A 288358-nucleotide genomic window follows, 5' to 3' on the forward strand; every position below is an offset into this window, starting at 1 on the left:
TTTCAATTTGGTAGGTAGTTGGTATATGGGTTTAACGTTTCCAAAAGTAAAACATGTAAATGAACTAAAAGACAAGGGTAAAGCTTCTCATGGGAGATATGTTTGCAGTGCCTCACAATTGGTGGGTGATATTTTTGGTGCTACGACTTCTAAAGTAGGTGTGATTTTGAATGATGTGAAAATTAGAAAGTTATTCACTGTTGTTGAGAGGCTGACTGCTTTTATCACTGGTGCATGAAGTGCCATTAATTCAGAAATAGTAGCAAGGATAACCATGGTTCTTCAAAACAAGGCTGCTTTAGATATTTTGCTTGCAAAGGAAGGCAGAGTTTGTGGTGTACTACCTGTGCAACAATGCTGCACGTATGTGCCAGATAACCGGTCCTGAAGGGGTAATCCCTGTCCCCATAAATCAGTTCGCAAGCAGGGAGGATGGGTGGGTTGGTAAGTAATCTGCAACTAGAACATGTCTCTACCAGATATTTCGTTACCAAAGGTAAGTAACTGGTACATCTGATATAGACTTCTAGTTGCAGATTCCTTACCTTGGAATAGATACCCAAGCAATGCCATCCTCGGAGGTGGGCTGCGAACCGAGATCATACTAGATAGTCCTGCAGGACCGAACAACCAAAGTAGCCATCCCGACGGACCTGACTGTCCAGGCAGTAATGATTAGCAAACGTGTGCAGGGATGCCCACGTAGCTGCCAGGCAGATATCCAGGACAGGAACTCCTCGTGCTAACGCAATGGAAGCAGCAGTTGCTCTGGTGGAATGAGCACGCAAGCCCTCAGGGAGTTGCTTCTTGGCCAAAGCATAGCACATCTTGATGCAAAGAAGTATTCATCTGGAGATGGTACATTTTTTGCACTGCCCTCCCTTTCTTCGCACCCACATATCCAACAAAGAGTTGATTGTCCACCCGGAAATCTTTACTACGATTTAGATAGAACGCCAATGTTGTTTTTGGGTCCAGATGGTGGAGTCTCTCCTCCTCATGAGAAGGATGTGGGGGTGCCTTAAAAGTAGGCATGGTGATGGACTGGCCTAAATGAAAAGGCGTAACAGCCTTGGGAAGGAAGGAAGCCTTATTGCGCAACACCACTTTGTCAGGGTGCACAGATAAGAATGGAGGCTTTGAAGAAAGAACTTGAAGCTCACTTACTCTGCGAGCAGACGTGATGGCAACAAGAAAGATAGTTTTGGAAGTGAGGAGCCATAAAGGGCAACTGTGCATCAGCTCAAAGGGAGTACACATTAAGTAAGGACAATATTGAGGTCCCACTGAGGCATGATAAATGGAGTGGGAGGAAATAAATGGATGAGACCTTTAACCCCTTTCCCCAGAAGGAGGCCAAGAAATTAGCCAAAATACAGTGAAAATTTCATTTTTTTCCAAAAAAATTGGAAAAAGGTGCTGCAGAAGGCGGCTTGTGGTTTTTTCCCTGAAAAGGGAATAAACAAAGGGTTTGCGGTGCTAAAATCACCAGCTTCCCAGCTTTCAGGAACAGGCAGACTTGAATCAGAAAACCCAATTTTTCAACACAATTTTGGCATTTTATTGGGACATACTCCATTTTTACGATTTTTTGTGCTTTCAGCCTCCTTCCAGTCAGTGACAGAAATGGGCATGAAACCAACGCTGGATCCCAGAAACCGCAACATTTCTGAAAAGTAGACACAATTCTGAATTCAGCAAGGGGTAATTTGTGTAGATCCTACAAGGGTTTCCTACAGAAAATAACAACTGAAAAAGAAAAATATTGAAATTGAGGTGAAAAAAACATAACTTTTTCTCTACGTTTTACTCTGTAACTTTTTCCTGCAATGTCAGATGTTCGAAAGCAATATACCATTACGTCTGCTGGACTCTTCTGGTTGCGGGGATATATAGGGCTTGTAGGTTCATCAAGAACTCTAGGTACTCAGAGCCAATAAATGACCTGCACCCTGCAGTGGATTTTCATTCTATACCGGGTATACAGCAATTCATTTGCTGAAATATAAAGAGTAAAAAATAGCTATCAAGAAAAGCTTTGTATTTCCAAAATGGGCACAAGATAAGGTGTTGAGAAGCAGTGGTTATTTGCACATCTCTGAATTCCGGGGTGCCCATACTAGCATGTGAATTACAGGGCATTTCTCAAATAGACTTCTTTTTTACACACTGTCTTACATTTGGAAGGGAAAAATGTAGAGAAAGACAAGGGGCAATAACACTTGTTTTGCTATTCTATGTTCCCCCAAGTCTCCCGATAAAAATGATACCTCACTTGTGTGGGTAGGCCTAGCGCCCGCGACAGGATATGCCCCAAAACACAACGTGGACACATCACAGAAAACAGAGCTGTTTTTAGCAAAGTGCCTACCTGTAGATTTTGGCCTCTTGCTCAGCCGGCACCTAGGGAAACCTACCAAACCTGTGCATTTTTTAAAACTAGAGACCTAGGGGAATCCAAGATAGGGTGACTTGTGGGGCTCTGACCAGGTTCTGTTACCCAGAATCCTTTGCAAACCTCAAATGTTGGCTAAAAAAACACATTTTCCTCACATTTCGGTGACAGAAAGTTCTGGAATCTGAGAGGAGCCACAAATTTCCTTCCACCCAGCGCTCCCCCAAATCTCCCGATAAAAATGGTACTTCACTTGTGTGGGTAGGCCTAGCGCCCGCGACAGGATATGCCCCAAAACACAACGTGGACACATCACAGAAAACAGAGCTGTTTTTAGCAAAGTGCCTACCTGTAGATTTTGGCCTCTAGCTCAGCCGGCACCTAGGGAAACCTACCAAACCTGTGCATTTTTGAAAACTAGAGACCTAGGGGAATCCAAGATGGGGTGACTTGTGGGGCTCTGACCAGGTTCTGTTACCCAGAATCCTTTGCAAACCTCAAATTGTGGCTAAAAAAACACATTTTCCTCACATTTCGGTGACAGAAAGTTCTGGAACCTGAGAGGAGCCACAAATTTCCTCCCACCCAGCGTTCCCCCAAGTCTCCCGATAAAAATGATACCTCACTTGTGTGGGTAGGCCTAGCGGCCGCGACAGGGGACACCCCAAAACACAACGTGGACACATCCCATTTTTTGAAAGAAAACAGAGCTGTTTTTTGCAAAGTGCCTACCTGTAGGTTTTGGCCTCTAGCTCAGCCGGCACATAGGGAAACCTACCAAACCTGTGCATTTTTGAAAACTAGAGACCTACAATAGGGGAATCCAAGATGGGGTGACTTGTGGGGCTCTGACCAGGTTCTGTTACCCAGAATCCTTTGCAAACCTAAATTATTGGCAAAAAAAACGCATTTTCCTCATATTTCGGTGACAGAAAGTTCTGGAATCTGAGAGGAGCCACAAATTTCCTTCCACCCAGCGTTCCCCCAAGTCTCCCGATAAAAATTATACCTCACTTGTGTGGGTAGGCCTAGCGCCCGCGACAGGAAACGCCCCAAAACGCAACGTGGACACATCACATTTTTTAATTGAAAACAGTGCCTACCTGTAGATTTTGGCCTCTAGCTCAGCTGGCACCTAGGGAAACCTACCAAACCTGGGCATTTTTGAAAACTAGAGACCTAGGGGAATCCAAGATGGGGTGACTTGTGGGGCTCTGACCAGGTTCTGTTACCCAGAATCCTTTGCAAACCTCAAATTGTGGCTAAATAAACGCATTTTCCTCACATTTCGGTGACAGAAAGTTCTGGAATCTGAGAGGAGCCACAAATTTCCTTCCACCCAGCGTTCCCCCAAGTCTCCCGATAAAAATGATACCTCACTTGTGTGGGTGGGCCAGGTGGTTGCAACAGAATAAGGCCCAAAACATGTAGAGATAGAGGGGATAGCACAGCGAGTTTATAAGGACATGTTCTTTTATACATCTTTAGACTGACTGCTTTGGGGACCCACATAAGTGAGGTGTCATTTTACTTGGGAGACTGAGGGGTACACTGGGGAGTAGGAATTTTGTGCTGGAGCGGTGATCCTACGAAGAAAAGTCAGGAAAATATGCTTTTTTAAGCCAATTTTGAGGTTTACAAAGGAGTCTGGGTAAGAAAATGTTGGGGGATCCACGCAAGCCACACCTCCCTGGACTCCTTGGGGTGTCTAGTTTTAAAAAATGTCTGGGTTTGGTAGGTTTCCCTAGATGAAGGCCGCACCCAGGACCAAAAACATAGGTGCCCTCTCCCCCCCAAACACAGGTAGTTTTGTAATATATCGTTTTGATGTGTCCACATACGTCCGTGATGTGCCAAACACTAAAATTTTGAAAAGAAACGCACTTAGGTTATGTGAAAAAGACCCCTCACGCACCAACCAAGTTGGTGGCATGCTTCATCATCGGGGTCCCACCTGAGGCTCCTAGCGTGTCACAGGTGTGCTGTGACGCCTGATTACAGCGGAGCAGGTTTTGTCATTTTTACCACACATACTGGTTGGATTTGGCACGAGGTTGAGTGATGGTTCAGTGGATCAAATTTTACTAACAAGAGCTTTCACAAAAATGAAATGCACTGTTAATAACTGAAAGGCAAAAAACTGAACCAATGACTCACAGCTCTTGAGCTGTAAAGCAGCGACAAGGCACCAACCGCTTTACAGTCCATTCACACAACTTTCATACATGACACACACAAGACCATTCACACCGCCAGCCACGGGCCCAGCACATTACAACACTCACATCGACAGACAGCACCACTCAAGGGCCCATCACTTGCATACGCCCACATGCCTGATACAACAATCACACCAGCTGATGGGAGTGTGTGGACTGGTGTTTGGCTGGCAGTGTGTTGCAGTAGCCAACAGCAAGTCAATATGTACACTCTCAGCCAAGCCCCACTCCACACACAATGGCATCATTTTTTTTTTTTTAAACAGAGGAACCCCTAACAAAGTAGAAAGAATTACAAAACTACAAACACAAAAGCTCTAACTAAGTACATGACAGAAATGCTAACCATGAAACTGAACACATGAAAATACAAAACAGACATGAGTTTACACTCATGGTTGTTCCCAGAAATTCTTCTGGGTGTGGTAATTCTTAAAACAACCACCCACACACAGCCCAGGCTTTGAAGGACAATCTGAGCAGTACATTCAAGTCTCCCTCCGGATACCTCTTCGAAAACACACTCTACATTTCTTAGCTGGAAAGTCTTTTTTGGGTGTGGGAGGAATGTGCTCAGCAAAGTGGAGATCTTTCAATCTAGCCACATCCTCCACCACTGCTTCTCTAGGAACTCTGGCCTGTTCCACCACAATAAGGCTCTCTATCACTGACTCCTGAAATTTCACAAATGTCATCTTTGACTCTGGAGACCTATCCCTAAACACAATAAAAGCATTGAAGGTTGCTAAGTGGAAGAGGTGAATTGCTAACTTCTTATACCAAACGTAAGACTTACGAATAGCAGTATAAGGTTCCAACCTCTGGTCAACTCTATCTACACCTCCCATGTGCTTATTATAATCTAAAATGCACACAGGTTTGCCCACTTCAGCAACCTGGCCCCAAACAGTCACGGGGGAAGTACTCTCATCATGGATGGTACTTAGCATGTAGACATCCCTCTTGTATGAAAATTTCAAAGCTAGCAGCTCCTCATTCCGCAAGACACAGCACTGTCCCCTCTCAAGTTTTTTACAGACAAGCTCCCTTGGATAGCCTTTCCGGTTAGAACGGATTGTGCCACAAGTAACTGTGTCCACTCTAAACAATTCCTTGAACAACTGCACTCCAGTGTAGAAGTTATCTACATACAAATGGTGACCTTTGTTGAACAGTCGTCTACCAAGATCCCACACAATTTTCTCAGTAACTCCAAAAGTGGGAGGACAACCAGGGGGGTCAATATTGGAATCCCTACCAGTGTAGACACGGAAACTATACACATATCCTGTCCTACTTTCAGACAGCATATACAATTTAATTCCATATCGTGCCCTTTTGCTAAGAATGTACTGCCTAAAAACCAAACGACCCTTGAAGAGGACCAAAGACTCGTCCACACTTATCTCTTTGCCTGGAACATAGACCTCCGAAAACCGATCTACAAAATGATCAAGGACAGGCCTAATCTTAAAGAGACGGTCAGAATCTGGGCTGGGTGATCTTGTGGCAAGGCTAATGAATTGTCAACAAAGTGCAGCATCCTAAGAAGAAGCAAATACCGATTACGACTCATGGTCGCAGGAAATATAGCTGTTGCCATCAAGGGACTAGTAGACCAAGAAGAAGCCAGTGACGGCTTCCTTATCAACCCCATCAAAAAAGTCAAACCCAAAAACTTTTTTATCTCCTCCAAATTTGTGGGAATCCACTGGGCAGCTCTAGAGTGTGGCCTAAGTCTAGCAGCGTTGTCCCTCAAATGCTGCTCCGCATACAAATTCGTCTGCTCAACAATCTCTTCCAAAAACACATCATCCACGAATAACTCAAAGAAATTGATAGGCAAAAAGTTCTCTGTATTGGCGTTACACCCCGGGAGACCAGTAAAGGCAGGCAACTCTGGCTGCTCCATGTTTGGGGCAACCCAGACATCAGGTCTTATAACGGGAAACCTTTCAGCCCCAGGTTGCTGCACTATTGGCACATCAGTGTCCTCCTCTAAAACAGGCCCATCATCTGCACTGATTGTGGCTTCATCATCAAAAGATTCCCCTCCAACAGAAACATCACTGCAAGAATCTCTCACTTCCTCCTCTGCCTCAGATGCAGAGTCCGTCTCATAATCATGATCAGACTGTGACTCAAAAAGTATACCAACCACCTGCTGAGCGGTCATCCTGCGGCTAGCCATGATCTCTCTTACTAAAATTAACTGGACTAATTCACCACCAACAACCAGCACTGTGTAAGACAAGTAACAAAGTGTAGCTTTGTTAGTAAGAGTTATAAACTCAAAAACTATACCGCTCACTTGCCTGAAAAAGCTTGATTCACCAGCAACTACTCTGCACAGACACAGCAATCACCAATGATATCCCACTAAAAAGAAAGAAAGAAAGGCAAATTAGAAATAAGACAAAACAAATATCATTGTGCACAAATCTAAGGACACTTTCACACACAATCCTGCATTTAGTACACCCCCTACAAACATGTCATGTTATCCTTTGGGGTAAATTGTTTTTACTTACCTAAAACATGCAACTGTGCAAACTGCAGGTAAACCACCGCCAAAACCGCAAGGAGCCACAGCAAATAAAGCAAAAGCTTTGAACTAGAACAAAAAGGAGGAAAACATTTTTTATCACAAATGCAAATACTTCATCAGTTGACAAACACCCCACCATCAAACATTTAGAAATTGGTGCCTAAGTGGATTCTGCCATAGGGGCAGATGGGCCTACTAAAAAAATAGGCCTGTCTGCCCCAAGGAGGCCAGAAAATATCTGTCTCCAAGGGGTACAGAAATGGCCTTGGTACATGTGCCCCCAAAGTGGGGAGCGACCCTTGCCCATGCCCCCCCCATCCACTAACACACACACACACACACCTAAGTGTCTAAGTGGCTTCTGCCCCCAGGGGGGGCAGAAATGGCCAACAGGTCAATGCCCCCCTTGAGGGGGTGCCCCGTGACCAAGGGGACGCCCCCCCACAAAAATAAACAAATTTAAAAAATCCCTGCCGTTCTAGTGGTTTCTGTCCCCCTTGGGGGCAGATCAGCCTAAAAATAATAGGCTGATCTGTCTCCAAGGGGTGCAGAAATGGCCTTGGTACATGTGCCCCCAAAGTGGGGGGAGACCCTTGCCCATGGCCCCCCAATCCACTAACACACACACTATCCATGGTGTCTAAGTGGCTTCTGCCCCCCTTGGGGGCAGGTGGGCCTAAAAAAATAGGCCCATCTGCCCCCAGGGGGGGCAGAAATGATGAACAGGTCAATGCCCCCCTTGGGGGGGCACCCCGTGACCAAGGAGACGCCCCCCCACAAAAATAAACACATAAAAAAAAATCCCTGGCGTTCTAGTAGTTTCTGCCCCCCTTGGGGCAGATCATCCTAAAAATAATAGGCTGATCTGCCCCCAAGGGGGGCAGAAATGGCCCTAAAAGACATGCCCCCCAAAGGGGAACGACCCTTGCCCAAGGGGCCGCCCCCCCATCCACTACACACACAATCCCTGGTGCCTAAGTGGCTTCTGCTCCCCTTGGGGGCAGATGGACCTAAAAAAAATAGGCCGATCTGCCCCCAAGGGTGCAGAAAAGGCCAACAGTTCTATGCCCCCTTGGGGGGGGTGCCCCTTGCCCAAGGGGGCACCCCCCACATAAATACACAAATAAATAAACATCCCTGGTGATCCAGTGGTTTCTGCCCCCCTTGGGGGCAGATCTGCCTAAAAAGTAGGCCAATCTGCCCCCAAGGTGGGCAGAAATGGCCGTAACTAATTGCCCCCACAAGGGGAGCGACCCTTGCCCAAGGGGCCGCTCCCCGCAAACAAGAAACACTAAAAAACAGCAAATAAAACAAATCTCTGGTGTCTAGTGGCCATTCCTGCTGTCCGATCGCAATGCGATCGGGCAGCAGGAATGCTCAAAGAGACACCGGGGGAAAGGAAAATCCTTTCCTTTCACCCATTGCCTCTTTGGCCCAAACCCCCCCACCCACCGGGAAGAGGAACTCACCTCTTCTTCTCTCGCCGCACAGGAAGCAAATGGCTTCCTGTGCGGCGAGAACCCCATAATGAAGTCAGCACGCGATTGCGCACTGACGTTATTATGGGGGGTGGGGGGGTCGGAGGTGGAAGGGGAAGGGCTTCCCCTTCCATCCCTGACTTTGGGGGGGTGGGGGGAAGCACACAGAGGGAGCGAGAGCGCTCCCTCTGGGCTGTGTGCCGAGGACGTAATGGTTACGTCCTCGGCACAGCAGCACTGTGCCGCAGGACGTAACCATTACGTCCGCGGCACAGAACAGGTTAAGGAATCGATTGATAAAAGGAGACTTAAAGAATGAGGGCTGATCAGGTAACCTAAGAAAGGGCAAAATAGCCCTTTAAGGATGCCCAAAGCAGAGCCCTTCTGGGCTAAAGAAAGAATGTACAAAATAACCTCAGAAAGAGGAGCAGAGAGGGGGGATCAACAGATTTGTTGGTACACCATGCCACAAATTTATGCCAAGGACAGTTGTATACCATTTTGGTGGAGGGACGCCTGCCTGCCAAGATAACATCGCAGACTTCGGGTGGAAGGTCGAAAGTTGTAAACTGCCACTGCTCAATCTCCATGCATGAAGGCAGAGATTGGACCGGTTCGGGAGAAGAAACGTCCCTTGTTGCTTTGACAGAAGATCCACCTGAAGAGGCAGTCTGAGTGGAGGATCGGTGCCCATGCTCAATAGCTCTGCATACCCTACTCTCCGTGCCCAGTCTGGAGCCACGAAGATAACTTGGGCCCAGTCGTTCCTGATCTTCTTGAGAACTCTGGGCAGAAGTGATATAGGCGGAAAGGCAGAAAGGAGGCCAGAGTACCACTCGAGATGAAAAGCATCTACGAGCAAGTGCCGCCTTGGAAACTCCAACTCGCAAAACAGCTGACATTGTGCGTTCTCTGTGGATGCAAATAGCTCACCCCACTGCTGAAAGAGACCTTGCACCACTTCCGGATGGAGACGCCATTTGTGGTCAGCTGTGCATCAACGGCAGAGTTCTTCTGCTCTGGCGTTCAGAGAGCTTGTCAGATGTTGAACCACCAGGGTAATGTTCTGATGTTCCAGCCATGTCCAGAGGCATAGTGCCTCCTGACAAAGGGTCCAGGAACCTACTCAGCCCTGTTTTTTGCAGTACAACATGACAGTAGTGTTGTACGTTAAACACTTGCACTAATTTCCCTTTTAGAGAGGGAAGGTTGATATTGAGCCTAGACTCCACTGGAGACCAGAGACCTCTGATCTCCGCCTCTCCCATGTGGCCACCCCAACCCAGAAATTATGCATCTGTCACTATTGATAGATCTGGCTGGGGAAGAGAGAGGGTTCTGCCATGGACCCAATGCGGATTCGAAAGTCACCACTGCAGGTCTTTCGTAGTCCCCTCCAAGATCTGTACCATGTCAGAGAGATTTCCCTGATGCTGCGCCCACTGGAACTTGAAGTCCCACTGCAGAGCCCGCATATTCCATCTGGCATGTGTCACTAGAAGGATGCAAGAGACCATGAGGCCCAGCAGCCTCAGAATTAGTCTCACCGAAACCCAAGACAGAGGCTGAAAGATCGGAATCATAGCCTGAATATCTTGGATTCACTTTTCGGGAAGATAAGCCTGAAACTGCACTGTGACCAGGTAGTAAATATGTGTTTTTGATCACTGACTTTGTGTTGCACTACTTTGCACCTGGATTAACTATCTAGTGTTCACCAGCTGCAGCTTACATTTTTTATTCAGTTAAGCTGCCTATTGATCTTATGGTAGTGTTAGACACTGCCATGTTAAAGGCTGACCGTATTATTATTTTTTGCACATTGTAAACTGCGCTTGGTTTCGTATTCTTTCTCACCGAAGAGCTAGGAGATGTTATCACCGAACAGTTAGTCAGTCAGCACGATAAGAATGTACCAAGTGCTAGTAAGGAACGGTTTGGCCTTGAGAGAGACAATTTGGGAGATTGGCCAGTTCCAACCTGTTTCTTTCAACTCTGACCTACATTAGCCAGCATGTTTGAATATTTATTTTTCATGGGAGGAGTTTTTCCAGAAAGCCCATCTTGGGTTCTTTAAGATATAAAAATGTGGCCCTGCTCAGTAGCTGTGGAATTTCCAAGACCTCTGTCAGGATTAGACGTCGAATGCCTTACATATCTGTCCCGTGAGGGTGGAGATCTCTTTCTCGCAGTCTAACGGGGTCATCTTTTTGCTGGCATGAGAAAGATGAAGAGCTTGGCAGGCCCTACGGTGATGAATTTTTACTTTATTCTTTGCTTTGCATAATCATAACTACATATATCTGCTATGTACATTGCAGTTGAGAATCATTTTAGTATATTTTCCTTCCATTGCTGTGACTATTTTTAAACGTATGCTTTCAACCTACTAATCTCCTTTTTTAGGAACCTCCTGGTGAAATAATAATAAATGTTTTCTTTGAACTGAGAAGTGCATTTCAGAGATTTTTGTCAGCTCAGTCATTATTGAAAGCAAAACAGTCCAGAACTGCTCCGATGAAAAGGAGCGTCTGAGAAGGAGTCAGGTGTGACTTCAGCATGTTTATAGTGAACCCCAACATGTGCAGGAGGTTCGCCATAGTCTGAAGGCGGGAGATGACTTTCTGCGGCGAGTCCACCTTCAATAGTCAGTAGTCAAGGCAGGGGAAGACTGAAACCCCTAACCGGCGCAGATGAGCTGCAACTACCACTATTACTTTTGTGAACACCCGATGGGTACTGGTAAGGCTGAAGGGGAGCACAGTTAACTGAAAGTGCTCGTGACCTACCACAAATCGCAGGTAATGTCTGTGGGCAGGCAGGATGGGAATGTGGAAATAAGTGTCCTGCAAGTCAAACGCTACCATTCAATCTCCTGGGTCTAAGGCAGACAGGACCTGAGCCAGGGTGAGCATTTTGAAAGTAATTGAGGTCCCGAAGGTCTAGAATAGGACGCAAGCCCATGTCCTTTTTTGGCACCAGAAAGTAGCAGGAATAACAACCATGACCTTCTTCTGGCACAGGAACCTTTTCTATGGCTCCCTTGGCCAAGACAGCTGCGACTTCCTGGCAGAGACGTGCCAAATGATCCTCTGGAAGATGGCTGACTGATGGAGGCATGGCTGGTGTGGCAGATTCGAAGGGGAGGAATAGCCCTTTCGAACTATCTGCAAAACTCACCTGTCCATAATGATGGATTCTCAGTGGGGCAGGTGATGGTGAATCCTGCCGCCAAATGGATCGGAGTGAGGGGATGGACTAGGAGGGTTTGGAGGTTGCAGCAGGGGCAGGAGTGTACCGGGTAGACCTCTGGTTCCCTGTCCCACACCCATGTGGGATTCCACGTGCCCGGCCATGCAGTGGCTGAACAGCATGGGTGGTAAGGCGGCTGGGTTGGGAATGTGACAGGGAGCCCCTTCCGTGGCCACGAAAGGGGTGAAAGGTGGACTGTTGGGGGCGAGGGGCAGTGGAAAGGCCAAGGGACCGAGCCATAGCCCAGGAGTCCTTGAACCTCCTCAAGGCTGTGTCCGCCTTGTCTCCAAAGAGACGGGAGCCATCAAAGGGCATGTCCATCAGAGACTGTTGGACATCCCCCGAAAAAACAGAAGTACACAACCGGGTGTGGCGCCTCAAGGCCACTGTCGTCGCAACCGATCTGCCTAGAGAGTCGGTCATGCCCAGCCCACGTCGGATTGTGAACTTCGCCGCATCTCTCCCATTGGTGACTGCTTGGGAGACTATAGCACGGGCCTCCTCCGGTATCTGCGGCATAACTTGCGCAACCGTATCCCACCGAGAGTGGGTATAGTGGCCCAAAAGGCATGCAGTGTTCACAGACTGCAGCACGAGACTGGAGGAAGAAAACACCTTCTTCCCAAATTGTTCAAGCCATTTTAAATCCCTATCCGGGGGTGCGGAAGGGAATGCGTTCGAGGAAGAGGAAGCCTGGATGACAAGACTCTCAGGCATGGGGTGTTGGGAAAGGAATTTAGGGTCATTCGGGGTGGGTCGATGGCAGCGTGCGATAGTCCTGTTCAAAGGAGCCCTTGTTGGGTTTGGACAAAGTACCCAAGAGAACATCGGTGAGGGCTTCATTGAATGGCAGAAGGGGCTCAGATGTGGAAGCCCCTGACTGAAGCACCTCTGTCAGGAGATTTGACCTGACCTGTACAGTAGGCAGTCCAAGGCCAAGGACCTCAGCCGCCCTACTGACCACCATAGAATAAGTTGCTCCCTTCGCCATAGTCACGGTAGGAGAAGACAGCATGCCAGCATCTGGAGAAGTGTCCAGGTCACTGGCCTCGCCCAACTCCTGTGCCTAGTCCAAATTAGGGTAATCCAGGTATTCATAAGGGTCCAGGGACCCTTCCAATCCTTCCCCTAATTCGTACCCATAAGAAAAAGGGTCCAAATCCGACCTACGGTGTGTAGGTCCCATTGGAGGCAGACGGTGTCATTGAAGATAAGGATTGGGTTGACGTTGGTGGTGGGCACCAGTGACGTTGGAAGCATCAGCAATCGAGCCAGTGCCGGGGAAGGTCTCAGTGGTATGACCGGCGTCTGTGCGGATCCCCAAGCGGATCCGGAGGGGACCTCGGTGGCCAGAGCCGAAGCCACCGGCGCGGAACCCGAAGGCCCCCGACCGAACCCCTTGGGCCCAAAGGCGCATGGCCTCAGAAAACTCCTTTAATTGGGCAGGGGTCGCTTCGGCTCCCGGAAATTCGGGAAGCGTGGAGCGGACCCAGAAGCAGGCTCTGAAAATGCAGGCCTCGAGTGTCAACGCTCCTCCCACGTTGCATCAGCCGAGCTATGGGATGAAGTTGAAGGGCGACGGGACCGCTTCGACTTTTTATTCTTCTTATCTGTGCCCAAAGACTTGGAGGATGAGAATGGTGGTGGCTCCGCGAGCGGTCTCAAGCCCTTCCCCTCGAGCGAGGCTGGTACCTACACGTAGTCGAGCACCGGCCCGCCATGAGCTTCACGGACTGCTCCCTTAAGGCCTTCGGGTACATGGCCCGGCACTCGGAGCACGACTTTGGTTCATAGTCGCACTCCAAGCACCACAAACAGACCCAATGCGGATCCGTCACAGACATCATGCAGTGACAGTCCTCGCATGGCTTGAAACCGGTCTTGGGAACATCTCAACGCACCAAAAATTCACCAAAAAAATCAACAAAATGGTCGAAATCAGTCAAAAAGAGGCCAGGGTAGCTCTCTCCAGGTCAGCGTGTGGCAGGGAAAGAAAAGAACTGACGTCACTGTGCTGAGGCGGCGTCTATGTACCACTCCCGATGTCATCACAGTGACTACGACGCCAACAATGCCCACGGAATCGATTGAAGCCACCTACGCACACCCAAGGGTATTGCTCAAAGAAAAAATCTCCAGATCCAGTCAGACACCTGGGGAAAAATTCTAAGGTGAGGTATCTGCAATGAGAAGTCTCTATGAGATAAGTGTGATTTCTAATGGGACAGACTGGGATGCATGATGATGAGCCAGTGTCATCTGAACCTGCTGAACCTAAAATAAGTCTACCTATATGTGGCTCCATGACAAGTTTAAACCATACAGAGCAAACTGATAAACAATATGTGGTGGAATCCCAAGTGACCGTATAACATCACACAACTCCAGACCCTCTATGTTTTTCACTCAACATCACTGTCATTTCAACATTGGGTGTATGTTGTCAGTCATACTACTGGTCCACTGTCTACTGGCCACTTATAATCAGTGACCTGCAGCTTGTGTAATAAAATAGGATTTGTGTGTTACACGGACACATATTACAGCTTCTACTGTCACATGACTTACCACAGACATTTCAGATGTTAGTCACAAAATCTATCCCAGCTACATCATTATGTCAACTCCAAGCACAACACCAACCACATTACCAAAAAGGAACCAAATAGCCTGTGAATCATAAAGGAAGAGATTATATAGTCAGACATTCCCCAATCAGACATGTACCTTTTCCTGTTGGGTCCCACAGAGTTGGCTGTACAGGGTCAGAACCTCCCTGGAAAGGAACTCCACCTCCTCGAGGAGAAGGCAGTGGCACTGTCACCTGCTTTGCCCACCATCCTGGCTTCCAGAAGTCAGCAACAGCATAAAAAAGAGGAGGTCTTGATGGCTGCAGTGTTAGGAGGCAATTAAGTGTTTTTTCACCATGTGGCGTACAAGTACACGGCGGACGCGATCCGAGACAGACAAAGCCATTGACTTTTGTGCATAGCCGTCACACACGTTAGCCTATGGCAAGTCCCATTGTGGAGGATACCATCTACTACACAGTCAACTTCTGATGACGGTCATTGGGTAGCCAATATCCCAATGGCAAGGTCAGGCAGCTTCCATTGAAACTGTGCATTTTACAATTGTTTTTGCATCACCAACACTCGAAATGGAGGATAGTGCATTTCTAGAAGACAGATATGAAGAACACTTTTCTTGGCAAGATATGATATGATAAAATGTGAACTGTGACTGACAATGATAGTCCCACTGCGAAACAAAATAGGTGCAAATAATACAGTTCAAATGTATTATTTGCACATGATGACCAAAAATCCTGAATATGTTTTTAAAGATCCTAGTGGACCAAATATTTCATGTCAATGTGTGTAAATGTATTACTCAATGACACTTCTACTGTTACCTAGACATCAGATGTGAATTGACATTAAGAGTATGGAGTGACCATTTCACCTGATCTATTCTATTCCGTACATATAGATGTTTGAACCCAGTCATGGGTAGGATGTGACAGCTCCATGTGTTCTGACACTTTCCAAAGCTCACCACCATGGAGGAAAGGGACATTATCAAGCAATATCACCTAAATAAGCAAACTATCCTGTAATTGTGTCCGCAGTTGAAGCCTGGTCTCCTGCCTCACAATAGGAATCCAACAGACATAACACCAATAGTAAAACTCATGGGAGTGCTGCATTTTGTAGCCACTGGCACCGTTCAATACACTGTGGCAGTATCTGGTAGGGGGGGAGTCCCAGCCAACATTTAGTGGAGTGCTACAGGAGGCCCTTGCTTCCCTGATAAAAACATCAACAGCTACATCCATATCCGATGTCCACAGGATTTGGCCACCGTTGCAGGGAGAATATGTTGCTTTGGATGCAATACCGCATGCTGTTGGAGTAATAGATGGAACACACAATGCCTTTGTGCCATCACACAACAGAGAACAGGTCTACCACAATTGAAAAAACTTCCATTTCATCAATGTGCAGGTTGTCTGCTTACCAGACTTTGGGGGTGATTCTAACCCTGGCGGTCGGTGATAAAGCGGCGGCCAACCCGCCAACAGGCTGGCGGTCCAAAAAATGGAATTCTGACCCTGGCGGGAACCGCCAACACAGCCCGCCACTTCAGCACTCCGACCGCCACAGCGGGACAAACAAACAGCGCAGCGGTCACCGCCAACAGGCAGGCGGCAGACAATGCACCGCCCACACTATCACGACCCACCAATCCGCCACCTTTTCCGGGGCGGGAGCACCGCCGATAAAAACACGGCGGAAACAGACTACGAATGGGAAAACGCTCACCTCTACGCACTCCACGAGCACGGAGGACAGCATGGAACCCGAATTGAACATCATAACTGCTCTCGTCTACCTGCTCATCTACCACGAGTACGAACTCCGGCGCAGACGTCAACGGTGAGTACTGCACCTACGACACACGGGAGGGGGGAGGACGAAAGGTTACGGGCACACACATATGCGACACCCCCCCCCCCAATATGTACACACCAATGCAGAGCAACAAGTCACAGTGACACCACCCAAACCCCCCTGAAAAATGCAATGACATTTTCAAATTGGGAACAAATATTTATGTCCAAAATAGCCTCCGATCAGTATTGTTCAACTAGCAAAAATATTTACATTCAAAAAGTCTATATACACAGCAGTGGACAACTGAAGAAATTAGTCCTGCACATTTTACGAATTATCGATTTGTCCGTGGGCCAAAGTGTAGCAACACAAGGGCAAAGCCCACACAGGAGACCTGAGTCCTTTGGAGAGAACACTGCAGGGGCATCTGATGACAAAACTACAGGCACCTCAGGGGGAAGGGTAGGGGGGGCACCACAGCCACATGAGTCCACGACGCCAGATCCACGAAGGGCCCACCATGCCCACTGCAATATCCTGGGGAGTGCAAAGCCACAGTCTCTCAATGTCTCTACAGTGGGTGGCTTGCCCACTGCAATATCCTGGGGAGTGCAAAGCCACAGTCTCTCAATGTCTCTACAGTGGGTGGCTTGCCCACTGCAATATCTTGGGGAGTGCAAAGCCACAGTCTCTCAATGTCTCTACAGTGGGTGGCTTGCCCACTACAATATCCTGGGGAGTGCAAAGCCACAGTCTCTCAATGTCTCTACAGTGGGTGGCTTGCCCACTGCAATATCCTGGGGAGTGCAAAGCCACAGTCCATCAGGTGGAGAAATAGCTCCACTGGTCAAGGAGGATGCATGATGGCCACAGTGAACCGTGAATTGTGTTTGCAGGAAGGGCCCAGCGGAGCGGTGCTTGAGTTGAAGGGCCCAGCGGAGCGGTGCTTGAGTTGGCGGGGCCCAGCGGAGCGGTGCTTGAGTTGGCGGGGCCCAGCGGAGCGGTGCTTGAGTTGAGGGGCCCAGCGGAGCGGTGCTTGAGTTGGCGGGGCCCAGCGGAGCGGTGCTTGAGTTGAGGGTCCCAGCGGAGCGATGCTTGAGACGGCGGGGCCCAGCGGAGCGGTGCTTGAGACGGCGGGGCCCAGCGGAGCGGTGCTTGACAGGAAGGGCCAAGCGGAGCGGTGCTTGAGACGGCGGGGCCCAGCGGAGCAGTGCTTGAGTTGAGGGGCCCAGCGGAGCGGTGCTTGAGATGGCGGGGTCCAGCGGAGCGGTGCTTGACAGGAAGGGCCAAGCGGAGCGGTGCTTGAGACGGCGGGGCCCAGCGGAGCGGTGCTTGAGTTGAGGGGCCCAGCGGAGCGGTGCTTGAGACGGCGGGGCCCAGCGGAGCGGTGCTGGACAGGAAGGGCCAAGCGGAGCGGTGCTTGAGACGGCGGGGCCCAGCGGAGCGGTGCTTGAGTTGAGGGGCCCAGCGGAGCGGTGCTTGAGTTGGCGGGGCCCAGCGGAGCGGTGCTTGAGTTGAGGGGCCCAGCGGAGCGGTGCTTGAGACGGCGGGGCCCAGCGGATCGGTGCTTGAGTTGGCGTGGCCCAGCGGAGCGGTGCTTGAGTTGAGGGGCCCAGCGGAGCGGTGCTTGAGTTGGCGGGGCCCAGCGGAGCGGTGCTTGAGTTGAGGGTCCCAGCGGAGCGATGCTTGAGACGGCGGGGCCCAGCGGAGCGGTGCTTGAGACGGCGGGGCCCAGCGGAGCGGTGCTTGACAGGAAGGGCCAAGCGGAGCGGTGCTTGAGACGGCGGGGCCCAGCGGAGCAGTGCTTGAGTTGAGGGGCCCAGCGGAGCGGTGCTTGAGATGGCGGGGTCCAGCGGAGCGGTGCTTGACAGGAAGGGCCAAGCGGAGCGGTGCTTGAGACGGCGGGGCCCAGCGGAGCGGTGCTTGAGTTGAGGGGCCCAGCGGAGCGGTGCTTGAGACGGCGGGGCCCAGCGGAGCGGTGCTGGACAGGAAGGGCCAAGCGGAGCGGTGCTTGAGACGGCGGGGCCCAGCGGAGCGGTGCTTGAGTTGAGGGGCCCAGCGGAGCGGTGCTTGAGTTGGCGGGGCCCAGCGGAGCGGTGCTTGAGTTGAGGGGCCCAGCGGAGCGGTGCTTGAGACGGCGGGGCCCAGCGGAGCGGTGCTTGAGACGGCGGGGCCCAGCGGAGCGGTGCTTGACAGGAAGGGCCAAGCGGAGCGGTGCTTGAGACGGCGGGGCCCAGCGGAGCGGTGCTTGAGTTGAGGGGCCCAGCGGAGCGGTGCTTGAGACGGCGGGCCCTGTTCAGCGGTGCCTGTCTTCACGGCGGGGCCCTGTTCAGCGGTGCTCTTCTGCACGGCGGGGCCCTGTTCAGTGGTGCTCTTCTGCACGGCGGGGCCCTGTTCAGCGGTGCTCTTCTGCACGGCGGGGCCCTGTTCAGCGGTGCCTGTCTTCACGGCGGGGCCCTGTTCAGCGGTGCTCTTCTGCACGGCGGGGCCCTGTTCAGCTGTGCTCTTCTGCACGGCGGCGCCCTGTTCAGCGGTGCCTGTCTTCACGGCGGGGCCCTGTTCAGCGGTGCTCTTCTGCACGGCGGGGCCCTGTTCAGCGGTGCTCTTCCAGTAAGTCTAGGGAGCCAGACCTGGGCTGGACACCCTGCTCACTCGCCCTCCGACCGTGCAGTGGCAGGCCCCTTCGGGGACGGAGTCCTGGGCCCTTTGCTGTCGTCCCTTGCAGGCGGGATGGGGCTTGTGGGGCCCTCCTGCTCCGCGCTCCTGCTGGCTGACCTCTCCGCCCTGCTGCCCTTTCGCTCCTTAGATGGGGCTCTCGGGCCCTTGCCTCCCCTGGCTGTTGTGGCAGGTGAAGTGGCCGTTGGTAGCTCCTTGGGGGCAGCCGTCTCAGTCCTCTCACAGCGGCCCTTCAGTTTACGTGTCCTCTTGCCTGGGGGTGGGCTGGATGTCCCCTTGCTGCTCAGTGAAGTGTCACTGCCGCCAAAGGGTGGACTCCAGAAGCCATGCACCACTTGGACACTCGAAGCTGGGCTGGTGGTGGCTGGGGTGCTCTTGGGACTCTTAGCAGATGGAGGGGGTGGGTCAGGGGAGGGAAAGAGGTTAAGATGAGAGAGGTAATATTTCTTAGGACCAAGGTAAAGGGTAGGAGTAGTGGTGATGGAAGTGGAGGAAGAGGATGTGGTTGTAGGAGAGTCAGGTATGCTGTCTTTGGGTGCAGGTGACTGAGACGTAGGCTGTCGTGAGGTGGTTGGCTGTTGGGTGGGTGGCTGCCTGCGTTTATGTGTCTTGGAAGAGGGGGTGACAGACACAGTGGGAGAGGACACAGGGGACGTGTAGATGGCAGTGGGGGTGGTGACTGCACGTGTGCGGACTGTAGTGGAGGGTGTGCTGGTGATGGAAGCACTGGCTGATGGTGGTGTGCATGCAGGTGTGAGTGTAGACGTCACAGGGAGGGAGGAGGGAGACGAGGAGGAGGGGGACACAGAGGTGGTAGTGACTGTTGGTATGTCTGCATCTGGGTGTTGCTTGAGTGAGTGTTTGTGGGTTCTGTGGTGCTTGGGTCTGGATGAGCTGGCCTTGGGTGTTGAGGTGTGTGCAGGCTGGTCTGATGGTGTGGATGGGATAGGCTGAGGAACAGGAGACAGAGAAAGGGTGGAGGCAGTTAGAAGAGGGAGACTGGAGACAGGGACAATGGCTGCCGTCAGTGCTGAGGCCAGAGCAGTGAACGATCGTTGATGGGCAGCCTGACCCGAATGAATGCCCTCCAGGTAGGCATTGCTCCGATGCACCTCCCTTTCCACCCCCTGGATGGCATTCAAAAGGGTAGTCTGCCCAACAATGATGGTCTGAAGGAGGTCAATGACCTCCTCACTGAGGGCAGCAGGGGTAATTGGGGCAGGGGCTGAGGTGCCTGGGGCGAAGGAGACGCCCGCCTTCCTGGGCGAGCGGGCACGGAGCGAAGGCTGAGGGGCTGCAGGGAGGGCGGTGCTGGTGCGCTGGGTGGCGGCTGTACCTGTAGAGGCGGGGGCCCGGATGTTGCCGCCACCGCTAGGGAGCTCCCAACCGAGGACGTGTCCGTGTCGCTGGTGTCTTCACCAGTCCCCGTTGTGGTGCTCCCCTCGCCCTCCGGATCACTGGTGCCCTCGGTGTCTGTTCCAGTGCCCACCGGGGCCTTGTGACTTGCAGCTCCCTCGTGCTCCGACGCCAAATCTCCTCCGCCTGATGATGCTAATGCACAAGAAGACAAAGAATAGGGGTGGGGGGAGAAATAAAAACAAGTTGAGTGCATGCCTTGTCAACACCGTTGGCGGAGAGGACAGACACAGGTGCCTCATGCACTAAGCCGCGCAATTGGGGTACACTACTCAGTACTCCTGACTAGGCCAACAGGTCTAGGGACAACAGACGCGCACATGGGTGATGCAGGACCATGGATAGCTGTACTTGGCACCCTACAGAGGTGGGGGGCGGGGGCACAGGGCCATATCTAAGGGAGGGGACTACACTACAGAAAGCGCCCTGGCCTACTGTCACCCACAGCCCTCCTCCCCCACCCAGACGCCTCAACTGCGCGTAAAGATAGCAGAATGTGCAGATACTCACCCCCTTGTGTCTGCTGTGATGTCCTCAAGCGCCCATCCAAATCAGGGTAGGCCACCGCCAGGATCCGGGACATCAGGGGGGTCAGGGTACGACTGGCACCCCTCCTAGGTCGGGAGGCCATCCCCAGCAGTGACTCGGCGGTCTTTCTGGTTCCACGGCGGATGTCCTCCCACCTCTTGCAGCAGTGGGTGCCCCGTCTGGTGTAGACCCCCAGGGCCCGGACTTCCTTGGCGATGGCACGCCAAATGTCGATTTTCTGATGGGCGCTTACCTGTTTGAAATGTACAGGGTGGGAAGGAGAAAACGTGATTTTTCTGCATGTTTGAAGTAAATGCCCCCCCCTCCCCAACCTTGCCATGTGGCCCATTCTCTCATCTGTCGTGCGTTGCACTCCTCATTTTCTCCCCACCCCACCAACTTACATCCACCCCACTCCACACAGGCATCGCCCATTCCATGTGCACCCGGTGTACTTACCTGTTGGTCTGGAGGACCGTAGAGTAACACATACTGGGGGAGGACCCCATCCACGAGCTTCTCCAACTCTTCAGACGTGAAGGCAGGGGCCCTTTCCCCAGTCGCAGCAGCCATTGTCACTTCCAGACCGAGGTCACAGCAGCACTTGCAGTATAGGTCCTCTCCTGTGGATGATCAGGTCTCAAGTGATTAAGCAGATAGAAAATGGCGGTCACGCCCGCGGCGGTGCGTACCGCGACCGCCGGCGCACCTCGTCATTGGCTCCTGGAACCCATAGGCTTCAATGTTAACCAATGCGGCTTCGTATAGCGGTCTTCGACCGCCTACAGCCACGGTGTGCCCCGCCAGCGCATTGACCTCACATCCCATTGTCCCACTTCACAGGTCAGGCAGCCGCCATTTCAAGGGCCCACATGGCATAATTTGTACTGTGTCACACAGGCCTAGGCCTTGCATTGCCACATATACACGCCTTTCAATACATAGATAACCGTGTGCTATGCAAGCTGTGGGGAACGTACCAGTGATTTGCTTGACTCTGTGCTCCATGTGGTCCTTCCTAGGCACCGTCCGCTGGGACTTGCGAGGAGAAGGATGAATCCTCGCGTGTACCGACCGCTGGTGGACCTGTCGACAATGGAAGAACGCCACATCATACTACGATACCGACTTGACCGTGCCACATGAACTGTGTGCCAAGCTGGAGCCAGCCCTGATGTCCCCCATCCGCCAACCCACAGGAATTCCCCCTCTGGTGCAGGTTCTGTCAGTCCTCCATTTTCTTGCAAGTGGCTCATTCCAGACGACAGTGGCCATGTCATCTGGAATGTCTCAGCCCATGTTTTCAAAAGTTTTGTCTAGAGTGTTGTCTGCCCTGACGAAACACATGCGGAGTTACATTCTATTCCCTGAGGAGGTTGATTTGGCCACTGTGAAGGGTGATTTTTATGCCTTTGGACATATCCCCAACATAATTGGTGCCATTGATGGGACCCATGTGGCCTCAGTACCCCCAAAAGACGATGAGCAGGTGTACAGAAACAGGAAAAATTATCATTCTATGAACGTCCAGGTGGTCTGTTTGGCTGACCAGTACATCTCCCATGTAAATGCCATGTTCCCTGGTTCAGTGCATGACGTGTATGTGATGCGTAATAGCAGCATCCCTTATGTGATGGAACAGCTACAGGGACAACGTGTGTGGCTAATAGGTGACTCTGGTTACCCCAACCTGCCTTGGCTATTGACCCCAGTGAGGAATCCCCGGACCAGGGCTGAGGAACGGTACAATGAGGCCCATGGGCGGACTAGGAGGATCATAGAAAGGACCTTTGGCCTCCTGAAGGCCAGGTTTAGGTGCCTACATATGACAGGGGGATCCCTGATGTACTCACCAAAGAAGGTGTGCCAGATCATCGTGGCCTGCTGTATGCTTCACAATCTGGCATTGCGACGTCAAGTGCCTTTCCTGCAGGAGGATGGTCCAGATGGTGGTGTTGAAGCAGCTGTGGAGCCTGCGGAGAGTGAAGAGGAGGAAGACTCAGAGGACGACACAGACAACAGGGACAGAGTTATCCAACAGTATTTTCAGTAGCACACAGGTAAGAATCACCCACGCCATTTTACATTTACTTGAAGACTCCTGCATCTCAACTTTGTCTATTTCCCCCCAGTTCTTTTTAGACTGATGTTTGATTTTCCCTTCCCTTTTCAGTGCTGTATAACCCACTGCGTGACTTCTGGTTGGTTAGCCCATGGACTAATGCTTATTGACCTCGGTATGTTTTCAACACAAAGTTAACCGAACATAATTGATCTGTAATGTGTTATACATTTATAAATAATACAGGCTGACTCCTGAGAGATTTCAGTGCAATGAGTGATTTATTTGTAGTGCTAGATAATGGTACATGATATTAACACGGTGATGGGTGGGGGTGGAGTAATGTCCATGGCAGAGTCCAGTTCTCAGTCTCACAGGTGCATTGTCCATATGCCTGTGGAAGGATGGAGCAGGGGCAGTTCAAGGTTGGACAGGGTGGCAATGTGGGACAGTGGGATGACTTCAGGGGGTATCTCATGCTGGCGGGGGTCTTGACATCCTACTCTGTCTATTTTTTTGATCTCAGGCTCCTCTTGCGGGGTGGTTGTTCTTCAGCAGGAGGTGGGGTTCTGGTGGCCTGTCGTTGTGGTGGGGCCTCCTGTCCATTAGCGCCGGCGGAGGTGGTAGGCTGTTCCTGGTCCGGGCTAGTGACAGGAGCCCTGTGTGGTGCCACATGGTCCCGCAACGTGTCTTCTATACGGTTCAGGGCCTGGACTATGCTCCCCATAGCGGTAGAGATGTTGGTGAGTTGATTGCTGAACCCCATGTAGCGTTCCTCCTGCTGTGCCTCGATCTCTGGGAACCTGGCCAGTACCGTCGCCATCGTCTCTTGGGAGTGGTGGTAGGCTGCCATGATGGTGGTGAGGGCCTCTTGGAGAGTGGGTTCCCTGGGCCTCTCCTCCCCCCCCTGTCGCACAGCAGCCCTCCGAGTTGCCCGGTTTCCCCCGGCCTCTGTCCCCTGGACGGTGTGCCCACTACCACTGCCCCCAGGTCCCAGTTGTTGTTGGGGTGGTGGGTTAGCCTGGGTGCCCTGTAGTGGCAGACACACCGCTGATTGACCTGTCCTAGAGACAGAGGCATGGGCCCGCTGGGTGGGAGCTGTGCTGTTGGTCCCAGAGGGGGTTGGGTCTGGTGTGGCCTGTGTCTGTGTGTGGGGAACCCACTGTCCAGAGGTCCCCCATGGTCCGGGCTGGTCATCAGGTTCCAGGTCGACAGAGCTGCTGTCATCACTGGGGGCCTCTTCCGGGGGTGGGATGGACATTTCTGGACCCTCCTGACCAGTGTGTTGGCGTTCGGGTCCTGCATGGGGTAAGAGAGTATGGTTATTGTTTCTGTGTGTGCTATTGCGTGCGATTTATGGGTGCCCTTGTCCCCCAGTGCTGCCATTCCCTTGGGGGAGGTGTTGTGAGGGTGTTTTGGGGGGGGGGTATGTGCAGTGGTCATGCTTAGGTGATGGGTGTCCATAGTTTGTGGTGACATGCAGGGGTTGGTGTTGGGTGGGTTGTGCTGGAGAGACATTCTCAGGGAGGATGTGTGATGGGGGGTTGGGGGTGAGGGTGGTGGTGGGGGTTAGCATGCTGGGGGGGGTGAAGTAGTTGAGATTGTACTTACCAGAGTCCATTCCTCCATGTACTCCAGCGAGGCCATCAGGATGCAGGATGTTTAGTACCTCTTGCTCCCATGCTGTGAATTCGGGTGGAGTGGGTGGGGGTCCCCCGCCAGTCTTCTGCACTGCGATGTTGTGTCGCGAGACCATCGAGCGCACCTTTCCCCGTAGGTCGTTCCAGCGTTTGCGGATGTCGTCGCGATTTCTGGGATGCTGTCCCACCGCGTTGACCCTGTCCACGATCCGCTGCCATAGCTCCGCCTTCCTGGCAATAGTGGTGTGCTGCACCTGTGAGCCAAAGAGCTGGGGTTCAACTCCTATAATTTCCTCCACCATGACCCGGAGTTCTTGGTCCGAAAAGCGTGGGTGCCTTTGGGGTGCCATGGGGTGGTGTGGATGAGGTGTGGGGTGGTGTATGTGGTGATGAGTGTGTTGGTGTGTGGTGCTTTGTGCTTCTATGTGGTGTGTGTGATGGTGTAGTGTGCCTCTGTGTGATGTAGCTCTCTATTCTGTGATGTGTCTCTCTCTCCTTCGTCTCTGATCTTTGGTCGTAGGGGTTTGTGGGTGATGTGGGTGTGTGTTTTATATTGTGTTGGGTGTGTGGGAGTGGTGTGTGCATGTGTATCAGGTGTGTGTATTTCAAATTGTCCAATGTGGCTGTGTTTTGGAGCTGTGTGTGTATTTTGAGCGCAGCGGTGTGTACCGCCAATGGAATACCGCAGTTGAAAGACCGCCGCGTGGATATGTGGGTCAGAATGACATGGGCGTGTTTCTGTTGGCGTGGCGGTGGAGGTTTGGTCATCTCCAGTTTACCACTGACCGCTGATGTGGCGGCCTGCTGTGGATGTCGGATTTTTGGAGGTTTGTCAGTTGTGGGTCAGAATGACCGTGGCGGTTTACCGCGGCCACGGCGGTAGAATGGCGGACTTCTGACCGGCGGTAAGGGCCTTTTACCGCCGAGGTCAGAATGACCCCCTTTGACTTCTACATCTCAAGGGTGTGTGCCATCTTCCCTGGGTCAATACATGATTCATTCATACTACGGAACAGCAATATACCCGGGCAGATGTTACAACTTGGACCAGAGAGATGGCTTGTTGGTAAGTACACATGACTCCTGAATCCTAATTTAGGAAGGGACAATGGTTTGATATGTGAGTAATCTGTTGATGTGTTGCTTCCATGTGGGAGATGCAACATATCCTAACCGACCTTGGTTATTGGCACCGCTGAGAAATCCAACACCAGAGGAAGTCACCGTCAATGAGGTCCATGGATGAACATGGAGGCCAGTGGAGTGGGCTTTCGGGCTCCTGAAGGCCATATTTAGGAGCCTAGACAAGACCGGTGGAGACTTACTCTACTCACCAGATAAGGTGTGCCAAACCATTGTTGCCTGCTGCATTCTCTATAACATTGCCCTGAGAAGAGACATCAATATAATTGCAGAGGAGGGAGTCTGTGATGAGCCCCCATCTGAGGATGTTGCAACGTCCTATGAAGATGACAGTGGTGAAGAAGAAGGATTTTACCTACATCAAGATATGATTGCCCACTTCTTCACCTGAGTGTATGTTTACCCTTAAAAAATGTAAGCTCCAATGTCAGTACAGTTCAGAAGGGAGCAGCGGCTTAAAGTCTTGGAGCTGATGCACCACGGAAAAGGGGGCCACTTGAAAACACACTTCACAGACGGGCTTAAAGGTAAGTCAGATGGGTCCCCTTAGAGTTTAAAAGTCCCAAGGGATTAGGGACCCCTAGAGCACAGCTGGTCTGCTGATGCAGGGGCTAGGAATGCCGGGTGCAGCGTAGATTGGTCAGCCAGGAGTTGTGTGTCCTAGGGTCCTTGGAGCCAGGAACAGGTCACTTGGAGGCTAGATTACAGGTCAGCAGGGCCACTTTAGGGGGGTGTTTTTTGGGTGTTCTGAAATCCCTTGACTGGTGCTTGCTTCTGAGAGTCCGGAGTGGACTTTCCTTCTGGGCGTCCGACATTGGAAGTCCAGGACCCCAGTACTGGGACTTCTCAGGTCCTGAAGGTCACAGTGCCACCAAATCTGGCACACTGGGAGGCTTTGTCCTTCGGGTCTGTCGGGTGGATTTTGGTTGAGCTGCTATGTCTGGTTCGTTGGTCAGCTGCCAGTCAGTGAACTGGACTTCACTGGTTTCTTGCCTGCAGTGTGCAGAGAATGATGCCTTCTTTCAGAGTGAGGTTCTTGGTGATTTTCAGAAGGCTGGAAGTCCTCCAGGGTTTCTTTGTGTCCTTCAATTGTCTAGTCGACCCCTCAGCTGCGATTGTCGAGTCCTGGGTGCAGCAGGCAAGGTTTGGTACCTTTGTCTTCTTGCAGCAGGGCTTCTGTTCTCGAGCCTTGGGTCTTCTTTGTCACTAATCTTTTTGTGTCCATCAAATGTGTCTGTAGGTTTAGGGAAGCCCAGTAAATATTGCATTTAGTGGGTGTTAGAAGGAGTATCTGGTAGTGGGAAATGGGCTACCAACCTTAGGGTGGCTACACCCATTAAGTGACCAGTTCCTGTGGGAAAGGGTCACATCCCTAACCCTCATTGGCTATTTTTCTTCCATCCAAGATGGAGGAAAATTAAATGGAGTGGTCACCTTGCATGCCATACCTTGGAGGTGGTGCAGGCTAGGGGTGGCCACTCCTCCTACTCTGGCTAAGTTTTTCCACTGGTTTTCCCACTCAAAGTGGGGGGAAAACCATTAGGTGGCCATCTGCTGCCAGCAGCAGAGAAGGGGGACAGATTTCAAAGGTGGTAAAGCCACCTTGGAGGTGGTGGTGTTGGTCTTGCAACCATTAGTACCATTAGGTGGCCATCTGCTGCCAGCAGCAGAGAAGGGGGACAGATTTCAAAGGTGGTAAAGCCACCTTGGAGGTGGTGGTGTTGGTCTTGCCATCCTCTGCTGCTGGTCCAGATGACTGTCCCCTCTGTGGAGGAATGGAGGGGCACAGGTGCAGGGGCTGGGGTGGTAGGCGCAGGCTCATCCTGTAGCAGGGCCTCCCTGTCTGCGGCTGGCAGCGTTGTACTTAGGCCAGATGTAGATGCACCATAGACAGGGGCAAATGGACTGGGGAAAGTCCTGCACAACTTGTGGTAAATGTCATACATCACCCCAGTCGAGGAGTACAAATTGGAATTCATGTTCTGCGTCTCGGCATTGTTCTCCCTCTGCACCTGCTTAATATCCCAGAGCTCATTTAGGACCTGGCCCATCATGCCTTGTGACTGTTGAACTGATCCCAAGACTTGGTCAAGGGCTATCTGGCTAACAAAAAAACCCAGTGACCTCCCTTGGCTGTCCTACAGATTCCTTTCCACAACTCCTACCCCCACTAGCCTGTGCCCTTGAAGTGTGCCCCAAACCACTACTTCCTGACAGACCTTTTGACTGAGTTGGTGGCTCAACATTAGCCAGGACTGGGGGGCACAGGATGGGTGTGCTGGTTCTCGTGCACAGGAAGTTGAGGGCTCCTCACGCTGAGTTCTTGATGCAGCTGTGGTGGGAGGTATAGCTGTGGACTGGGTTTGAGGCACTGGAGTTGTGTGGCAAGACAGACCAGATGGATGAGCTTGCTCCTCATCATCCGGACTTGCTGCATTGGAGTCCTCACTAAAGGCTTGTGCCTGGGCTGGAGTGGAGGTGTCTTTGCTGGCAGACGATGGTATACTGGGCTGGGAGGTTGGACCTGTCAAGGATACAGAAGTATATGTGATTAAAATATAGTTTGTACATTTCATGGGTCTTTGTCTAAAAAAGGGCCAACCTAAAACCTAGAAAGAGAAAGATGACTGACTAAGCCTTTGTGTTATTTTCATTGTTTTACCCATGCAGCGCGATTTACACAGATGACAACTCCAGTGCTGACCTGAAATGCCAAAATGTTAGTTCAGATTTATAGGTTACATGTGACAGACACTGAACTCAACTTAGTGGTGAGTAGGTTTGAGCACTGGACCACTCCAAGGCATAGCAGGCTGCAAAACATTAGATACAAAGTGGTTCATAATGCACATGATACTGTAATTGGTCATCATATGGACAGTGAAATTTCACTTGTGTGTAGGTACTAATACCGTTCAGCATGCCACAACACATTTTGGTATATTTTGGATTCAACATACAATGAATAATGGAAGTATTTTCAGAAATTCAATGTAGTTATGAGCAGATATCAACATGGTTGAGATACACAAGAAGTGATCTTTTAATTCGTATTATGACATCATGACTGACAAATGCACTAGTTTTTTTTAATGTGCGTGCATATGGAAGTAAAGGATGGTGTAACAACATAACATTCCACTATTGTTTTTCAGAAACAATGCGGAGCATCATGATATTTGTACTCATCTGTTTACACCATGGACAATGGAAGTTTGAAAAATAAGTTACACATACCACTTACAAAGACTATCTTTGCAACTGGTACACACATATGGATAACATGTTACTAGGAGAAAATACAACTTAGTAACAGCATACTCTCCTGTGAAAATGAATGAAAGTTTGGGCCTGTTTTTTGGAAGCACAACAACACACACTGATAGACAGTAATTGGCAGCGCCCATGCCAGGGATGATCCATGGGGATCTACACACAATCTGACTACCATATTGCACTATGTTAGAAGGAGAGCTACACCCATGCTGCTGGTAATTTGTATGACACAACAGATTTTGCTTAATCAGAATTAGCTATATCTGTGTTGGTAAGGATGTTGCAGCATTCTAAAAGTCTACCTTAAGGGCAGGACTTAATTGGCGATTAGGGAGACATAAATAGATCTGACTTACTAGTCTACACTCCACCAGGGATTCTAGTCAAGCCTTCAAGATGGAGGATTTGCAAGACCTTCTCCTCCCAGGGAAAGAGTTGTAACGGGGGAGAGCAGAACCACCACCAGTCCTCTGAGACTCCAGGTGACGCTTGGAGGCCAGTGAACAAACCTTCCCCCGCAGGTCATTCCATCTCTTCCTAATCTCATCCTGTGTGTGCAGCTTGTTAGTTACTGCATTCACCCTGCCAACTATTCTGGTCTATTTTTGTCTTTCCTGGGAAATGGTAGTATTATGGATGTGTGCTCTAAACAATTGTGGCACTACTCTAATGATTTCATCCACAATGACAGACAATTCTCCCTCGGTGAAATAGGGATTTCTTCTCCCTGCCATTGTGAAATATATTTAAACAAAACTAGTCCTCAAAAAAATGAAGGGCACTGTAAACAAATTAGATTTAATGAAAAAACACAGAGGGAGCGTTAAACAGAATAAGAAAATCTGTCTGCTATGTTGTGGATTTGGCTGGTTGTTTGGTCTTCTGCAGTGGAATGGCAAACGATTATGGTCTGAAATGAAGTGTGTTTTATGGTGTGTTTTGCAGGTGTTCACAATTGTCCAATTTGCAACAGGTGTGGGCTACTAGCATCCAACCAATGGCCACTGCCATGGTACTATACTGAACTGGATGGGGGGTTGGGAGCACACTGAACTGGTCCCGCGGCAGACTCCTGCTGTCATGGGCCCACCACTGACACACCACCAGCATAACTATGTGATCTGAATAGCCTTGGCAGGCTGTCACCGTCAAGATGGTGACGGAGTGGAAATCATCGGCATCGGAGTCTGCCCTGTTGGCTGTGGGATTGCAGCTGGCGCAACAAAGTATGCTCCATCATGGCGGTCTTTGACTTAGCTGCTATGCATCTAAATACAGCGGGCGGGAGACTGTCGACGTGACGATTTTTTCAGGTCCACCGCTGACTCGGCTTGGCAGTAAGATCACCAAGTTCTAAATCAGGCACAAAGTTTGTTGACTTCCTTTTTTCTTTTTCTTTTTTTGTCTGCCTTAAATTATAATGATTTCTATGAACGATCAATATTTTTTGTTACTACTAGTCATGTCTGTGTAGATGACAGATTGTGTTATTATAGTGGTTTTGTGCACATATTTATTTGTTAATGCATTTCACTGCATGTACATGATTTTTCGGCTGCCTCCTGCCTGAGTAAGCTCTTATTTGTTTTTAAGTGTAGATATGTCAGCCGGTTGTGTTCTGAATGTATGTAGTTAGATGACTATGATGTGGTTTGTGTTTAGATATACTTGTGTAAGTGCTCATTTGTATCCCTTTTCATTTTGTAAGTGCATTATAGATACCTCTTGGGTTGCATTCTATCATCATCATCAACAAATTCCTAAAGCACACAGCTACTCTAAAGAGTGTCCTGGCGCTGCGAGATCAGTCCCTACAATTCCCCAAACAAGATGCAAGAGAAAAAACCTTACTCAGTAAGCTACCCAAAAAGTCCAAGTTTTGATAGACTTTCTGAACTGATGCACGTGTTCAGTCTTACGAAGCTACAGGGGAAGGCCATTCCAGACATGGGATACCAAGAAAGCTAAGGAGGAACCCCCCACTCAACCTCTTCTTGCTCTTGATATTTTGAATGTGAAGTAGCCTGCGTCAGTCGATCGAAGGGCCCTACCAGGACAGTAGTTAATACGTCTGTTCAAGAAATATAAATGGGCAGTGCCATGAAAAGCACTGTGTGCAAAGACCAAAGATTTGAAAAGGATCCTTTCTTTGATCGGTGACCAGTCGACCACCTCCAAATAAGGAGAAATCAAATTCTGCCACAGGATCCTTAGTAGTAACTAAGATATTACAATTCTGTACCACCTGCAGCTGCTTAATCAGGTGATTGGTCAGGCCCAGATTGAAGGCCTTCGCATAGTCAAGACAAGGTATAATTAGCATGTGAATCACTGTTTTTTTCAACTGAAAGGGCAGCAGAAACAAAAAGGTGAGTGAGAACAAAGCAGCAGAATTTCCCTGAACAACTAATTTTAAGGTAAGGTTTTCTTTTTGGTTTTTATGGTTTATTAGTTGTTTAGAATATATATATATATATATATATATATATATACATATATATATATATATATATATATTAGTTGTTCAGGCAATTGTTATTCAGGCACAATTGTTGTTTAGACAGTAGTTGTTCAGTACTTAGTTGTAGAGACTTTTTTGTTGTTTAGCAGTAGCGGTTTAGGCTGTAGTTGTTTAGGACCTAGTTGTTCTGTCACATATTCAAGGGCGGCGATAAATCAAAGTTCCTGCACAGACAAATGTGAGGAAATAGTAATTCTGAACACCATGGCTTCAGCTCCTCTGAGGTCAGAAATAAAAAGGTGGAGCACCTAAAACTATTCTTTAAAGCAATGGCCAGTCCCCCTTCTCTCCTTCCTGTTCTGTCAACATGCACACCTGAATAACCTTCACGTATAGCAAGCAGATATCTGGAGCAGATGACTCATTCAGCCATGTTTCTGTTAGAAATATCATGTCGGGCTGCTCCTCACTGAGCAAGATATGTAGATGAAGTGCATTCTTATGCAGTGACAATACATAAATCAATGTAGTTTGGGTCTGGATATGACTGACCATGAAATAAGTCTGATAGCCTGACACAGTCCTATTCTCTTCCACCTCTTCCCAAATAGGAAGAGCTGCAGCACATTCATCATATGACTGGACATCCAGGTAACATCCCCGCCAGACCTTGTGCCTGCAAGTTATCACAGAACTGACACTGTATAACTCCTGAAGGGGGTATTTGAATGTATGGTTAGGAGCTACATGTAAATGAGCTTCAAGGCTGGTGCTGGAACAGACTGGACCTGCACAGATGGGATTGCCTTTGGGGCACCTTCGGTGTTTCTTAGGGGAGTTACCAATACCGTGCCTGGAACAATTAGAGCTCTACTGCTCTGAGGTGCATCAAGCACCTGCTATCTGACGTTGTAGGTTTGTTGTATGTCCGCCTGTTCAAGGAGAAGGAGCAGCAGCATGGAGCAGCATGAATCAACCTGCCAGTGCGTTAAGGGATCCACCTTGGACACAGAGGTCAGGGGTCCGAAGCTGAAGACGAAGGAGCCTAAGGAGATGGTCCCACCAGTGCACTGGTAGCAGTTGGCTGTGGGTGTGGTAGACTCCTTGCAGAAGTGACTGGAGTCTTTGTGATGCCATTGTGCATGGCAGACCCCCTCCATCCCTTCTTTCTCTCCTTCTGACCAGTTGCCCTCCACCTGCAGTTCGCAGGAGGGCAGGTAGCACACAAATCTTGGGATGCAGGCCCGTGGACTCGAGCTGGGGAGTAGTGTGTTTGGGGTGAGGAGAGAGTGAGCCCAGGGGTTTCAAGACCATGGAGAGTTGTACTCAGTCAGCTAGCAGATCCAGTGCAGCTTGCAGACGTCCCACATAACTGCCTAATTGCTCCCAACTGCTCCCAAAATCAGACATTTAAGTATGTCATTCTCAGTCACCTTGTAATTTCGTCAAACAGACATCCAGACCAGTCAATTGAATTCCTCTTGCTACTTTCTTCAGGAAATTTGGGTCAATATAAGTGTGAGAAAACTGGGCTTTTTACAGAAGCCCCCTTACATTTTGCTCCCATTTCTGACTGATACCTATGTTTTCTGACTCTGGTTGTGCCCTGGGCCCTGCCATCCAGGCCTAGGGCCTGTGCTCTGATGAAAAAGGTATGTGCAAATTAGGCACAATTACAATTGCCCCTGACAACCTACATGTAAGTCCCTTGTATATGGTAGGGCATGTAGGTTTACGGACCCCAGTGAAGTTGGGGACCCCCTGGGTGTACTGCTGTGGTGCCTGGTGTCATTTTAAAGGCAGGCCTGCCTTGCTGGCTGATTTTAAAATAAAATTAACTCTGAATTCAACTTTGGAATAAAAAGTACTATCAACGTCTTAAACTACCTTATTCTTATATATAAGTCCCCCTAAAGGTTTGCCCTAGGTGCCCAAGGGTTGGATGCAGTGCAGTGTATATATAAGCAGAGGCATTATAAAAGCTGATTTATAAGCCCTGGTGAGGTAAAAAACTACCAAAATTGTTTCCACCATTGCATTACATTAACTCCATAGGCTAACATTGGAAGGCTTTATTTTAAAATGATAAAGTCTTATTTCTGGAAAGAATGAGCTACATATATCATGTAAGATGTCAAATTAATAGAATAAATCCAACAACTTGACAATGTTAGATGTATTATAACTATTACAGGTGGAGAGTTTTAGAACTCTTTCAACAAGTTACTTAACTCAGCCCTGTAGTGGCCTTTCCTGATTGGTCAGCCTGCAGTAGGCTGAGGCAAGCTTCCTTAATGAAGTATGAAGAGGCCTGGGCTGAAACAAAAGAAGCATCTAGTGAGTGGAGAACTGCTATAGTAGATAGTACAGCAGGAAGGGGCTAGGTTGGCAAAACTGGCCTTCAAAGGAGGGAAAGACACTTGGGACAGAAACCAGACCTCTCCCATTTCCTGCAACCCCAGCTAGATGGGAACCCCAGTAATTAGATTAGGTGAGGAGCTGGAAGGGGTGTGCTAGGGAAACTTAGCCACACCAGTGGGTGGGTCCAGTCAGTTTTAAGTTCCCAGGAACAATTTCCTCCATCTTGGATTTTTAAAGAACAATGCTTTCTGGGATGGATTTTTGCCACACTTCACAGGAAGTTGTCACCCCACTGGTCAGGGGTGCCCCTCTGCTCACCTACCCAGAAGCATGGATAAATATGGAAGAGCTGCCCAGGAACTCAGATACCTGCTGGAAGAATGTCAGAAGAAGAAGGACTGCCCTACTGAACCCCTGGTCTGCACCTGAATGAATGCACCCCCCAAGGGATGTACCAGCTGCACACTCTGGGTTTCACCACGAATATGAATTTGCCTTGCTTCTAAAGATCCAGGATTGGACTCCCTGTGAGCAACAGGTACAAAGGAGCTATCAAGAGTCCCCTGAATCAAGTCCTGCAAGAAGAGACCAGATGATGACCATCCAGTGTCCTTTTGAGGTTCCTGACCAAGTGCATTATTAGAATTAATCCAGAAGTTTGGACAGGTTTGGAGCAGTTTTGTGAAAAAGTTCTATAAGGTGACTGACCCATCGATGAGAGTCAAATAGGCAACGTTGAATTGCGACCCGGTCTTAATTTCAGGTTCGTCCCACTGAAGCTCCAGAGCTTTTCCTCATCGATGAGACTTCCAGGAGTTTACTGGGACCCTGTGCTGAGCCAAGCCGCCATCATCGCAACTTAAGCTGGGCTGAAGAGGAGTCTCACTTGACAACGAGAGAAAACGCTCCAGAAAAAAGACTAAGGGGGTCATTCTGACCCTGGCGGCCGGTGACCGCCAGGGTCACTGACCACGGGAGCACCGCCAACAGGCTGGCGGTGCTCCCGAGGGCATTCTGACTGCGGCGGTTCAGCCGCGGCCAGAAAGGGTAAACCGGCGGTCTCCCGCCGGTTTACCACTGCCCTTGTGAATCCTCCATGGCTGCGGAGCGCGCTCCACAGCCATGGGGATTCTGACACCCCCTACCGCCATCCTGTTCCTGGCGGGTCTCCCGCCAGGAACAGGATGGCGGTAGGGGGTGCCGCGGGACCCCTGGGGGCCCCTGCAGTGCCCATGCCCATGGCATGGGCACTGCAGGGGCCCCCGTAAGAGGCCCCCGCAAAGTATTTCAGTGTCTGCTAAGCAGACACTGAAATACGCGACGGGTGCAACTGCACCCGTCGCACCCCTGCAACTACGCCGGCTCAATTCTGAGCCGGCGTCCTCGTTGCAGGGGCATTTCCTCTGGGCCGGCGGGCGCTCTTTTGGAGAGCGCCCGCCGGCCCAGAGGAAATGTCTGAATGGCCGCCGCGGTCTTTTGACCGCGGTGCGGTCATTCAGCGGCGGTACCTTGGCGGACGGCCTCCGCCGTCCGCCAAGGTCAAAATGACCCCCTAAGGTCCTTATTATGACATTGGCGTTCAGCTGACTGCCACGTCGGCGATGGCAGTAGTACTGTCGCCATGCTGGTGGTGAAGACCGCCAAATTATGATCATCCCTCCCATAGACAGCCAAAGTACCACTTGAACCGCCAGTACGGTCCAGCCACGGACCACGGCGGTTGCCATCTTCAGGCTCCTCCCACCATATTATGACAAAGCAGACCACCAGGATTTCTGGGGGGGACCACCACCACGTAAAGCCTGGTGGAAATGGATCATTTAAAAGGAGACACTCAACTCCAGGGACACAGAGGAGTCCGCGGTCACCATGGAACCCGAACTTGAAGCCCTGTTGATGCTGTACCATGCAATGGCAGTCCAGGAGCAGCAACACCAACTGTGACGGTGAGTACAGCCGCATAGCACACAAGGGAGGGTGGGGAGAGAGACACAGGCACAACACACACCATACACACATACCACACACAGAGAACAATCCGCTGAGAAATCCAACAACAACATAAGCTAGAAGTAAAGCATGCCAGGTCACATACCTTTGGTCCAACCACTGTATTCCGGTGGGAATTTTGACCACATTAAAAAAAACTATATACACAAAGGGCCAATGGCCAGACCAATGTTCTGTGCAACTCACAGGGCAAAGTACTAGGCCCGACTTGACTCTTGACAACCCAAATCACTCCACTGGGCAGGGATATCATGATGGAAGGCAGGCACCTCAGGGGGAGGGGGATGGAGACTTCCAGGAGTTTGGGGTGGGGGTCCTTGGACTTGGGTTTGGGAGGGGTGGATCCTTGCTCTTCTGTTTAGGGGCAGAGGAGTGGGCTTGAGCGGGGGTCGGAGTGGCAGTCTTGTGCCCCTTACTGCTAGGTTGTGCTGCAGGGGGAGGGACATGAGGGGACTGGAAGCTGGAGGTACTGGGCTGGGGAGCGGGACCTTCCTTTTCCAGGCAGGACAGGGGTGGGGAGGGAAGAGGTCAAGGCGGGCAAGGAAAAGTTTCTTTGGTCCAATGTGGCTGGTTGTGGGAGCAGGTCTGCAAATAGAGGTAAAGGGAGTGGTTGTAGGAGGAGTAGGTGTGCTGGACTGGGTTGTAGGTGCATGCACAGTGTACGTGTGTAAGGTGGATTGCTGTTGAGTGTCTGAGTGGGAGCGTTTCTGTGTTTTTGGAGGGGGCAGACAGGGTGGGAGAGGGCAAACAGGTTGTGTGCATTTATGTTGTGGTGGTGTCTGCAAGAGATGGTTGGTGTGCTGCATATGGTTGTGATGGTGATGGTGGTGACTGCGCATGTGGTGAATAGGGTTCTAGTCTGTGTGTCTGCTGTTGTGGTGACTGTGGCTGTACAGGTGGCAGGATCTGGTACTGAAGGTTTAGCTTTCTCAGATACATACGCACTGCAAACTGTGTCCTCATCCCATACAGTACTTGGCATGTGTTACTAGGAATGTCATGTGACTCACAATGTGCTTACACAACTGCTCTGTGACTTAAAATGTCCCTGACAGTGTGGTCCAGACTGAGTGGTCCAGAAGAGGGAACTAATACTGTGGCATCTTGTGTGAGGGCCTTAAATTGGTTGTTTCTCCTCACTTATGGTGTTTAGAGTCAAGTTCTTTGAGAATTACTGAGTAGAAGTGAACAGCTGAATGTAGGCTGTTACGTTACAGGGACTTATGTTGCTCTGCTACCTTTACTTCTCAATTGACTGTTAATAATGGTTTCCCTTTTTGCAGATGTTGGTGTGGTCACAACTGTGAACTAAGGTGATGACTACAGATTGCTTTCACACACTTGATGGATGGATTCACATTTTACAGGACATTTGCACAGGATTATGCAAGTCAAGACATTGCATATTGTTGTAACTAAAGCACAAAAACTTCAGTTGTGTTCAAGGGTGTTTATTGAAGTGACAAAAAGGAAGGGATAGTGCAATAGTGTGGGGTGATAGTGGACAAAATCTTCAGTGTAGTGGCCCAGTTGGTTTGTAGCACAGGTCCAGTGTCCATAGGGCCATAGGAAAAGGAGCAATGGCAGTCCAAAGTGAACAAGGTGTCTCTGTTGCACACAAGGGAATCATTCAGGAGGGGCTCATTTCCTGGCAGTGGTTTGGGTCTTGGCTACAGTCTTTGGTGTCTGTCTGATTTGCATGGAACATTTGCAGGATGGTTCTTCTGCTGCAGGGGGAGGGGTGTTGGTGGCCTGTGGGTCTTGTGGCAGGTCCTCCTGTCCACTAGCTGCAGCAGATGTTGAAGTGAAGGGGCACACTGGTGTGTTGTGTACTCATGCATCATGTTGGCCATGTCACCCAGCACCCCTGCAGTGGAGGCCATGTTGGCATTGAAGGCCTGCAACTGCTGCATGGCCTCCTGGTGGTGTTGCCCCCGCAGCCGCTGGTTCTGCTGCAAGATGGTAATCACCTGGCCCATCCTGTCCTGGGATTTCTGGAACGCTCACGGGAAATGTGTGAGTACGTCCCGGGAAGTGGGTTCCCTGGGTTGGGCTTCCCCTTGGCACACACCTAACCTCCCACTGGCTCTGGCTCACTGTGCCCCCTAAACTGTGTTGCCACTCCCACTAACACCAGGATCTTCATCGCCTTGCCTGTGTGGTGTTGAATAGGGTCAATCGACAGGTGGGCACACTGTTGATCAACATATCCTGGGGACAGAGCTTTGGGGACTTTGGATGGCTGATGTTGTTTTGGAGTCAGATGGGGGGCACAGTGGTGGAATGGGTGTTGGCTGTGGTACCCGACTGACCAGTGGTCCCAGATGGGCCAGGGAGATCATCCAGATCGAGACTACCAGAGTTGGTGTCATCACTGAGGGCTTCTTCTGTTAGAGGACTGGGTTGCCGTGAAACATGGTCAGCGCTGACATTGGCTGGGGTACCTGTGGACATGAAAATAATTTGTGACAGTCATTGCCAGTTACATATTTTACATTTCTGGCTTTCCCTATATGATGGGTGTTGTCATTCCAACTTTGGTTAGTGTACGTTGATGGATTGTGGGATTGGTGGTGCTACATGCCTCCCATGCTTTACTGTTGTGTATGCATGCAGATCTCGGAGGGGTGTGCTTGCAGTGGGGAGGGCATGCAGGGTTACACAGTTGAGGGTGGTAATGGGAGTGGTTCTCTGTATGGGATGGAGTGGGGTGAAGGGAGTCAGGGTGAGGGGGTGGCATGCCATGCAGCTATCGGTGGTGGTGGAGTAGTAATGGTGACTTACCAGTGTCCAGCTCTTCATTGATTCCAGTGAGGCCCTCTGGATGCAGAATAGCCAAGACTTTCTCCCCCATGCTATCAACTGCGGGGGAGGAAGTGGGGTCCACTGCCAGTCTTCATGATGGCAATGTGGTACCTGAAGGCCACTTCACGCACCTTCTTCCGTAGGATGTTCCTCCTCCCACGGAGTTCACCTTGTCCACGATCCTCTGCCATAGCTTAGCAACCTCTTCCTGCCAATGGATATCTGCTGGACCTGTGCACCGAACAGCGGTGGCTCTACCCTGACAATTTCTTCCACCATTAACCGCAACTCACCATCAGTGAAACAGGGGTTCTTGTGTAGGGACATGCCTATTGTGTAGTGGGTATAGTGTGTGTGTGTTGTGCAGAGGGTGTTAAGTGTTGAGGTGTGGTGTGTGGTGTGTGAGGCATGACGGTTGTATAGATGGCAGTGGTTTGTGAGTGCAGTTCTAGAGATGTTTGAGCTGGCAAGGTGTAGCTGGATTTTCGAGTTTGCAAAGACTTGTGGTTTGTGTGGGGGTGTGTCTTGTAGTGCTGTTGGCGGGTGTATACATTGTGAGTATATGTGTCAGGTGTGTGATTTTGTATCTGGACAATGTTGGTGTGGAGTGGCCAATTCTACTGCGGCGGCTGGTAGCCAATGGCTGACCGCTGTTTAGTGTCCGCTGTGGTGATTCGTGTTTCATAAGTTGGAGGGCGGTGTGTTTCAGGTGTAGCGGGGAGGGGGGTGGGTCAAACATTTCTTCGCCTCCATTGAGTCTGGCGGAATTGTTGTTGTGGCTGGTTTCTGCCGGTTTTGAGTTTGTGTGTCATAATCTGGTGGGAGGATTGCCGCCTCCGCAGCGGTCGGTTTGTGGACGTCACCACGGCAGTCTTCTGAGAAGACCGCCAATGTCATATAGAGGGCCTAAGTCTGAAGGTAAAATTTTGACTGGGGCTCAATTGCAGTCAGCCTCAAGGTTTGACTTTGCCCTGGTCCAGCGAGACCAGATATCCGCAGTTGGTGCTTTTTGCTTTTAGGCACTATAAACACCTTTTTAAATTTAATCTTTAAAACTTCACATCGTGGGTTCCCTACATCGGATTTTTGCCTTTTTGGTGTCATTAAAAAAAAAAAAAAAATCCTATTTTTATAATTTAGGGGTTGATTTTTATTGTGTGTTGTGTTTTCCTTATTTACTGTTTTGTTGAAATTAATTGCTTTACACATTTGTCCCCTAAGTTAAACCTAACTGTTCATGAGCCAGGCTACCAAGGGTTGAACAAGAATTAATTTACTGAGACCTTGACTTGATCTTATGTGAGATTGTGGCCTATTACTAAGTGTAGATACTCACCTGTCCTTACTAATGATCCACTTTCCAACAAGTAAGAAAACAGGAACTGCAACTAAGTGGGCACCCCATTCTAATTTCGAGTGTCAAGTGCTCTAAAATCTTATCCCTGAGGTACATGGAGTCATGCCATGGTGTATTACACAGTGTGTTTCAGTTTCGAGCATACAGTGAACTAAGGAAGAATGGGCTGTAAAAGGCCAGTAGAAAAGAAGAATAAAATTAAACATATCACCCCTACATCACGCTCTTTCATATACACTAGAGCATGGATTGCAATTAATAAAAGAGGCCTAATGGCTGATATGAATTGATTACCGGGAATGATGAATGATAGGGCGGAGGCACTGTAACCCATATGGAGCCCTAATCCATGGAATGATGAGAACAGTGAAAAGGTGATGATATTACCCATCCCTTCACCACAAACTATAGGACCAATCTACAGCACCCACGAGGCGCAGCCAGGCTTAGTCAGAGAACTCCAGTCTAATTCAGGCTCCAAGCTGTTGGAAAAGAACGACAGTGAAGTAGAATGTTGGCACCATCATTTAATAGTAAGCAGTGATGCGGAATGCTCACCTCAGTGATGCATGATTGGCACCTTCCCTGGCCAAGAAGTCTGGAAGCGCCTCTGTGATACACTGGATGAAACATCTAGGGCATTAGAGTTTAAGTCAAACAAGTTTGACATCCAGATATCATTGTTGGAAACAATAGCCAGTATATTGCATCCATTGACTCCAGCTTCGAAACTTCATACTACAGTCAGCACCGATTTTAGTCCCAAGCGAGCCTCAGTCCCCAATTCAAAGATGTTCCTGCATACAGCAGAAAGCCATTGTGAATCAGACCATGCTTGCAACAATAATATCATGCAAAGGAAACTTTCTAATGAGACTAGCAACAGCAAAATTCAATTAGCAGACTCATTAGAGGCTGTGCAGTCTTCTTCTGACCTAATAAAGGCCAGCAAAGCAGTCCAACCTGCCCTGTCAAAACGGAAGACCAAAGGACTATGGGCCAGATGTAGGAAGGCTTTTGCGCCTCGCAAATGGCGAAAAACGCCATTTGCGAGGCGTAAAAGCCCTCACGCGATGCAGAATCACATTTTGCGAGTCGGTACCGACTCGAAAAATGTGATTCGGACTCGCAAATAGGTCGCAAATCAACTCGCAGTTACCATCCACTTGAAGTGGATGGTAATTCATTCGCAAACGGGAAGGGGTCCCCATGGGACCCCTTCCCCTTTGTGAATGCAAAAAATTTTTTTTTTTCGGAGCAGGCAGTGGTCCTATGGACCACTGCCTACTCTGAAAAAAACCGAAACAAAAAGGTTTCGGTATTTTTTCTATTTGCAGCTCGTTTTCCTTTAAGGAAAATGGGATGCAAAGAGAAAAAAAAAAACTGCTTTCATGAGCAGTCAAGGACATGGTGGTCTGCTGTCTCCAGCAGGCCACCATCCCCGTGAGTGCCTAGACTCGCTATGGGGTCACAAATTGCGACCCACCTCCTAAATATTTATCAGGTGGGTCTTTGCGACCCCATAGCAAGTCGCAGAAGGTGTCTGAGACACCTTTCTGCATTTCATTTTGCGAGTTGCAAATTGCAAGTCACTGGGACTCGCAATTTGCAACTCGCAAAAGTAATCCTACCTACATCTGACCCCATGAAAGCAAAACAGAAGTCGTAAAAAGGAAGCAAAAGCACAAGGAATAAAGGAATCAACCACAATTTTCTTACCAACTTTTAAAACACCAGCTGCGTACTTAAGCACGCTGAACAATCAACAGAGTGCAATTAAAACACTAACTGTTAACTCTAAGGCAAAGCTGAAACAAGTTAATTCCCAACCACAAAATATGATGGAACTAGGAAAATCAGCACCACTGACTACAGCCGCAAACTCTGCGCCCATACTTAACTCAGCCTACACTCCAGATAGTACACACTTAAGGACAGGCAGCCCATTACTGTAACTGCATCATGGAACTCAAGCTATGGAAATGGCAGAAAGGCTTCCCCCTTCTACTTGACGCCTGATGATTTAACTTTGAAAGTCAAATCTGTGCTGTCCCCAAGTATAATTCTAAGGAACCAAGACATAAGCCATATATGCAGGAGGCTCAACCATCAACCCTCAGTTCTGTCATGAATAGTGGTGCAAAGCATCGACACTGGGCATAAATATTGATACAAACCCCAACTTCTTCAACCTAGGTCAGAGTAGCAAAGGACCTCTGGCCAAAACACTGACCAATCAACAAGTGCTCATACCAAACTGGTATTGGAAGAGGGATTCTTTCAAGGGGGTTGCTTTGTTTTAGCCATTGAGGAGGCAGGCCCTGCCTCCGACTCATCAGGGGAGAACTGTACAAAGATTCCACTGAGGAGCAGTCCCTGGGCTTTCACTAAGACATCTGCAACATTCAGGTGAGTATTCAGAGCATCCTGCTCCGATAACAAGAGGATTCAGGTGTCCTGTCTATATCATTGGCTTAGTAGTGTCCATAGTTTGGTCTACAAGTCCCTCAGAGACCTTCAGACAGTCAGGGAGTCATTTCGGGACTGTACTGAAGACCTTCTGAGATTTTATCCAAGTCCAAGCTCTTAGATGAAGAAGCAGTGCTGCATGTTTCGCAATTAGGCCCTGGTGATGTCTGGAGGGCATTGGCTGCATCTATCATTGCGGCTTTCTCCTGCTCTGCCTGGTCCCTAGTCAGTCGTACATGTTGAGGGTCTGTTCATCGCCTCTGCTGGTGTCACCCCAGTGCTGAATCCTCCCTACCCCTACCGTGGTCTGCCCCCTCCTTGTGATGGTCAGGCCACTCCCAACCATATACCAGATCAGTGAATGTCATGGTTCGGTCATTCACAATGATTCTGAGACATTCAGGCAACAGCAGCATACAGAGGATACCAGCATCTGTCAGTACCTTCTTGACTACTAGAAAGGAGGCTTGTTGTCTTTAGACCTCTAATGTGTAGTCCAGGAAAATACCAACAGATGAGATGCATTGTCTATGCTGAAGTGTCTCACCTCTTGGGCTCGCTGAAGGATGCGTTTCTGTCCTCATAATGCAGCAGACATGCCACTACTGGTAGCAGGGGCTCCTCAGGTGGCCGCCATCTCTGTGGCACTCTACACACTTTCTCCAGGGCAAAGAAGGGTGAGAGGTCCGGGGGGGGGGCACTTCTCAGGTCAACCAACCTTCCAAAAAGGCAACCATGTTCACCCCCTTTTTGTTCACTGGGAGTCCCACTATTCCCATAATATTGCTGTGAATGCGCACCTCAGCGCCTTCCACCACACATTCCAGGTGCTCCATTGTCCGTGCCAAGCCAGAGATTTTGACTTGTAGTCCATTTACACTGTGACCCAGCTCCCTGATTGACCTCTCACTGTTCTTCACTTTGTCCACCAGTTTGCAGTGTTCATCTTGTAGCGCCTGTAATTCCACCAAAACATGTTTTATTTTACTCTTTAGGATCTCACAGGACGTTTTGACAGTCATGAGAATCATGTCCAGTTTGTCTGGTGGGGCCTAGGGCTGGGCTAGTGCAGCTGGGGTTGTCTCTGGCATATCACCAGTTGCTACCGTCTGCAAGGCACCATGCCCCCCCTCTGCCCAGCTCCAATTTCCGTGTGAATGTCACTGTCTTCATATGACCAACATGACCACCAGTTCCAAACAGTAAGTGGGTATGGGTTGTGAGCTGTACTCATGACACCCAGTCTGATTCAGGTAAGTGCCACCAAGTGTCTCAGGAGAGGCTAGTAGCCCAGGTGCCAGGTACCTTTCAGAGCATACCAGTAGTGCACTATCAGGCCAGGAGGATACCCAGTCCAGCCCGCGTCGTAGCTCTACCAGCTAAGTGGGCTACCCTTCATGGGCTTCTAGCAGTTTTGCATTAAGGGCTGCCCATCTGCCCGTAGCGCCCGCACTGCCCACAGAAGAGTCCAACATACCTCTCCACTGGGTCAGCTCACTGAAACAGAATGCCCGGGCTGTAGTCAGTGTCCCGGTGTGCAGCTGGGTGTATCCCTGCTCTACCCCTCAGCCAAGTGCCCTTCTGGTTGCCACCTCTGAAGAAACGAGGTCTCCTTAGAGAGCTGGTATGGAAGATCGCAGAGGGGCAGTGAGCCCTCCGTCCCAGGGCCGCCATGTCTCTTGGTGCACCTCTGTATGTCACGGCTTTTCACACTCGTCGGCTGCACATGGTCTCTCGGGTCCATTGCCACCCCTCCTTCTCACCTGGCACGTGCAGCTGCCAAAGTCCATCCTCTACAGCCTGTTCAGATCAGAGTGATATGCTCTATGAATACCCTGCTCTGAGCCTGCTCACAGCACGTTACGGCCACCCAGTCCCATCACACTACTCACCGCCTTCAAGCAGCAGCTGCTATTTTGGGAGAGACCTACTACAGAGCCCGTGGATCACTGGCCACCACAGTCCCCCGCAAGCGGTTGGCAGCCAGCTGCACGGGGCACTACAGACTCTTCAAGTGCAGGGCCTAATGTTTTGGTTTTGGACCACCGGCGCAAAGCACCACTGCCGGGCAGGAGTCAGAGGCAGGTTCAGCAGTGGCTTTAAAATTCAGCCATCTTGGCATGTTGCTAGCTATGCCTCCCCCCTATATAATTCCATTTGATCATTCACAACTGTGACATAAAGCCAACTGAAATCCTTCCTTTAGTGTCTGTTCAACCACTCTACTAATCTGCTTCCCTGGGGATAGTACACAGTTGATCAAATATGCTCAGCACTATTTACCTTCAAATAATCCATCATAGTTTGCAACACAAACTGTACCATATTATTCTTCACTATAATCTTGGGTATTCCCTCTCTTTCCAACAACTCCTCAAGAAACTTGATCACATTTGTGGTTGTTACTTGATTATAAAAGTAATCTCCTGCCATCTCCAATGATAATCAACAACCACCACGGCATATATGGGACAAGTAGACAACATTGTATTGCCATGAAATATCCAAGCCAATTTCTTTCCTCAGAGCAATCATTTTATCGGATGTAACAGCAGATAATCAACAGTTTCCTGTTACTCATCACTGCACACATATGGTATGCAGGCTCTTATCTTTCTTTCCACATCTCAGTCAAGATGAGGCAATATTCATCTCTAATCCTGTTAATGAAGCCCTGGTGTCCCAATTTCAAAACTTCATGCACTGCCAAAAGCTCACCTCCCAACATCACATCTTCAACTACAGAGAACTTCGCACTCCAGTTATGATAAGATTTCAGCAAATTCAGAAGCCACTCCTTTCCTCTGCCATCCCTCAGAAATATATTTTCTGATTGACCTTGTCTTTAGTGCTTGCACCCATTCTTCATGAAATATGCGTTCTATAGTGACCTTGTTCACATAAGCCACAATCAAGTCTTCTTCACTCTCATTAAAATCACTGCAAAGCTTCCCCAGTAACATGTCAGACAATCTGCCAAAAAGTTTCCTTTCCTGGAATGTATTCATTTTATAACAATATTCCAACATCCTCATTGCCCAACGTGAAAATTTGGCATAAGTTCTAGTAGCACCTTTCGTGGTAAAACAAAGTCCACCAGGGGGTGATGGTCTGTTCAAATGAGGAATTCACTGCCCAAAAAAAACCTCTGAAAATGATTCATGATCCACCAGTACACCAATCCCTCCCTCTCGATGATTATGATCTGGATACATATGCTAGGGTGACTTCCTTACCCTTGCTACACTGCGGTAACACTGCACTCAATCCCACATTACTGGCATCAGTGCTAATTATGTTCCCCTCCTGCATGTCAACAGGCTTGAATGCTGAAGCAATGGCTATACACTTCTTCAACTGAGTAAATTAATTATCTCACTTTGTGCACTTTTCTAATTTATCATTCTTGAAACAATAACTTCTGCATGCACTTTGATTTGTCTGTGAATATGGAAATAAAGCATGAGTGATACTCTGCTAACCCCAGAAACTATTGCAGTTGATCCTTATCCTGAAGGGATGGAGCTTCCTCAATGGCCTCTAACTACTTTATCTTAGGAAGGACCACACTTTCATCCAGTTCTTTTCACTCCAATCTTGCATTTGTCTAGCCAGATAGTCAACCCACTCCTTTGCAAAATGCTCAATGCAGTTTTCAAAACCCTGTTGTGGGCCTCTTTAGTCTCATTGAATACACCATTTGCATTTTAGAAATATGTCACATTTGCTACACCTCAGAAAAGTGGATGCATTGACCTTGAAAAACGGCCAAAACTGATGCTAGCCTAAAAGTCATACACATGAACCTGCATGCACCTTCATCCATAATGAGGGGTGTAAGCAGCCTAGAATCATGATGCAGTTACATTTGATAATATGCCAATGAGAAATCCAGGGAAGAGAAAACCTTAGCCCCTTTGATTGTTATAAGCAGATCACCTATGTTGGCAAGATGATGTCTGTCCACCCATATAACTCTATTAAGGTCACGGATGTCCAACTGCAACTCACCACTAGTCTTCTTGGCTAACACCACAGGGATCAGCCATTCAGCTGCCTTAATCTTGTCACTGATGTTCTTATCGCAGACTCTGCAATTTCTTCTAGAGAGGTACGTCCATCACCAAAGGTATAAAACATGCCTTTTGCGTTTTAGGAGTTGCTCCTTCCTTCAACACTATTTTATGAATGAAAAACTTGCGCAACCCAATTTTCTCTTGAAAACCTCTGAAAATTCTTCTTCCCAGTCATCATATTTCAAAATATTTAACTTGGCCTATCTCAAAAGTTGATCCAGATGATTTCAGTCTAAACGTTAAATAAGTTTCATTACTATGGTGATCCCAGCAAGCAAGAACCATCTTTCGCAATGTATACATTTGATCTTATTTTGATAAGTTGAAACTCTATTGATCCTTCAAAATAGCCAAACAAATCAATTGGTTTATTACTGTGGGCCACTAACTTTATGTTAGGAAGACTCAACACTCATTGCATTTAAAGTTTACACAGCCCTGGAGTATGCCATTGCTTATTCCTTTACGCCATCAAATATAATTGTACAAAATGGATTGTCTTTATCTCTGGGCGCTCTGACCTCACTAACTTGTAAGACTATTTTTTCTGTTATTTCATCTGTCTTTGCCTTGCTAATAATACAGATAGAATTTCTAGACTTCACAAAAAACTTTCAACTTTTTGCCTTGCACACTCATGCAAAATGCCCATTCATTTTACATTCCGTACAAGTCTGACCTCTCTCATGGCAGTTGGTATCAGTGACAAGATAATCCTTCAACTCACACCTGTAACAAGATACATTTTTATTGACAGTACCACTTTTATAACCAGATACTGTTTCTTTCTTCTCAGCATTAGCTCTGCAGACAGTCCTTGTATGGTTGCCACCCTTTCCTTATCACCAAATACCATCTTCTTTAGTCATTCATAAGTGTTCTTGTCCCTTTTGAACTCTGTCAATGCGTTATGCAGTGTCAAAGTTTCTGTATTCAGTAATCTCTTCTGTGTTTTTTGTTGAACACTTTTTAAACCAACTAGTCTCTAAGCATTTCATCCACAAAACTTTTATTGCAGGTACATGAAATTGTCCACATATTCACCTGGATGTTCACTTATTTTAAGAAGCTTAAATCTTCCCACAACTTTTTTCTTCTTTCTATAATACTCAATTTCTTCATTGCCACCTCAGTCATCATAATCCACTTCTTGATCATTAAATTTAAGACTAGGTGTGAGATATTTTGTGTGTTGGCCGCCCCTCAAACAATGTTTGAACATTGATAGTTTGTGTGAAGTGATAACTGTGTCTCCTGCTGCTTCTACATATTCTTCAATACCTTCGTTCCAATCCTCCCATTTTACTACTGGCTTTCCTGAAGTGTTTATAAAAGATAACAGTGCAATCATGCCTTCCATTGCTGGTATGATGATGATGATGATGATGAAGAGACTTGTGGCGAGCACCACTACTCATGAGAGTGTCCTGGCTCACACCAACAGGTTTGAAAATCAACTTGGGGAAAACTAGTTCTGTACAAATAGCCAAGTCTTAAGCTTTTAAAAGTGTTGCTTAGAGCTCGAAGCTCCAATGGGAGTTTTTTCCATGCCACTGCACCTAGGTATGCAAGAGGTCTTCCTCCTGCCCTGGAGTGTTGAATGTGGGGAATGGTTGCTAACAATTTGCTCCCTGACCTCAGATTTTTCTAAAGGTTATAGAAACCAAACAGAGCTCCGAGATAAACTGCTTCCGACTGGTACAAGGCCCCATGTAGTAGTACCAGAGTTTTAAACACAATTCTTTTTTGATGAGGAGCCACTGAAGATCTTGCAGCTTCTGGGACATCCGGGTTCTGATTAGCAGGTTCATCAGTAGATGGGCTGCAGCGTTTTGAACTACTTGGAACCTACGTAGTTATTGTTCTGGTAGTCCAAGATAGAAGGCGTTTCCATGATCTGGTCTAGAGGTTATTAGGGCCTGAATCACCAACTTTTCAGCTGGAAAGTAGCTATTTTCTTAGGGAGCTAAACACCCCAATGCACATACCAGCTACTGATCCCTGATTTGACAATTGAAAGACAAACTATCATCAAATTTTAACCCTAGGTTCTTTACTGATCCTTCTTGCCGGCCTGGGGAAGGTGCATCATCAGGCCAAAAGGTTTTCCAGAATTCCGGCCTTGTATTCCCAAAAACAAAATTTCAGTTTTATTGGCATTACACTGATAGCTCTTACCACATGAGAAAAACAGCTGAGTGTCGTCAGCGTAAGATATCATTTTTGCCCCAAGGGTTTCCGCAATATGGGCCAAAGGAGTAATATACAGATTAGATAAAGTGGGACTTAAGGCCGAGCCTTGGGGAACTCTAACTGTCTGTTCACATACTTTCGATGAGTGAGGCAGGATCCAAACTTGTTGACTTTGACCAGCCAAAAAGGAGGCAAGCCAGTCCAAGGCTGGTCCTGTTACACCAATAGCTTGGAGACACTCTAGGAGTCTTCAGTGGGGGACTGTGTCAAATGCTATGCTGTTGTAGTTACTTATGTTTAACATGTGTCACAATACAGCAAAACTGTTTGTTGTCTCACTTTCTTCATCCTCTTTGTTTCTATGCCCTTATTGCTAGATTGCTTGCAGCATGCACTTTTCCTTTTCTTTTTTTTCTACTTTACAGACTCTGCTGCGTTCAGCACGTGTAGATGAGGGGCAGGGTTTGTTGCTAGGCAGTGCTAAAGAAAGTGTGCTGGTAGCGTTGCATATCTAAGCAGTGTAAAGATGATCATATGGTGGTGTCATTTTCATGAGCCACCTGAGCGCAACTATAATGCGCATATCAGTGGCTGAAATACCCTAGATCTTTATGTTATTCCAAAAGATACTTGTTTTAATTGCGGCTGAGCTCCAGTTCCATGGTGCTTGCCGGAAATGGTCGCCTTCTCGGTGGATCCGCCGACTTGTGCTGACTCATCAAAATTCTGTGGAATCTGTGCTGGTGCTGGTCCCAGGAACACAGGTGTTGTGCTCCTTGAAAGGGCCCGCTTACCCCCAGTGAAAAACTCATCTTCGATAAATCACGACCGAATGGGAGTAGGTAAGTTTATTCAGGGTGATACAACAAGGCGGGAGCCTGACAGCCAACTAACATACAAGTGTATCTTACAGAAACGTTCTAAAGAATGCGAATGCTGGCACATCATCGATTAAATTGAACAAGATGCAACAATCCACCGTTATGAAAGGTCAACACTAGCTATCCAGGACTTGATGCAAGTGTTCGTAGTATCAAACTAAACTAGAACTCGTCGACACGGTCCCCTGGCTTGCATTCACTCTTCCAGGCTGTAAATCCTCCAGTAAATCGCCAACTTTTCTAGACAGGTACTCTATCTCTGCCCAACCTTTATCTCTGTCAAGCCTCCCAGACTAGCTCCTCTCCTCCTGATTGTCAGTCTCCAAGCCTGAAACCCACTCCACAAGACTAGCAGAGTCCGCACATTGTAAAACACGAGCCCGTTAATCAATCTCACCTAACGCCAACTTCCAAAGACGAGCACTCCCAAAGATGCCCAGAGAGGCATTCTTACCCAGACAGGCGGGGTGACTCCCCAGGTCACTGATAGCTTTGGATGATCTTCACTCTCTCTAAATGGGGCACCCATGTTTAGCTTGTTTTACCTGGTAGCTGCTGCACCTGACGGCACTCATCCATTCAAGTTACCTGTGCCTTGAGGTGATTGGCTTCGAAAATGCTAACTATATAAATCTTTGTATAAATTAATGATTGAGTTTTTTTCGTTCATTTATTCAGATATTTTGTTTGTTAATACATTTACTTGGTCATTCAGGAGTTCTTGGTCATTTATTCACATGAGGACTGAAGCGTTCAATAATTAATGCATGCAGTCATAATCCATCCATGCATTCCTCCATTGGAATCCGAAAGCAAGCCTTCTTCACTCGGCCATGAATCAAACCATTCTTTTTAAACAGATGAATTCCATGCTTCTCTTAGGCGTGTCACTTGGCAGTTATAGGCCCAATATTCCTGGAATGCCCATATCCATCTCTGCAACCTCAGACAAGGGAGTTTCAGGTCAACATGGGTGCATTAATAGACAACTGCGCCTGCAACACTTTTGCACTCAGCCCAAGGATCTGCCACGTGGAAAGATCTTTCAAAGAATTCCTTCTATCTTTGTAACGGTAACCCAGGGGAATAACGTGCCTGTGCCCATTATTGCTCTCCTTCAGGTTATCGCAGACTGGAATTCTTTCCACCTACTAGCATTTCCATCCTTTCCACCTGCAATTAATTCCCATCCAAGGTACACTTTGGCTGGCACTGACCGTTCTCTTTAGAGACAAATTGCTAGTCATGCAGAATTCTTCCTGATTACAGATGTTTTCCCTGCACCCATTACTCGAGATTCTTTAGCGACCATTCAATTTTTTCAGTACAGATCATTACACTAGTCATGAGAAGCAACTCTTGGATGAAACACACTGTGTTGACAGGACCCCTATCAATAAAGAATCAACTATCATTCCTATGTTATATCTTCTGAATTGCTTAATTTTGCAGTCTCCATTATTTACCTTCAGAGTGCTTCCATTGTTGTATAAGCTAATTCTACATTCATCTAGGTATTCTATATCGCCTACCTGCACTACTGAGTGTGATTCGAGATTTTCCATGGTTGAAAGTTAAAAAACCGATGCACTGTGATGTTAATGTGGCTTGCGCAGGTTCACACAAGTAGAGTGTGTCAGATAAAGGATCAAAGTCAGGGAGAACAATATGTTAACAACTGAATCTCACTGAATATTACTAGGAGGAAGGATAGCAGAAGCCTGTGAAGTGGGCGAAGGCGAGATGGATGAGCTGGGACACATGGATATGTGATAACAAACCTGGCAGATGTATGTGGGTGATCTAAGGAGGACACTGCATTTGCGTGACGGTGCAGACTATCATGTATCAGCTGTATGGTCGTAAACATGAGACAGTTCAGCCATTCAAAGGAGCGGTGGCTAGAGGGTACAAAGGCAAAGCTGTGTGCAAGTTACCATAGGATGGAACTAGCCAACACAGGAGAGCCACATGCTCAGCTAAAGGGGGTGCTGCTGTCAACTAGGAAACATCTATGCACACAAGACACTGTGGGAGCATGGCTAGAAAGATAACCAAAGGAGAGCTGCATACGCAAGTAAAAAGGATAGTGCAGAAAGCTGTGTCTAAAGGAGACAAATGGAAAGCAGCTGCTGCAGGTAAACAGAATGACACAACCAAGGGAGAGATGTGTTTATAAAGAACCAAAGAAGAATTGTCTCTGCAGATAGGTGGAATGATGTTAACGGCAAACCTTCATTTTCGTGAAAATCTAAAATGAAGGAACTTACCCTGAAGAAAAAAGGCTGCGAAAACGTCATTTTAGAAAAAGGTCAAAAAGACTAAACGCCAATGTAGTATTTTGTGGAAAAGATAAATGTAACTTTAAAAAAACTGGAAGAAAGTGGATTTAGTGGAGGATTAGTTCAAAGGGGGAATATTACAGACTACCTGCAATTAATAACATTTCCACAAGATGGCAACGGCACCTCATTTGAACAAACAGAAGTTACCGAGTGGAGCGTTGTTACAAGGAAAAGGCCGAAGGCATAAGAGTGGACGTGGGGTGACGAAAGGACCATGCTCATTCATGCCAAAATACCTCATCCAGGAGAGGCACGATTTTTTTAAAGCCAAAAATGCCTTTATTTTGATAGTGTCCCGCTTGAATTTGTCTCTGTCGCAATGGAAGCCAATGGGAGGAATACATTCTCCCACTATTTATTAATCATCCCCCTTACTCTTCTAAAACACTGGCATGTATGCATGCTGGCAAAAAACACAGATTATGTCAGGAAGACGAAGATGAATAGTGTGCGGAGGTTGAGGGCGAAAAAGAAAGGGCTTACCCCATACAAAAAAAAGAAACAAAATGCTAGTGTGATAAAGCAGTGGTCCCACTTCCCTTTAAAAATGGATGAAAAAAACAAAATTTGAAGACAGAGAACCAAAATAGTGCTGAGTGTAGGTAAAGCCTACTTTATATAAAATGTCTACAACTGGAATAGCCAGCACTGAGTAAGTACTACGCTCTTTCTCTCTCTCATTTTTTTGATCGAGCTTTAGCTGTAAGAATGTCTCCAAGACATTCTGTTTTCAGTCTATAGGCTTTAACCACGTCCACTATTGCCATTCGTTCGTTGTTGTGCTTGTCTTAAATGCTTTCTTTTTATTGGTGCATTTTTCTAAATGTCCCTCCTTAGTGTGCTTATTTCCCTCCCAGGCGATTTCACTAAGAGAACATTTTTGTTGGTCATCACACTACGTTCACGCTTCCTCCTGTTACAGCGTTTGTTGGCCCCTCCTTCCTCCTCCCATCTGTTTTGGGTTTGCCTTTAATCCCAGCCGCGATCCTTTCTCCACTGAGTGCTCTCATGAGCGCTTCCTCACTTCAACTCCCACTTTCACTGTAGCATCTGTTGAGTTGAATATCTGACTTCTTTCATCCAGCCCCAGTCTCTGCAAGCCCATCCTTTTGCGTCCAAAACTGTGTAAAGCTTCAAAATCCCACAAGCAGCAGCGCCATCACAGAGGGACTGTCTGAGTAAGGACCGGTTCATGTAGGGCTAGCGATCAGCGCCCTCTTGTGAGAGTCCTGAGAACAGTGCGCTCCATTGTGTGTAGTCAAAGGTAGCAGTGCCTTCTGGAATGACACGTTTTTGTTTTTCCGCAATGCCATGTTCCGCCTTTCCCGTAGCGCCGGTGCTAAGTGTTTAACACCATGTGGATCTTTTTTTTTTGGGGTGGTTTTCAAAGGCCGACCCGAAGGAACTGGAGCAGTTACGGGACACATTAATTTTAGGTAGGCGCAGGGATATGAAGTGATTTTCTCAGAATCATAGAATGTTGAGCCTTCGCCGATACTCGTACCTGGTTCCCCAGCTCCAAAGTCTGCAGCTCTGGCTGTTAAGCCAAATCCTCTCAGTTTTTTTCATTATATGCTAGGTCTTATGGTTCAGTTTTTGTGACACTTTTTTTCTACGTGGTATTTGATAAAATGAGTCAAACATGTGTTATGCTATGTGTTAATCATTTTGTAATTTTGTCAATATGTGCTATATGTTTGCTTTTTTGTGCTGCATATGATGTAAGTTGTGTGCAGAACATTGGTATTCAATGCTGAGAAGTAACACAATCAGTGCTTTGAACTATTCTAAATAAACACCTTTGTGAAACTAGTGATTTGGAGGTGAGGTGTGTGTTTAGGGGGCGTTCAGTGAGCTGAGTTAGACATTTGACAGATGATCAATACACATGTGCTTGTTTGGACGTTTCATAATATTTCCCTGTAATTAAGCAGTGATCAGCCTACGAGTTCCAGGCACGACACATCCCACAAAAGGGTACTCTTTTGAAAGAATGCCATGAATAGTTTTCAGTGGAACAATCACAATTTGCCAATTTTGTTTTCATATGGAATTCTTTATTTACAAAGTGTACACTTTACTTTCCAACAAGACATTGAAATCTTTGTATTGTCATGGAATTTGTATTTATCGTTTTGCATTAAAGCCGCTCCGTGCTGAGTGAGCTATAGCTGAGTCTCCCTATATAACTTATTTTGTGTGATAGGAAACAGCATCCTGCATTTTTGGCGTTCTTTATAGTGTTCCACATAGGAGCCCATTCTCTGTTAGCTTAGTCGTGTAGGTATGTGCAGATTTCAAGATAAGGTCTAGGCTACAAAGTCTGTGGTAGGTGTGTAATTGTGTGGACTTTTCGGCGGACGTTTAGCAGCCATAATTATCTAACACCATTATCAAATCATAAAAACATGAGAAAGGGCAAAACATTAAATTTCTTTAAAAAAAAAACATGCCAGTTAACTTCAGCAGCCCCTAGCTCCTGCTCCTGAAAACTAGGTGACTTGGTATGTTGTGACTATATCCCTTCCGCTTGTAGCAAGACTGACTCTTCCGAGAAGGCATGTTAGCTGTAGAGCTGTTTGTCACAAAACATCTAAGATGTATAGTTTAGAACCGTACCAGGCAGCTCAAACTCTTGCTTATTTATTAATGATATTCTGGCCCATTTGAAAGCACTCTGGTTTAGGTGCTACATAAGAAGCCATTCTGCAACTGAATGAGCACCTTGTGTGTTAATAAACTTTCATTCCTGATACGCTTTTGGAGCCCATCCAGCTTAGTGCCATGTTTCATGTTTCATATTATTGTACTGTTTTAATTAACCGCTCCTCAGATTGAAACTTAACTTTTAGAGTTTTATTTAAACTAGTGATGCTGAGACTTGAACCCAGCTTCCCAGTTCCAAAGTTGGCAGCACTAAATGTTACACCACATCCTTTCACCAACACAACTGGCATTTTTTAAGGTTGTGTGAAGCAATTGTATAGTTCTTCAATCCCTGGCAGCACGGTACTCAGGATATTGTGCTGCATTTATTGCTGTTTTCCCAGTTCACAACAACACACTCAAGTCTACAAACACTATCTACACAACAACACACAGATGGGAGCTACACCCTCTTCCCCACATTCCTAACTAGCCTCCATGGTAGTGTTTTGCTTCACTAATGACCGAGCTGGAACACTCAAGCACTAACAAAAATCTCTTGAATGCACTTCTTAGTCTAAAGAAGACATTTATTAATTCACTCTGCAAGGTTTGTAAATGAGATAAGAATGCTGAAAGTACACATTTAAAAATGGTCACAGCAATGAAATGAAAACATGTACGAATGATTCTCAACTGTAATATACACAGCAAATATATGTATCTATATTAGAATGCAAAGCAAATAATGAATTAAAAAATGCATCACCATGAGGCAGGGGCAAACCTGCTACATCTCCCTCCTAATCAGCATCACATCACCAGATCCCAGAATCGATTATAGAGAGAGAGATCAATTATCCTCACAGGAAGTATGACACACCTCAGTGTCCTGAGCATGTCTGAGATTTGAGTCACTCCCCGGTCCATCTGATTTCAGCCTCTCATACTTTGAACAAACAAGAGAGGAGAATTCTAGAAAGTCCCTCCCACTGCATAAGGTTATTATTCAAAAAATGCTTACTTTAGGTCGGTTTTGAAAAGAACACATAGGGAATTGGCCAAAATCCCAAGGTGCCCTCTATAAAAACAAAACCGTTCCATGCCGTCCTGGTACATTCTTACCAGCTTAAGCCCTTGGTGAGAAAGAACACCCAAACATGCAGAATAAAAACATGAGCACATTGTATAACATGGAAAAATACTTGCAACTTTTAATGTGGCAGTGGCTAATGCTAAAATAAAGTCAATAGGAAAAATATAGTTGGTGGTCATTAATGTGATGGTGTGCTGCTAGGCTAAGTGCAACATGGAGTCAGTGGTCAAAACACAAATATCATTACACTCCACCCTTTTGACCAATGACTCATACACCCTATAAACCTAAAATCAACTTCTCTTTTTTTTTTTTTAAACATTACAAGCCAATGACGTATGTATTGTACACAACAACATAATGAATTTATAAGAGCAATCACTATAAAGCAATAGAAGTGTAAATAATATTTTTGATCTATTAGACATGCTAACTTATTGATAATTCAGATATTATGATCATCTTAACCAGGCACACCTACAACAGAAAGACTTAAGCTTGTATAGTCTGATTGGGATAGTAATTGAATTACAGTCGAAACTTAATTGAATAGTGTCTCTAGCATGACAAGTCTGTACAGAGTTAGACGGAAACATCATGAGTCCTAATCATGTAAAGGTACACGGTCCACCTGTAATGTTTGCTAGAATGTAGGTAAAAGTGAGGTTCCCATATGAAAATAGTCAGCCAACTGACAACTTAAAAAAATAGCTCAATATGACTGGCAGCAGTCACCAGGTGATAACAAGCCATGTGATTGGTTCCAGTAAAATTGCAATCAAACAGGTTGATAGGACATCCATGGTACTCTGCATTATTCCCATGCAGAACTGTGATGATCTGTGAAGCACAACTTGAGCCAAATGGATCCATAGGTATTGCCCTTCAAAAGCAGCAGTGGTGTAGCTCAACGTGATCGATCAATCAGGTTCAGGTTGGGGGTGCTGTCCCTCCCAACCCCACACGCCAAAAGGAGACCACACAGCACACTCATGGTCAGAGGTAAGTCGTAGTATGACCTGTAAAAGAAACAAGTATGATCTTTCTTGCAAATAATATTTGCCAGCTGAAATGTGCTCCTATTTTCCTTTTCTAGTTTTACGATCAGCAGGACATTATTAGGACCCTTGGCTATAATTCCTGCAGGTTCTGGAGGGCCATTTGTGGTTTTCACCCACAACTTAGCACCAGGGTTTTTGTCAGTTGAACCAAAACCTCCCTTTCCTTGTCCTGTCAGAAGGGCTAGGGCAGTCCCCTTCCTCACCAATCTTCCATACACTGGACTAATGACAAGTTGGGCAATTTTGTAAGCATGTAGGTCAAGACCTGCAGATTCTGGTGTGGCTCTGTAAGGAGCTGAAGATCTAGGTTTTTTTCCCAGTACACAATGGTGTTGGTGACCACATGGGTTGTACCAGGAGTTTCAACATTTTGTAATGGTCTGTTATTCAGAACGTGGAGGGTTTCATTTAAATGCTCTCTCCAGTTTTTCAGAGTCCCATCAGATAAGTTTTTAGTCCAGAACCCTAGGGACACTCCTGTTCTTCTCTGCTTTTGCCACCTGCTCCAATCTACATATTGTCCCTGGATTGTTACATGCAACACGGTGTCTCCTTCCTGCACTGTCCACAAGTCTAAAGCCCGTTTAATTATTTATTTTGCCAAATCAAAAGCACACTGCTGCTCTTCACCCCATTCAAACTCATGTTTTTTTTTGTCACTTTGCACCAAAGGGTTAAGATTTTACTCAGATGAGGGTTATGCTGTCTCCAAAAATCAAACAATCCCATGAATCACTGTGTCTCTTGCTTAGTGCGAGGAGTAACAAACTCCAAAATTATTTGTTTTACCAGTAGCAACATCTCTCTGTGTCCTGGCCACATTTTAATCTGTAAAAGCTCCATGAATGTATCATTAACATCCTTAACTTATTGCTGGGTGTAATCTTTTAAAGAACTCTGTATTTTTTTGTCTACATTTTGGCTGAGCACGAACTATGTTCTACTCATGTAGCTCACCCTGGCCCCCACCTTTTTAACCTCCTCATTACTGGAATGTGAAAAATCAGCTTTCCCTGCGACGGCTTGGTAGATATCAGACTTATCTTGTAATAACTTATTCTGACAAGACAGCATAGTTACAGTATGTATTGTCTCATCAAGTTGTTTCTGTAATTTCTTATTTTCATATTCTAACTGCTTACATCTTTCATGCCTTTTTCTGTAAGCAGACAAAAGCATCCTAACCCTCCTGTCAAGAACAAAAGGGACATCATTCCATTCAAAAAGCACCCTTTTAAAACATATAAGAACAGTAAATAACTCTGCTTTATACAAGCACCTATCCCAACATTTAGAAAGTCCTGATAAACAAGAAAACACATTTGGCAAGACATCATAAGGCATTTGATTTTCAGATACATTTTCAGAAAACATTTGCGGTGCTACCTTTGACACTCTGCCACACATATTTTCAATTTTAAATCGCACACTTTCAACCTTCAACCTCTCTTTAGACTGTCCGAAAACGGCAAAATGTTTTGCTTCACTAATGACTAAGCTGAAACACTCATGCACTGAAAACATCTCTGGAATGCACTTCTTAGTCTAAAGAAGAGATTTATTAATTCACGCTGCAAGGTTTGTAAAGGAGATTAGCATACTGAAAGTACACATTTAAAAATGGTCAGAGCAATGAAATGAAAACATTTACAAATAATTCTCCACTGCAATATACACAGCAAATATATGTACGTATATTAAACTGCAAAGCAAATAATGAATAAAAAAATGCATCACCATGAGGCAAGGGCAAATCTGCTTCATCTCCCTCCTAATCAGCATCAGATCGCCAGATCCCAGAATCGATTGTGGAGAGAGAGAGATCAATTATCCTCACGGGAAGGATGACACACCTCAGCGTCCTGGGCATGTCCAAGATCTGGGTCACTCCCCGGTCCATCTGGTCTAGGCCTTTTATACTTTGAGCAAACAAGAGAGGAGAATTATAGAAACTCCGTCCCACTGCATAAGTGTATTATTAAACAAATGCTGGTTACTTTAGGTCAGTTTTTAAAAGAACATGTCGAGAATTGGCCAAAATCCCACGGTGCCCTCTATCAAAACAAAACCGTTCTCTGCCGCCCTAGTTCATTCTTATCAGCCTAAGCCCTTGGTGATAAAGAACACACAAACACGCAGAAAAAAACATGAGCACATCATATAACGTGGAAAAATACTTGCATCTTTTAACGTGGCAGTGGCTAATGCTAAAATAAAGTCAATAGGAAAAATGAAGTTGGTGGTCACTAATGTGACGCTGTGCTGCTAGGCTAAGTGCACCATGGTCAGTGGTCAAAACACAAATATCATTACAGGTAGCAAAACATATGAAGTTGAAAGTAAATGCACACAGTGAATAATTTAAACTTCTCAGCCTGTCTTGCAATACTAAGCATTCACACACGACCTGTAACAAACTGCAATTCCCAAGAGAAGTCCACTTACATGAAAACTCATTAACTCAATATATGCATTGCCAGTACGTTGTATATGGCACGTCAATACACAAGAATCCCCAACCAAACTGTTCCTCATTCGAATGAACCTCAGTTTCTGAGAAACAAGGCACATTTCTTAACAGAATTATGTAGAATTACGTAGAATATAATGAACTCCATGAATGCCTGATGTTGCTGTATTCTAAGGGCATAACATGAAATAAATACCACACCTCCTGCCTGAATGATTCAAGACTTGTGTATGAATATTTTGCTCTCTAACTACAAAATAGTCAATGGGGGCAGTGTGAGGCACACAAGGCAAACTGGCTAACTGAAAGTACTTGAGGAAAAATGTACTGTAAAGATACTTGAGGAAAATAAGACTGCAATAACATATATGTAATTAGGCTTTGGACCACCTTCAACCGACAAGGGAAGGGTGTTGTGTAGCTACTTTAGCCATAGCTCCATGCACGTTATTTTAACATACTAAGCCTGCCACTGTGCACTTTAACCTAGATATATTTTATTCAGCTTTACTTTATTATTGTTACAATAGCCACTTTTACGGTCTTGTTTTATTTTCTGTTTATCTAACTGTTTTTGCCTACGCCAGCACTCTGTTCTCAAACAAGACATTCTTGCTCACTCTGTGCTGCTGCCACAACTATAGCAAGTTAGGTTGCTGATGAACGTGGTATAAGTTTAGTCTCCAACATTCGTAGAAAATATGCATACTTACACAGGGACATTTTCTCAGAACATCAGCTTTTTTTATTTTAAAAACACTTCCTTGTCCCTGACACGTTAGAGGGAGATTCCAGCCAGAGAACCACAACTGTATGCTGATTGCTGAATGTTTTGCTACAGATGCTAATGCATACTTCAGGCCTTTGCTCAGGTATGAACCTGAAGGGCAGAATTACAGCTTAACATGCTGTGCTCCATTATAGTCTAGGTAGGAATCAGTGTATTAACTGTAGTGACAATATGGTAGCGTTATTTTTATGCTTTACTCTCCTTGTCACAATTTTAATACTGCCATGCTGTGTCATCCTGGTTATTGCAGCTCCCCCTTTGCTATCTAAGATGCAGTCACTTCATTAAAATCATTATTGAAACATATACTGCCTCTGTTTGTCATTGTATATATGAGAACATTATCACTGAGAGAAACGGATGAGACCTGAGTGGCCAAGGCTTCCCTGAGAAACCAATTATGTCATGCGCTCGGCTGCCCAGTCATCCCTGCCCTTGGGTAGAGGTGAGGCACTGCTAGTTAGACGGAGCAAAACCCAGATTGGGGAGACAGGTATCACCCGCAGTGGGTCAGACTTAGTCTCCCACACCGTGGGCGATTCCGCCGCACAAAATACAGTAGTCTCATTAGAATAATGAGAGCCTACGCGACATACTCATGCAGAGAAAGAAACAGAGCATTTAAGAGCATACTTCGAAAAATATCTGGCCAATAGCTTTATTCGGTATTCCAAATCTCCAGCATCCTCACCCTTATTCTTTGTCCTAAAGAAGAGTGGAGAACTGACAACATAGTCACCAAAAAATGCTATCACCTTCCCTTAATCCTAGTACACATCAATCAGGTAAAACCTGCAGTCCTCCTCTGCAAGCTGGATTTGTGAGGCACTTATAATCTGGTATGGGTAATGGAGAGGGATGAGTGGAAACCCCATTTCACACCAAATTCTGACTGTTTGAATACCAAGTGATGCCCATTCCGGCATTTCATAAATTGTGCTCTGAGACAGTACAGCAACATTTTCATTGTTGTCTATATAGACAACATTTTAACCTATTGAGACTCAGAAGAAGGGCACAGCAAACATGTAAAAAAAAGGTTTTGCAGGTGCTCAGAGATAACCAACTATACACAAAACTCAAGAAATATGAATTTCATCTTCCCATGGTCCGATTCTTGGGGTTTGTGATCTCACCCACAGGTTTGTCTATGGATGAGGCAAAGGTTCAAGTCATCCTACGGGGCCAACCACTCATACAGTCAAGCAAGTTAAAAAATTGCTAGGTTTCACCAGCGGTTTATCTTCAACTTCTCTTCTGCAGTGGCACCCATCATCTCCTAGTTGAAGAAAGGGGTACATTTTGTGAGGACTTCTATGGCAGAGGAGGTCTTTATAAAGTTAAAGAAAGTATGTACTTCTAGCCCCATGCTGTTAAGATGCTGTCACCCAACCCTTCTTCATACCAGCCAATGCTTCTAACACAGCCACTGGGGCAATCTGATCGCAAAATCACAATCACACTGATCAAGTACATCCAGTGGCCTTCTATTCCCATCAATTATCTGAGGCAAAAAATAATTATGTGATTGTAGGCAAGGAGCTGTTAGTTATCAAGGCAGTCTTATTAGAAGGAGACATTACTTGATGGAGGAAGAAACCTGGGAATCATCTTTACAGACAACCAGAACCTTCAGTTTTTGAAAATGGATCAGGCTATGACTCCAAGACAGGTTAGATAGTCCTTATTCCTTGCAGATTACAAATTCATAATCATCTTTTGGCCAGGATGAAAAAATGGAAAAGTGGACACCGTCCAGGAGGGTGGTGGGGGGGAGCCAAGATGGTGACCAGTGCAGTCGCATAAACCGGAGCTACGCGCAGGCCCCTGCTTATCATCTTAAAATCAGATGGTAGCCGGTGATGACAAGGCCCTAGCCAGACCGAGCGAGGATGGGGCGCTTGGGGTGCCAAGTGATGGGGCAGTGACCTCCGGGAGGAGCACAAGTGAACCCCCCCGTGAGGAACGCAGCCTGCAGGCCTGGTGGGCTGGGAGGCCGCGCAATCATAAGGCAGAGCAGGTGGAGCCCTTGGATGCTGCAAAGCGGCACACAGATCACAGCTGGTCCTCCACCGGCACAGCACGTATAAGAGGGTGCAGTGCAGGAGAGACGCCGACCACAGGGAAGATTCACCAAACGCAGATACGGCGGGCGGAGTGGCTGCAGCAAGGTGAGCGTACCCAACGCCCCAGTGACTCACAGCGACGCCCAGGACCACAGTGGGCAGCAGTGGGTGTGGGGTCTGACCACTGCTGGGCCAAGTGCGGCTGGCACAGACCCCCAGACCGACTGATGATGGGAGCAGGGGCTGCAGAGTACTAACACCCCTGGCTTCCGTGCCTGCCGCCGCCCAACTGTGCCTTCCCCCGATGATTGAGGGTGGTTGTGGACAGAAGGCTCCGATCTCCGAACGCTGGAAGGCCCTTCCCTGCTCTCACCGAGTTGTAGGAGCCGATGGCTCCCCTGATGGAGATTAACTCCTAAACCCACTATATTTTATTTGCCCTGAACAATGGCCCTTGGGCTGCAGAGTGGCTAGGTGGCACTTCATGGGTACTGGAACGTTGGAGCGTGTCCCTCAGAGGCAAGGAGACATGGGGATCATACCTTTGATCATGCTCCAACTTGAGAGGACTGGCAGATACCTGCTGTTGCGCTATGGCCCTCCAGGGGACAGCTCTTCTGCCCACTGAGAATTAAACTGCAACTAGAAGACCACGATCACCCATCAAGGGGAGGGTGCTGGGTTCACTGTACCGTCATGATGGAGAAACCCAGGGGCAGGAAACCCCCCCATGCAGGGTCCTGGAACAATGAGCCCCCAAGAATCTACGACGACAGCCTTCACACAACTGGATACTACCCTAAAGATGCTCTCTGCTCAATTCGACAAAGTACTCCAAGTTATCCTGGATACAAAGACCTCCCTGGAATCCAGGATTGATGCTATTTCCATTATTGTGAATCTGCTCAGGATGGATCATCGCAACCTGGGGGAGTGGGTTGCAGAGAAAGAATCCATGCTTACCTCTCTGCAGCCTACAGTCACGGAACTCCAAACCCAAATGAAACAACTTCAGGCAGAGGGCATCACCCTACATAAGTGAGCGGAGGACGCTGAGGGGAGGTCTCAGCGCAACAACATCAGATTGCTGGGCTTTCCTTAATGTACTGAGGACCCCAACGTGGAGTTATTTGTGGAACAATGGCTGATTGACAATGTGCTAGGAGGCACTCCCTCCAGGTTCTTCTCAGTGGAGAGGGCTCACAGGATACCTGGGAGGCCTCCCAAGTCCGGATCCCCATCACAGCTCACCCCCTTAACTTCAGAGGTTGTGACTTAATTCTCAAACTGTCCCGAACAAAAGGTCCATGGCGACATGAGAAGCAGAGATCACGGGCTACCCTGATTTCACCGCAGAGGAATAAAGACAACGTAGCTCATATGGCAAGTTGAAGGAACACCTAAGGGAGCTAAATTTCAAATATGCACTCTTATTTCCAGCCAAACTGAGGGTAGTAGATGGTAGGGCTACTCAGATGTTTTTCACCCCTGAAGATGTGTGGACAAGGTTACACACCAAGGGTTTGATATGCACCCCAGGGGAAGAAAAGGATGTGATGACATGGCTGACTACCCGAGATAAATGACGACCTCGCAAACAGCATAGAATCAAACCGACTCGAGCCCAGGTGGCTAAAAAGAGAGCAGATGTGGTACTGGAGGGTTCGCAACTGACACTTAACCCTTTCAATGTCCTAGATGACCGACCGGCGAGGGACCCGAGCTCTGAGATGGACACTCCGGCTTCCTCATAGACCTCCGAGGAGGTTGGGTCGGCGCCATTTCCTCGTACAGCTGATGACCTATAGAGACAGAAACACTGATCCATGTTGCGCCCCATGGATTTCCTACCAGAAAATTGCCTATATTATTGCGGGCTTGCCTTTTGGCTGCCTGTATTTCGCCCCCCCCGCCCCCGGTGGCGACTGGCTGCCTCAGTGATCTTCGTCCGGGGGTAGGTCCCTGCAGATCTTCCTTAGAAGAATATCCTCTGTTGTACCCAAAGGTTGTGGAATAGTTTGTGGCCCACTGCCCCTGCATGGACTAACAGTGTTTGACAATCACTGTTTTGCATTGGATACACAGTTTGAGAAGCTTTGGTTCATGCCTGGGATTGGAGAGTTGTTAAAAATGTTTGTATAGTTCAGATGTGTCCAGTTGACCGGGGATGCCTTCGACACCTGTGGAGCATGATGGGAACGGGAGGTGGGGGCGGGGATTGTATTGAGCACTGGGTACCGGTCTTATGGTTCCTGATTATGCTGCATTAACATGGAATGTTCGGGGTTGGGAACCCCGGCTAAGAGACATACCGTCCATGCCTGTGTCAGACGCAGGCTGGTACATTTAGCGTGCCTACTGGAGACACATTTGGCACACAGCGAATTGCTTAAACTAAGCCGAAGGTGGAGAGGGCAGATATATGGTACAGGATACTCTGCTTATGCTAGAGGAGCTCTTATTTGGATAGCCCCAAAGGTGCCCTTTGATAAACAGACGATTCATGCAGATACGGAACGCTATTAGGTCCTTCTAGAATGCACAATCAATATGCGATCTATCATGATTACATCAATATATGCCCCCAATACAGCACAAGGCGCCTTATTAAATATGTTCTCACAAGCCCTCCTGCAGAATCCTGGATCACTGGGACTATGGGTAGGGGACTTCAATTGCATACATGATAGATTAGATCGGTCAATACCTCCTCTCCCGAACACCCCAGGTATACAGATCACCAAGCGTTTCCGGCAGTGGTCTTCCTCTTTAAATTTATCCGATATCTGGCACCTCCACCATCCCAGCGACAGGGAATACTCCTATCACACACCGGGAAACCAGATTCATACCCGACTAGACTATTTTTTCTGTAATTCAGAAGATTGGCCTATAATGCGAGATTGAGTATTTGGGCAGGAAATTAGCAGATTATAACCCCCTTAAAATAACATTTCAGTGGGGTAGAGTCAGGCCGCCCATCCCCCACGTGGAGAATGAGAGTGGAGGCCCAGTATGATACTGCATTCAGGGAAACAACAAGAAATTGTATCACAAGTTACTTTGCTATTATTTCAGGTTCACTGGATGACTCAAGGGTGGAATGGGATGCAATGAAGGTGGTATTACGAGGCCATTGTATAGTTACCTCATGGGGAGTGAGGTCTTCCCTCCTACATATGGTGACAGACTTAGAAGATGGCATTTGTACGCTCGAAAGGAGGTGATCTACTTCCCAATGGCATGCCCTCTCCTGACAGCTAAACAGTGCCAGTACCGTGAGGCGCTCCAACGCCTTTGCAATGATGATTATAAGTCATATTTAGTTTGACAACACATGGAAGGCGAGAAGCCTGGACGCATATTGGCATGGCTGTTGCGGCCTGAGACCCCCCCGCACTATTCTGAGAGCAATCCGCAACTGTAGAGGCCAGGTGGTAAACATGCAAGAGGCGATTAATTAAACATTGTCTCTATATTATGAGCAACTCTACTCTTCACAAGCTTGCTCGCCTCCCTATCAAACCCAATTGTTTTTGCAGGATCTCACCTTGCCTCATTCAACACAGCCCCAGGTGAGTGAGTAAGGAAAAACCCCTAGAGATAGATGAGATCCATTTAGCAATCCAACAAATGGCTAGGGGGAAGACACCAGGCACGGATGGGTTCCCAGTAGAATATTACACCACCTTTAGGGATATCCTTGCACCGCGACTATTGGACATGTATGAAGGTGCCCACCAATAAGGGGAACTACCAGGCTCACTTTGTGAGGCACTTATAGTGGTGCTACCTAAACCGGGCACGGATCCCCTTGACGTGAGCGCATGTCGCCCACTGTCAATGTTAAACATTGACTAAAAAATTCTGAGTAAAACCCTTGTAAATAGCTTGATAGTTAATTCACCACCTGATACACCCTGGCCAATGTGGATTTATACCACGCAGGGCCACGCATCATAATATTAGACGATTGTGCCATATTATGGACGCAGAGTAAAAAGAGACAGGCCACCCAATGGCCGTCCGTCTTGACTTTGGAAAGGCGTTTGATACCTTGGGTTGGCCATAATTAACACAGGTCCTCCACTCCTTTCCTATACAAAGGGGAATGTGCCAGGGCTGTTCCCTCACAACGGTGCTATTTGCACTAGCAATGGAGCTCCTGGCAATATGTCTCCGGAACAGGAGACTTGATTGAGGAATCCAGGTGGGACGACAGTGGCACATAACCTCACTGTACGGAGACGATGTTCCGATATATTTGACAGAGACAGCGGGCATATTGCTGACTCTATGACCTGTTGGATGGGTTTGCTGAGGCATCATGCTCAAAGGTGAAGTGGGGGAAATCCTGTGTTTTCCCACTGTGTGCTACGGACAACCCACAATCTACACACTCAAGTGGCGGGCGACTTCCTTGGACACAGGGGACCTTCCGGTACCTGGGGGATGTATATATATCATACAGAGGCCGATCTACTTGAGGGCAATCATGGCAGGGCTCTGGTGTCGATATGCCACTCCCAATCCTTCTAGACATGACTCCACTTGTCTCCCATGGGTAGAGCATCTATAGCTAAGAAGCTGGTGCTACCCCCAATTTTATATTTTTTAGCAGCACTACCGGTAATCCCTATGAAATCCTTTTTGTTAAACTTTAAGAAGCCTACTAACTGCACCTATATGGGGAAGAGACGAAAAAGGGTTTCCCTCAACCCTCTCCAGGAATCAATGGGGAAGGGAGGAATTGTGGTCCATGACATGGAATGCTACTTTGCAGCAGCACAGCTGCAATGGCCCATGCGCTGGATAGCCGGTGACCAGACGACGGAAGGGGACATAGTATGGGCCACGCTCGGCGAGGGAGGGGTGCTTGAATGGCTACTAGACACTGGGTCACAACGCCCTACTCCTGGCTTTATACAGACAGCACGGTTAGTGTGAAAGCAATATATCCAAACATCGAAGGCGTTGATGCCATACTCCCCGCAACTCGCACTGTGGGAAATACCTCAATTGAGATCACTTAAGCAACTGTACAATTTTGCCCCCTGGGAAGACAGCGAGATTCAATGTTTAAGGGATTTGTACAGTGATGGCTTGCTGTTACCTTTCCGGGACCTTATGGAAACACATAGCCTGGGTCCGGGGGAATTCCTTGCCCACAATGCAGTGAGTGCAGTGATAGACAAAATATGGCAGATGGGACAAGCTGAACCTCCAACCCACAGCGGACTACACTGTATGTTGTCTAAGGGACAAAACCTCAAAGCAACCTCTGCACTATATTTAGCACTGCGAGAACCTCATATTGTTTGTCACCCGCGAAGTAAAGCCAGATGGGAGGATTGCTTAGGCATGAACTTTACTAGCTAGCAGTGGGAAATAGCATTATAACAGGTGAAGTATGTGTCACGTAACTGTATATTGAAGTATACACAATTTATCTATTTTCACCAAACATACCTAACACCACATCGCCTACATAAAATATTTCCCAGCACCTCATCCCATTGCCCAGGATCTGGGCACGATGGAAGTGTCCTACATTACGCCATGTGTGGTCCTGAGTCCTACTATATGTGTCAGAGATCATAGATACACTGCTTTGCCATCTAGGGATCACAAAAAGAACTAAGAAGACTAAACAATATTTAAAATTTGTGGACTTAGAGTTATTACTGTTTGAGAGGCTTATCGCCATGTCATGGAAGGCAGCACAACTCCCCAATATTGATAATTGGTTACATACAAACTCGAAGTGGGCCACGGTGGAAACCAATGCACTGGCACGTGATCACAGACCCCGGGGCAGGAGTGGAGTAACCACATTATGGGACACCTACCTGCTCAAATTAGCAGAAATACAAGCTTCACAATCGACTGCTGAGATAGGAACCCATAACATATCTCCAGAAGTTGCAGCGCTGCTCTCGCTCTGAACACCTTCATCACCCTATCAAGGGCCTCGAAGAGACTCTTCCTTGTGAACCTCAACCTAAGACGTGATTCTCCCCATAACCCCAAAACCATTATACCACAGGCCCGGCACATAGCTGAGGCCGTCGCCGTCCTCCTGCCCCCTTTGTGTTGCTCCCACCGTGCAGATCCCCTTATGAATGGGTGGTACTCCCACCATCTCTTATCACTCCAGACTAGACACTAGGAAAGTCGTTTTACCCCTCCAGTTGACACCCCCTCTCTCCCACCATGGTTGGTGGGGCTATCAACATGTATATATTCTAAAGATGCTGCAATGACACAAATTATTAACGAAAGGTGATGATTGTTGTTTACTGTTCAGAATTCCAACTGCAACTGAGCATAGGTAGGGATTATACTAGCCTATATATGTTGACGTGTCATATCTTATGATCATCGCCTAATGCAATGTTATCGTCATATGATATCTACTTGTCGTTTGTCAAGATAGTGTTGATGATTGTTTGTACCCTTCTATTGAAAAATTTATAAAATATATTATATATATATATATATTTTAAAAAAAGGACACCGTCCAGACCTGCTAAAGAGGAAAAATTACTCCCGACAGAGCACCCTCCAATATTGTCCGAAAAAACTGAGCCATTAAAAAAATGCACCTTGTGGAAACCTGAGAGACTCAAATTCGCCAGGCCAACATCAGTGCCAAGGCTTGGTTAGCTGGACATCGCAACAGGACTCTAGAACAAGTGCTATTGCTACAGAGGAAAAGACTTGACATTCCTAACCTACAATTACAAGGCCTGCCCTGGTGTCATGATTCCCCTCCAGCTGGTCACCAAGGATTACCAATACCTACAACCTCATAACACAAACCTTTTGGTAGGATTCTCTCTGGAATAATGGTAAAGAATTTGTACTAACATGTGGCATTTGTGTACAAGCTAAAAGTAAGTCATTTAAGCCTGCTGAGTTGCTTCAACCCTTGTCAATCCCACCAAAGCCTTGGAACACCCTCGCCATGGACTTAATCGTGGTTCTTCACCAGATCGAAAATACTATACAATTCAGTAGTTGTAGACACACATACCAAAATGAGACACCCTATAGCCATTCAAGAACTACCTCCAGTCCCAGTATTAGCATCCCTTTGTATGCAAAATATTTCAGGACTAAACAGCATCCCTATTCAAATTATTTCTGATAGAGTCTCACAATTTGCATCTCATTTTTGGAGGACTGTTTTTGCTAGGTTAGAGACTAAAGTTTGCCTCTCCAGGTCCTTTCACCCCGAATTCGATGGCCAAATCGAACAGTTTAATCAGAAAAGTGAGAAATATCTGTGCTGCTTCACTAAAGAACAAGAAACCTGGGTGAACAACCTTTGGTTGGCTGACTTCAGTCATGTTAATGCCATTAAAGCTTCTACCAACGTTTTTCTATTCTATGCACTGTACAATTATTACCTGCTGTACAATCCTTAAACTTTGCCTGAGTCTTGTAACTACCCATCACCAGCAAACAGACTCCATACAATGGGCCAGACTTTAAAACTCCTGAATTAACATCTGTCAAAAAGCCAAAACAATGTTTAAGCAGTATGCAGACAGAAAACAAAGACAACTCCTAACGTATCACATAGGAGACAACATTTGTCTTTCCACCAAACATTTGCGGTTAGCCGGCTGGAGGAAACTCCATCTCTAATTTATTGGAACCTTCAAAACACAACAAATTTTAGGGCAGAATACCATTAAACTTCAATTACCCTCAATCAAGAAGATAACCCCCACTTTTCATGTCTCCTTGCTAAAACCCATGACACACACACCGAAACTCGTATTGGCAAGTCCCCACTTCCAGTATTACTTGAGGAGAAACAAGAATATGAGGTACAAAGTGTCAGAGAACTAGAACTCACATGAGACTCAGAGTCTCAGCGGCCATTTTGGGTCCCACAATTACAAACGCCTCTCCTCTTGGTCCCTCATGGCTTTGCATTGAGATTCTGACAGAAGATGGACAACGGTGGAGTTCCTTAGTTCCTACTGTGACTCCCCTGGGGAAAGGAGCACCACACGCAGAAGAGATAAGTGTGCAGCCATTTACGTACTTTGATATAATTTTTTGTAATATACCATTGTTTCTAATTTAGAAAGTAAAATAAAACTAACATTTTGCTATTGAAAAAAGGAAACATTTCTTGCATTACAGATATGCTTTGACTTTTAAAGACAGAATAAAGACTTATGATGAGTAGAACCAGGACAATCTAAAAATGTTAGAGGCAAAACTAAGGAGAAAGATCAGTAGTCAAAACTACCTATGTGGTGACCTAACTCCCTGCTCCCTTGTAATGTGAGCCAATGGGGAGGGATCATGAGGCAAAATAGAAAACTGAAAGTACTTAAAGAAAAAAAGGACTGCAAACATATTCAAGGAAAAAAGACTGTTACAGCACTCCTTTAGGAGGACCTTATCGCTAGGGACCAGTAAAGAAAACATTATTTCGGTCTTCAAGCAAAAAACAGGGATAAAGGCAGTCCCAGTTCAAGACCTCTACAAAGATAAAGAGTGACTGTAAGAGCACAAGGGTCCATGCTTCCTCCACAATTCCAGATCAGAAGTCAAGAGTGTCCAAGAAAGAAGACAGCATGATACCCCTGTACTTGCCTGCAGTGAAACGTGACTCAAAGTGGAATGCCTTCAACAGATTATATTGGGTTATAAGAATAAAACAAGTCACTAAATACAAAAATGCACTAGGACAAGGGCCATAAGATGGTCAAGATTTAATGAAGTAGTTGGAGATTGACTTTGTGTTACCTTCCAGGTTTTTACATGTTTTGTAACTCAGGAAGGATGGACAGAAACAGAAAACCTTTCACAAACTGTATAACAATATGGAATATATTTGCAGACTTGGCTACAATGTGTACAAAAATGTGGACCTGTTTTCTTTGGATTCTGAAGAACTAAGAAGAATACATTTCTTAGGAGATTCAAAGAAATGACACAAAAAGTAGATATGGTTTGTTGTTCAATCATTTGAAACGTACTCCATATTCCATATCATGCAAACATATTGCATGAGTGTGTGGCAATTTCATTTTCCAACATACTATTACATTGACTCCAGCCAGATTCCATGCCTTGCACTGCACTGGTAAAACAAACTATCAATATTTTGCACTACTTCATAAATGTATTTTAACTTTTCCCACTGAAATTCTGACACAGGTGGCGGATTGCACTGTTAGCTATTTCAACTGAAAAAGTTAGTGCAAAACTGCTGAAAACGGTCAACAGATTTTTGAAGGACTGTATACATGGATGAATAGGTGAGTAAAGTCATAGTTAGATGCATGTGTGTTTCCATGGCCACACTTCTTTTTTTTGGTTGTCACTTTTCCTTTTATTTGGACGACACATTTATTCATCCACTTCTAAATAGGCCAGGCACAATTCTCTTTTCTATAAACATATGATTTCCACCTTTGCCTGCACTGGCATGAAATATGTTCTCTAAAGCTTATTCCAGACAATACTGAGGCGATCCTGTAAGGACGGAGAGTGGCCTCTGGGAAAAATGACACCTTTTGAACTGCTCTCCCCACGGCTGCTCCCAGTCCCCACCTCCTCTAATTACAGCTTCTTTGGGGCCCAGTCACCTACAAGAGAACTGCCTTGATGTAGGAAGCTGACTCTGTATATACTATATCAAAATTAGATATAGTGTGCACAGAGTTCAGGAGTTCCCCAGAGGATTAACAGAGGCTAAAGTAGACGATACTAATGCTCTATTTTGTGGTAGTGTGGTTGAGCAGTTAGGCTTATCAGAGGGTAGTGCAAAGCATTTGTTGTACACACAGTCAATAAATGAGGCACACACTCAATGACTAACTCCAGGCCAATGTATTTCTATTGGAAAAATATATTTTGTTACTTTATTTCTAGAACCAGTAGAACCAAAGGGATCTTGTTGCAGGCAAGTACATTGGCAAGTAAGTATCAAGCATAGGTATTAAAGACACTCTTTGGATTTCTGACATTAAACGGTTTACAGGCAAGTAACACTTTTCACTTTTAAAAGGGGACGCTGCAATTTTTAGAATAGTCAGGGGGGGTGTTAGTGCAGTATTGAGGTAAGGGCTCTTCTCAAAGTTCCAGTCTCCAGGGGTTAGGATGACCACAGGTAAGGGTTCAGGATGACCCCAAACCTAAACCACCAGCAACACAGGGCCGGCCAGGTGCAGAAGTCAAAGGTGAAGGGATATTGAATGGGATCCTATGGAGACTGGGGGCACTCAGAAACAGATCTGCAGCAGGTAAGTACCTGTGACTTCAGAGGGCAGACCTGAGGAGTTTAGATGAGCACTGGGGGTGCCATTGGTCAGCACCAAACACACACCCTCAGCGGTACACAGGTGGCTGGGTGCAGGGTGCAAACACAGCATCAGGCTCCCAATGCTTTTCTATAGGGGGACCCCCTGGGGTCACAAAGATGCTGCAGGCTGGGTTCAGGGGATCAGTTCTGGGAAACCACAGGCTGGACAAAGAGGAGGGCCGCCTGCTCAACATTGCTGCACAGGTGGTATGATTCTCCAAGGCCAGGAGGCTGTGGGTGCAGGGGTACATTTAAGCATATGGAATCCTCATCCAGTTCTTTCGCGGTCCGGTGGGGTCCTCCAGATTTAGGCTGAAGGCGTCATCGTATTGGCCAGGATGGGTCAACCCAGGGTGGACACAAGGTTGGAATTGCCTGGGGACCTGCTCTGGACCGGTGGGCGGCCTGGACATGGGCAGTGGGCGTTGGATGCAGAGTGGGCAGGACTGGTGCATCCGGGGCACTTCTGGAGTCCTTGCTGGAGTTTCTTGTGGAAAGGGCCGATGTCCTTGTGAGTTCTTGGTCCTCTGGTGAGCAAGCAGACCTCTGGGGGTTTGGAGAGATCGCTGGTCCTGCAGGATGCACCGCCTTGTGTTAGCAGGGCTTCTGAAGCTGCAGACAGGCCAGTAGGGCTGGGGCCAAGTCAGTTGGTGTCTGTAGTCTCCTCTGCTGGGGGTCGGCTTAGCAGTCCTTCTTTCTTCTTCTCTTCTTCTTGAGGTCACCAGGGATCTGACAAGCTAGGTTTTTCTGAGCCCTTAAATCCTGGATTTAGGGATGTTACAGGGATCAGAGGGTAGTAGCCAATTGCTACTGTCCCTGAGAGTGACTACACCCTTCCAGTGTCCTCTCTCTTTGGGGAGGAGGACACAGTCCTAAACCTATTGGTCCCTGTCCTCCAAACCAAAATGGAGGATTCTGTAGGGAGGGGGTCACTTCAGCTCTGGATTCCTTAGGAGTGGTCCTAGTTGGAGTGGTTACTCCTCCCTGTTTTACCTAATTTTCCAGCTGAACTTGCAGCCAAAAGTGGGACTTTGTCCAGGAGGGCGGGCATCTCCACTAGCTGGAGTGCCCTGAGGCACTGTAACAGGAGGACCAAGCCTATGAGGCTCACCGCCAAGTGTTACAGTTCCTGCAGGGGAGAGGGTAAAGCACCTCCACCCACAGCAGGCTTTGTTTCTGGCCTCAAAGAGCACAAAGGCTCTCACCCTATGAGGTCAGAAACCTGTCTGTTGGTGGCAGGCTTGCACAGACTGGTTGGTCCTGCACTAGAGGGTTGGTTAAAATACAGGGGGCATCTCTAAGATGCCGTCTGGGAGCATTTTACAATAACTCCAACACTGGCATAAGTGTGGGTTCATTGTGCTGAGAAGTTTTATGCTAAACTTTCCAGACTTCAATGAAGCCATCATGGAGCTGTGGAGTTCATAATGACAAACTCCCAACCCATGTACTCAATATGGCTAAACTGCATCTACAATGTCTAAGAATTAACTTAGACTCTGTAGGGGCATAATTCTCATGCAGCTATGCCCTCAACTGTGGTATAATGCACCCTGCTTTAGGGCTGTAAGGCCTGGTAGAGGGGTGGCTTACCTATGCCGCAGGCAGTGGTTTATGGGCATGGCACCCTGGGAGGGATGCCATGTTGACTTTACCTTTTTTCTCCCCACCAACACACACAAGCTGCAATGGCAGTGTGCATGTGTTTGGGGAGGGGTCCCTTAGGGTGGCACAATGCACGCTGCAGCCCTTAGGGACCCTCCCTGATCACGGGCCCCTGGGTACCACTGGTACCTTGTACAAGGGACTTAACTGTGTGCCAGGGGTGTGGCGCACAATTGTGGAAACAATGGTACAGTTTTAGGGAAAGATCACTGGTGCTGGGGCCTGGTTAGCAGGATCCCAGCAAACTCTCAGTCAAGTCAGCACCAATCTCAGGCAAAAAGTGTGTGTGTGTGTGGTGGTGGTGGTGGGGGGGGGGGTGGGGGGGGTTAAGAGGGGGATAACCATGCCAAAAGGGGCAGTTTCCTACACTTGATATCGAGGATGTGCGCCATTCCAAACTGCAGGACTCCTGTCCATTCCTGCGACCTCAGATCTGACTTCTCCGCTCTGGCCGTAAGCCGCAACTCTTTCAGGGCCAGACTGGAAACCAAAGCAGCCCTGGCAAACTTTGTCAGACCAGCCCCCATAGAGTGTACAGTGAGTGAGCCTCAATACTACAATGGGGTTCTTCCCCACCACCACCTCCAAGAATATTAGGGAACAAATGCCAAAACTGAGCATTCCACAACTCAGTTTTCACTATATATTAAATCATATTAGGTTTTAGAGTGTAGTAAATGATGACCTTACAGGATACATAAATCTTTAATATAGTTCAATGATTCACTCACCATCATCCTCTAACAATGAAACTCATCTCTCCATAGCCCCTCTCACATGTATTTAATTTTACATCACAAACACATACGAAGACAATGAATCATATGTGTAAATTAGTGTATAGAAAATGTTGATAAAAGGAACTACGAGGTGTAGGATTCACATGTCATTCATACAGGTAAACATTTTTTTCCAAGAGTGCTCAGTCTGGGGAAGCATACACTCAGGATTCAGAACATAACAGAGTGGTTAGGGCTGATTTGACTAATAACAATTTACTTCTACCAAACAAATCCTTTTTAGCAAAATTAGGATAATCCAAGACTGGGGGAAAAAAACTTTTTGTAACCTGTTTGCGTGCAGCTGTTTGATCACTGTTCAGAGCTCACTGTGCTAGATTATGATTGTAACTTATGAACTCCACAGTAACAAAAGGAGCTCAGTAAAAGCAGTAAACCTCTGAGCTATGCACATAAACATCTGTTCTTTGATTTCCATAGTACACATTCTTTGCAGCAAGCATACTAACCTCCTGCTCTATCTTACAGGAGTCAAAACTGCTGCTAGTCAAATCCCCAATCTCTCTTCAGCAGGTATATGAATTACCAGAGTTACCTTGGCACTTTTATAGCTGCCTGAAAACTGCTGGTTATAAAAGGACTTTTAAAGCTGCACAGCTATAAAACCAGCCCCAGTAACAAAAGCCGACATCCCACCCTTCCAGCCTCATGGGGAAAAGCTTCATGCCTGGTACGCATGCCCAGCCTTGAACCTTCTTTGAGATCACAGCAGGAGAATGTGATGCACCAAACTGGGGCGCGACTGCCTTGCAACTCAAGAATGGATCTTGGTCAGATGGAGAATGATCTGACCTATCTGAGGTGATGGTGCTGCCGCTTATGGATGATGCGGTAAGCTGTCTCATGAGACGGACACCTGCCTGATAGTGAGCTCTGCTCGGGTCCAGACTTGGAACCCAAAGCAGCCGAGGCAATTTTGTCAGACCAGACCCCGCACGGAGGGTGGAAACCAGAGTGAGTGGATTATGTGGATTGCTGCTTTTGTTACTGGGGGCCGATATTGCAGCACAGTTGTAAAATCGGCCCCAGTAACAAAACCGGCACCCACTCTTTCAGCCTCCCAGGCAAAAGCCCAACACCTGGTATGGACAATCCTCCCCTGGCTCTGCTGCACGGCACGAGGCCACAGTGAAGGGCATTTAGCTCTTATAATTGTGACTCCTAAAACAAAAGAACTTTTCAGGCTGGCTCTAACCACTAATGAAGTATTATGCTGCCATCTTGTGGAACCTATAGGTACCACACCCTCCACAGGCAAGTGCTGCTGAAGAATTTCTGTTCGTAAGTGTATTTTATCTGGGACCCCAAGACAGGAGGCCATTGTAAACGTTTAAAGTAACCCTCGCTGTCGATATCGAGCAGAAATAGGGGGTCGGGGGCGTGTCCGGCCGTGCAACCAGATGGACACAAGTGGAACCGCGGGCTCGCCCGGCCCGAGCCCAATACCAATACCTGCATCTCCTGCTGGATAAATAGGCTTAGGGACCAGCTGAAGCAACATTCTCAGGGAGAGAGAGAGATTGCAGCACTGCGGCAGTCATAATGAAAGAAGGTGTTTTTGTTGAAGGATGCGATAGAGCGTCTCTTCTTGGCACAGCCGCATGGCACTAGGAGGACGCCCGTAGTAAATAGACTGAGGAACTACCCTGGCCCTCGACGCTTAATCTTAGTGTGCGGCAGCAAGAGAGGGCTGGGGTAACCACCTGGCACGGAGGCAAATTCTGGACAGGACTGTGAACAATTCAGGACAAAGGGTCAAAATTCAAGACAAAAAGCCAGGACAAAAGTTCAGTTTTATGGACACATCCATGGAGCGGCCATATTCCACTACATTATCAGTGCATTTATTATTTTCTACATAGCACCATTTTTTCACTATTGTCTTTTTGTGGTTGCCTCTAGGTATGCTACATTCAGGGAGCACATTATATCCTTATTTAGTAGTAAATTAATGGCCTTAAGCACAGTGTCAAGGCCATCACCCCTCCCCAAATTTACCCAGTCTTTCATGGAGCGAAAGCAACAGCAACATTTTGATTTTGTTTCTAAAGCTGGGAAACATAAAGGTAAGTGACCTGATAGGTCAAACAAGTTGAACAAAAACATCTGGCTCACCTCAACCTCCAATGGACTTTAAACCTAAAAAAAAAAAACATTTTTACGAGGCAGAGCAGGTGGTGTAGGCAAGAGTCGTACACCTAATGTCAGGATGTGAGCTGCCCACAACTTGTCTGAAGTCTCACAGCAAAGCTCTAGAGTGTGCATCCAGCACTCTACATTTATCTCAGAACTGGGAGCCCGGACTACCATTCAAAGAGAATTAAAGAAGAGGATAAAATCAAGATCAGTTGAGAGATCCACAGCAACTAAACCAAAGGATTGTTTCTAAGAATAGGATAAATAAGGATGAGAAGGACAAGGTGAGACAATGCCTAAAATCAGACAAGATGGGTCTGCCATGAGTATTGGAAATTATTGCGTACTCGGGGAGTTGTCTCAGAGAGGTGAGAAACAGAAGAGGCACTGTCAGGTGGTTGAACAAGCAGCAAGCCAAACTCTTCTGGTGCAAGGGTACCCTTGACATGCCTGTGAAGGGCGAGCAGGTGCCAGACCCCTTGCAAGGTTCTGCTGAGCAATTGTCATTCTGTCCCTGTCTCAAAATGGTTTTGCAGCCAAGCCAAGACCAACCCAGTGATCTGGTCCATCCCTAAGGGCCAAAGACACATAGAACCTTCAAAATATTTGGGATGTGCACTACACAATCAAAATGTAAGAAGTGTTTCCGTAACATATGGTAGTGTTTACTCCTGTATATACAATTAGACCCCAGATTGAAATGAGAATCAGTTACCATTCAACACATAGAGATTAATTGCTACCACCCCACCCCCCCCCCACTGATTTGCAGGATGGGAATCTCAGCAGAGTCATGGTCCCTCCGAGCTCAGTTTGCTTTTCTGTCTTCTCATCTGCTGGCATGCTGCAAGCCACTCAAAACTGGGGGATTTGTTTTGTGATGGTGAGCTACTAGATTCCCAAACCTTTATGGCAGACTATAATCTTCACTCGGGTCAACTGCTTTCTTATGAACACCTTAAAGAATCATTAAATGCCCTATTTCATGTCTGCCACCAAGCACCAACCCCACATGAGGTATGCCAAACACTTAACATCATAGGGACTGGCGGCACACTGATAAGATGAGTGTACAGAGCTTTCTTGCAACATGGAGACCACTCAAGGGCTTCTCTCCATACTACCTAGGAGACTGACATGGCCAAACCTCTGCACAATACGGATTAGGCTAAAAAACAAAATTGGACTATGCCCACAAAGTATCTCACCGATGTCATTTTAAGTATATTCAAATTAATATTCAGAACTAAGTCTACCTTACACCTGCCCAAATGAACTAAATATACATGTGAGCCGTAGCTGCATGCAATTAAATGCATATTTGCTTCATAAGCTTTGGTCTTGCCCCACACTCCATTCATACTGGCAGAGAGATTCTGAGGTGCTGTCAACAACGATGGGCCATGTACTTACAAATTCCTCAGAAGGGGTCAAATTAGGTGTATTCCCCTGCCCTAAGTCAAAGAAACCCTCCACCAAGTCCACTGACCTGTCTTTTTCTAGCAAAACTCAATATCACACTGCACTGGAAGGATTTACTTCCTCTGAATATTTTAAGTCGGACCAGGGTCCCGCTCTCTTGGTTTTGATCTGAGAGTGCCCTGTTAAACAGAGTAATGAGCAGGTCTGAGAAAATATTTTACTGCATAGACGTGGGATATTTTGGTGGAGGGCTTTAAAGTCTACCCAAGGGTGATAACTCTCCCCTATAAACCACCTGGACACATACACTGTTGGTTTATATGTACTAGTTGTTCTTGCAAGATCGAGGCAAATACAGAAGGCAGTGGTCTAAGGGCATCTATCTCTGACACACTGTCATGATTTCCCCACTAGAAAACTTTCTTCTACGCACCGTGGGGATCATTGATCTGCTTCCCTACCATGATAGGTGAGGCTGAGGCAACTAGGCAGGGGGATGTAGAGGGACAGTTTATGATGGATCAGTTTGGAACACAGAAAACTGTAAAAACTGTGTGCTGACTCTTCATAAATGTCTGTAGCCCAGCATGTACTTCTGTAAATGTACAATATAATCTGTTGCTACCTGGCTACTATCCTGCTATTCAACCTCTTTTGCCATACAACAATAAAATCCTAAAAAAATATATGGTAGTGTTGCAATTTAGTACACTAGATCACAACATTGCATTTTCATTTATATGAAGTGAAAGTTTCTAAACGTGAACTTTAAAACATGAATTAACTCTCTTTCTTGACAACACCAGGAGTGAACAAAAAGAACAAATAATCTGGTGTCCGTTACATCATTGACAATATTATTGTTGTGGATGGTGGGACATTGCAGGCTTATAAAACATGCAAGTAATTTTTCTTTAAATCAAGTAATTCAGTCCATCTTAAACTGAATTACTTGAAAGTACAATCAAATGTCACCGTCAGATAAACAAGACACATGACGTAAATTGATTTGACTTAAATCACACAATTTAGCCATACAGGAAATCTGGGATTTGAACATAAGCTTTCTGATCACACAGTGTACTTAAACCACTAATTAGGTTAATTTATTTTTCTCAATCCCCTTTAAAACCAGAAGACAGTGTTTTTGTACAATTCTGTAGGATGAATAGTACACTGTGATAAAAAAAAAAAATACAGATCACAGGTGAATCCGACAACATCTAAAAAAAATAAAAAGGTACACAATGAAGGTAAGGGAAGACATGACACCATCTGCTAATATCACTGGCTTTCTCACATATTACATAGCTATTCAATGCAGCGGTCGAAGTGCATTAAAAAAAACGTATGGATACTGCTATGGGCCAGGGTCAGTGAGTGCAGAGGTAGAATCAAAGGTGAGGCTAAAAATAACAAAATATTCTGTGACCATTTTGTTGTTCTTTTACCATATAGTAACTACATATAAAAATAACACGCCTTAAAGAAAAAAAATAAATGGAAGTTAAACTAGTAAGTGGGAAATGCACTATTTTATGTTATAAAATCTCCACTGGTTAATGCAATCATTACAGATGTCTATGTGAGCAATCAGAGGCCCATAGAATTGAATCCTGTTTGAGACAGCAGGGGAAAGTGACTTGTGTATTTTTAGAGCTACAAGGTCCCTGAAAGCACTACGAATACGTACATCATTATCAGGGCCACTGGGATTATGTGATTTCTCGTCAGTGGCATTCTTCACATAACTATGAATCTGCTGCATTTGCCACTTAATCCATCATCTACTGCATTATCGTCAGATTTTGACATACAAAAAAACTTTTTTCTAGCTCAAACTGTTCAAGAGTTACTAAAATCGCAGCAACAATTGTTGGCGGGAAGTCAAAGGTCCTTTGCAAAGGTTGACTCCTCACCTTTCTATTGCTATGTTTGGGTGTTAAGCTGAACTGCAACTCATGCTCAGACAGAGCTAACAAGCGTTAAAATAGACAAAGTAATTAAGTAATACTAGCAGACAATGTGCTGCATTACGCTGCATAACGTAGTCAAGCCTACCACATAATTTTACCTTCTCCTTCCGCATAATTCCAGTGGCCCTGCTAATTATTTTAAATGTGCATTACACACAGTATGATGTAGGCTGCCACAAAATGCGTACATAAATGAAGGTTAAAAAAGTGCTTCTCAAGAACAGATTTCAAGATAAGCAGATTATACCTACTGCAAACGTTTTAGAAAAGTCCATTAAAAGCACTCACTCCACAGCTCAGCTTGGAACACCCTTGCAAAACCTCTCAAAAACAGAATATCTTTGCCACCAAGAAGCTTCAAGTGACAGCATCAATTAAGGCCTAGATCTGCTCCCAAGCAGCCTTTACATTTGCAGATTTATAAGTTGTGCACATTTGAATTTCTTTCATGAAGCATGCATCCTGGCAAGAAGGCCTGTTTCTAATGTCTGCCCTTCCCTCGGGGTCAGAGCACGAGGCTCCCTCCCTTACACTCCAGCAGGGGAAACTAAATGGTGAAATCAACTTTTGTCTATTTCCTGAAAGGCTACAATTAAGAACAAATGTCATCCGTTAAGCAATCATAACGGACAATGGACAGTAGGGCTAAATCAAGCACAGTCTGTGAAAAGTACGGCTGGGTGGTTACCCTAGAGAGGGCCCATCTGTTCCTCTTGCTTGGCAGTGAAGTGTGGTGGCCTGTGTAGCTGTGGGTTAGGGCCCTGAAGTCGAGACTTCAGAGCCTGAGGCCTGGGGATCTGGCCCGGTTCCAGGATTCCAGATCTGGGAGGGCTATTAAGTGTGGGTGGGCAATGAAGATACATGGAGTAGGAGGGTAAAAAGACGGATTTTGGGAGATCTGTTCAGACTGACCACAGATATGGAATATGTACATCTATGAAGTGACAAGAACATATCTTTTGTAATGCTGAATCTACTGAATACAACCTATGGCTGTGCCCAAAACACTTTCTTCTGTCTGACTTTAAACTACCTTCTGAAGGGAGCTTGCACTCTCGGTCATTAGTTGTAGGGGAGTGTCTTGGCATACACAGCTGTTTATTTGTTGATGGCTAATGAGATACAATCATATTTCCTCCTCACTGAACTCACATATATCTACACAAAAGGCTATTTGTACGGATAAGACACTGGTGACAGGTCTACTTGTGGGATCTTATTCTTAGTTCTCTCCCAAAATGTTTTTAAGCATCCAAAGCAAATGGTTCATTTCAATAGATATTGTTGTGTTACTTGTCAAAAGTTGAGAGTATTTAAATACATTTTTTACAGAGGTTTAGGAATTGTCGTTGGATAGTGTTAGAAGCATGAATGGCAGATGCAGGTTTTAAAACAGTGTGGCTGAGGAGCAATGTTAAAAATAAAATGTTTTTATAGTTATGCGAAGACAGATTCCTCTCATGATTTTTTGGACAAAACTTGTTAATGTTGCAATTTAATGCATACCAGGTCTGTCACATTGCTTAAAATACAATAGAATATAAAACCAATTTTACATGGGACTTGTAGATGCTCTCTAATAAATATATAAAGGAAAGGCACGGTGCATTTAAAGGTCTTGAAGTGGCAGTGACCACCCCATGTAGCAAAGGAACTAAAGAGAATGATTTAAAATGCGCTTAGAAAAGAGGGTGATTTTAAAACAGGATGGCATCAATGAAATTGAAGATGACCTCAGACTAATTCAGCCACATGTTAAGTGACTATAATCTATTTCCCTGACATGTGATTCACTTTGACCCTGCTTTGTATTTTTTGAGACACGAACTGTAATAAATCCTTACCGTTAATAAACAATTACTATTTTATCATTTCTATATTTTTTATACCTCTTATGGAGGTTTCAAAGCACTTTCCAAGTATCCTAATAGTGGACCCAATCTTATACAGCATGGATGTGGATGGGTTTGTGGTGCCATCTAACATGTATAGTTTTCATGTTTTGCGTGACTGCAGTGAGAATATGCTTCAAACTTTGTCACAGCAGCATGTAATTAATTGTCATCGAGTGTCAACTGTGTCGCTTTTAGGCAAGCCGTTTTTGTTCAAGATCTGCATACCTTTTGGCTTTGACATTAATTATTCTTTATGGGGGTGAGATCCAAAATTTGCCTGACAGGACAAGACAAGGGTCCCTCTGAAAGGGAAATGGTGGGAGTCTGTCTTGGCACAAAATTATGCAAATCCCTGACAGTGCTGTTAGACTACCAGTAAATCACTTTATGGAGGCCCTTTTATACCACTAGTAGACCCCTTAGCATAATGCACCAAGGAGTAGTAAAAACCCCAAGACCACAGAGGCACATTTCGGCCAGGGTAAAATAATGACTATATGTTAATGTGAAATCCAGCTATTTGCGTGCACCCCATGATTGCATCTAGGAAGTGCTGGAAATGGAAACTTACTCCAGGATCCCATAAATTAGGGACCAAGGGTTATAAGCGCAGCAGAAAGAGGATGACTTGCAAGTGGCACAATCATGCCAACAAGGACCAATGTTACTAAGTTAGTTCTGGCTTAGTTAATTGGTCACAAACAGGCTACATGTTATGGGGCATGACAACTGCTACAGTAATCTTTGTGTTCCCAACGGGTTTGAGGGGATAACAATGGTAAGATAATTCTGGTGCTTAATTAGCTTCATAGAGCTATTTGTGTTTTGTCCAATCCCAGTTGTAGCATAGAGGGTAAAAGTGTCTGCTGCACAGCGAAACACCACATACAGATCACAGATTTGTATTTTTATGGAGGTAGCATGCGTTGTTACTGCTTTTTGTAACAGATCATTTTGTCACATGTAGTTCATAAGGTGCAATCCTAATATAGCACAGTGAGCTATGAACCACCATCGAGGAGCTACAAACAAAACATACGGCATGGGCATAGAATCTTATTGGTTTTTTTTTCCAATCATTTGAAATTCTAAGGTTGCTGAAAAGGGATTTTTTGGATAGTAGTAAAGTTTTATTAGTTTACACAACCCCTGAACCACTGCATTACATTTTAAATCCTTACTTTTCTTCTTACCACATCAAACACTCTTAAGGTGTAATGCCTACCAGTATAAATATGTGACTTGAGCACCTTGTAATACTCATTGTTTTAAGTAACATTTTCTGTACACAGATTTATCCATTTGTATGATTCATTGTCTCCATATATATTCAATGTAAAGTGCCTGGACCCACTAAATTGGGATGATCACTCGAACAAAATAAGTGAAATATAAACATTAAATTAGTAAGAGCAATTTAAATCTTTATTAGTGTTATTACTCATACAGATACATCTGGTATTCTTACAGGCATGCAAATCTCACAAACCAGAGTGGAACAAAGTCAAAAACTTCCCTCTACATCATTGTTTCTCTTAAGCACTTGCGAAGTGATAACAAGCTGGGTTTCCTTTGTCTTCTTCCATTTTATTGCCCTCTTGGAGTTAGATAGCGCCTAGCTGGGATAAGATTAAAACAAAAGGAGGGTTGTTGACTCTGTAAGTGAGGCATTTGTATTGGGCCCAGATTGAAGTGAAAATAAGAACTCCTTCTTACCTGATGCTGCTCCACTGCAGAATGTGATATGTTACACCAGGATACGTTCAGCATATTTAAGTGGGGTCGACTCAGATACAGGTTAATATTCGCTCCCAGTTGTGAAACTCATCTGGATCACACTTAATTTCAACTCTCTGTACAGATATATCACACAACAATAACCACATGCCTAAAACGGCTAATCCAATTGGCTTTGCCAGTGCTTGTTAGCATTATCAAATAAACGTGTAACAGAGAATATGCTATGAGTAATAAGAAATGAAAACATCTCAATTCTGAAAAAGAGACTGGGTTTAACATTACTAAGGTCTGTGGATGGGGTAGTGGTTTTCAAAGTGTCTGAGTCACTCTTGTCCTCATAACACCACTTTCCTGTGCAATCGCTCACTGAGGTAAACTTATGCCGTTTTCTTCTCCACATTTTCTGAAATCCACTGTCTGCATGTGTCTCATATCCTCTTCATCACTGACTTTTCTAGTTTCACATCCCATTCACCGTGCCCTCCTCTCTTGCTCGTCACCTTTAAAACAGCTGTTTCTTTTCCAATGGTTTTATCAGTATTTCACAACTGTGTGTACCCCTACACACATATACTTGCACATGAAATGGCAATTATATTTACCACAAATGTGACCGTAAGTCTTTGTGCTCTGCAGACAGGCCAAAGATTGCGTGGGCATTAAATTTGAACATATTTTTTAATCTGAAACAGGCATTGTCAGAAATTTGCACTGACTTCTTCCTCCACTTCAGTGCTCTCAAACATGCCAAGTCACGAACAGCCATACTCACCCTGACCTCAGTCACCTAGAGATGACTCAGTTCACAGTATGCGCTCCACATGCCTCACATGTTACATGAAAAAAACCTACAGAAATACAGCCACCTGAAAATGTATTCTTTCCTTGCTTAAGCGTATTTATTTTAACACTTTGGGGGTTATTCTAACTTTGGAGGAGTGTTAATCCGTCCCAAAAGTGACGGTAAAGTGACGGATATACCACCAGCCGTATTACGAGTTCCATAGGATATAATGGACTCGTAATACGGCTGGTGGTAAATCCGTCACTTTTCCGTCACTTTTGGGACGGATTAACACCTCCTCCAAAGTTAGAATAACCCCCTTTATCTTTAGACAGACACTACTGACATGAAACAGGTTTCTACATTCACCGTTGTGAAATCGGTCATTGTTTTGCACTTAAAGTTAGGCAGCCATTGGTTAGTAAGGGCCATATTTGCACTAGTGTTGCGTGGTAGAAGGGCAACAAAACACTAAAGTCAGATTTCTCAAGCCACGTGCAGCCACGGCATGGTAATTCTAGAGTAATACAAGGCAATGTAAATCACCGGCTTGCGTTACTCTGCCCCAGGGAGGCATTCCATGGGTGGCACATGGGTGTTCACACCCATGGATTTTGGCGTATTCCTGGATTTACCTCTAGTGGTAAACCTGGGAATACCTCAAAATGCTACACCTCACCAAGGGAGGCATAATAAGGAGAAATATCTTTATTTTTCCTCTTTCTCTTTTTTTCTGTGTGCTGCACTGTGCAGCACACAAAGAGGAAAATGACTCTCAGGATTGTTTTTCCGTCCTTTCTGCACAAAAAACAATCCTTCTTATAACGCAGGCACCCTTGCACTAAGCCTTGCATTGGCGCTAGGCAGACAAATGTGTACCAGTGCAAGGAAAGGACAGGAATACGCCATATGATGGTGAACACGGTGCATTCCTGCCCTTTCCCGCAGCGCATCAAGGTAGCTTGCTGTGTGTAAAGCTGCATGAAGATATGGTAAATATGCCTCTAAGTTTTTAACTACTGTTGGGTCTGTGCACTTGCAGGTCTCAGAAAAGGTCTCACTGAAGTTTATACCTTGACTGTAGCCTAAAGGGTGCAGTAGCCCCTGTTCACTATTTCCAACTAAATTTTTGTTTTCTTTTGAATGGGATCCCTTGCTGGGGGAGCCTCTTGAAGCCACCGGCCTTGGAATAATAGGCTCACTGCACTCACACTCAGGATGCCCTGCAACACCAACATGAAATATCCAGGTTCATTGTCCTGAAGTGCCTGGAGGAGGCAAAAGCCAAGGGCTGAAGGCACACGTGGAACTAACACAAATGGACACCCTTGTTGCTGTTGGGTGGGTCGGAGGCACACCCACTAGAGTTGGGCCTGCTAGGGATTAAAGATCAGTCCTCTGTCGTGCAAAATGAAGTGGAGACGGCAGGGTGATGTGGTTCCCAGCGGGACCCACAGAGGCGGCATCCATGGTGAACAGGAGTGCAGCAAGGCATCGGCAGTAGCTTGGGGGTGGCAGCACTGAGACCAGAGACACTAATTTTGATTATCATTGACATCACGACCTGCCTAAGGGGTGAGAGTCCCGAATGGCACAACTCCTTTAAAGTATTTATAATGGCAGGGCTTTATTGCTGGAGACACGCAGTTGACTCATGGCAAAAAGGTAATGCACCACTACAATGGGTTATATTAGAGGAGCTTGGGAAACAACAGGAGTTCCAAACTGCAGAGCACGCAATTATGGAGAACTCACAAATTGTTCACCTCAACAACTGAACCGTCACAGACCTTATGATCCTCATCTAAACTAGATCAGATTCTACAAGCTCCTAACTGATCCAAAAAAGTTCTGGTATATTTATCTCTCAAACCTTTCTGGTGTGCAGGGGACCACACAAAGCTTTTCCCATGGTAACAATACAATGCTGCTGTTGTACGTGTAGATAAAAGCTCTGAGATGGTAAGAGATGTGTACCGTGAAATCCTGCAGGCTTTCTGGATCCCAAGTAGTTCTTGAGGTGGGATCAGAGAAAGGGAGCAATGTTAGGCCGCCTACTCTCACTCTTTGGCTGTTAGCTACAGGACTGCTGTTTGGCCCCTTGTCCTTCATATTTATTTTTTTACCTTTCACCCTTTTTAAACTGGTTTTCGGCAGATGACTGATGTCAGACAGCTCAGGGAAATTGAAGAGTTACGGGCACTTTTACATTATCAATCCCTATACTGATATCCCAGCGGAAAGTTGCTCTCATGTACGCTCAGTACCTGGTTGGGTGACCGACTTAAAATTTAAATGCCATCCAGTTATATATTCCTTACATGGAACAATGGGGGCAATGTTTCAAAATCTGATCCTAGATAAGATGCAGAGTAAATGAGGCATGCTATGTCAGGAGACACAACAGGGGAAGTTGCAACACAAACAGCAATGGCAAGGAACAGATCTTTGCCACCAGTTTCTCCTCTTATGCCAGGGGCACACTGGTTTGGCCAAGCCTGGCGTTCCACTGAAAAACATCTTAGTACATATCAATTCAGATAGGTGTTATACCCTACTACAGGGGAGGCTTGATGAGGCAACTCTTGTAAAAGGCAGCTCCGAACATGGGCCAAATGCAGTTACTGGAGTCCCTGGCTCCTCTGATCACCTCACCCTGGACACAGAAACACCACTTGTATTGGGTGGGAATTATAATTGTGTCACCAATATTAATCTTGACAGATCTACACCTCCACGTGCAGATTCCCAGTTGGTTAAACTTGCAACAGATTTCCGGGCATGGAAGAGGCACTAGGGCTGTGGGATGTCTGGAGGACGATATACAGGAGCCACATGGAATACTTTTTTTTTTTTTTTAACTCATCTGTGCACAATTTGAATATCCACATGGATAAGATTGTCCTCTGCGGCGGTTAATAAATTCATCACACATTTGGAGAATTTGGGCCATACTCCCTGTAGGAAGTGGGCTCTTTATTTAGTGGACCAAAATGAAGTACACTATGTAAAGAATTCAGGAAACCCCCAGAGGTATCACAGAGGCACAATTGCATCCTAAATGCTCATTTTTGTGGTAATGTGGGCCAGCAATAAGGCATATCAGAGGGTAGTGCTAAGCATTTAAGGCATGCTCTCATGCTGTAAGTGAGACACACACTCAAAGAAATCCAGCACCCAATTTATAAAAATAACACATTTGAAAATAAATTTAGATACCAAGATCAACGGAATTAGGTGAGTACTTTTTCAGATAGGAATTTCTTTTAGAGGTTTCAAAAGTCGACACAGTGCAGTTTTTGGGTGTGGTAATTTTATCCTATAGCAGAAAAACATGTACTGCATTCAGACACTTCCCAGCGACTTACGCAACTGTTCTCCAGGACTTAAGTTGAGTATGAGTCAGATTCCCCGGCCACACAAACAGGTCACCTTGGGAGGCTCTGCGGCATCCAGGTGCAGAGATGAACCACGGCATCAAGTGTCCCATGCACTTCAACAACAAATGGTCCGGTTGGGAAGTTGGTGCAAGCCAAGACTGGAAGATCAGTCTGGGGGGAACCCACCGAGGGGCAGAACCCCTCCTTGGGCACATGGGGACTCTTCTCCTCAGGCTGCGGGGTTCAGGCGCAGTGGTGTCTTTTGGCATTAAGTCCAGTGCTGGCGGTTGGAGGGGGGGCCCACAGAAATAGGCCGTAGGCGTGGACTGGGAGTCCAGTCCGACCAAGCCAACAAGTGGGCTCAGGTCTCACTAGGATGGAAGACTTTGGGGCACCCTTGGTCCTCGTCTTCTTGGTCCGGGCAAGATGGGTGCAGAGGTGTCATTAGACATTGTGTCTTGGTGTTCAAGTCACACACACAGTTGCAGGGAGAAACAGGCTGCCGAAGCCAGACTAAAGTCTACAATGGGAAAACTCAAGGTGGGCATTGTGACTGGAGGGCCTGGGAAGCCCGTTGACACCATTCACCACTTTAGCTGGGGCTAGGTGTTCAGGTGCAGCGGTGATATCCGGCATCAGGTTTTGGCGGTCCTGGTCCTCAGTTTGTTCTTAGGTTGCCTGTAGATGTAGGCAAACAGCTCCTCTGTTACAAGGGAGTTCTTCTTGGTGATTTGAGAAGCACTGGCATCTCCCCCAGTTTCTTGGAGACTGCAGGACAGGTCAGTTGCTCCATGAGGGTCGGATGCAGCAGGGTTGGCACCAAGTCAGTTGTGCTCCTTGGTTCTCGGGTACAGAAGGCTTCTTGTCCACTCCTCCTTTTGTGTCTAGCGAAGATCTGAAGTCCTGGCATAAGGGGGTCCCATAAGTACTCAATTTAGGGGGCATTCAGGAGAATGGAGGGTAGCAGCCGATGGGCATCGTACTCTTTTGTTCACTACACCCCTTGGATGACCACTTCCTTTGGGGAGTGGGCATCATCCCATCCCAGAATTCTTAATTCCACCACATACAAGATTGTGGAATGTCTAAGACTGTATTCATAGCAGGCTGGTCACCCTAGAGGTGTGTCCAGCCTGCAAACGCAACACACCTCCTACAAAGCTAATTTTCTAGTCCTGTCCAGGTGCCAAATGGGCCCCGATGCGGGGGGTGGGTCCGCATCTCCCAATGAGGAAGGCCAGATCTGCCTACCAAAGGCAGTAGGCTTCTGGAAAGCCCGCTGCCTTGGACTGCATATTTGCAGGTCATCCTGTTGGGAGGGATGTGTTAAAACCCCTGCCAGAGCAGGCTTTGTTTCCAACCTCCAGGGAACAATGGCTCTCACCCTTGGGGTCAGAATCTCATCTGTTGGTGGCAGGCTGGCTAGAAGTAGTCAGTGAGCTGAACAACAGTTGGTAGGTTTTCAGGGGGCATCTCTTATGTGCCCTCTGGGTACATATATTAATAAAACCATCACTGGAATCAGTGAGGGTTTATTAATACAAGATGTTTGATACCAAACATTCCTGTCTCGAGTGAAGCCATCATATAGCTGGGGACCTCGTATTGGCGAGTGGCCAGCAAATGCATTTAACATGGCTTCCCTGTGCACTTACTATGCCTAAGAACAGACATTGCAGACACATATCACCTGTTGCGAATATGCCCACACATAATATAATGCACCCAACCTTAGGGCTGCGAGGCCTACTGTAGTGGCGACTTACAAATATTACGTGCAGCGTTTTAGGGGACAAGCGCTGTGTGCATTGTCATGTTTTCACTTCTGTTAGCACCTTGTCACTCGGCCTGCAATGGCAGTCAGCAAGAGGTTGATGCTGGGTCCCTTAGAGTGGGACAAGCTGTGCTGAAGCTCTTGGGTGCCCTCTGTAGCAGCTAAGCACCCAGGTAACAGAGGTACCATTTACTAGGCACTTACAAAGGTGTTGAAGGGCATGGCCACTTGGGGATCAAGTGACCAGGTATCTTGTTTTGGGGAAGGAACACTGGAACAGGAGCCCTTGTCAGCAAGAAAGCTACGTCCGTCAGTCAAATCTGCATCAAAAACCAGGCAAAAAAGTGTGGAGGGGAGGTACTGCAACAAGAATCCAGCTTCCTACCCTCTTGCAGATCATAACCCACTTCTTAAGAAGCTCACATGGCAGCATCGACTGACCCTCATCCCGACATGAAAGTTCTCGAATTCAAATCTTCATGAGCCACAGTTTAGCCCACCACCCACCAATGAAGCTCCTCCTTTAATATTAGGGGACACTATTAAGTCTTAGATGAGATGTCAACAATTCAGCAGTCAGTAGATCTTCGCAAGGCGTTTGACAGTCTACGTGAGCAGTGTATTAGGGCTATCTAAGAAGTATAAATCTGGGAACAGGATTGGATACATGAGTAGCACTGCTGTATACAGATGGCAAGGTTCTGGACCGGTATATTTATATCTGAAGCGTTTCTGGTGTGCCAGGGGACAACACAAGGCTGTCCACTGCCCCAGTGCTCTATTCCTCTTATATAGAAGCGGTTTGCCAGTGTACTGAGCGGGAAGGGTGGGGACAGTGGTATTCCACTGAAGGATAGCACGCATGTGATTGCACTGCGAGCAGACAATGTGCTAATATACAAACAAAACACTGAAACGAGTATCCCATAGAGTTTGGTCCTGCTGGAAGACTTGGGGAGGGTATCTGCTTTGTGTATAAACTGGGATAAGACCTGCATACTCCCGCAAATGCCTGACAGGCAGTGCAGTTTGATATCACATGGGAGCCCCGAACCTTTAAGTATCTAGGTCTCAGGGTCACCTACTCAGAGGCAGATACTTCAGAAATCATAAGGGCGGTGCCCTATGGTCACTAAAGGGGAGCGTGGCCTTTTGACATACACTGCAACTACCACTGATGCAGGAATTGAGCTCTCCAAGACAGTTATTAACGCCAGAGTGCTGTACTTCTTCACAAACCTCCAGGTTTGGATACATCAAAGATGATTTTGGGCACTTAAATCTCGGAAATGGAAGTATATTTGGGACAATGGGAGTCAGTGGGTTTCACTGCACACTTTGTTATTCTATCAGGTGGTGAGGGGAATTGGGGGCCCAAGATTACAAGTTCTACAACTTGTCTGTACAATTACAATGGGTGGCGTGTTGGCTGACTGGGTTGTGTCTAGCTGGGATCGGGGAGGTAGGTGCTCCAAAGGTGAAGGGGGTCCTGATAGCAGTACTTTTGGGGAACCAACTTAACTTCACAACACAAGCTCTCTCATACAGCAATTCACCGTTGGAAGGCAGTGACCCCATAAAAAAAAAAATAAATAAAAAAAAAACTTTACAAGGACATTCACTTCATGCCCTGGCACTCCCATTAATAGGGCTACCAATCCTGGGGGGGGGGAGACTATCTGACAGCAGGACATTCAAGGGGCTAGCATAGAGACATAGGCAACTCTTATCCTGAGGGCACTCTTTGCGGCCAAACTTCTAGGACTAAGGACAGCTGTCTTTCCGGTGCTCAGTTCCTTATGTACAGCAAGGGGGTACAGACACTGCAGCACTTTTGGGATTGTGGCAGATCGGAACTGAACTCACAAGTTCCTGCAATTATTGCGGACATTCGGCAATTGACACAAAATGGTCTTTGAGATGGAGATGGATAGGCTACCGACCTTGCTGACTAAGTGGCATGAGGCAAATGGTATGCAGCTTCAAGGAAGGATTGAAAACAGGCACTAAAACATGTTCAAACAGTTTCAAGGTTACCCGCTTCAAATATACTGAATAGAATACTATACACGGACACCACAAGTTGTTCTTGCTGCAACCGAGTGGATGTAGGATTAATTCACATGGTATGGAACTGCCTGGTCCTGGCTTCATTTTGGGTCCAGGTCACAAGAGACCTTACAGCAGAAATAAGTCAGTAAACTGGCTTTTATCTCTTTTCTGCTTATAAGAATTCAAGGAGAGAGCATCTACCTGCTTCCTCTAGGTTTCACTTCGTCACCCCTGAAGTATGCAACTTCACTGTATCTTAGTCTCCCTAATTTTCTCTTACTCAGGCAGCAGAGCATCTAGATTAATTTTCATTTTCACTATACCACATCACACGTCCTATCTTATGCAACTTCTCTGGCACTATAAAGCCAGGAGAGATGCCTTCAAGACCAAGCACATCTCTCAAGCTATCAACAGCATGGTTGCAGAACAGCTTCTGTCCTTATCACCCTCATCAGAAACCATGCTATTCTCTTTCTGAAGAGTTCTTCTGGAGTCTCTAACCATGGATATGCTTGCATCTGTGGCAAGTAATTTTCTGTGGTCGTCACCAAACTGGAACCACTTTGCCAACTTCTCTATGACTCACACACTGATGCCTTCACAAGGAGGAAATGTAAAAACAGTGCTCTTTAATAACTATCTAGTTTCTCTGCTAGTCTGTGCTCCTGCTTCTCTCAAGCACAGGGACACGTGGTGGTCTTGAGCGTTACAAATTTCTCATTCATTCATATTTAAGCCATAGGTTTTTTTTTTCTAGTGTTTCATTTCTGCATTAAGGTTTTTTTTTTTATCTGTATACAGGAAACGCTGGAAGCAGCAATGTAAAACTCACATCCAGGCATGTAACTGCCTCAAAATCTCAAATGGAATCTAAAAAAGCCCCTTTGTGAAATAACCTCTAACAAAACCCAATCTGAATTCCGGTATGTGGTAAGAGAGGATATATGCTGTTCATACCATTTCTGAAATATCTGGAAACCTCTCCATCACTCTCCAAGTGGTCACAGTCCAGCCTCACATATTTCTCGACGGCACTTATCTACATTCTGATCCTTGTTTCGTGCGGCACTCAGATCTTTCACTCACCTAGGCTTGGTCAACAGGGAAGATGTTTTTTCATACCAATCCCTGATCACTGGTAAAATTGCAGCCTGACTCATCCTCGTCAGCCTTTTCAAGAAGAGAGATACATACTTCCAAATTCTAACCAGTCAGTCTCTTCAGGAAAGAAGGACTTCTAATTTAGTTCAGAGCACAAGCTGCAAATTGTAGTTGTTGAACAGAAGCACACGAATGACCAACACTTGACTTGCTCTATACCCACCCATTCATAATCACAAGTGGAAAAAAATCTCATTGAACCAATCTTTACAACATTAACAATGCCCGTGTTTCCACTATGGACATAGCACTTGGAAACTAATCAGTCACTCACAGCAGCTGAAGAGAACAAACTGCAAAAGCATAATCTGGTCATCAGTGTTTTTATGAGATAGACATACAATGTGATAAACAACTTGGCGGCCTATATCTTATTTAAGAGACCAGGAAGAAGCAGTTTATGATTTTGTTTGTAATATTGCCGTTGAGAACAATACTAGAGTACGGACAGCCCTCATATGAACACAGTTGTGCTGCACTGGTAGTTAAACTGTCATGGTTGCAACAATGAAGGGATCATTATGACCCACTTCATAATATGGTTTAAACCTGTATTAAGCAATTCCATTAAAATCAAACAAAGGAATAAATAATTGAAAGGTCCTGTCACTGTCAATGATAGACGCAATGTTTCTCCAAAAGTGTTCTAAGCAAAGGAAAAAAATGTAAATTACTTTTTGGAAATGGGCGCCAGGGAGCATCCATATTTTGCCAGGAAAGTTCCTGAAGTGTGTAGTGACAGTAATGTCAGACTTCGAAAACATCCTAGGGAACGACTATGGAGATTGGCCAACTTGATAACATTGTGGAAACACACCTTTTTGGTATATGTTGTGAGCTGGAAACGCAAGCATAAACCATGTGTTCTGGAGGAAGCAAGTTATATGAATCACATCATTAAATCATACCAGTCTGGACAAGTGCAATGGGTTTTACAAATGCATTATTTATTTTCTACTGAGCATTTAAAAGTTGTATTTCAAGTTCAAAAGATAAATGCCCGAAACGTTGCGGTGCAGAAGAGCATCAACACTCAAGTACTCCTTGGGGTGTGCCAAAGTAAAGTCCACAGAAATGCCGACATTTATGAACTTCCACTGTACATGAACTGTAGAACTGTTCAAACCAGGTGAAGAATTGTAATATCAAACTCTACATAATTAAGTTTAGCAAGGCAGTAAAAATGAGATGCGTAATGCCACCTGTCCAGTGGCAATGAAACAGTACTTAAAAAAATAAAATCCCAATAAGTGTTAGCAGTGCTTTTCCTAGGCACACAAGCAAAAGGTCTGGAAATGAAGCAAGCCAGATCCACAATGCCAATGCTAAAGTCATCTTACATCATCCAATAAGCCTGCTCACAAGGGGACCAACCAACACCCAATAAATGTACAACAAATCTTCGATATTTGTCTTCTCCCTTCTCTTTCTGCAATGTCCAAGGATGTTCATCCAGCTGGATAGTTATCAAGCGATTTTCACAAGCCACTTTTCCAGACTGACAAGGTTGGCGCCCCCCTCCTCCTCTTTACTGTCCCTACAACTGCACTCCAAGAATTCTACCTTCATAGGCAACTGTGAAAAATCGAACTCCTTGCCTTTCTTCCCAAGCTGAGCGACTCCATCTGTGGTTGAGCTGTCCAAGCTGCTAAGGGCAGCACTACGAGTAACACGCAATGTGTTGCTGTTGGAGAAAAAGAGGACAAACATTAATATCCAGCAATGTTCATCCCACTGCTAGAAGCAATTCCATCTTGTAGTTGTGTCTACTCGTAGCTGTGCAATGTTTGTGTGGTGTGCTGAGAAAGGAGGGAAGGAGAAATGGAAGATGAAATTTCATCCTTCAGAACCCAAGGAGGGCGAGAGGCAGGAGCTAGGACTGGGCTTGGTTCCACACAAGAGTAGCAGCCCGTTAGAACTAGACCCACCTGTTATGTTGCCATAACATTGCCTTACGATAAGGAAAACTATCGTAGATAGTTAACATCGAAAGGATGGAGAAGTGTGAAAGGTGAGGAGAAAAAGGTGGAACAGAGGGCAAATATTAAGAAAGGAAAAGAAAGAGAACGAATGGTCTGAGGAGGAAAGAAAGCATTGTAAGTATTGAAAGCTAAGAGGAATACAAATCCCGTCAAATGGCTTTTCGGATTTAGGAGCTGAAGAAATGTCTACTCTGACACAAACTCTGCACATAAGATTTGGAGACCAAGTCCTCCAACATTAGTGCTGAATGCAAGTTACGTTGAGAGGACAATTAAACACATGGATACAAATCAAAATACAATTGTATACAAGACCCTCGCACCATCATTCTCTTGGGCCTGGGAACCAGCACACAAAGCAAATAAAAGGAAGGGCTGTTTGACCTTTACACATGCCATGCAACGTTAGGGAAAAAGGTGGCAAACACATGGATGGTAAGCAGCGCTTACGAAGATAAAGGGTCATGAAACTATTCCCGTTTCAGAGTTTCACAAAATTTTAATCTAAGGGCAACACTTGACAATCAAGTGTTCACAGTGCATCAGTAAATTGAGTGTTAGACAGATTTTTCATGATTAGGAAGTGAACTAGGTTTTAGTTCATAACATCTTCTATATACCAATCGTGCACAATCAACATTATCTGCTCACTTCCTCTTAAAAGTACTTCGCAAGACTTAAATTGAGAAGCAGTGAAATTAACTATTTTTCATCATAGATCATCACAGCTGCTCATCTGCAGAATCTGGGAACACATTACACATTCTTTTTCACCACTGGGAAAAAAACATTTATTGAGATAATCATTATGAACAAAACCTAAATCAAACCCTTTGAAACTGGAGGGTTATAGCTAGTTGAGCAAATCCTAGTTCGAAATGTAATGCAAAGCTCAAGGTTTCAACAATAATGCCAAAGAAGGCATCACAAATGACAATCTAGGACACCACTAGTAAAAAAGAATCACTTCACCACTGACCGCATCAATGTAATTACTTTGGAAATATGATTCTTTGTTTGCATAAATTATTTACTGTTGGAGTGTTGTGTACTGCTATCTATCGATATAACTCTCACCTGTAGCTACATTCTGTACCCAGCCCAAATGTGAACATATTGCACTGTGCAGAGCAGTATGCTACAGGGTTGAGTGCAAGGTCTGTACAATGGCCTAGTCCTCTGCTCAGCCTGTGTGTAAATATCCAATTGTAAATTACATTAATTCATGTGTTATGGGAATTGATTTGATAGCATAGTGGGGATGGAGGGCAAGGGCTGAAATTTTGCTAGGAAAAAACAAAGAGCACGCTTCCCAAAAGCCGTGCGCATAGGGTGTGTTCTTTGGTCAGGTCTCACACCCAACCATGTCGGGAAATACTTATTGTACATGTCCTTCAATGATGCACAGCATGGATTGAGGTCAGGGTATTGCCTTCAGCCAGGCTTTGCACCCAGTTGCAATTTGGACCCAAGGCCTATTCCACAGACTAAAACAGACTAAAACATCTCTATAACTTTCCCTCAGTCAAGAAGAGAATGCAAACAGTGATGCATTCGATAATATCACTAGTGAGATGGTATATGATCTTATCAATGTCATTTTTAAGCCATCTGTGGCATCATATTTAAGGGGAGGAGCAGTACGGGTAGCATATGGTTTTCTCGGCTAACCTAAACTGTCCAATTTCAGTTGTTTTTTTTGTTAAACCATAATGTAACTTATCTGTGGTTTGTTCAGTTAATATCAAAGATTTATTCTAACATACATTAAGTCTAACCAGCTAAGAAAACAGAATTTACTCCTGCACTTTATTTCTGTTTCGTAACCAAAAACTTATTTCAGTGTGCTTTTTTCCAAGGGGTTTCTAAAAATACACTACTGTCTCGTAAGCATATGAAACCAAAACTTACCATTAACCAAGTTGTTTATTGAATTTTGCTGCAAAGGTGTTCAGAGATCCATCACACAGGATGAGCAACTCAAGACGGTTGCTAGAGTTGCAATTTTCCCGCAAGATTCCATACTTTTTATGCAAGACTGAGGTATTTAATTATGATTTTGGGAGAGGCTGTGTGGACCTTCTGCAGTACAACAACATTTTGTGGTCTTCCCCAAATCTAGTAGGCACCTGAACCTGGGCGTGGGATAATATTTTATTCTGTATCCAACTAGTTTGCAAGATCGCCCGAAAACCGATTAGAACGGACTATGCTCAATCCTTCCTTAGCCTCCTAAATTAGCTGTGCATTGCTACTGACCTAGAGCCTCTAAAGATTTCTGTTGTACTAGCACCGCCTCAAAAACATTGTTGCTTTGTATAGATCAAAGAACAAAGAAACAGGCTAGAGTATAAAAGTTCTGTGGACTAGACCCCCTCTGACATCCTATTTTTCCAAAACAGAAGGCAACACAATTGGATATCGCTGTCTCCTAACATCCGTATGTGCAGACAAGGCAGTGACCGAACTATATGTTCGCACTCATGTATGACTAACAAGTATGCTAACAGCTTTCACTGTGATGTAACACTGTGCAGCCAACAGCACACCCTAACCTCTGAAACTGTACAAGACTAACTGTCGGGAAACACTAAAGACAGCAAGAATATGATACGTTAAAGGGTGGTTGTTCTTCCAATGCCTTCTATAATAACTAGTTGTGTGTTCTCCGGTGTCTATGCTGAAACTTGCACTATTTGCACTGTTCAGCATTTGGGCAGTTTGGTTTGCTCGGACTCTCGTGGGTCTTAATAGTACTTTGGTGACATGCTGCAGGTCCAAGCAACTGGCAGAACGTCAAGTCAAAGCTGACCAGTCTAGGACTGTGCCACAAATCAATTCTAGTTCAAGTCACATTCTCATGCTTCACCCTTCTTTCCACTAGCATTTTGGCTCAAAGCTCTATACTCCGTATCAGAGGTTCGGGACCACAGTAGAGAGCATCATGGGGTGCATGAGTTCCTGCAAGGATCACAGTGTAGGGATAAGTCTGCGCATGTTTCAACCAGCAATATAGTTTCCTTTAATTTCTTTGGGTACCTAAATTATTGGTTAATCACTACAGGAATGTTTGCTTATGCTAATTTCTGACAAAGGCTCTATTTAGTGTGCTAAAACTAATATGGCTTCCTGTATTGCAGCAGTAAGAATGACTTCGGAGGGAATCTGTTATTAATATTACATGAACAGTTAGGGCTATAGCTGAAGTTGATTCTTCACGGTGGCTGCCAAGCAGATACATAGAGATTCTCAAAAAGGAGAAGAAATGAGGCATGTGTTATATTTATAAAGAGAACAGTGATGATAAATGTGGACTGGAATTTAATTGCGAAGAACATAAGACTTCTGCATTCATCTAAATTCCCTGCATTTCATAGCACAAACAGTATATCGTACTATAACAAACTCTAGCTCTAAATGTTCTACAGGTAAATGCTTGATTCCTACTGAAATTGACCCTTTTTTCCAGTCAATGTTTCAGTATGCCTTTTCTGGACTGTCACCAGACCAATCAGCTGGAGATATGTTACTTAAAGAAATGACCCACACAACGGAAGTGGCAACAATGTGTGTGTACTGTTACAATCTATCATTTTTGTTGGCCATCCATCTGTTCATTTAATTCAAATTCTAGGTAAGAACCGAGGCGAAAATTATGCATTCAACTGTATTTGATTCCTTCTCCAGCACTTCGAAGAAGGACAATAAAAACATGGCATCAACGAAAAACAAACTACATTTCCCATGAGCACCAGAAATATGTCAAAGATTACGAAATTGATCAATCACAGAACTCAGTTTATCATAACCCATTTCCATAATTTGTCCTCCTCTTTTCTTCCTGTCCTCTTTACAGATAATTGGCAGGCCTTTTTATACCGCTCTAGGTGTGGTGTGTTTGCTTTATTATCTGTGTAATTTTAAAATGTGTTTGCGTTAATGTCTCATCAATTTTGTAATTTGGGTTGCTGCCCTTCTAGTTTGCAGCGCCTAGCCTGCTCTGTGCTTCAGGAACCAACCCCCGAGTGGTTTGGACCAAGGAGTTGCATATGCTGCGGTATGCCAGGAGGCGGCACCAAGCTAAGTGCTTCAGATATCTTTCCCTGGCTGCAGCTTGTCAGAAAGGCACTGCACTAGTTGTCAAAGATTAATACGAAAAATAACAGCACACCAGTCTAACTTGGCCCACGGCTTCCCACTGTGACACTCTCTGGGCAGGATCTTGTAAAGCAGCTGCATATATTATTTCTGTACCCCCCCAGCAAAAGCCTATCCACTAAAAGAAAGGGTTTTAGGATGCTCTCTTCACATGTATCTCCTAAAATCTGTGATAATCAACTCAGATCTCCATGTCTGAGCAGTCATTCCACAAGCTGTTCCAGAGGGAGATCATTTAACCCATCGAAGAGGATCTCCCAGAGGTCACTGACTCATCTGTTTAAAGGAGAGTCACTGAGTCTTTTGAACCACTGGGAAGACAGCTGTTCCTCTGGGCTGCAAACCACCCTGAACCCCTCCGCCCAAAGAAAGTCACTCCACAGGTCATCGAAACCTCTGAACCCTGGTTGGTGCTAGGAGCTTCTAACCAAAGAGAAGGCAAGGCAAAGCACAAAAGGGAGGAGTCCCAGCCTCATCACTATGCCCTCTGAAAGCCTGAAAGATGCTAATACAAGATCTGTTCACATCCTAGGTCCCCTACTCCTGGGAAGGATAACAGACCATGTGATCTTCTCTTCGATAGCGACATGGCAGATGAGGCCACCACAGACGACTCTGATGGGTCTGTTGTAGAGCCTGGTCCCAGCTGTCCAGGGTATTCCTGCCAGGACAAGCTTCTGTACTTCAGAGGACCTCTCACCAAAATTTTAGAAATAGCAGAAGAGAAAAAGACGCAGGGCTCCGATTTCACCAGGCATTCTTACAGGATGAGCTCAAGGCTACTATTGTTTCAGAGGAAATGCTAATTTTGCTCTGGCTACTTAACCCCTTTGCTGCCAGGCCTTGTCCCCTCCTTTGCCGAGCCTTTTTTTGGCTTTTTGGGGCAGTTCGCGCTTAGGCCCTCATAACACTTTGTTCACATAAGCTACCCACGCCAAATTTGCATCCTTTTTTTTCCAACATCCTAGGGATTCTAGAGGTACCCAGACTTTGTGGGTTCCCCTGAAGGAGACCAAGAAATTAGCCAAAATACAATGATTTTTTTTTTGTTTAAATGGGGAAAAAAGGGCTGCAGAAGGCGGCTCGTGGTTTTCCCCCTGAAAATGGCATCAACAAAGGGTTTGCGGTGGCAAGATCACCATCTTCCCAGCTCTCAGGAACAGGCAGGCTTGAATTGGAAAACCCCATTTTTCAATACAATTTCGACATTTTAGTGGGACATACCCCATTTTTACTATTTTTTGTGCTTTCAGCCTCCTTCCAGTTAGTGACCGAAATGGGTGAGAAAACAATGCTGGACCCCAGAAAGCTAAACATTTCTGAAAAGTAGACAAATCTGAATTCAGCAAGTGGTCATTTGTGAAGATCCTACAAGTGTTTCCTACAGAAAATAACAGCTGAAATAAAAAAATATTGAAATTGAGGTAAAAAAAAACAGCCATTCTCTCCACGCTTTACTCTAATTTTTTCCTGCGATGTCAGATTTTTGAAAGCAATATACCGTTACGTCTACTGGACTCTTCTGGTTGCGGGGATATATAGGGCTTGTAGGTTCATCAAGAACCCTAGGTACCCAGAGTCAAATGAGCTGCACCTTGCAAGGGGTTTTTATTCTATACCGGGTATACAGCAAATCATTTGTTGAAATATAAAAAGTGAAAAATAGGTATCAAAAAACCTTCGTATTTCCAAAATGGCCACAAGATAAGGTGTTGATAGGCAGTGGTTATTTGCACATCTCTGAAATCCGGGGTGCCCATACTAGCATATGAATTACAGGGCATTTCTCAAATGGACAACTTTTTTACACACTGTCTTACATTTAGTAGGAAAAAATGTAGATAAAGGCAAGGGGCAATAACACTTCTTTTGCTATTCTGTGTTCCCCCACGTCTCCCGATAAAAATGGTACCTCACTTGCGTGGATAGGCCTAGCACCCGCAACAGGAAATGCCCCAAAACACAACGTGGACACATCACATTTTCAAAAAGAAAACAGAGCTGTTTTTTGCAAAGTGCCTAGCTGTGGATTTTGGCCTCTAGCTCAGCCGGAACCTAGGGAACCTAGCAAACCTGCGCAGTTTTGAAAACTAAACTAGACACCTTGGGGTATCCATGATGGGGTGACTTGTGGGGCTTTGACCAGGTTCTGTTACCCAGAATCCTTTGCAAAACTCGAAATCTGGCCAAAAAAACACTTTTCCCCTCTCATTTCGGTGACAAAGTCCTGGAATCTGAGAGGAGCCACAAATTCCCTTCCACACAGCGTTCCCCCAAGTCTCCTGATTAAAATGGTACCTCACTCGTGCGGGTAGGCCTAGCGCCCACGAAAGGAAATGGCCCAAAACACAACGTGGACACATCAAAATTATCAAATACAAAACTACCTGTTTTTGCAGGGGGGGACCTGCGTTTATGGTCCTGGGCTCAGCAGCTTTAGGGAAACCTACCGAACGCACACATTTCTGAAAACTAGACACCAGAGGGAGTCCAGTGAGGTGTGACTTGCGTGGATCCCCCAATGTTTTCTTACCCAGAATCGTCAGCAAACCTCAAATTTAGCTAAAAGAAAAAAAAAAGAAAAAAAAAACATTTTGACCACATTTCTGTGTGGGATCACCGCACTGGGACACATTTCATACCACCCAATGTTCCCCTCAGTCTCCCGGTAAAAATGATACCTCATTTGTGTAGGTTGGCCAAGTGCTTGTGAAAGGGAAGAGCAAAAAACATGTCGATATTGAGGGGGGAACAAAGGGGGTCCAAAAGGGCAGGTTGCAAAAAAAACATTTTTAGGCTGACAAGTGCAGCACAATTTTTATCGGTATAGATGAGACAATGCTGGGTGGTAGGAATTTTGTGGATTCCTGCAGATTCCGGAAGGTTCCATCACAAAAACGTGGGAAAAATGTGTGATTTCCAGCAAAGTGAAAGGTTTGCAGGGGATTGCGGGTACAAAAATGGTGTGGGGTGCATGTGAAACACACCACCTGGAATCACCCAGATGTTTAGTTTTCAGATGTGTCTAGGTCTTGTGGATTTTTCTACATGGCAGCATCCCAAAGTCCATAAAGTGCAGCCCTCACCATTCCAAGTGGGACGATTTTGAGAGCAAGCCAAGCTCTCATGGCCCAAATGTAAAACTAAAACCCAAAATAATCAAATGTCTTCTTGCTTGCTGTGGGATAAGATGTTTTAGAGTGCGGGGGAGAGCTGAAAGACTGTTACCCCCTTCAGTTGAGGTGGGGGCATAACCAGGCCCATACTGGTTGGTAGCCACCACCCCAATATATATATATATTTTTTTAATTCCCTGGCATCTAGTAGACTTTCTGCCCAATCACTAAGGTCTTTGGCCTGAAAATCTTTCGAGTGGCCCGTCATGGCAGGGAACACTCTTCCAGCTTTCCCAAATGCAGAGTTCCAGGAAAACCAGGGGGTTCAGGAACAACATATTTTGGGACCAAGGAAAGTTTTTAGAGGTTTGTTTCCACCAGATGAATATGGGGCAGCGGCAGCTAAGACTACAAAGGAACTGCCACAGGACCCAGAGAATTTACAAGTAAATATACTTTTTTCCACACAATGTTGGGGTGGTAGACTACCAAGACATTTAACAGCATGGCAGCAAGTATCAAAGTATGTGTGCGTCCTTCAAACTGTCCTGGGTTTCCAGATAGAGTTCTATGGATCCCCAAGATAGGAGTAAAGACTCCCCACAAAAGGTATTGCTCAACAGGAATTCACACTTGTAGACTCAGAGGCTCAGGAAGTGGCGATCAAAGAGGCCATAGCCACACCACACCACTCTTCCCCCACAGGGTTTCTTCAGCAACCTCTGTCTATAAAGACAAGAGACTTCACTTCATAATAAAATTTAGAGAATTTAACGAGCGGCTGGTTGCTGCTGTACATTTTGAAATGGCAGCAAATGTGTTGTGAGAAATACCTTGACTGGGGGACTAAATGATTTCTGTAGACTTGAAGGATGCATACCTCATGGTTAAGATTTTAAAGCCTCAACAATGGGACCTGAAGATCAGCTGACAAGACTAGGTCTTCAAATTCAACATACTCCCCTTTGGGCTTTCTCTGGCCCTGTGGTGCTTCACTAAACTTCTGCATACAGTGGTGAAGTTCTTCAGCATAAGAAGCCTAAGACTCGATCTACCTCAACAACACTCTTCTTATGGACTGGTGTCAGGAACATCTGGACTCCAACTGGAGACATGCCAAATTTAGGATTCATGATGAATGCTGAGAAAGACAAGCAGCCACTGATTCATTCAATCATCTTCCTATGGTTCACTGTGGACTTGGAAGCAGTCAATCTCTGCCAGTCTCAGCAACATAAATGGACAATATCAAAAGGGTATTGCAGAAGGATTTGCTCAAGGAAAGAAATTTGCTCCTCGTTTTAACCAAAATTGGTCAACTTCTTTTATCCTCTATCCAAGTCATCCCCAAGGGCACTAGCATTATTCAGCCTTTTAGAGGTTGAAAGCCTTACATCTCCGTATTACATACTTGGATCTAATTCGATATTCTGAAGACACCAGGATGGGATACTTGACCAAATGGGGACCTGGAACATGAACTACCTAGGCGGTAACAGATCCAGACCCTCAGCAACGCCACCAGACATTTCTGGAACAAGATTAATATTTAAGTGAGGGTGGAATACCTCCTATGAATCAGAAACCTAGAAGCAGATTGAAACCCTTATTCTGATGGACTCAAGCAAACTGATACTGGATCCAGTAGTGTTCAGACTTCTGATGGACTGGTGGAGATATTGCAAAGTGGATCTTTGCGTTTTGTCTGACCTGACAGCCGACAAACTTTTTAGATGGAGACTGGACCTAGAGGCAAGCCTTCAGGACTGGCGGAGGACTCAGTTATGTGTTTACCTCCTTCGCCATGAGTGAGACACTGGAAGTGCAAATCAGGCAGTGGGGTGTCCTGGAAACTCCTGTGTGGAGACCGCCTATGTAGTTTCCAGTTCTTCAGGAACTTTCCTGGGCTTTTTTAATCCTTCTCATCATCATCCAAATATTCAGATCAATACAAAGAGGCAATCATACACATTGATTCTATAAAGTCACTATGGCTGATGGCGTGGAGAATTAAGGTCAGCCCTGTTGTTAAGAGACGGGTTGTTGCCTTTATCAACACAGCCAAGGCGGATAGCACAAACAGCAGGTATAACTCTGCTTAGAAAAAACTTTTCCAGATGGTGTTTGGAAAAAGATGTAGATCCAAGGAGTTTGAACCTTATCCACATAGCTCATTTTCTGACAGAGCTCACCAGGGGGTTGTTTAGCCTACAGGACAATAAATGCCTTTAGTTCAACCATTTAAGTAGGACACCCCTTCTATTAAGGCTTCACAGCCTGGGAACACACCTCATTTGTTAACGTCTTGCAGGTATTAGATTATATAGACCTACTGAACTTAGGTACTCACATCTTTGGGGTGTTAATCACGTTCTGAACCCTTTCCCTTCTTGACATAAGAAAATAAGTTACTTACTTGGAACTGTATAGTTCTCCAACACTGGTATCTTTCATATATTCACATGTTTAAATCAGTGGTTCCCAATCTTTTGACTTCTGTGGAACCCCACATGATCTGTACTGGAACCTGTGGACCCCCCCCAAAAGAATCATTATTGGAATCCAGCGACCCCCCCCACCCCCCAATGAATCATTACTGAAAGCTGGGGACCTAATATGTCAATATTATTAAATTTTGTGAGCAGTCACGGACCACCTGAGGAGGCCTCACGGACCCCCAGGGGTCCCCAGACCACAGGTTGGAAACCACTGGCTTAAATCATTCCCTGCTGAAGTGGGAGGCCCATGGTACCATAGAAAGCAATAGTGAAAAAAAACACCATAGAGGTTAATGTTTGGTCCGTGACTGCTCACAAAATTTAATAATATTGACATATTAGGTCCCCAGCTTTCAGTAATGATTCATTGGGGGGTGGGGGGGGGGGTCGCTGGATTCCAATCCAAGGTCCAGCACCCTTTAGAACGCTCACCACAGAGGCTCCAGCCCCCCTCAGAATTTCCAGCTCAAGTGTGACGTACTAGACAATAGCAATAAGGGGAGCCTCTATGAGGAGGTGGGTGGGTCGCATGTGAATCTATGAAAGATACCAATACAGGAAAACTACATTTACAAGTAATTAACTTATTTTCTTCTCCAGTATTGGATCTTTCATAGATTCACATGCTTCAATCAGAATAGTTAGCAATTACGAATAGCAACATTAATGTTGTAGCAGATAGTGGGAAACAGAAATGGTTAATCTTATTGGAGTAGATGGTGCAACACTACTCGTCCCACAGCTGCATCACTCTTGTGTGAGGATTCCAGGCACTAATGCAGTTTAAAAGTGTGCACGCTGAACCATGTTGCCACCCAGTATATCTGCTGGATTGGAATATTTCAATGTCACTAATTCGTCTCACTGATGTTTTTGCCGTTAATACTGCTGTCTTCCATGTGAGGTACTTTAAGTCTGTTTTATGGATGGTCTCAAGAAGAGCCTTCATTAACTGACTTAGTACAATACTGAGATGCCAAGAAGGCGGAAGGGTCTCTTACAGAAGGAAACACCCTGAAAAGGCCTTTGAGAAATCATTTGATTACCCTAGCTGACCATTGAGAGGATGGTTTGCTTGACCTACGAAATTGAGATATTGCTGCTAAATGCACTTTGATAGATGAGTAAGCTAGACTTTACCTGTTGTAGATCTGGTCAAATCTGTTTTAGGGCTGGTAATCCCGCCACCAGAGGCAGAAATACTTTCACTTGAGCTTCTATGCGTGATTAGTGGTATCATTACTGGCTTTGAAAAGGATCTCTCTGCAGCCTTCAAAGATATTTAACTGCATGCATTCATTCAACTCGGAAGCCAGGCTGAGAAATGAAGTGATGTAAAATTGGGAAGAATTACCTGGCCCTTGTCTATTGTAAGTGAAAATTGCTGCTGCCTGTAAGGTCGATAGCTTCCTCAATACGAGTAGAAACAACTTCCTCTTGCTCCTTAAAAAGGCTGTCTGCACATCTGAAGAGTGACTAGGGGCTCGGTTGGGGCAGTATGGACTAGATGTTTTGAAGTGCATCGTTGACATGCTTCTGAAGAGGTCCTTGCCGTTATACAGCATATCAAGGACCTTGCTCTTGATTTCTGGTCTGAAAGATGTTGCCTTCAGCCATCCTGGTTTGTGAAGTACAGCTGCTCCAGCTAATTGCCTAAATCCTGTGGAAGAAACGTCAATGGCACAGTCAATCTCTGCTGAGGCCCTCTCTTCCCACCTGGGGAATTTTTTTGGCCTCAAGCTTTGCATCCTCTGGCAGCAAGTCTAGGTACTGATCCATATCAGACCACATTTGGCTGCTGTAATGCCCTTATGTCACCAGAGAATTGGCAACTCTGACACTGGTCGCTGCCATGGTGGTAAAACGCTTGCCGATGTTATCTAGTCAGCACCCCTCTCTATCAGGCATAGTGATAGGGGTAGATGGATTTCTTGAGCACCACTGAGCTGAGTTATAACGAAATCTGGCTTGGATAGCCGACTAAGCATGCTGTATAAAGCATCTGGTTCCATATATATTTTTTGTCCAGTCTAGTCTTCCCAAATGAAATCTACAAATGACAGATTTCTTTGATGGCTCATTTAGATTGTAAAGAAAACACTGGTGGCCAGAACAAGCTGGAATCTCTTCACTGCATGTTTCATGATGTTATGGAAATCACTGATGTCTGGTGATGAGGCATATGTGGGGATGGTGTTGGAATTAAATATACAAAAACAAAGAGGGAGAAGGCGGTTGTGGGGCTGGGTATGTCCGCCTTATAGCCTAGATAACATTACAAAAGAGGCCCACCTAAAAAAAAAAAAAAACATCACAGGATGGACAGGAAAAAGGATTTTCCTGTTAGAAATACACTCACCCTCCAGGGTTAACCCTTGGTAGCATGCTTCATCATTGGGTTTCTTCCCATTCCGCTACGGAGCGGGCATGCTACGACCTATGGGATACGTGGGAGCACTGATGTAGTTTCATCAATGTGAATCACAGGAGGGATAGGAGTGGTGGGGAATTGGGTGAGTTAAAAATACCTGTCTCCTAGTAATTCCAATGATTTAATAGATCACTTAGAGGTGGTATGATTAAAAAGGGGCTGCGGAAGTGGGGGATGTAATGTACATGACTTCCTAGTCTACATGTTTCAGAGCCTTACCACTAAGCTTCTCTTCAGGACCAAGGTGGACTCCCTGCCACCACTCCTTGTTTGACTACCTCTAATGAAAGCATAAATAATACATGCTCTGTGATATGGTGCAATTCACCTTACTAATGTGGTGTCATAAGATGATACGTATCATTTATGGTGTCAGTCATTGATACCTGTGGAAATACAAGAGAGGTATAGTTATCATAGCCCCCATTTGTAATGGGCCCCTATATATGGCGTTTGTGGGTGTGGTGCCACCTATTTGCAAACTGCAGCCCACTCGTGGGAAACAGCACTCGTGAATAGCAGGACTGAGAGACCAAAGTACTCTCACAATCAACAGTACAAGACAAGACATACTACATGAATTAAATAGTCATCCCACTCATTTGGCATGGAAGTGGAATCTCTTATTTCCTACTCTTCTCTGTTCTCAAGGAAGGTGGGCCATCCGCTCTGGAGGCTCTGCTTATGTACGTGCCAGTGTGGGTAGAGGAGTTATTGGCAATACAAAGTATGCAGTTGAGCAATCGGCGTACAAATTTGCAGAGAAGGGATGGGCGGTGGTGGCAAAGGCTACTGAATCTGAAACCTTTTGCAAGTAGTCCTGTGCTCTGGTTGCCAGCTCGCAGCTGCTGATGCCAAGACAGGATTCTGACCCCCCCCCCCCCCCGCACCGGGGCAGAAGACCCACACCCCTAAAACTAGCATTTAAGGGGAACCCCTGGCACCAGAATCTCAGATCTGCAACAACTTGCGATAAAGGAGAGAACAGCTGCACTGATGACTACAGAAACCTGTGCAAACAAAACCTTCAAACCTGAATCAACCTTTCTGGAGCTGATCGACTGCGACCCGTCCTGGACAACATTTGATTCCCCCAGCAAGAGGGAACCCTTTATAGTGGCTCTAATCCCCTGCATTCCAAAAGTAAAAAGCACTCACCAGAGCCAAAGAAGTGCTGGCCATTAGGCACTCAAAGGATCTCCCAAAAGTAGGTAGTCCAGTGCATTGTGGGAAGTGTAGTCCAAATCTCCACCAAGTTACAGCTGGCTTCTGCTTTTCCCAGAATCTCCAGAAGGGGAGATAGCTTCTCCTCCACCTTACCACTGCCAAGGCCTGATGGTGGCCAGTCCGATCATCACCTTTACTCAGCGCTGCAACCAGAAGGCACACTGCAACACCTGCATATGTCACCAATGGATCCCTTTTTGCATTTGTTTCCTCAGGTGTACTGTCACAATGGTAAACCCAGCAACTGCAGCTCCCGTTCGGCACCATGGATAACCAAGCACACCCATTTACCTGAGACCTATCAAGGTGGAGTTTTCAGCCTGGTGAATCTCTGTCCAGGTGCCCACACAGGCTTAACCCCCGGTGGGCTTTAACAAACTCGACCTGCAAGTGACAGTCTCACAAGTACCATTTTTCAGCACCCGCATTCAGTGACAAGGACAGTCAGGACACCTTTGCACCCAAGCTCCACGAGCCAGGTAAAACTGGTCTGACTGTTGCAGCTTGGTCATGGGTGTCAGGAATCCCCAAGGTGCCTCCTGCGCTATCTGTCAGCATCCCCAGGTATTAGGGTTAAATCATATCTCTGTTCTTGGTTAAACCGTCATGTTTCTAAGTAAACATTTTGTGCTGTGCTGCACAATTGGTTTTTATCAATGCTTGTTTTACCAATGCTTGTTTGCTAACGTGAGCAGGTGTAGACATGTGCTTCTAATTTTGTGTGGTGTAGACATGTGCTTCTAATTGGGTGTGGTGACTCATCCACATGTGGAAACTCAACTGCTTTCCTGATTGGTTATAAATAGCAGAGTGAAGCATGCCTCCCTGCTTGGCTTTGTTTTCCTTCCTGATCTCAGCATCTGACTTTGCAGTCCAGCCCCTGCTGTCATCCTCGTATTCAGGACTTTTGAGGCAATTATTTTCTTGGTTCCTGTACCAGCTGACACCAGGCATTCCTCCAGCACTCTGGAAAAGACTGCAACTAAGTGACTAGTATTCTCCAGGGAGTTTGTTCTTTAAGTGCCGCGCTTTCCTAGAACAGCTGGTGTGTTTCACACCTGGTATTTTGGCAGAGTGCTTATCTTGAAGAGACAAATGCATTTCTGAACATTCTACATTATTATTGTAGTTACTTGCCTAAATGTGCTTCAGGAAATCTGCTTGAGCTCAAGTACTACAAAAAGTGAAAGTGCAATTTAAAAAAAACATTTACATGACTTATTTCCCTAATAGTATAACTCTTGGGTTTCAATTGTGTCATTCATGGCTGTGTTTCAAGTTTGAGGAATTTGCTTTGCCACCCTAACTGTTTGAACCCAGAGTGGACATTTGTATTTCTTGGATTGTTTTTGTTCCTTTTAGTTTAACCCTATGCATGCAGGAAAGTGATATGTGATATAATTAATGCCCTTGTTTGTCTTTCTTGTGCATGATAAGTGCAAGCGCAGTTCTAATTGTACTGTGCAACGGTGAATCTCTGAAGCCAGCCCTAGTGTCACAGTACTTATTGTTATGGTACTCAGTTTAAGTTTTTGGTAATGCAGAGTTCGTAATTGTGCCAACAGGTATTATTATCCAAGAAAAGTGCTGGAGCATCCCGGTGTTCTTCTACTGCTCCTGTGCCCATATCAGAAAGAGAGAATCAGTTTCAAGGAAGTTGAGTGCACTAACTCTACTATCACTATCAACAACAACCTCTCCCCCCCCCCCCCCCCAAGAGATATAGGGTGCCTGGCTGGACCGGCAAGACATGGCAGTGTTTTTTGTCTCCATCTCTTCCACTCCCCTGTTCCTTTTGGGACACCTGCCAGGGTTTCTGTGTCCACCAGGAAGTGCTGAGGTGTTCTAGGAGGTCGGGGGGCACACCACTGCCCCTGCAGATACCCTGCTTTTCAGGTGAGTGTCCCCATCTCGACACCGGGATTCGCACAAACTTAACTACGAGTGGATTCCCCTGAGCTCATCCCACAAGTTGCAGTGTCACTAGTGAAGTTCCCCATTGACAACAATGGTAAAAGTTTGACAGCTTGAACTGTATTGAAATGTTTTTCACTTGAAATTCTATAACTCAGGTTATATACATATATATGGCAAATGTCACTTCCCCAGTGTACATCTGTTTGTGGCATGTAGTGCTGCATATTTACAAGCCATGCATATCTATTCGGACATCTAGTGTTGGGCTCGGAGTGTTCCAAGTTGTTTTTCTTCGAAGAAGTCTTTTCGGAGTCACGGGATCGAGTGACTCCTCTTGGTTCCATTGCGTATGGGCATTGACTCTATTGTTAAATTGTTTTCCCGTAGAGGGCGAAGAAAGGAGTGATGGAGTATAGAAATATAAAGAGCTATCCATGCAAATGTAAATGTATATACAAATGTAAAAACTTAAACGACTACAGGCTTCCAGGGAGGAGGAAGGGTGCATGTGAATCTGCAGCACTACATGTCACGAACAGATGTACACTGGGCAAGTGACATTTTCGGTTCGATGGCATGTGTAGCTGCAGATACACATGCTATGCATAGACTACAAAGCAGTTAGTCCTCCCAAAAAAGCGGTGGCTAGCCTGTAGGAGTTGAAGTTGTTTGGAATAACGTTTTTAAGACTGCCTGGCCTACAGAGGCTTGCTGCTGTGAGACCACATCAACACAGTAGTGTTTTGTAAATGTATGAGGGGATTACCGTTGCTGCTTTACATATGTCAACCATTGGAATGTTATGTTTTCTAAAAAATAAAAAAAAACATTGTTGCACCTTTTTCTCTTGTGGAATGTGCTTTAGGAGTGATCAAGAGTTGCCTTTTTGCTTTGATATAACATGTATGTATACATCTAACAATCCATATTGCTAACCCTTGTTTTCATATAGGATTACCTGTATGTAGTTCTTGGAAAGCAACAAAGAGTTGCTTTGTTTTCCTAAAATCTTTAGTTCTGTCTATGTAGTACATAAGAGCTCTTTTGAGATATAGGGTATGAAGAGCTCTTTCTGCCACAGAATCTGGCTGTGGAAAGAAGACTGGCAATTGCACAGTTTGATTGATGTGAAAAGGAGATACTACTTTTGGTAGAAATGTTTGATTTATTTGTAGTACAATCTTATGTTTGTGCACTTGGAAAAAAGGTTCTGCAAGAGTGAATGCTTGTATTTCACTAATGCTTCTTAAAGAGTTAATAGCAACAAGTAAGGCGACCTTCCATGTTAAAAATTGAATTTGGAAAGAGTGCATGGGTTCAAACGGTGGTCCCATGAGTCTGGTAAGTACAATATTTAAATTCCATTAAGGAACAGGTGGTGTTCTGGGTGGAATAATGCATTTTAATCCTTCCATGAAGGCTTTGATAACTGGAACTCTGAACAAAAAAGTATGCTGAATAGTGTGCGAGTATGCAGATATTGCAGTAAGGTGTATTTTAATGGATGAATAAGCCAAATTTGATTTTTCTAAATGAAGCAAATGCCATACAATATCTTGTATAGATGCTGTAAGTGGCTCTATGGTTTTAGATTGACAATAGTAGACAAATCTTTTCCACTTATTTGCGTAGCACTGTCCAGTAGTAGGTTTTCGTGCTTGTTTAATTACTTCCATACATTCTGATGGAAGATTTAAATAACCAAATTATATGATTTCAGGAGCCAAAATCGCTAGATTTATATCACTGGGGTTTGGATGCCTTCTTTGACCTTTGTTTTGTCTTAACAAATCTGGTCTGTTTGGGAGTTGGAAGTGAGGTACTACAGATAGGTCTAATAGTGTTGTGTACCAAGGTTGGTGTGCCCATGTTGGTGCTAGGAGTATCATGTTGCGAGACGTTTGATGCCATTTGTTGACTAGAAATGGAAGGAGGGGGGATGGGGGGGAAACATAAGCAAACATCCCTGACCAATTGATCCATAGAGCATTGCCCTTGGATAGGGGATGTGGGTGTCTGGATGCAAAGTTTTGCCATTTTGCGTTTTCGCTTGTTGCGAATAGATCTATGTCTGGTGTTCCCCACTTCTGAAAGTACTTTTGAAGTACTCGACAGTGAATCTCCCATTTGTGCGTTTGTTGGTGATTTATGCTGAGGAGAGCTGCCAAATGATTGTCTATTCCTGGAATGTATTCGGCTAGTAGATGAATTTGATTGTGAATTGCCCATTTCCAAATTGTTTGGGCTAGAAGAGACAGCTGAGATTAATGTCCCCCCCGTTTGTTGAGATAATACATGGTTGTCATGTTGTCTGTCTTTATGAGAACATTCTTCTGTTTGAGACGAGGTTGAAGTGCCTTTAGGGCACAATGAACACAGCTAACAATTCTAATAGGTTTATGTGTAGCTGTTTCTGTTTGACATCCCATTGACCTTGAATAGTTTGACTGTTTAGGTGAGCTCCCCAAAAGATCAATGATGCAACTGTTGTAATTATGGTCTGAGACACAGGGTCTTGAAACGACCGCCCCTTCATTAAATTGCTGTGATTCCACCATTGAAGGGACATATGTGTTTGGCGGTCCATCAACACTATCTTGCAGCTGACTGTGTGCTTGTGACCATTGTTGTGCAAGGCACTGTTGTAAGGGCCTCATGTTTAATATTGCATGTGGGACTATTGCTATGCAAGATGCCATTGTTCCTAGAATCTTCATGATAAACCTTACAGTGAATTGTTGATTCGGCTGTATGAGTGGTAATATGTTTTGGAAAACATGTATTCTTTGTATATTTGGATACGCTACAGCTAGTTGAGTATTTAGGATAGCACCTAGATACAGTTGTAGTTGAGCTGGTTTAAGGTGAGACTTTTGGTAGTTTATAGAAACTCTGCACACACTAGGTTTTTTTTTTATCACATAACGAGTATGGTTTTTGCATCGTGTAAGATTGCTTGATTTTATTATCCAATCGTCTACATATGGAAAGACATGGATGTGTTGTCTTCTTAAGTGTGCTGCTACTACTGCTAGACATTTTGTGAACACCCTTGTAGCTGTTATGTCAAATGGCAACACTTTGAACTGATAGTGCTTTCCTGCTATAACGTACCTGAGGTGTTTTGTGTGTGCTGGGTGGATGGGTATGTGAAAGTACCCATCTTTGAGGTCTAGAGTAGTCATAAAATCTCGTTTTTGCAGTAGTGGAATAACATGTTGCAGAGTTACCATGTGGAAATGCTCTGAAAAGATGAATAGGTTGAGGGGCCTGAGGTCTAATATGGGCCTGAGAATGCTATCTTTTTTGGGAATTAGGAAGTATAGTGAGTATACTCCTGTTCCTTGTTGGGACTGTGGAACAAATTTTATTGCTTGTTTGAGTAGTGGAGAGTGAACCTCTTGTTGTAACAGAACTGTATGTTCTGGGGACAACTTTTGATATCTTGGTGGAATGTTTGGAGGGGTGGTTATCAATTCAAGGCAAAGGCCATTGCGGAAAATTGATCATACCCAGCTGTCTGTGGTGATATTTTGCCAATGAGAGTGGAACTGCTGTAGTCTTCCCCCCCAACAGGAGATGTGTGGAGTGGAAGGGAGGGAAGGAAGTCACTGCTTAGGTTGTGATGTTTGTTTAGAGGTTTGGAATTTACCTCTATTCCTAAAGTATTGACCTCTATGTGTTCCGCTAAACCCACCTCATTGATACTGGGTTTGTTGTGGTTGCTTTGATTGTGAGGTGGAAGCCTCTGAGGATTGTGCTTTAAAACCTCCTCGAAACTGTGGTCTGCAAAATGAACCTCTATATGGGGTGGTGTACAAAGCGCCCATTGCTTTCACAGTATCAGAGTCCTTTCTCAGTTTTTCAACAGTGGTATCCACTTCTGGGCCAAAGAGGCGTTTTTTTTTTTTTTTTTTTTTTTTTTTTTTTTTTTTTTTAAATCAAAAGGCCTGTTAAGTACAGCCTGTTGAGTTTCTGGTTAAAAAAAAAAAAAAAAAAAAAGGAGGAGCACAGCCATGCATGTCTTTTGATTGTGATGGCAGTGTTTACGCTCCTTGCAGCTGTATCAGCAGCATCAAGGGCAGATCTTATTTGATTATTAATCATCACTTGCCCTTCCTCAACCACTTGCAGTGCCCTCTTTTGGGAGATGCTGAATAATATCCTGCATTTCATCCCAGAGGGCCCTATCATAGCGGGCTAGCAGTGCTTGAGAATTGGCAATTCTTCATTGATTTGCTGCCTGTGTAGCAACTCTTTTTCCTGCAGTATCAAATTTTCTGCTCTCCTTATCAGGAGGAGGTGCATCTCCTGAAGACTGGCTATTTGCCCTCTTTCGTGCTGCACTACTACTGAATCTGGAGGGACCTGATGACTAATGTAACAAGGGACAGAGGGTGCAGGCTTCTATTTTTTCTCTATTCTAGGTGTGATAATCCTAGATTGTACAGGCTCACTAAAAATCTGGTCTGCGTGGTTTACCATGCCTGGTAGCATTGGGAGACACTGGTACTTGGAATGTGTTGAAGATAGTGTATTAAATAAAACAGTCTTCCAATGGCTCTGAATGCATGGTTACCCCCATGATAAGCTGCAGCCCTATATATGGCCTGGTTGTATGCAGTGGTATCTTCTGGTGGAGATTGTTTTGATGGGTAAGGTGGGTCATTATCTTGGATGATATCTGGATCATAAAGATCCCATGTGTCTGCCATATCTCCTTGTGAATAAAATGTGTGTTAGAGAAGGCATTGGTTGTGGGCTTGTGTGAGGTGAGAGATAATTGTGGAGAATGGGGAGGAGAAGTAAGAAGAGGTACTGGTTTCTCCTTTTGTTTTCGCACCTTTGCTGGACGCTGTACAGTGTCCAATTCCTCTTGGAAAGCCAGGTTTCTTTTTGTTTTTAAAGGAGGTGCAGTAACAATCCTTCCTGTGTCTTTATGGATGTGTATTCTGGGTTGTCTCTCATCCACAATTTGTAAAATGGGCTCAATGTCAGACTCTTCCTCAGAGGTTATATGCGTTACTTTCAATTTCTTTGAAAGTCCTTGTTCCTCTGTATATGAGGGTTTTTTCGGTTCCGAAGTTTGTTGTTTTTTCGGTACCGAAAATGTTGTGGAAGGTCTAGGCTCCGAAGCAGACTGCCAAATTTTCAACTCCGAAGAATGTTTTTTTTTTTTACTGGAGTCTGAAATGGAGCCTTTTTTGATAGATTTACTCGACCCCAAAGGACGGTCGCCGACAGTCTTTTTTGGGGCCGAACCATGGCCTTTCGGCAGTGGTGTACCCAAGGCTTTAGAATGGTTTTTGTGCAGGGGTGTAGGGGCAGACGTACACGCACATATTGTCCAGTTGTGATGGGTCTGTCGTCCTCAGATTCTTGTTCGGAGTCTGTGTCTCGGATGGAGACTGCTGTTTGCGCCTGCTCTTCTTTAGCGACGTTGAGATGTTCACTGTTTTTCGACACCATTTCGAGTCTTCGGGCTCTGCGATCTCTGAGAGTCTTTTTTTAACAAAACGATCGACAGGCCTCAGTTTTCCTCCCGATGGTCTGGAGAAAGGCACAAGTTACAAACCAAGTGCTGGTGTGTATAGGGATACTTTGCGTGGCACTGAGGGCAGAATCGGAAGAGTCCGATCCATCAGTCGTTCAACGTGGTAGGCCCAAGTAGGGCGCATGCACCCCAAATGGCGAAAGAATGTTACCGACAGTACTACCATTTCAATGGGAGATGGAGAGCACGATCGAAACAATACCGACGAATAGGAAGTTTTTCTAAGGTTTTCTGAATCGAAACTTCGGATCGAGAGGAAACCCGTCCGAACCCGACGGCAGAAAGAAAACAATCTAACAATGGAGTCGATGCCCATGCGCAATGGAACAGAGAGGAGGAGGAGTTACTCAATCCCGTGACTCCGAAAAGACTTCTTCGAAGAAAAACAACTTGTAACACTCCGAGACCAACACTAGATGTCGGAATGGATATACATAGCATGTGTATCTGCAGCTACACATGCCATCGAACATATATAAATATATATATATGGAAAATGTCACTTACCCAGTGTATCTGTTCATGGCATGTAGTGTTGCAGATTCACATGCTATGTATAGCCATTCCAACATCATCTTGGAGTCACAAGACCGAGTGACTCCTCCTCTCGGTTCCATTGCGCATGAGCATCGACTCTATTGTTAGATTTTTTTCCCACAGAGGGTGAAGAAAAAAGTGATAGAGTATAGAAATATAAAGAGATATCCATGCAAATGTAAATGTATATACATCTGTACAAATGTAAAAAACTTTAATTACTACAGGCTTCCGGGGAGGATGCATGCAAATCTGCAGCACTACATGCCACAAACTGATGTACACTGGGTAAGTGACATTTTCCGTTCAATGGCATAGGTAGTTGCAGATACAAATGCTATGCACAGACTACAAAGCAGTAATCCTCCCCAAAGCGGTAGTCAGCCTGCAGGAGTTGAAGTTGTTTGAAATAATGTTCTTAGTACAGCCTGTCCTACTGTGGCTTGTTGTGTTGCTAACACATCTACACAGTAGTGTTTGGTAAAAGTATAAGGTGCGGACCAAGTGGCTGCCTTACAAATCTCTGTCACTGGTATGTTACCTAGAAAGGCCAATGTTGCTCCTTTCTTTCTAGTGGAGTGTGCCTTTGGTGTAATGAGTAGTTCTCTTTTAGGTAAAAAGTTTGTATACACTTCACTATCCATCTGGCTATGCCTTGTTTGGATATAGGGTTACCAGCATGGGGTTTCTGGCATGCGAACAACTGTTAATTTTATGAAATGTTTTTGTTCTGTCTATATAGTACATTAGAGCTCTTTTTATATCTAATGCATGCAGTGCTCTTTCTGCCACTGAGTCTGGCTGTGGGAAGAAGACTGGGAGTTCCACTGTTTGGTTTAAATGAAACGGTGAAACAACTTTATGTTTGTGTACTTGTATAAAGGGTTCCTCAATAGTGAAAGCCTGTATTTCACTAACTCTTCGTGATGAAGTGATTGCTACTAGAAAAGCCACTTTCCAAGTTAAGAATTGGATCTGACAAAAATGCATGGGTTCAAAAGGTGGACCAATGAGTCGTGTAAGTACAATATTAAGATTCCACGAGGGTACTGGTGGAGTTCTTGGAGGTATGATCCGTTTTAGACCTTCCATGAAGGCTTTAATGACTGGTATTCTAAATAGGGATTTTGTGTGTTTAATTTGCAAATAAGCCGAAATTGCAGTGAGGTGTATTTTGATGGATGAAAAAGCTAGATTTGCTTTTTGTAGGTGTGGTAAATAACCTACGATGTCTTGTATGGATGCATCAAACGGTGTGATGTGTTTTGCTTAGCAGTAGAAGACAAATCTTTTCCGTTTGTTAGCATAGCAATGCCTGGTGGTAGGTTTTCTTGCCTGTTTAATGACTTCCATACACTCGGTTGGAAGACTCAGATATCCAAACTCTAAGACTTCAGGAGCCAGATTGCTAGATTGAGCATTGCTGGATTGGGGTGTCTGATCGGTTTGTGTTGCGTTAACAGAGCTGGTGTGTTTGGAAGCTTGATGTGAGGTACTACTGATAGGTCCAACAGTGTGGTGTACCACGGTTGGCGTGCCCACGTTGGTGCTATAAGTAATTAGTTTGAGTTTGTTTTGACGCAGTTTGTTGACTATAAAAAGGAGTGAGTGAGAGAGGGGGGAAAAGCGTAAGCAAATATCCCTGACCAACTGATCCATAGAGCATTGCCCTTGGACTGAGGGTGTGGGTACCTGGATGCGAAGGTTTGACATTTTGCGTTTTGGTTTGTGGCAAACAGATCTATGTCTGGTGTCCCCCACTGGCGAAAGTGTTTTTGTAGTACCTGGGGATGTATTTCCCACTCGTGAGTTTGCTGGTGATCCTGACTGAGATTGTCCGCTAATTGATTGTGAATCTCTGGGATGTATTGAGCTATTAGGCAAATATTGTTGTGAATTGCCCAATGCCAAGGTTTTTGTGCTAGGAGGCAAAGGTGTGATGGGCGTGTTCCCCCCGGTTTGTTTAAGCAGTACATTGTTGTCATATTGTCTGTTTTGACAAGAATATGTTTGTGAGCCACAAGAGGTTGAAAAGCTTTTAGTGCTAGAAAGACTGCTAGCAGCTCTAAGTGATTTATGTGTAGCTGTTTTTGCTTATAGTCCCACCGTCCTTGTATACTGTGATTGTTGAGGTGTGCTCCCCACCCAATCATTGATGCATCTGTTGTGACAATGACGTGAGGCACAGGGTCTTGAAAAGGCAGCCCTTTGCTTAAATTTATGGGGTTCCACCACTGAAGTGAATAGTGTGTTTGGCAGTCTATCAACACTAGATCTTGGAGAGGACCCTGTGCCTGTGACCATTGTTTTGCAAAGCACTGCTGTAAGGGCCGCATGTGTAACCGTGCGTTTGGGACAATTGAGATGCAGGATACCATCATGCCTAGGAGTTTCATCACAAATCTGACTGTGTAATGCTGGTTTGGTTGTATTTTTGGTACCATGGTGTGGAATGATTGCACCCCTCATGGGCTTGGACTTGCAATCGCTTTTTGAGTGTTGAGTGTAGCTCCCAAGTATTGCTGAATTTGGGATAGTTGAAAGTATGATTTTTGGTAATTTATTGAAAACCCTAGTGTGTGTGTGTGTGTGTGTGTGTGTGTGTGTGTAGGGTATCTATTACGTAACGTGTGTGATCTTGACACTGCTTCGGAGTGTTGGTCTTTATTAGCCAATTGCGAGATATGGGAATACATGCATGTGTTGTCTCCTTATGTATGCTTCTACTACAGCAAGGCATTTTGTAAATACTCTGGGGACTGTTATCACGAAGGGTAACACCTTGACTAGGTCATGTTTTCCTTGTATGACAACCCTGAGGTATTCTCTGTGAGATGGATGGATCGGTATGTGAAAATACGCATCTTTTAAATCCAGTGTTGACATGTATTCCCCCTGTTTCAGTACTGGGGCTACATCTTGTAGTGTCACCATACAAGAGTGTTCTGATTTGATGTATAGGCTGAGAGTCCTGAGATCTAATATTGGCCTTAGTGTTTTGTCCTTTTTGGGAATAAGGAAGTACATGGAATAGACCCCTGTTCCTTCTTGTTGATGAGGTACTAGTTCTATGGCTAATTTTGTTAATAGTGCCTGCACCTCTGTTTGTAACATTGTTAGATGTTGCGACGATAGTTTGTGTGTTTTTAGGGGAATATCTGGAGGAAAATGTGTGAATTCTATGCAGTAACCATGTTGGATTATTGATAGTACCCATGAGTCTGTTATGTTTGACCATTGATTGTGGAACATTTCCAGTCTTCCTCCCACAGGGGATGCGTGTTGTGAGAGGGTCCGAAGACTTCGATGCGGATGTGGCCTTTTTCGGTGCCAAGGGTGTTGCTTAGTCACAGCTTAACCTCTTGCGGGTAGAGCCATGGCCTTCCGGCAGTGGCGTCCCAGAGGCCTTTTGTTTGGTCTTGGACTGGCTCTGGGTTGGGGCAGGCGTACTGACGTGTTGGCCTGCTGTCGGTGGTCGGTCTGCGTCAGAATTGTCCGAATCGGATCCTTGAATGGAGATGGCCATCTCCTCTTCTTCGACGTCGAGGTGCTCAGTACTCTTCAATGCCATTTGTAGTAGTCTCGCCCTTCGATCCCTTAAGGTCTTCTAAGAACGGAAGGACCTGCAGGCCTCACAAGTATCCTCTCGGTGGTCCAGTGACAAACACAAATTACAGACCCGATGTTGATCTGTGTAGGGATACTTGGTGTGGCACCGAGGGCAGAATCGGAACGGGGTCCGGTCCATGAGGCTTCGACGCTTCTTGCGGTCGGGCCGGCCAGGCCCAGGATGGGCACGGGTGCCCCGAAGGTGTCGATGCAAGATGATTCGCGATTGAAACAATACTGACGCTTTTCGGTGATTAATGATTTTTTTTCCGAATCAAATAACCGGAGCGCAGAGGAACACGTCCGAATCCGATGGCACAAGGAAAAAAAATCTAAGATGGATTCGATGCCCATGTGCATTGGAGCAAAAGGGAGGAGTCACTCAGTCCAGTAACTCGAAAAGACTTCTTCGAAGAAAAACAACTTGTAACACTACGAGCCCAACACTAGATGGCAGGAACAGTGCACAGCATGTGTATCTGCAGCTACACATGCCACCGAACATACAAATACATATATATAGAAAATGTCACTTACCCAGTGTACATCTGTTCATGGCATGAGACGCTGCAGATTCACATGATGTGCACATCCCGCCATCTAGTGTTGGGTTCGGAGTGTTACAAGTTGTTTTTCTTCGAAGAAGTCTTTTCGAGTCACGAGATCGAGGGACTCCTCCCCTTTCGACTCCATTGCGCATGGGCGTCGACTCCATCTTAGATTGTTTTCCCCGCATAGGGTGAGGTAGGAGTTGTGTATATAGTAATAATGCCCATGCAATGGAGTAAGTATTTATGTACATAATGTGACTAAAAGTGATATATTTACAAATGTACAAGTTAAATTTTTTGTCAACTTAAAACGGCTCCAGGCTCCCAGGGAGGTGGGAGGGCGCATGTGAATCTGCAGCGTCTCATGCCACGAACAGATGTACACTGGGTAAGTGACATTTTCTGTTCAATGGCATGTGTAGCTGCAGATACACATGCTGTGCATAGACTAGTAAGCAGTTATCTCCCCAAAATCGGTGGTTTAGCCTGTAGGAGTTGAAGTTGTTTGAAATAATGTCCGTAATACTGCTTGTCCTACTGTGGCTTGCTGTGTTGTTAACACATCCACGCAGTAATGCTTGGTAAATGTATGAGGAGTAGACCATGTGGCTGCCTTACAGATTTCAGTCATTGGTATGTTTCCTAGAAATGCCATGGTGGCACCTTTCTTTCTAGTGGAGTGAGCCTTTGGTGTAATAGGCAGTTCTCTTTTTGCTTTTATATAACAGGTTTGAATACATTTAACTATCCATCTGGCAATGCCTTGTTTGGATATTGGATTCCCTGTATGAGGTTTTTGGAAAGCAACAAACAATTGTTTTGTTTTGCGAATTTGTTTGGTTCTATCAATGTAGTACATTAGTGCCCTTTTGATGTCTAACGTATGTAATGCTCTCTCAGCTACAGAATCTGGTTCTGGAAAGAACACTGGGAGTTCCACTGTTTGATTTAAGTGGAACAGTGATATGACTTTAGGTAAGAATTTAGGATTTGTGCGTAGAACTACTTTATGTTTGTGTATTTGTATAAAGGGTTCTTGTATGGTAAAGGCTTGTATTTCACTTACTCTTCTGAGAGATGTAATAGCTATTAGAAAGGCTACTTTCCATGTTAGGTACTGTATCTCACATGAGTGCATGGGTTCAAATGGTGGACGCATGAGTCGTGTTAATACGATGTTGAGGTTCCACGAAGGAACTGGTGGTGTTCTTGGTGGCATAATCCTTTTCAGACCCTCCATAAATGCTTTTATGACTGGGATTCTGAATAATGAAGTTGAAAGCATAATTTGCAGATAAGCCGAAATTGCTGTTAGATGTATTTTAATGGATGAGAAAGCTAACTTGGACTTTTGTAAGTGTAGTAGGTAGATTACGATGTTTTTTGCAGATGCGTGTAATGGTTGGATTTGCTTATTATGGCAGTAATAAACAAACTGTTTCCATTTATTTGCGTAGCAATGTCTTGTAGTAGGTTTTCTAGCCTGTTTGATGACCTCCATACATTCTTGTGTAAGGTCCAGGTGTCCGAATTCGAAGACTTCAGGAGCCAAATCGCTAGATTGAGCGATGCTGGACTCGGGTGTCTGTTCTGCTGTTTGTGTTGAGTTAACAGATCTGGTCTGTTTGGTAGTTTGATATGAGGCACTACTGACAGGTCTAGAAATGTGTACCAAGGTTGTCGTGCCCAAGTTGGTGCTATTAGTATTAGTTTGAGTTTGTTTTGACTCAACTTGTTTACAAGATACGGAAGGAGTGGGAGAGGGGGAAAAGCGTAAGCAAATATCCCTGACCAACTCATCCATAATGCATTGCCTTTGGAGTGAGGCTGTGGGTACCTGGATGCGAAGTTTTGGCCTTTTGCATTTTCTTTTGTTGCGAATAGGTCTATTTGTGGTGTTCCCCACTTTTAAAGGTATGTTTGCAGTATCTGGGGATGAATTTCCCATTCGTGGATCTGTTGGTGATCCCGAGAGAGATTGTCGGCTAACTGGTTTTGATTTCCTGGTATGAATTGCGCTATTAGGCGAATGTGGTTGTGAATCGCACAATGCCATATTTTTTGAGCTAAGAGACACAATTGTGACGAGTGTGTCCCTCCCTGTTTGTTCAGATAATACATTGTTGTCACGTTGTCTGTTTTGACAAGAATGTGTTTGTGGGTTATTAGTGGTTGAAATGCTTTCAACGCTAGAAATACTGCTAGTGGTTCTAAGTGATTTATATGAAGTTGTTTCTGTTGAGTGTCCCATTGTCCCTGGATGCTGTGTTGGTTGAGGTGTGCTCCCCATCCTACCATGGAAGCATCTGTTGTGATCACGTATTGAGGCACTAGGTCTTGGAAAGGCCGCCCTTGGTTTAAATTTATAGTATTCCACCATTGAAGCGAGGTGTATGTTTGGCGGTCTATCAACACTAGATCTTGAAGTTGACCCTGTGCTTGTGACCATTGTGATGCTAGGCACTGTTGTAAGGTCCGCATGTGTAATCTTGCGTTTGAGACAATGGCTATGCATGAGGACATTATGCCTAGTAGTTTCATCACTAATTTTACCTGGAACTTTTGGTTTGGGTGCATGGCCTGTATTACATTTTGGAATGCCTGTACCCTTTGTGGACTTGGAGTGGCAATCCCTTTTTTTGTGTTGATTGTTGCTCCTAAGTACTGTTGTATTTGACACGGCTGTAGGTGTGATTTTTGGTAGTTGAGTGAGAACCCTAGCTTGTGAAGGGTTTCTATAACGTATTTTGTGTGTTGAGAACACCGTTCTTGCGTATTGGTTTTGATTAACCAATCGTCCAGATACGGGAACACATGTATTTGCTGTCTTCGGATACTGGGCTGCCACTACGGCAAGGCATTTTGTAAAGACTCTTGGCGCTGTTGTTATCCCGAATGGCAACACTTTGAACTGGTAATGTATCCCTTGGATTACAAACCTTAAGCATTTTCTGTGGGAAGGATGTATGGGTATATGGAAATACGCATCTTTGAGGTCTAATGTCATTGTTTGAGCAAGGGGATTACGTCTTGAAGTGTCACCATGTGAAAGTGATCTGATTTGATGTAAAGATTTAGTGTTCTGAGAACTAAGATGGGTCTTAGAGTTTTGTCTTTTTTGGGGTCTGAGAAAGTTCAGGTAGTAAACACCCGTTCCTTTCTGATGATTGGGTACTAGTTCTATTGCATCTTTTTGCAACAACGCCCGGACCTCCAGCTGCAATAGATCCATGTGTTGTTTGGACATGTTGTGTGTTTTTGGTGGCACATTTGGTGGAAATTGTAGGAATTCTATGCAATAACCATGTTGGATAACGGCTAGAACCCACGTGTCTGTTGTTATTTCTTCCCAGTTTTGGTAAAATGCTGTTAGTCTCCCCCACACTGGTGTCATGTGTTGGGGATTTGTGACACTGAAGTCACTGTTTATTTTGAGTGGTCTTGGGACTTTGGAACTTTCCCCTAGTTTTAGGGAACTGTCCACCTCTGTATTGTCCCCGAAAGCTTCCTCTCTGATACTGGCTCTGGTATGTGGGTCTGGTTTGTGAGGTTGAGGGTTGTGTGTTTTGCCCTGGAAACCCCCCTCTAAATGGTGTTTTCCGAAATGTGCCTCTGCCCTGTGGGGAGTAGAGCGCGCCCATGGCCTTGACCGTATCTGTGTCCTTTTTAAGTTTCTCGATAGCAGTGTCCACCTCCGGCCCAAACAACTGCTGTCCGTTAAAAGGCATATTAAGCACCGCCTGTTGAATTTCGGGCTTGAATCCGGAGGTGCGTAGCCATGCGTGTCTCCGTATGGTGACCGCTGTATTTACAGTCCTTGCAGCTGTGTCTGCTGCATCCATTGCCGACCGTATGTGGTTATTAGAGATACTTTGGCCCTCTTCCACCACCTGTTGTGCACGCTTTGGGTAGATGTTCTATGAAGTGTTGCATTTCGTCCCATCAATAGCAAGGCCTGTGAATTGGCAATGCGCCATTGGTTGGCTGCTTGTGCCACAACTCTTTTCCCTGCTGCGTCGAACTTGCGACTTTCCTTGTCGGGTGGTGGTGCATCTCCCAAAGTGTGTGAGTTGACCCTTTTGCGAGCTGCACCTACTACCACTGAGTCCGGTGTCAATTGCTGCGTGATATACACAGGGTCTCTTGGGGGAGGTTTGTACTTTTTCTCCACCCTAGGAGTGATGGCCCTGCCTTTCACAGGCTCTTGAAATACTTGCTTTGCGTGTTTCAACATTCCTGGTAACATAGGAAGACTCTGGTACTGACTATGTGTGGATGACAGAGTATTAAACAAAAAGTCATCTTCAATTGGTTCTGCGTGCAGGGTGACATTGTGAAATGCGGCTGCTCTGGACACCACCTGTGTGTAAGCCGTACTGTCTTCAGGTGGTGATGGTCTTGCTGGATAACTATCAGGACTGTTGTCTGAAACAGGCACATCATAAAGATGCTGTGCATCAGGATCATCTTGGCTCATCCCTGTGTGCGTTGGAGACTGCATCATCGGTGGGGTAGCCATTGGTGATGGTTGTGGTGAGCAATGTGGTGATGGTGGCGGGGTTACTTGTTTTGCCACCTTTGCCTGTGGTTGTTTGTCTTTTTCTTGGAAAGCAAGTTTCCTTTTAATTCGGATTGGAGGGAGAGTACTGATTTTTCCTGTCTCCTTTTGAATGTGGAGCCTTCTCTGTGTGTAATCTGGCTTCCCGGCTTCTAGCTCCTGTCCGAATTTGTGTCCTTGCATTTGTGAGGACAGGCCTTGTTCCTCAGTGTAGGAACTTGGTTTCGGCTCCGAAGCCGGATGTTTCGGATTCGAAATCTTTTCATTAGTCTTTTTCGGCTCCAAAGACACTTTTTTGGCTTTCGGTGTTCCGATATCTCGGTGCCGACTTATTTCGGTGCCGGCATCTCGATGTCGAGATTGCTCTGATCCGGTGTCGAGTCTGTTCTGTGCCGGTATCTCGACCTGAGTCGGATGACTTCGACACATGTGTGCCCTTTTTCGGTGCCGATGGACGGTCACCTAATTTTCGGGTTAAGTCATGGCCTGTCGGCGGTGGCGTCCCCTGGGCTTTAATGTATTTTCCGTGAGTTTTGGCCAGGGGTGTTTTACTAACGGTTTTCGGCGTCTGTTCAGTTTCGGTCTTGTGCGAGTCAGCAATGGAGAAGGTTTCTTCTTCCTCCAAGCCTTGGTGTCCTGACGGCGCCGACGCCATTTGAAGTCTTCTTGCTCTTCGGTCCCTTAGCGTTTTCCTCGACCGAAACGCTCGACAGGCCTCGCAGGTATCTTCTTTGTGTTTGGGAGACAAACACAAATTACAGACCAAATGCTGATCTGTGTAAGGATACTTGTTGGGGCATTCGGGGCAGAAGCGGAATGGGGTCCGTTCCATTAGCCTTGAAGACTCACATGGTCGGGCCGACCAGGCCCCGCTGGGGAATCGAAACCCCGAAGGGCCACCGGAGCTCTCCCAAATTTGGTGCGATCTGCGTTAACTAACCCGATACCGAACGCAAACAATACCGTCAAATTTTTCCCAGATTTAACTAACTTTCCGAACCGAAACACGGAGCGAAGAGGAACACATCCGAACCCTATGGCGGAAAGAAAGCAATCTAAGATGGAGTCGACGCCCATGCGCAATGGAGTCGAAAGGGGAGGAGTCCCTCGATCTCGTGACTCGAAAAGAATTCTTCGAAGAAAAACAACTTGTAACACTCCGAGCCCAACACTAGATGGCGGGATGAGCACAGCATGTGTATCTGCAGCTACACATGCCATTGAACCTACATACACACATGATATATATATATATATATATATATATATCTCATCTAGATCATAAAATAAAATAAAATGATCCCGGTGTCTGCCCAGCTACTTCCACCTCTCCGGGTCAGTGCAGGTCACGGTCACCGGCAGCCGTTATTTTATAACAAAGAAAATGCCACTCCTCACAGGCATCGAAAAGACCGCAGTCCCAAGTTTCAGATGCAAAGCAAATTTTAATGGCGAAGCGTTTCGATCAAAAGATCTTCCTCATAGCCTATGCTACCCATAGTGCTCCAACCCATTAAAAGAGACAAAAAACAACCACACATAAACATAGCAAAAATACTATGTGTGACTAAATCTGGTCATATATTCTCCTTTGAAAATTGAGGAAAACAATCATCCCAGAAAAATCTATAAACATCATAATTTCAACATATAATTTTTTTTTATTAATTCTACCTCAACTCATCGTAACATTAAAACATTATGTGATAGAAAACACTATTTTTTTTTACCAAACACAAAATTATTAAAAATGGAAAATCATTTGTGTCATATTTAACATAAATAGGAATAAGATAGTACTTCCCACATATATTAAACCACATGGGCAAGTGAGGATATAAAAACACAAAAATCACTATTACATGTAATGAATTTATCAATTCTCTTACTCTGTCCATTTGGTAATACAAAAGTTTTGACATTATTGCTACCTCTGCATGCTTTACACTTGCCACATTTATGGAAACCTCTCTGTTCTGATAGCCAACCTTCCTGTTTCATTTTCATACTTAAATTACACTGCACTAGCATATCTCTCAAAAACTTGGATTTGCGATAAGTTATCAGCAGACATTGCGAGATCTTCTTCCCAACAACAGGATCAGACTTAACCAAATACCAATATTTTGTAAGCATTCTCTTAATCTTATCTGATTCAGAGTTGTAAGTAGTAATTAACATTACTGCCTGTTCTACATCTTTAATGTTAATTCTCTGGATGAAAAGGTCTTGTCTACTTCACGTTATCACTCGCTCTTTTGCAGCCTTTAATACATGCCCAGGATAACCACTAGCTCTAAAATTGCCTAGCATAGTTTTATCATCTTTCACAAAAGCCTTCACAGTACTGCAGTTGCATTTGGCTCTAAGGAGTTCTCCATAGGGGATACTCCATTTAAGATTAAGGGAATGGTGGGTATTTGCATGTAATAAACTATTACCTGCCGTTTTCTTCCAGAAAAGAGAAGTGCATACTTTATCACCTTTTATCTCCACATGTACATCCAAAAAAAAAAATTCTGTACTGTGTATCTAATTGTGAATGCCATTTTTAACTCATTATGTGAAATATATTCCAGAAATCCTAGCAACTGACTCTTTGGACCATCCCTTATCACAAAAAGATCATCACTATACCTGGTCCAAAGTATTATATGTTTAATCCATCTAATGTTCTCCTCTGACCACACATTGCTCCTCCCACCACCCCATTCAGATACCTGGAAAACTTGGAGCAAAGCAACTGCCCATCGCAGTACCAGTGACTTGTCTATACCACTGATCATTGAATAGAAAAACATTATTCTGCAAACAGAACTTTAACATATCCAAAAGCATCATTGTATGATCATATAAGAAAATAGCTTGGTCACGAAAGAAAAACTGACAGGCCCCAATCCCTAATGGATGGTCAATACATTTATACAATGAAGCCACATCAATGGTCACTATCAGATATGTAGGCTGCCAGGGTATATTCTCAGTTTTAGCAATAAAATCAGCACTGTCTCTGCAGTAAGAGGATAAGTTTAGAACGTACGGTAACAGATAAGTCCAAATACATAGAAGTAGATTCTAAAAGACTTCCATTAGCTGAAATAATAGGTCTGCCTGGAGGATTAACCCTGTTCTTATGAATCTTGGGAAGCATATAAAAGCAAGGCCCCAAAGGTTTCTGGATATACAAGAATTGAAATTCTTCAGTACTTAAGAGGCCTCTAACTCTCCATTCACTCAAAAGATTATGACATTGTACAATAGATTGTTTGTAATCTTGATACCTCGATATCTCATAATCTTTTACTCTGCTAAGTTGCCTTTTCGCCTCCTGTATGTCCCTTTGAACATCCCACAGAACTACATTGCCTCCTTTATCAGAGGGCTTGATCACAATAGTAGGGTCCTGTGTCAATGTTTTCGAGGCTAGTTTCGGAGGCCCACTCAAATTTCTCACATATTGATTTTGACTTTCTTTCCATATTCTTAAAAGATCCCCAACCACAACCTCATGGAAGGTATCAATGTTATTGTGGGGAGTGTTGGGGATGTATTTTGATTTAGGTCTAAAACAATTTGAGATTTGCCTATCCAATTCAAAATCCATAGAGACCAAAAAAAACGGATCTTTCAATACCAGTGCTTTCTTTCAAAGTGGAAAAACTGAAGGTCAATTTACATCGTGTGTTTACAATCAAGCAATGACATTGGCAATGGCAGCATATAAACAACATGATTTTTTGAGTGTGTTGTACAAAAAGCTTTTAACCCGATATGAGGATTTGGGCAAGAAACTGACACAATTACATTTTGGATATATTTTGAGAATCGAAGTTGAGACTTTGCAACAACATAGCTGCTGAAATACATCACCAGGTCATACCTTTGATAAACACATAATTATGGAAGAGTTACTTATCCTTTCACAGAGGAGCAAAATTTGTCATGTGCAGGAATACTGACAAGTAGCCCAGTAATTTAAACACTGAATACATTGTGAGCACTTAAATGTGCTGCATTCCTTGAACAAAATGGCAAACAAGGTGTCTCGAAGGAACAGAAAGTTAAGGAGGTTTACTTCAAGTATTCTCCTTTAATGGATTAGGTCACAAGCATAACAACGAAAGTAGCAGAATAGGAGACAAGACAATAATGAAAATAGCCACACAAACTTACAGCTCTTTCTCTAGTTGCTGCTGAATCAGCTTAGCAGACTTTGCCATTGTGATATCTGTCAGAAAGAAGTAAAACAGAGGGAATTGAAAAATGCAGACACATATAGGCAACATTCCTGTAATACAACAATTTAAATTACATGGTGAAATAAAGCTTAGCTCCCTACAAGAGAAGCTGAGGAAAACAATTTTCCCCTCTGAGTTCCTTTTTTTCAAGTGAAGAAACTATTTCCTCCAAGCCCACTATTTCACAAGTCTCCGTTTTTCTGTACCTCAAGTGACCCGCCATATTTCTGGATACACTATTAGGTCTGGCTACAGACAGCTTTTGCTGACTGCCAGATCTCATGTCAGTACAACTCAAAACATAGTAATAATGGGTCAGTCCTCTTCAGCTACTGATTATTTTAGGGAGCCCTGCCTCATTGCTTAAGCTTGAGAGATTGCGGTTTATATTTTGGTATCATCAAAAGGAGGTTTTGGATGTGAGAGACCGTAACTTATATAATCTATATTAACATGAAATGTTTATGAATTAATGTGTGATAATGCTGCATAAAAACAATAATAATAATTTTTGCTTAAACGTGCACTTGAAATGTGACCACGGGGAGTGGCCACCAATTTATACGTAGACTAATGATAATGACCAAAATGTTTTGTATTACGTTTAAATAAGTTTATACTAATGATTGCATTATTGAATCTGTGCTGAAATCCTCATAGGCCTTAAGTTAGCATGAGCCGAAGTTTAGCTGCTTGGCTTTCATATTAAATGTATTTTTCTATCTTGCAGTGTGCTGACTCATAACAGGACACAACCTTATTATTATTTTCTCCTCCAAGCTAAAAGACGAATGTAACCATGTTAGATCCGTTCTCACAGCCTTTTGTTTGCAGAATAAATGTTAAAAACAAACTGAAACAGTGTAGATTAATGTAATGTACAAGGTCATTCAAACCGGTGAAGACAATGGAACTGCTGACCAAAAGATGTGCAAAGAATTACAGAAAGATGAAATCATACCGGACGTGCCACCTCTGAAGACGTCAATTATGAAGACCAATCAAAGACTTGTAAAATAATATGGGGTGAAGAGTTAGGTTGGCTAATGTATTTTCTGATGGGTTAAAGATAGTGGGGTATAACAGATGACCAATAGAATTTTGGGTGAATGTACAATGGAAAAGGGATAAAAACCCCATGTCACAGGGAGTCATTTAGAATTAGGTAGGGAATGCTATTGATTTTATCCAGAAACTTTGTCACTCTGTTTGGTGATTTATTGGTTTACTTAAAACCATCTTTGCTCTTAGAATTGTCCATTTTACACTTTGCCTCCTTATGAGGGAAGTGCCCTTTTGCCCCGGAGCTGAGGTTTGACTGATGGCGAATTGACTGATGTCCTGAAGACGAAGACAGAACCTGTGTGCTGACCTAAACCTTGGAGGGTAATTATGACAATGCATTTGTAATTTGTCTGTTTGCTTTTCCTTTCTAGGTACTGTAGGAAGTTGGCTCTGTATGTGCTATTTCCAAGTAAAGAATAGCATGCACAGAGTCCAAGGGTTCCCCTTAGAGGTAAGATAGTGGCAAAAAGATATAATACTAATGCTCTATTTTGTGGTAGTGTGGTCGAGCAGTAGGCTTATCAAAGGAGTAGTGTTAAGCATTTGTTGTACATACACACAGGCAATAAATGAGGAACACACACTCAAAGACAATTCCAGCCAATAGGTTTTTGTATAGAAAAATATATTTTCTTAGTTTATTTTACGAACCACAGGTTCAAATTCTACATGTAATATCTCATTTGAAAGGTATCGCAGGTAAGTACTTTAGGAACTTTGAATAATCACAATAGCATATATACTTTTTACATAAAACACATATAGCTATTTTAAAAGTGGACACAGTGCAATTTTCACAGTTCCTGGGGGAGGTAGGTTAATGTTAGTTCTTGCAGGTAAGTAAACCACCTACGGGGTTCAAATTGGGGTCCAAGGTAGCCCACCGTTGGGGGTTCAGAGCAACCCCAAAGTTACCACACCAGCAGCTCAGGGCCGGTCAGGTGCAGAGTTCAAAGTGGTGCCCAAAACACATAGGCTTCAATGGAGGTAAGGGGGTGCCCCGGTTCCAGTCTGCCAGCAGGTAAGTACCCGCGTCTTCGGAAGGCAGACCAGGGGGGTTTTGTAGGGCACCGGGGGGGACACAGGTCAGCACAGAAAGTACACCCTCAGCAGCACGGGGCGGCCGGGTGCAGTGTGCAAACACGCGTCGGGTTTTCAATAGGTTTCAATGAGAGACCAAGGGGTCTCTTTAGCGATGCAGGCAGGCAAGGAGGGGGGGGCTCCTCGGGTTAGCCACCACCTGGGCAAGGGAGAGGGCCTCCTGGGGGTCACTCCTGCACTGGAGTTCCGATCCTTCAGGTCCTGGGGGCTGCGGGTGCAGTGTCTTTTCCAGGCATCGGGATTTTGGATTCAGACAGTCGTGGTCAGGGGGAGCCTCGGGATTCCCTCTACAGGCGTCGCTGTGGGGGCTCAGAGAGGACAACTTTGGTTACTCACAGTCTTGGAGTCGCTGGGGGGTCCTCCCTGTACCGTTGTTTCTTCACCAGTCGAGTCGGGGTCGCCGGGTGCAGTGTTGCAAGTCTCACGCTTCTGGCGGGGATTGCAGGGGTCTTTAAATCTGCTCCTCTGGAAACAAAGTTGCAGTCTTTGTTGAACAGGGCCGCTGTTCTCGGAGTTTCTCGGTCTTTTGGAAGCAGGGCAGTCCTCTGAGGATTCAGAGGTCGCTGGTCCTGGGGAAAGCATCGCTGGAGCAGTTTTCTTCTGAAGGAGGGAGACAGGCCGGGAGGGCTGGGGCCAAAGCAGTTGGTGTCTCCGTCTTCTCTGCAGGGTTTTTCAGCTCAGCAGTCCTCTTCTTCGTAAGTTGCAGGAATCTGTTTTCCTAGGTTCAGGGGAGCCCCTAAATACAAGATTTAGGGGTGTGTTTAGGTCAGGGAGGGCAGTAGCCAATGGCTACTAGCCCTGAGGGTGGCTACACCCGCTTTGTGCCTCCTCCCAAGAGGAGGGGGTCACGTTCCTATCCCGATTGGGGCGATCCTCCATCTGCAAGATGGAGGATTCCTAAAAGTCAGAGTCACTTCAGCTCAGGTTGCCTTAGGGGCTGTCCTGATTGGTCAGTGACTCCTTGTTTTTCTCATTATCACCTCTGGCCTTGCCGCCAAAAGTGGGGCCGTGGCCGGAGGGGGCGGGCAAATCCACTAGCTGGAATGCCCTGTGGTGCTGGAACAAAGGGGGTGAGCCTTTGAGGCTCACCGCTAGGTGTTAGAGCTCCTGCAAGGGGGAGGTGATAGCATCTCCACCCAGTGCAGGCTTTGTTACTGGCCACAGAGTGACAAAGGCACTCTCCCCATGTGGCCAGCAACATGTCTCGAGTGTGGCAGGCTGCTAAAACCAGTCAGCCTACACAGGAAGTTGGTTAAGGTTTCAGGGGGCACCTCTAAGGTGCCCTCTGGGGTGTATTTTACAATAAAATGTACACTGGCATCAGGGTGCATTTATTGTACTGAGAAGTTTGATACCAAACTTCCCAGTTTTCAGTGTAGCCATTATGGTGCTGTGGAGTTCGTGTTTGACAGACTCCCAAGACCATATACTCTTATGGCTACCCTGCACTTACAATGTCTAAGGTTTGGCTTAGACACTGTAGGGGCACAGTACCCATGCACTGGTGCCCTCACCTATGGTATAGTGCACCCTGCCTTAGGGCTGTAAGGCCTGCTAGAGGGGTGACTTATCTATACTGCATAGGCAGTGTGAGGTTGGCATGGCACCCTGAGGGGAGTGCAATGTCGACTTACTTGTTTTGTCCTCACCAGCACACACAAGCTGGCAAGCAGTGTGTCTGTGCTGAGTGAGGGGTCCCCAGGGTGGCATAAGATATGCTGCAGCCCTTAGAAACCTTCCCTGGCATCAGGGCCCTTGGTACCAGGGGTATCAGTTACAAGGGACTTACCTGGATGCCAGGGTGTGCCAATTGTGACAACAAAAGTACAGGTTAGGGAAAGAACACTGGTGCTGGGGCCTGGTTAGCAGGCCTCAGCACACTTTCAATTCAAAACATAGCATCCGCAAAGGCAAAAAGTCAGGGGGTAACCATGCCAAGGAGGCATTTCCTTACACCCCCCCCTCCCCCCCCCCAAACAAAAGAGTATGAGATTAACCTTTCCCAAGAGAGTCTTCATTTTCTAAGTGGAAGAACCTGGAAAGGCCATCTGCATTGGCATGGGCAGTCCCAGGTCTGTGTTCCACTATAAAGTCCATTCCCTGTAGGTAGATGGACCACCTCAACAATTTTGGATTTTCACCTTTTATTTGCATCAGCCATCTGAGAGGTCTGTGGTCAGTTTGAACTACACAGTGAGTACCAAAGAGGTATGGTCTCAGCTTCTTCAGGGACCAAACCACAGCAAAGGCCTCCCTCTCAATGGCACTCCAACGCTGCTCCCTGGGGAGTAACACCTGCTAATGAAAGCAACAGGCTGGTCAAAGCCATCATCATTTGTTTGGGACAAAACTGCCCCTATCCCATGTTCAGAGGCATCTGTCTGCACAATGAACTGCTTGGAGTAATCTGGAGCTTTTAGAACTGGTGCTGTGCACATTGCTTGTTTCAGGGTGTCAAAGGCCTGTTGGCATTCTACAGTCCAGTTTACCTTCTTGGGCATTTTCTTGGAGGTGAGTTATGTGAGGGCTGTCACTATGGATCCATATCCCTTCACAAACCTCCTATAGTACCCAGTCAAGCTAAGGAATGCCCTGACTTGAGTCTGGGTTTTTGGAGCTGCCCAGTCCAGAATAGTCTGGATCTTAGGCTGGAGTGGCTGAACATGGCCTCCACCTACAAGGTATCCCAAGTAAACCACAGTTCCCTGCCCTATCTGGCATTTGGATGCCTTGATAGAGAGGCCTGCTGATTGCAGAGCTTTCAAAACCTTCTTCAGGTGGACCAGGTGATCCTGCCAGTTGGAGCTAAAGACAGCAATATCATCAAGATAAGCTGCACTAAAGGACTCCAAGCCAGCAAGGACTTGATTCACCAACCTTTGGAAGGTGGCAGGGGCATTCTTTAAACCAAAGGGCATAACAGTAAACTGATAATGCCCATCAGGTGTGGAGAATGCTGTCTTTTCTTTTGCTCCAGGTGCCATTTTGATTTGCCAGTACCCTGCTGTTAAGTCAAAGGTACTTAAGAATTTGGCAGCACCTAATTTGTCTATCAGTTCATCAGCTCTGGAATGGGATGGGCATCTGTCTTGGTGACAGAATTAAGTCCTCTGTAGTCCACACAAAACCTAATTTCTTTCTTTCCATCTTTGGTGTGAGGTTTGGGGACTAAGACCACTGGGCTAGCCCAGGGGCTGTCAGAGTGCTCAATTACTCCCAATTCCAGCATCTTGTGGACTTCCACCTTGATGCTTTCCTTAACTTGGTCAGACTGTCTGAAAATGTTGTTTTTGACAGGCATGCTGTCTCCTGTGTCCACATCATGGGTACACAGGTGTGTCTGACCAGGGGTAGGGAAAAGAGCTCAGCAAACTGTTGCAGGACCTTCCTACAATCAGACTGCTGTTGGCCAGAAAGCGAAAAGCAGACATGGCAAGAGGACATCCCATCTCCTTTTGAGTTTTTCTGGGAGCCCCATGATAATGCCCTTTAATGTCTTGTTGAATCTCTCAACAAGGCCATTAGTTTGTGGATGATAGGGTGTAGTGAATTTATAAGTCACTCCACACTCATTCCACATGTGTTTCAGGTATGCTGACATGAAGTTGGTACCTCTGTCAGACACCACCTCCTTAGGGAAGCCCACTCTGGTAAAGATACCAATGAGAGCCTTGGCTACTGCAGGGGCAGTAGTCGACCTAAGGGGAATAGCTTCATGATACCTAGTAGCATTATCCACTACTACTAGGATGTACATATTTCCTGAGGCTGTGGGAGGTTCAAGTGGACCCACTATGTCCACACCCACTCTTTCAAAGGGGACCCCCACCACTGGAAGTGGAATGAGGGGGGCCTTTGGATGTCCACCTGTCTTACCACTGGCTTGTCAGGTGGTACAGGAGACACAAAACTCCTTAACTTTCTGGGACATGTTGGGCCAGTAGAAGTGGTTGACTAGTCTCTCCCACGTCTTGGTTTGTCCCAAATGCCCAGCAAGTATGAACTCTCTGAATTCCTGAGGCACTACCACTCTCCTAGTGGCACCAGGTTTGGGATCTCTTGCCTCAGTGTACAGGAGTCCATCTTCCCAATAGACCCTATGGCCCTCATTCTGACCTTGGCGGGCGGCGGAGGCCGCCCGCCAAAGTCCCGCCGTCAGATTACCGTTCCGCGGTCGAAAGACCGCGGCGGTCATTCTGACTTTCCCGCTGGGCTGGCGGGCGGTCGCCTTCAGACCACCAGCCAGCCCAGCGGGAAAGAGGCTTCCACGATGAAGCCGGCTCGGAATCGAGCCGGCGGAGTGGAAGCTGTGCGACGGGTGCAGTTGCACCCGTCGCGTATTTCACTGTCTGCGCAGCAGACAGTGAAATACATGTAGGGGCCCTCTTACGGGGGCCCCTGCAATGCCCATGCCAGTGGCATGGGCACTGCAGGGGCCCCGCGACCCCCCCTACCGCCATCCGGATCCCGGCGGTCCGACGGCCGGGATCTGGATGGCGGTAGGGGGGGTCGGAATCCCCGCGGCGGTGCAGCAAGCTGCGCCGCCGTGGAGGATTCAATGGGGCGGTGTAGTGTCATATGCACAATATCATAAGAAGACACAATACACAGTTATACTAAAAATAAAGGTACTTTATTTTTATGACAATATGCCAAAGTATCTTAGAGTGTACCCTCAGTAAGAGGATAGGAAATATACACAAGATATATATACACAATAGCAAAAATATGCAGTATAGTCTTAGAAAACAGTGCAAACAATGTATAATTACAATAGGATGCAATGGGGAAACATAGGGATAGGGGCAACACAAACCATATACTCCAAAAGTGGAATGTGAACCACGAATGGACCCCAAACCTATGTGACCTTGTAGAGGGTCGCTGGGACTATTAGAAAATAGTGAGAGTTAGAAAAATAACCCTCCCCAAGACCCTGAAAAGTGAGTGCAAAGTGCACCAAAGTTCCCCTAAGGACAAAATAGTCGTGTTAGAGGGAGAATGCAAGGAAAACACAAATCAGCAATGCAACAACGATGGATTCCTGTCTGAAGGTACCTGTGGAACAAGGGGACCAAGTCCAAAAGTCACAAGCAGCTCGGAGATGGGCAGATGCCCAAGAAATGCCAGCGGTTGGTGCAAAGAAGCTCTTTCTAGGCTGAAGAACTGTGAATACTGCAGGAACGACAAGGGCTAGAGACTTCCCCTTTGGAGGATGGATCCCCCACGCCTTGGAGAGTCGTGCAGAAGTGTTTTCCCGCCGGATGGACGCCAACAAGCCTTGCTACACGCAAATCGTGCGTTTGGCGTTTTTGGACGCTGCTGGGGCCCAGGAGGGACCAGAAGGTCGCAAATTGGACCTGCAGAGAGAGGGGACGTCGAGCAAGACAAAGAGCCCTCACTGAAGCAGGTAGCACCCGGAGAAGTGCCAGAAACAGGCACTACGAGGATGAGTGAAACGGTGCTCGCCGAAGTTGCACAAAGGAGTCCCACGTCGCCGGAGACCAACTTAGAAAGTCGTGCAATGCAGGTTAGAGTGCCGTGGACCCAGGCTTGGCTGTGCACGAAGGATTTCCGCCGGAAGTGCACAGGGGCCGGAGTAGCTTGCAAAGTCGCGGTTCCCAGCAATGCAGCCCAGCGAGGTGAGGCAAGGACTTACCTCCACCAAACTTGGGCTGAAGAGTCACTGGACTGTGGGGGTCACTTGGACGGTGTCGCTGGATTCGAGGGACCTCGCTCGTCGTGCTGAGAGGAGACCCAAGGGACCGGAAATGCAGCTTTTTGGTGCCTGCGGTTGCAGGGGGAAGATTCCGTCGACCCACGGGAGATTTCTTCGGAGCTTCTGGTGCAGAGAGGAGGCAGACTACCCCCACAGCATGCACAAGCAGGAAAACAGTCGAGAAGGCGGCAGGATCAGCGTTACAGAGTTGCAGTAGTCGTCTTTGCTACTATGTTGCAGGTTTGCAGGCTTCCAGCGCGGTCAGCGGTCGATTCCTTATCAGAAGGTGAAGAGGGAGATGCAGAGGAACTCGGCTGAGCTCATGCATTCGTTATCTAAAGTTTCCCCAGAGACAGAGACCCTAAATAGCCAGAAAAGAGGGTTTGGCTACCTAGGAGAGAGGATAGGCTACTAACACCTGAAGGAGCCTATCAGCAGGAGTCTCTGACGTCACCTGGTGGCACTGGCCACTCAGAGCAGTCCAGTGTGCCAGCAGCACCTCTGTTTCCAAGATGGCAGAGGTCTGGAGCACACTGGAGGAGCTCTGGACACCTCCCAGGGGAGGTGCAGGTCAGGGGAGTGGTCACTCCCCTTTCCTTTGTCCAGTTTCGCGCCAGAGCAGGGGCTAAGGGGTCCCTGAACCGGTGTAGACTGGCTTATGCAGAATTGGGCACCTCTGTGCCCAACAAAGCATTTCCAGAGGCTGGGGGAGGCTACTCCTCCCCTGCCTTCACACCATTTTCCAAAGGGAGAGGGTGTCACACCCTCTCTCAGAGGAAGTTCTTTGTTCTGCCATCCTGGGCCAGGCCTGGCTGGACCCCAGGAGGGCAGCTGCCTGTCTGAGGGGTTGGCAGCAGCAGCAGCTGCAGTGAAACCCCAGGAAGGGCAGTCTGGCAGTACCAGGGTCTGTGCTACAGACCACTGGGATCATGGAATTGTACCAACAATGCCAGGATGGCATAGAGGGGGCAATTCCATGATCATAGACATGTTACATGGCCATATTCGGAGTTACCATGGTGAAGCTACATATAGGTAGTGACCTATATGTAGTGCACGCGTGTAATGGTGTCCCCGCACTCACAAAGTTCAGTGAATTGGCTCTGAACAATGTGGGGGCACCTTGGCTAGTGCCAGGGTGCCCTCACACTAAGTAACTTTGCACCTAACCTTTACCAGGTAAAGGTTAGACATATAGGTGACTTATAAGTTACTTAAGTGCAGTGTAAAATGGCTGTGAAATAACGTGGACGTTATTTCACTCAGGCTGCAGTGGCAGGCCTGTGTAAGAATTGTCAGAGCTCCCTATGGGTGGCAAAAGAAATGCTGCAGCCCATAGGGATCTCCTGGAACCCCAATACCCTGGGTACCTCAGTACCATATACTAGGGAATTATAAGGGTGTTCCAGTAAGCCAATGTAAATTGGTAAAAATGGTCACTAGCCTGTTAGTGACAATTTGAAAGTAATGAGAGAGCATAACCACTGAGGTTCTGGTTAGCAGAGCCTCGGTGAGACAGTTAGGCACCACACAGGGAACATATACATGCACACCTATGAGCACTGGGGCCCTGTGTGACAGGGTCCCAGTGACACATACATATAGGCCACAAACCTATGAGCACTGGGGTCCTGACTAGCAGGATCCCAGTGACACATAACAACCATACTGAAAACATGGTGTTTTCACTATGAGCACTGAAGCCTGGCTATCAGGATCCCAGTGAGACAGTGAAAACAGTGACAAACACCCTGACATACACTCACAAACAGGCCAAAAGTGGGGGTAACAAGGCTAGAAAGAGGCTACCTTCTCACACAACCCCCCCCCAAACGAAGGACAATAAGGCTAACCTTGGCCAGTTGAGACTTTATTGTCTAAGTGGTGATAAGTAGAGAGTAGCTCTGCAATAGACTGGTTACTCCCTTTATCATCCACTATATGGTTACTTCCCTGTGGGGATGTAAACCACCCTGTTTGAAGTTTTTTAGCTAAGCAACAATGTGAAGATGTATTTTCAGAGTTTCTATCAGTAAGTTTTAGTTTAGAGCAGTGGGAATTGTCCACTGAACCTATTTGTAGTGATGGAAATGCCAGACAGGGATGCTGTCTCAGAAAAGCCATAGCTGGGCAAAAACTTTGTCCATATGGCTGGAAGAGAGAACAGGGATGCTGTTTCTCTTGAGTTGGAGCAAGGCAGGGATGCTGCCATTTGAGCTCCACACTAGGGCAGGGATGCTGTCCTAAGTGTTGTGAGGTAGTGCAGGGTTTCTGCACTAAAGTTTCTCTGGAAGGGTTGGAGGGATACTCCATGTTAACTAAAATGGTGCTGTTTTTCTCACCAATGTTAGTTATCCCACAGAGAGGTACTTCCACCTCAGGGAGTCCAGCTTTGCTAGCTGATGATTCCCTTGGAACAGGTGCCACCCCAGGAGAGGTTTCTCCCACCACAGGAATAGTATCCTGAATGGTAGGGTGGTTAGGGGATACTGTGATACCCTTTTTACCTGTTGATGGAGAGGGATCCTGAGTTTTCAGGCCTTCTCTCCTTTGCTTTTTCATTTCACTTGAAATGAGAGGGAACAATTCCTCAGGGATGCCCAGCATGGCTGCATGGGCATAAAACTCTACATCAGCCCAGCCTGAGGCCTCTAGGTCATTACCTAAGAGACAGTCTACAGGTAAGCTAGGTGATACCACCACCTGCTTAGGGCCAGTAACTCCACCCCAACTAAACTGAATTATAGCTAAGGGAAGAAACTTAGTGGAGTTATGGACATCAATAATCTTATACTGTTGTCCAATGATGTGTTGATCAGGGTGCACTAGGTTTTCAGTCACCAAAGTGAAACTGGCACCTGTGTCCCTGTAGGCCAAGGCCTCAACACCATTTATTAAAACTGTCTGCCTGTACTTATCCATTGTAAGGGGACAAGCAGCCAGTGTGGCAAGGCCAATGCCACTAGGTGTGACAGAAACTGTCTTGGGACTGATTACATCAGTTTCCACTATGGACCCATAAGTGAACCCAACTACACCCTTTGCTTGACTGTTGCCAGCAGTCCCACCACTAGTACCACTACTGCTAGGGGCACTAGAGCTTGATGTATTAGTGGTGGTAGGCTCAGGGGGTTTACCTGGACAGGACTTATCCCCTGGCCTATGGCCTCTGTTTTTACACACAAAGCACCAGGGCTTTTTAATGTGTGCAGGTTGGGAAGAAGAGGAAGAATTTGTTTTATCCCCACCCTCTGAAGAGTGTTTAAGATTTGAAGTGGGATCTTTGGTTTTACCCTTATCCCCATGCTTATCTTGAGATTTTTCACCATCTTTCTTCTTATTGCCATCTTTGTCACCCCCTGTATGAACTTTTCTGTTCACCCTTGTTCTGACCCATTTGTCTGCCTTCTTTCCCAATTCTTGGGGAGAGGTCAGATCAGAGTCTACCAGGTACTGGTGCAACAAATCAGACACACAATTATTAAGAATATGCTCTCTCAGGATCAAGTTATACAGGCTGTCATAATCAGTAACTTTACTGCCATGTAACCACCCCTCCAAGGCCTTCACTGCCTGGTCAATGAAATCAACCCAGTCTTGTGAAGACTCCTTTTTGGTATCTCTGAACTTTATCCTGTACTGTTCAGTGGTTAAGCCATAACCATCCAGGAGTGCATTCTTAAGAACTTGGAAATTGTTAGCATCATTTTCTTTTACAGTAAGGAGCCTATCCCTACCTTTTCCGGTAAATGATAGCCATAGGATAGCAGCCCACTGCTTTTGAGGGACATCCTGTACAACACAGGCCCTCTCAAGTGCAGCAAACCACTTGTTAATGTCATCCCCCTCCTTGTAAGGGGGAACTATCTTATGCAGATTCCTGGAATCATGCTCTTTTGCAGGATGACTATGGGGAATACTGCTGCTGCCACCATGGGTATCTAAACCCATTTTCTGTCTTTCCCTCTCTATTTCTAAAGACTGTCTATCCAAATCCAGCTGTTGCTTCTTGAGCTTCAGTCTGGTTTGCTCCACTCTCAATCTATTGAGCTCCCTTTCTAACAATCTGTCATCAGGGTGGGTGGGAGGGACATTTCTAGATACAGAGGTATGATGGGAATGAACAGAAGGAGACCTGTCCCTTACAGAGGGCACCCTAACAGCTTGGCTACCAGTATAATGTGAGAGCACATCATCAGTATGATGTGATTCAACCTCTGTACCAACTATGCTAGACTGTCTAGTAATGGGCAGGCTGAGAAGTTTCTTTCCTGAACCTTTTCCTGGGGGAGTCCGTGGATCAGATTGAGAACCATTAGCTACTTTTTCTACAGATTGGGCACTTATGGCCTTATCCTGTACTCTAAGCATATTAATTAACAGTTCTAAGGAAGGATTCTTCCCTACACTCAAACCTCTCTCTATGCAGAGACTCCTTGCTCCTTTCCAGCTAAGGTGATCATATGCAAGTTTGGACAGTTCAACTTTTTGGCCTGTGCCAGACATTTTTTAGAGAGAGTTAAAGTGATAGACAAAGAAAAAAAGTTTTCAGAACTTTTTGGAAAGACAGAAAAAACTTTTTAAACTTTTAAGAACTTTTTGAAAGTTTAGAAGTACTTTTCAGCACTTAGAAAAGAGTGAAAAGAGGAAATGCAAAACTTTTTGTCTATGTGTATATACACTGACCTTGTTTTGTATATTTTTCTCTTATGAAAAGTACAATGACAAGAGTGGTAAGTAGTCTCAAAGCACTTATCCCACCACTGCACAACCAATGTAGGAGGCTGGACTGGCTTGTAGTGAGTACCAAGGGGTACTTGCACCTTGCACCAGGCCCAGTTATCCCTTATTAGTGTATAGGGTGTCTAGCAGCTTAGGCTGATAGATAATGGTAGCTTAGCAAAGCAGCTCAGGCTGAACTAGGAGACGTGTGAAGCTACTACAGTACCACCTAGTGTCATATGCACAATATCATAAGAAGACACAATACACAGTTATACTAAAAATAAAGGTACTTTATTTTTATGACAATATGCCAAAGTATCTTAGAGTGTACCCTCAGTAAGAGGATAGGAAATATACACAAGATATATATACACAATAGCAAAAATATGCAGTATAGTCTTAGAAAACAGTGCAAACAATGTATAATTACAATAGGATGCAATGGGGAAACATAGGGATAGGGGCAACACAAACCATATACTCCAAAAGTGGAATGTGAACCACGAATGGACCCCAAACCTATGTGACCTTGTAGAGGGTCGCTGGGACTATTAGAAAATAGTGAGAGTTAGAAAAATAACCCTCCCCAAGACCCTGAAAAGTGAGTGCAAAGTGCACCAAAGTTCCCCTAAGGACAAAATAGTCGTGTTAGAGGGAGAATGCAAGGAAAACACAAATCAGCAATGCAACAACGATGGATTCCTGTCTGAAGGTACCTGTGGAACAAGGGGACCAAGTCCAAAAGTCACAAGCAGCTCGGAGATGGGCAGATGCCCAAGAAATGCCAGCGGTTGGTGCAAAGAAGCTCTTTCTAGGCTGAAGAACTGTGAATACTGCAGGAACGACAAGGGCTAGAGACTTCCCCTTTGGAGGATGGATCCCCCACGCCTTGGAGAGTCGTGCAGAAGTGTTTTCCCGCCGGATGGACGCCAACAAGCCTTGCTACACGCAAATCGTGCGTTTGGCGTTTTTGGACGCTGCTGGGGCCCAGGAGGGACCAGAAGGTCGCAAATTGGACCTGCAGAGAGAGGGGACGTCGAGCAAGACAAAGAGCCCTCACTGAAGCAGGTAGCACCCGGAGAAGTGCCAGAAACAGGCACTACGAGGATGCGTGAAACGGTGCTCGCCGAAGTTGCACAAAGGAGTCCCACGTCGCCGGAGACCAACTTAGAAAGTCGTGCAATGCAGGTTAGAGTGCCGTGGACCCAGGCTTGGCTGTGCACGAAGGATTTCCGCCGGAAGTGCACAGGGGCCGGAGTAGCTTGCAAAGTCGCGGTTCCCAGCAATGCAGCCCAGCGAGGTGAGGCAAGGACTTACCTCCACCAAACTTGGGCTGAAGAGTCACTGGACTGTGGGGGTCACTTGGACGGTGTCGCTGGATTCGAGGGACCTCGCTCGTCGTGCTGAGAGGAGACCCAAGGGACCGGAAATGCAGCTTTTTGGTGCCTGCGGTTGCAGGGGGAAGATTCCGTCGACCCACGGGAGATTTCTTCGGAGCTTCTGGTGCAGAGAGGAGGCAGACTACCCCCACAGCATGCACAAGCAGGAAAACAGTCGAGAAGGCGGCAGGATCAGCGTTACAGAGTTGCAGTAGTCGTCTTTGCTACTATGTTGCAGGTTTGCAGGCTTCCAGCGCGGTCAGCGGTCGATTCCTTATCAGAAGGTGAAGAGGGAGATGCAGAGGAACTCGGCTGAGCTCATGCATTCGTTATCTAAAGTTTCCCCAGAGACAGAGACCCTAAATAGCCAGAAAAGAGGGTTTGGCTACCTAGGAGAGAGGATAGGCTACTAACACCTGAAGGAGCCTATCAGCAGGAGTCTCTGACGTCACCTGGTGGCACTGGCCACTCAGAGCAGTCCAGTGTGCCAGCAGCACCTCTGTTTCCAAGATGGCAGAGGTCTGGAGCACACTGGAGGAGCTCTGGACACCTCCCAGGGGAGGTGCAGGTCAGGGGAGTGGTCACTCCCCTTTCCTTTGTCCAGTTTCGCGCCAGAGCAGGGGCTAAGGGGTCCCTGAACCGGTGTAGACTGGCTTATGCAGAATTGGGCACCTCTGTGCCCAACAAAGCATTTCCAGAGGCTGGGGGAGGCTACTCCTCCCCTGCCTTCACACCATTTTCCAAAGGGAGAGGGTGTCACACCCTCTCTCAGAGGAAGTTCTTTGTTCTGCCATCCTGGGCCAGGCCTGGCTGGACCCCAGGAGGGCAGCTGCCTGTCTGAGGGGTTGGCAGCAGCAGCAGCTGCAGTGAAACCCCAGGAAGGGCAGTCTGGCAGTACCAGGGTCTGTGCTACAGACCACTGGGATCATGGAATTGTACCAACAATGCCAGGATGGCATAGAGGGGGCAATTCCATGATCATAGACATGTTACATGGCCATATTCGGAGTTACCATGGTGAAGCTACATATAGGTAGTGACCTATATGTAGTGCACGCGTGTAATGGTGTCCCCGCACTCACAAAGTTCAGTGAATTGGCTCTGAACAATGTGGGGGCACCTTGGCTAGTGCCAGGGTGCCCTCACACTAAGTAACTTTGCACCTAACCTTTACCAGGTAAAGGTTAGACATATAGGTGACTTATAAGTTACTTAAGTGCAGTGTAAAATGGCTGTGAAATAACGTGGACGTTATTTCACTCAGGCTGCAGTGGCAGGCCTGTGTAAGAATTGTCAGAGCTCCCTATGGGTGGCAAAAGAAATGCTGCAGCCCATAGGGATCTCCTGGAACCCCAATACCCTGGGTACCTCAGTACCATATACTAGGGAATTATAAGGGTGTTCCAGTAAGCCAATGTAAATTGGTAAAAATGGTCACTAGCCTGTTAGTGACAATTTGAAAGTAATGAGAGAGCATAACCACTGAGGTTCTGGTTAGCAGAGCCTCGGTGAGACAGTTAGGCACCACACAGGGAACATATACATGCACACCTATGAGCACTGGGGCCCTGTGTGACAGGGTCCCAGTGACACATACATATAGGCCACAAACCTATGAGCACTGGGGTCCTGACTAGCAGGATCCCAGTGACACATAACAACCATACTGAAAACATGGTGTTTTCACTATGAGCACTGAAGCCTGGCTATCAGGATCCCAGTGAGACAGTGAAAACAGTGACAAACACCCTGACATACACTCACAAACAGGCCAAAAGTGGGGGTAACAAGGCTAGAAAGAGGCTACCTTCTCACAGGCGGCGGTACACTGGCGGGAGCCCGCCAGTGGTGCCGGTCCGACCGCGGCTTTACCGCCGCGGTCGGAATCCCCATTGGAGCACCGCCGGCCTGTCGGCGGTGCTCCCGCGCTCCTCCGCCCTGGCGGTCAAAGACCGCCAGGGTCAGAATGACCACCTATGTGTTTTAGTTTTCTTGCCATTGAACTCTTCAGCAGCTGGCTGCCTAAGACCTTCAAGAGAGGGACAGGTTTCTTGCCCCTTACACAACTGCTCCCTTGAGGGTCCCCCTGGGCCTAAGAGCTCAACCTGATAAGGTTCCAACTCCACAGGCTCAGTTCCCTCAGAGGGCAGAACTTCTTCCTGAGAAGAGAGGTTTTCTTTTTGTTGTTGTGTTGCAGCTAGTTTCCCAACTGTCTTTCCTTTCCTCTTGGTAGGCTGGGCCCCTTTTCCAGACTCCAGCTCTACTTTTTCACCCTGAGCCTTGCACTGTGCCCTTGTCTTGACACACACCAGTTCAGGGATACTCAGCATGGCTGCATGGGTTTTCAGTTCTACTTCAGCCCATGCTGAGGACTCCAGGTCATTTCCAAGCAAACAGTCTACTGGGATATTTGAGGAGACCACCACCTGTTTCAGGCCATTGACCCCTCCCCACTCTAAAGTTACCATAGCCATGGGATGTACTTTAGTTTGATTGTCAGCATTGGTGACTGGATAAGTTTGTCCAGTCAGGTATTGACCAGGGGAAAACAGTTTCTCTGTCACCATAGTGACACTGGCACCTGTATCCCTCAGGCCTTCTACACTTGTCCCATTAATTAAGAGCTGCTGCCTGTATTTTTGCATGTTAGGAGGCCAGGCAGCCAGTGTGGCTAAATCCACCCCACCCTCAGAGACTAATGTAGCTTCAGTGTGACACCGGATGTGCTCTGGGCACACTGTTGATCCCACTTGGAGACTAGCCATTCCAGTGTTAGCTGGAGTGGAGTTAGAAGTGGTACTTTTCTTGGGACAGGCTTTGTCTCCAGTTTGGTGTCCAGGCTGATTACAGCTACGACACCAGGCCTTTTCTGGGATCAAAGTTTTTACCCTTGTACCCAAAATTGGTTTGTGAAGAGGCTCTGGGCCCACCCTCCTGTGCAGGTTTTTGGGGGCCTGCAGAAGACTCTTTACTATTTTTGTTTTTGGATGTCTCAACACCTTTCCCCTGGGGAGGCTTTGTGACCCCTTTCTTTTGATCACCCCCTGTGGAAGTCTTGGTCACCCTAATCTTGACCCAATGGTCCGCCTTCTTTCCCAATTCTTGGGGAGAAATTGGACCTAGGTCTACCAGATGCTGATGCAGTTTATCACTGAAACAATGACTTAATAGGTGTTCTTTCACAAATAAATTGTACAGCCCATCATAATTACTTACACCACTGCCTTGAATCCAACCATCCAGTGTTTTCACTGAGTAGTCTATAAAATCAACCCAGGTCTGGCTCGAGGATTTTTTAGCCCCCCTGAATCTAATCCTATACTCCTCAGTGGAGAATCCAAAGCCCTCAATCAGGATTCCCTTCATGAGGTCATAAGATTCTGCATCTTTTCCAGAGAGTGTGAGGAGTCTATCCCTACACTTTCCAGTGAACATTTCCCAGAGGAGAGCACCCCAGTGAGATCTGTTCACTTTTCTGGTTACACAAGCCCTCTCAAAAGCTGTGAACCATTTGGTGAGGTCATCACCATCTTCATATTTAGTCACAATCCCTTTAGGGATTTTTAACATGTCAGGAGAATCTCTGACCCTAGTTATGTTGCTGCCACCACTGATGGGTCCTAGGCCCATCTTGTCTTTCCCTTTCTATGGCTAGGATTTGTCTTTCCACAGCCAATCTTTTGGCTATCCTGGCTAACTGGATGTCCTCTTCACTGGAGTTAACCTCAGTGATTTCAGAGATGTTGGTCCCTCCTGCGAGGGAAGCAGCATCTCTGACTATTATATTTGGAGACATGGCTGGAGTAGCCCTGTTCTCCCTAGTTAGGACTGGTAGGTGGGAATTTTCCTCCAAGTCACTATCTTCATCCTCTGTGTTGCCATCCTCAGAGGGGTTGGCTCTTTCAAACTCTGCCAAAAGCTCCTGGAGCTGTAGTTTGGAAGGTCTGGGGCCCATTGCTATTTTCTTTATTTTGCAGAGTGACCTTAGCTCCCTCATCTTAAGATGGAGGTAAGGTGTGAGGTGGAGTTCCTCCACATTCATCTCTGCACTAGACATTATGCTTCTAAAAGTTGGAATACTTTTTAAGAATCTAAAACTAGTTCTAGGTTCTAATTCAAACTTTCACAAAACTTTTAAACTCTAAAAGAAATGCTAACAGGGACTAACATAAGGCCCTAGCAGGACTTTTAAAAATTTAGAAAAATAGTTCAAATTGCAAAAATCAATTTCTAATGACAATTTTTGGAATTTGTCGTGTGATCAGGTATTGGCTGAGTAGTTCAGCAAATGCAAAGTCTTGTACCCCACCGCTGATCCACCAATGTAGGAAGTTCGCTCTTTATGTGCTATTTCCAAGTAAGGAATAGCATGCACAGAGTCCAAGGGTTCCCCTTAGAGGTAAGATAGTGGCAAAAAGAGATAATACTAATGCTCTATTTTGTGGTAGTGTGGTCTAGCAGTAGGCTTATCAAAGGAGTAGTGTTAAGCATTTGTTGTATATACACACAGGCAATAAATGAGGAACAAACACTCAAAGACAATTCCAGGCCAATAGGTTTTTGTATAGAAAAATATATTTTCTTAGTTTATTTTAAGAACCACAGGTTCAAATTCTACATGTAATATCTCATTTGAAAGGTATTGCAGGTAAGTACTTTAGGAACTTTGAATAATCACAATAGCATATATACTTTTTACATAAAACACATATAGCTATTTTAAAAGTGGACACTGCAATTTTCACAGTTCCTGGGGGAGGTAGGTTAATGTTAGTTCTTGCAGGTAAGTAAACCACCTACGGGGTTCAAATTGGGGTCCAAGGTAGCCCACCGTTGGGGGTTCAGAGCAACCCCAAAGTTACCACACCAGCAGCTCAGGGCCGGTCAGGTGCAGAGTTCAAAGTGGTGCCCAAAACACATAGGCTTCAATGGAGGTAAGGGGGTGCCCCGGTTCCAGTCTGCCAGCAGGTAAGTACCCGCGTCTTCGGAGGGCAGACCAGGGGGGGGTTTTGTAGGGCACCGGGGGGGGGGACACAGGTCAGCACAGAAAGTACACCCTCAGCAGCACGGGGGCGGCCGGGTGCAGTGTGCAAACACGCGTCGGGTTTTCAATAGGTTTCAATGAGAGACCAAGGGGTCTCTTTAGCGATGCAGGCAGGCAAGGGGGGGGCTCCTTGGGGTAGCCACCACCTGGGCAAGGGAGAGGGCCTCCTGGGGGGTCACTCCTGCACTGGAGTTCCGATCCTTCAGGTCCTGGGGGCTGCGGGTGCAGGGTCTTTTCCAGGCATCAGGATTTTGGATTCAAACAGTCGCGGTCAGGGGGAGCCTCAGGATTCTCTCTGCAGGCGTCGCTGTGGGGGCTCAGGGGGGACAACTTTGGTTACTCACAGTCTTGGAGTCGCCGGGGTGGTCCTCCCTGTAGCGTTGTTTCTCCACCAGTCGAGTCGGGGTCGCCGGGTGCAGTGTTGCAAGTCTCACGCTTCTGGCGGGGATTGCAGGGGTCTTTAAATCTGCTCCTCTGGAAACAAAGTTGCAGTCTTTGTTGAACAGGGCCGCTGTTCTCGGGAGTTACTTGGTCTTTTGGAAGCAGGGCAGTCCTCTGAGGATTCAGAGGTCGCTGGTCCTGGGGAAAGCGTCGCTGGAGCAGTTTTCTTCTGAAGGAGGGAGACAGGCCGGTAGGGCTGGGGCCAAAGCAGTTGGCGTCTCCGTCTTCTCTGCAGGGTTTTTCAGCTCAGCAGTCCTCTTCTTCGTAAGTTGCAGGAATCTGTTTTCCTAGGTTCAGGGGAGCCCCTAAATACAAGATTTAGGGGTGTGTTTAGGTCAGGGAGGGCAGTAGCCAATGGCTACTAGCCCTGGGGGTGGCTACACCCTCTTTGTGCCTCCTCCAAAGGGGAGGGGGTCACGTTCCTATCCCTATTGGGGGGATCCTCCATCTGCAAGATGGAGGATTCCTGAAAGTCAGAGTCACTTCAGCTCAGGTTGCCTTAGGGGCTGTCCTGACTGGCCAGTGACTCCTCCTTGTTTTTCTCATTATCTCCTCCGGTCTTGCCGCCAAAAGTGGGGCCGTGGCCGGAGGGGGCGGGCAACTCCACTAGCTGGAATGCCCTGTGGTGCTGGAACAAATGGGGGGGAGCCTTTGAGGCTCACCGCCAGGTGTTACAGCTCCTGCAAGGGGGAGGTGATAGCATCTCCACCCAGTGCAGGCTTTGTTACTGGCCACAGAGTGACAAAGGCACTCTCCCCATGTGGCCAGCAACATGTCTCGAGTGTGGCAGGCTGCTAAAACCAGTCAGCCTACACAGGTAGTTGGTTAAGGTTTCAGGGGGCACCTCTAAGGTGCCCTCTGGGGTGTATTTTACAATAAAATGTACACTGGCATCAGTGTACATTTATTGTACTGAGAAGTTTGATACCAAACTTCCCAGTTTTCAGTGTAGCCATTATGGTGCTGTGGAGTTCGTGTTTGACATACTCCCAGACCATATACTCTTATGGCTACCCTGCACTTACAATGTCTAAGGTTTGGCTTAGACACTGTAGGGGCACAGTACTCATGCACTGGTGCCCTCACCTATGGTATAGTGCACCCTGCCTTAGGGCTGTAAGGCCTGCTAGAGGGGTGACTTATCTATACTGCATAGGCAGTATGAGGTTGGCATGGCACCCTGAGGGGAGTGCCATGTCAACTTACTTGTTTTGTCCTCACCAGCACACACAAGCTGGCAAGCAGTGTGTCTGTGCTGAGTGAGGGGTCCCCAGGGTGGCATAAGATATGCTGCAGCGCTTAGAAACCTTCCATGGCATCAGGGCCCTTTATACCAGGGGTGCCAGTTACAAGGGACTTACCTGGATGCCAGGGTGTGCCAATTGTGACAACAAAAGTACAGGTTAGGGAAAGAACACTGGTGCTGGGGCCTGGTTAGCAGGCCTCAGAACACTTTCAATTCAAAACATAGCATCAGCAAAGGCAAAAAGTCAGGGGGTAACCATGCCAAGGAGGCATTTCCTTACAGGTACCAACTGCTTACTTTTGACAGCGACCATAGTTAGATGTTTTCCAAATTGTTGTTCTAAATTGTTTTGCATGAAGCCCAACATGCTAATGCTAATCAGTGGTTAGGGCAGGTGTTCACTAAACTGAAGCAAATAGACAAAATGACCGAATCTATGCTTTGTTGAACTGACGCGATATTGACTCTCTGCTAAGTTGATCTACATTCACGCCTTGTTATGTTCTGATGTTTGTGATTCTCGCATTAATGAAATCTTATCGAAGTTGCCATATCGTGATTATGCTATTATGTTTCTTGGTGTTGAGATTAACGCATCTGCTTTTAGACTGTAATTAATAGGGAATAAAACGTATAAAATTCTATTAAACTGGTGTGATTATTCATGGCTGAAAGGTCATGGTAGCGTCTTGAATTTATTAATGACTTTGACCAAAGTGAAATGCATAGTCGTGATAAATATTGATGACATTATTGAGGTATTGATTGACATATTGATTAGTTATCTCGTCTTAAGGTGTCTCTCAACTGGGTCAAAAGATTAATTGGCCTAAAACGAGTCCTGATGTGTAATAAATTATCATAAAGGGACGCCTTAGCAGTTCTGGTAGCAGAGCGACGGTTTGGCCCTTTGGGGCCCTAGGACGGAGAATTATTGTTCAGACTGTTTTTGAGATAATGCGAATTGGAGATATGATGCGTTTCTAAATTCACCATGACTTTCCTGGGATCTCGGAGCCTGCCTAAGTGAGTTGGGGAATGTTCTCGGCGTCATAGCATGTGTGGTGTAGAATTTGCGCTTGCACAGTTTATGCATTTTGCAGGTGATTTGTGAAGTTTGTGTGTATCTAGGCCAGGTAAATGTTTTAGTAGGAGTGGGCGTACGCCATAGCATGAGAGTAGGGAAGTCGGCATACTTCATATGAGTGTGGCACTTTGTGCTCAAAATTATCCACGTGGTTGGTTGTTCATGTACGGACCCGTTGTGGTCTAAGACTCCGGAGTATATTGACAAGTGTAGGGGACACTTGGGTTTATGTTGTGATTTGTGCGGTTTATGTAGGTCAATCGGGCGTGGTTGATAAGTCGAGTTTGAGTCAAATTGTATGTATGAAACCTTCGATGGAGATTTGGCAAGTTCTAAAGTGCACTAAGACGAACCATTGACAAGTCGAGAGTAGGATTTGCGGGTCGAATTCTTCTTGCGGGTGCGGGAACTGAGAAGGAGAGAGTAGCAGCTGAGGCTTCAAGTGAAATCTCTGTAAAGTTCTGAAGCGAATGTGTAACCTTCCTGTAGTAAACTGGCAAATTTATGTTGTTGTTGTTGATAAGGTGCTTGCAGTAATTTTTGCATTAGTTTGGTGTGAATCCAGTGAGGGGCGGACGAGCCGCAAGTCTTTGTCAGCTGCAATTTGTGAGTGTGACGTCAGTGGTGCCGCGCTGAGATAGGTTAGTTGTCGAGAGGGGTCGCGCACGGATTGGCTGCTGTCCGTGAGAGGCAATAGGTTGAGAAGGGTGGGTGAAGAGTGTCCTGGGAATTAAAGTCACTTTTTGATCAAATACAAACAAAAGAAAAGACGCAAAGATGAATTTTGTCAAAGCTTTTAAGAGTGCTCTAAAAGGAGACACATACATTATGGCGAGTGAAGGGGAGCCTAGACCGCCTGAGGGAACTCCAGCTTACATAGTCATGGAGGAAAAAGATGTTGTGCCTTGCTTATGGATGAAACAGTGGCGCAAATTGACAGAAAAAGAGGGATGTTTGGCGTTACCGGAGCACGGGACGTTTAATACGAGAGTTCTAGAGAATTTAAGGTGGATGTTAAGTGTACAGAAACCACCCCCGAGGCCAGCTCAGTATGAGGCTTTAGCAATTTGGGAGCTAATGGCTATTAAACCGAGGCAAGAAAAATTCCAAAGAAGAATAAAAAGGGCAGAAAAGACTTTAGCGGAAGCCAGGTGGGACAATGAGAGCAAAATGGAGACTAGGAATAGTTGATGGATTAAAATTGTTCCCAGCTATAACACAGGGAGATGAGACGCAGGGAAAGAAAGCCACATGTAAAACAGACAAAAACTCTAGTAAGCCTAAAGAAACTAAGATCTTGGGAAGAAGATGATGATGATTCAGACGATGAAGAATTCCTAAATCAGGTCTTACATGATCGCCCGCCACCTTATGCGGTAAGCGATAATGTCCCGAGCACTAGCGCAGGTCCTGGGAACCAGACGCAGGAGAAGGGAGTTACTGATACAGTGCAGACTAGTGATACAGGTTCGATACAGAATGTGTCAGTGTACCCACTGCGCCAGACATGCAGATACAGTTGCAACCTCCACCGCAGATACAGAGAATCTATCCAGACGTCCCAGTACTAGAGACTACTACAAATCTGATAGTGCCGCCAGACCTGATATATACAAAAATCAAGGTTAGTGCAGATTGAGCCAACTCCACAATTGCTGCCCTAGCCGCAGCCACAACTGATACCGGGATATAATCCAGCAGCAGGCCCTCCATTAATACCTGCCCAGGCTTCACTGGATCAGACCTTTGGAGTCGCTGCTCCACTGGGTTTGGGACCAGGTCAGACACCAGCTGCCATATCATTGCCAATTACTGTTGGTCCACCTGTACCACTATATGCGCAGGGTAAACCTGAGACAAGTTATCAAGGAATGGGGTCCCAGGAAATGATGAGAGGGGGACTCACAGGAACCCCTCGATCAATATTGCCAAGATCACAAACAGCTGAGCACCTCAGGTCCCTGTTAAGCCTTAGTCCGATTGGGGCGCCTATTGAGGCGATAAGACAAGCAGGGTCAAGTGTGTTAGCCCCTCAGACAATGAGTGTGGAAACATCACAGACTCCAATAATGCAGGCAGGAAATATCTTGTTGCAAGATTTCTGTGCAGCAACTAAACGAGTGGCTGGGAAATAATAAACCTTCACAACTTGCTGCAATAACGGCAGAGAGAGATGATTACCTGAACTTTGTGAGACTGGGCGTGGAAGCTGCTGAATTAGTGGACGGAACAATGGGGGTAAACAGATTAGAGTCATACACATAAGCAGAATTGAGATACCTGTGCCCTAAGATTACTAAAGAAGTAGGCAAGGTACATCAGAAACTAGCAAACCTGGCAGACAAATACAATATTAATATTGAGAATACTAAACATTTGAAAAGAAGTTACAGGTTAGACTGATTCAAAAGACTGAGCATATGAGGTCTGCCGGAATGAAAGCGCATTTAAAGGAAATATTGCAAAGTGCGCAAATCTGGGGAGCGTTAGAAAAGTGGGAAGACAGATGGGCTAAGAAAAGAGACAAGGAGAAAGGTGACAGCCCAGGATCGAGTAAAGCTAAAACTACATCAGATACGGAATCAGTAAAGATGCTACCAATGAGAGAAACAGCTGGTGGGGTTCTAATTCATGTACCGTGGTCCAGGGTAGACATCCTATCCTTCACTAATGATTATCCCAGGTTGAGGGAGAAACCGATCGAGTGGTACCGTACAAACAGATAGGTTTGCGATGCTTGCGAAGTGTCTATGGGAAGACCTCAATACCTTGTTTGAGATCATTGTTCCGCCCGACTTATGGCTTGAGTGCAAGAGAGGGGTAGACTGGCCAACGCAGGAGCCGGCAAGGGATAAGGTGACCAGAGCACCCTCCGAGGAGGTGATGAAGTATTATCACAAAGTTATTGAGTTTTTGAAACAGAAAGTGTCGCTGAAAGAGACTGATTGACAGAAAATTGACCAGACCTCACATGAGGTTAAGGAATCGATACATGCTTACTATGAGAGGTTGTTGAAGGCATTCAAACATTATAGTGGTACTGAGACCATTGAGCCAAAATATCTGAACCATCTTGTGTTCAGATTTGGTGAAGGGTTACGAGGTTAGCCAGATGATTAAGAATCATTTGATCTGTTGGCAAGCAAAGCCGATTAATGAGGTGTTGCAGTATGCGAAATACTGTAGGGATGAGATTGAGCTGAAGCAGAAAAAGTTGAAGGAGAAAGTAATGGTGATGCAGATAAGGGCTGCGGAAGGCAGGAATGCAGGGAAATGGAATTCAGCAGATGATACAGCAGCAACCGAAAGGGAATGGTGTGTTTCAGGCACAACCAAGAGGTCGAAGTTTTGTGAATCGCGGTCCAGACTTTAATACTGTTGTGATTCAAAATGACGCACAAGGGAGGAAAAAGATCTCACCATGTCACGCGTGCGGGGGCATTGGAAGTGGGAATGCCCAAATGTGGTGCAGGATGGTGTTGTTCAACAAAGCACTAATGTCGGTACATTGCAAAATATGAAAGGTCCAAAATTGAGAACTCAAAACCCGAACTTTCAAAATAACATGGTCCAGATGCAAGTGTTATAACCCATGCAGCAAATGCAAATGCCGCGTGTTCAACCAGCGCAAATGCAGCAAGTACAACAGTAGGTTCCCATGGTACCTAGACAGCAAATGCAACTACCATTAGCTCCAATGGGACAGCAACAGGTGTTGCCTCCTCAGAAGGTCACAGGTCAAGTGATGAGCCAAAATAATACAGTACAGCAATTCCCATTGCGTGGTGAAGATGGAATGAATGAGGAATGGTTGGATGACAGTTCAGACAGTGAAGAGTGTAGGCTTGCAGCGTCCCTAGAGGTAGATCAGAGGGGACCCTATATGTAGAGGGAAAGGTAAAGGGTCATAAGGTTTCATTCTTGGTTGATACCGGAGCTACACGCTCTACAGTCAGAAGTGCAGAGGTTCCGAAATTGCCACTTTTGGGAAGTACCATAAGAGTGGTCGGAGTAGCAAACAAGTACTTGACAAATCCAATTACAGATCCAGTTCAAGTTGAGATTGGCAACTTCCAGGGACTGCATAAGTTTGTAGTCTGTGATTCAAGTCCGGTATCCCTACTGGGAAGAGACTTACTGTGCAAGACGAAATGCTCGATTACCTGTTCCAATGATGGAATTGAGGTACAGACAAACAGTGATGATGAAGGGGATAATGGTCAGTTCTCAGAGTTAGAGACAGAAACCGTGAATGAAGATTACCCTTTGATAACATTATTCCTGATGCTTACAGTGAATGACTTACCGGCTGAATTACAGGGAACAGTGACAGAGAAGGTGTGGGATTTGACAGGAAAAGAAGTGGGACTGATAAAAGGAGGAGTGGAACCAGTTAAAGTACAAGTAAAGCCAAATGCAGTGTTTCCCCAGGTGCTACAATATCTCATGGCACAAGATGTTCTTATCCAGGTGGCACAAATAATTACAAACTTTGTGGAACAGGGAGTCCTGAAGGAGGTATTGAGCAGTCCATGTAATTCACTGATAATGGGTCTGAAAAAGCCCTGTGGGAAGGTTTGAATTGTGCAGGATTAGAGAAAAATAAATGAGATTGTGGTGAAGTGCTGCCCCATAGTGCCAAATCCGGCAGTAATCATGTTTCAGGTTCCATGCAATGCTGAATGGTTCACCGTTGTAGATTTGTCACAAGCCTTCTTTTCAGTGCCTCTTTATTAGGACAGTCAGTTTTTAGTCAGTTTTAAATTCCTGGACAAGGTGTAAAGTTGGTGCAGAATTCCACAAGGGAATTCTGAGTCACCGCCCATCTTTAATCAGATATTGAAAAAGGACTTAGAATCCTTAGAACTGCCTTTCAATTCGACACTAGTACAATACATTGACGACTTGCTGATTGCGTCCAGGACAAAAGATGACTGTAAATTATGACACAATTGCCTTACTGAATCACTTAGGAAAGAACAGACATAAAGTGTCGCCAAAGAAGCTACAATATTGTCAGAAAGAGGTGATGTACTTAGGACACGTGATTGAGAGAGGGTCCAGGAGAATATCGAAGGAAAGGGTGACAGACATTTTGCAAATGAACCCCCCCCCAAACAACAAAGAGGGATGTCAGGATGTTTTGGGGAATGGTGGGCTACTGTCGCCAGTGGATACCAAACTTCTCAATTACCTCAAAACCATTGATAAAGCGAACAGGCAAAAAGATTAAGGATGAACCGTACACCATAACCCTATCCAAAGAAGAGCTTGAGTCATTCATGGAATTGAGAGAGTGCATGTGCAGAGCACCAGCTTTGGGTATGCCTGATTATACAAAACCTTTCCTACTGTTTTGTCATGAACGTGATGCTTGTTCTTTGTCTTAACAGGTCCATGAAGGTGCAAATCGCCCTGTAGCATATTTTTCAGCTACTTTGGACCCCGTTGCAGCAGCCTTACCGGGTTGTTTGCGCGCAGTTGCAGCAGTTGGTCAAAGCCTCACGCAGTGTGAAGGCATAGTGATGGGACATCCCTTAACAGTAATGGTCCCACATTCAGGTAAAATACTGTTGACTCGAACTAAGACCCAGCGCATGACAAATGCCCGACTTACCAGATATGAGATAATCATTTTGGGATCGCCTAATGTTTCACTGAAGCGATGTACTGTATTAAACCCGGCAACTCTACTTCCTGTTGAAAGTACCGAGATTAATAAGGAAGAGGAAGTGGAGCATGATTGTCTTGAGGTAAAAGAACTATGTACCAAGCCCCGACCTGATATTCAAGATATGCAGTTAAAGGAAAATGACTGCATTATGCTTGTTGATGGATCCTGTTTGAGAGATTCACTCGGAATGCTGAGAGCTGATTACGTTGTATTTATCATAGCTGGTATTATTGAAGCTTCCTGGCTCGAGAGAGTGTATTCCGCACAAGTGGCAGAATTAAATTGTCCTTACTAAGGCATGCCACGCAGCTGAAAATCTGAGAGTCGCTATCTATACTGACAGCAGATACGGATTTGGAATTGTACATGATTTTGGCCAATTGTGGTCACAGAGAGGTTTCATGACCTCTTCTGGTTCTCTTGTGAAAAACAGTGAACAAATTAAGGATTTGTTACATGCGATTCAGTTACCTCTTGAAATTGCTGTGGTGAAATGCAATGCTCATGTTTAAGTCACAAGACTTTGTGTCCCTGGGAAACGGCTATGCAGATCAAGTCGCAAGATTTTGCGCATTGAACTGTATATCGTTCAAGAATCAGTGGGAATTATTACCGCAAACTGAAAAGGACACATGTTTGAACCTTGCATTAAGGGTGGTTGATTAACTAGATGAGCTAAAAACCCTACAGAGTCGTGCTAGCAAGGAAGAAAAACGCTCCTGCCAGAGAATGCAATGCGTACAAAGAGCTGATGACTTGTTGGTCTAAGAGGAGGGGAAACTGGTTTTGCCAAACTGTCTTCTGTAACAATTTGCGAGGCTTTACCATGGAGAGGCACATCTTGGGAGAGATGCAATGATCAGGTCATTCAAGATTGACTGGCTTAACCCAAAATTCAGACATGCCGCGGAGGTTACTTGTCACAGGTGCATCATCTGTTAACAGATGAATGCCGGAAAAGGGACTGTGGTAACTTTGAGCCACATAGGGAGAGCTGGTGGTCCATTTAGCAAGATGCAAATGGATTTCATTGAGATGCCTGTTTGTGGAGGATTGAAGTACTTGTTGGTGATTGTGTGTGTTTTCAGCCACTTGATTGCAGCCTACCCCGCACGTAGAAATGACAGTCTCACAGTAGCAAAGCTGCTGCTTAGGGAACTAATAACCAGGTTCGGGTTTCCGGTCTCTATAGCATCAGATAGGGGCAGACACTGACAATGAAGTGATTAAGCTCTTGTGTGCCACATTAGACATTGAACAGAAGCTGCATTGTAGCTACCGCCCTGAAGCATCAGGACTAGTAGAACAAATGAATGGTACCTTGAAATCGAGAACGGCGAAGATGTGCGCAGCTACCAATATGAAATGGCCAGATGCATTGCCCTTAGTGCTGATGTTGATGAGGAACACCCCTGATAAGAAGACAGGACTATCACCCCATGAGACCCTTATGGGTAGAGCTAGGAGGCTGCCCGCAGTACCTGCAAATGCTCTTGTGAATATCACGGATGATATGGTGTTGGACTACTGCAAAGGTTTGGCTGATGTTGTTCGCGCTTTTTCTCACCAGGTGGAAGCCAACACATTGCCACCGATCAGTGATCCAGGTCACATTCTGCAAGCCGATGCCTGGGTGGTTGTCAAGAAGCACGTGAGAAAGTAGTGTTTGGAGCCGCGCTGGAAGGGGCCATATCAAGTAATATTGACAACAACCACTGCTGTGAAATGTGCAGGCGTTCCAAACTGGATACATGCCAGTCACACAAAGGTGGTAACGTGTCCAAATGACGAGGAACTTGAAGATTCCGACTCAACGGTTCTAGAGAGGGGAAGTCTCAGGGCCTGAAAACAGCCAAGAGAGAACTGAGACTATAGGAGAGCCCACTGTGAACAGCCTAGTCCCTCAAACAAATGAGTTCGAGAGAGGTGACAATGTGCCTATCTCAGTAGAGGCAGCAGGAGAACTAAATCAAGGAGAGGTTCTCCCAGAAGCAGACGGATACGGGTTAGAGCTTGAACCCGTTACAGATCCAGAAGAAGAAGGGGAAATAGTAGAAAGAGATCAAAGTACACCGGCATCCCCTGAGCCAGTTGCAGGTCCACCAAGAGAAAACACCATAGCACAAGAGGAGGGTGCTGTTCAGCGTCCTGAAAGAACAAGCAGGAAAAAGACGCATAAGGGAGATGACTGGCCAGAGAAGCAGGCTGTGAAAGAAAGGATCGTACCAGGTGAAACAATAACAAAAGAAACCAACACCACAAGAACAGAAGATCTGAGTGAAGGAGAATTGCAAGGCAAAGGAAGATTGAAAAGAAAGAGAACTGCAAACAGAAGGTACGCAGGTCCTGAATGGGCATATGCAACAACATCTGAATGGCAAAAATAATTCTTAGCATTCTGTTTTGATCGAGAAGTACCAGGCCAATACTACGGTACCTGAAATCAATCAGGAAAAGAGACTGTGTTAAAACTGAAATTGAAAAGAAATTGAACGTTGGAAAAGCTAAGAAAGAGACTTATAAATTACCGGATGTGACACTGATAACCCGAAATGACTTTGAAAACCCGATTATGACAAGCTGCTAACCTGATTTGAAAAAAGAGTCCTGGAGTGAGTGAAATGCTGTGAATATACGCAGAGAGAAAGAGACTTTTTGCATTAAGAAAAAGAAAAAAAAATGAAAAAAAAAAGATAATTTCACATCGTCCTCAATTGATTATTGTTCTGCTATCTGATTCTTTACAGACATGGCTTATAATAGAGGTAGTAACAAAAAGGGTAAGGTGTGTGGTTGGTGGAGTCTTAAATTAGGTATCGTGTGTGCGATAATAATTGTAGGTGTGATTGTGGGAATGCGTGGTTGGATAAGAAAGTGACTAACAATGCTTCAAAACCTGAGATTACAACGCTAACACCGTGGGAAAAGTTTGAGCAGGATGCAAGACACTTGCATGAGGGAACTAACTCAAAGGGGGAACTTTCCACTAATGTCTTCTATCGCTTGATGAATGAGTATGTTGAAACGATGGATGTGAAAAACTGTTGTGTGCACAAAGATTCCTTCATCAGTGCAAGAAGGGGTCACCTATCATAGTCTTCCTTTAACATACAGGATAAGTTGTAGCTTGCTATTAACAAGATTCTATAATCAAGAGCATGTGCAATACTTCTATTCAAATTTGGATGTAGTGTTCTCTTTTGTGCCTGTAATTGAGTTTCTGAACAACTTAGCTAAGGAGCATAGTATAAAATTAGAGGTTTCTTTGAACCAACACTTACATTTGGGACAGCTTATGCACACGCAATAATCTGACTTGCTTATTGACACCTGTAGAGAAAAGCTTTTGAGATCACACTGATGATAGACGCAAAGCATTGAAAGAAAGATTAGAAAAGGGGCTAGAGAAACGCACATATGCAAATTATTATGCTTACACTGCAAAAAAGACGCAAGGCAAACTAGCTATAGATGCATTACATGTAGGAAGGCTTTGTACATATAGGCGCAAATCTGAACATGACACTATTTGTGGGAACGAGTGAATGCAGGCATGTGTTTTTGTTTCAGAGTAAATGGACATTCATGTTAAATGGACAGGACCCAGCGATCCCTGGGATCTATTATATCTGTGGACTTAATGCTTATTACCGTCTCCCTAAGGGATGGTATGAGACATGCTATATGGGAATAGTTTTCCCAAAGATTTACCAGATTGATGACTTAAAGCAAATACCTAAAACGTCTGAATTACAACATACTAGACAAAAACGAGAGACAGCGGCTGCTGTCGTTGGTGACCTATTTGGAGCCATAATTCCTTCGGTAGGGGTTATTTTAAACTCCATGAAGATTCAAAAGTTGTCTACTATTGTGGATAACATGCTGACAAATTTCACAGGGGCTATACTCCTGATGGATACTGAACTTGCAGCGGAAAGAGCTATGACTCTTCAAAATCGGCTTGCTTTAGAAATTCTTTTAGAAAAGAGCGGCGGAGTCTGCAAGATGCTCAACGAGCGTCATTGTTGCTCATATATACCTGATAATAGTAAAAAGATTAGAGGTATGCTTACTAACCAAACTAAAGATAGTGCAGATTTGAAGGAACCCGGAGTGTGGGAGAAATTAGGAAAGGGAATTGCCAGAGTAGGGAGCTGGTAACATTTGGAATGGGGTACTTGCACAAATATTAGGTGGTCTATTAATTGTTCTGGCCTGTCTATTAGGATTATGGGGAGCTTGCAAAATAAATTACAAAATTAAAAGTAATTGGACAAAGAGGAGTAAAAAGAATGCAGAAAATGAAAGGAAGAAAATGTTTAATGAAATTTGGGAGAGTTCACACAAGGGACAAGATGTTGAAATGCGCATTATGAGTAAAGTGAAAAATTAAGGTGAAAAGGTCAAAGGGGGAAAGGTTTGTGTGATGACGAACGTCAGAGGAGGGACAGAGAGCGTAACATATAATCTATTTTAACATGAAATGTTTATGAATTAATGTGTGATAATGCTGCATAGAAACAATAATAATTTTTGCTTAAAGGTGCACTTGAAATGTGACCACGTGGAGTGGCCGCCAATGTATACGTAGACTAATGATAATGACCAAAATGTTTTGTATTACGTTTAAATAAGTTTATACTAATGATTGCATTATTGAATCTGTGCTGAAATCCTCATAGGCCTTAAGTTAGCATGAGCCGAAGTTTAGCTGCTTGGCTTTCATATTAAATGTATTTTTCTATCTTGCAGTGTGCTGACTCATAAAAGGACACAACCTTATTATTATTTTCTCCTCCAAGCTAAAAGACGAACGTAACCATGTTAGATCCGTTCTCACAGCCTTTTCTTGTTTGCAGAATAAATGTTAAAAACAAACTGAAACAGTGTAGATTAATGTAATGTAGAAGGTCATTCAAACCGGTGAAGACAATGGAACTGCTGACCAAAAGATGTGCAAAGAATTACAGAAAGATGAAATCATACCGGACGTACCACCTCTGAAGATGTCAATTATGAAGACCAATCAAAGACTTGTAAAATAATATGGGGTGAAGAGTTAGGTTACCTAATGTATTTTCTGATAGGTTAAAGATAGTGGGGTATAACAGATGACCAATAGAATTTTGGGGGAATGTACAATGGAAAAGGGATAAAAACCCATGTCACGGGGAGTCATTTAGAATTAGGTAGGGAATGCTATTGATTTTATCCAGAAACTTTGTCACTCTGTTTGGTGATTTATTGGTTTACTTAAAACCATATTTGCCCTTAGAATTGTCCATTTTACACTTTGCCTCCTTATGAGGGAAGTGCCCTTTTGCCCCGGAGCTGAGATTTGACTGATGGCGAATTGACTGATATCCTGAAGACGAAGACAGAACCTGTGTGCTGACCTAAACCTTGGAGGGTAATTATGACAATGCATTTGTAATTTGTCTGTTTGCTTTTCCTTTCTAGGTACCAAATGCTTACTTTTAACAGCGACCATAGTTAGATGTTTTCCAAATTGTTGTTCTAAATTGTTTTGCATGAAGCCCAACAAGCTAATGCTAATCAGTGGTTAAGGCAGGTGTTCACTAAACTGACGCAAATAGACAAAATGACTGAATCTATGCTTTGTTGAACTGACGCGATATTGACTCTCTGCTAAGTTGATCTATGTTCACGCCTTGTTATGTTCTGATGTTTGTGATTCTCGCATTAATGAAATCTTATCAACGTTGCCATATCGTGATTATGCTATTATGTTTCTTGGTGTTGAGATTAACGCATCTGCTTTTAGACTGTAATTAATAGGGAATAAAACGTATAAAATTCTATTAAACTGGTGTGATTATTCATGGCTGAAAGGTCATGGTAGCGTCTTGAATTTATTAGTGACTGACTGAAGTGAAATGCATAGTCATGATAAATATTGATGACATTATTGATGAACATATTGATTAGTTATCACGTCCTAAGGTGTCTCTCAACTGGGTCAAAAGATTCATTGGCCTAAAATGAGTCCTGATGTGTAATAAATTATCATAAAGGGACGTGTTTACTAAATTTGGCTTTACCAACTGAGGGGGGGGGGGGGGGTGGGGTGGGGGAGACGTGGGCAAGAGCTCCCCCCCCCCCCAAAAGGGGGCAATTTATTTTATGCCATTTTTGCCCCCTTCCCCCTTGGGGGCATATCAGCCTATTATTTTTAGGCCCATCTGCCCCGGGTGGCAGAAGCCACCAAGACACCAGGGATTATTTTTTTTGGCCTCCTTTGTTTTTTTTGTGTTGGGGTGGGGGGGGGCGCTCTCTTTGGCATGGGTTACCCCCCAATGCACTGTTGGGTAGGTCTGCCCCCTTGGGGAAGATAAGCCTATTTTGTTTTAGGCCCATCTCCCCCTAAGCGGGGCAGAATCCACTTAGCGCCAAGGAGAGAGAGAGGGAGGGAGAGAGAGAGGGAGGAAGAAAGAGAAAGAGAGAGAAAGAAAAAGAGAGAAAGAAAGAGAGAGAAAGAAAAAGAGAGAAAGAAAGAGAGAAAGAAAAAAAGAGAGAAAGAGAGAAAGAAAGAGAGAAAGAGAGAGAAAGAGAGAGAGAAAGAGAGAGAAAGAAAGAGAGAAAGAGAGAGAAAGAGAGAGAGAAAGAGAAAGAAAGAGAGAAAGAGAAAGAAAGAGAGAGAGAGAGAGAAAGAAAGAGAGAGAGAGAAAAAGAAAGAGAGAGAGAAAGAAAGAAAGAGAAAGAAAAAGAAGGGGGAAAGAGGGGGAAAGAGAGAAGAGAGAGAAGAGAGAATGAAAGAAAGGGAAAGAGAAGGAGAATAAGAGAAAAGAAAGAAAGTGTGTGTCTGTGAAAGAGAAAGAGAAAAAGAATGTCTAAGAGAAAAAGAAAGAGAAAAACAGAGCGAGAGAGAAAGAGCGTGTTTGTCTGTCCGCCACTTGGGCATGGGATTCAGCACAGTACTGGTGGCAGAGAACACTAGACACCAGGGAAAATTTCTAAATATATGGTGGCGGGGTTTTTGTCGACTGGCAAAGTATTTGCATTTGTGACTATAACAGTTTATTTCTCCTTTTTGTTCTAGTTCAAAGCTTTTGCTTCCCATTCTGTGGCTTGTTGCGGTTTTGGCAGTGATTAACCTGCGGTTTCCGTAGTTGCATGTTTTAGGTAAAGTAAAAACAATTTACACCAAAGAAGTACTGTTGTCATGCATGAATGATGTTTGTAGGTGATGTACTAAATGCAGGATTGTGTGTGAAACTGTCCTTGGATTTCTGCAAAATGATATTTGTGTTGTCTTACGTCTAATTTTCTTTACTTTTTTCTTTTTAGTGGGATATCATTGGTGATTGCTGTGTCTGTGCAGAGTAGTTACTGGCGAGTCTAGCTTTTTCAGCCAAGTGAGTGGTATAGTTTTTGAGGATATAACTCTTTTGATAAAGCCACACTTTGTTTATTACTTATTTTAAACAGTGCTGGTGTGGTTTGCGCATTTGTCAAGTTACACTTCTTAGAAAGGATCATGGCTAGTCGCACAGTGAAAACTCAGCAGGTTGTTGGCATGCTTTGTGAGTCATCTCCGGATCATGATTATGAGACTGACTGCATTTGAAGCAGAGGAGGAAGTGAGAGATTCTGGCAGAGTTTTCTGTCGGAGAGGAATCTTCTGATGAGTAAGCCACTCTGAGTACACATGAAGGGCCTGTTTTAGAGGAGGACATTGATGTGCCAATAGTGCAGCAGCCTGGGGCTGAAAGGTTTTCCACTAGAAGACCTGACAACTGGGTTGCCCCAAACATGGAGCAGCCACAGTTGCCTGCCTTTAGTGGTTTCCCAGGGTGTAGCATAAATACAGAAAACGTTTTGCTTGTCAATTTCTTTGAGTCGTTTATGGACAATGTATTTTTGGAAGAGATTGCTGAGCAGACTAATTTGTATGCGGAGTAGTATTTGAGGGACAACGCTGCCAGACTTAGTCCTCAGTCTAGAGCTACCCAGTGGATTCCCACAAATCTGGAAGAGATGAAAAAGTTCTTGGGTTTTACTTTTTTGATGGGGTTGATAAGGGAGCAGTCACTGGCTTCTAATTGGTCTCCTAGTCCCTTGATGGCAACAGCTATATTTCCTGCAACCATGACTCGTAATCGGTATTTGCTTCTTCTTCGGATGCTGCATTTTAATGACAATGCTTTAGCATTGCCACGAGATCATCCTGATTGAGACAGTCTATTTAAGATTAGGCCTGTCCATGATCATTTTGTAGATCGGTTTTCAGAGGTGAATGTTCCAGGCAAAGAAAGAACTGTGGACGAGTCTTTGGTCCTGATCAAGGGGCGTTTTTTTTAAGCAGTACATTCCTAGCAAGAGGGCACGGTATGGAATTAAGATGTCTGCGCTATCTGAAAGTAGTACAGGATATGTTTATAAATTTCCGGATCTACACTGGTAGGGATTCCAGTGTTGACCCCCCCTGGTTGTCCACCCACTTTTAGAGTTAGTGAGAAAATTGTGTGGGAACTTGGTAGACGACTGTTTAACAAAGGTCACCATTTGTACATAGATCACGTCTACACTGGAGTGCAGTTGTTCAATGAATTGTTCAGAGTGGACAATGTTGCTTGGGGCACAATATGTTCCGACCGGAAAGGCTATCCAAGGGAGCTTGTCTGTATATAAAAAAAAAAAAAAAATTTTTAAAACCCTCAAGGGACAGTGCGGTGCCTTGCGTAATAATGAGCTGCTAGCTCTGAAATTTGCAGACAGGAGGGATGTGTGCATGCTAACTACCATCCATGAGGAGTACCTCCCCTGTGGCTGTTTGGGGTCAGATTGCGGACGTGCGCAAACCTGCATGCATTTTGGACTACAATAAGCACATGGGTGGTGTTGGTAGAGTAGATCAGAGGTTGGAACCTTACACTGCTCTTCATAAGTCTTAGGTGTAGTATAAAAAGTTGGCCATCCATTTATTTCATTTGGCAACTTTTAATGCTTTTTTTGAGTTCAAGGATTGTTCCCCGGAGTCAAGGGTGAAATTTTAATTTCAGGAGTCAGTGATAGAGAGCCTTATTGTGGTGGGACACGCAAGTGTTCCTAGAGTAGCAGTGGTGGAGGATGTGGCTAGATTGAAAGATCGCCACTTTCCTGATCAGATTCTTCCCAATCCTAAAAAAGACTTTCCCGCTAAGAAATGTAGAGTGTGCCTGAAGAGGTATCTGGAGGGAGAGGTATCTGGAGGGAGAGCCGGATGTACTGCCCGGACTGTCTTTCAAAGCTTGGGCTGTGTGTGGCTCGCTGTTTCAGGAATTACCACACACAGAAGAATTACTGGGAACTACCATAAGCATATATCTGACGTTTTATATTTTCATATGTTCAGTTTCACGGCTGGCATTACGGTCATGTATTCAGTTAGAGCTTTTGTGTTTGTAGTTTTGTATTTATTTATAATTAGTTAGGTGTTTCTTTGTTGTTTAAAAAACAACAAAAAGTGATGGCGGTGTGCATGGAGTGGCGCCTAGATGGTGGTGTCCATGGAGTGGCACTTGGATGGCAGTGTGCGTGGGGTGGCGCTTGGCTGGCAGTGTGCGTGGAGTGGCGCTTGGCTGGCATGCCAGCCAAATGTCAGTCCACACACTCCCATCAGCTCGTGTGATTGCTGTATCAAGCACGTTGGCGTACGAAAGTGATGGGCCCTTGAATCGCTCTCTCTGTTGATGCAAGTGCTGTAATGTGCTGGGCCTGCAGCTGGCAGCGTGAATGGTCTTGCGCATGTCATGTAGGAAAGGTGTGTGAATGGACTGTAAAGTGGTTGGTGTCTTGACACGGCTTTACAGCTCCTGAGCTGCGAGTCACTGGTTCAGTTTTTGGGCCTTTCAGTTATTAACAGTGCATTTAATTTGTGAAATCTCTTGTTCATAAAATTTGATCTATTGAACAGTCACTCACCTTCTTGCCAAATCCAACCAGTATGTGTGGTAAAAATGACAAAACCTGCCCCGATGTAATCAGGTGTAGCAGCACACCTGTGACATGCTAGGTGACTCGGTGGGACCCCAATGATGAAGCATGCCACCAACTTTGTTGGTGGATGAGGGGTGTTTTTAACATAACCTAAGTGTGTTTCTTTTCACAATTTTAGCATTTGCGACATCAGAGAAGGATGTTGAAACAGCAATATGATCTATTACAAAACTACCTCATTTTCGGGGGGGGGGGGGGGGGGGGGTCTGTCATCTAGGGAAACCTACCAATCCTAGACATTTTTTTTAAACTAGACACCTGGAGGAGTCCAGAGAGGTGTGGATTGCGTGGATCCACCAACATTTTCTTACCCAGACTCATCTGCAAACCTCAAACTTTTCTTAAAAAAAGCATATTTTCTTTGTAGGGTCACTGCGCCGGCACAAATTTCCTACCACCCAGCATAGCTCCTCTTAGATTCCAGAACTTTCCATCACCGAAATGTGCGGTAAAAGTTTTTTTTGGCACGTTTTGAGGTTTGCAAAGGATTCTGGGTAACAGAACCTGATGAGAGCCCCACGAGTCACCCTATTCTGAATTTCCCTAGGTGTCTAGTTTTTAGAAATGTCCAGGTTTGGTAGGTTATCCTAGGTGTCAGCTGAGCTAGAGGCCAGTATCCACAGCTAGGCACTGTCAGTTTTCTTTGGGAAAATGTGAGATGTCCATGTTGCGTTTCCTGTCACGGGCATTAGACCTACCCACACAAGTGAGGTACCATTTTTATCGGGGGACCTGGTGGAACACAGAATAAAAGAACAATTGTTATTACCCATGGTCTCTCTAAAATTTTTCCTTCCAAATACAAGACAGAGTGTAAAAATGACGTCTGTTTGAGAAATGCCCTGTAATTCACATGCTAGTATGGGGACCCTGGAATTCAATGTGCAAATAACCACTGCTTCTCAACACCTAATCTAGTGCACATTTTAGAAATACAAAATTTTCCATGATACCTATTTTTGACTCTTTATATCTTAACAAATAAATTGCTGTATACCCGGTATGCAATGAAAACCCATTGCAAGGTGCACCTCATTTATTGGCTTTGGATACAGAAGTGTTACCTCTAGTCCCTCTCACCATCTTGTATTTGTCATTATGTCCATAAAAAACAGTTTCTCACCTTGTTTATTACAGGCTACCAGCAGCAAGGGACAATTCTTCAGCACCTCACGGTCAGTAAGTACTTGGTACAAAAGTTCTGCCACATCTTTCACTTCCCGTTGGAAGGCTGAGCTATCAACCACAAACACAATTGCCCTGCAGGTAAAACAAATATGAAAGCTCACCTAGAATTTAAGATTTGTTCAGAAGAAGATCACTGCTTCTCTTCAAACATGTACATAGAGATCCAAAACTAAACCCCCCGATGAAAAGAAAAAAAAAAAAAAAAGTGTAACTGCCATTCAAACTTCTAGCCCTCTGAACGAATGCTGCAATGGTAAACTCCCATCAGGAACTAGATCTGGAACGATCTAACAAATACGATTCACAACGGAAGAGTGTAAGGAAATGCCTCCTTGGCATGGTTGCCCCCTGACTTTTTGCCTTTGCTGATGCTATGTTTACAATTGAAAGTGTGCTGAGGCCTGCTAACCAGGCCCCAGCACCAGTGTTCTTTCCCTAACCTGTACTTTTGTATCCACAATTGGCAGACCCTGGCATCCAGATAAGTCCCTTGTAACTGGTACTTCTAGTACCAAGGGCCCTGATGCCAAGGAAGGTCTCTAAGGGCTGCAGCATGTCTTATGCCACCCTGGAGACCTCTCACTCAGCACAGACACACTGCTTGCCAGCTTGTGTGTGCTAGTGAGGACAAAACGAGTAAGTCGACATGGCACTCCCCTCAGGGTGCCATGCCAGCCTCTCACTGCCTATGCAGTATAGGTAAGACACCCCTCTAGCAGGCCTTACAGCCCTAAGGCAGGGTGCACTATACCATAGGTGAGGGTACCAGTGCATGAGCATGGTACCCCTACAGTGTCTAAACAAAACCTTAGACATTGTAAGTGCAGGGTAGCCATAAGAGTATATGGTCTGGGAGTCTGTCAAACACGAACTCCACAGCACCATAATGGCTACACTGAAAACTGGGAAGTTTGGTATCAAACTTCTCAGCACAATAAATGCACACTGATGCCAGTGTACATTTTATTGTAAAATACACCACAGAGGGCACCTTAGAGGTGCCCCCTGAAACCTATCCGACTATCTGTGTAGGCTGACTGGTTCCAGCAGCCTGCCACACTAGAGACATGTTGCTGGCCCCATGGGGAGAGTGCCTTTGTCACTCTGAGGCCAGTAACAAAGCCTGCACTGGGTGGAGATGCTAACACCTCCCCCAGGCAGGAGCTGTAACACCTGGCGGTGAGCCTCAAAGGCTCACCCCTCTGTCACAGCCCAGCAGGGCACTCCAGCTTAGTGGAGTTGCCCGCCCCCTCCGGCCACAGCCCCCACTTTTGGCGGCAAGGCTGGAGGGAACAAAGAAAGCAACAAGGAGGAGTCACTGGCCAGTCAGGACAGCCCCTAAGGTGTCCTGAGCTGAAGTGACTCTAACTTTTAGAAATCCTCCATCTTGCAGATGGAGGATTCCCCCAATAGGGTTAGGATTGTGACCCCCTCCCCTTGGGAGGAGGCACAAAGAGGGTGTACCCACCCTCAGGGCTAGTAGCCATTGGCTACTAACCCCCCAGACCTAAACACGCCCTTAAATTTAGTATTTAAGGGCTACCCTGAACCCTAGAAAATTAGATTCCTGCAACTACAAGAAGAAGGACTGCCTAGCTGAAAAACCCCTGCAGAGGAAGACCAGAAGACGACAACTGCCTTGGCTCCAGAAACTCACCGGCCTGTCTCCTGCCTTCCAAAGATCCTGCTCCAGCGACGCCTTCCAAAGGGACCAGCGACCTCGACATCCTCTGAGGACTGCCCCTGCTTCGAAAAGACAAGAAACTCCCGAGGACAGCGGACCTGCTCCAAGAAAAGCTGCAACTTTGTTTCCAGCGGCTTTAAAGAACCCTGCAAGCTCCCCGCAAAAGGCGTGAGACTTGCAACACTGCACCCGGCGACCCCGACTCGGCTGGTGGCGATCCAACACCTCAGGAGGGACCCCAGGACTACTCTAAGACTGTGAGTACAAAAACCTGTCCCCCCTGAGCCCCCACAGCGCCGCCTGCAGAGGGAATCCCGAGGCTTCCCCTGACCGCGACTCTTTGAATCCAAAGTCCCGACACCTGGGAGAGACCCTGCACCCGCAGCCCCCAGGACCTGAAGGACCGGACTTTCACTGGAGGAGTGACCCCCAGGAGTCCCTCTCCCTTGCCCAAGTGGAGGTTTCCCCGAGGAACCCCCCCCTTGCCTGCCTGCAGCGCTGAAGAGATCCCTAGATCTCCCATTGACTTCCATTACAAACCCGACGCTTGTTTCTACACTGCACCCGGCCGCCCCCGCGCTGCTGAGGGTGAAATTTCTGTGTGGGCTTGTGTCCCCCCCGGTGCCCTACAAAACCCCCCTGGTCTGCCCTCCGAAGACGCGGGTACTTACCTGCCAGCAGACCGGAACCGGGGCACCCCCTTCTCTCCATTCTAGCCTATGTGCTTTGGGCACCACTTTGAACTCTGCACCTGACCAGCCCTGAGCTGCTGGTGTGGTGACTTTGGGGTTGCTCTGAACCCCCAACGGTGGGCTACCTTGGACCAAGAACTAAGCCCTGTAAGTGTCTTACTTACCTGGTAAAACTAATCAAAACTTACCTCCCCTAGGAACTGTGAAAATTGCACTAAGTGTCCACTTTTAAAACAGCTATTTGTGAATAACTTGAAAAGTATACATGCAATTTTGATGATTTGAAGTTCCTAAAGTACTTACCTGCAATACCTTTCGAATGAGATATTACATGTAAAATTTGAACCTGTGGTTCTTAAAAATAAACTAAGAAAAGGTATTTTTCTATATAAAAACCTATTGGCTGGATTTGTCTCTGAGTGTGTGTACCTCATTTATTGTCTATGTGTATGTACAACAAATGCTTAACACTACTCCTTGGATAAGCCTACTGCTCGACCACACTACCACAAAATAGAGCATTAGTATTATCTATTTTTACCACTATTTTACCTCTAAGGGGAACCCTTGGACTCTGTGCATGTTATTCCTTACTTTGAAATAGCACATACAGAGCCAACTTCCTACATTGGTGGATCAGCGGTGGGGTACAAGACTTTGCATTTGCTGGACTACTCAGCCAATACCTGATCACACGACAAATTCCAAAATTGTCATTAGAAATTCATTTTTGCAATTTGAAAAGTTTTCTAAATTCTTTAAAGTCCTGCTAGGGCCTTGTGTTAGTCCCTGTTAGCATTTCTTTTAGAGTTTAAAAGTTTGTTAAAAGTTTGAATTAGATTCTAGAATCAGTTTTAGTTTCTTAAAAAGTATTCCAACTTTTAGAAGCATAATGTCTAGCACAGATGTGAATGTGGTGGAACTCGACACCACACCTTACCTCCATCTACAGATGAGAGAGCTAAGGTCACTCTGTAAACTAAAGAAAATAACAATGGGCCCCAAACCTACCAAAATACAGCTCCAGGAGCTTTTGGCAGAGTTTGAAAAGGCCAACCCCTCTGAGGGTGGCAACTCAGAGGAAGAGGATAGTGACTTGGAGGACAATTCCCCCCTACCAGTCCTATCTAGGGAGAACAGGGTCCCTCAAACCCTGACTCCTAAAATAATAGTCAGAGATGCTGGTTCCCTCACAGGAGAGACCAACACCTCTGAAATCACTGAGGATAGCCCCAGTGAAGAGGACATCCAGTTAGCCAGGATGGCCAAAAGATTGGCTTTGGAAAGACAGATCCTAGCCATAGAAAGGGAAAGACAAGAGATGGGCCTAGGACCCATCAATGGTGGCAGCAACATAAATAGGGTCAGAGATTCTCCTGACATGTTGAAAATCCCCAAAGGGATTGTAACTAAATATGAAGATGGTGATGACATCACCAAATGGTTCACAGCTTTTGAGAGGGCTTGTGTAACCAGAAAAGTGAACAGATCTCACTGGGGTGCTCTCCTTTGGGAAATGTTCACAGGAAAGTGTAGGGATAGACTCCTCACACTCTCTGGACAAGATGCAGAATCTTATGACCTCATGAAGGGTACCCTGATTGAGGGCTTTGGATTCTCCACTGAGGAGTACAGGATTAGGTTCAGGGGGGCTCAAAAATCCTCGAGCCAGACCTGGGTTGACTTTGTTGACTACTCAGTGAAAACACTAGATGGTTGGATTCAAGGCAGTGGTGTAAGTAATTATGATGGGCTGTACAATTTATTTGTGAAAGAACACCTGTTAAGTAATTGTTTCAATGATAAACTGCATCAGCATCTGGTAGACCTAGGACCAATTTCTCCCCAAGAATTGGGAAAGAAGGCGGACCATTGGGTCAAGACAAGGGTGTCCAAGACTTCAACAGGGGGTGACCAAAAGAAAGGGGTCACAAAGACCCCCCAGCAGAAGGGTGATGAGACAACCAAAACTAAAAATAGTAAAGAGTCTTCTACAGGCCCCCAAAAACCTGCACAGGAGGGTGGGCCCAGAGCCTCTTCACAAAACAATGGGTACAAGGGTAAAAACTTTGATCCCAAAAAGGCCTGGTGTCATAGCTGTAAACAGCATGGACACCAAACTGGAGACAAGGCCTGTCCCAAGAAAGGTTCCACTCCAAACTCCCATCCAGGTAACACTGGTATGGCTAGTCTCCAAGTGGGATCAACAGTGTGCCCAGAGCAAATCAGGGTTCACACTGAAGCTACTCTAGTTTCTGAGGGTGGGGTGGATTTAGCCACACTAGCTGTCTGGCCGCCTAACATGCAAAAGTACAGACAGCAACTCTTAATTAATGGGACTAGAATAGAGGGCCTGAGGGATACAGGTGCCAGTGTCACCATGGTGACAGAGAAACTGGTTTCCCCTGGCCAATACCTGACTGGAAAAACTTACACAGTCACCAACGCTGACAATCAGAGAAAAGTACATCCCATGGCAATGGTTACTTTAGAATGGGGAGGGGTCAATGGCCTGAAACAGGTGGTGGTCTCCTCAAATATCCCAGTGGACTGTCTGCTTGGAAATGACCTGGAGTCCTCAGCATGGGCTGAGGTAGAGCTAAAAACCCATGCAGCAATGCTGGGTATCCCTGAACTGGTGTGTGTGAAAACAAGAGCACAGTGCAAGGCACAGGGTGAAAAAGTAGAGCTGGAGTCTGGAAAAATGGCCCAGCCTACCAAGAGAACAGGAAAGTCAGTTGGGAAACCAACTGCAACACAGCAAAAGAAAGGGAACCTCTCTTCTCAGGAAGAAGTTCTGCCCTCTGAGGGAACTGAGCCTTTGGAGCTTGAACCTTATCAGGTTGAGCTCTTAGGCCCAGGGGGACCCTCAAGGGAAGAGCTGTGTAAGGGACAAGAAACCTGTCCCTCTCTTGAAGGCCTTAGGCAGCAAGCTGCTGAAGAGTCCAAAGGCAAGAAAAATGGAACACATAGGGTCTATTGGGAAGATGGGCTCCTGTACACTGAGGCCAGAGACCCCAAACCTGGTGCCACTAGGAGAGTGGTAGTGCCTCAGCTGTTCAGAGAGTTCATCCTAACATTGGCCCATGACATTCCCCTTGCTGGACATTTGGGACAAACCAAGACGTGGGAGAGGTTAGTCAACCACTTCTACTGGCCCAATATGTCCAACATGGTTAAGGAGTTTTGCCTCTCCTGCCCCACCTGTCAAGCCAGTGGTAAGACAGGTGGGCATCCAAAGGCCCCCCTCATTCCACTTCCAGTGGTGGGGGTGCCCTTTGAAAGAGTGGGTGTGGACATAGTTGGTCCACTGGAACCTCCCACAGCCTCAGGAAATATGTATATCCTGGTAGTAGTGGATCATGCTACCAGGTATCCTGAAGCTATTCCCCTTAGGTCGACTACTGCCCCTGCAGTAGCCAAGGCCCTCATTGGTATCTTTACCAGGGTGGGTTTCCCTAAGGAGGTGGTGTCTGACAGAGGTACCAACTTCATGTCAGCATACCTAAAGCACATGTGGAATGAGTGTGGAGTGACTTATAAATTCACTACACCTTACCATCCACAAACTAATGGCTTAGTTGAGAGATTCAACAAGACATTAAAGGGCATGATCATGGGGCTCCCAGAAAAACTCAAAAGGAGATGGGATGTCCTCCTGCCATGTCTGCTTTTCGCTTACAGGGAGGTACCACAGAAGGGAGTAGGGTTCTCACCCTTTGAACTTCTGTTTGGTCATCCTGTAAGGGGACCACTTGCCCTTGTTAAAGAAGGCTGGGAGAGACCTCTCCATGAGCCTAAACAGGACATAGTGGACTATGTACTTGGCCTTCGCTCTAGAATGGCAGAGTACATGGAAAAGGCAACCAAAAACCTTGAGGCCAGCCAACAGCTCCAGAAGTTTTGGTATGACCAAAAGGCTGCACTGGTTGAGTTCCAACCAGGGCAGAAAGTCTGGGTTCTGGAGCCTGTGGCTCCCAGGGCACTCCAGGACAAATGGAGTGGCCCTTACCCAGTACTAGAGAGGAAGAGTCAGGTCACCTACTTGGTGGACCTGGGCACAAGCAGGAGCCCCAAGAGGGTGATCCATGTAAACCGCCTTAAGCTCTTCCACGACAGGGCTGATGTCAATCTGTTGATGGTAACAGATGAGGATCAGGAGGCAGAGAGTGAACCTCTCCCTGATCTTCTGTCATCAGACCCAAAAGATGGTACAGTAGATGGAGTGATCTACTCAGACACCCTCTCTGGCCAACAGCAAGCTGATTGTAGGAGAGTCCTACAACAGTTTCCTGAACTCTTCTCCTTAACCCCTGGTCAGACACACCTGTGTACCCATGAGGTGGACACAGGAGACAGCATGCCTGTCAAGAACAAAATCTTTAGACAGTCTGACCATGTTAAGGAAAGCATCAAGGTGGAAGTCCACAAGATGCTGGAATTGGGAGTAATTGAGCGCTCTGACAGCCCCTGGGCTAGCCCAGTGGTCTTAGTCCCCAAACCTCACACCAAAGATGGAAAGAAAGAGATGAGGTTTTGTGTGGACTACAGAGGGCTCAATTCTGTCACCAAGACAGATGCCCATCCCATTCCAAGAGCTGATGAGCTCATTGACAAATTAGGTGCTGCCAAATTTCTAAGTACCTTTGACTTGACAGCAGGGTACTGGCAAATAAAAATGGCACCTGGAGCAAAAGAAAAGACAGCATTCTCCACACCTGATGGGCATTATCAGTTTACTGTTATGCCCTTTGGTTTAAAGAATGCCCCTGCCACCTTCCAAAGGTTGGTGAATCAAGTCCTTGCTGGCTTGGAGTCCTTTAGCACAGCTTATCTTGATGATATTGCTGTCTTTAGCTCCACCTGGCAGGATCACCTGGTCCACCTGAGGAAGGTTTTGAAGGCTCTGCAATCTGCAGGCCTCTCTATCAAGGCATCCAAATGCCAGATAGGGCAGGGAACTGTGGTTTACTTGGGACACCTTGTAGGTGGAGGCCAAGTTCAGCCACTCCAACCCAAGATCCAGACCATTCTGGACTGGGTAGCTCCAAAAACCCAGACTCAAGTCAGGGCATTCCTTGGCTTGACTGGGTATTACAGGAGGTTTGTGAAGGGATATGGATCCATTGTGACAGCCCTCACTGAACTCACCTCCAAGAAAATGCCCAAGAAAGTAAACTGGACTGTGGAATGCCAACAGGCCTTTGACACCCTGAAACAGGCAATGTGCTCAGCACCAGTTCTCAAAGCTCCAGATTATTCTAAGCAGTTCATTGTGCAGACTGATGCCTCTGAACATGGGATAGGGGCAGTTTTGTCCCAAACAAATGATGATGGCCTTGACCAGCCTGTTGCTTTCATTAGCAGGAGGTTACTCCCCAGGGAGCAGCGTTGGAGTGCCATTGAGAGGGAGGCCTTTGCTGTGGTTTGGTCCCTGAAGAAGCTGAGACCATACCTCTTTGGGACTCACTTCCTAGTTCAAACTGACCACAGACCTCTCAAATGGCTGATGCAAATGAAAGGTGAAAATCCTAAACTGTTGAGGTGGTCCATCTCCCTACAGGGAATGGACTTTATAGTGGAACACAGACCTGGGACTGCCCATGCCAATGCAGATGGCCTTTCCAGGTTCTTCCACTTAGAAAATGAAGACTCTCTTGGGAAAGGTTAGTCTCATCCTCTTTCGTTTGGGGGGGGGTTGTGTAAGGAAATGCCTCCTTGGCATGGTTGCCCCCTGACTTTTTGCCTTTGCTGATGCTATGTTTACAATTGAAAGTGTGCTGAGGCCTGCTAACCAGGCCCCAGCACCAGTGTTCTTTCCCTAACCTGTACTTTTGTATCCACAATTGGCAGACCCTGGCATCCAGATAAGTCCCTTGTAACTGGTACTTCTAGTACCAAGGGCCCTGATGCCAAGGAAGGTCTCTAAGGGCTGCAGCATGTCTTATGCCACCCTGGAGACCTCTCACTCAGCACAGACACACTGCTTGCCAGCTTGTGTGTGCTAGTGAGGACAAAACGAGTAAGTCGACATGGCACTCCCCTCAGGGTGCCATGCCAGCCTCTCACTGCCTATGCAGTATAGGTAAGACACCCCTCTAGCAGGCCTTACAGCCCTAAGGCAGGGTGCACTATACCATAGGTGAGGGTACCAGTGCATGAGCATGGTACCCCTACAGTGTCTAAACAAAACCTTAGACATTGTAAGTGCAGGGTAGCCATAAGAGTATATGGTCTGGGAGTCTGTCAAACACGAACTCCACAGCACCATAATGGCTACACTGAAAACTGGGAAGTTTGGTATCAAACTTCTCAGCACAATAAATGCACACTGATGCCAGTGTACATTTTATTGTAAAATACACCACAGAGGGCACCTTAGAGGTGCCCCCTGAAACCTATCCGACTATCTGTGTAGGCTGACTGGTTCCAGCAGCCTGCCACACTAGAGACATGTTGCTGGCCCCATGGGGAGAGTGCCTTTGTCACTCTGAGGCCAGTAACAAAGCCTGCACTGGGTGGAGATGCTAACACCTCCCCCAGGCAGGAGCTGTAACACCTGGCGGTGAGCCTCAAAGGCTCACCCCTCTGTCACAGCCCAGCAGGGCACTCCAGCTTAGTGGAGTTGCCCGCCCCCTCCGGCCACAGCCCCCACTTTTGGCGGCAAGGCTGGAGGGAACAAAGAAAGCAACAAGGAGGAGTCACTGGCCAGTCAGGACAGCCCCTAAGGTGTCCTGAGCTGAAGTGACTCTAACTTTTAGAAATCCTCCATCTTGCAGATGGAGGATTCCCCCAATAGGGTTAGGATTGTGACCCCCTCCCCTTGGGAGGAGGCACAAAGAGGGTGTACCCACCCTCAGGGCTAGTAGCCATTGGCTACTAACCCCCCAGACCTAAACACGCCCTTAAATTTAGTATTTAAGGGCTACCCTGAACCCTAGAAAATTAGATTCCTGCAACTACAAGAAGAAGGACTGCCTAGCTGAAAAACCCCTGCAGAGGAAGACCAGAAGACGACAACTGCCTTGGCTCCAGAAACTCACCGGCCTGTCTCCTGCCTTCCAAAGATCCTGCTCCAGCGACGCCTTCCAAAGGGACCAGCGACCTCTACATCCTCTGAGGACTGCCCCTGCTTCGAAAAGACAAGAAACTCCCGAGGACAGCGGACCTGCTCCAAGAAAAGCTGCAACTTTGTTTCCAGCGGCTTTAAAGAACCCTGCAAGCTCCCCGCAAAAGGCGTGAGACTTGCAACACTGCACCCGGCGACCCCGACTCGGCTGGTGGCGATCCAACACCTCAGGAGGGACCCCAGGACTACTCTAAGACTGTGAGTACAAAAACCTGTCCCCCCTGAGCCCCCACAGCGCCGCCTGCAGAGGGAATCCCGAGGCTTCCCCTGACCGCGACTCTTTGAATCCAAAGTCCCGACACCTGGGAGAGACCCTGCACCCGCAGCCCCCAGGACCTGAAGGACCGGACTTTCACTGGAGGAGTGACCCCCAGGAGTCCCTCTCCCTTGCCCAAGTGGAGGTTTCCCCGAGGAACCCCCCCCTTGCCTGCCTGCAGCGCTGAAGAGATCCCTAGATCTCCCATTGACTTCCATTACAAACCCGACGCTTGTTTCTACACTGCACCCGGCCGCCCCCGCGCTGCTGAGGGTGAAATTTCTGTGTGGGCTTGTGTCCCCCCCGGTGCCCTACAAAACCCCCCTGGTCTGCCCTCCGAAGACGCGGGTACTTACCTGCCAGCAGACCGGAACCGGGGCACCCCCTTCTCTCCATTCTAGCCTATGTGCTTTGGGCACCACTTTGAACTCTGCACCTGACCAGCCCTGAGCTGCTGGTGTGGTGACTTTGGGGTTGCTCTGAACCCCCAACGGTGGGCTACCTTGGACCAAGAACTAAGCCCTGTAAGTGTCTTACTTACCTGGTAAAACTAATCAAAACTTACCTCCCCTAGGAACTGTGAAAATTGCACTAAGTGTCCACTTTTAAAACAGCTATTTGTGAATAACTTGAAAAGTATACATGCAATTTTGATGATTTGAAGTTCCTAAAGTACTTACCTGCAATACCTTTCGAATGAGATATTACATGTAAAATTTGAACCTGTGGTTCTTAAAAATAAACTAAGAAAAGGTATTTTTCTATATAAAAACCTATTGGCTGGATTTGTCTCTGAGTGTGTGTACCTCATTTATTGTCTATGTGTATGTACAACAAATGCTTAACACTACTCCTTGGATAAGCCTACTGCTCGACCACACTACCACAAAATAGAGCATTAGTATTATCTATTTTTACCACTATTTTACCTCTAAGGGGAACCCTTGGACTCTGTGCATGTTATTCCTTACTTTGAAATAGCACATACAGAGCCAACTTCCTACAAAGAGCTATTCCAGTGATTTATTGCATGCTTATACAGAATACACTCTTATTATTTAAGGCTCCCTGTTTTCCCTCATTACTGATTTCTGTTAGATAAATATGGACTGAAAACAATTGTTTCTGTTCCTGGGGACGTGCTAAAGACTTGAGGGACTACATATCGCAAGCTGCTTTGAGGCCCCAGGAGGCAGCCATTTTCACCAGCACCTGCACCCACTTGACACCAAAGAGCACTATAAAGCGCGTGGGGGCACTTCGCGGCACGGGAAAAGCCCGGGCCGAGGGCAGGCCCGTCCCCTCCCAGCGGAGCAGGGAAGAGGCTGGGCCACCCCCCTAACATTGACCTTTCAAGTAGGCATCACTGACCCTCGCTTTATATATTATTTTAATACTGTGGCACCCTGTAGGTTGCATCGTTATATTAATACTTTACAGAATATTTTATCACCAGCCACAGTACCAGATGGGTAAAAGGAAAGCAATAGAGGATGGGGCGGGGCAGGACAGCGCTAAAAACTAAGCAGAAAAGGCACAAGCATGCAGCTAGTAACTGCGTTATGGACAGAACTGACACACTTCTTGGTGAATGCGAAGGAATTTTAACCGCTTCTCAGGGAAATGACTGTAAGAGTGCTCCCCAACCAAAAGTAGGGCAGGCCCAAAGAAAATTGCTGAGATATTTGTAAAACGTAGACAACAGGACACAGCTAGTATAGGGCAGGAAGAGGGCAGGAATGTCATCACCCACGCTGTTCCATCTTCAGTGAACGAGCCACTGCTGGCAGCAACCGATTTAGCCCTTTAATTAATGCCCCAGACCCACATGATGACCCCGACCCAGTTACCAGGATGGGTGGACTAGTAGCCGCAAACACACACCTAACTCACATAAACACACGGCACATTCAATGCATAAAAGAACTAAAAAGGGAGGTATCAGAACTCAAGCTTGTGGTTAACTCCTTAACTGCAATAGTAAAGCAGCTAATTCCTCCATATGCCACGGCTACCATGAACTACACCCAAAGCCCAATTACAACCCTATCAGGCATCTCTATGAAGTTCGCCCAAATTACAAGCACCCAGTTGTGATGGCCCCATCTCAGCCGGCGCTAAGACCAAGAACTTCTACCAGCCTCCTTCACAGAACAGCTTAGGCGCAGGAAATGCATTACGCGACTATTACAAAATCCTCAAACTCATGAGCGACGCTGCCCCAGAAGCTACTACAACTGTTTAGTCGACATAAGATTATGGCCCCTAGTCATCGGCATGACTATCATTGAGAGAACTGAAAGTGACCACAATCCTCTCTCTGTCCATATGCTAGCTCTGGGTAGCTACCCACCCATGATTAAGTCCTCAGCAACAGCACTAGAGGGCATTAGTCTGGTTAACGACAAACGTCATCTAAAGTGGGACAAGGTTGTAGCTCGGCCCGCACTCATTAATGCAGCTAATAACACATTAAAGACTGCATTAATGGTCCTAGAGGAGGGTCCCCCAATCCCCAACGAGGAAATACGTTTAACCCACACCTCATGCTTCAGGGACATCGCGGCCCACTTCTCAGCATCCACAGCCCATGATGGCAAGAGACCTAAGGGTAGGCATCGCTGGTTTAATAAAATGTGCCAGTCCTCAAACAAGCATTTAATCCAAGCCATCAAATCCAAGGATGCCAACGCCATCCGCTTAGCTAGGAAGTCCTCCAAGCTAGCCATATGCAAAGCGAAGCGTGACCAAGATGATGAGTAGTGGACAGCACTCAGCGACACTGCGCACAAGAGGAATTGTAGTCTGTTTTGGTCCCTGGCAGCGCGAGGCCCATAAACCAGTGGATTGAACATAACTAACACTGCCCCAAAAGAGTGGGTATACCATTTCAGTGGGCTGTACTCCCAGGATCATGACAGCCCCATTCCTAATCTCATGGACCCTTGCTTAAACATTACTTCAGCACCCACCACCCAAGTGCCTCAGCTGTTTTACCAAAAAGACATAGTATATTCCCTAGGCACTAAAAAGGGTGGCAGGGCACCTGGCTCGGATGGTGTTCCAGTAGATCTGTTCTCAACTGATATTGCAACCTGGTCAAGATACATAACCATCATAACAAATACAATAGCATCGGGGCGCCAATCCCGGAGTCCTGGAAAGGGGCTATTGTTGTCCCGATCTTTAAAAAGGCGACAGATCACTCCCCTGCAACTACAGGCCAATCAGTCTTATCGATTGTGCGCAAAAAGGGTTCTGCCACTGTCTCTTGGGGAAGGTTGAAGACTGGATGACTGACTATGATATCCTTAGTCCCCTCATAGCTGGTTTCCGGAAAAAAATATCTACCACTGAGCAAGCCCTCAGGTTCCTATTTTTATACTGGTAATCAGTGCTCATTGGCAAAGGGAACTTGTATGTAGCTTTTGTGGACCTAAACTCTGCATCTGATCTAGAACCCCGCAACAAACTATGGGACTCTCTTTCCCGAATGGGAATTCCCGAGCACATCCCAACACTATGGATACGGCTCCACGAGGGCAATTATGCACGCGTCAGGTGGGACAACAAGGGGCAACTAACTAATAGAATCCAGGTATCAAGGGGTGTGCGGCAATGGTGTGTCCATGCCCCCACCCTCTTCTCCTTGTATATCAATGACATTGTCCCCTCTCTGCTTAGAGTGGAGCCTGATGCACCATCACTTGGCACACAAAAAATCCCCGTCTTGCTCTTTGCAGACGACACTCTCCTGATATCTGTAAGGAAATGACTCCCTGTTGCAGTTACTCCCAACTTTTTGCCTGATACTGATGCGGACTTGACTGAGAAGTATGCTGGGACCTGGCTAACCAGGCCCCAGCACCAGTGTTCTTTCACCTAAAATATACCATTGTTTCCACAATTGGCACACCCCTGGCACACAGATAAGTCCCTTGTAAAAGGTACCAGTGGTACCAAGGGCCCTGTGACCAGGGAAGGCCCCCCAAGGGCTGCAGCTTATGTTGTGCCACCCTAAGGGACCTCTCACCTAACACATGCACACTGCCATTGCAGATTGTGTGTGTTGGAGGGGAGAAAAAGGCAAAGTCGACATGGCATCCCCCTCAGGATGCCATGCACACAAAATGCTACCTGTGGCATAGGTAAGTCACCCCTCTAGCAGGCCTTGCAGCCCTAAGGCAGGGTGCATTATACCACAGGTGAGGGCATAGCTCCATGAGCAGTATGCCCCTACAGTGTCTAAGTCTATTCTTAGACATTGTAAGTACAGTTGTGGCCATAAAGTATATGGTCTGGGAGTTTGTCAAAAACGAACTCCACAGCTCCATAATGGCTACACTGAATAATGGGAAGTTTGGTATCAAACTTCTCAGAATAATAAACCCACACGGATGCCAGTGTTGGATTTATTTAAAAAAATGCACACAGAGGGCATCTTAGAGATGCCCCCTGTATTTTACCCAATCCTTCAGTGCAGTATTTTACCCAATCCTTCAGTCAGCCTGCTGCTGAGAGACGAGTTTCTGACCCCCTGGGGTGAGAGCCTTTGTGCTCTGAGGGCAGAGACAAAAGCCTGCTCTGAGTGGAGGTGACCCTTGCCTTTAGAAATCCTCCATCTTGATTTTGGAGGATTCCCCCAATAGGATTAGGGATGTGCCCCCCTCCCCACAGGGAGGAGGCACAAAGAGGGTGCTGCCACCCTCCAGTACAGTAGCCATTGGCTACTGCCCTCCCAGACCTAAACACACCCCTAAATTCAGTATTTAGGGGCTCCCCAGATCCCAGGAAATCAGATTCCTGCAACCTTAACGAGGACTGCTGACCTGAAGCCCTGCAGAGAAGACTGAGATGACAATTGCTTTGGCCCCAGCCCTACCGGCCTGTCCCCCAACTTCGAAGAAAACTGCAACAGCGATGCATCCAACAGGGACCAGCGACCTCTGACGCCTCAGAGGACTACCCTGCAACCAAGGACCAAGAAACTCCTGTGAACAGCGGCCCTGTTCAACAATCTGCAACTTTATTGCAACAAAGAAACAACTCTAAGGACTTCATGTTTCCTGCAGGAAGCGTGAGACTTGCCACTCTGCACCCGACGCCCCCGGCTCGACCTGCGGAAAACCAACACTACAGGGAGGACTCCCCGGCGACTGCGACCCCTTGAGTAGCCAGAGATGACTCCCCTGAGCCACCACAGCGACACCTGCAGAAGAAATCCAGAGGCTCCCCCTGACCGCGACTGCCTGTAACAAGGGACCCGACGTCTTGAACCAACACTGCACCCGCAGCCCCCCGGACCTGAAGGAACGTAACTCCAGGGCACGAGCGATCCCCAGGCAACCCTCTGCCTAGTCTAGGTGGTGGCTACCACGAGGAGCCCCATCCTGTGCCTGCCTGCATCGTTGAGACCCCCGGGTCTCCCCATTGCTTTCAATACAAAACCCGACGCCTGTTTGCACTCTGCACCCGACCGCCCCTGTGCCGCTAAGGGTGTACTTTCTATGCCTGCTTGTGTCCCCCCCCCCCCCCCTTGCCATACAAAACACCCGTGGCCTGCCCTCTGAGGACGCGGGTACTTACCTGCTGGCAGACTGGAACTGGTCTCCATTGAAGCCTATGTGTTTTGGGCAACTCTTTGGCCTCTGCACCTGACCGACCCGGAGCTGCTGGTGTGGTAACTTTGGGGTTGCCTTGAACCCCCAACTGTGGGCTACCTTGGACCCAACTTTGAACCCTATACGTGTTTTACTTACCTGCAAACTTAACCTTTACTTACCTCCCCCAGGAACTGTTGATTTTTGCAGCGTGTCCAATTTTAAAATAGCTTATTGCCCTTTTTTTCAAAACTGTAATTATTCAAAGTTCCTAGAATACCTGAGTGAAATACCTTTCATTTGAAGTATTACTTGTAAATCTTGAACCTGTGGTTCTTAAAATAAACTAAGAAAATATATTTTTCTATATAAAAACCTATTGGCCTGGAGTAAGTCTTTGAGTGTGTGTTCCTCATTTATTGTCTGTGCGTGTACAACAAATGCTTAACACTACCCCCTTTGATAAGCCTACTGCTCAGCCACACTACCACAAAATAGAGCATTAGAATTATCTCTTTTTGCCACTATCTTACCTCTAAGGGGAACCCTTGGCCTCTGTGCACACTATTTCTTACTTTGAAATAGTATATACAGAGCCAACTTCCTACAATATCCAAGACCCCTAGTGGATTATGGAAACTCCTCACATGCTTTGAGGAATTCTGCTCCATGCAAGGACTTGAAATCAACGCCTCAAAAATCAAATTAATGACCCTCAATCCCCATAGATCCTTTAGAGGGAAGTTCACACTAGAGGGCACCACGCTTGAGAAGGTGGGCACCTTCAGCTACCTGGGTATAGCATTGACTGATAACATGTCTTGGAAACCAAACATAGGAAAGCAAGCTTTAAAACTAAAAGCAAACAACGGGGGTACTAATAAAGGATTTTCACCTCTCACATACAAAACCAATTTGCCCAGCAATGCAGATATACGAAGCCCAGGATGTGCCCTCAGCGCTTTATGGGGCTGAACTATGGGGCTATGCTAAAATCCAAGATATAACCATCCCTGAAAACAACTTCCTAAGAAACCTTGTGTACCTCCCGCCAAGCACCCCACGGTTCCCCCTTTTTAAGGATCTTGGTATGAAACGCATTGGTCACAAAGCCCACCTACGCCCTCTTCTGTACTGGTGGCGTCTCGGGACAACCCCAGAGCTCGAATCCTTTACTGCAGCCCTGCAGGTCATTTTAGAGGCTGACCATCTTCATAGCATCCCCTGGCTTAGATACATCAAGGGGTTACTCACTTGGGCTTAGAGAACTCTGGAATTCACCAATTACCTCCTCCTTTCCCTCAAAAAGCAAACTTAAAAAACTGTATTGGCACATGGTAGACTCCGAAGATCTGGAGGCTGCACTTCACACTACATTATCTTGCGACTTTGTCAACCTAAAAGAGACCTGCAAGTACAAGGCTTTCTGGGACATAAATCAGGGTACCAAGGGAAAGGAAACTGTACTTTCAGTTCCGCATTGGCACGCTGCCACTAATACAGTTTACCAGCCGCTGGTCACACGAAGAATCAACCACTTGCCGAGCCTGCAAAGCCCCCATTGAGAACCTCCCTCATGTCCTATTTTCTTGCCCGCGTACACTGCCTCACGTAGGAAATGGCTGGCCCCGGCATGCAGACCGCTGGGAGTCCGCAGTTCTGAAACAGCTGTCCGAATCCTCAGATCAGACACTCGGCCAACGTTAGTGATGGCCGTCGCCAAGTTCCTCGGAGCTAGTTGGATTGTTAGAGGAAAATTTATATCTGTTTAATGGTTCCAACAAGATTGTTCCATCACACTGTGTGAGTGTATTTTATCTTTATTTTATTCAGCCATACGTATAGTTATATTTATTTAAACTGTGTATTTATTATATAAAAATAATAAAAATTAAATTAAATAAAAAGAACTTTTGCAATGTAGCTTAAACAGCAGTAGAAATGTGCATGGTCGATAACAAAATATGCATCTTCTTATGTAAGTGTATTCATTTATCACATGTAGATGTTCAAAAAGTTCAAACCTGTCAGGTATTCAACTAAGAGTGTGCATTTATTGGTTAAATAAACGAGGAAATGTACTAAATTTCACCTTCAAATTTTGAAGAAAACCCAAATAAATATGGAAAAATACAGAAAAAAAGAAAATCAGTGAAAATTAAATATGGATAAATACAGACGGAAATTTTAAATAAATGGGTACCATAAAACCAGGAGACCTCTTCTTAATAAGTACTCTTCAGGAAAGTAGAGCTGATCTGTTTTGTAAGGAACATCTTATTCTATTGCAGTTTGCCAACTGGGAAGTTGAGCGGGATGAGGAAACAGCAGGTCGTCTGCAGAGGAGGATTTGGGGTAATGTGTGCTAGTAGAGAAGTGAGGGTGGATGCCGGGGGGAAAAAAAAAAAAAAGTTAGTATATACTCTATGGATGGAGAAAGCTAAATAATAGGTTCCGGTAAGGAAGGAAATTAATATGCACTACAGGCATTCTAATGCTTCCCTCCTCATGTAGGACATCAATCAATTCATTTCTATTCTGCAGTCCCAGCTGCTGTGCATGCCCCTACAGGTGCAATGAATGGGGAAGTTGAGTGTGGATATTTAGAGTGACGGCTGCTCCTACTGCAGGAGCACCTACGAGTATCTTGCATTCCTTTCTGGCAAGACATGAATACAGCTACAAGCACAAAGAATTATTGGCAAACAATTACAAGATTGTGAATTCCCTGCAGGTTATGGACGGTTACCAATATTCCTATTGTGCTCATCAGGGCTAGATTACAACATGCCAAATAGATCCTTGGGATAAATTTCCATCCTGGTTAATACGAACACAGCTCAGCTAGCACATCTAGGGATTTTGCAGAGTGGTAAGTTACCATATAATTGGTAGTTTTGCTAATGGACCATAAGACGATTTTAACCGCTTTCCAGTGTAGTAAGCCGTTTTGCTAGATTCCAGAGCACCTAGTTAAAAGATCATGTTTAGTTTTCATTAGACCCAGTGAGCACGTTTCACAGAGTGCCACGTTTCCCATTATGGTCTATTAACAAATGATGCCTGGTTTTCAGTATATCTGCTAATACATCAACATCTCAATTAATTCCCACCTGTGAAGCCACTAATTCTCCATTTTACTGAGAAAAGCTGAGAAGACAAATGATCAATCAAGTGTATTACTAAGGCCAAAGAGCTGTTCCCTGGGTCTTCCAGCCCCCCCCCTCCCACTGGGAGCCTGGCACCCCATTCCCTGGGCAGTGGTGGAATGGGAATCGCTTCTACTTCCACCCCCACCGACCCCCTGACCTCCTCGTGGTTTTTGATGACGTCAGCACGCAACTACACACTGACCTCATCAGAGGCTGCCCCCACCATCCAGTGCGGATTGGAGCAGAAATGCAAAAGCATTTCTCCTCCAATCACGTGGAGGGGGCGAGAGAGGCATGAAAGGAGAGGAAACCACTTAGGCACCAGGTTTTGGTGCGTGTGTTTTGTTTGGAGGGGCAGCCCATTGGGCAAGGATCACTTCCCATGGGGGGCACATTACAGTTGGCCATATCGGCCTATTTTTGGAATTCCCATCTGACCCCAAAGAGGAAAAAAGCCCACTAGAGACCAGGGCAGATTTTTTTTCCCAAAAATGAGAGGGTGGGGGTTTGGCCATACCCCCACCCAAAATAAATGGGGCCAAAGTTGTTCTGCCCACTGGTTGGAAGATGGGGTAATTATTACGGATCCACTCCCCAGGGGGAAAGAAAACTAGATGCCAGGGAATTAAAAACATATAAAATAGTGGGGTGGTGGCTAACAACCAGTATGGGCCTGGTTATGCCCCCACCCCAACTGAACAGGGTAACAGTCTTTCGGCTCTCCACCCACACACTAAAACATCTTATCTCACGGCAAGCAAGAGGACATTTGATTATTTTGGGTTTCGGTTTTACATTTGGCATGAGAGCTTGGCTAACTCTCAAAATCGATCGTCCCATTTGGAATGGTGAGGGTTGCACTTTTTGGACTTTGGGATGCTGCCATGTAGAAAAATCCACAAGATCTAGACAGATCTGAAAACTTAACATCTGGGTGATTCCAGGATGGTGTGCTTCACATACACCTCACACCATTTTCTTACCCACAATGCCCTGCAAACCTCCAACTTTGCTGAAAATCACATTTTTGTGATGTAACATTCCGGAATCTGCAGGAATCCACAAAATTCCTACCACCCAGCACTGTCTCATCTATACCGATAAAAGTTCTGCTGCACTGGTCAGCCTACATTTCTTTTTTTTTTCCCGGGACCTTTTGATTCCCCCTCAATTTCAACATGTTTTTGGGTCTTCCTTGTCACAGGCACTTGGCCCACCTACACAAGTGAGGTGTCATTTTTACCGGGAGACTGAGGGGAACGTTGGTTGGTAGGAAATCTGTCCCGGTGCAGTGATCCCACAAAGAAATGTGGGAAAAATTAGATTTTTTAGCTACATTTCAGGTTTGCTGCAGGATTCTGGGTAAGAAAACATTGGGGGATCCCGGCAAGTCACACCTACCTGGATTCCTAAGGGTGTCTAGTTTTCAGATGGCTGTTGAGCCCAGGACCAAAGACGCAGGTGCCCCTCTCCCCCCAAAAAAACAGGTAGTTTTGTATTTGATTATTTTGATGTGGCCAGCTAGTGTTTTGGGGCATTTCCTGTCACGCGCACTAGGCCTATCCAAAAATATGAGGTACTATTTTTATCAGAAGACTTGAATTTGGGGGGGGGGGGGGGGCAGGTTTTGACTCCTCTCCGATTCCAGAAATTTGTTTCACCGAAATGTGAGGAAAACGTTTTTTTTTTTTTTGGCAAATTTTGAGGTTTGCAAATGATTCTGGGTAACAGAACCTAGTCAGAGCCCCACAAGTCACCCCATCTTGGATTCTCCTAGGTGTCTAGTATTAAAAAATGCGCAGGTTTGGTAGGTTTCCATAGGTGCCGGCTGAGCTAGAGGCCAAAATCCACATTTAGGCACGTTGCAAAAAACACATCAGATTTCAATGTAAAAATGTGATGTGCCCATGTTGTGTTTCCTGTGGCGAGCATTAGGCCTACCCACAGAAGTGAGGTACCATTTTTAATTGGGACACTTGGGGGAACAAAGAATAGCAAAACAAGTGTTATTGCCCCTTGTCTTTCGCTACATTTTTTCCTTCCACATGTAAGACATAGTGTAAAAAAAGAAGTCTATTTGAGAAAGGCCCTGTAACTCATATGCTCTTATGGGCACCCCGGACTTCAGAGATGTGCAAATAACCACTGCTTCTCAACACCTTATCTTGTGCCCATTTCGAAAATACAAAAGTTTTCTTGATATCAATTTTTCACTCTATATTTCAGCAAATGAATTACTGTATACTTGGTATAGAACGAAAACCCATTGCAAGGTGCAGCTCATTTATTGGCTCTGGGTACCTGGGTTCCTGATGAACCTACAAGCCCTATATATTCCCGCAACCAGAAGAGTACAGCAAACTTAACGGGGTATTGCTTTGAAAAATCTGACATCGCAGGAAAAAGTTACAGAGTAAAACGTGGAGAAAAATGGATGATTCTTTCACCTCAATTTCAATATTCTTTTATTTAAGCTGTTATTGTCTGTAGGAAACATTTGTAGGAGCTACACATATTACCCCTTGCTGAATTCAGAATGCTGTCTACTTTTCAGAAATGTTTAGCTTTCTGGAATCCAGCAATGGTTTCACACCCATTTTTGTCACTAACTGGAAGGAGGCTGAAAGCACACAAAAACAATAGTAAAAAAGGGGTATCTCCCAGTAAAATGCCAGAATTGTGTTGAAAAATGGGGTTTTCTGATTCAAGTCTGCCTGTTCCTGAAAGCTGGGAAGATGGTGATTTTAGCACAGCAAACCCTTTGTTGATGCCATTTTTAGGGGAAAAAACACAAGCCTTCTTCTGCATCCCTTTTTCCCCCATTTAAAAAAAAAAAAAAAGGCACTATATTTTGCCTAATTTCTTGGTCTCCTTCAGGTGAACCCACAAAGTCTGGGTACCACTAGAATCCCTAGGATGTTGGGGAAAAAAGGACATAAATTTGGTGTGGGTAACATATGTGGACAAAAAGTAATAAAGGCCTAAGCGGAAACTGTCCCAAATAGCCCAAAAAAGGCCTGGCACCAGAGGGGAAAAGGCCTGGCAGCGAAGGGGTTAAACTCTTCCTTCAAGCCCTGCCAAACCAAGAGGGGGCCTGCATTCAACTCTCCATACATTACAAAAGGAAAGGAACAGAACCCAACACATCAGACATAGCAGCCACAGAAGAGGATATTCTTCCTCGTTCCTCAGCCGGCGACTACTCAAGCGTCATTACAATAACAACAGAACAGTATTCAGAAGAGGCTTAAAAGGAGGACTGAAATTGTTAAGTTCTGGTGAATTAGCCCCTGTAATTTCACAAACTTCAATTACAAGTGTCTAAACTGTGTTTTAGAAAAAATGTAAGTCAATCAATCAAGCAGTACTTGTATAGTGGGGCTCATCATCCAGGCGCTGTGCTGCGGGAATAAATCGAAGAGCCAGTCTTGAGTCACAAGAGGCAGCTGAGTTGATCTAGGGAAGTCTCGCACAATGGGGGAATGCGTGGTGTTGGTTGCTGCAATGGAAGTTGTTCCTAGAGTGTAAGAGAACCAGCAGCAGGTGCAGGAGGAAAGGTCCCGCCGCAGATCGAGTCGATTCTAAGAAGCAGTTATTGTTGTCTCCGTTGTCCAGGACATGGATATCTACGGCAGAGTATCTATGGGGGAACTCAGTGCGGTCCAAGAGCGGACGGGCTTGTGCCATACACTAAACAAAAATAAATTTCAGACTTCCTATACCCTGCATTACTTTCACAAGGTAGATTAGTTTATCATGCTTGTTAAAAGCTGCTTTTTTGCATTCATGATAACCGGCATTACTACATGCACAGACCTGCCAACATTTACACTTATCAGAGTAATATCATACACACTGTTAAGCACTCAAAAGCCTGAAAGAATATTTAACATCCCATTATGGGTCTGCCCTAGCTACAGCATAAAACCTATGAAATCCTGTACCACGTCTTGTCTAAAGCTAGTCTATGGGGAAAATATAAAAAAAGAAATTAAAAAAAAGAAAAACTTCAAATAAAAAACAATCAACTCAAATATATTCAAACAGAAATTCAAAGTCTATTGCTTAAGAAAGCTGAGAAGGTATGACATTCATACATGCTACATATGTTAAACAAAAGAAAAAGGGCGTATGTTAGGTGCCATTCCATACCGAGCTGCTGCTTTGAATCGATCCAAATACTGCATTCGCAAGCTCTCATGACCTGGAAGGTCAATAAGGGTTAGGCCAGTGCTCTGGAAAAGAACAGAAACACAAATGCTATCCAATCCGAACATTTAGACAGAAAAAAAATGAATCTTTAATTTACCCATTCCAAAGTACAAATGCTGCATTTTTCATAAATTATTTAAAGGTACAGAAGACATTTGGGTACTTACCTGTTTTACCCAAACACTATGAACACCCTTCCTCCTTGAAACTAAGTGGAGAATTGTAAGGAAATGCCTCCTTGGCATGGTTACCCCCTGACTTTTTGCCTTTGCTGATGCTATGTTTTGAATTGAAAGTGTGCGGAGGCCTGCTAACCAGGCCCCAACACCAGTGTTCTTTCCCTAACCTGTACTTTTGTATCCACAACTGGCACACCCTGGCATCCAGGTAAGTCCCTTGTAACTGGTACCCCTGGTACCAAGGGCCCTGATGCCAGGGAAGGTCTCTAAGGGCTGCAGCATATCTTATGCCAACCTGGGGACCCCTCACTCAGCACAGACACACTGCTTGCCAGCTTGTGTGTGCTGGTGAGGACAAAACAAGTAAGTCGACATGGCACTCCCCTCAGGGTGCCATGCCAACCTCACACTGCCTATGCAGTATAGATAAGTCACCCCTCTAGCAGGCCTTACAGCCCTAAGGCAGAGTGCACTATACCATAGGTGAGGGCACCAGTGCATGAGCACTGTGCCCCTACAGTGTCTAAGCCAAACCTTAGACATTGTAAGTGCAGGGTAGCCATAAGAGTATATGGTCTGGGAGTCTGTCAAACACGAACTCCACAGCACCATAATGGCTACACTGAAAACTGGGAAGTTTGGTATCAAACTTCTCAGCACAATAAATGCACACTGATGCCAGTGTACATTTTATTGTGAAATACACCCCAGAGGGCACCTTAGAGGTGCCCCCTGAAACCTTAACCAATTACCTGTGTAGGCTGACTGGTTTTAGCAGCCTGCCACACTCGAGACATGTTGCTGGCCCCATGGGGAGAGTGCCTTTGTCACTCTGAGGCCAGTAACAAAGCCTGCACTGGGTGGAGATGCTAACACCTCCCCCAGGCAGGAGCTGTAACACCTGGCTGTGAGCCTCAAAGGCTCACCCCCTTTGTTCCAGCACCACAGGACGCTCCAGCTAGTGGAGTTGCCCGCCCCCTCCGGCACGGCCCCACTTTTGCCGGCAAGGCCGGAGGAAATAATGAGAACAAGGAGGAGTCACTGGCCAGTCAGGACAGCCCCTACGGTGTCCTGAGCTGAAGTGACTAACTTTTAGAAATCCTCCATCTTGCAGATGGAGGATTCCCCCAATAGGGATAGTAACGAATTAGTAAAAAACATTATGGACAAATGAATATAAATTAGGAGCCCAATTCCGAGTTTATGTCCTTTCACTGTTGCACATTTACAACTTTCAGGAATTGCTAAAAGTTTACAGAAGCAGGCCTGGAAACTGTACTATAATACATACCTGAATGTAATTTTTACACTAGCAAATGTGTACATTTGCTTAAGGGAACATCTGCTGGCTGATTACAAACTTACTTTCATTAAACCTCTCTCCTGAACACCCCTTTTACCACAACCTGAAGAAATGTTTACTCCTTCCATTGACAGGGGTAATTTTCCAATGTGGGAAGAGACTGGAGAGAAGTTGATGAATATCCTTAAACATTGATGCGCACAGACTCACAGGCTTTCTTTTTCTGTCAACTCTCAACCCCCCTGTGTAGATTTGTGTAATAATGACAAAACCAGAGCCTTGCTGGAATCTAGACCTTTATAGAATATGAGATCTGGCATAATCAGAGACAATACTGCTATAATTTGTTACCTTACACCATGGCACCAAAACAAAACCCAAGAGATTTTATTTTACATGACAAGTGCATTTCTGCAGCATGCCTTCCCTTCAGCAAGCAAATAATGTATGCAATTTTGCACCCCTGCTTATGCATTAAGACATCCGTAATATTTTTCACCTTGTTCTTTCTTAAAAGGTCTTTCATTGCCTTACATCTCCAATCCAATGGGAAAATCTGGTGCTCAGACTTTTGTAGGGCTTTGTAAAATGGTTTCTGTTGGATCTTTTCCCTTTTGCAGGGTCATCCCCAATCTTTTTGTCTCTTTCCTCCTTTATTTCGGACATGTTTTTGTTGGCTTTAGGACTCTAGGTACTTTACCATTGCTAACCAGTGCTAAAGTGCATATGCTCGCCGTGTAAATTGTACTGTTGATTGGTTTATCCAGGATTGGCCTATTTGATCTACTAGTAAGTCCCTAGTGAAGTGCACTAGAGGTGACCAGGGCCTGTAAATCAAATGCTACTGGTGGGCCTACAGCACTTGTTGTGCTACCCACATGAGTAGCCCTGTAATCATGTCTCTGCAATGTCTGTGTGTGCAGTTTTCAACTACCAACTCGACTTGGCAAAACCTTCTCTTTTATTACATGTAAGACACCCCTAAGGTAGGCCCTAGGTAGCCCCACAATCAGGGTGCAGTGTATGTTTAAGGTAGGACATATGCTAATGTGTTTTATATGTCCTGACAGTGAAATACTACCAGATTCGTTTTTCACTGTGCAAGGCCTATCTCTCTCATAGGTTAAGAGGGGGGCTGCCCTTAAATATTATTAAAGTACAGATTCCCCTTGGGAGCAGATAGAAATGTGGAGTTTAGGGTCTCTGAACTCACAATTTAAGAATACATCTTTCAGTAAAGTTTGTTTTTTAGATTGCATGTGGGAAAATTCCACTGGGTCAGTTTGACATTTGGGCTGTTTGCAGTGATCCCGGGGGGGGGGGGGGGGGGGGGGGGGGCGCCAAACGCTGGCCAATAGACTATTATACAGATAACATGCCTTTTTTTTTTAAGCAGAAGCATGTTATTGCAGGTTTAAAAAGGTAACAGTACTTCACTACAATGTTTAAATAGGTTTAGACATATTTAAACATTGGCATCTTTCTAAAATAATTGTGAAAAATTCTGAGGGGGGGCAAAGATTCTTATTTTTCAACTGGGGGGGGCGCGGCATTAAAAAGTTTGAAGACCACTGCTCTAGACAGTGACACAAAGGGAGCTGGGGAGTAGCCTGCATATCCTGAGGAGCCATCTGTGCAAGAAGGAAGGGGAGGAGTGGTTGCTCACACCTAAAAAGGCTGTCCCTGCCCTCATACAATGCAGTCTCCGACCCCCTGGTGTATGTCTGGGGCCTGGCCTGGGCAACGCAGGATCTTAAAAACAAGAGACTTTTCTTTGAAGTAGGCTTACTTCAAAGGCAGAAAGGGGTAGAAGAAGAACACCCAAACCCCAGATTTAAGATTACTTAAAGGATTCAAGAGGAACCTCTGCCTGGAGAAGTGCTGTCCTGCCTGTGACTGTGCTTGGTGGAGCTATCCTGCAGTTGCTGCTTCTGCCTGTGCAAGGGGACAGAGACTGAACTTTGTTGCACTGCTGCTTGAGAAGTGACTTCAAGGGATTGGAGTAGAGCTTGCCTCCTGTTTTGAAGCCTAGGGGACAGCAAAGGCTTCACCATCCAGACCAGAGTCTACTTGCTGTGGACTCTAGTTTGTCAGAGGGTGCCATTCCAGTTCCTGGACCCCTGAAAGTGAATTCCTGGAGAAAAACCAGCCTACCAACGCTGTGCCCTTCACAAAGGACGCCGCTGCCCTGAACTGCAACACCGCTTGCCCAGAGGCTGTGGATCTCACAGAGTGTGAATCCAACGACCCTGTCAGCTGACGCTGCTACCCAGGAACCGCGATGCCGCCTGCCCAGAGACCGTGGACCTCATAGAAGTCAGACAACCCTGTAGGCCTCGTCTCGCTGCAAGGCCGATCCTTCCTGACACCGGAGTGTCTTAAGTCCAGCACCTGTGACAATTCGATGTCATTGCAGCACCTGCGGCCCTGTGACGTCATTGCGACCCCTGTGAGGTTGCCCCGAAACGTTGTAACATTGCCGCACTTCGCATCTGCAGGAACTAAGGGACTGGCTTCACATCCGACACCGCCTCACCTCCACCGCCCTGTAGAGAGGACCTGACGCCGCAGTCCTTCTGCCCTGTGGCACCGGAACCAACGCCGCACTGAACCCAGCGAAACCGCTCTCCTCGACTTTGTGCCCCCAGCCTTTCTTCTACTTGTTCTGAAGGTACTGTACCTGGGGGGCGACCGTCTCTGTGAATTGCGCCACTGGCGTCGCAATGTAGGAAACGACGCCATTACGACACAGTGGTTTACCAACTTGCAGTGTTTTCACCTCAAATCACTGTTTTCTTGCTTTTAAGTGCTAAATTCGTATTTTTAACTGTATATTGTGGATTTTTATCATATTTGGTCTTGCTTACTTAGATAAAATATTTAATATTTTTCTAAACCTGTGTTGTGTCATTTTGTAGTGGGTCATGGTTTTACTGTGTGTGTGTTGGTACAAATACTTAGCACATAGTCTCTGAAGTTAAGCCTCCTTGCTCGTGACAAGCTACCAAGGGTGTTAGCGGGGGTTAACTGAGTGTGATTCTCCTATACCCTGACCAGAGTGAGGGTCCTTGCTTGGACAGGGGGGTAACCTGACTGCCAACCAAAGACCCCATTTCTAACAGTTTCGAATAAAGGAGAAGAAATTGCAGATTTCAAGAACATCCTATTCCTAAAAGTATGGAATGATCACAATATGGAAAACATGTATCCCAATGGTTAGGGGAACACTACACGTGAGAAAAGTTTTGAACGCATGTTTAGATGCAGTATGGTTGAGGCCTGTGGGAATCGCTAATGGGCTCATAAATATCAGCATTAGTTCATAACATTATTTCATGCTAAGGTTTACTATTTGTAAACTGGGAACGTTGATAAACGCTAAGCAAATTGGGGCATTATTTCTACAACTTTCTAAATTTCAGAATGTTATGCAAGCTCGCTCTGAATAGAGTAGAAACCCTCTCCTTGCACCCTGGACTCACATGGCCTCTGCCAGAGTCCACTCAAAGTAAAACATAAGACAGCAGGATGGCCAGCATTTCTCCAGAAACATTGGAATAGAGCAAACCCTTGACATAATTGTTTTCTTCTTCTGCACAGCTAGAGAAAGACTCCGCAGCAGCCAAAACATATTAAAACATCTCCCAAGAATGCTAGAAGAGAATAGGAAATCATCTTAAAAAAAATATGACCACAAATGAAGTGTGGATCGCATATGTGATAATAGAAAACAGCTCAAAGCAGAGCCGCTTCAAAGTGCTAACCCTTTACAGTTTCAAATAAAATAACAGTAAATTAACTGAGCAAAAGGGTCTATTACATGACTATTCAGCAATAATAAAAATGTTTTATATGTTTTATTAATCAGTGTGTCACCTTGTCATTCTTCATACGATATAGCGCTGAATTCTCTATGAAGGAAGTCTGGGTGAGTGCGAATTTTCCAGTCAGAAGCTGAAAGATAGCGAAAAATTGTGTGGATTAACATGGAAACTGATTTAACTAATGCAGGGCAAACTACTTTCAATGTAATGAAAACAACTTTCTACAGACTTCAAAAAGGTGGATGTAGACTATGAAACTCTCTTCAGGATTTCATATTTCTTACGCTGTAAATCCAAGCAAAGGTTATCGCTCCATTTCAGTCATAGGTATTTCACTCAAGCAATCTAAGAAAATATGCACCCAACCTCTCACCTTTCAATAAACTCATTGTCTTGATATGACTTAGGTTGGGCACTACACTTTTCTAATGTCACAGAATGCTACACAACAAAGCATAAGGGTGGTCAATTTGAGACTTTTCAGAAGGGTGTTTTTACACACTTAAAAGGAACTCTCCATGATCAAAACATACAACAGCACATAGGTTTTATTACAGGCTACAAAATATAAATACAGTAATATGTAAAAGCACCTCAAATAAGGTAAATACTTCGTACAAAATTGCAAATTAAGCAACCTGACTTTGGAATCAGAAAGACTTATAATTCAATAAATGCAACATTAGGGTATTAGCTGAAAGCCCCATTTTTGCATACAGAGTCAAAGGAGGTAATAAAATTTGACTGAAAACCAGTAAAATGTATGCAGGGAATGCATAAACAAGCCACTGTTGAAAATACATCAATCACATATATATCTTTCAACATTTTAACAGTAGAGGTGGTACAGAATCCAAATGTTGACCAATTCAGTCAAATATAATTTATTATGCGAGTCTTCACCATCAAAGATATTTGAAATACAGTCAAATACACTTAAAAAATAATTCAATTATAAAAACAATAAAATTACATAACAACTGCTTAGACAGGCTAAAACTAATTAAAACAAAATTATCCAGCAAGTAACGCACATCCCCCTTTTGAATTGCTCTTAGCCTGATCCTCCACATCGCCACTAGGAATTGTGAAACTGCAAAAAACACAAGTTGCCTATTATCAGACCTGACAATCCTTAGTGCTCCCCTGAATTCTCTGGCACCAAGGTTATGACAAATTGGTGTGATCCACTTATTCATTGTACAGTGGTAACCATGGCAAAAAAAAACACAAGACATGTTCAATTGTTTCAACCCAAGACACGCAAAATGAACAATAGGCATATCTTGGTTTTGCTATTTGTCACCATGTGGCTACAAATGAGATTAGCAGTAATTTCCATATCCAAGTTGTAGATAGAGCGTCCTAGCAACGGGGTGGAGGTGGTGCGCTCCAATTCAGCCAAGAACTGCTCATTCTGGAAGTTCTCTTTTCACATCAAGAAGGCGAATGTCAAAGAACCCATATTACGTTGGGATTGTAATAAACCTGACAACCAATCTATAGTGCATTAGCCTAAGTTTAAAAAACTCCTACCATTTACTGACGACTGCCTATAGAGAGAACCTTTCGAATATACTAGTTACTAATAGAGGATCTTCTAGGACAAGAAATAGTAGATGCACTCATAACTGACCAATACAAGGAACTCTGCCTTGACCAATAAACATTAAGTCCACCAAACCCGCTTATGTGGGTTTAGTAACCATTTATCAGGGGTAACATAACAAGCATGCGTTGCTCCAAAATCTTAACCTGAAGTTGTTTTCCTGCCTTTTTAAACATCAAATTGTTCGCACATTCTGAAACATATGAATACAGCTAACATTCAGTTACAGTTGGTTCAAAGAGGTTTAGGGTTCACTTGGCTAGCCCTTAACATTTATGTAAAGTCATTGCATTATATTCCAAACACGTTACTAAAATTATACCCTTTAATAAATACTTGGATGCTACTGTAAACTCTAGCTCCCTACACCTAGACAAATAAATGGGCTACTGTATTTTCCACCTGTCTGTAGATGTGAACTTGAAAATCAAACATGTATTTAACAGTCTCTTTGTCATTAGTAACGCATGGGTAAAAAGCTGCTTCCTGAGCAAAAGGAGTAACCTTACCCTGCTGAATAGAAGAGTTTTCCCAGAATCACAAAGTCCTACTAGAAGCACTGACCGCCTGGTACTCTTCCTGCTACGGGCTACTTTCCACAGAACTGGGTGGAAGAGAAAGCAAACGATTACAAGACATCAACAGATCCGAGCAGTACAGGCATGATTCATACCAACAGCAAACACGACAGTCACAAAAATATAAAATTATCAGAAAAGTAAGGTAGTACGGAGGAGCAGAACATTATGTTAAAAGATTTTGTCCAATGGGAAAGAAAGTGTGGCATACCTCTTTTGAAGACTGATGCTATGTAATTAATAAAACCTACAAGAAAGATAATGTAAAAGGTATCACAGCATATAATGAATGCACAACACTCGGTAGAGGTCTCTTGGTGAGGTATTATCCAAATCTAGAATTGGGAAAGCTTTCAGAGTGGCATTAAAGCTGGAAGAGGCAGGACAGGCTCGTAGCTGATTAGAAATCCACACAACAGGACCTGCTGCTGGAAGATTTAAGCATGTTTCTGGGAGCAACCACAAATGTGCAATAGTCACTATGAGGAGCCTGCATATAACACCTGATGCCAAAGTTAAATATACAGAGGCTAGATTGATGATAACATCTGTACTTCCAGCATGTTATTCTTAATCTTACCCTAGGAGCAAGTGTAATGATTTTCCTGACGGTGAAACCTGAACCCTTCTTTGACGACTAAGAAGGAACGAGGGCTGCATTTTTTACCCTCCGAAGCTCTGTTGTAAAAGTACTCATTAGGCAGCAGGGTTGTGCAAAATTCATGTGCTTACACCACATTTAGAGAAAATGATGTGAAATGCAAATATGTTGTTTGGTGCTATGTTTTTGCCTGAAATGAGGCCCGGTAACAAATTCAGATGCGAGAATGACCAGAGGACAGCTCGTCCTCTCATCTGCCCATCCGTGTGTGTCATTCCAAAAGCCTAGCAATGCTCTTTGAGACCCATGCCTGGGCAAAACCCTGACTCCAAAATGGGGACAACAGATATTGCCAACGCAGAGTTATCACAATTTACTCAAGTGATTTGCATCATAACTGATAGTCCTAAAGTTGGATAGCCTGACTAGATCCCGGTTGGGTTTTTTTTTTTTCCCCTTCAGGGGTATTATGATTCAGTCATTACGTTTGGGAGTGAAAGCCCATATGAAAGGTTTGTTTTATCAAGAAATCAATAAATGGAGCAAAATGGTTATCCCTAAAAGCGAGGCTGGAATAAGATACACAGATCTGTGGCTTCAGTGAATCAAGAATCCGTCCAGTATCGGCTAAAAACAAGGAAGAAAGATTAACGGAACAGGAGGTAAACTAGGAGAAAGCTGTAAGTCTGCTGATGGCTTGCCAGCGACCTTCAGATTAGATATCATTTTACAAATTGTAGTAACAAAAAAATAATTCATTCCTTCACAAAGCTTTACATGGAGGCTACCAATGGGCAGCAAGATAACAGAGTCATAGTTGACTGTTCAGTTTGATACTAGTTCCAGAATTCTTTCAGATTGTTTGATATAGTATTGCCCATAAGTTGTTTTTAGCAGTTGAATGGCTTTTTTTTTTTTTTTTTTTTTTTTTTTTTAAATGGAGCTCAATTTCCCATGTTCAAATCCAGATCTTGCTTCAACAATCTGAATTCTATGTTAAACAATGAGGTGTTATGAGGTTGAAGTATTGGAGTTTGACTCCATAAATTTTTAATAAAGCATCCCTTTGTATAAGAATCAGGGTACCTGGAAAATATTACGATATATCACAACTTGCCAGCTGATTCTATTTAATGGAACAATGCTTTTTTTTTTTTGTTTTGTTTTAATATTACAGAACCTATGTCTTGTGATTGCTTCCTCATGGGAACTTTAGCTGGTGAGGGGGGCAGTGACAATGATACACTCAATCAGATTAAGGGAAGACCATATCACACAGGATACTCTTTGCACTGTGACATGGTCCGGTTGGATATCAATGCATCAAGTATATGTCCTTTACTTCGTATGTACCTCTGTGAGTGTTTGCATGGGCCCAAAGTCGCTCAAGGTAAAGGCTGAGAACATAGGGCCTATGTCATTAACAGTTGGAGGAATAAGCACTATGGAGTGTCGAATGCTATGCTGAATATAATCTGGGCAGACAGTACGGTGTAAGGTATTCTTTCTTGTGGACAATAATGTAGCACGTGTTCCTATGAAAAATGCTTCAATTACAAGTCAGAATGTCTAACACTGAGTCTTATCTGTTGAGAGAAAACACTGATTGATAACCTTTGCTATGTTATCCTTTAAACATGATTAGCCAACAACATTTTTAAGTAAACATTTTTGAAAAAGAAATAAAAGGGAACTACTATGAAAAAAAAAAAAAAACAATCACAAATATATTATTTGGTGTGTGTGATTCAGGCAAGCCAAGCATGTTGATCCAACACAACAGTAAGTCTAAGAGGCGGACTACGACTTTGACGGACAGAAACATCAGTCTGCCAAAAACCGACAAGAAGGTCGCCACAATGCTGGAGACCTCCCCGCCAGCTCCATTACTATTTTCCCACTGGGCTGACGGGTCAGCCCAGTAGGAAAGTTGCAGCAGCATTGCTGCCGACTCATAATAGAGCCGACGGGAATGCTGCCACACATAGGGGACACCAGACCCCTTAAAATGCACACTGTTTGCACTTGTTTTCCGAAAGGCTGGTGGAAAACATGGTTAACAGCAGGAGGTGATTGGTTTGCAGGTCTGCCTGCCTGTCATTTGTGATGTGGCAGCGATGGGGCTGCCGCATTGGTCCGACCCACATTTCAAGTCTGGCGGTATTAGGACTGACAGACTCTTATTCGGGCCACAAGTCTATACCAACAGAAATCACTAGGCACCAGGGAATTTTAGTTTTTAATTTTTTACAGAAAGGGAATGACCCCTTAGGGAAAGGTCGCTTCCCTGTGGGGGAAATATTTTAAGCCATTTCTGCCACCCTTAGGGGCAGATCGGCCAATTTTTATTAAGCCAATCTGTCTCCAAGGGGTGCAGAAGCCACTAGGCGTCAATTTCACACAACGGGAGAGAAACGTTAGGCAAGGGGAGTGACCCTGGGGGGCAAAGTTATTTTAGGCCATTTCTGCCCCCCTTTGGGGCAGATCAGCCTATTTTTATGCCCTCACGGGGGAAGAGACCACTAGGCACCAGGGATTTTTTTTTGCACCATTTCACGCAAGGGAAGCAACCCTTTATTTATTTTAGGCCATTTCTGCCCCCCTTGGGAGGGAGCATTTCTATTAGGCCAATCTGCCCCCAGAGAAGGGGGGGGGGGGGGGTTCTTCAGAAACCACTTAGGCACCAGGGAATGGTACAGGTGTAGTTTGTTTTTGGGGGGGGGGGGGGGGGGCAGCCCCATGGGCAAGGGTTGCTTCCCATGGGGGCCCATTACTGTTGGTCGTATCTGCCCCACGTAGGGGAAGATCGGCCTATTTGTGGAAGGCCCATCTGCCCCAAGACGGGCAGAAAGCCCACCAGATGATTTTGTTTTTCAAAATAAATGGAGACAAAATGTTTCTGCCCACTGGTAGGCAGACGGGGCAATTATCCTTGATGCACTCCCCGGAAGGTGGGTCGGGGGGGGGGGTTTGGGGGGCAGAAAGCCTACGAGATGCCATGGAATTAAAAAAAACAAAAAAAATAAAAATGTGGGATGGTGGCTACCAACCAGTATGGGCATGGTTATGCCCCCACCCCAAATGAAGAGGTTAACAGTCTTTCACCTCTCCCCCGACACCAAAACATCTTATCCCAGGGCAAGCAAGAGGACACCTGATTATTCTGGGTTTTGGTTTTACATTTTGGCCACGAGAGCTTGGCTAACTCTCAAAATCGTCCCACTTGGAACGGTGAGGGCTGCACTTTTGGTCTTTGGGACGCTGCCATGTAGAAAAACCCACAAGACCTAGACACATCTGCAAACTAAACATCTGGGAAAGTCCCAGGTGGTGTGCTTCACATGCACCCTGCATCATTTTCTTCCCACAATGCCCTGTGAACCTCCAATTTTGCTGGAAATGACACACTTTTCCAAAATTTTGGTGATGGAACCTTCCAAAATCTGCAGGAATCCACAAAATTCCTACCACCCAGCATTGTAACATCTATACCGATAAAAATTCTGCCCCACTTGTCAGCCTAAATTTTTTTTTTGCAAAAAGCCCTTTTGGACCCGCTTTGGTTCCCCCTCAATTTCGACGTGTCTTTGGCTCTTCCCTGTCACAGGCACTTGGCCCACCTACGCAAGTGAGGTATCATTACTGGGAGACTGAGGGGAACGTTGGGTGGTGGGAAATTTGTCCTGATGCGGTGATCCCACACAGAAATGAGGGAAGAATGTGATTTTTTTAAAGCTAAATTTGAGGTTTGCTGCGCATTCTGGGTAAGAAAACACTGGGGGATCCACACGAGTCACACCTCCCTGGACTCCCTCGGGTGTCTAGTTTTCAGAAATGTTTTGGTAGGTTTCCCTTTATGGCTGCTGAGCCCAGGACCAAAAAATGCAGGTGCCCCCTGCAATAACAGGTAGTTTTGTATTTTATCATTTTGATGTGTCCACATAGTGTTTTGGGGCATTTCCTGTTGCGGGCACTAGGCCTACCATTTTTATCGGGAGACTTGGTGGTGGGGGGGGGGAAGGGGGAGCAGGGGGGGGGGACGCTGGTTGGATTGAAATCGGTGTCTACTCTCAGGTTCCAGAATTTTCTGTCACTGGAATGTGAGGAAAAAGTGTTTTTTTTTTGGTCAAACTGACGTTTGCAAAGGTGAAAGGACCTGGTGAGAGCACCACAAGTCAACCCATCTTGGATTCCCCTATGTGTCTAGTTTTTAAAAAAAATGCATAGGTTTGATAGGTTTCCCTAGGTGCCGGATGAGCTAGTGATCAAAATCGACAACTAGGCACTTTCCAAAAAACACATCAGTTTTCAATGTACAAATGTGATGTGTCCATGTTGAGTTTCCTGTCGCTGGCATTAGGCCTACCCACGCAAGTGAGGTACCATTTTTATTGGGAGACTTGGGGGAAGACAGAATAGCAGAACAAGTGTTATTGCCCCTTGTCATTCTCTACATTTTTTCCTTCCAAATGTACGACAGTGTGTAAAAAAGATGTCTATTTGAGAAATGTCCTGTAATTCACATGCTAGTATGGGTACCCCAGAATTCAGAGATGTGCAAATAACCACTGCTTCTTAACACCTTATCTTGTGCCCATTTTGGAAATACAAAGGTTTTCTTGATACCTATTTTTCACTTTTTATATTTCAGCAAATGAATTGCAGTATACCCGGTATAAAATGAAAAACCACTGGAAGGTGCAGATCCTTTATTGGCTCTGAGAATCTACAACACCGATATATCCCCGCAACCTGAAGAGTCCAGCAGACGTAACGGTATATTACTTTTGAAAATCTGACATCGCAGGAAAAAGCTACAGAGTAAAACGTGGAGAAAAATGTTTTTTTTTTTTCCCCCATCTCAAGTTAATTTTTTTTTTATTTCAGCTATTATTTTCTGTAGGAAAACCTTGAAGGAGCTACAGAAACGACCCCTGGGTGAATTCGGAAAGTTGTCTACTTTTCAGAAATGTTTAGCTTTCCGGGATCCAGCATTGGTTTCACACCCATTTCTGTCACTAACTGGAAGGAAGGCTAAAAGCACACAAACAAAATAGTAAAAGTGGGGTATGATCCAGTAAAATGCCAAAATTGTGGTTTCCTGATTCAAGTCTGCCTGTTCCTGAAAGCTGGGAAGATGGTGATTTTAGCACCGTAAATGCATTGTTGATGTCATTTTCAGGGAGGAAAAAAAACAAAAACAAAGGCCTTCTTCTGCAGCCATTTCCCCCCCATTTTTCTTTTCTTTTTTTTAAACAAATTTTTTGCTGTACATTGGCTAATTTCTTGGTCTCCTCTAGGGGAACCCACAAACTCTGGGTACTTCTAGAATCCCTAGGATGTTGGGAAAAAAGGACACAAATTTGGCATGGGTAGCTTATGTAGACAAATTGAGGGCCTAAGAGCGAACTGCCCTAAATAGCCAAATAAAACACCTGGCATCTGAGGGGGGGGGAAAGGCCTGGCAGCAAAGGGGTTAAAGTCTAACCAGCATACCTACTAAACATGGCTGCTAAACTTGAATCCAGTTTTGAACCCTCTCAATCCCCCCAAGTCGATACAGAGAAGCAGCCTCATATCCAGTCTCCTATATTTTCATGTCCCCCGCAACTCATTTTAAAGCATATCAGAAACACCTCTTGTCAGAAGGGAAATGCCCCACAGTGTTCAGTCCTATCACCCTATCCTGAGTGCCTGACTAAGAGTATCGGTATCCTGATTTTTTATTTTGGCCCCAGCCTCACTTTAATCTATTAGAAGGGCAAAGGTGAGCCAAGGCCTGTTCTTTGACATGGGTGAGAACCTGGAGGGGCACACGAAACATGGCCTCATTTGTCTGACAGTAATATTCTGTCCCATTCATGGATTGAACATGTTATGCAGTGGTGGCAATTACTGGGTTTTGTGAATTAGTAGGCGTGACAAGACCTTTTTCTCTGCCTACTGCCCCACTTCTGTAAGGTTCTGCTTCTATGTGCTAACCCAGGTCTTAGTGTTAACATTCCAGTGCACTCTATGACTGTCTATGTGTGTGGCATGTGTGGTACATGCATTGTGTGTATGAGTAAGCCAGGGTATAAGAGGCCTTTGAAGGCCAGGCTGCTTTAACAGACAGTGGATGTGCATTGGTGGCATTCCTGAAGTTGGAGGAAGGAGACCTAGTAACTGAAGTGGGTTAAGAGTAGACAAAGCTCCCTTTAGTAATTCAATTAGGTCCTTTTGCTGAAAAGGTTTGCTCATTAGTCTAGTGAATACCCTGGAAAGGACACATGAAAAAGGAACCAATCCAAACTGTTTCTGAAAGTTCAGAGAATTCACATGTCTTGTTTTCTTTTGCAGTTTAAAAGCAGAGATGCTGAACCACTTGCTATTCAAGTTGCAAAGTTATCTGTGACCAAGGACAGGAGTGCTCCACAGACTGCGCCAAGGACTGCTGTGCAATAAGAGCTAGAGTCCGTCTGCCAGCCTCCTTCTAAGATTTGAAGAGACATCCACTGGAGTCTGACCTGGACAAAGGGTCGTATCCCTGTCCTGAAGCACCTAAAAGCTAAATTATCTGCTGAGGAGGAAGGATTGTACAAATCCTGAATGATATATGAACATTTAGGGGGGAGTGAGAAGCAAGCTGACCGTTGAGCTGAGGGGCCACCCACCTTCAGAGATTCAGAAGAGAAGTGTGCATGCTCTGGGAATGGAGTGCAGTATCTTTCTCTGAGCAGTCTGCACCACAGCACTGTTGAAAAGTTGTGCAACTCCCAAATAGGAGGGCGACACTTACCACTTCCTATCTGCGTATTGTAATGAGAGGTATTATCAGTTTTACAACTCAGAAAAGGTTTCCAGACTAGGAAAATTGATTTAAAACGTAACAAAACACTCCTTTGCATTTTTACAGCATTTTACACATAAACACCCATTCTTACTACAATGGCGTTTTTAAATTTCCCCAAAAGGGGCTCCTAAGTTTGTTAAATAACCGCTCTTGGACAGTTCAAGCAACCTTGCGTTGCCTCAGGCTGAAATAGAAGCCTGCTGTCTTCGTACTCAGGGGTCTGGAATTCCTAGAGACTGACGCCCAGGACATATTGTTTGGTGTCAAAGGGAACAAGTTTCCAGGTTTATTTTGTCCCTGGGACAAGTAGGCCCGACCCCCTGCAGAACAAACCCTTTTGGTTGCTAATTTGCAGTACCACATTATCGAGCAGGGAAGGGAATTGTCTACTGTTGAGGTAATGGGTATGTCCAAATGTTAATGCTGTTCAAACTTGTATTTACAGTTCATTATTGCAAAGACTAGTATTAAGGTGAGCGCTCTGAATAAATGTTCTAAGCTTGAACTGCACTACCGACAGTTGTTCCACTTAAAAAAAAAAAAAAAAAAAAAAAAAAAAAGTGCACAAACGTTTGCAAAGTTTAAAAATATAAGGCGACATATAATGCTCTCTGATTAGATGCAAATATTTCTAGAAGTTTCAAAGCAAGACTGATGCTTTGCTTTCAAAATAACATTTTCACCAAAAAAAAAAATAATCAGACAACTGTAAATTTGTAGGTATTATTTTGTAAAATGTGTTGACTTATGTTAGTGTTTTCAAAAAATATTCATAATGGAGAATCAGTGCAACCAGTTTCAACATGATTATGAGGCACATGAATATAAACAAGCACTAGTAAAACCAATAGATCCAACACTGGTTGTCAGCATTTTGCTTTTGTCAATGCTTGTTTTGACATGGTTTTAGTAAAACTTTATTTTTGTGGGAGTTACTAGGCCCTCCCATTGTAACAAATATTAGCAAAAATATTTTTTGGTCGCAAAAAGCCCACATTGCCACAGTACTGCCTGGCACAGAACAAAGCTAGTATGTGTGTTCCGATATGCTCCGTGTGAAAGAACAAATTGCAATCAATATAATGTAATGTAAGGTGGATTTGTACAGCGTGAAACTTGTCATCCTTAAGGGTAGCCAGGCGTTGAGTAAGAGCAAGCTCTGCAAGTAGGCTCGGTCACAGTGACGCCAGCCGATGGATAGAGAGAGACATCAATTTTTTATTAAAAAAAGTTTTCGGTTAACGCCAATTAATCAAATTTCTTAAGAGCGCTACTCACCCATTAAGGTCTCAAGGCGCTGGGGTTGGGGTGGGGAGGGGTACTGCTCGAAGAGCCATGTTTTAAAGTGCTTTCAGAAAGTTAGGCGGTCCCGGTCTTGCGTAGGTTGGTGTGGAGGGAGTTCCAGGTTTTGGCGGGAGAAGGATCTGCCGCCGGAGGTGGTGCGTTGGATGCGGGGGACTGTTGCGAGGGCGAGGTCGCCCAGACCTAATCAGGGGCCCAATTCTTAAAGAAAGTCACAAAAGTACACCTATGGTATAGGTCTTTGCATTAATGCAGATTTATATATTTCAGTAATTAATTCACAGAAGTACATCAGGAAATCAAAGTCCTAGAAAATATTTGTGAACTGTATTTTAGCACTAGAAAATACAGACGTGCAGATCTCCTCATGTGAAAAACTGTTGAGTGTTCACAAGTTTACTTTTAGTTTAACCATTTTTCCCTCCCACAACCCTAGAAGTTTTACTTAGGACCCTTTTCAGGAGTAAATTTCTAAATTTATAATGTCTAAATTTAGTCAGTATATTAAACGATTGGAGAAGAGCTGGCGATAACGCTTAAAACATGCAAGTTAGTAGTTTTGCACAGACTCCAAAAAGCATTCCAAACCTGGAACTATTACTTTCCTCTACCTCTAGCCCCACTAAGTAGATCTGCTGAGATGTGGCAAAGTAAGGAAATTGCTGCTATTAAAGCCCTACTATAGTATTAACCCTGGCATAATCACAGAGTCTATTTTCAGAGTTCTTATATAATGAAATAGCTGCCATAATTTGTCACCGTACTACATGGCACCAAAGGCACAGGTAGATTATTTTTACAGGGCAGATAGATATATGAAGCAACCTGTCCGATAGATAAGCTATTTTATTAAACTCCACGCCCCTGTATAATATAAAGTAAGAGGAGGAACACACAGCTGAAGAAGACACAGTGCCTACTACCTGAAACAATGTAAATATGTACAACCGATTACTCAGCCAATCTAAAGGCTGCCTTGGAGTCTCCATGAGCTTTGACAAAAACAGCAAACCCTCCAGGTACACACAGACACATCAAGTGATCACATTAACCAAGTGAATGTTAGATCATAACAACGTATTTCCCACACAAGTTTAGCTTGCATTTATTTTTCATCTACGACGTCCGTTATATTTTATGTGCAGCTACCTGTATGCTAAAGGCCAACAAAACAGTTACCCGATATTTAGTTTATTTTACCCTGGTGGGTAACCCCTTCCCCATACTCAGTGACTCGCCCACCTCCAATGTAGTCCCAATCCATAGTTCCCATCCATTTGTTAACAATTTTCTAGGCCGCTAGTTGCTGTACATTTAAGCACAATAAAAGTACTATTCTTTGACCAATAGTTTTAGTACGTTCTGTTTAGTAGATATAATTTTCCTTCTTAAGTACCTTTGAATTGTCTGTAACTCACAACTTAACGCGTATTCCAGTTCACTTAATAAAATCTAAAACAGCCCTATCCCTCCCCCCAAAAAAGTGATAGAAACTACTTCCACGGATGGCAGAACTCTGAAGTTTTCCGGAGCTATGCCTGAGCAATTCATCTATCCCAGGAACTTTCTTGTACTTTTATGTGTTAAACGGGGCTACAAATCCCAGCCTGCAACGAAAAAAAGCCTGGATTGGATGAGCTACTCACACGTGGAAATGGCTCGCCTGGACTGGTTTTGAATAGAGACTTTAGCGAAAGCTTGCGCCTACGGAGAACACATTTCCATCCAATACAATGAAGCAGCCTCAAACATTTTATTCTAATACTCAATTGGAAACCATCGTAAGTAAGAGAAGATTATTAAACATACTCATACCTACGGTGATTAGCACTAACAGCAGTGCTGCCAGCACAGACAGCAGAGTTTGGTTCTGTTCTCCAATTTCCCGCTTCAGACTTTCCACATACGGCCGAAAGCCCAGAAGGGTGTCGCCCTCCTCCTGCCAGACCTGGCCAGCTCCCTCTACGTTTTCCTGGCCAGGCCCACCTTTATGTATTTCAGACACCATGATTATATACCAACAGTAACCTGTGTTGAAGAAGGAACATTCCGCATGCTCAGTGCAGAAAAAACACAAGTATCGCAACAACGCACATGCGCCAGGTGGAAGCCCAAATGCGTCACAAATCTGCGCCTGCGCTTCAGTCAACGTCAGCGGCACAATTTAAAATTAACCATGTGCGCGTGCGCAAGGTATCCTCCTACGTGTCATTTAAAGGGACGTGAACAACGTGTGTAAAAGAGGATCATGGGACGCTTTACTGTTCGTTGGAAAACGAAAGCCGACTACTTAACCCCTCGCTGACAGGTCTTTTCCCCTCCTGTGCTGAGCCCTTTTTTGGGCTATTTGGGGCAGTTGGCGCTTAGTCCCTCATAACATTTTGTTCAGATAAACTAACCACGCCAAATTTGCATCCTCTTTTTCCAACATCCTAGGGATTCTAGAGGTACCCAGACTTTGTGAGTTCCCCTGAAGGAGACCAAGAAATTAGCCAAAATACAGTGAAAATTTCGTTTTTTTAAAAAAAAAAATTGAAAAAAGGGCTGCAGAAGAAGGCTTGTGTTTTTCCCCCTGAAAATGGCATCAACAAAGGGCTTGCGGTGGTAAGATCACCATCTTCCCAGCTTTCAGGAACAGGCAGACTTCATTTAGAAAACTCAATTTTTCAACACACATTTGACATTTTACTGGGACATACCCCATGTTTCCTACAGAAAATAACAGCTGAAATAAAAAAATATTTAAATTGAGGTGAAAAATATACTGTTACGTCAGCTGGACTCTTTGGTTGCGGGATATATAGGGCTTGTAGGTTCATCAAGAACCCTAGGTACCCAGAACCAATAAATGAGCTGCACTTTGCAGTGGGTTTTCATTCTATACCAGGTATACAGCAATTCCTTTGCTGAAATATAAAAAAGTGAAAAATAGGTATCAAGAAAACCTTTGCATTTCCAAAATGGCCACAAGATAAGGTGTTGAGAAGCAGTGGTTATTTGCACATCTCTGAATTCCCGGGTGCCCATTCTAGCATGTGAACTACAGGGCATTTCTCAAATAGACGTCTTTTTTACACACTGTCTTACATTTGGAAGGAAAAAATGTAGAGAATGACAAGGGGCAATAACACTTGTTTTGCTATTCTGTCTTCCACAGTGTCTCCTGATAAAAATGGTACCTCACTTGCGTGGATAGGCCTAGCACCTGCGACAGGAACTGTCCCAAAACACAACATGGACACATCACATTTTCACAAAAAAAACAGAGCTGTTTTTCGCAAAGTGCCTAGCTGTGGATTTTGGCCTCTAGCCCAGCCGGCACCTACGGAAACCTGGCAAACCTGCGCAGTTTTGAAAACTAGACACCTAGGGGAATCTAAGATGGGGTGACTTGTGGGGGCTCTGTCCAGGTTCTGGTACCCAGAATCCTTTGCAAACCTCAAAATTTGGCCAAAAAAACATTTTCCTCTCATTTCGGTAACAGTAAGTTCTGGAATCTGAGAGGAGCCACAAATTTACTTCCACCTAGCGTTCCCCAAAGTCTCCTGATAAAAATGGTACCTCACTTGTGTGGGTGGGCCAGGTCCCTGCAACAGAAAAATACCAAAAACTTGTAGAGATTGAGGGGATAGCACAGCGAGTTGAGAAGCACATATTTTTCTTTTATACATCTTTTAGGCTGACTCTGCTTTGGGGACCCATACAAGTGAGGTATCATTTTACTTGGGGGACTGAGGGGAACACTGAGTAGTAGGAAATTTGTGCCACAGTGGTGATCCTACAAAGAAAAGTGAGGAAAATATGATTTTTTATGCAAATTTTGAAGTTTGCCGAGGAGTCTGGGTAAGAAAGTGTTGGGGGATCCAGGCAAGCCACACCTCCTTGGACTCCTTGGGGTGTCTATCTTTAAAACATGTCTGGGTTTGGTAGGTTTCCCTAGATGAAGGCCGCGCCCGGGACCAAAAACATAGGTGCCCCCTCCCCCCCCACAAACACAGGTAGTTTTGCAATAGATAATTTTTGTGTGTCCACATACTTATGTGATGTTCCAAACACTAAAATTGTGAAAAGAAACACACTTAGGTTATGTTAAAAAGACCCCTCATCCACCAACCACGTTGGTGGCATGCTTCATTATCAGGGACCCACCTGAGACATGTAGCGTGTCACAGGTGTGCTGCGACGCCTGATTGCAGCGGAGCAGGTTTTGTCATTTTTACCACACATACTGGTTGGATTTGGCACAAGGGTCAGTGATGGTTCAGTGGATCAAATTTTATTAACAAGAGATTTCACAAAAATGAAATGCACTGTTAATAACTGAAAGGACAAAAAACGGAACCAATGACTCACAGCTCGTGAGCTGTAAAGCCACGGCAAGGCACCAACCGCTTTACAGTCCAATCACACCCTTTCATACATGACATGCACAAGACCATTCATGCTGCCAGCCATGGGCCCAGCACATTACAACACTCGCATCAACATGCAGCGCCACTCAAGGGCCCATCACTTACATATGTCCACATGCCTGATACAGTAATCACACCAGCTGATGGGAGTGTGTGGACTGGCGTTTGGCTGCCAGTGTGTTGCAGTAGCCAACAGCAAGTCAATATGTACACCGCCAGCCAAGCGCCACTCCATACACAATGGCATCACTTTTTTTTTAAAACAAAGAAACCACTAACTAATTAGAAATAATTACAAAACTACAAACACAAAAGCTGTAACTAAGTACATGACAGAAATGCCAACCATGAAACTGAACACATGAAAATACAAAACAGGCAGTTTACACTCATGGTTGTTCCCAGTAATTCTTCTGGGTGTGGTAATTCTTGAAACAACCACCCACACACAGCCCAGGCTTTGAAGGACAATCTGGGCAGTACATTCAAGTCTCCCTCCGGATACCTCTTCGAGCACACACTCTGCATTTCTTAGCTGGAAAGTCTTTTTTTGGGTGTGCTCAGCAAAGTGGTGATCTTTCAATCTAGCTTCATCCTCCACCACAGCTTCTCTAGGAACTCTGGCCTGTTCCACCGCAATAAGGTTCTCTATCACTGACTCCTGAAATTTCACAAATGTCATCTTTGACTCTGGAGACCTATCCTTAAACACAATAAAAGCATTAAAATTTGCTAAGTGGAAGAGGTGAATTGCTAACTTCTTATACCAAACATAAGACTTACGAATAGCAGTATAAGGTTCCAACCTCTGATCAACTCTATCTACACCTCCCATGTGCTTATTATAATCTAAAATGCACACAGGTTTGCACATTTCAGCAATCTGGCCCCAAACAGTCACAGGGGAAGTACTCTCATCATGGATGGTACTTAGCATGTAGACATCCCTCCTGTCTGAAAATTTCAAAGCTAGCAGCTCATCATGCTGCAAGGCACTGCACTGTCCCCTCTCAAGTTTTTTACAGACAAGCTCCCTTGGATAGCCTTTCCGGTTACAATGAGTTGTGCCACAAGCAACAGTGTCCACTCTAAACAATTGCTTAAACATTTGCACTCCAGTGTAGAAGTAATCTACATACAAATGGTGACCTTTGTTGAACAGTCGTCTACCAAGATCCCACACAATTTTCTCAGTAACTCCAAAAGTGGAAGGACAACCAGGGGAGTCAATACTGGAATCCCTACCAGTGTAGACATGGAAACTATACACATATCCTGTACTACTTTCAGACAGCATATACAATTTAATTCCATATCGTGCCCTCTTGCCAGGAATGTACTGCCTAAAAACCAAACGACCCTTGAAGAGGAACAAAGACTCATCTACATCTATTTCTTTGCCTGGAACATAGACCTCCGAAAACCGATCTACAAAATGATCAAGGACAGGCCTAATCTTAAAAAGACGGTCAGAATCAGGGTGATCTTGTGGCAAGGCTAATGCATTGTCAACAAAATGCAGCATCCTAAGAAGAAGCAAATACCGATTGTAGGAGGCTGGACTGGCTTGTAGTGGGTACCAAGGGGTACTTTACACCTTGCACCAGGCCCAGGTATCCCTTATTAGTGTAGAGGGGTGTCTAGCAGCTTAGGCTGATAGAAAAGGTAGCTTAGCAGAGCAGCTGAGGCTGAACTAGGAGACGAGTGAAGCTCCTACAGTACCACTACTGTCATATGCACAATATCATAAGAAAACACAATACACAGATATACTAAAAATAAAGGTACTTTATTTTTATGACAATATGCCAAAGTATCTCAGTGAGTACCCTCAGTATGAAGATAGCAAATATACACAAGATATATGTACACAATACCAAAATATGCAGTAATAGCAATAGAAAACAGTGCAAACAATGTATAGTCACAATAGAATGCAATGGGGGCACATAGGGATAGGGGCAACACAAACCATATACTCTAGAAGTGGAATGCGAACCACGAATGGACCCCAAACCTATGTGACCTTGTAGAGGGTCTCTGGGACTGTAAGGAAACAGTGAGGGTTAGAAAAATAGCTCACTCCAAGACCCTGAAAAGTGGGTGCAAAGTGCACCTAAGTTCCCCAAAGAGCACAGAAGTCGTGATAGGGGAATTCTGCAAGGAAGACCAACACCAGCAATGCAACAACGATGGATTTCCTGACAAGAGTACGTGTGGAACAAGGGGACCAAGTCCAAGAGTCACGATCAAGTCGGGAGTGGGCAGATGCCCAGGAAATGCCAGCTGTGGGTGCAAAGAAACTGCCATCGGATGGTAGAAGCTGTGGATTCTGCAAGAACGACAAGGACTAGAAACTTCCCCTTTGGAGGATGTCGTGACATATGTATAGTGCACGCGTGTAATGGTGTCCCCGCACTCACAAAGTCCGGGGAATTTGCCCTGAACAATGTGGGGGCACCTTGGCTAGTGCCAGGGTGCCCACACACTAAGTAACTTAGCACCCAACCTTTACCAGGTAAAGGTTAGACATATAGGTGACTTATAAGTTACTTAAGTGCAGTGGTAAATGGCTGTGAAATAACGTGGACGTTATTTCACTCAGGCTGCAAAGGCAGGCCTGTGTAAGAATTGTCAGAGCTCCCTATGGGTGGCAAAAGAAATGCTGCAGCCCATAGGGATCTCCTGGAACCCCAATACCCTGGGTACCTCAGTACCATATACTAGGGAATTATAAGGGTGTTCCAGTATGCCAATGTAAATTGGTGAAATTGGTCACTAGCCTGTTAGTGACAATTTGGAAAGAAAATGAAAGAGCATACCCACTAAGGTTCTGGTTGGCAGAGCCTCAGTGAGACAGTTAGTCATCACACAGGTAACACATACATATAGGTCACAAACTTATGAGCACTGGGGTCCTGACTAGCAGGGTCCCAGTGACACATAACAAACATACTGAAAACATAGTGTTTTCACTATGAGCACTTGGCCCTGGCTAGCAGGATCCCAGTGAGACAGTGAAAACACCCTGACATACACTCACAAACAGGCCAAAAGTGGGGGTAACAAGGCTAGAAAGAGGCTACTTTCTCACACCGATTACGACTCATGGTTGCAGGAAATATAGCTGTTGCCATCAAGGGACTAGTTGACCAGTAAGAAGCCAGTGATGGCTTCCTTATCAACCCCATCAAAAGAGTAAAACCCAAAAACCTTTTCATCTCCTCCAAATTTGTGGGAATCCACTGGGTAGCTCTAGAGTGTATCCTAAGTCTAGCAGCATTGTCCCTCAAATACTGCTAAATACAAATTAGTCTGCTCAACAATCTTTTCCAAAAACACATCATCCACAAATAACTCAAAGAAATTGACAGGCAAAAAGTTCTTTGTATTGACTCTACACCCCGGGAGACCAGTAAAGGTAGGCAACTCTGGTTGCTCCATGTTTGGGACAACCCAGAGTTCAGGTCTTCTAATGGGAAACCTTTCAGCCCCAGGTTGCTGCACTAATGGACATCAGTGTCCTCCTCTAAAACAGGCCCTTCATCTGTACTGAGTGTGGCTTCCTCATCAGAAGATTCCTCTCCGACAGAAACTTCACTACCAGAATCTCTCACTTCCTCCTCTGCCTCAGATGCAGAGTCCGTCTCATAATCATGATCAGACAATGACTCAAAAAGTATATCAACCACCTACTGAGCGGTCATCCTGCGGCTAGCCATGATCTTTCCTACGAAAAATTAACTGGACAAATGCACCACCAACAACCAGCACTGTGTAAGATAAATAATGAAGTGTGGCTTTATCAGTAAGAACAAAAACTATACCGGTCACTTGCCTGAAAAAGCTTGACTCACCAGCAACTACTCTGCACAGTCACAGCAATCACCAATGATATCCCACTAAAAAGAAAGAAAGAAAAGCAAATTAGAAATAAGACAACACAAATATCATTGTGCACAAATCTAAGGACAATTTCACACACAAACCTGCATTTAGTACACCACCTACAAACATGTCTCCCCAAAGGGAGGCAACCCTTGCCCAAGGGGCCGCCCCTCCCCATCCACTAACACACACACACACTATCCCTGGTGTCTAAGTGGCTTCTTCCCTCCCCCCCAGGCTGATGGTCCTACAAAAAATAGGCCCATCTGCCCCCAAGGGGGGCAGAAATGGCCAATAGTTCAATGCCCCCCCTGGAGGGCACCCCTTGCCCAAGGGGATGCCCCCCACATAAATAAACATATAAAAAAATCCCTGGGGTTCTAGTGGTTTCTGCCCCCTTGGGGGCAGATCAGCATAAAAATGTATAGGCTGATCTGCCCCCAATTGGGGCCGAAATGGGCAACAGTTCAATGCCCCCCTTGGGGGGGGGGGGTGCCCCCTTGCCCAAGGGGACACCCCTCACATAAATAAACATTCACAAAAAATCCCCTGTTGTTCTAGTGGTTTCTGCCCCCATCAGTCTAAAAATAATAGGCTGATCTGCCCCCAAGGGGATTATAAATGGCCACAACAAACATGCCACCCAAATGGGAGCGACCCTTGCCCAAGGGGCTGCTCCCCAACACAAAACACAGCAGAAATAAACAAACAAAAAAAAACCCTTGTGTCTAGTGGTTTCTGCCCCCCTTGGGGGCAGATCAGCCTAAAAATAATAGGCTGATTGGGGGCAAAAATGGCCACAACAAACATCCCCCCTAAATGGGAGCAACCCTTGCCCAAGGGGCCGCTCCCCAACACAAAACACTACATAAATAAACAAAAAATCCCTGGCGTCCAGTGGATTTGCCCCCCTTAGGGGCAGATCAGCCTAAAAATAATAGGCCGATCTGCCCCCAAGGGGGGCAGAAATGGCCACAACAAACATGCCTCCCAAATGGGAGTGACCCTTGCCCAACGGGCCGCTCCCCAACACAAAACACTACATAAATAAACAAAAAAATCCCTGGCGTCTAGTGGATTCAGGCCGATCTGCCCCCAAGGGGGGGCAGAAATGGCCACAACACACATGCCCCGCAAATGGGAGCGACCCTTACTCAAGGGGCCACTCCCCGACACAAAACATTACATAAATAAATAAAAATAAAAAATCCCTGGCGTCTAGTGGGCATTCCTGCTGCCCGATCGCAATGCGATCGGACAGCAGGAATGCTCAAAGAGACACGGGGAAAGGAAAAGCCTTTCCTTTCCCCTGGTGCCTCTTTGTTCCAAACCCCCCCCCCCACCAGAAGAGAAACTTACCTGTTTCTCTGATCACGCACTGGAAGCAAATGGCTTCCAGTGCGACCAGCACCCTGTAATGATCTCAGCGTGCGATTGCAAACTGACGTCATTACTGGGGGAGAGGCAGGGGTGGAAGGGCTTCCCTTTCTATCCCTGCCTTGGGGGGATGGGAGGGAAGCCCAAAGAGGGAGTGCTAGCGCTCCCTCTGAGCTCAGTGCCCAGGACGTAATGGTTACGACCTCGGCAAATGAGCACTGTGCTGTAGGACGTAACCATTACATCCACGGCACAGAAGGGGTCAAAAACAATTCTTAGAGTGTTTGTAAGAGTATAAATGAGGAGTTGGGTAGCCACTGCCTGTACTTGTCTGCTCCTTTATGGTGTCCTAAGAAAACTTTGACCTCGTACAGTGTAATCTGATATTCAGGTAAAGTCCTGTAATGCTATAGCTAAGTTCATGCTATACATAAAACAGACATTGGCAAAGTAAATGCGTCTCGCGGCTTTGTCAATGTGTTTTGGACAAGTTGTACTGCTAGCGCAGGTGTTTTAATAAAAATAAATAATGAGTCTTCATGTATTCTGAATAATATGTTTATGTAGCAAATGTAATAACGTCGAAAAATAACGCACGCATTAAAAAATTTTATTACGAAGAATGGCCACCAATGTTAACGAAATATACTAATCGATGATTTAATATTATGACATGATTGAATATATGTTTGACTAATGTAGAAATATGTGATATTAAGGGTTATGCATTATGCTTTAGCTTTATTAATTGTAGGCCTTAACTTAGCCTAGTGGCCTAGTTTGCCAGGCGTAATGTCAAAGCTGTATTTCTTAACGTTTAATAAAATGGCTGTCCTAGAGAGTTAAACTGTGATTTCTATTGTATTGTTTAAATGTGCTCATAACGGAAGCTTTCTCATGAGAACCGACTGCTACAAGATGGTGTTCCTCTGAATGTAACATTTTATGTGTAATGTGTGTGAGACTGACTTTCTCAGGAGAAGAACAATAGAGATACTGACTGGAGTGGAAGCTGCGACAATATTGTTACCTGACAAGCCGGATGATGAGGACATTGCAAGATAAATCAGTCAACGACATGTGAACAGAGTAATAATAGAATTCATAGATTTGTAGTTTTAGTTTTATTGGACTAGGTGTGAACATACAATTAAGTGACCAATAGGGATTTGGGAAGTAGTTTTGGTAGTTTTCACTTAACGGGTCTGCACTGAGAGAAGACAGCCCATTGTCCATTTTCTTCCTGACCGAAAGATTATTATTTTCTTGTACATGTTGACAAGGGACATGCTAATCTTTAATGCTTTGAGACTTTGCGTTTTCTAAACTTTGATGTGGAATCCTGATGCCATGCTGATCGACTGATCGATGTCCTGAGGACGAAGACTGACTCTGCTTGCTGATCCACATTGAGGATAGGTCTAACGCAATAGGCTGTTGATTATTTATGCATATTTGTTTTTCTTTCTAGGTATCACCTCATTGTTTTGATAGAGCCATAGTTAAATGTTTTTCCAAATTTGTGTACTAAATGTTTTTTCATGAAGCCCAACATGTTGAAGCTAATCTGGTGTTAGTTAAGGATCCTCAATTATGAAATCATTATAATAGGGATTAATGTTTGATGAGTTTCTCTGCTAAACTTAATGTATGTGTTAGACTTTTGAGTTTAGGCAGGGTCATCCCCAATCTTTTTGCCTCCTGCCTCCCATTTTTTCTTAAAACAAAACAGAACAAGAGAGGGACATGGAGATTTTACCAGGTCTATTGTACAGCCACCCTAACTATTTCAAACAATCAAAAAAGTAAACTCTTTGTTCTCATTGAGCTCAGTATCAATCTCCACCAAATGAGTCTTAAAGGCAGAGAGAGATAATGGTGTTTTTAAAGTATTCTCTATCAAATTAATCTGAAAGATAATTGAATCTGCAAGTCCCTTTGATGTATTGATAACCAAATCTTGTAAAAAACTCCTAGGTACATTCGTCACAATGAGACCATGGGGGGCTATGTTAGCACGAAGATACTGTGTCATAATTGTCCCATGAAGTATAGTCTGTCTTCATCAAGTCACGTTTTAATGAGGATAATTTGTCCCAGTCTTCCTTAAGGCTACCTGACGGTCCTGTCCTATCATTGCCTAAAATGGAAGGGGTTTGTAGACTAGCAGTCATCACATTGTCATTGAAACTTAATCCCTGGAAGTCTTCCATATTAGGGACCAGGGGAAAGAACAACACAATCTAATAATAATAATATGATTAAAGTCCAACAGCTGAGCCACTGTACAAGTCAAACAGAACAAGAGAGGGACAGGGAGATTTTACCAGGTCCAGTGTACAGCCTCCCTAACTATATCAAACAATCACAAAAGTACACAGTTCCTAAACAGAGAGAAAAATGAAAAAGTTAAGGGACAGGTGTTCAGGACACTTCTATCTTGATCTATCTTCTATTTGTGCATTTGTGGCATAATTATTGCCCCTCATATAACCCTTCCTTTTTTGATGGGGCAATCTGTATAGGGATTATTTACGAGCACATTGACAACAGAGTGCAGTATTTTTATGAAGGTCTTCTGTTTCTGGTTCACGATGTTGTTCCTTCAACACTTACAAGCGCGGTTGCGTCCGCGCGCCTTGATTTCATTTTTTGATTGGTCCACGTCTGACCCGGTGTCCTTGTCTACCCGACGCCACCAGCTATCCCGTTACTTCCGGGATTGCGGCTGTCGGGTAGGTTCCAGGCGGTGGACATATCACCAGAATGTGAGTACACTTTTTTTTGCCTGGAGTTGCACGGGCTACTTTACATATCATTTCCCTAATTCCTTCTTTGTCTTTTATGACTGCCAGAGCGGTGCATGCCATGCCGGAATTTGAAGAGCATGTAGTTTCTGTATGTATGGACGCGGACTTTGCTTATCGGTATATACGGAGTGTCTTGATGGTTACGACTGCCTCTGTGGGCATTTTGCTCAGATTAGGTGTTCGGGGTCAGCATATGTCAATATGATGAAACCTCTGTAGTTTGTTGTTTACCACAGTAGTCACATGAAGCATATGTCTTTTTTCTAACCTGATTTTTGTAAGAACTTGCTTTAAGTTCTCTCGAATATGTGTTAATTATGGTCCCAAAGGGAACTCGTTCTTTTGAAGGTGTCTTTGAATATGTGTCCCATGTTCTCATGTGCTTCTTTGAGTAAATTGTACACTGCCCCCTGTCCACTCTTGAGGATGTTTCACCTTGACCAAGATCTCTGTAGTCTTAATTAAAACTGAATTTGTGTTGAGGTTCTTGAGCCAATTGTATCCCACTTTTTGTTCCTGCTCTTTTCACAGCAGACTTACTTTATCCCTACTGGATTTCATCACAGCACATACTTTTTTCAAAAAGATCTCCGGCAAGAGCGCCCCCGTTGGGCCCGTCAGACATTGCAGCACCAGGCTGACGAGGAGCTAGCCCTATGATGAAGCATGACATCCAATGGATGTGTGAGGGCTAATGCTTCTAAAGATAGAAGTGTCCTGAACACCTGTGCCTTAACATTTTCACTTTTCTCTCTGTTTAGGGACTGTGTACTTTCTTTGATTGTTTCCTATTTTTTCTGACATGTTGCTCTTGGCTTTTGAACTCTGAGCACCTTACCACTGCTAACCAGTGCTAAAGTACATATGCTCTCTGTGTAAATTGTATTGTTGATTGGTTTATCCATGATTGGCATATTTGATTTACTAGTAAGTCCCTAGTAAAATGCACTAGAGGTGCCAGGGCCTGTAAATCAAATGCTACTAGTGTGCCTGCAGCACTGGTTGTGCCACCCACATAAGTAGCTCTGTAATCATGTCTCAGACCTGCCACTGCAGTGTCTTTGTGTGCAGTTTTAACTGTAAGTTCGACTTGGCAAGTGTACCCACTTGCCAGGCCTAAACCTTCCCTTTTCTTACATGCAAGACACCTCTAAGCTAGGCCCTAGGTAGCCCCAAGTGCAGGATGCAGTGTATGGTTAAGGTAGGACATATATTAATGTGTTATTTATGTCCTCACAGTGAACTATTGCTCAATTCGTTTTTCACTGTTGCAAGGCCTGACCCTCTCCTAGATTAACATAGGGGCTACCTTTAAATATGATTAAAGTGTAGATTCCATTTGGGAGCGGATGGACATGTGGAGTTTGGGGTCTCTGAGCTCACAACTTAAAAATAAATTTTTTAATAAAGTTGATTTTAAGATTGTGTGTTTGAAAATGCCACTTTTAGAAAGTGAGCTTTCTCTTGCTTTTGCCATTTCTGTGACTCTGCCTGTTTGTGGATTCCCTGTCTGGGTCAGTTTGACAGTTGGGTTGGTTGCACCTCTCACTAAACAGTGACACAAAGAGAGCTGGGGTGTAGTCTGCATTTCCTGATGAGCCATTGGTGCTAGGAGGGAGGGGAGGAGTGGTCACTCACACCTGAAAGGGCTGTGCCTGCCCTCACACAATGTAGTCTCCAACCCGCAAGTGAGTGTCTGGGGCCCGGCCTGGGCAAGGCAGGATTTCACATTCAAGAGAGACTTTGCTTTGAACTACGCCTACTTCAAAGGAGAAATTGGGTATAAAAAGGGTACCCAAAACCACAGACTTTAGAACACTTTTGGAAACCAAGAGGAACTTCTGCCTGGAGAAGAGATGAAGAGCTGAGGAAGAAGAGCTGCCCTGCCTGTGACTGTGCTTTGTGGAGCTATCCTGCAGTTGCTACTTCTGCCAGAGTAAGAGGGCAAACACTGGACTTTGTGTGCCTTCCATCTTGTGAAGATCTCCAATGGCCTGATTCAGAGCTTGCCTCCTGTTGTTTGAAGTCTCAGGGACAGCAAAGACTTCTATCTGCTAGCACCTGGAGTCTCTGGAGAGACTCCTACTCAGCCATGTGGTGCCCACCCAGTTCCTAAGACCCTGAAAGGAGAAGCTGGAAGCCTAAGAGGAAGAGGTCCACGCACACAACGCCGTGCGGGGAAAAGATCGACACGACTACGATCTGCGGCTAAAAAACCTACGTGCCGCCGGCTTCGCGGCTGAAACTCGACGCTCGCCTGCAACACGACCAGAAGATCGACACCCGGAGCTGGAGAAATGACGCACACCATCGCTGATGGAGGCTGGTGAGATCGCAACCCGTGCTGCATGATTTTCGAATCATCGTGCAGCTGGATTTCCGACGAAAGTGCCGATGGGTGTGTAAAAACAACGCAAGGCCTGCCCGGACCCGTGAGTGCTGACCGGATTGACGCATCACTCTCCTGTGGAGAGAAGAAATGACGCGCCCGACCCAACGAAAGGAGAAACGATGCAAGGACTCGCTCGTGAGTAAAATCAACGCATCGCAAGCCCTTTTTGATGCACACTCGCCCGTGCGGGGTTATTTTTGACGCATCCAAGGTAAATTTTCACGCTGACAGTGTTAGTGTGTGTTTAAAACTACATGAAGACTCTTTTTGGTTTTTAATTGATAACTTGACTTGTGTATTGTGGATTTTGGTCGTTTTGGTCTTGTTTTGTTTAGATAGATATTTCCTAGTTTTCTAAACCTGTGTTGTGTCATTTTGTGGTGTTTTCATTAAGTTACTGAGTATGTTGGTACAAATACTTTACACCTAGCACTCTGAAGTTAAGCCTACTGCTCGTGCCAATCTACCAAGGGGGTAAGCAGAGGTTAGCTGAGAGTGATTCTCCTTTATCCTGACTAGAGTGAGGGTCCTTGCTTGGACAGGGGGTAACCTGACTGCCAACCAAAGACCCCATTCCTAACAGTATGTAATTACTTTGACACAGTTGACTTTGTTATTGATTTGCACCATAACTTTAGAATGTGTTCTAGTTCAAGCTTTGATTAGATTACGTTTTTTCCGCCGCTTTGGACAGCCAGTATTGTTCCTGTATGAGTTTCATTTGATTTTGAGATTAATCTACATGATCTTAGCGTTGTCAATATAGGGAAATAAATATTCTAACTTTTACTAAATGGTGTGGTTATTTTGACTGAAAGGCCATGGTGCGTGACAATTACTGACTCCATTGATTATTACTGTTATTGATGGTTGCTGATTATTGATTATTGTGTATTGGTTATTAAATATGTACTGGAGCTATGGTGAGAACATCTTAATAGCGAGTCAAAAGGTTAATCGACCTATTCGCGTCCCCTTGTAAGTTTACTTATTAAGGTTAGATGCGCTAACAGACATGGCAGCAAACTGATGGTTCGTCTCCTTAAGAGCTCATCATAGACGTCTGGTACAGAGTGACAGGTGTTAACAGAAATAGTAAGAGAGGTGAAGGTTCGACTCCCTAAGAGCCTGGTATAGATGTTACCAGAGATGGTAAAAGCTTGATAAGTTGGTCCTTTGAAAGTACATTATTATTGAGATTTGGATTGTATTTTTCAATGATGCTAATTGGAGAGAAAATGTTCCCTTAAGTCCAGAAATGACTTTCCCAGAATCCTGGATCCTGCTAGTGGCTGTTTGAGGATGTTCTCAGCTTTCTAGTGACAGTGTGAATGAAGTTGGTTGCGCTTGCACAGCTTATGCAAATCACAGTTGAATTGTGAGGTTTGTGAGTGTTTTAGGGAGTTTGCATACTCCAAATGAAGTTGTAGAAGGAGTGTGCATACTCCGCAGTGTGAGAGTAGGGAAGTCGGCGAACTTCACGTGTGTGGCGCTTTGTGCTAAAAAATTGTCAACGTGGTTGTTGATGTACAGACCCTGCTTAGTCTAAGACTCCGGAGTATATTGAAAAAGTGTATGAGACACTTGGTTTTATGTTGTAGTCTGTTTGGTTTAGTAGGTTGATCTGGTGAGGTCAACAAGTCAGAGTGCGAGTAAAGGGAGTGAAAGAAAGTTTTGACTGGGATTTGATGAGTCCTATGTACACCAGGACAGATCCATTGACCAGTTGAGAGTAAAATTTGCGGGTCGAATCTGGGAAACCGAGAAAGAAGGAGCAGCTGTAAGTGCGGGAAGAGCCATCTGTGAAAAATCTGTAAGGTTTCTAAAGCAATTGTATTACCTTTCCTGTAGTCAACCAGATTTGTTTTTGGTTCTTGGTGGTGCTTGCAATTTTTGCATTAGTTTGTGTGAATTGAAGTGAAGGAAGACAAGCCGCAAGACTTTGTCAGCCACAATACGTGTGAGTGTGACATCATTGGAGCCGCGGTGGATAGGTCGGTTAGTGAGAAGGGTCCTTCACGGATTGGCAGCCGCCCATGAGAGGCAATTGGTTGAGAACGTAGGTGAAAGGAATCTTGGTATTAAAAGTTACTTCCTGATTTGATTTTGAAGAATGAAAAGGTTGAAAAGATGAGATTTTTCAAAGCCTTAAAAAGTGACCTAAGGGGAGATACATATATTACAATGAGTGTAGGCTAGGCTACACTGCCAGAAGGCACACCAGCCTACATTGTTATGGAAGAGAAAGGTGTTGCGCCATGTCTTTGGCTAAAGTAATGGTGCAAATTGACAGAAAAGGAAGGTAACTTAGCATTTCCTACAAATGGGACGTTCAATTTGAGGGTTTTCGAACATTTAAGGATTGTGCTATGTGAATTGAAGCCCCTTCCGAGACCAGCACAGTTTGAGGCTTTAGCGATTTGGGAGCTAGTAGCAAGACAGAAATTCGAGAGGAGGATGAGAAAGGCAGAAAAGACTCTAGAGAGTTTGGACGGAATTAAGCTGTTTCTGTCAATTATGTAGGAGAATGAGAAGGAAGGAAAGCTACTAGAAAAGAAGTCCGTCCAAGAGCAGGGAGGCTAGAAAGTCTCAATAGTGGAGGAGGAATAAGATGATGATGAGTTTATTACATAGTTATTGAGAGATCGCCTACCACCATATACAGTACATGAGAGTGGTCCAAGTACCAGTGCTGATCTGACAGTCCCGACACAGGTTAATGGGACAATGTGTCTGATTCAGGTTAATGCTAGCATTACACAAAATGCGATGCAGAGTTGTCTTAATGTTCCTACCACTCCTGTAATGCAAAATCATATGAAACAACCACAGGTTCAGAGAATTTATCCTGATGTCCCCATTATGGAAAAGACTTCGAACTTAATGGTGCCTACAGAACAGGATTACCCGAGACCTATGTTGGTTCAGACTGAACCAACTCCACTTTTACTGCCCCAAGTGCAGCCACAAGTAATGCCCAGATTTACTCCAGTAACAGTTACACAGTCAGATATGACTCCGATGATAAATCAAAATATGGGAGTTACTCTCCCACAGAGCATAAGTGCCAGGACAGCCCCAGATGCTATATCACTAACTATTACAGTTGGTCCAGCAGTACCATTATTTGCACAAAAGAAACCTACTGTAGCCAGGGAGCAATTTCCCAGAATATAATAAGGGGAGGACGTAATGGAAATGTTCAGATAGTATCTCCTGTGGGACTGACTTTTGATGGATCAAGATCAATGCTAACCTTAGTCCATTTGTAACATATCCAGATACTATGGCAGGGCCAAACGTTAGACAGATTTTGAAATTATTGACACCGCAGACCCCGAATGTAGTCACAGCAGGTGCCACCAGTCCAAGCAAGTAACATTTCATTGCAAGGATTGACAGCTTAGCAGTTGAGTGAATGGTTAGAAAAGCTTAATACCCCACAGAGTGCTCCTAAGGGAGAGAAGTATTTGAATTGTGCTAGGCTAAGCATGGAAGCGGGTGAACTAATTGAGGGAACTATGGGTGTGAATAGGTTAGAATCCTACTCACAGGCAGAGTGAGATATTTGTGCCCAAAGATTATGAGAGAAGTCAGCAATGTGGATCATAAAGTAGCAGATTTGGCTGAGAACTAGGCATAAAAATAGAGAAAACTAGGCATTTCAAAAGGAGTTACAGATTAGATTTTGAGACAAAAGATTTTGAACACATGAGATCTGCTGGAATGAAAGCATGCCTTAAGGAATTGCTTCAGAGTGCTCAGACCTGGGGAGCATTAGACAAATGGGAAGGCAGATGGGTAAAGAAAAGAGACAAGAGAAAAAGGGATTGCTTGGAGCTGACTGCAAATGTGCAGCAAGGTAAAGATCCAGTGAAACTTTTACCAATAAGAGAGATTCCAGGAGGGAATTTTGTTCATGTCCTGTGGAGCAAAAGTGACATTTTGTCATTTACAAATGATTATCCAAAATTGAGAGAGAAGCCAGTAGAATGGTATCAGCAGACAGACATGTTTGTGAAACTCGCAAAGTGCCTATGGGAAGACTTGAGCACATTACTAGAGATAGTGCTTCCAGCTGATCTGTGGATCGAGTGTAAGAGGAGTGTAGATTGGCCAACAAGTGAACCAGAGAGAGACAAAAATACAGGTGCACCATCTCCTGAGGTAATGAAATATTACTATAAGGTTATTGAGTTTTTGAAACTAAGAATTTCGCCCAAGAATATTGATTGGCAGAGGATTGACAGGACAGCTCAGGAAGCAAAGGAGTCGATACATGTGTATTATGAGAGATTGTTGCAGGCATTCAAGCCTTACAGTGGTATAGAAACAATTAAAAGACATGCTTCATTTTGTGTTCTGCTTTGTGGAAGGATTGAGACCTGAAATTAGCCAGAGGATTAAGAGTCATTTGATTCGTTGGCAAGCAAATCCAATTGATGAGGTGTTGCAGTATACAAAATATTGTAGTGAGGAGATTGAGTTGAAGCAGAAAAAGTTGAAAGAGAAGGCGATGGTGATGCAGATTAAAGCAGCTCAAACAGGAGTGCAAGGGAATTTTCCACAACAGTTGCCGCAGCAGGGGAACATGAAGTTTCTGCTCCAGATGAGAGGTAGAGGTCGTGGAGGAAATATGAATCGTGGTCCAGACTTGAATACTGTAGTGGTTCAGAATGATGTGCAGGGCATGAAGAAATTATTGCCATGACACATTTGCGGAGCCGTTGGACATTGAAAACAGGAGTGTCCAGTGGTGATGCAGGAAGGTGTCATTCAGCAGAGTAATAACATCAATTCATTCCAGAATGTGAGAGGACCAAGAGTGAGAGGTCCTAATCCAAATTTTCAGAATAATGTGAATCAAATGCAGAATTTCCAACCCATGCAGCAGCTGCACATGCCATGTTCACATATGTCACAGTTGGAGCCAATGCAACAACAGGTTCCCATGGTACCTAGACAGCAAATTCAAATACCTCAAGCCCCGATGGAGCAGCAACAAATGATGCTTTCTCAACAGGTCACAGGTCAGAACCATAACCAAGGTACTATCACAGTGCACCAATTCCCATTACACAGTGAGAATGGAATAAATGATGGCTGGACGAGTGACAGTTCAGATGAGGAGCCGTCTGTGCTTGCAACTTCCTTAGAAATAGATCAAAGGGGTCCCAATGTGAAGGGAAAAGTTATGGGTCACAGAGTTTCATTCTTGGTTGACACAGGATCTACATGCTCTACAGTGAGAAGTGCAGAAGTTCCAAATTTGCCCCTTTCAGGTAGAACAGTTCAGGTTGTGGGAGTAGCAAACCAGTATTTGACAAACCCGATTACAGATCCAGTCTAAGTTGAGAATCGCAAATTTCAGGGATTGCATAAATTTGTAGTCTGCAATTCAAGTCCGGTATGCCTACTAGGAAGAGACTTGCAGTGTAAAACGAGGTGTTTGATTACTTGTTCAAATGAGGGAATTGAAATCCAGACGAAGAGTGATGATGAAGATGACCAAACCCCAGAGACAGAGTGTGAAACTATAAATAAGGAGTACCCTCTGATTTAATTCTTCCTGATGTTCACAGTGAAAGAGCTTCATCCTGATTTGCAGGGAATGGTTAAAGAGAGAGTTTGGGATGTGACAGGAAAAGAAGTAGGCCTGATAAAGGGAGTCGAGCCAGTTAAATTTACTGTGAAGCGGAATGCAGTTTTTCCTCAACTTCCGCAGTACCACATGCCGCAAGATGTCCTTATGAAAGCAGCCCAGATAATTGCAGACTTTGTAAAGCAAGGGGTTCTGAAAGAAGTATTGAGCAGTCCATGTAATTCACCGATAATGGGTTTGAAAAAGCCCCGTGGGAAAGTTAGAATTGTTCAAGATTTGAGTAAAATAAATGAGATTGTTTTCAAATGTTGTCCCGTGGTGCAAAATCCAGCTGTGATAATGTTTCAGATTCCATGTGATGCTGTGTGGTTCACCGTCATTGATTTGTCACAAGCCTTCTTTTCTGTGCCTGTTCATGAGGATAGTCAGTTTCTCTTTTGTTCCAAATTCCTGGATTGAGTTTATTGCTGGTGCGGAATTCCCCAATGGTTTTCAGAGTTACCTTCCATATTCAATCAGATCTTGAAAAGGAATTTGGAGCTGTTGGAATTGCCTTTCCAATCGACCTTGGTGCAGTACATTGATGACTTCCTGATTGCATCTAGAACAAGGGACGAGTGCAAGTATGATACAGTTGCCCTGTTGAACCATTTGGGAGCGAATGGTGTCTCCGCTTAAATTGAAGTACTGTCTGAAGGTAGTGAAATATTTGGGTCTTCAGATTGAAAAAAGGTTCAAGAAAGATATCCAGAGAAAGCATTACAACCATTTTGCATTTAAGTCCCCCCTACCACACAGAGAGATGTCAGGATGTTTTTAGGGATGGTAAGCTACTGTCGCCAATGGATTCCAAATGTTTCAGTCATTTCGAGACCATTGCAGAAGCTGACTCATAAGGAAGTCACTGATCCCATAGTGTTAGACCAGGCTGAAATGAAAGCGTTCACTGAACTGAGAGAGAGTCTGTGCAGGGCTCCAGCATTGGGTGTGCCTGATTACACGAAGCCTTTCACATTGTTTTGTCATGAGCGGGATGCATGTTCTTTGTCTGTCTTGACACAGGTCCATGGAGGTGTAAATCGCCCAGTAGCATATTTTTCAGCTACTTTGGACCCAGTTGCAGCAGCCTCACCAGGTTGTTTGCGCGCAGTTGCAGCAGTTGGTCTGAGTCTTACACAGTGTAAAGGCATTGTAATGGGACACCCCCTGGCTGTAATGGTCCCTCACTCTATTGAGATTCTACTTACAAAGACGAAAACCCAATATTTCACTGGTGCAAGGTTGACCTGATATGAAATGAGTATTCTAGGATAACCAAATATGTCACTGAAAAGATGTACAGTGCTGAACCCGGCAACCTTGCTACCTAATGAAAATGTTGAAATTGAAAAGGTGAAAGATGTTGAGCATAATTGTCCTGAAGCAACTGACTTGTGCACAAAGCCGAGACCTGACATTAGAGATACCCGATTGAAAGAAAATCACCAAATTATCTTTGTTGATGGTTCTTGTCTGCGAGACAATACAGGGACACTTAGAACAGGATATGCTGTGTGCACAATTACTGGTATCTTGGAAGCTTCTTGGCTTTGAGGAGTGTATTCTGCCCAAGTAGTGGAACTGGTATCCCTTACTAGAGAGTGTTTCTGCTCAGCTGAAAGTTACAATCTATACGGATAGCCAGTATGGATTTGGAATAGTCCATGATTCTGGCCAGTTGTGGTCACAGAGAGGTTTCATGACCTCTTCCGGTTCACCAGTGAGAAATGGTGAATGAATTAAAGAGTTGTTACATGCTATTCAAATGCCTGAAAAGATTGTCATGGTGAAATGCAGTGCATATCTGAAGTCGCAAGACTTTGTGTCATTGGGAAATGGATATGCGGATCAAGTTGCAAGGTTTTCCGCATTGAACTGTATATCGTTCAAAGACAAGTGGGAACTGTTACCTGAAGAAGATGAAACTTGTACAAGCTATGCACTGAAAATAATTGACACTTTGGAAGAATTGAAAACGTTGCAGAATAATGTTGACAGGGTGGAAAAGTGTTCATGGAGCAACATGAAATGCGTGCAAAGACAAGATGAATTGTGGGTTTCCGAAGAGGGTTAATTGGTTTTACCAAATAGCCTGTTGTCTCAAATGGCGAAGTACTATCATGGTCAAGCACATATTGGGAGGGATGCAATGATTCGATTATTTAAACATGATTGGTTCAACCCAAAGTTTAGACAAGTTGCTGAAGCCGTTTGCCATCGTTGTATCATTTGCCAACAACTGAACGCTGGAAAAGGGACAGTGGTTACTTTGAGCTACATTACAAGAGCGGGGAAAATGAGTCTCACAGTAGCGAAACTACTACTTAGAGAACTGATACTGCGTTTACGGATTCCGATCTCTTTAGAATCAGAAAGGGGAAGTCACTTCAACACTTAGGTAATTAAATTACTGTGTGCAGCGTTAAACATTGAGCAGAAGTTGCATTGTAGTTACTGCCCTAATGCATCAGGACAAGTGGAACAGATGAATGGTACCTTGAAGTCAAGAGTTGCAAAGATGTGTGTGTCCACGAATTTGAAATGGCCTGACGCATTGCCTTTAGTGTTGATGTCAATGAGAAGCACATCTGACAGGAAGACAGGATTGTCGCCGCATGAGATCCTCATGGGCAGAGCAGTGAGGGTACCAGCCGTGCCTGCAAATGCACTTGTCAACATTATAGATGATATGGTGTTGGATTACTGTAAAGGTCTGGCTGATGTGGTTCGCTCTTTCTCTCAGCAGGCGGAAGCCACCACTGCCACTGATCAAAGACCCAGGACACAATCTGAAAGCTGAAGACTGGGTTGTGGTCCGGAAACACGTGAGGAAGACGTGTTTGGAGCCTCGTTGGAAGGGACCTTATCAGGTAGTTCTGACAACTACCACAGCTGTGAAGTGCGCTGGAATCCCGAACTGGATTCATCCCAGTTACACGAGGAAAGTGGCATGTCCACTGGATCATGAAGAAGACTTGTTGAGAGTACCAACAACATCAAGACAAGTAAGAGCTGGGAGGAAAACAAACGGGAAGGCTCAGTCAGTCCTCTGAGAGACAAAGGAGAAAACCTCCAAAAGGGTGATTGAAAGCCTATCTCAATTGAGGCAGCAGGAGAGCCTAGTCAGAGGAGGGCTTTCCCAGAAGCAGATGATCTTGAGAGACAAACAGAGCAATTGTCAGACCCAGAGGGGAAAGGAGTTGAGGTGGATCAAAGTAATTGTGATCTGACTCCTCCTCAACCGATGGCAGGTCAAGGAGAATGTTCAAGTTTGACACTGACGAGAACACTGACAAAAGATTCACTGAAAGGAGATAAGTGGCCGGAGTCGCAAGTAGAAAGAAGAAAAGAAGTGGTTGTTGAGGCCACCATAGAAGAGGAAGTAGATACCACAGGGAGAGAAGATCTAAGTGAAGATGAACTGAATGGTGATCAAAAATTGAAAAGAAAGATAATAGCAAGTTGAAGATATCCAGGTTGTGAATGGCCGTATGCAACTATGAATGAATGGCAGTAAGAGTTTTTATCTTTTTGTTTTGATAGAGAGATTCCGGGTCAGTATTTTGGCACCTGAAGAAAGATGATGAACTGAACTGTTGAAACAATCTGAGAGAACATTTTTGAGAAAGAAACTGTTGAAAGTAACCAGAAAGAGACATTGATAACCTGATTTGACTTTTGTAACCTGATTTCACAAAGCTGCTAACCAGTTTTGACAAGGGATTCTGGACGTGAGACTGAGAGCTGTACATAACCGCTGAAAGAAGAGTTGTCTATTTTTGATTTTTGCTGCAAGTTTTTCTAAATTTCTTCTGCTTTCTGATTCTTTACAGATCATGAGTAACATTAGTCAATAGGGTAGGAATGCTAGGTGCTGTAAATATATGAGTATTGGTTTGGCGATTATGTGTAGGATATTGTTTGCGGTGTTGATTGTCGGTTTGTCTGTTCATGATAAGAGTAAAGTCAACCATACTTCCGCATCAAAGAGCTTTTTTCTTTACTTTCAGTCAAGTTGTACAGCAGCCGCGCTGGTATAGTACTGTTAGCATGTCTAACCCTAATTAGTAAATTTACAAGGGGACGAGAATAGGTCGATGAACCTTTTGACTCGCAAATAAGATGTTCTTACCATAGCTCCAGTACATAATCAATAACCAATACACAATAATCAATAATCAGCAACCATCAATAACAGTGCTAACGCGTCCTTCTATGTCAATTTATTACACATTAGGACTCATTTTAGGCCAATGAATCTTGTGACTGAGTGGAGAGACACCGTAGGACGAGAAAACTGATCAATATGTCAAGCAATATATCAATAATGTCTTCAATATTTACCACCACAATGCACTTTACTTTGGATAAAGACATTAATCAAATTGTCGACGCAACCATGACCTTTCAGTCATGAATAACCACACCTTTTGATAGAATTTAATGAATTTTATTCCCTATTGATTACAATCTACGAGCAGAAGAATTAATCTCAATACCAGGAAGCATAAGAGCATAGTCACAATATGGCAACTGTGATAAGATTTCATTAATGCAAGAATCACAAACATAAGAACATAGCACGGCACGAACATAGATCAGAATACAGCAAATGTCATATATGTCTCAGTTCAGCATAGCGTAACGTCAGTCATTTGTCTTATTTGCGTCAGTCGAAGTGAACTCCTGTCCTAACCACTAATTAGCATCAGCATGTTGGGCTTCATGCAAAACAATTTAGAACACCAATTTAGAAAACATCTAGATATGGCCTCTATCAAAATAAGCAGTTGGTACCTAGAAAGGAAAAGCAAACAGACAAATTACAAATTGCATTGTCATAATTACCCTCCAAGGATTAGGTCAGCACACAGGATCAGTCTTCGCCTTCAGGACATCAGTCAAAACGCCATCAGTCTAAACTTGTCTAAAGGACAGGGGACACTTCCCTCATAAGGAGGAGAAGTGTAAGGGGCAGTCTATGGATGAGGATGATTTAATAAGTCTCAAAGTCACCAAACAGAGTGACAGAGTTTCTGGATAAAATCAATAGCATTCTCTACCTAGTTCTAACGACCCTTCCATGACATGGGTTTTTATCCCTTTTCGTAATACCTTCCCCCAAAATTCTATTGGACATTTACTATACCCCACTATCTTTAACCTATCCAATTATACATTAGGTAATTCTAATTGTCACCCCACGTTAATTCATAACATTTTGATTGGTCTTCATAATTGACGTCTTCGGAGGTGGCACATCTGGGGGTTACTTCATCTCTTGGCACGTCTTCTCGGGTCAGCAGTTCCATTGTCCATGGTTTAAACGTCCTTGTACATTACATTAATCTACATTTGTTTCAATTTTGTGTATGAAACTTAAACTAAGGCAGCAAGCATGTGGATGAGAACAGAATTGTAATGATATACTCATCTTCCAATTTGAAGAAAAAGAACATTTGCAGGGTCATGGCCCTTTGCGAGTCAGCACACTGAAAAGCGGAAAAATGCATTTAATATGAGAGCTAGGCAGCTAAAACCCACAGCTCACGCTAACTTAAGGCCTATAAGATTTTTAATGCAATATCATAAATGTTAATATAAACTTGATTAACCATAGCATGAACAATTTTACTCATTATTGTTATTAGTTCGCATATACATTAGTGGCCACATATACCATAGTCTTAATTCGAATGCACGTTTAAGCAAAATCACTATTATTGTCGTTTTCTTATGCAACATCGTTGAGTATTGATATAAGCATTTCATTTTAGTATATGTATTATTTAACTACGCTCTCTCAGTCCCTCCTCTGATGACGCTCGTCATCACACAAACCTTTCCCTTTGACCTTTCATTTTTAATTTTTCACCTTGCGCATAATGCGCATTTCAACATCTTGCCCTTTATGTGAACTTTCCCAGATTTCATTGAACATTTTCTCTCTCTCACTTTCTTCATTTCTTCTGGTTCTTTTAGTCCAATTTCTCTTGATTTTATCATTGATTTTGCATGCCCCCCATAATCCTAATAGACAGGTCAGAACAATTAATAGACCCATTAGTATTTTTGCAAGTACCCCATTCCAAATGTTGGTAAACCAGCTCCCTACTCTGGCAATTCCTTTTCCAATTTTTTCCCAGACACCAGGTTCCTTTAAATCCTTCAAATCTGTACTATCTCTAGTTAGGTTAGTAAGCATACCTCTAATCTTTTTACTATTGTCCGGAATGAACGAGCAACAATGGTGCTTGTTGAGCATCTTGCAGACTCCTCCACTCTTTGCTAAAAGAATGTCTAAAGCAAGCCGATTTTGAAGAGTCATAGCTCTTTCTGCAGCAAGTTCAGTATCCATCAGGAGTATAGCCCCTGTGAAATTTGTCAGCATGTTATCCACAATAGTAGACAACTTTTGAATCTTCATAGAATTCAAGATAACCCCCACTGAAGGGATTATAGCTCCAAATATGTCACTAATGACAGCAGCCACTGATTCTCATCTTTGTCTAACATGTTGTAATTCAGACGTTTTAGGTATTTGTTTTAAGTCATCAATCTGGTAAATCTTTGGGAAAACTATTCCCAAATAACATGTCCCATACCATCCCTTAGGGAGACGGTAATAAGCATTAAGCCCACAGATGTAATAGATCCCAGGGATCGCTGGATCCTGTCCATTCAACATAAATGTCCACTTACTCTGAAACAAAAACACGTCGGCATTCACTCGTTCCCACAAACAAATTGTCCTGTTCAGATTTTGGCCTGTATATACAAAGTCTACCTACATGTAATGCATCTATAGCTAGCCTGCCTTGTGTTTTAATTGCAGTGTAAGCATAATCATTTGCATATGTGCGTTTCTTTAACCCTTTTTCTAGTCTTTCTTTCAATGCTGTGCGTCTATCATTACTATGATCTAAAAAGCTTTTCTCCACAGGTGATGGCAAGCAAGTCAAATTATTGTGATGTGCATGAGCGGTTCCAAATATGAGCGTCGGCTCAAAGAATCCTCTAACTATGTTTATATCATGTTCCTTAGCTAACTTGTTCAGGAATTCAATCACAGGCACAAAAGAAAACACAACAACCAGATTCGAATAAAAGTATTGCACATGCTTTTGATTATAGAACCTTGTTAGTAGCAAACTACAACTAATCCCGTAGGTTAGAGGAAGGCTATGGTAGGTAAATACTTCCTGCACAGATGAAGGAATCTTAGTGCACACATAACAGTCTTTCGCATCCATGGTCTCCACATACTCATTTAGCAAGCAATAGAAAACATTAGTAGAAAGTTTCCCTTTTGAATTAGTTCCCTCATGCAAGTGTCTTGCATCCTGCTCAAATCTTTCCCACGGTGTTAGTGTTGTAGTTTCAGGTTTTGAAGTAGCATTAATAGTCTCTTTCTCTATCCATGGCATTCCCACAATCACTCCCACAATTATTATTGCACACACAATGCCTATTATAAGACCTAACCAACCACACACCTTACTTCCTTTGTTACTACCTCTATTATAAGCCAAATCTTTATAGAATCACATAGTAGACTAACAATCAATTTGAGAATGATTTAGAAATTTCTCTTGCTCTCTGCGTGTATTTACAGCGTCTTCACTCCCTCCAGGACCCCTTTTGTCAAATCAGGTTAGCAGCTTGTCATAATCAGGTTTCTCGAAGTCACTCCGGTTCTAATATCACATTCGGTAATTTATAAAGTCTCTCTTTCAGTTTTCAGATGTTCAATTTTAACCAAGTTTTTCCTTCAGATTAGTTCAGGTACCGTAGTACTGGCCTGGTACTTCTCGGTCAAAACAGAATGCTAAGAATTCTTGTTGCCACTCAGATGTTGTAGCATATGCCCATTCAGGACCTGTATATCTTCTATTTGCGACTCTCTTTCTTTTCAGCCTTCGTTCACCTTGCTGTTCTCCTTCACTTAGGTCTTCCACTCTGGATGTATCGTTCTCCTCTGTTATTGTTTCATTTGGTGTGTCTCTTATCCTTAAGAGTGGTTTCTCTGGCCAGTTATCACCCTTATGCGTCTTCTTTCGATGTGTCTTTTCAGGATGCTGGACAGCACTCTCCTCTTGTGATATGGGGGGTCATTACAACATTGGCGGTAAAAGCTGCTTACCGTCGTGCAGAAGACCGCCAAAACACCGCTGCGGCCGCGGAATTCCGCCACAGCTATTATGACACACATCTCGGAATCCGCCGAAATTCAGACACCCACACAACTCTGCCACACCAAAGGTCAGTGTTAAACTGGCGAAAACAAAACCTCCACCGTCACGCCAACAGAAACACGCCCATGCTATCACGACCCACAAATCCACGTGGCGGTCTTTCAACCGCGGTATTCCATTGGAGGTACACACCGCCGCGCTCAAAATACACACACATCTCCAAAACACTACCACATTGGACAATTCAAAATACACACACCGGATACACATACAAACACCACTCCCACACAATCAATACTATATAAAACACACACCCACATCACCCACAAACCCCTACGACCCAAAATCAGAGACGAAGGCGAAAGACAGAGAGCACAGCAATAGAGAACCCCACCACATAGAGGCACACAACAACATCACCCATACAACATTCCACACACAAAACACCACACACCACTACACATCACAACACTCATCACCACATACACCACACCACACATCACCTACACCACCCCATGTCACGCCAAAGACACCTCAGGTTTTCCGAGGAGGAGCTCAGGGTTATGGTGGAGGAAATCATCCAGGTAGAGCCACAGCTATTTGGATCACAGGTGCAGCACACCTCCATAGCCAGGAAGATGGAGCTATGGCGCAGAATCGTGGACAGGGTCAACGCTGTGGGACAGCATCCAAGAAATCGGGAGGACATCAGGAAGAGGTGGAACGACCTACGGGGGAAGGTGCGTTCTGTGGTCCCCAGGCACAACATCGCGATTCAGCGGACTGGCGGCGGACCCTACCTCCTCCCCCACAACTAACAACATGGGAGGAGCAGGTCGTGACCATCATGCATCCAGAGAGCCTCGGAGGAGTCGGTGGAGGAATAGACACTGGTAAGTCAAATCTTAACTATCATATCCCCCACCCTACCTGCATGCTATCACACACCCACACCCTCACCCCCTCCCCTATCACTCCAACTCCTCACTAATGTACTAATAACACAAACCACACATCCCAACACCAAGCCCTGCATGCAACAACTAAGCATGGTCACCCCTCACTAAAGCATGCTCACTGCACATACCCATAACACCCCCCTCAACCATCATCACACAAGCCCCCACACAGGAATGGTTGCACTGGGGTACACACCCACCCACCCATTGCACACCATGACACACACACATGCAATGATCATGCTCTTATACCCCTGCACGACCACTACGGAACGTCACCAGACAGGAGGGTCCAGACATCTCCACTCCACCCACAGAAGAGGCCCACAGTGACGACAGCAGCTCTGGCCAACTGGATCCTGATGACCAGCCCGGACCATCGTGGGCCTCGGGACAGTCGGTTCCCCTTGCAGAGGCACAGCCCAACACTGACCCTCCACCCTCTGGTAACACCAGCACAGCACCCACCCAGCGGGCCCATACCTCCGTACCCAGGACACGTCAATCAGCTGTGTGTCCACCACTACAGGGAACCCAGGATAACCCACCACCCCAACAACAACAGGTACCTGGGGGCAGTGGTAGTGGGCACACGGTCCAGGGGACAGAGGCACAGGAACACAGGGGAACTGGGAGGGCTGCTGTGCGACAGGGGGCGGACAGGCCAAGGGAACCAACTCTCCACGAGGCCCTATCCTCCATCACGGGAGCATACCACCACTCCCAGGAGACGATGGCTACGGTCCTGGCCAAGTTTCAGGAGACCCAGCGCATGCAGGACAAACAGTATTTGGGGTTCAGGGAGGAGCTCAGAACCATCAGCTCTGCCCTGGGCACCATCGTAGGGGTGCTGAAGGACATACAAAAGACCATGAGGGACACCGTGGCACTCCAAGGGGCCCCTGACACTAGCCTGGACGATGAACTGCCCACCAACTCCGCCGGCGCTAGTGGACAGGACGCCCCGCCACAGGACCACCACACCAGCACCCCACCCCCTGCAGACGGAGAACCACCCCGCAAGCGGTCCATGAGATCCAGGAACAGGACAGAGCAAGATGGCAAGACCCCGCCAGGAAATGAGACCACCCTGATTGTCCTCCCACTGTCCCACTTTGTTACCCTGTCCAGATTGGAACTGCCCCAGCTCCACTTCCTATGCCCATATGGGCAAAGCACCTGTGAGACGAATAGACTGGACTCTGCCATGGACATTCCTCCATCATCACCCATCACCATTTTACCACCCCCCTCCATTTTTGAGCACTTAAATAAACACCCTTGAAGCACTAAACAATCTTGAGTCAGTCTGTCATTTTGAAAATGTGTTTTAGCTATGACTATGACAAAATCCGTTCGAAATTTTAATGTCAACATACCTGTGTCACACAGCACAAGTCCATGAAGGAAGCAAGCAGATGACACACGTTGGTAACCACACCTGTGAAACCGTAATAGAAATGTACAACTCAGTTACCCAATACTGATTCAAATTGACAGACAGGATAGAGGTAGAAGTGTGAAAGTGAATATAATAGTAAACAAATGTTCTCACCTGTGTGTCACTGGAAATATTGCTGTATGACTGACTCCCTGTTGTCAATGTCTTCTTCCTCAGCTTCCTCCTCATCACTGTCCACAGGCTCCACAGCTGCCACAACAACGTCATCTGGACCATCCTCCTGCAGAAAAGGCACCAGGCGTCGCAAAGCAAGATTGTGAAGCATCAAGCAGGCGATGATGATCTGGCACACCTTCTTTGGTGAGTAGAATAGGGAACCACCTATCATATGCAGGCACCTGAACGTGGCCTTCAGGAGGCCAAAGGTGCGTTCGATCACCCTCCTAGTCCGCCCATGGGCCTCATTGTAGCGTTCCTCTGCCCTGGTCCTGGGATTCCTCAGTGGGGTCAGTAGCCATGACAGGTTGGGGTAATCAGAGTCCCCTAATAGCCACACCCGGTGCCTCTGGAGTTGACCCATCACATAAGGGATGCTGCTATTTCGCAGGATGTAGGCGTCATGCACTGAGCCACGGAACATTGCATTTACCTGGGAAATGTACTTGTCTGCCAAACATACCATCTGTACATTCATGGAGTGATAACTCTTCCGGTTCCTGTACACCTGTTCACTCCTGCGGGGGGGACCAGAGCTACATGGGTCCCATCAATAGCACCTATGATGTTGGGGATATGTCCAAGGGCATAGAAGTCACCTTAAACAGTAGCCAAATCCTCCACCTGAGGGAAAACGATGTAGCTCCTCACGTGTTTCAGCAGGGCAGACAACACTCTGGACGACAAGTTGGAAAACATAGGCTGGGACATCCCTGATGCCATGGCCACTGTTGTTTGAAATGACCCACTTGCAAGGAAATGGAGCACTGACAGCATCTGCACTTCAGGGGGGATTCATGTGGGATGGCGGATTGGTGACATCAGGTCTGGCTCCAACTGGGTACACAGTTCCTGGATTGTGGCACGATCAAACCTGTAGGTGATGATCAAATGTCGCTCCTCCATTGTTAACAGGTCCACCAGTGGTCGGTACACCGGAGGATTCCGCCATCTCCTGAAATGTCCCAGCTGACGGTGCCTAAGAAGGACAACAGCGACCACAGAGTCAACAAAATCTCAGGTATGTACCCACAGCTACACAGAACACGACACCAAATACAAAACTCTTCCAGTATGTGTGTTGAGTGTAGGCCTAGGTATGTGTGACGCAGTAGTAAATGAAGCCATGTGGGCCCCTGAAATGGCGGCTGCCTGATCTCTAAACTGGGACAATGGAATGTGAGGTAACTGCGCTGGCGTTGTACACCGTTGCGGTAGGCGGTTGTAGACCGCGGCACAATGCTGCATTGGTTAACATTGGACACTATGGGTCCCAGGAGCCAATGATGAAGTGCGCCGGCGGTAATGGTATGCACCGCCACGGACGTCACCGCCGCGGACGTCACCGCCGCGGACGTGACCGCCATTTTCTATCTGTTCAATCACTCGATACCTGATCTTCGACAGGAGAGGACCTACACTGCAAGTGCTGCTGTGACCTCGGTCTGGAAGAGACAATGGCTGCTGCGTCTGGGGAAAGGGCCCCTGCCTTCACTGCTCAGGAGTTGGAGAAGCTCGTGGACGGGGTCCTCCCCCAGTACACGCTACTCTACGGTTCTCCAGACCAACAGATAAGTACACAGGGAGCACGTTGTATGGGCTATGCCTGGGTGGAGAGGGCTGGTTGTAGGATGGAAGGGGGCAGGGTTCTGCGAGCATGTAGGACTGTGAATACATGTGCCACATGGCAAGGGTAGGGATGTGGTCCACTCACTTCGACGTGCAGTTGGTAATGACTTCTCTTCTTCCCCTGTACATGTCATGTAGGTCAGCGCCCACCAGAAGAAGGACATTTGGCGTGCCATCGCCAAGGACTTCCGGACCCTGGGGGTCCACCAGATACGGGGCACCCAGAGCCAGAAAAGATGGGAGGACATTCGCCGCTGGAGCAAGAAAACGGCGGAGGCTCAGCTGGGGATGGCCTCCCAACGTGGGAGGGGTGCCCGTCGAACCATGACCCCCCTGATGTTCCGAATCCTGGCGTTGGTCTACCCTGAGTTGGATGGGCGCTTGAGGGCATCACAGCAGACACAAGGGGGTGATTATACTCTCATTCTGCGGACTTTGCGTGCAGTGGAGGGGTGTGGGTGGGGGAGGAGGGCTGTGGGTTTCCCTAGGCCAGGGTGAGTTCCGTAGGCTGGCCCCTCCCTAATGCAGGCCATGTGCCACTCCACCCCACCTCTGTAGAGTGCCAAGTACAGGTAGACATGCCCCTGTGTCATCTATGTGGGCAGATGACATCCATAGCCATGTAGGCCAAATCCCAGGAATTGCATCTGTAGAGGCCAAGAGCACGGCGTAGTGCAGGGGGCTGCTGTGTCTGTATTGTCCGCCAACAGTAGCGGTACGCCATGCACTCAACCTGTCTTTCTTCTTTCGTCCCCCCCCTTTTTTGCTCTCCCTGTTCTTTTGTGCATCAGCATCATCAGGCAGAGGCACAGGGGCACCGGAGCACGAGGGAGCTGCATCCCACATGGCCATGGAGGGCCACAACTCGGACTCTGAATACACCAGTGGGACGGAGGGCGAGGGGAGCTTCACGTCGGTCACTGGATCAGCAAACAGCGACACGGACTCGTCCTCCGATGGGAGCTCCCTTGTGGTGGCGGCACCATCTGTGCCCCCCACTTCTACAGGTACAGCCGCCACCCCACCTAGCAGCACCGCCCTCCCAGTAGCCCCTCAGCCTTCGCTCCGTGCCCGCTCACCCAGGAGGGTGGGCATCACGTTTGCCCCAGGCACCTCAGCCCCTGCCCCAGTCACCCCTGCTGCCCTCAGTGAGGAGGCCATTGACCTCCTTAGGTCACTCACTGTTGGGCAGTCGACCATTGTGAATGCCATCCAGGGTGTAGAAAGGGAGTTGCAACACACTAATGCATTCCTGGAGGGCATTCATTCTGGTCAGGCTGCCCATCATTGAACCATGCAATCTCTGGCCTCAGCACTGATGGCAGCCATTGTCCCTATGGCTAGCGTCCCCCCTCCAACTTCTTCCACCCAGACCCAATCCCCTGTACCCCAGCCTATTCCAAGCACACCATCAGACAAGCAGGCACACACCTCAACACATAAAAGTAGCTCAGGCAAACATGGGCACCACACAACCCACAGGCACTCACACAAGCATCACCCATATACAGACACAACAACATCCACTGCCTCCACTGTGTCCCCCTCCTCATCGTTTCCCTCATCCCTCCCAGTGTCGTCTACACTCTCACCTGCATGCACTACATCTACAGGCACAAGGACTCGCACCAGAACACCCAGCACCACACCCTGCTCACCTGCACTCACCACCCCCACTACCATTTACACGTCCCCTGTGTCCACTCCCAGTGTGTCTGTGACGCCCCCTCCCAAAGTACACAAACGCGGGCACCCACAGCAAAGTCAAGCACCACTGAACAGGGCAAAGACCGCCATGGCAAAGCACCGCTGAACAGGGCAAAGACCGCCATGGCAAAGCACCGCTGAACAGGTCAGAGACAGCAAAGTCAAGCACCGCTGAACAGGGCAAAGACAGCAAAGTCAAGCACCGCTGAACAGGGCAAAGACCACCATGGCAAAGCACCGCTGAACAGGGCAAAGACCGCCATGGCAAAGCACTGCTGAACAGGTCAGAGACAGCAAAGTCAAGTACCGCTGAACAGGGCAAAGACCGCTGAACAGGGCAAAGACCGCCATGGCAAAGCACCGCTGAACAGGGCAAAGACCGCCATCTCAAGCATCATTAGCCCATGTGCAGCTGGGACAGTGACGGAACTGGGACCGTCACGGGGAGCGTGATGCACTCTGGGCACCAGTCCCCCTCCAGAACCAGTGGAGACATGCATCCACTACCTCTGTCCTTGGCAGGATGAAGCACTCTGGGCACCAGTCCCCCTCCAGAACCAGTGGAGACATGCATCCACTACCTCAGTCCTGCACAGGATGAAACACTCTGGGCACCAGTCCCCCTCCATAATCAGTGGAGGCATGCATCCACTACCTCAGTCCTGCACAGGATGAAGCACTCTGGGCACCAGTCCCCCTCCATAACCAGTGGAGAATGTTATTGACTTGAGAGACTGTGGCTTTGCACTCCCCAGGATGTAACAGTGGGCAAACCACCCACTGTAGAGACTTGAGAGACTGTGGCTTTGCACTCCCCAGGATGTAACAGTGGGCAAACCACCCACTGTCGAGACTTGAGAGACTGTGGCTTTGCACTGCCCAGGATGTAACAGTGGGCAACCCACCCACTGTAGAGACTTGAGAGACTGTGGCTTTGCACTCCCCAGGATGTAACAGTGGGCAAACCACCCACTGTAGAGACTTGAGAGACTGTGGTTTTGCACTCCCCAGGATGTAACAGTGGGCAACCCACCCACTGTAGAGACTTGAGAGACTGTGGCTTTGCACTCCCCAGGATGGTACAGTGGGCAAACCACCCATTGTTAGAGACTTGAGAGACTGTGGCTTTGCACTCCCCAGGACACATCAATGGGCATGGAGCCCCGTCGTGGATCTGGCGTGGTGCTGTAATCCGGCTGAGGTGCCCCCCCTTCCCTTCCCACTGAGGTGCCTGTTGTATTTCTATCTTATGCCCCTGCAGTGTTCTCTCCGTTTGTGGACAGGTATCTAGTGTGGGCGCCGCCCATGCTTTGTAGGCCCAGTGGTCCACGGACATTGATATGTGCATACCTGCACTACTAATCGTAATGTATAAATTCTAGAATGTGTATATATATCTGTATATATTTGGTTACTGTGTGTTAATACATTACAATGTTTGAACTGATTTCCTTTAGTCTTTGCATTCTTCCGGGCGGGTTGTTGGTTGTTACTGTGATGTTTGGAAATGCATTGGTGTGTGTGTTGTAATGTGCGAGGGTCGGGGTGGGGGTGGGGGTGTTGCGTGTGTGTGTCCCTGTCTTTTGTCTCCCTCCTCCCCTATGTCCTAGGTGCAGTACTCACTGTTGTCTTCGGCGCCGCCGTTGCTGGTGTTCGTAGACGAGCAGAAAGACAAGGGCAGGGAGTATTTGTAGTTCCGGCTCCATGGTGGCCTCCTTCCTCGTGGAGTGTGTTAAGGTGAGCATTTTCCCATTGCAAAAGCTGTTTCCGCTGTGTTTTTATCCACAGTGAATCCGCCCCGGAAAACATGGCGGATTGGTGGGTTGTGATACTATGGGCGGTACATTGTCTTCCGCCTGTCCGTTTGCGGTGACCGCCCCGCTGCTTGTCTGTACCGCCGTGGCGGTCGGAGTGTTAAAGTGGCTGTCTATGTTGGCAGTTTCCGCCACGGTCATAATTCCCTTGTTTTTCCGCCGGCCTGTTTGCGCTAATACCGTAGCTTTAACACCGTCCGCCAGGGTTGTAATGACCCCCATGGTGTTTTCACTTGTTGGACCTGCAGCTGGCTCAGGAGATTCTGGCACACTCCGATCTCTTTCTACTATTTCTCCTTCTTCTTCTTCCTCTGGGTCTGTACCGGGTTCAAGTTCTAACCCGTATCTGTCTACTTCTGGGAGAACCTCTCCTTGATTTAGTTCTCCTGCTGCCTCTACTGAGATAGGCACTCTGTCACCTCTCTCAAACTCATTCAGTGTTTGAGGGACGAGGCTGTTCTCAGTGGGTCCTCCGGTAGTCTCAGTTCCTTCCTGACTATTTCCTGGCCCTGAGACTTCTCTTCCTGGAGCTGTTGTGTCGGAAACTTCAAGTTCCTCTTCAACAGGACACTTTACCTTTTTTGTGTGACTGGCATGTATCCAGTTTGGAACTCATGCACACTTCACAGCAGTAGTAGTTGTCAAGATTACTTGATACTGCCCTTTCCAGCGTGGCTCCAGACATGATTTTCTCACGTGCTTCTTGACAACCACCCAGTCACCGGCTTGTAGGGTGTGGCCTGGATCTCCAATCGGTGGCAATGTGTTAGCTTCTACCTGGTGAGAGAAAGAGCGAATCACATCAGCCAAACCTTTGCAGTAGTCCAACACCATATCATCTGTGATATTCACTAGAGCATTTGCAGGTACTGCTGGCAACCTCATAGCTCTACCCATGAGGATCTCATGGGGGGATGTAGGAGGCTGGACTGGCTTGTAGTGGGTACCAAGGGGTACTTACACCTTGCACCATGCCCAGGTATCCCTTATTAGTGTAGAGGGGTGTCTAGCAGCTTAGGCAGGTAGAAAAGGTAGCTTAGCAGAGCAGCTTAGGCTGAATTAGGAGACGAGTGAAGCTCCTACAGTACCACTAGTGTCATATGCACAATATCATAAGAAAACATAATACACAGATATACTAAAAATAAAGGTACTTTATTTTTATGACAATATGCCAAAGTATCTCAGTGAGTACCCTCAGTATGAGGATAGTAAATATACACAAGATATATGTACACAATACCAAAATATGCAGTAATAGCAATAGAAAACACTGCAAACAATGTATAGTCACAATAGAATGCAAAGGGGGCACATAGGGATAGGGGCAACACAAACCATATACTCTAGAAGTGGAATGCGAACCACGAATGGACCCCAAACCTATGTGACCTTGTAGAGGGTCGCTGGGACTGTAAGAAAACAGTGAGGGTTAGAAAAATAGCCCACCCCAAGACCCTGAAAAGTGGGTGCAAAGTGCACCTAAGTTCCCCAGAGAGCACAGAAGTTGTGATAGGGGAATTCTGCAAGGAAGACCAACACCAGCAATGCAACAACAATGGATTTCCTGACGAGAGTACCTGTGGAACAAGGGGACCAAGTCTAAGAGTCATGATCAAGTCGGGAGTGGGCAGATGCCCAGGAAATGCCAGCTGTGGGTGCAAAGAAGCTACCACCGGATGGTAGAAGCTGTCGATTCTGCACTACAAGAGCTAGGAACTTCCCCTTTGGAAGATGGATGTCCCACGTCGTGAAGAAGCTTGCAGAGGTGTTTCCGTGCAGAAAGACCGCAAACAAGCCTTGCTAGCTGCAAGGGTCGCGGTTAGGGTTTTTGGACGCTGCTGTGGCCCAGGAGGGACCAGGATGTCGCCAATTGCGTGAGGAGACAGAGGAGGCGTCCAGCAAGACAAAGAGCCCACTCAGAAGCAAGCAGCACCTGCAGAAGTGCCAGAACAGGCACTACGAAGTGGAGTGAAGTGGAGCTCACCCGAAGTCACAAAGGAAGGTCCCACGACGCCGGAGGACAACTCAGGAGGTCGTGTACTGCAGGTTAGAGTGCCAGGGACCCAGGCTTGGCTGTGCACAAAGGAAATCCTGGAAGAGTGCACAGGAGCCGGAGCAGAAGCAAATCACGCGGTTCCCAACAATGCAGTCTAGCGTGGGGAGGCAAGGACTTATTGCCACCAAACTTGGACTGAAGAGTCACTGGGCTGTGGGAGAGTCACTTGGACAGAGTTGCTGAGTTCAAGGGACCTCGCTCGTCGTGCTGAGAGGAGACCCAGAGGACCGGTGATGCAGTCTTTTGGTGCCTGCGGTTGCAGGGGGAAGATTCCGTCGACCCACTGGAGATTTCTTCGGAGCTTCTAGTGCAGAGAGGAGGCAGGCTACCCCCACAGCATGCACCACCAGGAAAACAGTCGAGAAGGCGGCCGGATCAGCGTTACAAGGTCGCAGTAGTCGTCTTTGCTACTTTGTTGCAGTTTTGCAGGCTTCCAGAGCAGTCAGCGGTCGATTCCTTGGCAGAAGGTGAAGAGAGAGATGCAGAGGAACTCTGATGAGCTCTTGCATTCGTTATCTAAAGAATTCCCCAAAGCAGAGGCCCTAAATAGCCAGAAAAGGAGGTTTGGCTACTTAGGAGAGAGGATAGGCTAGCAACACCTGGAGGAGCCTATCAGAAGGAGTCTCTGACATCACCTGCTGGCACTGGCCACTCAGAGCAGTCCAGTGTGCCAGCAGCACCTCTGTTTCCAAGATGGCAGAGGTCTGGAGCACACTGGAGGAGCTCTGGGCACCTCTCAGGGGAGGTGCAAGTCAGGGGAGTGGTCACTCCCCTTTCCTTTGTCCAGTTTCGTGCCAGAGCAGGGTTGGGGGATCCCTGAACCGGTCTAGACTAGCTTATGCAGAAATGGGCACCATCTGTGCCCATGAAAGCATTTCCATAGGCTGGGGGAGGCTACTCCTCCCCAGCCCTAACACCTTTTTCCAAAGGGAGAGGGTGTAACACCCTCTCTCTGAGGAAGTCCTTTGTTCTGCCTTCCTGGGCCAAGCCTGGCTGGACCCCAGGAGGGCAGAAACCTGTCTGAGGGGTTGGCAGCAGCTGCAGTGAAACCCTGGGAAAGGTAGTTTGGCAGTACCCGGGTCTGTGCTAGAGACTCTGGAGATCATGGAATTGTCTCCCCAATGCCAGAATGGCATTGGGGTGACAATTCCATGATCTTAGACATGTTACATGGCCATGTTCGGAGTTACCATTGTGACGCTATACATATGTCGTGACATATGTATAGTGCACGCATGTAATGGTGTCCCCACACTCACAACGTCCGGGGAATTTGCCCTGAACAATGTGGGAGCACCTTGGCTAGTGCCAGGGTGCCCACACACTAAGTAACTTAGCACCCAACCTTTACCAGGTAAAGGTTAGACATATAGGTGACTTATAAGTTACTTAAGTGCAGTGGACGTTATTTCACTCAGGCTGCAAGGGCAGGCCTGTGTAAGAATTGTCAGAGCTCCCTATGGGTGGCAAAAGAAATGCTGCAGCCCAAAGGGATCTCCTGGAACCCCAATACCCTGGGTACCTCAGTACCATATACTAGGGAATTATAAGGGTGTTCCAGTATGCCAATGTAAATTGGTGAAATTGGTCACTAGCCTGTTAGTGACAATTTGGAAAGAAATGAGAGAGCATAACCACTGAGGTTCTGGATAGCAGAGCCTCAGTGAGACAGTTAGTCATAACACAGGTAACACATACAGGGCACACTTATGAGCACTGGGGCCCTGGCTGGCAGGGTCCCAGTGACACATACAACTAAAACAACATATATACAGTGAAATATGGGGGTAACATGCCAGGCAAGATGGGACTTTCCTACACAACCCCCCCCAAACGAAGGACAATACGACTAGCCATGACCTGATGAGTCTTCATTGTCTAAGTGGAAATATCTGGAGAGTCCATCTGCATTGGAGTGGGTACTCCCAGGTCTATGTTCCACTGTATAGTCCATTCCCTATAGGGATATGGACCACCTCAACAATTTAGGGTTTTCACCTTTCATTTGTTTGAGCCAAAGTAGAGGTTTGTGGTCTGTCTGAACAATGAAGTGAGTGCCAAACAGGTATGACCTCAACTTCTTCAGTGCCCAGACCACAGCAAAGGCCTCCCTCTCTATGGCAGACCAACGCTTTTCTCTAGGGGTCAACCTCCTGCTAATAAAAGCAACATGTTGATCCTGGCCCTCAGAATTAAGTTGTGATAAGACTGCCCCTACCCCTAATTCAGATGCATCAGTTTGGACAATGAATTTTTTTGAGTAACAGGGGCTTTTCAGGACAGGTGCAGAGCACATGGCCTGCTTCAGCTTCTCAAAAGCTTTCTGACAGTTTGCTGTCCATAATACCTTTTTAGGCATTTTCTTAGATGTGAGGTCATTAAGAGGGGCTGCAATGGAGCCATAGTTCTTTATGAACCTCCTGTAGTACCCAGTGAGGCCTAAAAAGGCTCTCACCTGGGTCTGAGTTGTAGGGGGAACCCAATCTATAATAGTTTGGATTTTCCCCTGAAGTGGTGCAATCTGTTCTCCATCTACCAGGTGTCCCAGATAAACCACTTTCCCCTGCCCTATCTGGCACTTTGAAGCCTTGATAGTGAGGCCTGCCTTTTGCAGGGCCTCCAAAACTTTCCACAGGTGGACCAGGTGATCATCCCAGGTGGAGCTAAAGACAGCTATATCATCTAGATATGCTGCACTAAAAGCCTCGAACCCTTGCAGGACTGTATTCACCAACCTCTGAAAAGTGGCAGGTGCATTTTTCAAACCAAAGGGCATTACTGTGAATTGGTAGTGCCCTCCAATGGTAGAAAATGCAGTTTTTGCTTTTGCATCCTCTGATAACTTGATCTGCCAATACCCTGCAGTCAAATCAAAGGTGCTTAGATACTTGGCAGATGCCAGTGTATCTATTAGCTCATCTGCCCTGGGTATAGGGAGAGCGTCAGTTTTAGTTACCTGGTTGAGACCTCTGTAGTCAACACAAAATCTCATTTCCCTTTTACCATCTTTGGAATGAGGTTTTGGTACAAGTACCACAGGAGAGGCCCAAGGACTTTCAGAGTGCTCAACCACTCCCAGTTCAAGCATTTTCTGTACCTCTTGTTTTATGCAGTCCTTGACATGGTCAGGCTACCTATAGATCTTACTTTTGACAGGCAAGCTGTCTCCAGTATGTATAGTTTGCTCACACCAAGAAGTGGTGCCTGGCACAGTAGAAAAGAGTTCAGAAAACTGGCCCAGGAGATTTATGCAGTGGTCTTTCTGCTCAGCAGTAAGACAATCTGCCAGAACTACACCTTCCACTAGAGCATCTTGTTCTGTGGAAGAGAAGAGATCAGGGAGAGGGTCACTCTCTTCTTCCTGTCCTTCATCTGTTGCCATGAGCAGGGTGAGATCAGCCCTGTCATAGTAGGGTTTCAGGCGATTGACATGGAGCACCCTAAGGGGACTCCTGGCAGTGCCTAAGTCAACCAAGTAGGTGACTTCTCCCTTTTTCTCAACAATAATGTGGGGTCCACTCCATTTGTCTTCGAGTGCTCTTTGGGCCACAGGCTCCAAGACCCACACTTTCTGCCCTTGTTGCTACTGTATCAGAACAGCCTTCTGGTCATGCCATTGCTTTTGGAGCTCTTGGCTGGTCTGAAGGTTTTTACTGGCCTTTTTCATGTACTCAGCCATCCTGGATCTTAGGCAAGTACATAGTCCACTATGTCTTGCTTAGGAGCTTTTAACGGTTGTTCCCAAACCTCCTTCAGAAGTGTTAGAGGACCTCTTATAGGGTGTCCAAATAGGAATTCAAAGGGGCTGAAGCCCACTCCTTTCTGGGGTACCTCCCTGTAAGCAAAAAGGAGGCAAGGTAACAGGACATCCCATCTCCTGCGGAGTTTTTCAGGGAGTCCCATTATCATTCATTTGAGAGTTTTATTAAACCTCTCAACCAGTCCATTTGTTTGTGGATGATAGGTTGTGGTGAACTTGTATGTTACACCACATTCCTTCCACATGGCCTTTAAGTAAGCAGACATGAAATTGCTTCCCCTGTCTGATACCACCACTTTTGGGAAGCCCACCCTGGAAAAGATTCCCAGGAGGGCCTTTGCCACCGCAGGAGCTGTAGTGGTCCTTAGAGGAATTGCTTCAGGATATCTGGTGGCATGGTCCACTACCACCAAGATAAACCTATTGCCTGAAGCAGTAGGAGGGTCAAGGGGGGTAACTATGTCAACACCTACCCTTTCAAAGGGAACCCCAACAACAGGCAGTGGAATAATGGGTGCCTTTGGAGTGCCACCTGTCTTGCCACTGGCTTGACAGGTTTCACAGGGCTTACAAAATTCCTTTGTGTCCTCTGACATTCTAGGCCAATGAAACAAGGGGACAAGCCTGTCCCAAGTTTTCATTTGCCCTAAATGTCCAGCTAAGGGAATGTCGTGGGCTAGAGTTAGGAGGAACTCTCTGTATTGCTGAGGAATCACCAATCTCCTGGCAGCTCCAGGTTTTGGATTCCTTGCTTCAGTATACAAGAGGTTGTCCTCCCAGGAAACTCTGTGAGATTCACTGACATCCCCATTTGCTTGTTTGACAGCTTGCTGTTTTAGACCCTCTAGTGTGGGACAGGTCTGCTGTGCCACACTCAGCTCCTCCCTGGCAGGCCCCCCTCCACCCAAAAGCTCAGCAGTGTCTGCTTCCAGCTCCTCTGGTGTAGGTTCTGCACAGGGTGAAAATTCTTCTTCCTCAGAAGTTGAATCCACTGTAGAGGGAGGGATAGTAGGTAGTGTTTTACCTTTAATAACCCTGGCTTTAGGGAGCACTTGGTCCATTCTTCCAGGATCCAAGTCACCCATTCCTTTTTGCTTTTTGGCCTGAGCCCTGGTTAAAGCAAAAATATGCCCTGGAATGCCCAGCATTGCTGCATGAGCCTCCAACTCCACTTCTGCCCAAGCTGATGTCTCTAAATCATTCCCCAGTAGACAGTCTACAGGTAAATCTGAGGCAACCACAACTTTCTTTGGACCAGTAACCCCCCCCCCCCCCCCAGTTGAGATTCCCAACAGCCATGGGGTGGCTAAGAGTGTTGTTATGAGCATCAGTCACTTGGTACTGGTGACCATGTAGGTGTTGTTCAGGGTGGACCAGTTTCTCTATTACCATTGTAACACTGGCACCTGTGTCCCTGTAGGCCTGAACCTCAACACCATTTATTAGGGGTAGTTGCTTGTACTTATCCATATTAAGGGGACAAGCAACCAAGGTGGCCAAATCAATGGCCCCCTCAGAGACTAACACAGCCTCTGTGGTCTCCCTAACAAGACCAACCCCAACTAAATTACCAAAAGTGAGCCCAGCTACTCCCTTGGATTGGCTATTAGTAGGTTTGCACCCACCACCACTGCTATTACTAGGGGCACTAGGTGTAGCAGCAGGGGTTATAGCGGTAGGAAGCTTGGTGCTTTTCTTTGGGCAACTGGGATCAGTTGTCCAATTGCCTTTTATTTGACATAAATAGCACCATGGTTTCTTTTCTTTGTTTTGATTTGAAGAGGATTTGGGCCCACCACCCCTACCAGAGTGTTTTTGTGGGCCTGATGAAGATTCATTTTTAGATTTGTTCCCACCTTTGTCAGAAGACTTACCATCCTTCTTCTTGCCATCCTTGTCACCCCCTGTATGAACTTTTCTGTTCACCCTTGTTCTGACCGATTTGTCTGCCTTCTTTCCCAATTCTTGAGGAGATGTCAGATCAGAGTCTACCAGGTACTGGTGTAACAAATCAGACACACAATTATTAAGAATATGCTCTCTCAGGATTAAGTTATACAGGCTTTCATAGTCAGAAACTTTACTGCCATGTAACCACCCCTCCAAGGCCTTCACTGAATGGTCAACAAAGTCTACCCAGTCTTGTGAAGACTCCTTTTTGGTTTCTCTGAACTTGATCCTGTACTGTTCAGTGGTTAAGCCATAACCATCAAGGAGTGCATTCTTAAGAACTTTGAAATCATTGGCATCAATTTCCTTCACAGTAAGGAGCCTATCCCTACCCTTTCCACTCAAAGATAGCCATAGGATAGCAGCCCACTGCCTTTGAGGGACCCCCTGTACATTACAGGCCCTCTCAAGTGCAGCAAACCACTTGTTAATGTCATCCCCCTCCTTGTAAGGGGGAACTATCTTATGCAGATTCCTAGAATCATGCTCTTTTACAGGATTACTATATGTAAGACTGCTGCTGCCACCATGGGGTCCAAACCCCAACCTCTGTCTTTCTTTTTCTAAATCAAATGCTTGCCTATCTAAATCCAGCTGTTGCTTCTTGAGCTTCCGCCTGGATTCTTCCACTCTCAATCTATTGAGCTCCCTTTCTAACACTCTGTCATCAGGGTGGGTGGGTTGGGCATGCCTTGACACAGAAGAATGGTGAGAATGAACAGAGGGAGACCTGTCCCTAACAGATGGCACTCTAACAACCTGGCCTAAAGGAGCTATCTCTATACTATGATGAGAGCTCACCTCAGTACCAGCCCTGCTAGGTGGTCTGCTAATGGGCAGGTTGGGAAGGTTCCCTTTTAACTCTTTTACTAGGGGTGCCCCAGAATCAGAGTGGGAACCATCAGCTAATCTCTCACCAGAAGTGCCAACTAAGGTCTTATCTTGTTCAATGAGCATATTAACTAACAGTTCTCTTGAGGGATTCTTCCCTACCCCTAAACCTCTTTCAATGCAGAGACTCCTTGCTCCTTTCCAGCTAAGGTGGTCATAAGCAAGTTTAGCCAGATCAACAGTTTGACCTGTACCAGACATTATAGAAAAGGTTTAAGGGACAGAAAAAGAAAGAACATTTTTCTGAACTTTATAAAGAACAGAAAAAAAACTTTTAAAACTTTTTAAGAACTTTTTTGAAAGATTTAGAGGTACTTTTCAGCACTTAGCAAAAGAGTAAGAAAATAAAAGCAAAACTTTTTGGTTAGGTGTACATATTTTTCTCTTATGAAAAGTACAAAATGACAAAGTGGTAAGTAGTTGCAAGTACTTATCCCACCGCTGCACAACCAATGTAGGAGGCTGGACTGGCTTGTAGTGGGTACAAAGGGGTACTTACACTTTGCACCAGGCCCAGGTATCCCTTATTAGTGTAGAGGGGTGTCTAGCAGCTTAGGCTGATAGAAAAAGTAGCTTAGCAGAGCAGCTTAGGCTGAACTAGGAGACGAGTGAAGCTCCTACAGTACCACTAGTGTCATATGCACAATATCATAAGAAAACACAATACACAGATATACTAAAAATAAAGGTACTTTATTTTTATGACAATATGCCAATGTATCTCAGTGAGTACCCTCAGTATGAGGATAGCAAATATACACAAGCTATATGTACACAATACCAAAATATGCAGTAATAGCAATAGAAAACACTGCAAACAATGTATAGTCACAATAGAATGCAATGGGGGCACATAGGGGTAGGGGCAACACAAACCATATACTCTAGAAGTGGAATGCGAACCACAAATGGACCCCAAACCTATGTGACCTTGTAGAGGGTCGCTGGGACTGTAAGAAAACAGTGAGGGTTAGAAAAATAGCCCACCCCAAGACCCTGAAAAGTGGGTGCAAAGTGCACCTAAGTTCCCTAGAGAGCACAGAAGTCGTGATAGGGGAATTCTGCAAGGAAGACCAACACCAGCAATGCAACAACAATGGATTTCCTGACGAGAGTACCTGTGGAACAAGGGGACCAAGTCCAAGAGTCACGATCAAGTCGGGAGTGGGCAGATGCCCAGGAAATGCCAGCTGTGGGTGCAAAGAAGCTGCCACCGGATGGTAGAAGCTGTGGATTCTGCAAGAACGACAAGAGCTAGGAACTTCCCCTTTGGAGGATGGATGTCCCACGTCGTGAAGAAGCTTGCAAAGATGTTTCCATGCAGAAAGACCGCAAACAAGCCTTGCTAGCTGCAAGGGTCGCGTTTAGGGTTTTTGGATGCTGCTGTGGCCCAGGAGGGAGCAGGATGTCGCCAATTGCGTGAGGAGACAGAGGGGGTGTCCAACAAGACAAAGAGCCCACTCAGAAGCAAGCAGCACCCGCAGAAGTGCCAGAACAGGCACTACGAAGTGGAGTGAACCGGAGCTCATGCGAAGTCACAAAGGAAGGTCCCACGACGCCGGAGGACAACTCAGGAGGTCGTGCACTGCAGGTTAGAGTGCCGGGGACCCAGGCTTGGCTGTGCACAAAGGAAATCCTGGAAGAGTGCACAGGAGCCGGAGCAGCTGCAAATCACGCGGTTCCCAACAATGCAGTCTAGCGTGGGGAGGCAAGGACTTACCTCCACCAAACTTGGACTGAAGAGTCACTGGACTGTGGGAGTCACTTGGACAGAGTTGCTGAGTTCAAGGGACCTCGCTCGTCATGCTGAGAGGAGACCCAGAGGACTGGTGATGCAGTCTTTTGGTGCCTGCGGTTGCAGGGGGAAGATTCCGTCGACCCACAGGAGATTTCTTCGGAGCTTCTAGTGCAGAGAGGAGGCAGGCTACCCCCACAGCATGCACCACCAGGAAAACAGTCGAGACGGTGGCCGGATCAGCGTTACAAGGTCGCAGTAGTCATCTTTGCTACTTTGTTGCAGTTTTGCAGGCTTCCAGAGCAGTCAGCGGTCGATTCCTTGGCAGAAGGTGAAGAGAGAGATGCAGAGGAACTCTGATGAGCTCTTGCATTCGTTATCTAAAGAATTCCCCAAAGCAGAGACCCTAAATAGCCAGAAAAGGAGATTTGGCTACTTAGGAGAGAGGATAGGCTAGCAACACCTGGAGGAGCCTATCAGAAGGAGTCTCTGACGTCACCTGCTGGCACTGGCCACTCAGAGCAGTCCAGTGTGCCAGCAGTACCTCTGTTTCCAAGATGGCAGAGGTCTGGAGCACACTGGAGGAGCTCTGGGCACCTCCCAGGGGAGGTGCAAGTCAGGGGAGTGGTCCCTCCCCTTTCCTTTGTCCAGTTTCGCGCCAGAGCAGGGTTGGGGGATCCCTGAACCGGTGTAGACTGGCTTATGCAGAAATGGGCACCATCTGTGCCCATGAAAGCATTTCCAGAGGCTGGGGGAGGCTACTCCTCCCCAGCCCTAACACCTTTTTCCAAAGGGAGAGGGTGTAACACCCTCTCTCTGAGGAAGTCCTTTGTTCTGCCTTCCTGGGCCAAGCCTGGCTGGACCCCAGGAGGGCAGAAACCTGTCTGACGGGTTGGCAGCAGCAGCAGCTGCAGTGAAACCCCGGAAAGGTAGTTTGGCAGTACCCGGGTCTGTGCTAGAGACTCTGGGGATCATGGAATTGTCTCCCCAATGCCAGAATGGCATTGGGGTGACAATTCCATGATCTTAGACATGTTACATGGCCATGTTTGGAGTTACCATTGTGACGCTATACATATGTCGTGACATATGTATAGTGCACACGTGTAATGGTGTCCCCGCACTCACAACGTCCGGGGAATTTGCCCTGAACAATTTGGGAGCACCTTGGCTAGTGCCAGGGTGCCCACACACTAAGTAACTTAGCACCCAACCTTTACCAGGTAAAGGTTAGACATATAGGTGACTTATAAGTTACTTAAGTGCAGTGGTAAATGGCTGTGAAATAACGTGGACGTTATTTCACTCAGGCCGCAAGGGCAGGCCTGTGTAAGAATTGTCAGAGCTCCCTATGGGTGGCAAAAGAAATGCTGCAGCCCATAGGGATCTCCTGGAACCCCAATACCCTGGGTACTTCAGTACAATATACTAGGGAATTATAAGCGTGTTCCAGTATGCCAATGTAAATTGGTGAAATTGGTCACTAACCTGTTAGTGACAATTTGGAAAGAAATGAGAGAGCATAACCACTGAGGTTCTGGATAGCAGAGCCTCAGTGAGACAGTTAGTCATAACACAGGTAACACATACAGGGCACACTTATGAGCACTGGGGCCCTGGCTGGCAGGGTCCCAGTGACACATACAACTAAAACAACATATATACAGTGAAATATGGGGGTAACATGCCAGGCAAGATGGTACTTTCCTACAGTGGATAGTCCAGTTTCTTGCCATGTATGTTTCTCATTGACATCAGCACTAAGGGCAACGCATCTGGCCATTTCATATTGGTAGCTGCGCACATTTTTGCCATTCTCGATTTCAGAGTACCGTTCATTTGCTCCACTAATCCTGAAGCTTCAGGTCGGTAGCTACAATGCAGCTTTTGTTCGATGTCAAGTGCGGCACACAAGAGCTTAGTCACCTCATTGTCGAAGTGTCTGCCCCTATCTGATTCTATAGAGACCGGAAACCCAAACCTTGGTATTAGTTCCCTAAGTAGCAGCTTTCCAACTGTGAGACTGTCATTCCTAAGTGTGGGGTATGCTTCAATCCAGTGACTGAAAACACACACAATCACCAACACATATTTCAATCCTCCACAAACAGGCATTTCAATGAAGTCCATTTGCATTTTGCTGAATGGACCGCCAGCTCTCCCAATGTGGCTCAAAGTTACCACTGTCCTTTTTCCAGCATTCATCTGTTGACAGATGATGCACCTGTGACAAATAACCTCGGCAGCATGTCTGAATTTTTGGTTGAACCAGTCGATTTTAAATGACCTGATCATTGCATCCCTCCCAAGGTGAGACTGTCCATGAAATAGCCTGGCAAACTGAGACAGAAGACTGTTTGGCAGGACTAATTTTCCTTCCTCTGAGACCCACAAATCATCAGCCCTCTGTACACATTTCATTCTTTGCCAGGAACGTTTTTCATCTTTGCTTGCACAACTTTGTAGTGTTTTTAACTCATCTAGAGTATCAACCACCTGTAATGCAAGGTTCAAACATGTGTCATTTTCAGTTTGCGGTAACAATTCTCACTGCTCCTTGAACGATATACAGTTCAATGCGCAAAACCTTGCGACTTGATCTGCATAACTGTTTCCCATGGACACAAATTCTTGCGACCTAACATGAACACTGCATTTCACCACGGCAATTTCAAGAGGTAACTGAATTGCTTGTAACAAATCCTTTATTTGTTCACCATTTTTCACAGGAGAACCAGAAGAGGTCATGAAACCTCTCTGTGACCAGAGTTGGCCAAAATCATGTACAATTCCGAATCCGTATCTGCTATCAGTATAGATAGTGACTCTCAAATTCCCAGCTGCGTGGCATGCCTTAGTAAGGGCAATTAATTATGCCACTTGTGCGGAAAACACTCTCTCGAGCCAGGAGGCTGTAATGATACCAGCTATTGTACATACAGCATATCCAGCTCTCAGTGTTCCAACAGAATTTCTTAAACAGGACCCATCGACAAACATGATATAGGCCCTCATTACAACCCTGGCGGACGGTGGAAAAGGTGCGGTAATACCGCAAACAGGCCGGCAGACAAAAAAATTGAATTATGACCCTGGCGGAAACCGCCAACAAAGACAGCCACTTTAACACACCGCCCGCCACGGCGGTACAGACAAGCAGCGCGGCGGTTACCGCCAACAGACAGGCGGGAGACAATGTACTGCCCACACTATTACAACAGGCCAATCCGCCACCTTTTCCAGGGCGGATTCACCGTGGATAAAAACACGGCGGAAACAGCTTTTGCTATGGGAAAACGCTCACCTGAACACATCCCACGAGGAACGACGACTCCATGGACCCGGAACTCCAAATACTACCTGCCCTTGTCTTTCTGCTCGTTTACGACCAACAGCGCCGTAAGCGCAGAAGATACCGGTGAGTACTGCATCTACGACACGGGGAGGCAAAAGTCAGGGGGACACCCACCAAACACCCCACCCCCACCCTCGCATATTACAACATACACACCAATGCAGTCAAAAATATCACATTAACAACCCACAATCCCCCCGGAAGCATGCAAAGACAATGCGAATTTCGGTCAAACATTGTAATGTGCCAATATACATGTCATACAAAAATATACAGATATATATCGCTAAATCACTCATAATTATATATACAATACAAGAAGTAGTGCAGATATGTACACAACAATGTCCGTGCACCAACAGTCCAAAAATGCATGGGCGAGGCCCACAATAGACACCTGACCAAAATCCGAGAGAACACTGCCGGGGCATCAGATAGAAATACTACAGGCACCTCAGGTGGAAGGGAAGGGGGGGCACCTCAGCCGGGTGACTGCAAAGCCACATCCACGACGGGGCTCATGCCCATTGATGTATCCTGGGGAGTGCAAAGCCACAGTCTCTCAAGTCTCTACAGTGGGTGGGTTGCCCACTGTGCCATCCTGGGGAGTGCAAAGCCACAGTCTCTCAAGTCTCTACAGTGGGTGGGTTGCCCACTGTGCCATCCTGGGGAGTGCCAAGCCACAGTCTCTCAAGTCTCTACAGTGGGTGGGTTGCCCACTGTGCCATCCTGGGGAGTGCAAAGCCACAGTCTCTCAAGTCTCACAAGTGGGTGGGTTGCCCACTGTACCATCCTGGGGAGTGCAAAGCCACAGTCTCTCAAGTCTCTACAGTGGGTGGGTTGCCCACTGTGCCATCCTGGGGAGTGCAAAGCCACAGTCTCTCAAGTCTCTACAGTGGGTGGGTTGCCCACTGTGCCATCCTGGGGAGTGCAAAGCCACAGTCTCTCAAGTCTCTACAGTGGGTGGGTTGCCCACTGTGCCATCCTGGGGAGTGCAAAGCCACAGTCTCTCAAGTAGATGCAGGTCTCCACTGGTTCTGGAAGGGGACTGCTGCCCAGACTGGATGAGTCTCTCCGTGAAAGTTCCTGTCCTGTCACTGTCCCAGCTGCACATGGGATAAGGATGCCTGATGTGGCGGTACATTAATTCCTACACGGTGCATGCCCTGTTCAGTGGTGCTTTGACATGGCGGTCTCTGCCCTGTTCAGCGGTGCTTTGGCATGGCGGTCTTTGCCCTGTTCAGCTGTGCTTTGCCATGGCGGTTCAGGACTGTTCAGCGGTGCTTTGACATGGCGGTCTCTGCCCTGTTCAGCGGTGCTTTGACATGGCGGTCTTTGCCCTGTTCAGCGGTGCTTTGACATTTCGGTCTTTGCCCTGTTCAGCGGTGCTTTGCCATGGCGGTTCAGGACTGTTCAGCGGTGCTTTGACATGGCGGTCTCTGCCCTGTTCAGCGGTGCTTTGACATGGCGGTCTTTGCCCTGTTCAGCGGTGCTTTGCCATGGCGGTTCAGGACTGTTCAGCGGTGCTTTGCCATGGCGGTCTCTGCCCTGTTCAGCGGTGCTTTGACATGGCGGGCTCTGCCCTGTTCAGCGGTGCTTTGACATGGCGGTCTTTGCCCTGTTCAGTGGTGCTTTGCCATGGCGGTCTCTGCCCTGTTCAGTGGTGCTTTGTCATGGCGGTTCAGGACTGTTCAGCGGTGCTTAGACATGGCGGTCTCTGCCCTGTTCAGCGGTGCTTTGACATGGCGGTCTTTGCCCTGTTCAGCGGTGCTTTGCCATGGCGGTTCAGGACTGTTCAGCGGTGCTTTGACATGGCGGTCTCTGCCCTGTTCAGCGGTGCTTTGCCATGGCGGTCTCTGCCCTGTTCAGCGGTGCTTTGACATGGCGGTCTCTGCCCTGTTCAGCGGTGCTTTGCCATGGCGGTCTCTGCCCTGTTCAGCGGTGCTTTGCCATGGCGGTTCAGGACTGTTCAGCGGTGCTTTGACATGGCGGTCTCTGCCCTGTTCAGCGGTGCTTTGACATGACGGTCTTTGCCCTGTTCAGCAGTGCTTTGCCATGGCAGTTCAGGACTGTTCAGCGGTGCTTTGCCATGGCGGTCTCTGCCCTGTTCAGCGGTGCTTTGACATGGCGGTCTCTGCCCTGTTCAGCAGTGCTTTGACATGGTGGTCTTTGCCCTGTTCAGCAGTGCTTTGCCATGGCGGTTCAGGACTGTTCAGCGGTGCTTTGACATGGCGGTCTCTGCCCTGTTCAGCGGTGCTTTGACATGGTGGTCTCTGCCCTGTTCAGCGGTGCTTTGACATGGCGGTTCTGATACTGGACATTGGTGTGTGGCATGACGATCTCCACACTGGACATTAGTGTGTGGCATGACGATCTCCTTACTGGACATTGGTGTGTGGCATGACGATCTCCACACTGGACATTAGTGTGTGGCATGACGATCTCCTTACTGGACATTGGTGTGTGGCATGACGTTCCATCATTGGCCAGCTGGGCTGTGGCATCCTGTCCTCTCCTGGGCTGTGACTCCGGCGGTGGTCTCTGGACCAGTAACGATACTCGGGCCCTCCTGGGCTGTGACTCCGGCGGTGGTCTCCTGACCAGTGACGATACTCGGGCCCTCCTGGGCTGCGACTCCGGCAGTGGTCTCCTGACCAGTGACGATACTCGGGCCCTCCTGGGCTGTGACTCTGGCGGTGGCAGTGGTCTCCTGACCATTGACGATACTCGGGCCCTCCTGGGCTGTGACTCTGGCGGTGGTCTCCTGACCAGTGACGATACTTGGGCCCTCCTGGGCTGTGACTCTGGCGGTGGCGGTGGTCTCCTGACCAGTGACGATATTTGGGCCCTCCTGGGCTGTGACTCTGGCGGTGGTCTCCTGACCAGTGACGATACGTGGGCCCTTCCTGGGCACTGACTCCGGCTGTGGTCTCTGGACCAGTGACGACGGTGCTGGCGGTTGTGTCTGGACCGCCGGAAATGATGGCGCACTTCTCCACCGTGACACTCACAACAGGCTGGGGAGACTTCCTCTGGACCTTCCCCACCTTCTTTGGAGTTACAGCTGACTCACCAATCGCCTTGGATCCCATTTCACTTGTTGTCCCACCAGGAGTCTTGACACAGTCCCGTCGTCCACTCCCCAATTTCAGAGCCTTTACAGGGGGTGGGCTGCCAGTGCCTTGGCTCCGGGTCCTACTGCCTGCCCTGGTGGACGGTGCACTCCAAAAACCTGGCACACGCACCACTGCTACTGGAGGCTTTTTGGCTGAGGCGTTACGACGGGACTGATGAATTGGAGGGGGGGGTGGGGGCAAAAAGGTCAATTTGACATAGGGACAGTTTCTGACGGACACTGGGATGGGTAGCTGGAGGGGCTCTGGGAGTTGAGGAAGAGGAGGTGGTTGTAGGAGGTGTCACTTTAGGTGTTTTGGGTGCTGGTGCAGGGACTGGAGGCTGTCGTGAGGTGGATGGATGTTGGGTGAGTGATTGCTGGCGTTTGTGTACTTTGGGAGGGGGCGTCACAGACACACTGGGAGAGGACACAGGGGACGTGTAAATGGCAGTGGAGGTGGTGAGTGCAGGTGAGCGGCTTGTGGTGCTGGGTGTCCTGGTGCGAGTCCTAGTGCCTGTAGATGTGGTGCATGCAGGTGTGTGTGTAGACGAGACTGGGTTGGAGGAGGGAGAAGAGGAGGAGGGGGACACAGTGGAGACAGCGGATGTTGCTGTGTCTGTATGTGGGTGAGGCTTGCGTGAGTGCCTGTGGTGTGTGTGGTGCCTATGTTTGCTTGAGCTACTTGTGTGTGTTGACTTGTGTGCATGCTGGTCTGTAGGTGTGCTTGGGATGGGCTGGGGTACAGGGGATTGGGTCTGGGTGGAGGAAGTTGGAGGGGGGAGGCTGGACACAGGGACAATGGCTGCCATCAGTGCTGAGGCCAGAGATTGCAGGGTTCGCTGAAGGGCAGCCTGACCAGAATGAATGCCCTCCAGGAATGCATTACTGTGTTGCAACTCCCTTTCTACACCCTGGATGGCATTCACAATGGTAGACTGCCCAACAGTGAGTGACCTGAGGAGGTCAATGGCCTCCTCACTGAGGGCAGCAGGGGTGACAGGGGCAGGGCCTGAGGTGCCTGGGGCGAAGGTGATGCCCACCCTCCTGGGTGAGCGAGCATGGGGCGAACGCTGAGGGGCTGCTGGGAGGGCGGTGCTGGTACGGGAGGTGGCGGCTGTACCTGTAGAAGTGGGGCGCACAGATGGTGCTGCCACCACTGGGGAGCTCCCATCGGCGGACGAGTCCGTGTCGCTGCTTGGTGATCCGGTGGCCGACGTGAAGCTCCCCTCGCCCTCCGTCCCACTGGTGCATTCAGAGTCTGTGGTATGGCCTTCCATGGCCATGTGGGATGCAGCTCCCTCGTGCTCCGGTGCCACTGTACCTCCGCCTGATGATGCTGATGTACAAAAGGACAGGGAGAGCAGGAAAGGGGGGGAGACAGAACAAAGACAGTTTTAGTGCATGGCATACCGCCACCGTTGGCGGACAAGACAGACGCAGCAGCCCCATGCATTACGCCGTGCTCCTGGCCTCTGCACATGCAATTTCCAGGATATGGCCTACATGGCAATGGTGGAAATCTGCGCACATGGATGCCACAGGGGCAACTATACCTCAACTTGGCACTCTTCTGAGGTGGGGTAGAGTGCCACATGGCACACATTACGGAGAGGCCTTGCCTACCTAACTCGCCCTGGCCTAGGGACACATACAGCCCACCTCCCCCACCCAGACCCCTCCACTGCACGCTAAGTCCGCAGAATGAGGTTGTACTCACCCCCTTGTGTCTGCTGTGATGTCCTTAAGCGCCCATCCAACCTAGGGTAGGCCACCGCCAGGATCCGGAACATCAGGGGGGTCATGGTGCGACGGGCACCCCTCCCACGTTGGGAGCCCATCCCCAGCTGAGCCTCCGCCATCTTCTTGCTGCAGCGGCGAATGTCCTCCCATCTCTTACGGCAGTGGGTGCCCCGTCTCTGGTGGGCCCCAGGGTCCGGACCTCCTTGGCGATGGCACGCCAAATGTCCCTCTTCTGGTGGGCGCTGACCTACATGACATGCACAAGGAAAGAGGAACAGTCATTACCAACTGCACGGTCGTTGTGAGTGGCCCCCTCCCTACTCTGGCCATGTGGGCCTTTTATTCCCATGCTTTACTGTAGTATCAACTCTGCCTCCTTCCCTCTTCCACCCAGCCCTGTCCACCCCGGCCTAGCCCATACAACGTGCTCCCTGTGTACTAACCTGTTGGTCTGGAGGACCGTAGAGTAGTATGTACTGGGGGAGGACCCCATCCACAAGTTTCTCCAACTCCTGTGCAGTGAAGGCAGGGGCCCTTTCCCCAGATGCAGCAGCCATCGTCGCTTCCAGACCGAGGTCACAGCAGCACTTGCAGTGTAGGTCCTCTCCTGTCGAAGGTCAGGTATCTAGTGATTGAACAGACAGAAAATGGCGGTGACGTCCGCGGCGGTGACGTGCGCGGCGGTGCGCATCATCACCGCCGGCGCACATGTTCATTGGCTCCTGGGACCCATAGGGTCCAATGTTAACCAATGCAGCATTGCGCCGTGGTCTACGACCGCCTACCGCGACGGTGTGCAACGCCAGCGCTGTTACCCCACAATCTCATTGTCCCAGTTTAGAGGTCAGGCAGCCGCCATTTCAGGGGCCCACATGGCTTCATTTACTACTGCGTCACACATACCGAGGCCTACACTCAACACACATCCAGGAAGGGTTTATTGTCTGGTGTAGTCTTGTGTGTGACTGTGGGTACATACCTGGAGGAATAGTGACTGTTTATTCGCTGTTGTCCTTCTTAGGCACCGTCAGCTGGGACATATGAGAAGATGGCGGAATCCTCTGGTGTACCGACCGCTGGTGGACCTGTTGACAATGGAAGAGAGACATTAAATCGTCTCCTACAGGTTTGACCGTGCCACTATCCAGGAACTATGTACCCAGTTGGAGCCAGACCTGATGTCACCAATCTGCCATCCGACTGGAATCCCCCCTGACGTGCAGGTGCTGTCAGTGCTCCATTTCCTTGCAAGTGGGTCTTTTCAGGCAACTGTGGCCATGGCATCAGGGATGTCCCAGCCTATGTTTTCCAACGTCTTGTCCAGAGTGTTGGCTGCCCTGCTGAAACACGTAAGGAGATACATCATTTTCCCTGAGGTGGAGGATTTGCCTACAGTGAAAGGTGACTTCTATGCTCTTGGACATATCCCCAACATCATAGGTGCCATTGATGGGACCCATGTAGCTCTGGTCCCCCCCGCAGGAGTGAACAGGTGTACAGGAACAGGAAGAGTTATCATTCCATGAATGTCCAGATGGTCTGTTTGGCAGACCAGTACATCTCGCAGGTAAATGCTATGTTCCCTGGCTCTGTGCATGACACCTACATCCTGCGCAATAGCAGCATCCCTAATATGATGGGTCAACTCCAGAGGCACCGTGTATGGCTATTGGGGGACTCTGGTTACCCCAACCTGTCCTTGCTATTGACCCCAGTGAGGAATCCCAGGACCAGGGCAGAGGAACGCTACAATGAAGCCCATGGGCCGACTAGGAGGGTGATCGAACACACCTTCGGCCTCCAGAAGGCCAGGTTCAGGTGCCTCCATATGACAGGTGGGTCCCTATTCTACTCACTGAAGAAGGTGTGCGATATCATCATCGCCTGCTCCATGCTCCATAATTTGGCATTGCGACGCCAGGTGCCTTTTCTACAGGAGGATGATCCAGATGACGGTGTTGTAGCAGCTGTGGAGCCTGTGGAGCCTGTGGACAGTGATGAGGATGAAGCTAAGGAAGAAGAAAATGACAACAGGGAGTCAGTCATACAGCAATATTTCCAGTGAAACACAGGTGAGTACATTTTCAGGTTTAACATTATATTAACTTTCACACGTCTACCTCTATCCTGTACCGACATTTCACTCACTATTTGTTAACTGAGTTGTCCCCTTCCATTTCAGTTTCACAAAAGTGGTAACCTACGTGTCAACTGCTTGCATCCTTGAAGGGCTTGTGATGTGTGACATTGGTATGTTTGCCTTCCAATGGGTAACCCATTATGACACTGTCATTGATAATACAAAATTACAAAGCATAGACTGACTCCATTTTATTTAGTGTTTCAAGGGTGTTTATTTAAGTGCTAAAAAATGAAGGGGGGTTGTGAAATGGGGATGGGTGATGGTGGAGGAATGTCCATGGCAGAGTCCAGTCTATTAGTCTCACAGGTACATTGTACATCTGGCCATTGGAAGTGGAGCTGGAGCAGTTCCAATTTGGACAGGGTAACAAAGTGGGACAGTGGGGGGACAATCAGGTGGTCTTATTTCCTGACGGGGTCTTGCCATCCTGCTCTGTCCTGTTCCTGGATCTCAGGGCCCGCTTGCGTGGTGGTTGTCCGTCTGCAGGGGTTGGGGTGCTGGTGTGGTGGTCCTGTGGCGGGGCGTCCTGTCCACTAGCGCCGGCGGAGGTGGTGGGCAGTTCGTCGTCCTGACTAGTGTCAGGGGCCCCTTTGAGTGCCACGGTGTCCCTCAAGGTGTTTTGAATGTCCGTCAGCACCCCTACGATGATGCCCAGGGCGGAGTCCATGGTCCTGAGCTCCTCCCTGAACCCCAAATACTGCTCCTTCTGCAGACGCAGGGTCTCCTGCAACTTGTCCAGGACCGTGGCCATCGTCTCCTAGGAGTGGTGGTATGCTCCCATGATGGATGATAGGGCCTCGTGGAGAGTTGGTTCTCTTGGCCTGTCCTCCCTCTGTCGCACAGCAGCCCTCCCAGTTCCCCTGTGTTCCTGTGCCTCCGTCCCCTGGACTGTGTGCCCACTACCACTGCCCCCAGGTCCCTGTTGTTGTTGGGGTGTTGGGTTAGCCTGGGTGCCCTGTAGTGGTGGACACACCGCTGATTGACCTGTCCTGGGTAGGGAGGTTTGGGCCCGCTGGGTGGGTGCTGTGCTGGTGTTACCAGAGGGTGGAAGCTCGGTGTTGGGCTGTGGCTGGGCAAGGGGAACCGACTGTCCTGAGGCCCACGATGGTCCGGGCTGGTCATCAAGATCCAGTAGGGCAGAGCTGCTGTCGTCACTGTGGGCCTCTTCTGGGGGTGGAGTGGTGTTGCCTGGACCCTCTGGTGTGGTGAAGTTCCTTCGGGTTCCTGCGGGGGTATAAGTACATGATTATTGCATGTGTGTGTTTCATGGTGTGCAATGGTTGGGTGTGCGTGAACCCCAGTGCAGGCATTCCTGTGTGTGGGGTTGTGTGGTGATGGTTGGGGGGTGTTCTGGGTATGTGCAGTGGGTATGCTTTAGTGATGGGTGTCCATGCTTAGTTGTGTCATGCAGGTCTTGGGGTTGGGATGTGTAGTTGGTGGTATGGGTACATTAGTGAGGAGTTTGGGTGATAGGGGAGGGTGTGAGGGTGGGGGTGTGTGATAGCATGCAGGTAGGGTGGAGGATATGATAGTGAAGATTTGACTTACCAGTGTCCGTTCCTCCAACGACTCCTCCGAGGCCCTCAGGATGCAAGATGGACAAGACTTGCTCCTCCCATGTTGTTAGTTGAGGGGGAGGAGGTGGGGGTCCGCCGCCAGCCCGCTGTACCGCGATGTGGTGTCTGGAGACCGTGGAATGCACCTTCCCCCGTAGGTTGTTCCACCTCTTCCTGATGTCCTCCCTATTTCTTGGGTGCTGTCCCACTGCGTTGACCCTGTCCACTATTCTTTGCCATAGCTCCATCTTCCTGGCTATGGATGTGTGCTGTACCTGTGAGCCAAATAGCTGTGGCTCTACCCGTAGGATTTCCTCCACCATGACCCTGAGCTCCTCCTCAGAGAAGGGGGGTGTCTTTGGCGTGACATGGGGTGTTGTGTGTGATGTGTGGGGTGGTGTATGTGTTGATGGTTGTGGTGAGTGTAGTTGTAGGTGGTGTTTTGTGCGTGGATGTTGTGTGGGTGATGGTGTTGTGTGCCTCTGTGTGATGGAGTTGTCTATTCTGTGCTTTCTCTCTCGCCTTCTCTCTGAATTTTTTGTTGTAGGGGTTTGTGTGTGATGTGGGTGTGTGTTTTATATTGTATTGGATGTGTGGGAGTGGTGTGTGTATGTGTATCAGGTGTGTGTATTTGTAATTGTCCAATGTGGTGGTGTTTTGGAGCTGTGTGTGTACTTTGAGCGCAGCGGTGTATACCGCCAATGGAATACCGCGGTTGAAAGACCGCTGCGTGGATTCGTGGGTCGTAATGGCATGGGCATGTTTCTGTTGGCTTGGAGGTGGAGGATTTGTTTCCGCCAGTTTATCGCTGACCTTTGGTGTGGCGGGATTGTGTGGGTGTCTGAATTTCGGCGGATTCCGAGATGTGTGTCATAATAGCTGTGGCGGTCTACCGCCGCCACGGTGGTGTATTGGCGGTCTTCTGCATGGCGGTAAGCGCCTTTTACCCCCAATGTTATAATGACCCCCAAAGTAATTTTCTTTCAACTGTGTGTCCTGAATATCTGGACGTGGTTTGGTACACAATTCTGTTACCTCAAGACAGTCATGTTTGAATTCTTCCTCATTGTTAATTTCAGTGTTTTCAACAGGAAGTAAAGTTGCCGGGTTCAATACAGTACATCGTTTTAGCGAGACATTTGGTGACCCCAGTATGATTGTCTCGTACTTAGTGAGACGAACATTTGTCATGTGCTGAGTTTTAGTTCGAGTCAACAAAATTTAAACTGAATGCAGAACCATTACTGTTAGGGGGTATCCCATGACTATGCCTTCACACTGCGTAATGCTCTGACCAACTGCTGCAACCCGGTAAGGCTGCTGCGACGGGGTCCAAGGGAGCTGAAAAATATGCTACAGGGTGATTTGCACCTCCATGGACCTGTGTCAAGACAGACAAAGAACAAGCATCACGTTCATTACAAAACAGTAGAAAAGGCTTCGTATAATAAGGCATGCCTAACGCTGGTGCCCTGCACATGCATTCTCTCAATTCCAAAAATGACTCAAGCTCTTCTTTGGACAAGGCTATGGTATATGGCTCATCCTTGATCTCTTTGCCTGTCAGTTGTATCAAAGGTTTTGAGATGATCGAGAAGTTGGGTATCCACTGGCGACAGTAGCCCACCATTCCCAGAAACATCCTGACATCTCTTTTTGTCGTTGGAGGGTTCAACTGCAATATGGCTGTTATTCTTTCTTTTGATTTTCTCCTGGACCCTCTTTCGATCAGATGCCCTAGGTATTTCACCTCTTTCTGACAGTATTGCAACTTCTTAGGTGACACCTTGTGCCCATTCTTTCCCAAATGATTCAGTAAAGCAATGGTATTGTATTTACAGTTGTCCCTAGTTTTGGATGCGATCAGCAAATCATCAATGTACTGCACTAGGGTCGAATTGAAAGGCAGCACCAAGGACTCCAAATCCTTTTTCAATATCTGATTGAAGATGGACGGTGACTCAGACAACCCTTGAGGAATTCTGCACCAACTGTACACCTTATCCAGGAATTTGAAACTGAACAAAAATTGGCTGTCCTCATGAAGAGGTATTGAAAAGAAGGCTTGTGACAAGTCTATAACAGTGAACCATTCAGCATCGCAGGGAACCTGAAACATGATTACTGCTGGATTGGGCACTACGGGCAACATTTTACCACAATTTTGTTTATTTTTCTCAAATCCTGCACAATTCGAACCTTTCCACAAGGCTTCTTTAAACCCATTATGGGAGAGTTACACGGACTGCTCAAAACCTCTTTCAGGACTCCCTGTCTCAGAAAATCTGCAATTATCTGTGACACTTCGATAAGGACATCTTGTGCCATATGATATTGTGGCAGCTGAGGAAACACCGCATTCGGCTTTACCTGGACTCTAACTGGTTCTACCCCTTTTATTAGTTCCACTTCTTTTCCTGTCAGATCCCACACCTTCTCTGTTACCGTCCCCTGTAACTCGACAGGTAGATCAATCATGGTAAGCATTGGGAACAGGGTAATTAAAGGGTAATCCTCATTAGCCATCCTTGTGTCTTCCTCCGAGAACTGACCTTCATCTCCCTCATTGTCACTATTTGTCTGTACTTCGATTCCGTCATTGGAACAGGTAATCGAACATTTTGTCTTGCACAGGAAGTCCCTTCCCAGTAGGGATACTGGACTTGAATCACAGACTACAAACCTATGTAGCCCCTGAAAGTTGTCGATCTCAACCTGTACTGGATCTGTAATCGGGTTTGTCAGATATTGGTTTGCTACTCCGACTACCCTTATGGTACGCCCTGAAAGTGGTAATTTTGGAATCTCTGCACTCCTGACTGTAGATCGTGTAGCTCCGGTATCAACCAGAAACAAGACTTTGTAGCCATTCACCTTTCCTTTCACATATGGACCCCTCTGATCCACCTCTAAGTATGCTGCAAACCTGCACTCTTCACTGCCTGAGCTATCATCTGACCACTCTCCATTCATGTCATTTTCACCTCGTAATGGGAACTGTTGTACTGTATTATTTTGACTCATTACCTGGCCTGTGACCTGTTGAGGAAGCATCACCTGTTGCTGTCCCATCGGAGCCATTGGTAATTGCATTTGCTGTCTAGGTACCACGGGAATCTGCTGTTGTACTGGTTGCATTTGCGATGGCTGAAAACGCGGCATTTGTATCTGCTGCATGGGCAGTACCCCTTGAATTTGTACCAGATTGTTCTGAGAATTCGGGTTTTGATGTCTCATTTTTGGGCCTCTTACATTTTGCAATGTACCAACATTAGCACCTTGCTGAACAACACCATCCTGCACCATATTCGGGCACTCCCGTTTCCAGTGCCCCACGCCCCCGCACGCGTGACATGGTGACATCATTTTCGCCCCTTATACGTCATTTTTAATCACAACAGTATTCAAGTCTGGACTGCGATTCACAAACCCTCGGCCTCGACCTCTCGGCTGTGTTTGAAACGCACCATTCATTTGCGGTTGTTGCTGTATCATCTGTTGAACTCCATTTCCCTGTATTCCTGCCTGTGCAGCCCTTATCTGCATCACCATCACTTTCTCTTTCAGCTTTTTCTGCTTCAATTCAGTCTCATCACTACAGTATTTTGCATACTGCAACACTTCATCAATCGTCTTTGCTTGCCAACAAATCAAATGATTCTTAATCATCTGGCTAACTTCTGGTCTCAGCCCTTCGACGAATCTAAACACGAGATGGTTCATGTCCTTTGGTTCAATAGTCTCAGTACCACTGTAGTGTTTGAATGCCTTTAACAATCTCTCATAGTAAGCATGTATTGATTCCTTAACCTCTTGAGAGGTCCGGTCAATCTTCTTCCAATCAGTCACCTTCGGCGACACCTTTTGTTTCAAAAACTCAATCACCTTATGATAGTACTTCATCATCTCTGTAGAGGATGCCCTGGTCACCTTATCCCTTGCCGGCCCCTTCGTCAGCCAATTTACTCCTCTCTTGCATTCAAGCCACAAATCAGGCAGAACAATTATCTCAAACAAGGTATTCAAGTCTTCCCAAAGACACTTTGCAAGTTTCACAAACCTGTCTGTCTGCTGATACCACTCGATCGGTTTCTCCCTCAATCTGGGATAGTCATTGGTAAAATATAGGATGTCTCCTCTGGACCATGGTACATGAACTAAGACAACACCAGCTGTTTCTCTCATGGGTAATATTATTACTGATTCCACATCGGGGGAGGCCTTAGCTTGATTTGACCCTGGACTGTCACCCTTTTCCTTATCTCTTTTCTTTGCCCACCTGCCTCCCCATTTTCCAGCGCACCCCAAATTTGCACACTTTGCAACAATTCTTTCAAAAGTGCCTTCATTCCCGCAGACCTCATATGCTCAAAATCTTTGGAGTCAAAATCCAATCTGTAACTTCTTTTCAGGTGTTTAGTGTTTCCGATATCAATATTGTATTTATCTGCCAGGTTCGCTAATCTCTGATGCACCTTGCCTACTTCTTTGGTAATCTTGAGGCACAGGAATCTTAATTCTGCGTCCGTGTATGACTCCAATCTATTTACTCCCATTGTACCTTCCACTAATTCAGCAGCTTCTGCACCTAACCTTACAAAGTTTAGGTACTCATCTTGCCTTTCCTTTTCTGGTTCGACTGTAGTCACTGCAGCCTTTTGTGAAGTATAAGTTATTTCTAGCCATTCATTTAGCTGTTGGACTGTAAAACCCTATAGTGAGATATTCCCTGCATGTATCATCGGCGACTGTGAGGTGTTCGTACTCATCGTCTGTGGAGTTAAAACCCCTAGCCCTGCTTGATGCATTGCTTCTATGGGTGCTCCCACTAGGCTAAGGTCCAGTAAAGACCTCGACTTTTCAACTGCTTGGTCTCCGGTGGCCATTATTTGGGGAGTTCCCATAGACCCTCTTCTTTTCACATCTTGAGTCATAACTCCCTGGTCACATACGCCAGTTTTGCCTTGCGCATACAATGGCACTGGTGGACCTACAGTAATTGGCAATGATATGGCAGCAGGTGTCTGACCTGGTCCCAGACTCCGTGGAGCAGTAACTCCATAGGTCTGTTCCAAAGTACCCAGGACAGGCACTAATGGCGGACCAGCTACTGGGTTGTACCCTGGTATTAGTAGTGGCTGCGGTTGGGACAGAAATTTCAGAGCTGAATCAATCTGCACTAACTTTGATTATATCGGTTCTGACCGCAGATTTGTAGTAGTCTCAAGTACTGGGACGTCTGGGTAGATTCTCTGTATCTGCGGTGGAGGCTGCAACTGTATCGGTATGTCTGGTGCAGTGGGTACACTGACACCATTATGTATCAAAGCCGTATCACTAGTCTGTACTGTATCAGCAACTCCCTTTTCCTGCGTCTGGTTCCCAGGATCCATGCTAGTGCTTGGAGCGCCATCGCTCACCCCATAAGGTGGCGGGCGATCATGTAATAATCTGTCCATGAATTCCTCATCGTCTGAATCATCTTCCTCTTCCCAAGGTCTTTTATTCTCTTTAGATTTGTTCGAGTCTTTATCTGTCTTACAGGAGGCTTTCTTTCCCTGTGTCTCTTCTCCCTGTGCTATCGCTGGGAACAATTTTAATCCATCAACAATTCCCCTTCTCCACATTTTACTCTTGTTATCCCATCTAGCCTCTGCATAAGATTTTTCTGCCCTTCTCAGTCTTCTCTGAAACTTTTCTTGCCTCTGTTTAAGAGCCATTAGATCCCAAACCGCTAAAGCCTCATACTGAGCTGGCCTCGGAGGTGGTTTCTGTACGCTTAACATCCACCTCAAATGTTCGAGTACCCTCGTATTGAACGTTCCATGTTCTGGGAATGCTAAACATCCCTCCTTCTCTGTCAATTTGCACCACTGTTTCATCCATAAGCATGGCGCGACACCTTTCTCTTCCATGACTATATAAGCAGGAGTACCCTCGGGCAGTGTAGGCTCCCCATCAGTTGCTACAATATACGCGTCTCCTTTCAGAGCACTCTTAAATGCCTTTACAAAATTAATTTTGCGATTTTCTCTTATTTGTATTTTAATCAGAAGTGACTTAGTTCCCAGGGCACTCTTCACCCACCTTTCTCAACCTATTGCCTCTCACGGACGGCAGCCAATCCGTGCGCGACCCCTCTCGACAACTGACCTATCTCAGCGCGGCACCACTGACGTCACACTCACACACACTGCAGCTGACAAAGTCTTGCGGCTCGTCCGCTCCCCACTGAATCCACACAAACTAATGCAAATTATTGCAAGCACCTTGAATGAAAACACAGATCTGCCGGTTTACTACAGGAAGGGTAACACATTCACTTCAGAACTTTACAAAGATTTCACTTGAAGCCTCAGCCGCTACTTTCTCCTTGTCAGTTCCCGGATACGCATGCAGAATTCAACCTGCAAATTCTACTCTCGACTTGTCAATGGCTCGTCCTAGTGCACTTTAGAATTTGCCAAATCTCCATCGAAGGTTTCACACATATGTTTCAACTCAAACTTGACTTGTCAACCACTCCCGATTGACCTATTAAACCGCACAGATTACAACATAAATCCAAGTGTCTCCTACACTTGTCAACATAATCCGGAGTCTTAGACCACGACGGGTCCGTACATAAACAACCAACCACGTGGATAACTTGAGCACCAAGCGCCACACTCATATGAAGTACGCCGACTTCCCTACTCTCATACTGCGGAGTACACTTACTCCTACTAAAACAACATATACTTGGCCTAAATACACACTCATTTCACAATCACCTGCAAAAAGCATAAGCTAGCAAGCGCAAAAACCCTAAACCACACACATTATGGCGACGAGAACATCCCCAACTCACTTATGCAGGGTTCGAGATCCCGGGAAAGTCATGGTGAACTTAGAAACCCATCATACCTCCAATTTGCATTATCACAGAAAAACAAATTAAACAATAATTCTCCGTCCTAGGGCCCCCAAGGGCCAAAACCGTCGCTCTGCTACCAGAACTGCTAATGCGTCCTTCTATGTCAATTTATTACACATTAGGACTCGTTTTAGGCCAATGAATCTTGTGACCCAGTGGAGAGACACCTTAGGATGAGATAACTGATCAATATGTCAAGCAATATATCAATAATGTCATCAATATTTACCACCACAATGCACTTTACTTTGGATAAAGACATTAATCAAATTGTCGACGCAACCATGACCTTTCAGTCATGAAGAACCACACCTTTTGATAGAATTTTATGAATTTTATTCCTTATTGATTACAATCTATGAGCAGAAGAGTTAATCTCAATACCAGGAAGCATAAGAGCATAGTCACGATATGGCAACTGTGATAAGATTTCATTAATGCAAGAATCACAAACATAAGAACATAGCACGGCGCAAACATAGATCAGAATACAGCAAATGTCATATACGTCTCAGTTCTGCATAACGTAACGCCAGTCATTTGTCTTATTTGCGTCAGTCGAAGTGAACTCCTGTCCTAATCACTAATTAGCATCAGCATGTTGGGCTTCATGCAAAACAATTTAGAACACCAATTTAGAAAACATCTAGCTATGGTCTCTATCAAAATAAGCAGTTGGTACCTAGAAAGGAAAAGCAAACAGACAAATTATTAAATTGCATTGTCATAATTACCCTCCGAGGATTAGGTCAGCACACAGGATCCGTCTTCGTCTTCAGGACATCAGTCAAAACGCCATCAGTCTAAACTTGTCTAAAGGACAGGGGACACTTCCCTCATAAAGAGGAGACGTGTAAGGGGCATCTATGGATGAGGATGATTTAATAATTCTCAAAGTCACCAAACAGAGTGACAGAGTTTCTGGATAAAATCAATAGGATTCCCTACCTAGTTCTAACGACCCTTCTGTGACATGGGTTTTTATCCCTTTTCGTAATACCTTCCCCCAATTTACATTTACTATACCCCACTATCTTTAACCTATCAAATTATACATTAGGTAATTCTAATTGTCACCCCACGTTAATTCATAACATTTTGATTGGTCTTCATAATTGACGTCTTCGGAGGTGGCACATCCGGGGGTTACTTCATCTCTTGGCACGTCTTCTCGGGTCAGCAGTTCCATTGTCCATGGTTTAAACGTCCTTGTACATTACATTAATCTACATTTGTTTCAATTTTGTGTATAAAACTTAAACTAAGGCAGCAAGCATGCGGATGAGAACAGAATTGTAATGATACATTCATCTTCCAAGTTGAAGAAAAAGAACATTTGCAGGGTCATGGCCCTTTGCGAGTCAGCACACTGAAAAACAGAAAAATGCATTTAATATGAGAGCTAGGCAGCTAAAACCCACAGCTCACGCTAACTTAAGGCCTATTTTAAGATTTTTAATGCAATATCATAAACGTTAATATAAACTTGATTAACCATAGCATGAACAATTTTACTCATTATTGTTAATAGTTCGCATACACATTAGTGGCCCCATATACCATAGTCATAATTCGAATGCAAGTTTTAGCAAAATCACTATTCGTGTCGTTTTCTTATGCAACATCGTTGAGCATTGATATAAGCATTTCCTTTTAGTATATGTATTATTTAACTACGCTCTCTCAACATTACTGTTCATTTGCAATGTATTGCTGCAGGCTTTCAGAGTGTGTTAGGGTCTGGTCTCTTTCCAGGGCCTTCCAGAGACTTTCCCTGCAGCATGCCTGGGTGTGGTGGTGGGCTGGGTTAAGACTATAAAAGGGAGCCAGCCCGGCTCCAAGTGCTCACTATTCAGAGGTCCCGGTGAAGAGCAGCAGCTACTTCCTGAGCTCCTGTCCCGGTGGCCTATTTGATATTCCAGGCCTCTGCCCTTCATTCTTCATTGGTGATCCTTGTTCTGGGCGGTAAGACGGTGGTTGGGCTAGCCTCCCGACGCCGTTATCGCGAACTTTGATATTCTTGGCCTAATTCTTTAATGGTTACCAGATTACTTTGCGCGCTACCATTTCTTGACATTTATATGGTGGTTTACGAATCGGCAAGACGCGTGATTCGTTTCATGGTGATTTGACTTTGTTATTCATTGCGCGTTACCATTTCTTGACATTTGCATGGTGGCTTGCGAATCGGCAAGACGCGCGATTCGTTTCATGCTGATTTGATCTTGTTATTCATTGCGCGCTACCATTTCTTGACATTTGCATAGTGGCTTAAGAATCGGCAAGACGCGCAATTCGTTTCATGATGATTTGACTTTGTTATTCATTGCACGTTACCATTTCTTGACATTTGCATGGTGGCTTGCGAATCGGCAAGACACGCGATTCGTTTCATGCTGATTTGATCTTGTTATTCATTGCGCGCTACCATTTCTTGACATTTGCAAGGTAGCTTAAGAATCGGCAAGATGCTCGATTCGTTTCATGGTGCTTTAACCTTGTTGTTCATTGCGCGCTACCATTTCGTGACATTTACATGGTGGCTTAAGAATCGTCAAAAAATGCGCAATTTGTTTAATGGTGCTTTAATCTTGTTATTCATTGCGCGCTGTTATTTCTTGGCATTTACATCGTGGCTTACGAATCAGCAAGACGAGCGATTCGTTTAATGGTGATTTAACCTTGCTATTCATTGCGTGCTACCATTTCTTGATATTTTACATGGTGGCACTCGAATCGGCAAGACGCACGATTCTCTCCTCAAGCTTAATTCATGTTGTTCATTCCATGTCACTATTCTAAGACATTTATTAGGTAATATTTGAATTGACAAGTTGTGTGATTTGTTTCCTGAATCCATATTGTGTTCTTCATGGTGCACAATCCTTTTATGGTATTTACTATATATATGAAAATCTGCAATGTGCGCAATTCGTGTTGAAACATTTCAAGAGAACACAGAAGGCCAGAGTTTCTAGATGCAATATTGCATGGTCCTAGTATGCCTTCTCAAAAAAGGATTCATATGACTGGTTTAGAACTTATTCAGAATGTTTTCCTAATTCTCATGTAAAGGAAAGTACTTGAATTTGAAAGTTTCATTTAATTCATCTTGATTCCCTTACAGGTATCCGGCCATCTTGAAACTTAGTCATTTTAAGCCTAATTCTTAGGTTGTTCATGTTTTCTGAATGACTAGGCTTAGAGTCATAGGCCCTCATTACAACCATGGTGGTCGGCGGAGAAGCGGCGGTCTTACTGCCAACAGGCTGGCGGTAAAAAAAATTGAATTATGACCATGGCGGTTACCGCCATGGTCATCCGCCACTTCTCCGATCCAACTGCCAGGGTGGAGACGACTGCTGGGCTGGAGACCTGGGTCTCCAGCCCGGCGGACGTCACAATACCGCCGGCGGTATCATGACCTGGCTGACCGCCATGGATTTCATGGGGTTTGGAACTGCCATGAAATCCATGGCGGTGAGCACTATCAGTGCCAGGGAATTCCTTCCCTGGCACTGATAGGGGTCTCCCCCACCCCCCACCCCTACCCCGAGTCCTTCCCCTACAGCCCCCACCACCCCTGCCACCTCCAAAGGTGGCAGGATCCCCCTCCCCACCCCTACCCCCAACATTACATTACACATTCACACCCGACACGCACACAGGCACCACCAACACACATACCCGCACACACACCAACATACATGCCAACAGCCACACACACAGTCATACGCACACACCCACATTCAGACATACATGCATACATCCATAAAGACATACATTCAGACAGACACACACTCATTTTCATACACACAAAACCTCGCATGCATACACGCACTCACACACCCCCTCTACATACACACACGCACACCCCCATGCACGCACACAACAACAACACCCCCCCCTAACGGACGATCAACTTACATGGTCCGTTGATCCTCTGGGAGGGGACGTGATCCATGGGGGCTGCTCCACCGCCACCACACCGTCAACAGAACACCGCCATGCCGAATCACAGAATGTGATTCCGTGGGCGGTGTTCTGTTGACGTGGCGGTGGAGGTGGAGCAACCTCCACTTCCCCGCCGCCCACCAGTATGGCTGCTGGCGGCTCTCCATCCGGAAAAGGACGGAGGGCTGCCAGCAATCATAGTACACCGAGCGGAAAACTGCCGCCACTGGCGGTCTTCAGCACGGCGGTCCCCGCCGAGGTCGAAATGACCCCCAAAGTCTAGTATTGATTTCATGAGATGTAATTTTCATATTGTGTGTTTTAACCTTTTTTTTACTACAGGTCTCCTTCCCAGCTGTTCCCTTCCTAATCCCCTCTTCCCCTCTTGAACTCTGTTAGCCTCTGGGAACGTGCGCAGACCCCGAGGATCTGGTGACTCTGACAGTGTATGTATCTCTCCACTGGTTCTGGAGGGGGCTTTGTGCCCAGAGTGCTTCATCCTGCCAAAGACAGAGGTAGCGGATGCCTTTCTCCACTGGTTCTGGAGGGGGCTTTGTGCCCAGAGTGCTTCATCCTGCCAAGGACTGTGTGAGTGGATGTATCTTTCCACTGGTTCTGGAGGGGGCTTTGTGCCCAGAGTCCTTCATCCTGCCAAGGACAGAGGTAGTGGATGTATCTCTCCACTGGTTCTGGAGGGGGCTTTGTGCCCAGAGTGCTTCATCCTGCTCATGGCGGACTCAGTAGCGTCAGTGCCCTTGGCGCTCATGGGCTAGCGGTGCTTGTGGCGGCGGTGTCCTGTTCAGCGGTGCTTGTGGCGGGGGTGTCCTTGGCAGTGGTACTTGTGGCGGCTGTGTCCTGTTCAGCGGTGCTTGTGGTGGCGGTGTCCTGTTCAGCGGTGCTTGTGGTGGCGGTGTCCTGTTCAGCGGTGCTTGTGGCGGGGGTGTCCCTGACAGCGGTGCTTGTGGCGGCGGTGTCCTGTTCAGCGGTGCTTGTTGCGGCGGGGTTCTTGGTAGTGACTCAGCTGATGGCGGTCCTGTCTGGGCCAGCGGGGCTGGTGCTGGCGGTCCTGTCTGGCCCAGCGGGGCTGCTGCTAGCGGTCTTGTCTGGCCCACTCCTGTCTGGCCCAGCGGGGCTGGTGCTGGCGGTGATGTCTGGCCCAGCTGAGCTAGTGCTGGCGGTCCTGTCTGGCCCAGCGGGGCTTATGGCGGGGGCCTCCTGGCCAGCGGAGCTGATGGCGGTGGCCTCCTGGGCAGCAGGGATGATGGCGGTGGCCTCGTGGCCAGCGGGGATGATGGCGGTGGCCTCCTGGGCAGCGGGGATGATGGCGGTCTTCTCCGCCGTGATGCTCTTCCCAGACTTGCCGGGTTTCTTGTGCCCCTTCCCCACCTTGGAAGGTGTCGCAGCTGACTCCACACTCCCACCTGTACCCCTGGGAGCGGCTTTGGTGGCTGGAGTCTTCCCCCTCTCCTGCCGGGCACTAGCCAACTTTTGATGCTTTACAGGTGGGGGACTGGCCGTGCTGTGGCTCCTTGCCACACTGGCTGCCCTGCTGCCTGGTGCACTCCAGAATCCGGTGACTACTGACACCACTGGTCCCGGAGATTTTGTGGCTGAGGTGCCAGGTTGGGACCTGGAGAGTTGGGCCCTAGGAAACTGACGGGGTGGGGGAGGTGAAAGAGGTCAAGGGTGGACAGGAAAAGTTTCTTGGGAACACTGGGACGGGTAGCTGGAGGGGGTTTGGGAGTGGAGGAAGAGGTTGTGGTTGTAGGAGGTGTACGTTTGGTGACTTTGGGTGAAGGTGCATGCGCTGGAGGCTGTTGTGAGGTGGATGGCTGTTGGTGGGTGTGTGCCTGCGTTTATGTATCTTGGGAGGTGGTGTCACAGACACACTGGAAGAGGACACAGGAGACGTGTGAATTGTAGAGGGGGTGGTGACTGCGGGGTATGGTGGTGTGTGTGCTGGTGATGGAAGTAGTGGCTGTAGATGTAGTGCATGCAGGTGTGAGTGGAGACGAGACTGGGAGGGAGGAGGGAGACGAGGAGGAGAGGGACACAGTGGAGGCAGTGGATGTTGGTGTGTCTGCATGTGTGTGATGCTTGCGTGAGTGCCTGTGGGATGTGTGGGGCTTATGTTTGCCAGGTCTTCCCTTGTGTGTTGAGGTGTGTGCATGCTGGTCTGAAGGTGTGCTTGGGGTAGGCTGAGGTACAGGGGTGTGGTCTGTGTGGAGGAAGTTGGAGGGGAGAGGCTAGAGACAGGGACAATAGCTGCCATCAGTGCTGAGGCCAGAGACTGAAAAGCTCGCTGAAGGGCTGCCTGACCAGAATGAATGCCCTCTAGGAATGCATTTGTTTGTTGTAACTGCCTCTCTACACCCTGGATGGCATTCAAAATGGTGGACTGCCCCACAGTGAGGGACCTGAGGAGGTCAATGGCCTCCTCACTGAGGGCAGCAGGTGTGACTGGGGCAGGGCCTGAGGTGCCTGGGGCGAAGGTGATGCCCACCTTCCTGGGTGAGCGGGCACGGGGCAAAGGCTGAGGGGCTTCTGGGAGGGCGGTGCTGGTAGGGGGGGTGGCGACTGTACCTGTAGATGCGGGGGGCACAGATGTGGCCGCCACCACAAGGGAGCTCCCATCAGAGGACGAGTCCGTGTCACTGGTCTCAGCTCCTGTCCCCGCCGTGGAGCTCCCCTCGCCCTCCGTCCCACTGGTGAATTCCGAGTCTGTAGTCTCGCCCTCCAGGGCCATGTGGGATGCAGCTCCCTCCTGCTCTGGTGCCACTGTTCCTCAGCCTGATGATGCTAATGCACACAAGAACAGGGAGACCACAAAAAGGGGGGGGACGACAGAAGAAAGACATGTTGAGTGCATGCATTACCACTACAGTTGGCGGACACGACAGACACAGAAGCCCCCTACACTACGCCGCGCACTTGGGGTCCACTGTTCAATCCCTGGGATATGGCCTACAAGGCTATGGCCGACATCTGCACACATGGATGTCACAGGAGCCTGACTAGGTGTAGTTGGCACTGTACACAGGTGGGGTGGGGTTCCAAAGGGTCTGCCAGAAGAAGGGGACCTAACTAGCACACTCGCCCTGGCCTAGGGAAACCCATTGCCCACCTCCCCCACCTAGACACCTCCACTGCGCGCTGTATCAGCTGAATGAGAGTGTACTCACCCCCTTGTGGCTGCTGTGATGCCCACAAGCGCCCATCCAACTCTGGGTACGCCACCGCCAGGATCCCGAACATCAGGGGGGTCATGGTGTGACGGGCACCCCTCCCACGTTGGGAGGCCATCCCCAGCTGGGCCTCCGCCGTCTTCTTGCTCCAGCGGCGAATGTCCTCCCATCTCTTACGGCAGTGGGTGCTCCGTCTGTGATAGACCCCCCAGGGTCCGGACGTCCTTGGTGATGGCACGCCAGATGTCCTTCTTCTGGTGGGCGCTGACCTACATGAATTGTACAGGGGAAAAAGAAAAGTTACTACCAACTGCACCCTCACAGTCATTGTCCCCCATCCCTACCCTTGCCATGTGGCACATGCACTCGCCGTCGTTTCATGCACGCCTCAATCTCCCCCCCCATCTTTAATCCACCCCACTCCACACAGGTATAGCCCATACAGCATGCTCCCAGTGTACTTACCTGTTTGTCTGGAGGACCGTAGAGTAACGTGAACTGGGGGAGGACCCCATCCACTAGTTTGTCCAACTCCTCCGATGTGAAGGCAGGGGCCCTTTCCCCAGACGCACGAGGTATCGAGTGATTGAACAAATAGAAAATGGTGGTCACTTCCGCGGCGGTGCGTACCGTCACCGCTGGCGTACATCGTCATTGGCTCCTGACACCCATAGGGTCCAATGTTAACCAATGCAGAATTGTGCCGCGGTCTTCGACCGCCTACCGCGACGGTGTACAACGCCAGCGCAGTTACCTCACATCCCATTGTCCCACTTTAAAGGTCAGGCAGCCGCCATTTCAGGGGCCCACATGGCTTAATTTTTAACTGCTTCACTCATACCTAGGCCTTGCCTCAACACTCAGACATGCAAATTTTGGATTATGAATCGTGTTCTGTGTAAGCTGTGGATACGTACCTCTGAGTTGGTTGACTCTGTGCTTGCTGTTGTCCTTCATAGGCACGGTCCGCTGGGACATGTGAGGAGATGGCGGCCTCCTCTGGAGTACAGACTGCTGGTGGACCTGTCGACAATGGAGGAAAGACATGTTATCGTCACCTACAGGCTTGATCGTGCCACAGTCCTGGAACTGTGTGCCCAGTTGGAGCCAGACCTGATGTCAGCTATCCGCCATCCCACAGGAATCCCCCCTCTAGTGCAGGTGCTGTCAGTACTCCATTTCCTTGCAAGTGGGTCATTTCAAACAACAGTGGCCATAGTTTCAGGAATGTCCCAGCCTATGTTTTCCAACGTGTTGTCCAGAGTGTTGTCTGCCCTGCTGAAACACTTGCGGAGCTACATCGTTTTCCCTCAGGTGGAGATTTGCCCACAGTGAAAGGTGATTTCTATGCCCTGGGACATATCCCCAACATCATAGGTGCCATTGATGGGACACATGTGGCTTTGGTACCCCCCCCCCGCGGGAGTGAACAGGTGTACAGAAATTGGAAGAGTTATCATTCGATGAATGTGCAGATGGTGTGTTTGACAGACCAGTACATCTCCCATGTGAATGCTAAATTCCCTGGCTCAGTGCATGACGCTTACATCCTGCGGAATAGCAGCATCCCTTATGTGATGGGTTAACTCCAGAGGCACCGTGTGTGGCTATTAGGTGAGCACCTGGAAGCAAGTCAGTGGGAATGGTTGTCTGGGGATATCCCTCCAAGTTAGTGTGTGTCTAACAGTCGTCCCTCGCCATTTGCAGGTGACTCTGGTTACCCCAACCTATCATGGCTACTGACCCAAGTGAGGAATCCCAGGACAAGGGCAGAGGAACGCCACAATGAGGCCCATGGGTGAACTCGGAGGATTATAGAGTGGACCTTCGGCCTCCTGAAGGCCAGGTTCAAGTGCCTCCATATGACAGGTGGATCCCTATTCTACTCACCAAAGAAGGTGTGCCAGATCATCGTGGCCTGCTGTATGCTTCACAACTTAGCTTTGCGACAACAGGTGCTTTTTCTGCAGGAGGATGGTCTAGATGGCCGTGTTGTGGCAGCTGTGGAGCCTGTGGACAGTGAAGACGAGGAAGCAGAAGAAGAGGACATCGACAACAGGAACTCCGGGATCCTGCAATACATCCAGTGAGACACAGGTAAGAATACAAACCTGCCTACTACATGTACTTTAACACTACTACCTCTCTACTGTCTGTCATTTTCGCCCAGTGCATGGTCACTGAGTTGTCACTTTCTCTTACGATTTCACAGATGTGGGTCCCACTGTGTGACATCTGCTTTGTTTCCTCATGGACTAGAGCTGTGTGACATTGGTATGTTGACATTACAATCGAAAGAGCATTTTGTCACTGTAATTGCTAATACACTATTTCGAAATTACAGACAGACTCCAGATTGTTTTGTGCTTTAAGGGTGCTTATTTAAGTGCTCAATATTGGAGGGTGCTGTAAAATGGTGAGGGGTGATGGTGGAGGAATGTCCATGGCAGAGTCCAGTCTATTAGTCTCACAGGTGCATTGCCCAAATGGGCATAGGAAGTGGAGCTGGGGCAGTTTGAGGATGGACAGGTTGACAAGGTGGGACAGAAGGATGACAATCAGGGTGGTCTCATTTCTTGGCGGGTGTGGGAGGCTGGCCTGGCTTGTAGTGGGTACCAAGGGGTACTTACACTCTGTACCAGGTCCAGTTATCCCTTATTAGTGTAGAAGAGGTGTTTCTAGCAGCTTAGGCTGGTAGAAGGTAGCTATAGCAGAGCAGCTTAGGCTGAACTAGGAGACATGCAAAGCTCCCACTATACCACTGGTGTCATATGCACAATATCATAAGAAAACACAATACACAGATATACTAAAAATAAAGGTACTTTCTTTTTATGACAATATGCCAAAAGTATCTCAGTGAGTACCCTCAGTATGAGGATGCCAAATATACACAAGATATATGTACACAATACCAAAAATATGCAGTAATAGCAAAAGGAAGTAATGCAAGCCGTGTATAGTTACAATAGATTGCAATAGGAGCACATAGGTATAGGGGCAACACAAACCATATACTCCAAAAGTGGAATGCGAATCACGAATGGACCCCAAACCTATGTGAGCTTGAAGAGGGTCGCTGGGACTGTAAGAAAACATTGAGGGTTAGAAAAATAGCCCACCCCAAGACCCTGAAAAGTAGGTGTAAAGTGCACCTATGTTCCCCAGAGAGCACAGAAGTCGTGATAGGGGAATTCTGCAAGGAAGACCAACACCAGCAATGCAACCAAAGTGGATTTCCGGACGAGAGTACCTGTGGAATAAGGGGACCAAGACCAAGAGTCGCGACAAAGTCGAGATTGGGCAGATGCCCGGGAAATGCCAGCTGAGGGTGCAAAGAAGCTGCCACTGGATGGTAGAAGCTGTGGATTCTGCAAGAACGAGAGGGCTAGAAACTTCCCCTTTGGAGGATGGATGTCCCACGTCGTGAAGAAGCGTGCAGAGATGTTCCCACGCAGAAAGACCGCAAACAAGCCTTGCTAGCTGCAAGGGTCGCAGTTAGGGTTTTTGGATGCTGCTGTGGCCCAGGAGGGACCAGGATGTCGCCAATTGCGTGAGGAGACAGAGGGTGCACCCAGCAAGACAGGGAGCCCTCACAGAAGCAGGCAGCACCCGCAGAAGTGCCGGAACAGGCATTACGAAGAGGAGTGAACCAGAGCTCACCCGAAGTCACAAAAGGAGATCCCACGACGCCGGAGGACAACTCAGGGGGTTGTGCACTGCAGGTTAGAGTATCGGGGACCCAGGCTTGGCTGTGCACAAAGGAAATCCGGAAAGAGTGCACAGGAGCCAGAGCAGCTGCAAATCACGTGGTACCCAGCAATGCAGTCTAGCGTGGGGAGGCAAGGACTTACCTCCACCAAACTTGGACTGAAGAGTCACTGGACTGTGGGAGTCACTTGGACAGAGTTGCTGAGTTCCAGGGACCACGCTCGTCGTGCTGAGAGGGGACCCAGAGGACTGGTGATGCAGTTCTTTTGGTGCCTGCGGTTGCAGGGGGAGGATTCCGTCGTCCCACAGGAGATTTCTTCAGAACTTCTAGTGCAGAGAGGAGGCAGACTACCCCCACAGCATGCACCACCAAGGAAACATTCAAGAAGGCGGCAGGATCAGCGATACAAGGTTGCAGTAGTCGTCTTTGCTACTTTGTTGTGGTTTTGCAGTCGTCCTGAGCAGTCAGCGGTCGATCCTTTGGCAGAAGGTGAAGAGAGAGATGCAGAGGAACTCTGATGAGCTCTTGCATTCGTTATCTAAAGAATTCCCCAAAGCAGAGACCCTAAATAGCCAGAAAAGGAGGTTTGGCTACCTAGGAAGGAGGATAGGCTAGTAACACTGGTAAGAGCCTATCAGGTGAAGTCTCTGACGTCACCTGCTGGCACTGGCCACTCAGAGCAGTCCAGTGTGCCAGCAGCACCTCTGTTTCCAAGAAGGCAGAGGTCTGGAGGACACTGGAGGAGCTCTGGGCACCTCCCCTGGAAGGTGCAAGTCAGGGGAGTGGTCACTCCCCTTTCCTTTGTCCAGTTTCGCGCCAGAGCAGGGCTGGGGGATCCCTGAACCGGTGTAGACTGGCTTATGCAGAGATGGGCACCATCTGTGCCCATCAAAGCATTTCCAGAGGCTGGGGGAGGCTACTCCTCCCCAGCCCTGACACCTTTTTCCAAAGGGAGAGGGTGTAACACCCTCTCTCTGAGGAAGTCCTTTGTTCTGCCTTCCTGGGCCAAGCGTGGCTGGACCCCAGGAGGGCAGAAACCTGTCTGAGGGGTTGGCAGCAGCAGCAGCTGCAGTGAAACCCCGGGAAAGGTAGTTTGGCAGTACCCGGGTCTATGCTAGAGACTCGGGGGATCATGGAATTGTCTCCCCAATGCCAGAATTGCATTGGGGTGACAATTCCATGATCTTGGACATGTTACATGGCCATGTTCGGAGTTACCATTGTGACGCTGTACATAGGTAGTGACCTATGTACAGAGCACGCATGTAATGGTGTCCCCGCACTCACAAAGTCTGGGGAATTTGCCCTGAACGATGTGGGGGCACCATGGCTTGTGCCAGGGTGCCCACACACTAAGTAACTTAGCACCCAACCTTTACCAGGTAAAGGTTAGACATATAGGTGACTTATAAGTTACTTGAGTGCAGTGGTAAATGGCTGTGAAATAACGTGGACATTATTTCACTCAGGCTGCAGTGGCAGGCCTGTGTAAGAATTGTCAGAGCTCCCTATGGGTGGCAAAAGAAATGCTGGAGCCCATAGGGATCTCCTGGAACCCCTATACCCTGGGTACCTCAGTACCATATACTAGGGAATTATAAGGGTGTTCCAGTATGCCAATGTGAATTGGTGAAATTGGTCACTAGCCTGTTAGTGACAATTTGGAAAGCAGAGAGAGCATAACCACTGAGGTTCTGGTTAGCAGAGCCTCAGTGAGACAGTTAATCATCACACAGGGAACACATACAGGGCACACTTATGAGCACTGGGGCCCTGGTTGGCAGGGTCCCAGTGACACATACACTAAAACAACATATATACAGTGAAATATGGGGGTAACATGCCAGGCAAGATGGTACTTTCCTAAAGCGGGGGTCTTGGCATCATTCTCTGTCTTTGTCCTGGATCTCATGGACCGTTTGCGGGGTGGTTCTCCCTCTGCAGGGGGTGGGGTGCTGGTGTGGTGGTCCTGTGGCGGTGCCTCCTGTCCACTGGCGCCTGCGGAGGTGGTGGGCAGTTCATCGTCCAGGCTAGTGTCAGGGGCCCCTTGTTGTGCCACAGTGTCCCTCCTGCTGTTTAGGACTTCCTTCAGCACCCCTATGATGGTGCCCAGGGCGGAATTGATGGATCTGAGTTCCTCCCTGAAGCCCAAATACTGTTCATCCTGCAGCTGCTGGGTCTCCTGAAACTTGGCCAGTACCGTTGCCATCGTCTCCTGGGAATGGTGGTAGGCTCCCATGATGTTGGAGAGGGCCTTGTGGAGAGTGGGTTCCCTGGGCCTGTCCTCCCCGTGTCGCACAGCAGCATTCCCAGTTCCCCTTTGTTCCTGGGCCTCTGTCCCCTGGACCGTGTGCCCACTGCCACTGCCCCCAGGTCCCTGTTGTTGTTGGGGTGGTGGGTTAGCCTAGGTTCCCTGTAGTGGTGGACACACTGCTGATTGATGTTTCCTGGGGACAGAGGTATGGGCCCGCTGGGTGGGTGCCGTGCTGGTGTTTCCAGAAGGGGGAAGCTCTGTGGTGGACTGTCCCGAGGTCCCAGATGGGCCCGGCTGGTTATCTAGATCCAGTTGGACAGAGCTGCTGTCATCACTGTGGGCCTCTTCTGTTGGTGGTGTGGACATGTGTGGACCCCCCTGTCCGGTAACATTGGGTAGGGGTCCTGCAGGGGTATAAAAAGATTTTTATTGCATCTGTGTGTGCCATGGTGTGCAATGGGTGGGTGACCGTGTACCCCAGTGCTTGAATTCCTGTGTGGGACCTTGTGTGATGGTGGTTTAGGGGGGTGTATGGGTATGTGCAGTGGCCATGGTGATGGGTGTCCATGCTTTGTTGTTGCATGCAGGACTTGGTGTTGGGATGTGTGGTTTGTGATATTGGGTCATTTGTGAGGAGTTGGAGTGATGGGGGTGAGGGCGAGGGTGGGGGTATGTGATGGCATGCAGGTAGGGTGGGGGATATAGTAGTAACTCATTGCCTTACCAGAGCCCATTCCTCCATCTACTCCTGTGAGGCCCTCAGGATGCAGAATCGCCAAGACTTGCTCCTCCCATGTTGTTAGTTGTGGGGGAGGAGGTGGGGGTCCGCCGCCAGTCCGCTGAACCGCAAGGGGGGGTCTTGAGACCACGGAACGCACCTTCCCCCGTAGGTCGTTCCACCTTTTCCTGATGTCATCCCTATTTCTTGGGTGCTGTCCCACTGCGTTAACCCTGTCCACTATTCCTCGCCATAGCTCCATCTTCCTAGCTATGGAGGTGTGCTGCACCTGGGATCCGAATAGCTGTGGCTCTACCCGGAAGATTTCCTCCACCATGACCCTGAGCTCCTCCTCCGAGAACCTGGGGTGTCTTTGCCGTGCCATGGGGTGGTGTGGGTGATGTGTGGCGTGGTCTGTGTAGTGATAAGTGTGCTGATATTTAGTGGTGTGTTGTGTGAGGTGCGTGGAAGTTATGTGGGTGATGGTATTGTGTGCCTGTGGATGCTTGGTAGTAGTTTGTAGTGTCTCTCTCTGGCCTTCTTTCAGTATTTTGGTCATAGGGGTTTGTGGGTGATGTGGGTGTGTGATTTATATTGTATTGGGTGTGTGGGAGTGGTGTGTGTATGTGTATCAGGTGTGTGTATTTTGAAATGTCCAATGTGGCAGTGTGTTGTAAGAGTGTGTATATTTTGAGCGCGGCGGTGTGTACCGCCAATGGAATACCGCGGTTGAAAGACCGCCACATGGATTCATGGGTCATGATAGTCTGGGCGTATTTCTGTTGGCGTGACGATGGAGGTTTTGTTTTCACCAGTTTATCACTGACCTTTGCTGTGGCGGACTTGTGTGGGTGTCTCAATTTTGGCAGATTCCGAGCAGTGGGTCATAATGACCGTGGCGGAATTCCGCTGCTGCGGCGGTGTGTTGGCGGTCTTCTGCACGGCGGTAAGCGGCTTTTACCGCCAATGTTGCAATGAGGGCCAAAGTCTCTAAGCATTATAGATTAGCATGTCCCTTGTCAAGACGCACAAGAAAATAATAACCCTTTGGTCAGGAAGAAAATCAACAATGGTCCGTCTTCTCTCTGTGCAGTCCCGTTAAGTCAAAACTACTTCCCAAATCCCTATTAGTCAGTTAATCGTATGTTCACACTTTGTCCAAAAAACCTAAAATTCCAAATCTATGAATTCTACTATCACTCTGTTCACATGTCGTTGATTGGTTTGTCTTATAATGTCCTCATCATCCGGCTCGTCAGGTAACAATATTGTTGCAGCTTCTACTCCAGTCAGTATCTCCATTGTTCTCCTCCTAAGAAAGTCAGTCTCACATGTATTACACACAAAATGTTACAAAAGCAAGAACAGCATCTTCTAGCAGTTGGTTCTCATGCGAAATGTTTGTTATAAGCACATTTTAACAATACAATAGAAATCACAGTTGACCTATCTAGGACAGACGTTTATTAAACGTTAAGAAATACAGCTTTGACATGAGGCCTGGCAAGTAGGCCAAGACACTCGGTAAGTTAAGGCCTACAGTTAATAAATCTAGGACATGATGCATAACCCTTAACCCCTTCTGTGCCGCGGATGTAATGGTTACGTCCTGCGGCACAGCGCTCGTGTGCCCAG

At 46.2% G+C, this 288358-nt stretch overlaps 1 protein-coding gene across 1 annotated transcript; it reads right to left on the reverse strand.

The window, feature by feature from the left end:
• Nucleotides 1-94164: 94164 nt before the first annotated feature.
• On the reverse strand, nt 94165-209359 carry SRPRB (SRP receptor subunit beta). The gene is made up of 7 exons (XM_069213585.1): nt 209054-209359; nt 198435-198529; nt 196369-196446; nt 190951-191033; nt 168221-168357; nt 129550-129604; nt 94165-94922 (listed from the first exon to the last, which is right to left on the reverse strand). The coding sequence occupies exons 1-7, from the start codon at nt 209244-209246 to the stop codon at nt 94706-94708; spliced, it is 858 nt and encodes a 285-aa protein (XP_069069686.1). The 5' UTR covers nt 209247-209359; the 3' UTR covers nt 94165-94705.
• Nucleotides 209360-288358: the final 78999 nt, after the last annotated feature.

The sequence above is a fragment of the Pleurodeles waltl genome, chromosome 11 (assembly GCF_031143425.1).
Source record: "Pleurodeles waltl isolate 20211129_DDA chromosome 11, aPleWal1.hap1.20221129, whole genome shotgun sequence".
In the NCBI taxonomy this organism is placed as follows: domain Eukaryota; kingdom Metazoa; phylum Chordata; class Amphibia; order Caudata; family Salamandridae; genus Pleurodeles; species Pleurodeles waltl.

Coding starts and splice junctions, on each gene's coding strand:
- SRPRB (XM_069213585.1), bottom strand. CDS start 209,246: ATGGTGTCTGAAATACATAAAGGTGGGCCTGGCCAGGAAAACGTAGAG. Junction 168,358..190,950: donor CGATTCAAAGCAGCAGCTCG/GTATGGAATGGC, acceptor TTTTACCTGCAG/GGCAATTGTGTTTGTGGTTG. Junction 94,923..129,549: donor CAGCAACTAGAGAAAGAGCT/GTAAGTTTGTGT, acceptor TTTCTCCAACAG/CAACACATTGCGTGTTACTC.